The following is a 244,261-nucleotide window of genomic DNA, read 5'->3' on the forward strand; positions in this document are numbered from 1 at the left end:
CTGTTGGTGGGAAAATAAGTGGAAAAACTATGAAGAAAGAAGGGGCAGTTAGGTGGTGCCATAGTGCATAGAGCAACAGACCTGAGGTCAGAAAGACTCATCTTTGTGAGTTCAAATCTCACCCCAGATACTTCCTAGCTATGTAACCCTGGGCAAGTCACTTAACCCTGTTTGCCTTGGTTTCCTCATCTGTAAAATCAGCTAGAGAAAGAAATGGCAAACCACTCCAGTATCTTTGGCAAGAAAACCACAAATGGGGGTCACAAAAAGTCAGACATGACTGAACAAGAACAACAAATGGAGAAACAGAGCTATCTCAGCATCCAAAGCCTGCCTTGGGGTCAGGAAGACCTGAGTTCAAATCTGGCCTCAGACACTTGACACTTACTAGCTGTGTGACCCTGGGCAAGTCACTTAACCTTGATTACCTCACAATCCCAGTTATCTTATCTTCTCCCCTTTCCCTCTTAATCTTTATTTTACTCACCCCCCCAAAAAAAGTCCCTCCTTATCTTTTCACCCCACCCTTTTAATCTTTTTTTTTTGTGTGTGTGAGGCAATCAAAGTTAAGTGACTTGGCCAATGTCACACAGCTAATAAGTGTCAAGTGTTTGGTCTGAGGCCAACTCTGAGCTCGGGTCCTCCTGACTTCAGGGCCGGTGCTCCATCCACTGCACCACCTAGCTGCCCCTCACTCTCCTAATTTTAATCTCTATGCCCTTCTAAAAGATCCTTCCTCACTCTATCCCCCAGTTTTCTCACCTCTCCAGAAGTTCAGAAGACTTCTAAAACTCTCCAGATGTATGCCTTGTTTCTTCTTCAACACAGTTGAGTTAGGTTCCAATATTACTAGCCCTTCGCTCCCATCTGCTTCCTCTATATTAGTTCTTCCTTTCATGCCCTGTTTTCATGAGATAATTTCTCCTTTTAACTTTTTCCTACCCAAATTTGCTTTTTAGAATTACCCCATCATACACAACTCAGCCCCAACCTTTCTTTGTTTTTCTTTTTTATACTTATTTATTTTTACAACCTTTCTTTCAAACTATCTTAGTAATGATACTAGTTTTAATAATACCATTATTAATAATAACTAATATTAATAACATTTTTATATGCCATAAGTAAACAGTTTGACCTTAATCATTGCCTTATAATTAGTCTTTAATGTTTTCCTTATATTCTGGATCTTTTATATTGAATCTTCCATTGAATTCTGGCCTTTTTGTTACAAATACATGAAAGGCTTTCAGTTCATCAGATAACCATTTTTTTTCATCCAGGATTATACTCAACTTTGCTTGGTAAGTTATTCTTGGGTGCAACCCCAGCTTCTTTTCTCTTTGAAATATAATGTTCCAAGAAATAGAAAGAATCCACTTATCACCACCTGAAAGAGATCCTAGGAAGACAATGTACAGGAATGTCATAGTCAAGTTTCAAAAGTCCAAGGTTGAAAAGAAAATGTTGCAGGCAACAAGAAAAAAAAAACACTTTAAATACTGCAGAAAAACAATTGGGATTTCACAAGACCTGCGCTGCCTTCTTTTTTGCAGTAAAATGAGGATACACTAAGAAGCTCAAAGGGCTATAGAGTGTAGAGGACCCAGTCTGAAGAATACTCCAGATTACATTCCCAGGAAGTATCGGGAGGTGGGTCTAAGAGTTAATTGAAGCTGAAGGAAAAGTAGCTCATTTTAACTCACTCCATCCTGAGGTGAGTGGGTCTGAAGCTTTTCACGTTTCCAGGGATCTACCCTGAGACTTTGTCATTGTTCAGTCTTTTCAGTCATATCTGACTCTTTTTGCAGAGAGACTGGAATGGTTTTCCATTTCCTTCTCCAGCTCATTTTACAGATGAGGAAACTGATGCAAACATGGTTAAATGACTTGCCCAAGGTCACACAGCTAGTAAGTGTCTGAGGCCACATTTGAACTCAGGAAGATGAGTCTTCCTGACTCCAGACCCAGCAGTCTATCCACTATACCACTTAGATGCCCTGTGACTTTAGGGGAAATATTTTGAGCTATAAACATTGGGTGGAGAATGTGTACTCCAAGCATAGCAGAGATGCTGGTTCCCAGTTTGCAAGGCAGGGATGTTTCTCTTGTGAACAGAGATCAGAAACATCTTGGGTTTGGTCTCTGAAGTACGTAGGCATCTCCCTCCATTATTATATGGATTCTTGACTCACCCTGCACATCAAGCCAAGACTCAGACCTTCCCCCCTCCCTCAGCCTCCAGACCCAGCTCTTAAGAAACAAGGATACAAAGACATCCATCCCAAAGGGCAGACAGATTCTCAGTCCCAGGAAGCAGTGCTCCTCACCCAGGGAGACCAGGTTCTTATAGTTCTCCAGCATCACATCCTTGTACAGGTCCCTCTGGGCAGGTTTCAGCTGTTTCCACTCAGATCGGGAGAAGTCCACAGACACATCTTCGAAGGTCACCAATCCCTGAAACATCAGGCACATTCCCGATCACTTGGGAACCATTCATTCACAGGAGCCACAGAGGACACAAAGTTGGGAGGAGGGAGCGAGAACAGTCATCCCACCAAGGAGGGCTTCTGAGTTATTGATGTCAAATAGCCATTGAGAACATATGGACAAGGGGGCCCACTGTAGGCCTGCGTGTCAAGAGCTTTTATTTTGCTGAGTAAGCTCAACCTCCCAAAATATACCCAAGGAAAACAAGTACTCTACTGAAACCTCCAACGTGTATAATTAACTGAGACAAGATATAGCTTATAATAAAGCAAGACTAACCGCTATACTCAAATACAAATATTGTCTATTAGCTTTAATTAAAATAACACTCACTACTCTTGCCAGGGGTGTTGTAAGGCTCAAATGAGATAATGGATGTGAATTCTTTTTGTAAACCTTATGGGTGTTACATACATTTCAGATATCCTTATCATCGTCATCATCATCATTATTAGCATAAAGAAAACAGGCCTTCAGTCTGGTGATGACTTTACTCCCTTCTACTACATTCCTGAGCTCAAGCAATGTTCATAGAACAAAACTGGAGTATGGCAGTAAATGTCTCTCCAAAGGGAAAAAAACAAACTATGCATGGGCTTTTAAATTTAATCTGTGTCATTAACACTTTTCTGAAGTCTGGACAATCAATCAAACAAAATCATGCCCTAGTTTGTAGTGACTAGGGATTTCCAAGGTGTGGATGCTCATGCTGAAAATGTAATGATCTGTGGCAAACTGGTTAGAACTATGCCAATCTTGTTTTGGGCAGAGTTACTTCAAAGTAGATAAGGCCCTAAAGGAGCTGAGAAAGGCAGTAACAATTCTGGAGGGGCAAGTCCCGACACGGAATCTTCCCCTGCCATTCTCTATGGGCACTACTAGCACGGAGGAGAAAAGGACAGAAAATCTAACGCCAGCAAGCACGGAGTGCAGGGAGAACGTGACAGTGACTGGCATGGGGTGGGCACTGCTTGTGTCCAAGCTGCCACAGCTGAATGACTCACTGCTCTTCTCAGGCTGGTCTGTGTCCTAGAAGAAAGAGTCAGGTGCCCCAGTGCCTCTTCACAGTCTGGATTACCAGAGAACGACGTCCTCTTTTGCAAGATGGGAGTGGGCTTCAACGTGCACACAAAGAAGAGAAGGATGCTGAGGAGGCAGAGGGGAATCCTTACACAAGTAGGGAGGTGGGAAGGAGAAAGAATGTGTGGCCAGTGGGAAGAACCCGGGGGCTTTCTCCAAAAGAAGGCACGTGAGCCGCTCAGATCCCTGCCAGAAAGAGTGGAGAAGCTGACAGCCTCTTCACTTGCTTTCATCATAATTCCATCCCTCGAAAGGGGAAGGGACCAGTGACGAAGGCAACTGCTCTCCTGGTTCTGAGCCTCACCAACAACCCATCCATCAAACATGTACGAAGCCCCTGCAACATGACAGGCACTGAAGATACAGGTACAAAAGTGAGACAGCGCTTGTCTTCAGGCACTTACATTCTCCTGGAAGGGGGAGTTGAGAGGGACATGGGAACAGACCATGTTCCCTGATAAGTAAATATGAGATAGAGATAAAATCAACACAAAATGAGTGGTCTAGAAGCCTTTTAATGCACTGTGTAGCTTCAGTGACCGAGAAACTCTGGGAATTTGGCACCATTTACCAGAACAAGCCACGTCTCCTGGATGAGAACAGTGGTAGTGTAGGGCTCTGGATGGAACTGGCCTGGAGTAGAGACAAAGGGAAGCGAGAAGCCCATTCCCTGAATGATGCCTTGGAACACCAGGAGGGAAAATGAGCCCCACTCACCTGAATTCTGGCCAAATGGACTGCAGCACCTGCTTCTCTTGTGACCTCTTCTCTTATGATCCTCTTTCATGTTCTGGTCTCAAGAAGGTAGCATCTTACAGTTCCTGAGGTGCAAATGCACATGCTGAAAATTTCAAAATCTCTTGAGAGCTGGTTAAACACTCGGAGAAAGAGTAGCCAACATAGAGGCCCTTTTGCTCCACTCAGAACAGAAAGTGAAGCATCCCTTGGTGAGGTTTGGGTAAGATTCCAGAAGTATTGAGCCATGTTGTCTGTGTGCCAACTGTCTATGTGTCTGGATAACTCATATGGATGCACATTTTACATGGGCAGGACACCCCCTCCCCATCTTGTATATAAAATATTTGACTTTTTTTGGTCTGTACACCCTTCTTATTGAGGTTAAATGACTTGCTTGGGGTCACACAGCCAGTATGTGTCAGAGTCAGGATGTGAACCCAGGTCATCCTGGCTTTCAGGTTGGCTTTCTATTCACTTTAGGGCCATTGATTTAGAGCAAGAAGCAATCTGAGATATCATTTACTCTAATAATCTGATTTCAGAGATAAGGAAGCTGAGATCCAGAGAAGTAAAATAACCTGCTTAAGGTCACAATCTACTAAGAATCAAGAATGAAAAAGATGCTAACCAAGGGGTCAGCACTGAATAAAGCAACTCAGGATGAAGATGGAGAAACAGAGAAGGAAAAGAGAACAGGTGAGGTGAGAAGGGGATGTTAGCTATAGATTCCCTTCCCTTGACTCCTCTGTTGCAGAATTGCCCAAGAGTTTCTCTCTTGGATGATACCAAAGCATACTCACATGTCTGGTCCAAAGGGTGGTAGGAGCTGTCCTACATTGTCAGTCCCCCAGCCCCCCAACCCCTCTCTATTAGTCCCTTTTCTGTCTTCTGAGACTGGGGACCATGGATCCCCCTATAAGAGCAGGAGGGATTGAGATCAGGTGCAACTCTGTGTAAGGGGTGATGGTAGAGCCCAGGTCTCTTCTCTGAGTCTGCAGAACTGCAGAGTCCACAGACCTTCCCTTCCCCTGCACAAAGCCTCCTAAGCATGCATGACACAGCCCCCTTCTCAGTGCACACCTGTCCTCTCCTGCTGGCCGCCTCCCTACATTGCAAACTCTACCTCTCCTGTGGTCCCCTCCCAGCGTGGCACACTTGCCCTCTCCCACTGCCTCCTTACATTGCACACTTCTCCTCTCCCGCTGCTCGTCTATTCCCTGCATTGCATCTCCCACTCCCCTCCACACCTGGGTGGTCACTTGCCCACACAGTAGCAGTGCCTCATCCAACTGTCTCTGGGGATCAGGAGCTGCATAAATGGAAATGTGCTGGCATATTTCCCTCCCTCTTCCTTCCCCTCTGGTATAGGGATGAAGCCTGGTGCTCAGGGATGTAGCAGCATGCATCATTCTCTCCACCCCCCACCCCCCCCTCACCGCCCTGCCCCCAAGCTGTGAGTTTGTGCCCTACATCATCGCCTTCCCTCCCCACCACCCTTCCTTCCAAGTCCAGCCAGGGAAGAGGCGGGGTTGCTGTCCAAAGATGACATTACCCAGTCAGGATTCCTCTTCTGCCCCACCCACATCTTGATGCAGGTCTCAGGTGCCATTTTATATTTGGCTATAGAAATGGAAAAGGAGGACCTTGCCTTCCTGGAGCTTCTAGTCTAGCAGGGTAGACCCAGAGAGACCCAGTAGAACCAGCGCAGCTCCTTTCATTAACCGCATCCCCTTCTCCACCTCCCACACTGGGAATTGGACATATTTGGGTTCAAGTCCTTGACCAAGTCATCTGGCCTCAGTTTCTCCCTCTGTCAAATGAGGGAGTTTCTTATTGGGGCCTCCATAGCTCCTGACAGCTTTCATTACATGATTCTGGGACTGACTGTCCTTCTGTAGGAAGCTAAAGAAATGGACCTAATGCTATGGAGGAAGCAACCTCAGGGAGCTTGTATTAGTGCTTGCTATATGCCAGGGAGGACAATATGATTTCTAATTTGTTTATGATGTGACCATTTACATCATGATATATCGTGTTTCCATTTGGAACTTATCTTGGTAGATGGTGTGACACGTTGGTCTTAATCTAATTTATATCAGATTTTCCACTTCTGCTGAAGCCTAATAGATTCTGCTCCATCCTCTTACTTTTACTCTGTGTGTATCTCTGGTTCAAGTGTTCTCTTGTAAACAATATATTGCAGCCTTCTGGTTTTTAATCCACTATGCTATCTGCTTCTGTTTTATGGGTGAATTCATCTCATTCACATTCACAGAGACCATTACTGTGTGTTTCCCTCCATCCTATTTTTCTTTCTATTTATTCTTCTCTCTTTCCTTTTACCCTTTCCCTCTTCACCAGTGTATTGCTTCTGATCACTGCCTCCCTCAATCTATCCTCCCTTCTGTCAGTCCCCTTCCTTCTCCTTTTCTTACCCCACCCCTCCTACTTCCTTCTATGGCAAGATAGATTTCTATACCCAACTGATTGTATATGGTATTCCCTCTTTGAGTCAATTCTAATGAGAGTAAGATTCAAGTGATGCCCACCACCCACCCTACCCCCATCTTCCCTTCCATTATAATAGGTCTTTTGTGCCTCTTAATGTGAGTTTACCCCATTCTACCTTTCCCTTCCTTTGGCCCCCAGTGTAACCCTCTTTCTCACCCCTTAATTTTTTTTATATCATCCCGTCAAAGTCCCTTGTCCCTACATCTTCTATGTATACTAACTGCACTAATAGTGATACAGATCTTAACAGTTACAAGTATCATCTTCCTGTGCGGGGATGCAAACAGTTTAGGTTTATTGAATCCCTTATGTTTCCTCTTTCTTTTTTACCTTTTTATATTTTCTTGAGTCTTGTATTTGAAAATAATTTTTTTGTTCTACTCTGGTCTTTTCATCAAGAAAGCTTGAAAGTCTTTTATTTCATTTAATATCCATTTCCCCCTGAAGGATTATGCTCAATTTTGCTGGGTAGGTGATTCTTGGTTGTAATCCTAGTTCCTTTGCCTTCCAGAATATCATAGTCTATGCCCTCCAATCCTTTAATGTAGAAGCTACTAAATTCTGTGTAATCCTGACTGTGGTTCCACACTATTTGAATTTTTTCTTTCTGGCCACTTGCAAGATTTTCTCCTTGATCTGAAAGTTCTGGAATTTGGCTATAATGTTCCTGAGAGTTTTGATTTTTATATCTCTTTCAGCAGGTGGATTTTTTCAGTGTCTGCTTTAGCCTCTGGGTCTAGACTATCAGGGCAGTTTTCTTTAATAATTTCTTTAAATATGAAGTCCAGTTCCTTTTTTGAGCATAGCTTTCTGGTAGTCCAATAATTCTTAAATCATCTCTCCTAGATCTATTTTCCAGGTCAGTTGTTTTTCCAATGAGCTATTTCACATTTTTTTTTCTATTTTTTCATTCTTGTGATTTTATTTGACTGATTCTTGATGTCTCATGGAATCATTATTTTCCACTTGTCAGTTCTAATTTTTAAGGAGTTATTTTCTTCAGTTAGCTTTTTTACCTCCTTTTTCATTTGGCCAATTCTACTTTTTTTTTAAAGCAATTGGGGTTAAATGACTTGCCCAGGGTCACACAGCTAGTAAGTGTCAAGTGTTTGGTCTGAGTCTGGATTTGAACTCAGGTCCTCCTGACTTCAGGGCTGGCGCTCTATCTACTGCACCACCTGGCTTCCCCCAATTCTACTTTTTAAGTAATTATTTTCTTCAGTAAATATTTGTATATCTTTTTCTATTTTTTGTGTTTCCTTTATCCAGCTGTTAACTTTTTTTCATGATTCTCTTTCACTACCCTCATTTATTTTCCCTATTTTTCTTCTACCTCTCTCATTTGAATTTTAAAGTCATTTTGAGCTCTTCCAAGAGTTCTTTTTTTAGCCTGAGACCAATTTTCTTTGAGGCCTTGCATTTTGACATTGTTGTCCTCTTCTGAGTATGTGTTTTGATCTTTCCTGTCACTATAATAACTTTCTATGGTCAGGTTCTTCTTCTTTTTTTTTGGTGTATGTGGGGGTATCTGCTCATTTTTTTCCAGCCAATTTTGTTACTTTAGCAATTGAATTCTGCTCCTGCATGCCAGAAGATGCAGACTTTGACTACTTGCCTGGGCATTATGCAGATGCTGTTGGGGCCCTGGCCACTCACCTGCTACTATGCAGGGGCTGCAAGGTGCCAGGCTGCTCATCTGGTTCTGTGCTGGGTCCTCACTGGATCTGTGGCTGCCCTGGGACCATGAGGGTCCAGCCACTGTCCTGGTGCTGTAGAGTGGGGGTCGGGCTGGTGCTGTGAAGGCCATAGGGGAGGGTTGGGGGTACAGTTGGCTGCTCTCCTTTTGCCGCACCAGGGCCGCAGGGCGTGGTCATTGACCTGCGCTGGGATTTAGGGTGTCCTGCGGGCTGGCCAGGGTACTGCCTGCCTTGGACTACACTCCTCTTTCACCTGAGCGAGACAGACTTTTCCTGCTAACCTTCCAAGTTGTCTCAGTCTGGAAAATTATTTCACCCCATCTTTTTGTTGGTTTTGCCATTCCAGAATTCATTCTAAAGTACTATTTTATAGTTCCATAGAGGTGAATTCAGAAGAGTTCAGATTTCCTGCTTGCTTGACCATCTTGGCTCTTGGAAGTTGACGCTAATACACTATTGGTGGAACTGTGAACTTATCTAAACATTTTGGAGAACAATGTGGAATTATTCCCAAAATGTTACAAAACTATATATACCTTTCGAACCAGCAACACCAATATTAGGTCTATTTCTAGTGAACGGAGAAAGGTGAAAGAGGTGAATAGAGAAAAAGAAAAAAGAATCTACATCTTCTAAAATATTTTTAGTAGCTCTCTTTGTGATGGAAAAGAACTGGAAATCAAGGGGATGCCTACCAATTGGGGAATGACTAGACAAATTGTGCTATATTATTGTGATGGAATACTACTGTGCTATAAGAAATGATGAGCTGGTTGATTTTAGAAAAACACATGCATGAAATAACGAAGAGTGAAATGAGCAGAGCTAAGAGAACATTGCATACAGTAATAGAAATATTGTTCAAAAAACAACTGTGAATATTTTGAGTGTTATAAATACTTCAATCAACTACAAAGGAAGATGCTATCTATCTCTAGAGAAAGAACTGATAAATAGAAGTATGCTTAGTATGGTTTCATAAAGATATAGATATCAAGAGATTTATATCTATCTATCTAAATCTATACCTATCTATCTATTTTTGTGTTAAATGGCCTTCTTTGACGTGGGGTAGGGATGGAGGGAGACAGTTTGGAACTTATAATGTAATGAAAAAAATTTTAAAAAAGAAATGTGTAGGACTTTTTCTTCAGTAGAAATGACAATAAAGATGATATGTTACCATGTGTTATGCATCTATACTCTCAGGATCGTGGGACCATTCTCTCTGGCTTAGCAGCTGACAACTCAGTGTTTTTTTGTCCTCATTAGAAGATAAACTTCTGGAGAAGAAGGACTAGAATGCTTTTTTATTGGTATCCATAGCCCTTAACAACATGCATCTTGTAGAGCAATTCGCTGCTCCCTGACATCTCTATTGTAGCAAGGTTAATAAATGGTTTTGCGTTTATTTCTTTATTCACTCAACATTTTACCATTTACACTTTGGGGCTCTGCTATTACCTCAATATGGGAGCCCTTTTTGATGGGTTGAACATAGTCCACCCATATCCTCCTGTCTTCTCTTTCTTTTGTTTAAGTTTGCAAATACCCTTGATACAACACAATGTCCACCTCTGGACACAATAACTGTGGTCACAAAGGTCCCAGGACAGTGGGTGTGTCAGCTCCCTTCATAATATTACTATGCTTCCATCCATGCAACCCATTTTAACATCAACTTTTTTGGTGACTATGTCTCACTCCTGATTCCTGCATCAACAGGTAGAGGCTCCTCAAAGTAGATGTCTTCACGGAAAAGCTCTTTGACCAATGTTGAGAGATGTGGTAAAGGACATTCTTATCCTGATAGGAATTAGATCAGATAATTTCTGAGGACATTTCTCTGGCTGATACTATATAATTTTGATTTCGTTTTTGGCTTGAAACACCCTACAATTGCAAAGAGACAGTCTGAGGAGATACAAAAGAAGCTCCTGATCTTTTATTAAACAAGGCAAGAACTTTTGATGTGAGAACAGAGAGAACAAGAAGACTTCTTTCCGTTGGAGAGAAAGGGACTAGGTTGAGGAATGGGTGGGGCCCTTACCCAAGGACAAAAGGTTCTGAGAGATCTCCAATATGACATCCTTGTACAGCTCCTTTTGAGTAAGATCCAGAAAGCATCACTCTTCTGGGTGAAATCCATAACCACATCTTTGAATGTCACTGATTCCTGCAAACACTAAAGTTCATAAAATTTAGAGAGGACAAAGATCTTAAAGATTATCTAGTTCAGTCTCCTCTAATTTACAGAAAAAGAAATTGACGTGACGTCCAAAGAAGGTAACTAATTTCCACTGCTCTCATGCATTAGAGTCAATATCTGAAAGCATAATTTGTAAGGTCAGACACAACTGAAATGACTGAACATGAAGAGCCATACGGAATGTCGAGAAGAGGAGTTTGAGCTTCCAGTTGGGAGGTAGCTATGAAATCTCATTGTGAAAGCTTCTCCATTTGGAGTTAAGGGGAAAATACATATGTTTTCCTGATTTTTTAAAATCTCTTAGCACCTGTGGGAAAAAACAGAGAGAGAAGGTGATGTGAAATTCCTTTATCAAAACTGTCAAGTGATATGTAGTAAAAACAAAACAAAACAAAAACAACAACAAAAAAACCTCATAGAGATAATTCTAGAAATAGTTTGTGAGGACCAGACAAGAAGATAGCATTCTTCAAGGAATGTTTCCTGTGGTTATTGAAGAGAGGACAAGAATCTAACAAAATTCATTTCCAAAGGGCTTAATCTGGTTCATATCTAAAGGTCAAATATTAAAGGAGTACCTTTTTTAAATGAAACTTTATTGGTACTTTATAAAAAATATTGTCTGGATTTAACCCACTATGTTATTGGTGCCAACAAATTCACTTCAAATGCAGCATCACTGCCTGATGAGTCTTTGTCTCAGCTATACTGAACCTGGGTTCTGAAGGTTACTCCTAAAGGTCATTCTTAGTTGCTTGGGGAATCAGTGCTGAGGTGACTGAAAACCCAGAGGTGGGGGTGCTGGGATGCCAGGATACTCACTCTTGTCACCCTTCAGAAATCACAGGGTTGCAGTGTCCAATCCCTTTACCCCAAATAGAAAAGATTAAAGGGTGGAGCAGCAAGATTGAAGCCTGTCTCCATGAGGCCTTATGCTGACCTCAGGGTGGAGAGGGCCTAAAGCTTTTGCCTTTACAATACTGCATCTCATCAGGTGGTTTGGAGGAAGGAATCAGTCCAAGGATGAACAGCCAAAAAAGAAATGGTCAAACTCTGGTCACTAGTGCTTTTATATAAAATCCTTGGTTCTGGCTATGCAGCTACTTGGAAAGGCTTCCCAGATCCAAGTGGTTAGCAAAATGGAACCCAGTTAGATAATGTCTAAGCATGCAAATCACTCCAAAGCATTTCCATCATAGCTCTTTATGACTCCTCAAAATACTCTTCCCAGCCTCCTCCATGTGCGATAAATCCATGAGACGACTATGCATATTCTAGTCTCCCTTAGAGTGGCAAAGGCAGTCAGAGGTCCAAAGCAATTGTGTCTATCTGTAGCCCCTAGCAGAAGCTGCTATGCAGTGATTTTGGAGGTGGAGAAAGATGTGTCTTTCCTCACCCTTCATGGAAGTCACATACTGTCACCTGGAGAATTCCAGTCAAGAGTGTGCTAGCCACAAGCTATCCCCTGTTAACTTCCCTACCACCTCATTCCAAAGCTGCTGTGATGGCTTGGGGGATGACAAAGGGACCAGGCAGGGTTGCCACCTCATAGGAAAACACCAAGCCCTTTCATCAGTGAACCACTATGTGGCTAGAAGCAACCCCAAATTGTCATTTCTAGGTATCCAAATGTTGATTCACACGTGTTGTCCCCAAACAGGCAGGGCATGCTTTGTCTGTGTTTGTCTCTGTGTCTGTGTTTGGGGAAAAGGACATGCCCCTCATAATCTGACTGGCCTGCAAAGAGCAAGAAGTGGTCTTTCTTCCTGCCTTAGACCCAACCCTCCAGTTTTTACCCAGGGCTCCTGCTGCCCTGATTGGGGAGAATTCTCCATAACTAGCCAATCCCAGAAAGCCAGCTGTTAGTCTCTGACCATCTTAGTGCCATACTGAGCCCTATCCCTTTCCACCCCTAGTTCCAAGAACTACAATCACACCCAAAGTGTTTCAGTGAATGACTGTAGGGCTCCAGTCCCCAGCACTGTGATTTCTCAATCTAAGACACCTTTCTTTGATAACAACTTCCTTGTAGGTATTTTCTCTAATTAGATGTAAGCTCCATGAGGCCAGGAACTATCTGTTCTTGTGTATTTGTATCCTTGGCACTTAGCACAATGATTCACACAGAGGAAGTGCTTAATGGGTGGCTTCAATTCATTCAGGCCCTCTCCTGGTGGGGGTGGTGGTGTCAGGGAGGGTGGCTGCTGCCTGAGGCCAGAGAAGATAAGGTTTATAATATATGCTACAACAATTTCCAAAGGGTCAAGGTGTCATCCAGGGACAGCATCCCTCAAGGGAGAATAACAAGATGTCTGTGCAGGGGGGAAGGCGCTCTTGGGATTCAGGGTTTGCAAATCAGGAATGAAGGCAGGAGAAAGGGCCAAGGGATTCTTATGTGGTGGAGTGCAAAATAGGGTTCACACTGGGCTGGAAAGACATGCTCCTTGCCTGAGTAATGGGTATGACTAAGAGACCATGGAGGCATGTGAGGACTGGTGCAGAAGAGGTTTGGAAGGAGTGGGGCAGAGGGAGATACGAAGGGTAGGAGATTCCGAGCACAGGCAGGAAGGTTTGGCTTTCAGAGCAGGGAGAAGTAGGGAGGTGGAAGTATTACGGGGGGCGGGTGACCAGCCCGAGGAGTGGTGGGCCAGGTGGAGTGGAGATGGAGTTCCTGGTGTTAAGGTTAGTGGCTTGAGAAGCCCAGGGGTGACGGGGCCATTTCCATGTTCACTGAAGTCTAGAAGTTTGAGGGCAGAGCGTGGGTCTTGAGAGGAAAGCAGAGACCTGAGCTTTGGACCCCAGAGGCCAGGTAGAGGCAGCAGGGAATGTACACCTGACAGCAAGTGCTCTGACCTAGGACCCTCCCCAGCTTAGTACTGAGAGGATAGGATCTGAGGCAAAAGCTACTTCAAGGACCTCGGGGGCAGGGAGGCTGGAGTGGGGCTTGAGGAAAGGGGCGGGGCGTCGAGACAGGGGAGGAAGCCCCCCCACTCCACCGCAGCGTGACGGACTAGTGAGGCCCCGCCTTTGCAAGCGCATCCCTGCTCGCCTCCTACAAGAATCCTTTGTGGCTGGGAGTGGGAACCCATCTCCGGCTGACCCAAGACTGAGTCCCAGACAAGACTCAACCTAGATCCTGGCTCACCTTCGGTTCCCAGCCTTTACCTCAGCTCCCACCCGCCTCTACCAGCTCTCTTCTCCTCTGTCTTGCTCCTGTCTGACCTCCCGGTGAGTCTTTCTCCCTCCCTTATCTGGATCCAGACATCCTGCCTTCATGCTGTCCTCTCCAGGAGTCCTGTCCACCTACTCCCCGTGAAAGGGACCCAGGCCTCATTTCTCCCTGGCTCCATCACTCTTACCAGGTGTCCTGTTCCCCCCACCCAGCCCTCGGCCCTGCTCTCCGCCGTTTCCATACCACCCTCCTCCAGCTACTGAAACCCAGGGATGCTACTTCCCGAACTCCCCGCTCCCATCCCCTCCTGGTACATAGATGCTGTCCCCCCATTAAATCCCTTAACACTGTTACAGTGCCCAGGGTGCCTTACCCATCCCTCTGCCCATTGCAGACCATGCATCTGCTTTCCTAACCCAGGCCTCCTGTCTCCCTGACTCAACTTCTTTCGCAGTCTTTATTTCCATACTAGGACCCAGGATTTCTTTTCCAGCCTTCCCCCTCACTTTGGACACTCTCTCCTCGTCCGGGATTCTCTCTAGTCTGGCTCCCTACCCCAGCCCCTTCAGACTGCTCTCCATCCTCTCTCCAATCCCCTTATTCCCCGTAGAGATTGTCTCTCTAAGACCCAACCTGGCTCTGGCCCTTCCCAGACCTACATGTCCCAGGGCCCTTCCCATCTTTAACCTTTGCCTCCTCTCCCCTAGATTCTTTGGTTAGTCAGGTTTCTAGATCAGAGGTTCTTAACCTGTGATCCATGATATTGGCTTAAAAAAATTTGGATAAATATATTTTAAAACAATCGGTTTCCTTTGTAATCCCTTGTTAATTTTTACATTTAAAAACATTATTCTGAGAAGGGGCCCATAGGCTTCACCAGTTTGCCAAAGGGGCCCATGATACAAAAAAAGATTGAGAAATCCCTGGTCTAGACACATGGTTCCTTTTGTGGGGGGAGGGGGGAGGCTGAGATGGGGGGAGATTGGAAGGGAAAAGGCAGTGGAAGTAGAAATCTGTCCAGACCTTTTACATTTCCAAAGCTGCTTTGATTGGAGTCTCTCCCCGATGGAAGAGCCTAGGGCTCTCACCCTCCTTGGTCCCTTATCCATTGTAGGTCCTTGTCGAGAAAGCCAGTAACCTGCCTGCAAGGAGAAAAAAAGATCCCCTCCTCCTCCTCTGGGAAGCTTCTTCTTTCTTAGCTCAGCCTGTAGGGGGTCCAAGCCTGACCCAAGTTGGAAGCTTGAAGCCAGAGGGAATGGCCCCTGGGACCCAGAGAACTTCATCCTTGGTAAGTACAGTTAGTCAAAGGACTTGGCAAACATTAGCAAACATGAACTTTTCCATAGACAGAAAACAACAGAAGGAGATTGTGTATGAATCTTTCAGTGTCTATTTTGAATATGTGTGTGTATGCATATATACATATAAATATATAATGAATATATGTGTATGTGTATATATGTATATTCATTTAAACACATATTTTCATTTAAACATACATGCAAAATGTAATAGCACTGCCTATTTCTCACTCTCCTCATATGAATGTCTTTCTGCTCATTTCTTTACGTATTTTAACTGTTTTCTTGACCGTTCATCTCTAACTTCCTACCTCCACGTCTTACGGTCTCCCCACCCTTCTTTTCCTGAATGCTCCCTCTTGTGGCAAACAACAACATTACAAACTAATTTTATACGTGGAAAGCCTTGACCAGAGTTCTGAAATACTTCTCAGCTATTTTCCTTTGCAATATCATAGTCAGTGTATAAATGTTCTGGCCCCACTCACTTCTGCCTGCCTCAATTCATACAAGTCCTGCTAGGTCTTTCTGAATCTCTCCCATTCCCTCTTTCTTAGGACACGATGCTATTCCATTTCATTCATAGACCAGATTTTATGTTGGCAGTGTTGGCAGGAATCTTAGCAGTCAGCTCTGGCCCAGTGCCTGACCCTAGAGTCCCTTCTTCCACAAACCCCACCCTTTCTTAAATATAGGCAGCTTATTCTACTTTTGGACAGCTGTGTGGAGTAGGAAGATTTTCTTTCAATCCAGCCTAATTTCACCTCTTTCCAACTTTTCCCTATTGTTCCTTGTTCTGCCAAGCAGAGAAAGTCCAAATCATCCTCTCTGTGTCTGCCCTTAAGATACTCAAACACCACTATCATTCACATCTCACAGAGACCTTTTCTCAACATAAAAGCTCCAAACTTCCTTCTAAACCTAATTCTCAATGGCCCAACCTTATAATCCACCACCATCTTGGTCACCCTCCTGGGGATGTGCTCTGCCCCTTCCAAAGGGTTTTTCTAAAATATGAAGTCTAGATCCTAGAACAAAAGTTAAGAGGGGGGTCTGACCAGAGCAAACAGGGAAGCCTAGGTACCTGGTTTTGTATCCTGGATCTCTCATAGCGGAGCCTCAGATGTCATTAGCTTTTGGGATGGCAGTACCACACTCTTGACTCACGTTGGGTTCGAAGTCTACTGTGATCTGTTTCAGATGAGCTATGGTCTGGCCATGCCTCTCCTATTTTGTATTTGGGAAGGTGAGTATAAGAATTTACATTCATCTATATTAAACTTAATCTCACCAGAGCTGTGTGAATGAAGAGAAGGAAGGAAGGAAAGGATCAGATACAATGTATGTTGAGAAGGTAGAAATAACAAGTTTTGGCATCTGATTGGATATCAGTGAAGTGAGGGAGAGTAGGAGTCCAGGGCAATGCTGAGATTTTGAACCTAAAACAAAGACCCAGGTGGTAACCTGGGAAAAGACAGAAATATTTGAATTTCAGTTGTCTCATCTGTGCATTGAACAGATTCTTTCCATTTTTGTAACTGGAATCAACTGTTTAGATAACTGCTGATCTGTCTTATAAGTTTGAAGTAAGCTGTGCTTCCCCCCCATTCCTGTTCTCCCCCCCCCCACTATTTCTCTTGATATTCTAGGCCTTTTGTTCTTTCAAATGAAATTTATTATTTTACCTAGCTCTGCAAAGTATGTCTTTGGTAGATTTTTTGGTATAGCATTAAATTTTTAATTTAATTTTGGTAATACTGTCATTTTCTTTATGATGGCATGGCCCATCCATTAGCCCTAATTATCTCTCCAGCAATTTAAATTTAAGAAGCATTTTGTAGTTGGTTGTATTATTGTGTGTCAGACTAACATATGACAACATATTCCACAATAAATTCTTAATGGATATGGCCTGAATATTAAGGATCATAGGACAAAAAAATTGAGATTCTCAGATCATATACTTTTTACAACTAGAGATGAATTCTTAATTGGATAAGGATTTGAAAAAGACAAAATGGATCATTCTCCTGCATGAAAAGGAAATGCTTTTGCACGCACAAAATCAAGTCATCTGGGACAAGAAGGGAAGCAATAAACTGGGGAAAAAAATCTTTGTAGAAATTTTTTCGGAAAAGGTTTTGGAATTCAAGGTGTTAGTTGTTGGACAACTCACAGCAGCAGAGCAGACCAAAAGGCATTCCTCAGTATCTCATTGCTCAAAGGATGTCAATAGAGTTCTTAAAGGAATTACAAACAGTTAATAACTCTATGAAAGAAAATTCCAAACACAGTAAGAATGCACATCAAAACAACCCTAAAGTTTCACCCCACACCCATCAAATTGACAAGGATAATAGAAAGTAGGACTAGTCTGCATTAGAGAGATTGTAGAAAGACAAGTTGGCTAATTCACTTTTGGTACAGCTGTGACTCAGCACAACCATTCTGTAAGGCCATTTGGAATTAAGTAGACCAAGTGGCTAAACTGTGCATCCCCTTTGACCTAGAGATTTCACTGCTAGGCATATACCCCAAGAAAGTTACTGTCAAAAAGAAAGGCCTCATATACACAAAATGTTTATAGCTGGAATTTTAATAGTAGCAAATAACAAAAACAGAGCAGATGCCCGTCGATTTGGGAATGACTAAGCAAATTGTGGTATGTGAATGTAATGGAATATTATTGTATCACAAGAAATAGTGAATTTGAGGAATATAGAGAAGCATAGAAGAACTTGTACGAGCTGGTGCAAAGTGAGGTAAGCAGATTCCAGCACACACTATACACAATGACTACAGCAATGACCAGACTAACTAGTGCTCATATAATAGCTAGTGGTTAAACAATAAAAAAATCTTTTTAGTTAAAAAATGTTTTTGTATAAAGGATGGCTCTGTGGGAGGTGGCATATAAGGGAGAAATGCAAGACAAAAGGCATCAGTAAAAATGTATTTTTTAAAAAGTCTTCATCTTTGTCTTGTTAGATACAAATCAGATCTGTCTCAGGAAAGAAGCAATATGGGGCTTTTTCTTTGTCCTCTCTTCATTAATCCCAGGAAATCTTCTTTGCAAACTACTTTGTTCTTGCCAGATCATCATAAATTATTCATATAATTCTCTTGAAGAGGGTTTCTTGAATACAACACTTGGGACAGTCTTGATGAATAAGTTGTTTTACATCACCTTCTTCTGTCTTCTTACATCACATCTGTCTTCTCCACAGATGCTCATGGAGTCTAAAAGATCCCAATAAAAGTCACAGGGACAAGTACTGGACAATAAGACATTTCTTAACTCCCTTCCAACTGCTGACATAGACTGTTTTTATCATCATTTGATTCACTCTTACCACTCATGGTTTCCAGATTGGCTCTGACACTCATCCTGGGCCCCGTGGCCAAGTCTTAGTCATCTGCCTTCTATGGGGCTTGTTTTCTCCTCTGTAAATGGGTTGTTGTATGGAACTAGATCATTGCCAAAATCTAAGCCTCCAAATCCTTTGGTGTTTCAGAAAGGTGTGACATTCAAGGATGTTGCTGTGCTCTTCAGCCAGGAGGAGTGGTGCTCCCTGGACCCTTCGCAGCAGAAGCTGTACAAGGATGTCATGCTGGAGATCTCTCAGAACATGCTGTCCCTGGGTAAGGATGATGTGCCCTCTGACCCCACCAGTGCCCAACCATTTGGAACATTCTGTTAAAAGGGACTGCCTTTGCTCCCTCCCCACCTACTTGGTGAAGTCAAACATTTATGCATGATTGAAAATGAAAGATGGCTAATTCCTTCCTGTTGGAGAGACAGAGACCTGCTGCTCCCTTTTCTCACATCAAAGGTCCTTGCCTTGTCTAATAGAAAAACAGGAATTTCTTTTTATTACTTCTCAGGTAGTGTCCTCACAATTCTAGGGAGTTTTAGGTCAAAGATGGAATCAGATTTATAGACTCTCAGACTGAGATGTGACCTCAGGGTCTAAGTCTCACTTGGACAATAATTTCCTCAAAAGCATCTCTAGGCACTGGTCAATGAGCTTTTTTTTTGTCGACTTCTGGCTCAGGGAACCCACTAGGTCCTGCTGCAGCCCCTTCCCCTGTGGGAAGTGTCTTATCCTTATGGCATTGATTTTGACATCAAGCCTCAATTTACAGTTCACTGCTGCTAGTCTTACTCTTAGGGGCTTACAAGAGCGAGTCTGGCCTTATTCTTTCTTAATACTTTCCTTAAATTTCATTAAAAATGACAGAAGTTATAGGGACTTCCTATTCTTCCCAGAGGGAGATGGACAAAAAACCAATTCTGTGATTCCAAATTGGCTCCATGACTTTTCCTGTTTCCCTTTTGTAGCTCCCAGCAACATCAATACATTATTCCTATGAATTCCTGGGCACTACCTTCTGCTCCTTCCTAACATATCCCCTTCCTCACAAGGGAGTGAATTTAGAGGTTTCTGTATTCCTTTGCTATTTACCATGATCAGGGCTTCCAGTTCCCAAAGCAGATTGGATCTCGAAGTTGGACAAAGGAGAAGCACCATGGTTGCTAGAACATGAAGACCCAAGGAACTCCTGTCCAGGTGAGTGAGTCAAACTAGAAGGTTTCAGGGATTTACTTCAGGAAGTCATTATCTGCCAATGTTGGGCAGGGCATTCTCCCCCAGTCTTCCGAGGTCATTTGAACAGGACTGAGGTTGTCTGCTGTGAGCGTCAACATAACTCATTTTCCTGATTCATCTTGTTTGATCTTTGCCTGCATTCTTAGAGAAAGAGTGCCTCTCACAATGACTCCGAGCTTTTTCCTCCCCTGCTCTTGTGGGGTGGGAGTGGGTCTCCTTTATCTTAGAATTCTTTCTTCAGAGTCATGTCCCCTGATTGGGAATAGAGTGTGTCTGTTTTTCAGCTTAGCACAGCACCAAGTGCTGTGACCAAGTGACCAAGCATTAGGTCCTGAAAATCTTATACACAGATGTGGAAAAGGGGAATTACAAAATGCATCCTCTGCTGAACATAACAAAAATTATATTGAAATTAGAAAAAGGCATTAGAAGAAAGGACATCAACTTTTTCAAATCATACTCAAGAGTAGATAAACATTCCATTGCACAGTAGGTATAAGATATTATCCTCCATCCTGAGAGGGACACAGGAGACAGAGGAGATGTTGACTGCTCTGTTGGAAGGATGAGGTATAGCTGGTCAATACTGCATGCTCCATTCTATGACTAGGTCTTGTTGATGGTAGTCTGAAGATGTGCTTTAGGGGAAGATAAAAGGTCAATAGGACAGTGGACCAAAAGTGATAGATGAGATAGAATATAGTTGGGATGTCTATTGACTCTTACATTTAGGTTCAACAATTCATGTGCACATTTAGAGGTTGGGGGAGATGGGTATGGTTATTTGTCTGATGCAGAAAAAGAGCTGAGCGTGTCAAAACAAGAACAGTCAGTAGTGAGGGATGGCAGGCAAGGAAGATGAAGTGAACTTAGGCTGCATGGATATAATCAGTGTGTCTAGACCAAAGATGCTGATAGGCCTGTTGTACTGAGATCTTTTGTGACTGCACCTGAGTAGTACGTCCAGTTCTGTGAAAGGAATTAACAAATTAAGACATATGGGACAGACATACATGGGATGGCTCTGCTCAACCTATGGACCTCCTAGGTCCCCTGCATTGATGTGAGGACAGAGCTATTGAAGCGTCAGTGGTGAAATAGCAAATGAATGAATAAACCAATGAGAAAATATTTATTAAATATTATTCTGTACAAAGCATGGTGTAAAGGGCTAGGGATAAAACAAACAAAGAAAACTGGAGGGAAGGAAGGCAAGGGAGAAGGGAGGAGACCAAAGTGACACTAATGTAAATCACTTTTGTTTCTGCCAAGGGAAGTAAGCAGATATATTTGGGGGTGTTTTCCTTGTTTTGTTTTGTTTTGTTTTCTTGCTTCAGGTGGAAGGAATAGACCCCAAACCCAGAAGTCTGCTCCAGAGCTCAATAGTTCCGGTGACTTCAATTTGAGAAAAATCAAGGGACGTGAAATTAACTTAGAGAAACAGCAAGACAATTTGAAGAATCATTCCAGAAAATTAAATATTATCCTCAAGAAAACTCCAAGGGAAAAGGAAGATGATGAATGTAATAAATCTGAGAGTAGTTTTACTCCACAGCCAACCAATAAATGTGATCAGCTGGAAGGGTACCCAGATCTTACTGAAGATCAGAAAATGTCAAATGCCCCAAAGCCTTACAAATGCAATGAATGTGGGAAGACCTTCAGTCGAATCTCGTACTTTAATGGGCACAAGAAGATTCATGATCCAGAGAGATCTTTCATTTGTAATCATTGTGGGAAGGACTTCCCAAGGCCCTACAAACTTACCGTACACCAAAGGGTACATACTGGAGAGAAGCCTTATAAGTGTAATGAATGTGGAAAGTCCTTCTCCCAGGGCTCATCCCTTACCCTACATCAAAAGATTCACAGCGGAGAGAAGCCTCATAAATGTAACGAGTGTGGGAATACCTTCAGCCAGCGCTCAACACTTATGGCCCATCAGAAGAGACATACCGGAGAGAAGCCCTATCAATGTCATCAATGTGAGAAGGCCTTCAGCCGCAGCTCAAGTCTCAGTGTGCATAAGAGGAGTCATACGGGGGAGAAGCCCTATCCGTGTAATGAATGTGGGAAGGCTTTCAGCCAAACCTCATCCCTTACTGTGCACAAGAAGATTCATACTGGAGAGAAGCCGTACAAGTGCAACATATGTCAGGTGGCCTTCAGGGAAAGCTCAGCCCTGAATGTACACAGGAGGTTACATACTGGGGAGAAGCCTTACCAATGTAATCACTGTGGAAGGGCCTTCAGTCAGTCCTGCAGCCTCGCTGTCCACAAGAGAATACACACTGGAGAAAAGCCTTATAAATGTAAGGAGTGCGGCAAGGCCTTCTGTGAGAGCTCATCCCTTAGTACACACCGGAAGATTCACACTGGAGAAAAGCCTTATAAATGTGATGAATGTGGCAAGGCTTTCAGCCGCAGTAAAACCCTTCACACCCATCAGAAGACTCACAGTGCAGAAAAATCTCATAAATGCGATCAGTGTGAAAAGTCCTTTCACTTCAGCTCATACCTGGCTGCGCACAAGAAGATTCATACTGGAGAGAAACCTCATCAATGTAAAGAATGTGGGAAGGCTTTCAGACAAACCACAGCCCTTACTGTACATCAGAGGATTCATACTGGAGAAAGACCCTATAAGTGTAACCAGTGTGAGAAGGCCTTTCACCGCAGCTCATACTTGGCTGTCCACAAGAAGATTCATACTGCAGAGAAGCCTCACCAGTGTAATCAATGTGGAAAGGCTTTCAGAACCTCCTTGAACCTTGTCGTCCATCAGAGGATTCATACTGGAGAGAAACCATATCAATGTAGTGAATGTGGGAAGCTCTTCACCCAGAGCTCCAACTTTACCTTACATCAGAGAAGTCACGCTAGAATGAAACCTTATGAATCTAATTAACGTGCTTATCAAGGACTTGATGACACAGAAAACACAGCCATCAGATGAATCCATATGAATGTAGTTATGTTTTTCCCTCTTTTTCTATCAGTGCAGAAAGAAGGAAGAAGCAGATGGAACTTTGTATTTCCTGTAATTGGGTATATGAGAGAATCATATAAAGACATGTAGGAAGGGCACGGGGAGAGGCATAAGATCTTCACTCTCAACAGGACAAAGAAGGTTGAACACACACACACACACACACACACACACACACACATTTGGTGAAGAAATAAATCAGATTCAATAGGGGATAATTAGGGGCAGCCAGGTAGTGCAGTGGATAGAGTACTGGCCCTGAAGTCAGGAGGACCTGAGCTCAAATCTGGCCTTAGACACTTAACACTTACTAGCTGTGTGACTCTGGGCAAGTCACTTAACCCCAATTACCTCACCAAAATATATATATATACGTATATACATACATATATACATATATACATATATATATATATATATATATATATATATATATATATATATATACAGTGGGGGGATAAGCAGGGATGGGGAGGGGGATTAATATGGAGGACAGTAATGGGGAGGGAATAGTCGAAAGCATAATGAATGTTCACTTGGGAGGGCGGATTCTGAAGCGGGTATTAAAAGGTAAAAAGAAATCAAATAAATGATACAAAGGGGTCTCCATTATTTGGGTAATGACTGGGCAATGCAGTGGAGATGGTGTGGGGCCTGGAGTTGTAAAGATCTGAGTTCAAAACTGGCCTCAGATCCTTAATAGCTGTGTTACCCAGGGAAAATCACTTAACTTCGATCTGCCTTAGTTTCCTCATATGTGAAATGGGTATAATAATGGCACCTGCTTCTCAGGGTTGTCATGAGGATCAAATGAGTTAATATTTGAAAGGTGCTTTCTGGATTTTAAAGCATTTTGTAAATGGTAGCTCTTAATAATATCTAATGGGATATTACTTTGTCATGAGAACTACTGACAGAGACCATTTCAGAGAAACTTGGGAAAACTTGCATGAACTGAGGAAAAGTGCTGAGCAGAAACAGGAAAACAATTTATGCAATAGCAATCCTATGAAGAAAAAGTACTGAACAGCTTCAGAACCTGCAGCCTACAATGACCACCCAAGTTATCCAAGAGGACCAAATGTGAAGCAGGCTGCCCACCTCCCGACACAGAGGAGATGGCTCAGAGTGCAGAATGGGACGTACAGTTTTGGGCTTAGCCAAGGTGAGAATTTGTTTTGCTGGACTACGTATCTTGTTACCACACAAGTTAACTGCCACCATTTATACAGCATTTTACAAAGTGCCCTACAAATATTATCTTGTTTGATCTGTATGACAACCCTGAATGGTGGATGCTGTTATCCTTATGTTACAGGTGAGGAAACTGAGGCAAACAGAGGTTAACGACTTGCCCAGAGTCACCAGCTAGTAAGTGTCTGAAGTCAGATCTGAACTCAAGTCTTCTTGGCTCCAGTCACAGCACCCTATCCCCGGCACTGCCTAGTTGCTCAGACTTATTTGGAAGCAGATGGCCCTGTTCTCTTCTGGACATTTGGTGAATGTTGACTCCTAGAACCTCCCAGAAATTGGTTAGAAGATGGTACTCATACCTAGTAGTTCAAATGTTAAACCCTGTGAAGAACCCTGAGACTAAAGGAGAAATAAATAGCAATGTAGAGCATGAATCAGAGAATGAAAGTTCAAGATTGACAGGAAGGTAAAAGAAGCAATGAAAAGGGCTAAGCCAAGAAATTCCTCTTTGGAAAGTTCTCATAAAAATACAATAATAAATAAAATAAATGGGAAGAGAGTAGTAAACTAATCAGTTAAGTGAGAGAGGGAAAGGGGAAAATGTAATGAAGATACAGATAATTAAACAGAAATACAAAAAAAAATGGGAGGGGGGAAGATAAAGATAAAGAAAGGAAGAGAAATCCTATAACTAGAGAGAGGACTGACAAACAGGAGTGGTGGTGAGGGGAAGGAGCCTGTTGGGAAGAATATTGCATAAAAGTAAACAGATTTCATCCTAGGGACAATGCAATCTTATTGAATGAACACTTATTAGACACCTACTATATTCCAGGCATGTGCTAAGCACTGGGGATACAATTAATAAGAAGAAAGGCAGTCCGAGAGGACAAGGCCCAGCTCCCTCCAGCCTTTGTTGTCAGTCCCTCTGGGGCAGTGAGCTAGGAGGGTAGAAGTAGAGGTGAGGGCCCAGCAGTGACTTGGGTCAGACAGACTACCCCTTCTCCCTCTCTTTCTCCCTCCCCCCCACTCTAGTCCTCATCATGGGTCCAGGCCTCAGCCTAATGAAGAGCCGGCAGACTCAGTATGACTGGAGTGCAAAGAGAGGGACAGATGAGCCCTGGGAGGGACGGGAGGAACAGGGATGGGGCTGGGCTTCTGGGACAGCCGTCTCTCCTCTTCCTTGTTGATGTTATTGCCATTTTTAATCTCCCACAAAATCTTGTTAATAAAAAAATTTTCAAAAAAAAAAAAGAAGAAGAAGAAAGGCAGTCCTTGCCCTCAAAAAGCTTACATTCTAATTGGGGCAGAAAGTGTGCCTGTGGGGAACACTAGAAGACTCCTAGTGCAAGGGCATATTGTTCTGTGGAGTTGGAAAATCCAGGTAGGGTAGTAGAAGCAGAGTTGAGGGACTCCAGAAGGCTAGCTTCTGCCCTCTATAAAGGAAGGCATGGGTGGTGGGGAAGGGGGTCGGTTCATCCTCCTGCCCTTCACTCACAGGGCAGAGGAAGTTGGGGGAGGTAGTGTCAGTTAAAGCTTACATTAGCAGCAAGGTAAGGAGTTTAGATCTGGTGAACTTAACTGGGAGGGGCATCTTATTCCATGTAGCTGAAAAAACCAGGGAGGAAAGCAGATATAGGTGGACAAAGAACTGACTTAAAAGAGGAAGTGGAGAAGTCAGCTCAAAATTTAGCTCCACTTCTAAATGGCATAGGTCCCATGATAGACTGCTAGGCCTGCAGATAGGAAGGCTCATCTTCCTGAGTTCAAATCCTGCCTCAGACCCTTACTACCTGTGTGGTCTTGGGTAAGTCAGTTTCTTGGCCTTGTGTGGTCTTGGGTAAGTGACTTTACCTTCAGTTTCCTCTGTAAAATGAGTTGAAGAAGAAAATGGCAAACCACTCCAGTATTTTTGCCAAGAAAGCCACAAAGCATTGGGCATGACTGAACAACACGAAATTCTTGTTCAAAGGCAAAGTCTCTACTGGATAAGTCCTTGTCTCAGCCACCATTGGGCTAAGAGTCCCAAAGATCACTCCCAAAGATCACTGCTTGCTCCTCTGGACACTGATGCTTAGCTAGTTTTGGACATCAGCTCCCAGAATCTTTCAACATAAGAGGCTCCATTACAATAGGGGGAAAACAAATGAAAGGCCAAAGACCAAGCTAAGCTTCTCAAGGCCACAGCCTCAGAGGGGAGAAGGTCATCAGATGTTCCCCCTAAAATCATGACATCTTAACAGATGCAGTGAGGTAAGGAGTCACCAAAGAAGTGAAGGAATGAAAGAGGGAAAGAGTAAGAGGCTGACGCTGATGACTCCACATGTTGGATGTTGGATGACTCCACAGCCAACCAAAGAACATCCTCTCCAGTAGGTGCTCAGCTGACAGCCACCAGGTAGAGAAGGTCAATATATGGTACCTAGTCTCTCCAAGGCAATTCCTTCTGTCCCTCATCATTGCAACTCTACCAGAGTGAAGAGGAACATGGATGATCACTGTACGAAGCTCTCTGCACCTGCGCTAGACCTCCTCATTTTTCACACACACCCCAACGCTAGTCTCCCTTCTGAGCTCCACTACTATCATATCTTCCATTTCCACATATGGAATTAGGAATCTAATAGACATCTCAAACTCAACATATCAAAAACGCAACTCATCTTTTGCCTAAAATATTCTTTTCTTCACAACTTCCTGATTATTGTCAGGGGGTACCACCATCTTCCTAGTCACTCAAGTTCATCATCTTGGTATCATCCTTGACCCTTCACTCCAAGTCACCTCACATATGCAATGTGATGCTGTCTTCTCATCATTTCTCCCCTATCCCCTCCTTTTTTCTTCACTTACACACAGTCACTACCCTATTATGGGCCTTCATCATCAAACGCCTGGTATTATGTACCAGGTACTGTGTACTAAAGGAAAAGCTGCTCCCTGGTCTCAAGGAGCTCCCTGTCCAATGAGGGAGACAACATACCAAGAAAACCATGGACAAACAAATTATATGTAGACTACATTGAAGATAATCACCAGAGGGAAGACACGGGCATTATGAGGGATCAAAAGTGTTTTTCCTAAAACTCAGCCACGACCATATCACTCCCCTCCCGCCAGTAAAGTCCAGTCAATCCTTCTCACCTCCAGGATCAAACATAAAGCTCTTTTGAACCTGGGGTCCCCCCTCCCTTCCCAGTCTTCTTACGCTTTACTCGTCTCCATGTAATCTATGATCCAGGGACACTGGCCTTGTTCTTATTCCCCCAACACAACAAGCCATATCATAAATCAGTTTCTCACTGGCTATCCCTAATGCCCAGAATCCTCTTTCTCTTCCTCTCTGCCTTTTGGTCTCTGTGGCTTGGCTGCCTTCAAGACTCAGCTCGGATCTCACTTTCTTTAAGAAGCCTTTCCAGGCTAATGCCAGCCTGCTGAGATTAACCTCTATTTACAACTGTAACAGTGACTGCCCTGGTCCCCCCACTGCTTGAAGTCAATCAATAGTCAATGACTTTTTATTAAGCACCTACTGTATGCCAGACACTGTGCTAAGTGTTGGGGATACGAAAAGAGGCAAAAGACAGCCTCTGCCCTCAAGGACCTCACAATCTAATGGGGGAGACTAGAAGTGAACGAATATGTACAAATAAGCTCTAAACAGGATAAAGTGGAGATAATTGAAAAGGGAAGGCACTAGAATTAGGAAGGGTTGGAAAAGGCTTCCTATAGAAGATGGGGTTTTAACTGGGACTTGAAGGAAGCCACAGATGCCAGGAGGTGCATATGAGGAAGGAAAACGTGCCAACTATGGTGGACAGCTGGAGAAAATGCCTGGAGTCTAGTAATGGAGCATCTTGTGTGAGAAATGTAAAGAAAACCAGTGCCACTGGATAGAAAATTACATGGCAAGAAATAAGGTGCAGAAAGACTGGAAAGGTGATGGGGGAAGGGCTTTGAATCAAAAAGAGGATTTTATATTTGGTCTTGGAGTTTATGGGGGAGTGTGTGGGGGAGAGGTGACATGGTTGGACTTGCGCATTAGGAAAATCACTTTGTCGGCTAAATGGAAAATGGATTGGAGTGGGGAAAGATTTGAGGCAGACAGACCACCAACAGGCTATTACAATAGTCAAGGCAAGAGTAGAGGATGGCCTCTTCCATGGTGGTGGCAGCATCTGAGGAGAGGAGACGTTGGAGATACATTGTAAAGGCGAAATTGACAGGTGGAATGATGAAGCTGGAAGCCAGATTGTAAGGAGTTCAGAAGGAAAGGAGAGGAGAGGCATTGACTTCAGAGGTTTGCAAAAATATATAAAATGGTGCCAGTCTTCTCTCTAAAATTTTTTGTTTGGGAAATTATAGCTATTTTTTTTTTCATAAAAATATGTTACATGAACATGCAACGGCTTCATTATTGTTAATTTAAATAAATTAGTAAATATTTCAATATTTTATCAGCTTTAGTTTTGCACACAGTAAATATCAATAGAAAGGAGTCTTCCATAATTTTTAAGAATATAAAAAATGAGTCCTGAGACCAAAAAGTTTGAGAACTACTGTTTTTGTCAAAGTGCTGAGTTTTTCTTTTTTCATAGGATCTATAGTTCTTGTGACAGTTTCTTTCATAGGACTGGTTCTTTTAATAGGATTACTAATGGAGTAGATGACAGGAGTGCTATGGATAGAATTTATCTGGATTTTAGCAATGCTTTTGCTCAAATATCTCTTGCCAGTCTTGTAGAGAAAATGAAGAGCTCTGGATTAGAACAGAATTAAATTCTCCAAGAATCAAAGTCAACATTGCACAATTACAAATCAAAAGCAAAGGTGGCAAAAATATAAATCAAAAGTGAGTGCTGCAAAATTACACAGAACAGGGGCAGCTAGGCGGCACAGTGGATAGAGCACCAGCCCTGAAGTCAGGAGGACCTGAGTTCAAAACCAGCCTCAGACCAAACACTTGACACTTACTAGTGTGTGTGACCCTGGGAAAGTCACTTAACCCCAATTGCCTAAAAAAAAATTACAAAAAACAAGTCTGTTGGAGGGGCAGCTAGGTGGTGCAGTGGATGGAGCACTAACCCTGGAGTCAGAAGGACCTGAGTTCAAATCTGGCCTCAGACACATAATACCTCCTACTTCCTAGCTGTGTGACTGTGGGCAAGTCACTTAACCCCAATTGCCTCACTTAAAAAAAAACACCCAAACCCCAAAGAACAAGCCTGACTGAAAAAAAAGCGATGTGAGAAGACCCCCTCATCCCACCCCTTTGCAGAGGGGGAAGGTTTACAAGTGTGCACATATCTTAAAAGTTCTTTTTTTTTTTTATCAGTTATGGTGATTTTTTCTTTTTAAATGTTTTTTTTTTGGTCTTAAAAATCCCATTTGGGACGGCTCTCTGGGAGGAGGAAGGGAAGAGGGAACTATCAATCAAAACTCATTTTAAAATGGAAAAATATGTAGCACAAATATAATGTGAATAAAGACAAATATGTAGAAAGCAATGAGATGCAAGATGGGTTGTTAGGGAGGACACCAGCATTTGGGAGAATCAGGAAATGTTTCATGTACAAGGTTGGGTTTGAGATGCATCTTAAAGGAAGAAAGGGGCTCTCTGAGGTGCACATAAGGAGGGAGTGCATTCCAGGCATGTGAATGACCTAAGATGAATGGCCAATACAAATTCATGGAGATGGGAGATGGAGGGTCATGTGCAAGAAACAGAAAGAAGACTAGTCTTAATGTTCAAGATGGCTAGAAAGTTCAGGCGGGATCAGGCTGTGAAGGGAGAGTTTCTATTAGATCCTGGAAGCAAGAGGAAGCCACTGGAATTAGTTAAGTAGGGGAGTTACAGTCAGGTCATTGTTAAAAGACAGTCACTTTGGTAGCACTATGTAGGCTGGGAGTGTGTTTGTGCATGGAGGGATGCCCTCTTGGGGGCATTGGAGATCGGTGAGTTAGGAATTGTGAAAGTACAGAAGGGATTCCTGTGGGGAAGAAAGTACAAAGGGTGGGCAACTCCAGAGTCCAGACTGTGTTGGGAGGGCAGGGATGGAAGGGAGAAAACAGGGAGGGGTGGAGGGACTGGAGGTTTTTGAAGAAATGAGGCAGAACAAGAGATGGAAAACTAGAAAATTCAAATCAGGTGTATGAATATTTACAAAAACACAAATTGCCCAGATTAACAGAAGAGGAAATAAAATACTTAACCCCATTTTGGAAAAAGAAATTGAACAAGCTATCAATGAATGCCTAAGGAAATTCAAATCAGGTGGAACCTTCAAGGTCCAGATCAGAGTGAGAGATGGCAGAATTATGGGGGAGGGGAGCTCTAATGGATAGTTACCAACAAAGTGGAATGAGGAAGAAGCTCCAGGGATTGAAGGTTGTGGCCTGGGAGACTCAGGTGGGAAAGGGGCCATTCCCATGTCCACTGAAGTCTAGGGTCTAATGGAAGGGATTAGGATGGAGAAGAAGGCATAGCTGAGGTCTTACATCTCCATGAGTCATGCCAACAAAAGTGTCAGACACTGGACACCTTGCTTCTTTCCTAGACAGGACCTAGACTCAAGGCCGGATAGGATGGGGAGGACCACACCTGGAAGCAGGTTCTGGGTCCAAAAGTCCTCCAGTCGGGGGCTAAGAGGATAAGATTTTCAGAAAGGGCCAATCTCCATGTCTGAGACGTAGGGCGGGGTGGTTGGGACCCCAAGAGACAGTCTAAAATGTGCCTAGCCCACCGAGGCCCTCGCCTCCTCTTCCCCTTGCAAGTGAATCTTTGAAAGCTAAGTCCTGGACGCCCCCTGGCAGCCTTCTGGGATGGAAGCAGTAGCTGATTACAGGCTCACGTATAGGAACCTTAGGGCCAGGTCAGGACTGAGCAAGGACCCCATCCCAAGCTGGACTCAAGCACTACCCCAACGCAGCTCTTTCCTGCTGCCTCATCCCGGACTGACCCTTCTGGTAAGTCTATCCCAGGGCTTCCAGGAACATGCCTGTCAGGGCTTGACTACCGGCCATGCTTCCCCATTGGGACCAAGGGGTTTTACTTCTTGTCCAGTGCCCCCTCCTCAACTTCCTCAATGGTCAAAGTGTCCCTGCTTTAGGCCAAGACTCTCCTACATGATCTAGGCATCTTGCTTCCTTCCCCCAGTCCTCATAGGGATGAGAGGGCCTAGGCTCCCTTCCACAAACCAAGGCCTCCTCACATCCCAGGTACATGAGAGGCAGGGCCTGGGCACCTTGTTCCTGTTCTAAGCAAGACCTTGGTGGCAGGGCAGATCTTTGTGCGGTAGCCAAAAAATGGAAAGCTGAGGAAATGTCCAGCAATTGGGGAATGGCTGAACTACTTATGGTATATGAATGTGATGGGGTACTATTATGCTATAAGAAATGACGAAGGGGATGGTTTCAGAAAAACCTACGAAGACTTGTATGAGTTGATATAAAGTGAAATGAGCAGAACCAGACCAATTTATTCGATAACAGTAGTATTGTAAAGATAATCGACTTCGTAACTCTGCTCAACACAATGACCAAACATAGCCCTAAAAGACTCAAGATGAAACATGCTCTCCACCTCCAGAAAGTGAACTGATGGACTCAGGATGCAGAATGAAGCATATTTTTCTTTTCTTTCTTCTGTCTCTGTCTCTCTTCCTTTCTTTGTTTCTGGGGGAACATGGCTAATGTAGACATTTGTTTTGCGTGCCTGTGTATACATTTGTAATTGGTTTTATTTTTATCGACTTTTCAGTTGATGGAGGGGGGGTGGGAAGAAGGGAGAGAATTTGGAATTGAAATAAAATTGAATAAAAAAGGTTCAGTTCAGGGGCCATACTGAACACGATTCTGTTTCATGATAACTACGCCTTCTTCTGTCTTTCTCTACTCACATTTATTTTTAAGCATGGTTTATTGGATCTTGGCTTTACATGTTATTTCTGGTTGAAATAAAACAAAACTGCTCCCTACTTTAACGATCGAATCCTTTCTTATTGCAAAGAAAACCAGTTCAGCAGAAGCATCATGCCTGCATTTGACAGCACGCCCAGCATTTGGTGCTGATACTCTCCCACCTCTTTTGTGAGAAGGGAGAAAGCTTTTTGTTGAGGCCGATCTTAAGAGTCTGATAAGGGTTTAAGATCCAAGGCAGAGTTTGACCTCTGCTCAGGCTTTCACCCAAAAGGGCTCATGGATTAAGTGGTACGGCTCCCCAATTCCTTCCTGATAAAGAGGTCTCTGAGACATCCCTTCTCTCTCTTTGAACCTTAGATTTACATATTTACTCCCCTATGCAGGTGGCGCCAAGGTGCCTGGGAAAACCTTGGAATCTACAGCCCAATCTAGGAACCCTGATAAGGAGGAAATTCATGATTATCCCATGTTCAGCAGATGTTCTGGGGAGTATCTCATGGGGAGGACTCTTTGAAGTTAGGCTAGATCTTCCCTATATATTCTGTGCCCTCAGATGAATAAACTGAGTCAGTAATTCTACTCCGCCTGGCCCATGTCATAAGTTATTTCACGCCTCTCCGTTCGGTGTACAATCTGGTTGCGGGCAACACATTGGCGCGTCGAACAGTGACTAAAAGTCAGAGGGAGGTCGGTTCCTTGAAACGCTCCGGAGGAAGAAATCCTTGCTGGTCACTACGCCAGGAAACAAGGTCCTGAAGTGGCTCAACGCCGCGGTACTAAGGTAAAAAGGAACGAGGGTCATTACAGGTTTCCCCATAGAAATAATAGGATTAAGGGGGGGGGGGAATCACCAGGCTTACGTGGGAGATTATAATTTAAAAAAAAATTGATTAGAAAAAAGTTTAGAAACAGGCTCGGTATTTAGAGCATAAGATATAGTGTCGCTTTGGAAAGGCCCACATATATACTTTCGATCTTAAGAGGCGCCCTTAAGATCAAAAGTATGGGTCAAGTACAAAGTGGAAAAAGAGATAGAGAGTATTACCTAAGATTACTAAAGAAAATAGTGAAAGAAAAAGGTTTAGTTATTCCAAACAGTCAGTTACAGGAATTTTTAGAAGTTATAGAAAAATGCTGCCCATGGTTTCCACCAGAAGGGACAATTGATTTAGAGAAATGGGAGATTGTAGGCAAGCAACTAAGAGAATATTACAGAGAAGAGGGCCCTGGTGCATTCTCGATTGCTACCTTTTTAATGTGGAATGTGCTAAAAATATGTCTTACCCCGGATAAAGTACTAGTGGCTGAGAAAGTGATAGGGGCAGATAAGGGGGTAGGAACAGATGAGGAAGAAGAAATGCATAAAGCCTTTGAGGAACAATTGAGCATAGTTGAAGAGGAGAGGGAAGATGCGTATTCTGTTATACAACAGAGAAATGTGCATTCCCCTAAGCAACAGAAAGATGTGTATTTACCTTCAGTTAAACAACAGCCTGGGAGAAAGTTAATATGTAAGGGCTTGTTAGAAGAGACAATACAAAGGGCAGAAAGCAGAGGGGAAGAAGTGCCTATGGACTTAAAATTAGCTATCCCAAAAAGCATGATGTTTCCACTATATGAAGAAGAGAATCCAGATAATCCTGGACAGATGATTAGGGAACATAGGAATTTTGAATTCAAAGTTTTAAGAGAATTAAAACAAGCCTCAGTACAATATGGGCCAAACAGTCCCTATGTACAAACTTTATTAGATTCAATAGCTAATACAGCCATGGCCCCATATGATTGGTATTCATTAGCAAAAACATGTTTGGAGCCAGGAGATTATCTAATATGGAAATCAGAATTTATTGAGCAATGCCAAGAGCAGGCAGGATACAATACAAGAACATTGATTCCTGTTTCTTTGGAGCAGCTCACAGGGACAGGAATGTTTACTGCACTGCAGCAACAGCTAGATTATCCACTTGTAGCATATGAACAAATTACAAAGGCTGCACGGGCGGCATGGTTAAAGGTTCCTGGGAAACAAGATAGGGGAGCCTCGTATACTCAGATAAAGCAAGGCCCCAAGAAACTTTCCCAGATTTTGTAGCCCGACTTAAGCAAGCCATACAAAGGAGCATTTCTGATTCAAAAGCAGCTGAAATACTCCTTCAAAAATTGGCCTGTGAAAATGCTAATGCTGATTGTAAAAAAGCCTTACAAGGCGGCAAGTCCAATATGGATATTACAGAAATGATTCAGCGGTGTGAGAGTGTAGGGACCACGCAATTTCAGGTACAGGCTATGGCAGCAGCCCAAGCAGAAATGCTAGCAGCTGCCTTTCCTAACAATCAGAGGGACCTGAGAAGGTTAAAATGTTTTAATTGTGGAAGGCCTGGCCATATAAAAAAGGATTGTAGGGATCTTAGGAAGACACCATCTCAGCCCCCTACTACTCCTTGTCCTAGGTGTCAAAGAGGAAATCATTGGGCTTCATTATGTAGATCTACTTCAGATGTTAATGGATAGCCTTTAAACCCCCGGAGGGGCCTGCTCCAGCCCCCAAACAATAGGAGCAGCGCTGTCATTGATTCAACCAGTCCCTGCTCTGCGCCCACAAGACTCACAATATTAGACCTTATTCATGCCACCCCAGGTAGTGCCGGATTAGATTTAAGTTCCACTCTTGATAAAAACATTGGAGATGAAGTTGTACTATTCCCACTGGAGTACATGGTCCATTACCCCCAGGGATGGTGGGTTTAATCTTAGGCCGTAGTTCCCAGACACTTAGGGGACTGATGGTCATTCCTGGAGTGGTGGACTCTGATTACACTGGAGAAATTGAGGTTATGGTTTATGCTTTTCCTCGTTGTCGTTTTGTCATTCAAAAAGGGGAAAGAATAGCACAAATGATTGTAATGGATTATAAAAAACTGGGGAATATGACAAAAAAGGTAAGGGGGACAGAAGGATTTGGTAGCACAGGACTGTTTTGGCATAGAACTATCACAGATGCCAGACCAACTCTAAAAATAGAGTACAAGGAAAAGAATTTGAAGGGTTAATAGACACTGGAGCTGATAAGTCAGTTGTCACCTTACGGGCTTGGCCTAGAACTGGCCACTAGATCAAGGAAATGTGATGTTACAGGGAATAGGAGAAATAGCCGCTCCTGCACAAAGCGCAGCATGGCTTACTTGGAGAGTGGAGGGGCAGCAAGGGAGATTTAGACCATATGTATTGCCACACCTTCCATACTGCCTCTGGGGAAGAGATTTATTGAAACATATGAATGTTACTGTAAGTAGCAAAAATTTTTAGTAGGGGTCACGGTCGAAAAGAAAAGAACAGTACAGGTTCCTAAGATAACATGGAAAGAAGGCCCCCCATATGGGTGGACCAGTGGCCCCTTAGTCTAGAAAAAATTAAGGCTCTTCGAGATATTATAACCAGACAATTGGCAGCAGGTCATATAGAATTTTCCACTAGTCCATGGAATTCTCCTATATTTGCTATTAAGAAAAAATCAGGCAAATGGAGAATGTTAACAGATCTCAGACAAGTTAATGCTCGTATGATAACTATGGGAACCTTACAGCCAGGGCTGCCTTCTCCGATTGCAATCCCGGCAGACTGGCCTTTGTGGGTAATTGATTTAAAAGATTGTTTTTATACTATACCTCTTAGAGCAGAAGATTGTAAATACTTTGCATTCTCATTACCATCAGAAAATTTGAAACAACCTTACCAAAGATATCAGTGGAAGGTGCTTCCTCAAGGGATGAAGAATAGCCCCACCATGTGTCAGCAATATGTAGCAGATGCTATAGATCCCATCAGGAAAAAATACCCCCAAGCATACATAATTCATTATATGGATGACATCCTTTGTGCTCATCCACAAAAAGAGCAATTAGCTAGTATTATGGGGGACATGTTTACCGCTCTTAGAGATCATGGGTTAGAGATTGCACCTGAAAAGATTCAAAAGGCACCTCCTTACTCTACTTAGGACAATTAGTAGGGATGAAAGAAATTCAGCCTCAAAAGATATGTATTAGACAAGATAAACTAAAAACATTAAATGATTTTCAGAAACTCCTAGGAGACATTAATTGGATCAGATCTTATTTAAAAATAGGGACTCATGAATTAAAGGATCTATATGATATTCTTAGAGGCGACCCTGATCCTACATCTCCTAGAACACTTACTACAAAAGCAAAACAGCAATTAGAAAAAATACAGAAATCAATTGAAACTGCAATGGCTCATCGCATAGAATCTGGTGTGCCTTTAGAAGTTACAATATTAGATACCCCAGATATACCTTTTGGATGTATACATCAGAAAGACAAGTTACTGGAGTGGGTTTTTCGGCCTTCACAGCCGAAATATACCCTTCAAACATATCCTTCTATGGTAGCAGACTTGGCTAAGAAAGCCTGCAAAAGAATTAATTATTAAATGCCCCTAGTATTATACATCAACCTTATGATAAAAAACAAATAGAGGAATTGCTCAGTCAAGACCATTCTTGGCAGGTGCTTCTTACTATTTTTCAAGGGGAAATAGATAATACATACCAATACCCAATTTTACAATTTGCCAGGAAACATCAGTGGATTATTAACACGATAGTGCAAAAGGATCCCATAGTGGGAGCACTCTGTGCCTTTACTGACGCTTCCTCTCATCACATTTCAACATATTTTATTCCCCCTGATGAGAGATATGCAGCACATACACCATTTGATTCTACACAACAAAATGAAATTTATGCTATAATATTAGTACTACAAAGATATTCTGGTCCTCTTAATATATTTTCAGACAGTAAATATGCAGTAGGAATGGTTAATAACATAGAAACTGCTCAAATTAAAGTGTCATCTAATTATAATATATTGCAACTTTTTATGATGTTACAAAAAACTATTCGGGAACGAACTTCCCCAGTATATTGTACACATGTTCCTTCACATACGGAGCTTCCAGGACCTATTACACATGGGAATCAGATAGCTGATGACCTCACTAGACCAACCCTGTTAATGTTGTCTGTTGAGGAAGCTAAGGAATCACATGACAAATTTCATCAGTCTGCCTCTATGTTAAGGAAACAATTTGGGATTACTAGAGAACAGGCTCGACAGATAGTAAAATCCTGCTGTAAATGTCTTCCTTATATACCCACACCATATAAAATGGCTGTTAATCCACGCGGATTATATTCAGGAGAAATTTGGCAAATGGATGTTACTCATTACAGCAGTTTTGCAAAGTTACAATTTATTCATGTAACAGTGATACTTATTCTTCCTTCACTATGGCTACTGCACAAGCAGGGGAAGCAGTACAAAATGTCATAGATCATATGCTTCATTGCTTTTCTATTTCTGGTGTGCCCTCAGTTTTAAAAACTGATAATGGCCCTGCTTATGTTTCTCATGCATTTCGTACGTTCTGTCTTACGTTTCATATTCACCACATTACCGGGATTCCTTATAATCCTACCGGTCAAGCAATTGTGGAAAGGAAAAATAGATCTCTTAAAACATTTCTTCAAAAGCAAAAGGGGGAGAAGCCAGGGGTAGGCCACGAAGACAATTGGCTCAAGCAGTATATGCTTTAAATTTTCTTACTCCTGATAGAGAAGGCTGTACCCCAGCTGAAAAACACTTTAGATTACATAAGGGGAGTAATTATGAGGAACAAAAGACTCAAAAAAGAGTCATGTGGAAGGACCCAAAAACCAATCATTGGTTTGGACCAGATAGATTATTGACCTGGGGACGAGGGTATGCTTCTGTCTTTCCAGATGGTGCAGAAGGACCAATATGGATCCCTGAACGTAACATCAGAATCTGTCTCAGAGATGACCCGGAGGTTTCAGAAACTTCAAATACCAAAGAGGAAAAAGGACATAAGAAAACGGAAGCAGCGCCAGAGGCGACGGCGAGGAGCAAGCTCGGCAGGATGGCTGCTGCAACTGATGATGCTGTTACAAACAATGACTATTGAAGCAAAGACTTTACAGCTTTGGTCATACATTAACAACCCCCCGTGGCCGAGACTACTCACGTGGGATGATCCAGTTATTGACATTATACCCGCAGGACAAGCGGCAGAAATTTTTGGACAAAGGGATTGGAGAATTAAAGACTTAGAAATGAAGGATGTTTTAGGATACAATTTTAAAGGCAAAACTGGCACACCCCCAATATGTTTTGGAATTAATGTAGACTTTATAGATTATTGTGTTAAGTTAGAAAATATTACTCACTCTGCTCAATTTGTTCCTAGGGGAATAGTTTGGAATATATCTATGTTTGGTATGGAAACTACTAGATCTGTGAAAGGGCCAGCTCATCTTTCTCCCTGGCCAGATTGTTCTAATATCTCTGTATCGTCAGCATGGCATAAAATTCCACCTTGGGTAAAATGTCATACTCAGTATAGGGGTGTAGCTAATTACAAGTGGGAAAAATTTGAAATATGGAATAAATTAGATCATGATATTGAGGGTGCAAGACAGGGGTGGATTATGCCAGGAATTATCAATAAGAATGGTGTACATCAGGAAAAACTTTGGTTAGCAATGGCAGCATTTGATCCTATATACTTACATGCTGCCACTCCCTTTAAACCTGATATTGCTCTTTTTTATAATAGAACAAAGCTAGTTGCCTGTTTACCCAGGCATCAAGCATTTCTTTTGGGAAGACCCAACATCACACTGACACCTGATGGGTATTATAAAATTGTATGCAAAAATTGTGTAGTAAATAGATGCTTATATTATGCACATGGAACTTGGGAATTTGTAGCTATGATATTAGAAAGACCTAAATATTCTATATTTCCTACTCAAGTACAGGAGGGATGGTTTTTAGCTCCTGCTGATCAAACATTGTACTATCTTAATCGAGAGATTTCTGTTAGAAAAAAGAGATGTGTCCAATGTGTCGTTTGGGGAGTTGTGTCCCTGGTATCACTTATCTCATCCCTTGTTGCATCTGCAGTAACATTTCATACATTTACACAGCAAGTGCATGATGCACAATACACTGAAGCATTGGCTAGGAATGTGTCATTGGCACTTCACACACAAAAGGAAATTGATTTAGATTTTGAGAGAAAATTGGATGCATTAAAAGATGCTGTGGAATTTATTGGGGATGAAGTTGCAGAAATAGAATTTAGAGCTACTTTAAAATGTGATTATCGCTTTACTATGGTATGTGTTACTCCTTTTCCATATAATTCTAGCATTGTAAATTGGAACATGGTTAAGAATCATTTAGAAGGTGTTTGGCATAATAGTAACCTTTCTGCTGATTTGTCTTTTCTTGCTAACATCACCCAGGTGATTGTAGATAGTCACTCCCCGGGGATTAACCCAAAAAATCTGGCTGTAGAGATCCTGAAAAAATTAAGTGAGACCAATATATTTAACAATTTACCTGCCTTGTTACTTCATGCATTTTCTTGGGCAATATTATTCATCATATTATGTTTCATTGTCCCCTGCATGGTTACCTTAATTAAATCAAGGATCACAGTGTTGGGAACGGATGTTCATCACCTCAAGCTCCTTGCTAATTCGAGAAGGGAGGAAGTTGTTGAGGGCCGATCTTAAGAGTCTGGTAAGGGCTTAAGATCCAAGGCAGAGTTTGACCTCTGCTCAGGCTTTTACCCAAAAGGGCTCATGGATTAAGTGGTACGGCTCCCCAATTCCTTCCTGATAATGAGGTCTCTGAGACATCCCTTCTCTCTCTCTTTGAACCTTAGATTTACATATTTACTCCCCTATGCAGGTGGCGCCAAGGTGCCTGGGAAAACCTTGGAATCTACAGCCCAATCTAGGAACCCTGATGAGGAGGAAATTCATGATTGTCCCATGTTCAGCAGATGTTCTGGGGAGTATCTCATGGGGAGGACTCTTTGAAGTTAGGCTAGATCTTCCCTATATATTCTGTGCCCTCAGATGAATAAACGGAGTCAGTCATTCTACTCCGCCTGGCCCATGGCATAAGTTATTTCACGCCTCTCCGTTCGGTGCACAATCTGGTTGCGGGCAACAGCTTTTCTCATGAGCATTCCCTGGTACCTTAGCCGATTTGTCAGTGTGATTTTCTTTTAATGATCTCTCTTTTTTTTTTTGGCAGTTGGGGTTAAGTGACTTGCCCAGGGTCACACAGCTAGTCAGTGTCAAGTGTTTGGTCTAAGGCTGGATTTGAACTCAAGTCCTCCTGACTTCAGGGATGGTGCTCCATCCACTGCACCACCTAGCTGCCCCTTTAGTGATCTTTTCAACGCACATGGCAATATGTTGTTCTCTTGCATCTGCTTAGCTCATGCTGCATCAGTTCATATAAAATTCAGAGGAACAGACTGGTCAAGAAAGAGAAATAAGCAAACATAGCAGGCCGCTGCCCCAAATTCGAGAACATAAATGCCCAGGTGAAAAACTATTACTTTCTTTTCCTTAGAAAATCTGATTAGCAATTTGGTGGAAGCTTAGTTCAGACTCACACCTCACACTTTTGTTGTTGTTCAGTTGTTTTTCAGTCACATGCAATTCTTTGTGATCCCATTTGAGGTTTTCTTGGCAGAGATACTGGAGCAGCTTGCTATTTCCAGTTCATTTTACAGATGAAGAAACTGAGGCAAACAGGGAAAAGTGACTTGCCTAGGGTCACACAGCTAGTAAGTGTCTGAGTTCATTTTACAGATGAAGAAACTGAGGCAAACAGGGTAAAGTGACTTGCCTAGGGTCACACAGCTAGTAAGTGTCTGAGGCCAGATTTGAACTCAAGAAGATGAGTCTTCTTGATTTCAGGCATGGCACTCTATCCTCTGGACAACTTAGCTGGCCTACCTTACAACTGACATGACCTTAAATCCGAAAATTTTAACCCGATTACAATGGGACACATCATTAAAGGTCAGAAGAGAAGGAGATTGGGCACTTTGTGTAATTGTAGGAATAGGAGGATTTCTTATTGTGGAAGCGAAAGGATTTAGTGAGGATGAAAACTTTTAAACAAATGAGTATCCATGAAACTTCTTTTAAAAAGTTCAAAACAGAACAGAAGGTTCAGGAAAAAATAAAGTGAAAGAAAGAACCACCTTAGAGAAATATTTTATATACATTTTTACATTTCTTTTTAAAAATAAATTTTATTGCTTTTTTTTACAACACCATAATTTTCCCCTTTATTCCTCCCCTTCTTCAAGAATCATATGATATTAACAATTTTTTTTTTTTTGCTTTTAGGCAATTGGGGTTAAGTGACTTGCCCAGGGTCACACAGCTAGTAAGTGTCGAGTGTTTGGTCTGAGTCCGGATTTGAACTCAGGTCCTCCTGACTTCAGGGCCGGTGCTCTATCCACTGCACCACCTAGCTGCCCTGATTAACACATATTTTTAAAGAGAAAAAAAGGAAAAAGGGGGAAATCAGGAAAATTGATAAACAGATTTTTAAAAATCTGAAAACATATGCAATATACCCCACTGTGGATCTTCCATTACTGAATAGCAATAAAAAATAAATTCAATAGATGGAGAAATACTTAGTGCAAATGGCTGGGCCATGCTAATGTGAGAAAAACAACAATGTTAACAAGGTTTATTTCCAGATTTAATCTTATACCAATTAAACTATCAAAAAGATATTTTAAGAGACTTGACAAAATAACAGAATTCATTTGCAGAAACGAAGGATCTAAAATATGAGGGAAAATAGTGAAAAAAAGGTAGGGACGAAGAGGGGAATAACATATCCAGACCTCAAATTACAGCACAAATCATCAATCTTCAAAGTCATTTGGTGTCGATAAAAAAAAAAAACTAAGCCAGAGAAGTAGATCAGTGAAATAGCCTAGACGTGGAAGAATCAGAAATAACCAGAACCCAGTGTTCAATAAATCTGAAAAACTATCTATTTCACTAAAAACTGCTGGGAAAACTAGAAAGAAGGCTGACACCAAATTATTATACCTTATTCAACTATAAAGTCTTGGATACATACTCTTAATATTAACATCATAGTATTAAAAAATTAGAAAAGGAGATCATATAGTTTTCACAGCTACGGAGAAGAGATGTATTCTCAACCAAACAAGGGATAGGGCCATTACAAAAGATAAAATAATATATTTCTTTAAAAACCACAAAAAGTTGTATGTGATGGGAATTTGTATTTCTATGCATAATCCTTTTTTTTTAAATGGAAATGCTTGTTTGCTGGTATGTTGTCAAGCACATAATAAGAAAAAAAAACCAAACAAACCCAAAACCAACCCACATTTTACTAAAAAAAAAAAACCAACCTAAAGGAACTGTCCAAGAAAAATAATCAAAATATTCATAGTTTTTTGTTCACAGTCTAAGTAAGATTAAAAGGTCCACTATATATTAACATATTAACAGCAGCAATTTTTGTTGTAGTCAGCACATCAGATAAAGAGGTTGCCGATCAATTGAGGAATGGCTGAAGATTTATGGTCTATGAATATGCTAGAATATTATTGTGTAGCAAAAAATGGTGAACATGAGAATTTTTATTTAATTCATTACGTCTTATAACTTCATGAACAATTAGAATTTTCTGGTATCTTTTAAGGTCTTCTCTCCAGTTGAAAGTATTTCCACTTCACATAGCCTCAAGGTTTCAGTCCAGTATGAATTCTCTCATGTACAGTAAGAAAAGACTTCCGAGTAAAGGTCTTCCCACATTCATGGCATTTATAGGGCTTCTCTCCCGTGTGAATTCTCTGATGTGCAACAAGATTTGCACTCCAGCTGAAGGATTTCCCACATTCATTACATGTATAGGGATTCTCTCCAGAATGAATCCTATAATGTGCCATAAGGGATGACTTCTGGCTGAAGGCCTTCTCACATTCATTACATTTAAAGGGTTTCTCTCCAGAATGAATCCTGTGATGTGCCATAAGGGATGATCTCTGTCTGAAGGCCTTTCCACATTCATTACATGTATAGGGCTTCTCTCCAGAATGAATCCTGTGATGTGCCATAAGGGATGAGCTCTGTCTGAAGGCCTTTCCACATTCATCACATGTATAAGGCTTTTCTCCAGTATGAATCATCTGATGCACAGCAAGATGGGAGGAATGTCTGAAAGCCTTTCCACAATGATTACATTTGTAAGGTTTCTCTCTAGTATGAATCCTCTCATGTACAATAAGCTTTGCTCTTTGAATGAAGGCTTTCCCACATTCATTACATTTATATGGCTTCTCTCCAGTGTGAATCTTCAGATGTTCAGCAAGGTTACAAGGCTTCTGGAAAACGTTTCCACACTGATTACATATGTAAGGTTTCTTTCCAGTGTGGATCCTCTCATGTATGATAAAGTTTGCCCTCCATCTGAAGTCCTTCCCACATTCATTACATTTATAGGGCTTCTCTCCAGTGTGAATCCTCTGATGTACTGCACGTTGGGAGGGCTTTCTGAAAACCTTTGTACAATGATTACATTTGTAAAGTTTCTCTCCAGAATGAATCCTCTGAGGTGAAATAAGGGGTAATCCCTGGGGGAAAGCCTTCCCAAATTTATTGCATTTACAAAGCTTTTCTGGTCTGTGAATTTTCTGAGTTTTTATAAGATCTACTCTTTGAAAATAGGTATTCCCACATTGATTACATTCATGCAATTTCTCTCTAACATGAGCTTTCTGATGTAAACTAAGAGATAAGTGATGGATGAAGCCTGTGCCATCTTCATTACATTTAGAAGGCATTTCTCCAGGAAGACTTTTCTGATGACTAATAAAGTCTGGGATCAAATTGAAAGTTGTCTCACAGTGATTATCCTGAACTTTCACTCCCACATGCTTCTCCTGACACTGAATGAGTTCTATCTTCTCTTTAAAGCAGCCCCTACATTCACTATATTTGGAATGTCTATTCGCTGAGGTGAATTTCTTACATTGAATTAGGTTGGAATATTGTCTGAAGCTCTTTTGACTTTTGTCATATTCATGGTGAATCTTCCCTATGGGAACTCTGTGGACAGAAAGGGTTGAATTCCTCTTAAATTTATTATATGCATCATCTCTCTCTTCACCTGGAGTTTTCCTGAGGATCATTTTCAATTGTCTGGAAGGACTCCCCCAGTTATGTTGCCTCTTCTCTAGCTTGATATCACAATGCCAGGATTCTTTCAAATTGAAATCACAGGAAATACTCAGCTTTGGAGAAGTTTCCTTGGTCTGAGGTATGGTTCCCTCATCTGAAAGACAGAAATGATAGAAAGAGAGCTTCTTACTTCTAAGAGCAGAAAGAAAGCTGATTTAGACTTAGTGTCACTTTGGTCTCCTCCCTAGTCTCTTGCCTTTCTTCTTCCACCTCATCCTGGAACTGAAACACATCTTGGCTGACCAGGCCGGTGATTCCTTTCCCTTCGGTTTCCCTGTAACCTCTCCCCAGGATACCTACAATACTTCAAGACTGAATGACTACTCATGTGGTTCCCTGAGAGTTACTGACTCTATTTCTTCTCAAGAGATGGAGGATCATTAGGTCTTACTAGAAGCAATATCACTGCTTCCTAAGACCTCCAGTCCTTACCCTCTGCCCTGACTCTGACCACTAGACTGCTAAGTATTGTCATCTGACCTACTGAAGTATCCGGGTCTTTGCCACCATCTCTGATGGGCTTTTCCACCCACTGTCACTGAAAAACCTTCTGTTATTTTCCTCTACTACTGTGTGAGAACGTTAAAATTAGGAAATGATCAGCTTCTTCTATTTGGATCCCTAGCCCTTAACATAGTTCTTGGCACATTATAAGCACTGAAAAAAATGACATTTCATTCATTCAATCAGTCTGTCCAAAAGAATAATCTTCAAACATGAAAAGTGGAAACAATAGTGATAAAATGTCATTATCTCACATTGGAAAAGTAATTCTTTTCCAAAGAGGTTACCAGATCCTTTCCCAAGTCAGTGACATGGGCAAGGCCGACATTTTTATTACACTGTACAGCTCAGGAAAGTGACCATAATGCTTCAGTGACAGCACCAAAATCATATTTGTATAAGGGGAGGTGGAATCAGAGCCCCCATCTGGTGCCATCCTGTCCAGAGGTCCTGTAACAGCACTGCATGGCTTCTAGACATTTGAGTATGAAGCCTTTCTCTAAATTCCCAACATTGGTTAGAATTTTTACTGTGTGCTGGTTGGTGAAGGATAGAATTAATATTTTTGCATATATTTATGAGGTGTTTTTTTTTTCAGTCACTATCATGGTTAATTTTTGTAAAGGGGCTCAGCTAACTTTATATGTGGATATATTCCCTTAAACTCCCACTAAGAAACTGCCAGAGCTCTATGCAGGCACTTGAGAAGCTGCTCTTAGGGAGATGCAACCCAGCAATTGTTTCCTCAGACGCTGCATTCCCGCCTTCTCAGTAGCCCTAAATACTGAAGACCCTGAAAACAGAGTTCTCACCGTGAAATTCCCTGGCATTCTCAAATGGTGCTTTGGAGTAAACAGAACACTAAATAACGTACTTTACCATCAAGTTTAATGCCACACACCAAAGACATCTCTGTGTGATACGCACCTGAGATTTTTTGGGGTTATCTCCCCTATTAGAATGTGGGTTCTATGGTATTAGAGACTCTCTTGCTTTTCTATTGGTATCCCTGGAAACTAGCACAATATTTTCCATACTATAAAGTGCTTAATGAGTAGGTTTTATTTGTCCATTCAATTAGTCAGTCAATCATTCATTTGTTCATACCATACTTCAGCAGTTACACTTCAATGGCTCTGCCATCACATCAAAGGGGTGCGGCTCTTCCAATGGGTTGATCAGAGTCCACAATCCCTGCCCATCCTGTATAACCCTGTTCTGGGTTTGTCAATATCTTTCCTAATGTGAATGCCTCAAACTGAACACACTGCTGCAGGTGTGGACTGGACTCTTCAGAGTACAGTGGGTCTACCAGCTCCCTAGTATGGTAATTTTGCTTATGGTAACTCTACCCATGGTAACTTCGACCCACGAGCCCAAGTTCACCTCAGCTTTCTTGGTGACCATGTCTCACTGTTGACTGCACTGGCTTTTTCTATAAAAACTGTGGTTTAGACATATCTCTCCCTGCTTATAGCTACGCAGGTAATTTGTCACACTTAAATGTTACACCATGTGCAGCCCAATTAATTCTGTCTCATCAGATTTGGTCCACTGTTCCATTGGTTCATCTGTTCCTGAAGCATTTCCACAGTGTGCCAGAAAGATGACCCAGTCACAGAAGGCAGCATGCATTATTCCAAACCTCCATCTCACACTTTTAAGGTGTTTTGCAAACTCTAGAAGGCAGTGAGCATTTCTAGTTCCTTGTTCCCCAGCCCTTGTTCATGTTGTCCATGTGCTGCAGTTCCTCATTCATGGCCCCTCAGTTTATCTTAGAGCTTTGGGCAGTGTCTTAGACCTATTAGGCAATGGATTATTTGTCCAGTCAATGAACAATTAGGTGAAGCAAGTGGAGATCACCAAGAATGGAAAAATAAAAAGCTCTGTGTCGTACTGTGGACCCCTCTTTCTTCAAGAATGCAGGCAAACATCAAGGAAGAAAGATCAGGAAAATGACATTTGTTGATGAAGAAAGGGTGCAGAGTAGACAGCCTTAGTATCTTTTGAATGATCTTGGGGGCTTTGAGGAGAGTTCTCTGCACAGTATTTCCTGGCGATGACTTTCTGAGGTAATAGTACCCAGTTTCACTCACTCACCTAGACAGGATTTCCTTTGGTATTCTTCCAATATCCATGGTGCTTCCCCTCGGTCCTTAGGAACTGGAAGCCCTACTCATGGTAAATAAGGAAAGGTTAAGCACATAGAGAACCTTAGAATTTGGTCTTCTTCAGAGAAGGGGGCATGCTTAGAAGGGTCAAAAGAGGGTACCTATCCCCCTTAGGTATAGGTATTAGGAGCTATGAAAGGGAAGGAAGAAAATGGAGTCAATCTGGAATCAGAAAATTGGTACTTTGTCCATCTCCCTCTTACAAGGATATGAACTTTTCATACTTTCTAGCCTATGCATTGGAATTTTGTGGAAGTCATCAAGACAGAAAAAAAGATAGGTTTGATGGGCTAGGTCTCTAAGAGTAGGACTTGTAGCAGTGGGATGCAAATTTAAACTTGATATCAGAAAGAAATTTCTAAGGATAAGACACATCCCAAAGGCACCTCAGGAGTTAGGGAGTTCTTCTCATTGTACATCTTCAAAGAAAAGATTGATGCCCATGTTTAGTGAATGTAATTCTGATTTCATATTTCATTTCAAAAATTCCTAGAAATAGTTTCCTATTAGACAAGGCAAGGACTTTTGATATGAGAACAGGAAGGATGAGGACCCTGTTCCTTGGACAGGAAGGGACTAGGAGTCTTTGTTCTCTATTAATGGTTAAAGATGTGATACTTCAAACACTGGATAATAGGTAGGAAGGGAGAGAGCAAAGGTGCTCCTCTTATTGGCCAATTCAGAATCACTGTTGGGGGGAGGAAGGTTTGGGTAGAAGTGCAAACTGTCTTTACCTAGAGAGAGCAAATGCTGGTATGTCTCCAGCATGACATCCCTGTAGAGAGCCTTCTGAGAAAGGTCCAGGAGGTACCACTCCTCTTGGGTGAAGTCCACAGCCACATCCTCATATGTCACTGATTGCTGAAATGACAAAAGTCATAGTATTTAGAGCAGGAAGACACTTTGCAAATCATTTAGTGTTTGCACTTTATAAAGTGGGAAAATGAGGCTTAAAGAAGGTGACAGACTTTCCCAAAGGTCATACTCCTAGTAAGTGTCAGAGCCAACACGTGAAATCCTAACATTAAGGGCCAAATGGAATATTAGGAAAAACAGTTTACATTGGCAACTGGAAGGCAGGTGAGAAATGTCTTCATGAAGATTGTGAAATGTCTCTCCATATGGAGTCAGGAAGAATAAGTGTTTTGTTTGTAATCTATGAGGATTTGTAGAGAAGACAGAGGGAATGAAGGCATTATGAAAATTCTTCCTCAATCAAACTTTCCTAAGTGATGTGTTACAATGAAATCTTATAAATAGAATTGGATGATGAATTTATGAGGACTTGGCAGGTACACCTTATTCTGTAAACAAACAAAACAAAAAACTCCAGTGCAGTACAAAGATTTATCCAGTTAAGGGGCTATATCTAGAGATGAACTTGGTAGGATCAATGCTATGTAGGAACTGAGCCAAGCTTTGAGCCCACTCCCCTGGAGACTAATACACTGGTATAGAGCAAAGGATGACCTTGAGGTGTTGGAAGTCATGCTTTTGCCTTTGTTCTTGTTGTATTTTTGAAGGAACAATCTCTTTGAAAAAGCTTATTGATGTTAAGTGATTAAAAAAAAAAACCGGACCCTAATAAATGAGAACAGAGCCAGTGTGGCCTTGAACCAGTGGTAGGAAGGAGAGATATTACACTTCATACCCCTTGGGGTACCTGAGACCCCAAAGGAGGAGATGTGGGAAGCTTGGCTCTGAGAGACTGACATCAGAACCCACATTTCACGGTCTTTTAGAGCAATCTTGCTAATACTTTCAAATTCTGAGATCTGTTTGCTTTTATCATTTGACTATAAAACTTTTGAGGAGGCCTTTGGTCTCATATATTTCTGTTAACTGCTCATTTAATTTGCATACTAATCCTTTATCCAAGAAATCTGATGCAAAATTCATTTCCCAGTCAATCGTTTCCCTTCTAATCCTAGATGCTTAAGTTTTGTCCATGCAAAGACTTTTCCATTTCATGTAATCAAATGATCTTATCTTTTGTGTTTGATCTTTTATAATTGATACTATTCCTTATTCGATTAAGACTTCATTTTGTGGGGACTTCCAGACAAGATGGCAGTCCAAAGAAAGGCAGACCATCCAGCTTCCATATATACTCTAGCAAAAACCTGAAATTCAAAACAGATCAAACAATGACCAAGAAATCTAATGAAAGATGAGGGTAAGTCTCTTTTAGACAGAAGGAAAGAAATCAGTAGAGAGGAAGTTTGACTACAATGAGTAAGATTTAGTTAGACTGGAAAAGTAGTAAGGTGGTAGGTCATGGAGGGATTACAAAATCAAATATAGTAGCTTATATTTAATTTTGGATGTAATAAAGTTAGAGTCACTAAACATTTATTAAGTGCCTCCTATGTGCTTGATACAGTAATAAGTGCTGGATACAAAAAAAAGGACAAAAGGTAGTCCTTGGCCTCAAAGAACTTCCAGTCCTATAGCTAGGGTGGTAAATAATCTGAGGAGGTGAGAGTTTCAAGGTTTATTTCATCTTGCAGAATGAGTTTCTGGAGATGATGAAACCCAGGAAGGCAGCTAGGTAGGAAATGATAAGAAGAATTCCCTAGGTGCTCTCCTTAAATGGTGGAGGATCAGCAGTAAGCTCCAGATGTCCACCACTCTCCAAATAGGAAGAGGGAAGGGCACCAGTGATGGGTGGTAGTTTGTTGAAGAGGGGTATGAAATAGTCAAATGTGCACTTTTGGAAGACCAGCTGAGTGGAGGATGGGCTGGAGTGGGTATGCTTGAAACAAGAAAACCAATAAGAAGGCTATTTCAGTAGTCCAGGTGTGAGGTAATGAGGGCCTACACCAAGGAGACATATACAAGAGATGAAGTATAGGTAGAATGCATAGGACTTGGCAACTAACTGGATATGGGGGTTGTGGGTGGTAAGAGAAAGTAAGGAGCCAGAAATGACTCCTAGGTTTCAAGCCTGGGTGTCTGGGAGGATGGTGGCATCCTTGACAGTGAGCGGGAAGTTAGGATGAGGGGAATACTTAGGGAGAAAGTAATGGGTTTAGTCTTGGATGTGTCCAAGTTTCACATGTCAGTATGACATCCAGTTCAAAATGTCCAACAAGCAGCTGGAGATGCAAGCTTGGGATAATCCATGGTTAGAGTTTTACAAAATTTGACTGGTGGGAAGACAAGGGAACAAGAGATCTGAAAGAGGAGGAGAGTGTATAGTTGAACTGGTTTAACAAGACATCAATCCTGGGAAGGCAGGGAAGTATAGTCAAAGCAGAGATGATGGTCTGGGAAAATGGTGAGCGAGGTAAGGGCTGAATGAAGCTTACTCATGGTAAGGATGACAAACAGAATTAGGAATAGTAGGCATATGGAGAAATGGAATGGGAAATAATTATGAGTGTTTACAGGAATCACAAAGTTCTTGAAGACAGAGGTCAATGATGACTAGATCAAGGGACTGTTCATCCTTTTGGGTAGATGAGGTGAGGCAAGGTGACATGAACAGGACTACAAGGACAGCTCCTACAATAATGCTGCTCATCCTTCATACTCCAAGAGGTTTGATGATGTCATAATATTGGGGCCAAGGTACTGTGTGTTTGACTGTGGCTGAGCTTGGAAGACTCTACCACAGGTTGGGCATCAATAGTTCATTTGAACATTTGGGATAGTGATGTCTCTAGATTAGAGCATCTTGCATTTCCTATGTGCTACTTTGATTCTGCTCTGCTCATAGAGCACAGTAACTACATAGTAAAGGAAACCACGTGGGAGAGACTTCAGCTCTGCTCAGAGCATGACCAGAAAAGACTAATGTCATTTTGCTTGACTATAATTAGTTTCTAAAAGAGAAAGCCTTAAAGAAAAAAGTGAGGGTAAGGAAACAGAGGTTAGTTTTAGAAATGGGCTAAACAAAATCTACCCAGATTTCTATGTAATAGAGGCTGTTTTCTCTTTGATGGTTTCATATACAATCCTCTTTTGATGTTCTGTGTTGATAGAAATGGTCACGTTTCTTCATGTTTGTCAAGTGTATGAACTGTTGGCACTTACCTGGGATGGGGTCTTCCAGTTGTCAGGGGTCATTGCTTGTGGCTCCATGCTCTCCTCTAGGGCTAGGCCTGGATCTTCAGTGAGCTGAGCTATGGAGAGAGAAAGATGCCTGAGGGGGAGGAGTCCTGCCTTTCTCCTCCCAGGCAAGAGGCTGGTCATCCTCAGAAGGACCAACAAAGAGCAGGATGTCCAGAAGGGTAAGAACTGCTCCCAGGGAAGAGACTCAAACTACAGGAGGTACAGGGAAATTAGGATCAGGCTTGAAAAATTAGAAGGTCTTAAGAGAATCAACATTTTACTTCCTCTGTCATTTCCCCCCATTCTCCTTTGATAACCCAGAAGCAAGAAGGGGCTTGGTGTCCCCAGTGGGCTGAGACCAGCCAAACCTTTGTAGAATTCTTTAGTATCAGACCTCTTTCTGCTGTATTCCCTCCCCCTTCTCCCTCACAAGCTGGATGTCTAGGCATCTGACTTCTGGATCTAGAAGGTAAGGAGGCTTGAGAAGGCTGAAGATGGAGGCCTGGGAATAGCCATGGCAAGGCTGTGCCTGGGAGTGAAAAGGAGTTCAGACTACTGGATTTGGAACAGGAATGGTATCTGGGGAATGCCCAGGATTATGAGAGGGTCTAAGGTAAAGGAGAGGCTGGAAAAGAAACCCTGGGTTCTGGCAGAGGGTTTGAGGGCTATTGAAGAAGTGGGTCCAGGGGAGCAGGAGGCCTGTGTAAGGGGAGCATACGTAGGGTCTGGGAGGCAAGGTTATCTGGGGCACTGAAAAAAAGCTGTGGGGGTAGGGCAAGGAAGCTTGGGCATTTGTAGCCAAAGTGGGAGTTGGGAAGGCAGGATGCCTGGCTCCCTGCATTGGAGGTGAGGCAGAGGAGGATGAGAAGGGGAAGAGGAAGCAGGGAACACAGTGGTTTGGGCAAGCACTACCAAAATTTTCTCCTCTAACACATACTTAACTACGTGAATCCCCTATGCAAAATCAACTCCAGTGACTTCCTCTTGTCTTCTGGATTGAATAGAAATCCTCCTCTTTAGCTTTTAAAGTCCTTGAAAACTTAGATCTAACTTGACTTCCCAGCCTTGTTGGACATTACTTTCATTCTTATACTTTGGTCAAGTTAGTCTGTCCTCTGCTTCTCATATATGATACTACATCTCCCATCTCCATGCCTTTCTACTGTCTACCCCATATATCTAGAATGCTGTCCCTCATTTCCAGAAGGCTGGAAAGGTAGGAGATGAGTAGGCTGTGAAGGATTTTAAGAAGCAAATAGAGGATTTTTATATTTGATGACCCTGGAGGTTATAGGGAGCCACTGGAATTTAGTGTGTGTGTGTGTGTGTGTGTGTGTGTGTGTGTGTATATACGTGTGTGTGTGTGTGTTGTATTATGATCAATCCTGCACTTTAGAAAGGTCACTTAGACAGCTGAGTAGAGGAAGGATGGATATGTGGATAAACATGAACCACAGATTACAATAATCTAGGTTGGTGGTAAAGAGGAGCTGTGTCAGGGGGTGGCTGTGTGGGTATACAGAAGACATTTATGAGAGATGTTGTAAAGGCAGAAATGACAAGATGAGGTGAATGGATGCTAAGGTGGTAGAGATGGGTCACTGGGAAGATGGCGGTGCCCTCTAAAGTGATAACAAAGGTCAGGGGAGTTTTTTTGGGAAAGATAATGGGTTATATTTTGAAAATATGAAATTTGAGATGTCTACCAGATATCTAGTTTGAAATGTTCAAGAGGCAGTTGGAGAGATGAGACTGGAGCTCAGGAGAAAGACTTAGAGCTGGATATATATGCAATGGGGGAGGGGGTGTTCTACTGCCTGTACAGATTAGCTACACTGCTTGTTTCTGGAAGGGTTGTGATGCTGTGGAATGGATGGAAGTGGCTTAGAGAGACTGTGGAGGATGTGAACACATTCTGTAATTGATTCTGGTTAACTCAGCACACGGATAAGAATGGGTAAGAATCAAGGTATGCCCATAGCTGTGTATAACTGAAATGGAGTGGAAGAAGATGTTGTTGGGCACTGAATTCATTAAGGAAGGAAGAAGGTCCTGAGGGTTGATAGGATCTGAACTGGGTGAGGTCAACAGGCAATCACAACTTCATGAAACTTATATAAAAAAACCAGATTTATTACAAAACAAATGAACATGCATGTAGCACCCTAAACAAGTATAAAGAGTTCACAATCCAAACAGAAGCTCGCATATTTATGAAATTGCAACAAAGAGAGGAGGAGAAACAGAAATCTCCACCTAAATGGGAGTGGCAGGTGAGGGGGGAGAAACCATGAATAATTAAGATGGCAAAAGCGGCATTCTTTTCCCTTGGGAACTGCTAAACTATGAAGATATGATGGTCTGCTTATCTACAAAGGTCCCAGCTACACAAGCAGTTTCCCAGTCTAGTGTAGACTGACTGGCATCTGTCTTGACTCCCAAGGACACACAGGCAGTCCAGCTTGGGGTGCAAACAACAAATTATGTCAGCTCATGGCAAGATGGATAGCATGAACCTCAAAAGAGGAGAGGCTACTGAATGATGGTGGTCGAAGGAGAGTTGGGAAATGGAAATGGATTATGAGAGTTCCAACTCCCTCATCACAGAATTGGGGTATAAGTGAAAGTGTAGCCATTAATATAAGCAGTAGGAGAAGAAATATCAACACTTGGCCTCAGCAAATGTTAGAAAAAGGAAAGAAGTGTGAAAGGAAGAGATTTTGGATGAAAGGAAGTCTGTTCTTTTTGGATCAGAAATTCCAGAAAGCACAGTTGAAGGGGTAGGCAGGTCTGGAGTGAGACATCTGGGGAGGTAGGGCTGAAGGGGATGGGAATGAGGGGGCACACGACTGATTTTGGCAAAGGGGCTTCTTTTACACAGCTACGGTTCAGTTTCACAAGAATGAGGACAATAGAAGAGGATGTAATACACCAATGATTAGGAGAGTCCAGGTGGAGAAACAAGAGGTTCCTGGATGAAAGCAGTTGAAGAGAAGGTTAAAGCTGGTGAGGGGTCAGCACAGCCGTCGGGTGTTTCACTCAACTTGTCTCCGAGAATTTGGTCAAGCTTGGCAGTGTTCTGGCCCTAGCCTCATGTTCAAATTGGAAGTCTATCAAGGGAATTCAGAAGAAAGTGATGTGTCTCCTTCTAGAACCCTTCTCCCTTCTAACAGGTAGAAAGCAGAACTGAGTAACCCTTGGGGAATACTGGAAGAATGCTCCAAGTGTGGGATGACTACCCTTCATGGAAAAAAGCTATAGTTACTATTTATGATTGGGCAGGTAGGTGGCACAGTGGATAGAGTGCTGGGCCTGGGGACAGTAAGACTCCTATTTGTGAGTTCAAATCTGGCCTCAGACCTTTCTAGTTCTGTGACCTGCAACAAGTCACTTCACCCTGAGTTTCCTCATCTGTAAAATGTGCTGGGGAAGGAAATGGCAAGCTACCTCAGTATCTTTGCAATAAAAACCCCAAATGAGGCCATGAAGAGTTGGACATGACTGAAAATCAAATGAAACTATTCATGAGCCTACTTACACACAACTGCTAGTTCGATATGCAAATTAGAAGCCAATGAAAAAATAACATAAAAAAGCCTTTTCAAATCATTGGCATTCTGTAGGAAGAAGCTCTAATTTTTTTTTCTAGTGTGTCACATCAATTTACTAAGAAACAAAACTTTTAGTGTTGACAGTATTCTAAATCTGATTATTCAAATGGATTACGGCTGTAACTATTCTAAAATTACCCTGTAATGAAAATAGTAGCTCACCTCTCTGTAGTGCTTTAAGGTATGAACATCCCTTTATATTTATTTTGTCACTGATCAAAACCTTTTCCTCAGTTTATTTAGATATGTGATTAGGTCCTTGTTTTCTTTTGGAGCAGCCTCACTCATGGGGATCTTCTCTTGGCACTAATGTCACTTGCCATCACACGTCTCTCTGGACATGACATTTTCTAGAGTCCCTACCTTCAGAAATGCCCCAAGCTGGACATGCCCAAAGTCCATGAGGATGGGAATTTTTGTGCCCTTGCATGATTAGGAAGCTACTTTAAAGAGGCAGTGGGCAATCAAGCCCAGGGACAGCTTTCACCCTTTTAAGGAAAACTAATTCCTACTTTGAGGCAGCAGGGAGTCCTGGTCCTATCAGAGTGATCTTCTGTAGATGCACTGTCATCTGTAACCTATATGCCAGGCACCATGCTAAAACTGGGGAAGCAATCATTAAAAACAAAGACAGTTTCTGCCTTCAAGAAGCTTACAGTGTTATAGGGGAAAATAATACACAATAAGAAGCTAAAAGATCAGACTGCGCTGATGAGGATTGAGTATGAAGACTGGTACAATCTTACAGAATGATGAGTTTTCTGATTATGAGGTTGTTGGGGGAGCATTATGGCATTCACCCCAAAGGAATGAAGGCAAGTGACATACTTGTGAAGTTATAATCTTTCAAATTTAAAGTAAAAAGGAATTCTTCTTCTTCTTTGTATTGTAAGGATGCCAGTCCAAATCTATACAAGCAACAGTTAGCTCCAGATGATAACATGAATCCTAGAAACAGCCATTATAGTACTCCTCAATTCAAATAATTTCCTCAGTACCATAACATCTCCCAATAACCAATATTCCCAAATAACCAATGTATATAGAATGCTTCTGGTTCACAACCTAGAACTAATGAATCTTCAAATCATATTTATCAAGGCATTTATAGAACCTTAAGCTCTCAACAAGCATTTATTAAATATCACAAAGGTACCAGGCATTATGCTAGGTCCTGAAGCTATAAAGACCACAGTAAATAAATGAAAAATAAAATAAATTTTTAAAAAGACAGTAGGAAAGCAGTTCCTGACTCCAAGGAATGTAGAATGTAGCCAGAGGAGATAACATGGACCTCAAAAATAGACCACAAAGAGCTACACAGTGATTTTGGGCAAGGCACAGGTGGTTGGGGGCATAAGAACGGGTCTCATATAAAAGGTTGTTCTTGTACCAAGCCTTGAAGGAAATGAGGGATTTTGAGAAATGGCAGCTAGGAGGCATAGGAGACCAGAGAATGAACATATTATTAACAGGAATAAGGCCAATTTGGTAGGACCATAATGTTGATAGACAGAGAAAATGGCTAGAAAGGTAGGTGGGGGCCAGGGTTCAAGAACCAAACAGAGTTTTTATTTGGTCCTGAAGAGAACAGGAAACCACTTGAGTTTATGGATTCAGAGTTTAATATGGTCTGATTCATGCTCTAGGAAAATCAATTTGGCAGCTGTAGGGGGATAGTATGGAGTGAGGAGAGACTGGAGGCAAGAAGGACAAGTAGGTTTAGGGTAAAAGTCTAGAGTGAATGGGCCTGAACTGACTAAAAAGTGGGGAAGAGAGGAAGAAGAAGGGAGGGAGAGAGGAGAGAGAGAGAGGGGAAGAAGAGACAAGAACAGAGACAGTGTGAGGGAGAAAAAAGAGAGAGAAGGGAGAGAGGGAGGGAGAGAGAGATAGAAGGAAGAAAGGAGAAGACAGAGGACAGAGAAAGGGAGAAAAGAGAGTGAAGGAGAGAGAGAAGGGAGGGAAGAGAGGAAGAAGAAGGAAGGGAGAAAAGGAAGGGAAATAGAGAAAGAAAGAAAGAAAGAAAGAAGAAAGAAAGAAAGAAAGAAAGAAAGAAAGAAAGAAAGAAAGAAAGAAAGAAAGAAGGAAGGAAGAATGGAGGAGACAGAAAGGGAGAGAAGACAGGAAGAAGAAGGGAGGGAGAAGGAAGGAAGAAAGAAAGAAAGAAAGAAAGAAAGAAAGAAAGAAAGAAAGAAAGAAAGAAAGAAAGAAAGAAGAGAGAAGGGAACAGGGGAGAAAAAAGGGAGCAGGAAGGAGGAGAGAGAAAGGACAGAGAGAGGAGAGAGAGAGGGGAAGAAGAGACAGAGGAGAGAGAGTGGGAGGGAGAAAAAAGAGAGAGAAGGGAGGGGGGAGGGAGAGACAGAAGAAAGAAAGGAGAAGAGAGGAGAGAGAAAGGGAGAGAAGAGAGGAATAAGAAAGGAAGGAGAGAGAGGGGAAGAAGAGACAAAGGAGAGAGAGTGGGAGAGAGAAAAAAGAGAGAGAAGGAAGAAAGGAGAAGAGAGAGAAAGAGAAATGAGAGAAGAGAGTGAAGGAGAGAGATGAGGGAGGGAAGGAGAGAAAGAAAGAAGGGAGAAGGGAGAGAAGAAGGGAGAGCAGGAGAAAAAAGGGAGAGGGAAGGAGGAGAAAGAAAGGAGGGGAAAAAAGAAAGGGAGTGGGAAAGAGAAGACAGAAAAGGGAAGGAGAAAAAGAGGAAAGAGGAGAGAGAGGTAGAAGAGACAGAAAGAAACTAGGGAAAGACTATTGTTCCTCCATCATCTGTATCAGTAAAATTCGTCAGTAAATCGAAATTTCTAATATTGCTCTAGTCAAAACAAAACAAAACAAAACAAAACAGTCATTGCACTAAGATCTTCAGAGGATCTCACCTGCAGTGTTACTTAGGAATGATGCTCCTCATGCCTCCAATTTCACTAAAATCCCTCCCCAATCATCAATCACACAAGGGTAGAATATTCTCCCAAATTTAATTCTAAAAATCGATTAACAAAAACAAGAAAAAATTAAAGGAAAAAACCCAGAAATATTGATATTGAACAGTTCCTTTCATGTACAGGATGTTCTACTTGGGTACCTGAGCTATCAGGAGAAGTCAACTGATGCCTGATTAAAACAAAACTTATGGAGTCCCAAGAGACTGTATACCAACTGCAAACCATTTTGGGCCCCCCATCACCTGAGAAAGGCCTAAAACCTGGATTGGCCAATCAGGAGAAAGACATTTTGGCCCACTCTGAGCTTAACCTACCATAATGCTTTGCATGCTCTGGCATAACAGACATGCTTTCCTTTGCTCTCTGAGTGAACCCAAAATGCCCCTTCCTGTGTCAGCAACTACAAGGCCAGATGAAGCTGCCCAGTTTATTTATGACTGCCAAGGAAAAGGCACCTTGAACTGGACACTATCTTGAGTAATGGGACTTTTCTTACATTTTCTTATATTATATTATGTCATGTTAATGATAAAAGAAACACAGACATCCTGGATCTATAATTTCAATGGACACCTTGACATTTCCTTATCTTATTGTATTTATAACCTATTCCATTAAGAAATTCCTTTCTCACACTATGGTTAAACACATATGGAGATTATAATTTTGGGCTGACACAGGCATCCTGAGTTGGAATTGCTCTAAGTATATAAAGAGTCTCCTTCAGCTTGTTTACCTCTGAGTTCAGAATTATTTTCTGACTCCATCCCACATGATTCTCTGGCTTAATGAGGATAAATAAGCATATTATAGCACATGTACAGCCTGACTGTTCCTTGTTTGAACCTTTGGTAAGGTGAACCCCATTCTGTTTGTTCTTGAACAAACCTTTGGTTAAGGAGGAAACTGATTCTATTTGTTTCTTTGGACCAAATCTTTGGAAAATGGTTGACACAATAGAACAGCATCAATGGTTCAAGAGAGAAGTGAAATCTATGAGAAGTTAAGTATAAACAAATGTCGGTATACATAGAGATTAAAATTGAAATAAAGCAGTCAGTGAACACATTAGAAACAACCAAATCAATGATGGTGTTTCTACAAACACCTGAAAGAGAAGATAAGAGAATTGAAATAAAAAAGAGAGAGAGATTAAAGTTGAAGAAAATCACACAGAAGAGAAGCAAAAGGCAATATTAAAAAAAACCCAAACAACCCAACCCTAGGGTCTTTTGAAAGACCATTGACCTCAAGTACAGGATGTACAAAGATGATTTAAAGACTGTAGGTGTCCCCAGAAGAATCTGATGAGTAAAAAAAAGCCAGAATCCCATAACATAAAAACCCCAGGATTTCTGAGTATGCAAGAATCTGCAGGTCACTACAGGAAAAAAAATTTTCTGCTTCAAATTCCAAGGTAAATTAGTAGCTAAATTTAACAATTCCAATGACAAACAACAAATTCTCTAAATAGCCTGAAGAAAGAATTTCAAAATAATTAAAGGAAATTCAAATATTACAATACTAGTCTGCATACCATATAAACCACAGAAGGAAATGTAATATTATTTCCCCCAAAATGATAAGGCTCCAGATACAACCTAAAATGAGATATCCTGCATACCTGAGCTCAATCATCAATGGAAAAAATATGGATATTAAACAAAGGCAAGGAATTTGAGGTATTAAAACAGGAGTGAAAAGAATAATGTAAAATAACTGCAAATACTCCCCACAAAAGAAATGAGAGATAGGTTCAATTTCCAGGGAAAGAAAAAATAAGTAACGAAATAAATTACCCAATGTCTATGTTATTATTTTTTTTATAAAGAAAGAGAAAAATCTTACCTGGGTTAAAAAAATTAAACATGTTTATTAAGAGAAACAAAAATTTGACAAGAAAGTAGAATTTAAAGAAATGAGAGAAGAGAATTTGGAGGAAGGTGCAGAACAGAAGAACCATTATCTAAACATTTCAATCCCTTCACCCTGTGAATCAATACATTTTGTGGTGCAAAAGTACAGGGTGGGAGAATGCACAAACCAAGAGAGAAGAGAATCAGTCCATGGGTGAAGAGCAAAAGATTGATAACTTCTAGACCACATATGACATTGATTGACAGCTCATCACGAAGAGTGCCTGTAGGAAATAGGAAAGGAGACAGAAGGGAGAGATTGATACTGGAAGAATGAAAGAGAGGCCTCAGCACAATGGGGGAGGCATGCCACTGAAGAACTCTCCTTGGAGATGAAGTGGATGTCTTTACTGGAAGACAGGGACCTTATGATGGGTTTAATTTGAGGGGAGTTGGTACACTAGAGGGACAGTGTTGTCTCCTTGGATATCATCCTCCATCAAAAGGAGGGAAATGGCAAGTAAGCACCCAGAAGTAGAGAAAGGAGAGTCATGGGAAAGAGAAATATCATGGGAAGGGCAAGGGTTAGAATAAGATAACGTGACTGGAGACACAAGGTAATTTCTACTAATGGGCACTACTTTTGTCACCATTACTGCCCTCATGAACTGATACTTGCAGGAGTATGGTACAACCGTGAGAAGGGAAGATGAGGCAAGATCTGTAAAGACAATTAACACAGAAACTCCTTTGAAGAGGGAGCTCATATTTCCTAGTTAAGAAGCTTTAGCCCAGGAGGAACAGAAAGAGATTAAGGAAGGAACAGATAAGGACCTAGAAGAACATGAATCAGAGAATAAAAGTTCAGGATGGACTGGAAGGGAGAGATTAAGATGATAATTAAGCAAAATTCTTAGAAAAAGGCCCATATAAAAAGACTGAGAAAAGGAACGGATGAGGATCGGAGAAGGGGAGGGTTTTAAACAAACCCTTTAACTGAGGAAGAAGAATAGAAAAAAGTGGGGAAACAGAGATAATGAAATAAATAAAAGGAAATCAATAATCTTGGTAAAAAACAATCTCAAACTAGAGAAAGGATTAACATTCATGATGAAGGGGGAGGGAAGTGGCATTGGGAGAACAGCATTGCTTAAAAGTAATTTGAGCAAATTAGTGTTCCTAAAGATAGAACGGAGGAACCTCTCCAAAAGAGAAAAAAAAAAGTTAAGGCAACAGGTCAACAAGCATTTTTTTTTAACAAGCATTTATTTTGTGCCAGGAACCTTGATAAACATTGGGGATACAAAAACAAACAAAAATATAGTCTGTGTTCTGAAGATACTTAACATGCTAATGGATGAAGATAACATATAAAAGGAACCGCAAAAGTAGGTTGAGGTGGGGAAATGTACCTAGTCCTGGGCATTGGCAAAGTCCAGGGTATTAAGGATGATTGATCTGGACATTTCCCCAACATGGATAAGTAATGCTGGAGAGACAAATGGATGAAAATAAAAGCCAAATCTTCATAACTTTCAATGTAAATGGATTAGTGGATGAAAAAACCAAAAAAAAATTCTTAGTAGAAACACATCTAAAAATCAAAGTCATACATAGTCATACATAGAATAAAAATGAGAGACTGGTACAAAACTGACTGTGCATCTAGGTGAATCCCCCAAAGCAGGAGTGGCAATTATGCTACCAGATAAAGGAAACACATGAGCTCTCACAATTTCTATAGAAATAAACAAGACAAAAAACTCTAACATCTAGATTAAACTTACATGTACCAAATGGTATAGCATATAAATTCATAAAGAAAAAATTAACTGAATTGAAAAAATATAGAAATAGCATTTGTACTGCACTTGAAGATTTGCAAAGAACTTTACACAGATCATCAGTCAGGCACTTACAAGAGGCCAGGCACTGTGCTAAGCAGTTGGGACACAAAAAGAGGCCAAAGACAATCCCTACCCTCTAGGAGCTCACAATTGAATGATGAGACATTATGTCAACAGATTTCGCAACAACCCAGCAAGGTTCGTGCTACAACAGGTAAGAGCCCAGACTGTTCCTCACCCAGAATCTAAGAGAAAGATAAAAGGAAAATGTGCAACTCTCAGAGATTTCAGAACCACAAAATGCCTAAAATATCCACCTGCATACACTCAGTATTTTTATAGATAAAATTACAAAATATTTCTGAAAAAAAAACCCAGAAAAACAATATCTGAGCTGGGGAATAACTTAGTGATCATAGCTGGGTCAGAGCAATTATAATAAAGATAAAAATTTGACTGAGAGTTAATGTAGAAATTTAGTGTTATACCAGTGAAACTAATACAAGAATACTTTACAGAGCTAAACAAAAGACAAAATAGTGAAGAACAAAAAGTCTAGGATTTCAAGGGAACTAATGAAAAAATGGTAGGAATGAAGGTGGGATGGCACTTCTGGACCCTAAACTTTATTATAAAGTAGCCATCATTGAAACTATTTTCTATTGGTTAAAAACAAAGAAAATTAGATCAATGGAATAGGCTAGACAAGGAAGAATCCAACATAACTGAATTCGATGCCCCAGTTTTCATTAAATTCCAACATAACTTACCTAGGAAAGAACTCCCTATTTGACCCCTGTAATGATATACACACTCTGTTTCGCTGGAGGCATCACTTTCAGTGCCCATCTCCGGGTCAGTACGACTGGGGAATGGTCTCTTTTTCTCAGACTTTACTTAAGTAAGTCAATGTCCATTGTTTTTCGGTAGCTGCACATTACAAAAGTCTAACTCTCCTATGGACAACAGGTGATCAAAGTGCCTAGTGCTGAAAGGGTCCCTCCATTCTCTGGAGCTATTTTGTAACCACACAAGTTGTCCAACCTCTCAACGACTTGGTAAAGGTTAGCTTTCCATCAGTCGCTAACTGGAGTCCCTAGAATGCCAAAGTTTCTCAACAGAACTGCCTCTTCCTCTAAGGGCCTGGATCGTCACACCCCTGGTTTCGGTCACAGGTCTTCGGAAGTTGTATAAGTTGGGGCGAGTTGGGCGCATCTCACATCATGCACGGAGTGGGAGTGGTCGCGCCACCCCCTTCTTTTGGGGAGTCCAAACCCAAGTCCCGAGGCGGGCGTGGCTCTCGAGGGGTGCGCTAGTCAGTTGGCAGCATCCTCTGCGGTGGAGCTGTGGGCACCGAGTGAACATGACCCGGCCCCTCCCCGTCTTTGTGCTGGGGTCTCGAAGTGCGGGGCTGCAGCGTGCGGTCTAGACACTGCTCAGGGACAGTCAGGAGTCCTGGACCTTCAGTCCCGGCCCAGGCCAGCCTGGTCAGGGCGCTTTGGGTACCCGCGGACAAGCCCGGGACCGATCTCGGGGCTTCTTGCTCTCACCTGGGCGGCGAGGCTCCGCACACCCTCCGAAGGCTCCGGTGCCAGAGCGCGGCGGCCGCCTCCGCCTCCGCCCCCAGCCCGAAACCCCGGGCAGCCTTCTTGCCACTGCTCTCGGGGCCCACCCCGACCCCTGCTGAGCCTTACGCCAGTGACGTCACCGCGTCTTCTCCGCCCAGGAGGGTCCTCCCCCTGCTCACGAGGAGGCCGTGGCGGCCAGGAAAGCGGCAGCAGCTGCAGCAGCGGCGGCGGCAGTCCGGACCAGCGGCGGTGGCAGGGGGCAGTGCACCCCAGGCTAGGGAGACAGACTCGCAGTGGTGCGTTCTAGTGCGGTCTGGTCCGAGCAGGGGAAGGTCTCGGAAGCCCTATTGTTCGAGCCGACACCCCTCCAGGGGAGTGGAGGTGGGCTTGGGGCTCCGCTCATGCCCATCCCGGGGTACTTGATATATATGGGAATCAGAAAAAGAGACCCCTCCCCTTTTCCACCCCCGACGCCAGACCCCAGCCAGGCCCCAGGGCCCTGGGCACCCTCGCTTTCCTCCGGATTCCGGGATTTCAGGATTCCAGGATTCAAGATCTACCCCCTCAGCTCTGTTACAAGGCTGGAGGAGGGGGTCTTGCTCCTCAAACCCTGCCTTACCCGGGTCCCTGGCCCTTCCCTGTCTTCGATTCTTTCCCAGTTCTCAACTGCGGGACCAGAATTCAGAGATTCTCTTCTAGCTTCTCACTGATCTTGGACCCTCTTCTAATTCTGGGCTCTCCTGAGGCTCCCTCTCTCCCCAGACCCAGGACCCTGAGCTCCCCCACCCTCAGGTTGTCTTATCCCTTTAGGGATTCTATCTGTCAGCTCCAGACTTCCCCTGGACAATATCCATTCTGCCTGTCCAGCAAGTAGCCTCGATCCCTGCTAGCTCAAGCAGTCAGGTGTCTAGACACTGTACGGAGGTGAAGGATGGAGGAGGGAGTGCAGGGAGAGGTCTGATTCAGAAGAACTCAAGAAACTGTCTGGAATTAGCTCAACAGGGACACCAAAGCCCCTTCTGCCACTAGGGTCTTCAAGCGGGGAATTTGGGGTGGAAAGGAGAACAAAATGTAGAGTATTGTTTATTTTCAGAATTTCTTAGTTGCCAAACCTGACCATAACTGTACTCTTATCTTCTGGCTTGAGTGTCTCTCCTGAGGAAGGCAGGACCAGGGCTCTCACCCAACTTAAGACCTTCCCCTCCATAGGTGTTTGTGGGGATGGCCAACCTCCTTTCTTGCAGGGCAAAAGAAAGAACCCCTTCCTCTCAAGGATCATTCTCCTTCCGCAGCTCATCCTGCTGAGTATTCAGACCTGGCCCAAGAGTGGAGCATGGAACAAGAGGGAATAGCCCCAGTGTCCTGGAGCAAGCCATCCCAGGTAAGTGTAATCCGTCCACAGATTTGACAAACATCTGCAACCGTGAACATTTCCACTGACATAGAACAGCAAAAGAAGTTTGTATCTGAATCAATCAATCACTATTATGTAGAAATTATTTCTTTTAAAATATATTAAATTTAATACAGTACTAACAACATTGCCATGCCTGTCATTGCCCCTTCTAAACTTGTATTTAATTTCTTCTCTGTATTTTATTCCTTTTTTTTTTTTTGCATCTCTAGCACTCTAGAGAAATTTTTTGTCTTCCTCCACTTTTTAAAGCTCTCTCCTAGAAATTAATTGCAGTCAAACACAACTTCACACATTAGTCTTGTCTGGACATGCTCTGACCAGAGTGCTGAAGTCCCAGCTGTTGCAATCACTGTGGGAATTGTCCTCTTGGTTCTGCTCACTTCACTCTGCCTCAATTCATGCAAGGTTTTCTAGGTCTCTCTGAATCTCTCCTATTCCTATTTTCTTTTTAGGGTACAATAATATTCCATTTCATTCACTGAGCATATTTTATTCAGCTATTAGGGCAGGTAGGTGGCCCAGTGGATAGAATGCTGGGCCTGGAGTCAGGAAGGCTCATCTACATTCTAGCTGTGTGACTCTGGGCAAGTCACTTAACCTTTGTTTGCCTCAATTTTCTTACTATAAAAATGGGGATAATAGTAGAACCTACTTCCCAGGTTGTTTTGAGGGATCAAATTATGTAATATTTATAAAGTGCTTAGCACAGTGCCTGGCATACAATCCATGCTATATAAATGTTTATTATCTTCTCTCTCCTCTTTTCCTTCCCCTATTCACCTTTCGATGGGATCTGACGTGGTTTCCAGTTTTTGATACAGCCAAAAGAGCTGTTACGGATATTTGGGCATGTGTGGGTACTTTCCCCCTCTCTGATCTCATTGGGTCAGCAAACATTTATTCATCCCCTATTAAGTTGGATTGAGTTTCAAATCACAGCATCTGAAAGGTGTCAGGCACTCCAGCAGTCCTAAAAGATATCCAAGGAGGGGAGCCCTCCTTGTCCTGTGGCAGCTCATTTGGATCTTGGACAGCTGTGTTTGAAGGAAATTTTTCTTCCAATCAAACTTAAATTTGCCTCTTTCCAATCCCCTCCTCCCCTTGTGCCTGGTTTTGTGTTCTTCTGTGATGACTAAAAAACCGGAGAGACAAAGTTTCTGGGCAATTAACAATCAATTTATTAATCATGCTAGCTAATAAGCTGGTGGTCAGTGATTTCTCTTGGAAAATCAAAGACACCCAGTGGAGATGCTGAATGCTCCTGACAGAAGAAATCAACCCTGATTGGTGGACATTTAATGAGGAGGTGGGCTAGAAATATTCAGCTCCTTCTGCTGAGAATTCAGCCACCTCCAGCACTCTGGACAGGGGAATCCATTTCCACCCAGACCACTATGGTTGGTTTTCTCCTTCCTGAGCTGGGTCACCCTAAATTCTAATGGGGAGGCATAAGGACAGGGCTGTTCTCTTGGGGCAAGAACTCACCAAGACTGTATTCTGTTCACACTCCCTCTTACCCTGGTTGGGTGGGATCTGGCCCAAGATTGAGGAATAAGTTTCTGAAGGTTAGGAGTCATCTCATCAATCAGCCATATCCTTCAGACACTGACTGACCTGCTACAGAGCCTGAGCCCTAAATGAGGAAATAAAGGAGAAAAACCCTGCATTCAAATTTAGTAATTGGTAGTTAATATAATAGCAAAACAATAATTTCTTTTACTTGGGTCTTCTTGGGAAGAATTTGGGGGAAGGGGAAGAAGCCCTAGGGGGACCTTGTTAATTGCCAAGACTGAGCCCAACTACTGCATCTCCTATTTTGCTTTGAGCCACTCCTCTGAGAAGAGAAGTGCTTTCAACTTCCTTTGTAGTTTGCTCTTTGAAGGTCCTTGTCTTTTTTTTCCTTTCAATTAATTAATTAATTAATTAATTAACTTTTTAGTTTTCAACACTCACTTCCACAAGATTTTGAGTTCCAAATTTTCTCTCCATCTCTCCTCTCCCCTCACCCCAAGATGGCATTCATTCTGAATACTCTTTCCCCCAATCTGTCCTCCCTTCTATCTCCCCCCTACTCCCTGCTTCTCTTATCCCTTCCCCTTCAATTTTCCTGTAAGGCAGGATAGATTTCTATACCCCTCTGCCTGTATATCTTATTTCCAAGTTGCATGTAAAAACAATTTTTAACATTTGTTTTTAAATCTTTGAATTCCATATTCTCTCCCTTCCTCCTTCCCTGCCCACCCTCATTGAGAAGGCAAGCAATTCACTATAGGTTATACATGTGTAGTCATGCAAAACTTTCCATAATAGTCATGTTGTGAAAGACTAGCTATATTTCTCTCCATCCTATCTTGCCCACCCCATTTTTTTCTATTCTCTCCTTTGACCCTCATCCCTCCATAAAAGTGTTTTCTTCTGATTACCCCCTCCCCCAATCTGCCCTTCCTTCTATCATCCCCCCCCCATCTCTTTTCCCTTCCCCTTCTATTTTCCTGTAGTTACCCTATAGGATAGATTTCCATACCCAAATGAGAATAAGATTCACTCATTCCCTCTCACCTTCCCTCATTTCCCCTCTACTGTAAAAGCCTTTTCTTGTCTGTTTCATTCATTCATTCAATTCATTCATTTATTCATTTATTTATTTATTTATTTTTGGCTGGTCAATGGTGTTAAGTGACTTGCCCAGGGTCACACAGCTCATAAGTGTTATGTGTCTAAGGCCAGATTTGAACTCAGGTCCTCCTGAATCCAGGGTCAGTGCTCTGTGCACTGCACCACCTAGCTGTCCCTTCTCTTGTCTGTTTTATGTGAGATAATTTACTCCATTCTACCTCTCCCTTTCTCCTCCCAGTACAATCTTCTCTTACCCCTTAATTTCGTTTTTTAGATATCATCCCTTCATATTCAACTCACCCTGTGTCCTCTGTGTGTGTGTGTGTGTGTATATACATATATATATATATATGTATGTATACACACACACACACACACACACACATATATATATACATATATATGCATATATATACATACATATTAGGGTAGGAACATATATATGTGTATATATATACACATATATATGTTCCTACCCTAATGCTGAGAAAGGTCTCATGAGTTACAAATATCATCTTTCTGTGCAGTAATGTAAGCAGTTCAACTTCAATAAATCCCTTAAGATTTCTCTTTCTTGTTTACCTTTTCATGTTTCTCTTGAAATCTTGTATTTGAGAATCAATTTTTTTGTTCAGCTCTTGTCTTTTCATCAAGAATGCTTGAAAATCCTCTATTTCATTGAATATTCATTTTTCCCCCTGAAGGATTATACTCAATTTGGCTGGGTAGGTGGTTCTTGGTTTTAATCCAAGCTCCTTTGACCTCCAGAATATCATATTCCAAGCCCTCTAATCCTTTAATGTAGAAGCTGTGCAAGGAAATCTTGTGTTATCCTGATTGGGTTTCTACAATACGTGAATTGTGTTTTTTTTTTCTGGCTGCTTGTAATATTTTCTCCTCGACCTGGGAACTCTGATAATATTCCTAGGAATTTTCCTTTGGGGATCTCTTTTAGGAGGTGATTGGTGGATTCATTCAATTTCTATTTTACCCTCTGGTTCTAGAATATCAGGGCACTTTTCTTTGATAATTTCTTGAAAGATGATCATGGTTTTCAGGTAGTCCAATAATTTTAAAATTATCTTTCCTAGATCTATTTTCCAGGTCAGTTGTTTTTCCAATGAGATATTTTACATTGTCTTCTGTCATTCTTTTGGTTTTGTTTTATTATTTTTTTGATTTCTCACAGAGTCGTTAGCTTCCATTTGCTGCATTCTAATTTTTAAGGAATTATTTTCTTCAGTGAGCTTTTGGACTTCCTTTTCCATTGCAGTTCTGTTCTTTAAGGCATTCTTCTCCTCACTGGCTTTTTGGTCTTATCTTGCCATTTGGGTTAATCTATTTTTTAAGATATTTTCTTCAGTATATTTTTGGGTCTCCTTTAGCAAGCTCTTGACTTGTTTTTTGTGATTTTCTTACATTGGTCTCATTTCTCTTCCCATTTTTCCTCTGCTTCTCTTACTTGCTTTTCAGAATCCTTTTTGAGCTCTTCCATGGCCTGAGACCAATTCATATTTTTCTTGGAGGCTTTGAATGTAGGAGCTTTGACTTTGTTGTCTTCTTCTGGTTGTATGTTTTGATCTTCTTTGTCACCAAAGTAAGATTCTATAGTCTGAGGTTTTTTTTCCCCACTGTTTGTTCATGTTCCCAGCCGATTACTTGACTTTTTAACTCTTTGTTAAGGTAGGGGTCTGCTTCCAGTGTAGAGGATGTGCTATCCCAAGCTTCAGGGGTTTTGTGCAGCTGTTTTCAGAGATATTTCTAGGGACCTGTAAATTTTCATTTCTTCCAAGGAGGTGTGATCTAAGGAGAGGTTTTTACTCCCTTCCTGGCCTGCGCTCTGGTCTGTGAGTGACCACAAGCACTCTTTTGTGCCTTGTAACTGTCAGGAAGATTCCCTCTGCACTGCTACCACAAGCTCTGCCAGGCCAGTGCTCCTTCTCACCCCAGGACCGCCACCTAGGACTGCAACAGAGATCTAAGCATGAACAAAGCAAGAGAATCCTGTCTCACTACCAGCGAAGAGATCCCTGCAATCCTGCTCTAATCAGCTGCTCAATCCCTACACCATCTGTGTTCTAAGAACTTGAGAAGCAACTGCTGCAGCTGTGGCTGCTGTCACAGGGCTATGTTAGGGCCACAGCTGGACCATGCTCCTCTCTCACCCAGGCCTGACAGAGCTTTCCCACTGACCTTCTAAGTCGTCTTTGGCGTTTATGGGTTGAGAAGTCTGGAAACCACCATGGCTTCCCATGATTTAGTCCCCTGAGGCCTACTCTGGGTTTCCTCTGGCCTGTCTTTGCCTGCCCGGCCCGTGCTAAACAGTGCGCCTCTCCCAGCCCTGTGCAACAGACCTTTCCTGTCAAGCGTCCAGGTTGTCTTGGGCTGGAAATTTGTTTCACTCTGTCTTTTTGTGGGTTCTGCTGCTCTAGAATTTGTTTAGAGTCATTTTTACAGGTATTTGGAAGAGTTTGGGGGAGAGCTCAAGCAAGTCACTGCTTTTGCTCCTCCATCTTGGCTCTGCCCCCCAGGTCCTTGTCTTGATGGCCAGTTTATGACCTGGAAAGGAAAAGGCAAGATTCCTCCTCTTCAATGATCCTTCTCTGTCTCTAGCTCAACCTGCACAGGATCTGGTCCTATTCCAACAAGGGAGTTTGTAGCCATAAGGAATGGCCCCTGGTATCCACAGGACTCCATCTCAGATCAGTGGAGTCAGTCCACACACCTGACAAATATTAGCAAACATGAATATTTCCATAGTCATAGAAGAACAGCAGATGAAGGTTGTATATGAAATCTTCAATGGATATTACTTGTAGAATATTACTTTGAACATATGTATTATATTCAGTTTAGTAGCAGCAATATAACTCTGCCTGTTATTGACCCCATCTGAACTTCCTTCTTCTCTTTTTTGGATTTTATCTTGTTTGTTAACATTTTCTATTCTTTTTTTTTTTTCTTGTGCATCACTGATACTACCCCCATCCAGTTTCTTGCCCTGCTTGGTTTTTTTCAAAGCTGTCTCATGTAACATATGTGTACAGTCAAGCAAACCACCTTCACACATTAGTCTGCAAATGCCTTGACCCAAAAGTCTGACCTGATTCTGAAGTCTTTCCCAATGTTTTTCCTGTACAGTCTCATAGATAGTGTATAGCTGTCTCCTGGTTCTGCTCACTTCACTCTACTCACTTCATCCAAGTCTTCCCATCTCTCTGTAGTCATCTCCCATTCCCCATTTCTTCAGGTGCAGTGCTATTCCATTTCATAGACTATATCTCATTCAGCCCTTCCCCAACTGATGGAGGACAGCTGTGGCTATTTCTGTACCTATGGGTCCTTTTGCTCTGTCTTTGATATCTTATTGTCAAACAATCAAGAGGTCTAGCATATTTAACTTCTAAAATTCTATTCAGGTCCTTAAATTATTTTTCTTGGTCAATTTTTATTTACTTTTATAATTTATATAATATTTATATATAGTAATATGTGTAAATGTATATTTATATAATTTTATAATTTATATAATTTATTTAGGTCTGAGAGGGACAAATTGATTTCCAATACCATTATAGTTTTACTGTATATTTAAATTTAAATTTTTTTTAGAATGAAGATGTTATATCATGTTGTGCATATATGTTTAGCATTTATATTAATTCATTGTCTATTATACCTTTCAGCAAATCACAGTTTCCCTGTTTATCTTTTTAAATTATTTCTATGTTTGCTTTTGCTTTTTCTGAGATCATAATTACTTCCCCCGGTTTGTTTGCTTTTGGTTTTGTTTTTTACTTCAGGTGAAGTGTAATAGATTTTACTCCAGCCCTTTATTTTAACTCTCTGCGTATCTTTCTGTTTCAATGGTTTTTCTTGTAAACAATATATTGTTGGATTCTGGTTTCTAATCCATTCTGTTATCCAATTCTATTTTATGGGTGAGTTCATCCTATTCACATTCACAGTCACATTTCCCTCCATCCTATTCTGTTATATTTTCCTTTTTCTTTTTTTCCCATTTCGCCTCCTCCTTAAGGGTTTATTTTGCTCACAGACCTTTCGTAGAATTTTCTTTGCAAAATTTCTTTATGTCTTATCACTTAGAACCATTTTGATAAGAAAGTAACTTCACATTACCTTGTCTCTCTGACTTCTCCATAGTTTTTCATAGATCACAAATAAACAGATACTGGATTGCTGACTCCATGTAGTCAAGAACTTCACAGTAAAACATCTCTGAACTATCTTCCGACTTCCAGAACAAACTGTCCTTCTCAACATTCCATTTGGCTCTTAAAGAATTATGATTTTAGGGGCAGCTAGATGGCGTAGGGGATAGAGCTCTGATCTTGGAGTGAGAAGGACCTGAGTTCAATCTGGCTTTAGACACTTGAGGCTTATTAGCTGTGTGACGCTGGGCAAGTCACTTAACCCTGATTGCCTCACCAAAAACCAAAAATAAACAAAAAAAGCCCAAAAAGATTATGATTTTAAGTGCTGGCTCTGACATGAACAGTGTGACCTTTGGCAGAGTTAAGTTGAGTTCTCTAGGCCTCAGTTTCCTTCTCTTTAAATTGAGGAGGTTAGACTAGATAAATTCTAAAGACTCTTCCAGATCTAAATTCTGTAGCCTTTGGTGTTTCAGGAATTGGTGACATTCAAGGATGTGGTTGTGGCCTTTAGCCAGGAGGAGTGGTGCCTCCTGGATACTTCACAGAAGAAGCTATATAAAGATGTCATGCTGGAGAACTCCTGGAACATGCTTTCCTTGGGTAAGATCAACTTGCCTTTTTACACCACCATTACCTCAGCTATTTCAATTCTGCCATTGAAGGGAATGTTTTTACTCCACCAGCATTCCATGCCCCTAACCCCCAGCCACCAAGTGGACAATGCTTTAAGCTTTTATCCATTAATAGAGAACAGAAATTTCTAGTTCCCCTTTATCCAGGAGATAGGGTCTCCCTGCTCCCTATTCTTGTATAAAAATTCTTCATTTTATGTAACAGGAAGCGAAGAGCTTCATCTGTTGCTCCTTAAGCTGTTTCTTTCAGATTCCAGGGAGCTTCAGGTCAAAGATTAAATCATCATTACATATTCTTAGACTTGGAACTGACCTCATAGGTTATCTGGTCTAACTCCCAAGTGAACCAAAATTTCTCCCTGAAAGGTAGTCAACCAGCTTTTACTTGACAATCTTCTGTGAAGGGAATCTCTACTTCTTGAGGAAGCCCCTTCACCTTTGGAATTGTCTAATCATTACGATATTTTACATGATATAAAACCTAAATTTGCAACTCACTTAAACTAACCCTTATTTCTTGGGCTTAACAGGGCAAGTTTGTCCTCATTCTTCCTTTATACTCCTCCCAAATTCCAGGGAATATAATGAGATATATAGCATGTCTACATATTTCTTGGAGAGAGATGAGCAAATAATGAGTTTTGTAATTCCAAATGGGCTCCATAATCTTTTCCCTTCCGCCTCCAATAGTTCCCAGTAAAACCCTATAGATCATCCAAAAGGGTGCTTGGAACATCCTCTGGCCCTTTAGAGCTCACCTCCTTTCCCTGAAAGCTGAAAAGGACTAAATTCTGAGGTTCTCTCTGTCCTCAGCCCTTCCCTATTTACCGTGAGCAGGGCTTCCAGTTCCCAAAGAAGATTTGATCTCTTTGGACCAAGGGGAAGCACCATGGATGCTGGAAGGAGAAGATTCAATAAACTCCTGTTCAGGTGAGTGAGTTAGATCAGGAAGATCCAAGGCTGGTATCTCAAGATATCAATATTTGGAAATGTAGGGCACTCTTAGAAACATAAAGAACTCCTCAGAGCTCTTGAGGGCAGTTGAAAATGGCTAAGGCTGTATACTTTGAGCTTTTTCATAGACTGTCCTTGTCAAAAAAGTCATTTTCCTGATATCTTTGCCTGATGTTTGCCTACATTTTTTGGAGAAAGTGGTCCTTGGTATGACACAGACCTTTCTCTTTCCACATTCTTAGGAATTTACTTTGTCCCAGAAAAGGGAAGTGGAATAAGCATTTATATAGCACCTACTGTGTTCTAGGCACTGTGCTAAGTGCTTTATAAATATTATCTCATTTGATCCTCACAATGGCCTTGGGAGGCAGGTACTGTTATTATCCCCATTTTACAGTTGAGGAAAATGAGGCAAATAGAGGTTAGCTGAATTGCCCAGGGTCATACAGGTAGTGGGTGTCTGAGGCCAGATTTGAATTCAGGTCATTCTGACTCCAAGCCCAGCACTCAATCTACTGCACTACCTAGCTGCTTCAGAGATAAGTATTTTGAATCATTTCCCCATGGCTGTTCAGTGATTGGACTAATGTTCTATTTCCCATAAGGGCTAAGACAATTCCCTAAGCCCTGAGAATGATTCAAGAGAGATATGTTCATTGCATTCAAGGCTTTCGAGTCTTGTTAGAGGAATGAAATATAGCTATGGAGTAATGCTTGTCCCATTCTATATCTGGTTCACATTGATGGAAATCTCAGCAAGTCCTTTAGAAGCAGATAAAATGTCAGGAGAACAATGGATGACATTTGATAAAATCAAATTTAGTTGGGATGCATTTGAAACCTTGCATGCAAGTTCAACAAATCAACTACATAGTTTTAGACTCAGGGAGACAGGTCTGGATTGGTTCACGATTGATGCATAAAAAGACCTGAGTGTGTCAGGGGACTGAGCATCCAATAGGAGTGAATATGAAGCCAAAAGAAGCAGACATAAGTTGAAACTGGATGGATGGAAGCATAGTGTCCATACCAAGTGAGCTGATAGGCCCATTATATTGTGCCTTACTCCAGGAACACCTTTAGTGAGTAATATGTTCAGTAGTTGGCACGACATTTTATGGAAGATATTGATAAACCTGCACAAAAGTGATACAGAGTGGTCAGGAGTGGGTGGGCTCTGATCGACTTCTTTGAGGAAGCCTCTCATCCCTCAGGACTATGAAGACAGAGCCATTGTAGTGTCAGTGGGGAAGTACTGGACGAATGAAAAAAATACACATTGCCTGATTACTATGTGCAAAGGACAGTGCTAATTACTAGAGAGGCAAAACAATTAGCAAGATTCCCTGCTTTTAAGGAAGTCACATCATGATGGAGTAGACAAAATATAAAGGTTTTTTGCAAGTCAGATTGAAAAGTCCTATGATCTCTGCGGTGTAAAGGCAGAGCAAATAGTAATGCATATTCTTTAATGCCTTTTCTATGTGACAAAATAGTGTCTGTTTCTGACCGTTGAACCATTTGACCATACCAGGGACTTCAGTGATGAGAACATTCTTTTGGTTGTTTTTAGTAGTGAGAACTGCTAAGGTAGAAGGGCTCTAACACAACAAGGAAACATTTGGCTGGTTTCATTTCCACAGAGGTTGCTTCCCAGGTTTATGGCTGCATAGATTTATGGCAATTACTTAACGGCAATTAAATGGTGTATACCTGTCACTCAGCTTAGCACAGCACCTTTACTAAAATTGGACTTAATGCTAGAGCCTAACAAAACACATAGAGAAAACCAGAAACATTAAATATATAAGTCGTGGACCAGGACACAATTAAAATTAGTCAACAGAATTAGTTAACAAAAGGCTTTTGAAGAAAGAAGTCATCTTTAAATGGAGAGAGGCAATGGAGGACCACAGAAAGAGTTCTGAAGTAGCTGTATTAGGATAGGAGTAAAGTTCCAGCTCTTCCTTTATAAGTAGTATAACTTTAGTCACGTCATTTAACCATTATGATCCCATTTCCTGAGCTGTGAAGTGTAATGAGAGTGTTTGGTCTGCTTATATTAAAGGCTCGTTGTGAATCAGTCAGTCAATATGCATTTATTTGTTGTCATTCACTTGTCCCACTCTTTGTGACCCCATTTAGAGTTTTCTTGGCAAAGACATTGAAGTAGTTTGCCATTTCCTTCTCCAGCTCATCTTACAGATGAAGAAACTGAGGCAGGGTTAAATGACTTGCTCAATGTCACACAGCTAGTTAAGTATCTGAGGCCAGATTTGAATTTAGGAAGATGAGACTTCCTGACTCCAGGCCCAGCACTCCGTGTAGTATGGCATCACCTAGCTGCTGGAGGGCATTAGGACGAGTGGCAGGGAAGGTGGTAAGGGTGGATGGTCCTCTATCTCATGGGAAGGAATAGTACTGGTAACTACCTTGCCATCTAAGCCATGTGAGTAGTTATGGATAATTGATGGGTTCTGGATGTTGAGGAGGGGACAAGGGAAAGGAAGAGTGGGAGGGCACCCCCAATGGCCAAAGGTCTGGCCAGCCCAGATGTATTCTCAATTTCAGAGTCAAAGTGGCAAGGAGAGAAGGCAAGAGTCCAAAGAGAAAAGACTGAAGTGATGCTAAATGTGAATCAGTCTTCTTACTATCAATAGAAGTAAGATGATAAATTTATATTACTTGTTTCCTTTAGGTGGTGAAGCCAGGCCTGAAACCAAGGAATCTACTCCAAAACTGAGCATTTCCTGTGACTTCAATTTGAAAGAACTCTGGGATTACAATATCAAGTTGGAGAAAAATCAAGGCAACTGGGAGAATGATTCCAGACATTTAAAAATTATACTCAGACAAACTCCCAGTGAAGGGAAGGATGACAGAAGAAGTTCTAGCCTGGGGTCAACAATTTCTGACCAACGAAGATTTCCTGTAGAAAATATTCACTGTGAATATGACAGAAGTGGAAAGATCTTCAGACAAAATTCAGATCTAATTCAGTGTAAGAAAATAACTTCAGGAAATGGCTATTCTAAGTGTAATACATATGGGGAATGCTTTAATCAGCCATTAGAGCTTACTCATGGTTATGGGAAGCATACTGGAGTGAAAGGTTTTCAAGGTAATCACTGTAAGACAGCCTTGACCTTGATCCCAGACCTTTTGGGGCATCAGAAGAGTCATAGTGGAGAAATGCCTTATAAATATAATGAACTTGGAACAGCTTTCTCCAATCTCTCCTCTATTACAGTACATCAGAGGGTTCAAACTACAGAGAAATGGAATGAATCTAATAAATATAGGAAAACCATTTTTCAGAGTGAAGATCTTATTAAATATCAGAAAACTCACAGTGTACAAAAGCCTCTTAAATGTAATGAGCATCAGAAAGCCTTCAGCAAAAATGGAGACATTGTTGAAGATCAGAACATTCCTACTGGAGAGGAACTCCATAAATACAAAGAATATGGGAAGCCCTTCATCAGAAGTACTGACTTTAACAGTTATCAGAATATGCACAGTGGAGAGAAGTCTTTTAAATGTAATATATGTGAGAAGGCCTTTAGCAAAAGTGCAAACCTTACTGTACATAAGAGGATTCATTTGGGAGAGAAACTTTATAACTGTAATCAATGTGGAAAGACTTTTGGGAAACTCTCCAACCTTGATGTACATCAAAGGATTCATTTTGGAGAAAAGCCCTATAAATGTACTGAATGTGGAAAAGCCTTTATCCAGAGCTCATCCCTCATAGCACATCGGAGGATTCATTCTGGAGAGAAACCTTACATTTGCAATCAGTGTGGAAAGGCTTTCAGAAACCGATCCAACCTTGCTGTACATCAGAGGATTCATACTGGAGAGAAACCCTACAAATGTTATGAATGTGGGAAGGCCTTCAGCCAGAGCAGACACCTTTAGACATGAGAATATTCACACTGGAGAGAAGTCCTATAAATGTAATGAATGTGGGAAAGTCCTCAGCCAGAGCTCATCCCTCATTGCACATCAGAGGATTCATTCTGGAGAGAAACCTTACAAATGTAATCAGTGTGGAAAGGCTTTCAGAAAGCTCTCCAACCTTGTTGTACATCAGAGGATTCATACTGGACAGAAACCCTACAAATGTTCTGAATGTGGGAAGAACTTCAGTCAGAGTAGAGACCTTGTTCGACACCAGAGGATTCATACTGGAGAAAAGCCTTATAAATGTAATGAATGTGAGAAGGCTTTCAATCAGAGTAGAGACCTTTTTCAACACCTGAGGATTCATACTGGAGAAAAACCCTATAAATGTAATAAATGTGGGAAGGCTTTTAGTCAGAGTGCAAACCTCAGTGTACACCAGAGAATTCATACTGGAGAAAAGCACTATAAATGTAATGAATGTGGGAGGGCCTTCAGCCAGAAGTCATCCCTTATTGCACATCAGAGAATTCATTCTGGAGAGAAACCTTACAAATGTGATCAATGTGGAAAGGCTTTTAGAAAACCATCCAACCTTTCTGTACATCAGAGGATTCATACTGGAGAAAAGCCCTACAAATGTAACGAATGTGGGAAGGCCTTCAGCCAGAGTAGGCACCTTCTTAGCCATCAGAATATTCATGTTGAAGAGAAGCCCTGTAAATGTAACGTATGTGGAAGGGCCTTCAACCAGAGCTCATCCCTTAGTGCACATCAGAGGATTCATTCTGGAGAGAAGCCTTACAGATGTAATCAATGTGGAAAGGCTTTCAGGACGCCTTCCAATCTTGCTGTACATCAGAGGATTCATTCTGGAGAGAAGCCTTACACATGTAACGAATGTGAGAAGTCCTTTACCCAGAGTAGGGATCTTCTTCGACATCAGAGGATTCATACTGGAGAGAAGCCCTACAAATGCAACATGTGTGGAAAGGCCTTCAGCCAGAGTAGGGACCTGATTCGACACCAGAGGATTCATACTGGAGAGAAGCCCTATACTTGTAGTAAATGTGGGAAGGCCTTCAGCCAGAGTGCCAACCTCAGTGTACATCAGAGAATTCATACTGGGGAGAAGCCCTACAAATGCAATCAGTGTGAGAAGGCCTTCAGCCAGAGGTCATCCCTCATTGCACATCAGAGGATTCATTCTGGAGAGAAACCTTACAAATGTAATCAATGTGGAAGGGCTTTCAGAAAGCCCTCTAACATTGCTGTGCATCAGAGGATCCATAGTGGGGAGAAGCCTTATAAGTGTAATGATTGTGGGAAGGCTTTTAGCCAGAGTAGAGATCTTCTTAGGCATCAGAATGCACACACTGGAAAGAAGCCTCACAAATGTGATAAATGTGAAAATGCTTTTAGGAAGCCCTCCAAACTTGCTTGAAATGGTAGTGTTCAAACTGGAAAGATCCCTAGGCCAGTGTCTTGGAAAGCATGGTCTGTGGATCCCTGGGGGTGCTTGAGGCCTTTTCAGGGGGCCGATGAGGTCAAAACTATTTTTATAATATTTATATAAGCCATATAATTGGTACACATTTTGTTTCTTTTTGTAATTTTCTATTCTGACCATAAAGAGCACAAAATTACATTTCTATGTACGTAGCTGAACACAAATTAGATTCTCTATGAAATCAGTTGGAGAAAGAAGTGGCAAATCACTCCAATATCTATGCCAAGAAAACCTCAGATGGGGTCATGAAGAATCAGATGTGACTGAAATAACTGAACGACAAAAATAAAAACATTAATCTCCATTTTATGCCATTTCCTTTTTTTAAAGGTATATAATAAAATTCTGCACATGGCTTTAGAAACTTTTCCTTTTGTCTATGCTGCCTTCTTGCCTTCTGTTCTTTTCTGTGTATTTTTTAAAGAAATGGTTTAATGGCCATTTTATTTTTGACATTACTATTGCTAAATTTGGCCTTTCCCACTCATTGAAAATGGAAAGGGAACTCTCTTGTCACAAATAGGCATATTGGAACAGAACAAATCCACACAGTGACCATGTTGAAAGATATATCTCTTTCTTCACCTTGAGACCCTCGCCCCTCTGACAGGAGGTGTGTAATATTTCATCCTAGGTCCTCCAGACACATGGCTCATCATTGCAATGCTCAGTTCTTAAATCTTACTGTTTTTCTTTATGATATTGTTCATGTAGAAATTGTTTTCCTAGTTATACTCACTTCACTCTGCATTAGTTCATACTACCCAGAAATCTCTGAAATCTCTCTTTTTTTTTATTATAATGAAGGAATTATTGCATTAATTCACATACCACAATTTGCTTAGACATAGCTTGATTGAGAGACACCTCCTGCTTTAGATTCTGGTTGTTTGATTCTTTTCCATTTTAATTCTTTCAGGATCAGGAAGTTTTTCTTCCCTGTGGCTATTCCCTCCCATTCATTCCTCATCCTGTGCTATTTCCTTTCTGAACAGAAATATTTCCTAGATTGTGAGCTTGGCTATGAGACCCTATGAATGAACTCAGTTGTATGATTGCTGTAATTCCAAAAGTTATCTCTGACTTTTACCTGAAATCAAATAGAGCTAAGGGAGTTTTCTCATCAGCTTGTGACATTAGGTTGAGGCCTGAGGGAGCAGTGTTGATATTGTTAAAACCATGTTCTTTCGCCTTTCATAGCAAAAATCTCTGATCATAGCAGGAGACCTTTCAACGTTTTATGATGAATCCTATTGTTACAGTCCTTAAGTATCTTTAAGCTAATATGATAGGATGCATGTAGGAGGGCGCTACTGCTTTGATTATTCCTGTTCTGAACTTATGACCACTATTTGTCTCAACTTTCTAATCTAAGGGATAAGGAAAAGTCAGTTCTTAGACTTTCCATCTCCTTGTTCATTGGTTTAATAATGATATATCCGTATGTAAGATTATGTCATTACATAATGACAGAATCCTATCATTATGTGATGACATAACTTGGCATGCCCTGTTACATTCTTTCTGAATGATATGAGGATAACATATCTTCAAAGAGGGGGATAAAATAAAAATGAGAGGTGATCAATATTTTCATTTGTAATAGATTAATTAACTATACTTTGGGAAAAGTAACAACATAAGATTGCTTCTGCTTGAGAACTAGTAGCAATATGATTAGCTTTCCAATGTTTTCCATCCGGTAAAAGAATATATATAAAGGACTCAAGTTGGCTGTAATTGTATTAATGACCCTAAAACTTCTCCTGCTCTGCTGGTGAAAAATAATGGAAAAGGCCAAGTAAAGATGATGGCTCTAAATGATTATTTTATCTTAGAGATAACAGGGAACTACTGAACTTCCTCCAGGTGCCTTTGAAAATCCATAGATGCCCATCCACACAAATGCCTAAATGCACAAGTTTTGGATATGTCTTAGTAATTGTCTATAAAGTCTCCAGGTGGAGTGAGGCTTTCACATGTAGAATTTCTTTGATTAGTTGTCAAGAACATTTAGATCATATTTTCCCAGTTTCAGGTCTCCCCTCTGAGGATATCAGGAGACAGGAGCTAGTTTTACAAAGTCTGGTGCTCAAGGATCCTTTATAAGACTCTAGTCTGTTGATCGTCCATTCCACATATAGGGTTCAGATTATGATAAAAAGAACAAGTGATGTGTGAAGACCACAATTCTCCAAACTTTCAGATAACTTACAGATAGCTTAATTGGATGATCTTCCTATAGCTCTGATGTTTGTAAAGTTAAAGCCATTAGATTTGCCCTGGCTTTCACCACATAAACTAATTATTGGAAGGGAATTGGGTTTTGTTGGGCTCTGTTAAATTATACTAAGTCTCGTCACCACCAAGTTTAAGCATAATTACCTAGAACATCTCCACCAGTGGCTTAGATCCTAGAAAGTTCTAGGAAGATCTCCTAAATGAAATACCTTTGAATCTACCCTGGAAACAAGATATGTTCCAGGTACTCTAAAAACTGATGTAAGGACAGATTGGCTCTGTTAAGCATCAGGAGGAGGAGGAATAGGAATGGGTAATAGATTTATTCTTGAGGTCGGGAAGGCTGTCTTAAAGATTGGAACCATCCCTGTGAGAAAGGGGCTTCCTCCAGAATTAGGAGGCTCCCTTCAATGGATGACTTCAAAGAAAACCTGGAAGACCATTTCTTAGGGAGGTCGTAGAAGAAATTCTTGTCCATGCAGGGGTTAGGCCAGACAACCTCTGAGGTCGGCAACAAGTCTGAGATTCTTTAATTCTTATATAATTTTTGACCTGAAGTTTCCTGGAATAAGAAAGAGATGTCCTGAAGGGCAATACGTGAAGTTTCCACATTCCTACTAGACCAAAGAAAATCCCTTTTATATAAGAGAGAGCAGGAGGACTCTGTCTTTCAGATAGAAAAAGATTGAAGCACCTCTGTTCTCCATTAGTGGATAAAAGCTTAAAAACACTGTCTGCTAAGTAGCAGTATGTAAGGAGCCAAGACCCTCCCTTCAATGACTGTTTCTGGATGACAGAGGTGGGGGTTAGATCAGAGGACAAACCGTTCTTAACCAGGAAGACCAGGTTCCAGGAGTTCTCAGGCATGACCTCAGCCATATCCTTGAATACTACTGTTTCCTGAAACACCAAAGATCATTGGATTTAAAGCTGGAAGGTCCCTTGTCTTAGAGGTCATCCACTCTTCCACCTTCAACATATAGGAGAGAAAATGGAGACCCAGACAAATTAAGTGACTTGTTCAAAGGATGCATTGCTAGTAAACATCACAGTCAATGTTGGAAGCATCACTTTAAAAGCCAGCTGGAATGTTGGGAAAAGTAATTTGTGATGGCAGTTGGAAGATGGTTCAGAAATCTATGAAGTACTTGTCCCTAGGAGTCTGAATATCTATTGATGATTTGTGGAGAAGACAGAGAGAAGGCGATATGAAACATTCCTCATCAGAACTCTCTGTAAGTGATACATTATTTTTTAAAGTTTAATGACAATTCTATCGAGATTTTGAGGTCCTAAGTATTTTGTAAAGAATGCTTCTTTTGTTTAGTAAGGGAAGGAGGGGAGGGATAGGAAAAGCATTGAATAAGCACCAAGTAGGTGCCAGGTATTGTACTAAAGTGTGCTACTTTACAAATATTACCTCATTTTATTCTCACAGCAACCTGTTAGATGGATGCTGTTATTATTTCCATTTTCCAGATGAGGAAACTGAAGTGAATGAAGGTTAAGTGATTTACCCAGGGTCATACAGCTATTAAGTGTCTGAGGCTGGATTTGAACTCAGGTCTTTCTGATGTCAGGCCTAGGCTCCATCCACTGAACCCAGTAGCTGCCTTAGGAAAAGGACTCACATTATAATTATTATTAATAGCTAGAATTTATATAGTGGTCTAAGGTTTACAAAGTGATTTGTAAATATTATGTCATTTTGTACTCACAACAAACCTGGAAGATAGGTACTATTATTTATTTATTTTTTAGTTTTCAACATTCACTTTTATAAGATTTTGAATTCTAAATCCCTTCAACCCCTCCCCCCTCCCCCCTCGATGGAATGATATAGGCTATACATATACAATCAAATTAAACATATTTCCACATTAGTCATGTTGTGAAAGAAGAATCAGAACAAAAGGGAAAAACCCATGAGAAAGAGAAATAAGAGAGAGAAAATTGTATGTTTCAATCTGCATTCAGATTTTGTAGCTCTTTCTCTGGACGTGGATGGCATTTTTCATCATGAGTCTTTGGGAATTGTGTTAAATCATTGCATTGCTGAGAAGAGCTAAGTCTGTCAAAGTTTGTCATTGTACAATGTTTCTATTACTGTGTACAATGTTCTCCTGGTTTTGCTCGTTTCACTTAGCATCAGTTCACGTAAGTCATTCCAGGTTTTTCTGAAATCTACCTGCTCATAATTTCTTATAGCACAATAGTATTCCACTGCATTCATATACCACACCTTGATCAGTCATTCTCCAATTCATGTGCATCCCCTCAATTTCTAATTCTTTGCCACTCCAAAAAGAGCTGCTGTGAATACATTTTGTACATGTGGGTCCTTTTCCCATTTTTATGATCTCTTTGGGATACAGAGATAGAAGTGCTATTGCTGGGTCAAAAGGTACGCACAATTTTATAACCCTTTGGTCATAGTTCCAAATTGCTCTCCACAGTGGCTGTATCAGTTCATAGCTCCACCAACAATGTATTAGCGTTCCAATTTTCCCACATCCTCTCCAACATTTATCATTTTCCTGTTTTATCATGTTGGCCAATCTGATAGGTGTGATGTGGTACCTCAGAGTTGTTTTGATTTGCATTTCTCTAATCAATACTGATTTAGAACATTTTTTATATGACTATAGATAGTTTAATTTCTTCCTCTGAAATCAATTGGGGAATGACTTGTTTTCTTATAAATCTGATTCAGTTCTCCATGTATTTTAGAAATGAGGCTTTTATCAGAGACACTAGATGTAAAAATTGTTTCCCAGCTTTCAGCTTTCCTTCTAATCTTGGTTGCATTAGCTTCATTTGTACACAAACTTTTTAATTGATAGGTACTTTTATTAACTTTGTTTTGTAGAAATGAATAGGAAACTAAGTTACAGAGAGGTTGAGGTGACATACCTAAAGTCAACAGTTCATAATTACCTGAGACTGTATTTGAACTCAGGAATTCCTAACTCTAGGCCTAACATTTTATCCACTGCACTATTTATCTGCCTCAGAAAAAGGATTCATCTATTTAATATTAATAATGCTATTAATAATTGGTAGCATTCATATAGCACTTTAATGTTTGTAAAGTGCTTTACAAATATTATATATTTTTGTTCTCATAACAACCCCTGGGAGGAAGGTGCTACAGATGAAGAAAATGAAGTACAGAGATATTAAGTGACATACCCGGGGTTACATAGCTAGTAAGTATCTGAGGCCAAATTTGAACTCAGGACTTCCTGACTCTAAGTCCAAAGCTATATCCACTGCATTTGAATTTGAATTTTATTCAGGCCTAACGTTCTCCATTTTCCTAATCTGATACACATAGAACATCTGTTCTGCAAAAACTGTTGTCATCAAATTCTGTTCTGTTTCATTTTCATCCACATCTACAATTTTGAAACCTAAATCTACCATTCTTTTTTTTCAGAGCCTCTGTTGTTCTGAGCATTTTTCTCTTACATATGTTGTTATTGTTCATCCTTCATTTTCAAAGAGGACCAATGACATCATGGGGTAATGTTTTGACTTGTGTGTGAATTGAATTTAAGTGAGGCAGAGTTGCGCAAAGTCATCCCCATTACTCTCTCTTCTAGAGTCATACATTCCAGAGTTATATGTACAAAATTGCCCATTTTCTTTTTCATCAGTTTGATTTTTTCTTTAAGAACTCCAGTTTCTGTGCAGTTTTGTATCCATATTTCTTAATTTTAATTTTACTAGTCAACAAGCATTTATTAAGCACTTGTTATGTCCCAGGCACTGTGCTATGCACTAGGGAGACAAAGAAAGCAAAAACCCAGTCCCTGCCTTCAAAGAGTTCACAGTCTAATGGGGGAGACAACATGCAAACCACTTTTATGAAGGCACCAGCAGTGAGGAGCAAAGCCTCCTACAGAAGGTGAGATTTGAGCTAAGTTTCAAAGGAAGCCAGGAGGCAGAGGTATGGAGGGAGGGCCTCCCAGGCTTGGGGGACAGCCCAAGAAAAGTTAGGAGTCAGGAAATGGAGAGTCGTGTGTGAGGAACAGCAAAGAGGTCAGAGCTGTTGGGTCATAAACCACATAGAAGAGAGTCAAGTGTAAGAAGGCTGGATAGGTAGGAAAGGGTCAGGTTGTGATGGGCTTTAAAAGCTTAACAAGAGACTTTATATTTGATCCTGGAGGTAGCAGGGAGTCCCTGGAGTTTATTGACATGGCCAGACCTGTGCTTGAGGAAGAACCCTTTGTTGGGTGTGGAATGGAGCAGAGACAAGGGACTGGAGTCAAGGGAGACTAAGCAGCAGCTGTGAGGAGATGGGGGCCTGTCCCAGGGAGGTGGCAGTGTCCCAGGAGAAAGAAATTGGGATATTTCGAACGATGCAGCAAGACTTGGTGACAGACTTGGTTACGTGGGGTTACAGGGAATGAGGAATTGAGGATGACACCCAGGCTGCGAACCTCAGTGATAGAGGCAGTTAGGTGATATAGGGACTAGAGCACTGGGCCTCCAGGAAGGATGATTTGATTTCAAATCCGGCCTCAGACACTGACTGTGCGACCTTTAGTGAATGCTTGTTCCCTTTCCCCTTCCTGCTGGGGTGATGATGACCCCCAGCAGTAACAGGGAAGGTGAGATGAGGGGAAAATTCTCAGTGAACACATATTAAGCACCTACTATGTGCCAGACATTGTGTTATTAGAGATACAAAGAACGGTAAAAGATACTCCCGGCCCTCTGGGGGCGCACAGTCTAATGGAGGAAGATGACACATAAAAGGAAGCTGAAAAAGGAGTGGAATGGAGGTACCTGACAAAGGCAAATGGCAAAGTCCTGCAGCTGGTGGGGAAATGATGAAATGGCTGTCCTGGGTCGCCTCTGTAAGTGGGGGATCTGGGAGGAACTCTGATATCCACCCTCTAAACTCTCCAATCAGAGGGATGGCGGGGCCCCAGGGGCAGGGTAGATTGAGGAAGTGTGACTTTCAGAGCTGGTGTGATCTTGCAGAAAGATGAGTTTCTGGAGACAGTGATGAAGTCTAGGAGAGCAGACAGGTGGGAAATAATGAGGCGTCTGCTCTGGGGCCCCTCCTTAAATGCAAGGGAGGGCAGTTGGCACAGGATGTCCAGTTCAAGACATCCAGGAGGCAATTGGAAACTCCTATTCTGGAATTCTGTGTTCTTGATCTATTATTTTTAGGTATTCTCAAGAATTTACAAACAATTAAGTGGCTTTAATTTTTAAAATTAAATTATTTTATTTTTGTTACATTTTGGATTCCAAGCTGTTTCCCTACCTTCCTTCCAACCCTGCCCTAGAGAAAACCACTATGTCACACACACACACACACACACACACACACACACACACACACTTAATCATACAATACACACTTCCATATGTCAGTTTTTCTCAGGAGGCGGATAGCATCTTCCTTCCTAGGTCCCATATGGTTAATTTGAGTATTTATAATACTCAGAATAGCTTAGTCATTCACAGTTGCTCTTTGACCAATATTGCTATTACTGTATACAATGTTCTCTTGGTTCTGCTCGTTACATTCTGCATTATTTCATGCAAATCTTTTCATGTTTTTCTAAATGCAAACTTCTTGTCATTCTTTCCAGCACACTAGCATTCCATCATGATTACATGCCACAGCTTGTTCAGCCATTCCCCAATGGATGGGCATTCCCTACATTTCCAGTTTTTTGCCACCACAAAGACAGCTGCTATAAATATTTTAGAACACAGAGATTTCTTTTCCTTTTTCACTGATTACCTTGGGAAATAGACCTAATGGTGTTGCTGGGTCAAAGTATATAAACAGTATAACAACTCTCTGGACGTAATTCCAGATTGTTTTCCAAAATGGTTGGGTCAGTTCACAATTCCACCAATAGTATATTAGTGTCCCAATTTTTTACATCCCCTCCAACATTTGTCATTTTCTCCTTCTATTATTTTAGTCAATCTTTAGGAACGAGATGGTATCTTAAAGTTGTTTTAATTTGCATTTCTCTAATCAATAGTGACGGAGAATTTTTTCAAATTACTACATATCGCTTTGATTTCTTTATCAATGAGCTGCCTCCTCATATCCTTTGACCATCAATTGGGGAATAACTCTTATATATTTGACAAAGTTCTCTACATATTTGAGATATAAGGCCTTTATCTGAGACACTGCCTATAAAAATTTCCCAGGGCAGCTAGGTAGTGCAGTAGATAGAGCTCTGGCCTTGTAGTCAGGAGAACCTGAGTCCAAATCTGATCTCAGACATATGACACTTACTAGCTGTGTGACCTTGAGCAAGTCACTTAACCCCAACTGCCTCACCAAAAAGGAAAAAAAATCCCCCCAATTTTCTGCTTTCCTTCTAATCTTGGCTACATTAGTTTTACTTGTACAAAAACAGTTTAATTGAACGTAATCAAATTGTTCATTTTATATCTCACTATGTTCTCTGTCTCTTAATTCATTCCTAAATTCTTCTGCTATCCACAAATCTGATAGGTAATATATTCCATGTTTTTTCTAATTTACTTATGATATCTCCATTTATGTCTAATGGGGGTCTGGCACATGTAAAGACCTGATCAGCTTACTAAGATGGCATAGCTACATGGAAGACAATTTAGGAAAATCACTTTGGTAACTATACAGAGGGTGTCCATGAAGCAGGGTGTCCAATAAAATAGTTATTAGAATAATCCAAGTGAGAAAAGAGCAATGAGAGAGCTTTTGGCTATGAATAGGGCAGGATGTTCTTGATTCAAAACCTGACTCCTTCCATGAGAATGGCTGACAATGAGTGTCAGAGCCCACGATGCAGCAAGACAATGTCTTCTTCTCTCTAATGGGATGAAGTGAGCATAACTGAAGACTCAAGCATGGGACTCACCAGAATGAATCCAATGGAAGTTGTAGGCTGGGTTTCAGGATGTAGGTCTTCCAATGTTGCTTCCTCTCATTTGCTCTCTCCTTTTCATAACTTATTTAAGGCTGCCCTATTTTGGTTTCCATTTAGTTTAAAAGTGGTAGATTTCAAGGTTATCATTAAATGGAGACTGAATTTTCCATATATTTAACGGTATAACTTTCATTTTAGGGAATGCATCTCCTTGGTCAGAGTAATTTAGGGGGATGATTGTTATCCATAGCAGAGTTGACTTTTCTTGCAGAGAGTAACTAATGGGCAATGTTACAAGTCTCTGAACTGGAGAAATTCATACTTATCAATTATTGAGCATATATTAAGTGCTTGCTATGTTCCAGGTTCTGTGCCAAGTTTTGGGGATACAAATCCAATCAATAAAAAAAATCCTTTATCTGAAGGAAGTTAGCTTCTGATAGAGAACACAAGTATATAGAGAAGCATATGATTTATAGAAGTATCAGAATGTCTAGAGAATAAATAGAAATAATAACAAAATATCCAAATACTTTGGGCAGGGCCCTCGAAGCTAGAGAGATTGAGAGACTTCACATAAAAGGTGGGGTTTGCACTGTGTCTTGAAGAGAGGGATTCTGTAAGGCAGAAATAAGAAGGAAGATGTTGGGGGAGCTAGGTGGCACAGTGGATAGAGCACTGGCCCTGAAGTCAGGAGGACCTGAGTTCAAATCTGGCCTCAGACCTCACACTAGCTGTGTGACCCTGGGCAAGTCACTTAACCCCAATTGCAAAAAGAAGAAGAAAAAGAAGGAGGAGGAGGAGGAAGATATTCCAGGCATGGGACATGGCCAGTACAAAGGCATGGTGATTGGAGATGCAGTCTCCTGTATGAGAAGCAGAGAAGGCCAGTTTGGTTGTATTGCAGAGGGCAGGTGTGGGGGTCATGTCTGATGAGTCTGGGAAGATGGGTTGGGGCCAGGTTGTGAGGATCTTTCACCTCTAATCAGAGGAGTTTATGGGAGATCCTCCAGTGGAGGTACTGAATTTCATTGAGTGGTGAGTAAGATGGTCAGATCTGTGTTTCAAGAAAATCACTTTGGTATTCTTGCAGAGGAAGGGCAGGACAAGGAGAAACTTGAGGCTGGGAGACCATTTAAGAGAGACTTCTGGCCATGACAGCTGCCTGAATGGAAGGCAGACTATTTTGTTCACACATACCAACTCCAAAAAACCCCTAAAATTCATGCCAAACCAAATAATGATCATATTCACTGAGAAACCTCAGTTATTGACTTATTTCAACCCAGAACTGCACAAAAAGTAGCAAGAAGCCCACAGAAGACCACCATAAAAGCCAGCACCCACGCAGGTAAGTCCAGACTCCCAAACAGACCAGCACAGGGCTAAAGATACATGTAACCATTCATAACCCACATAGAAAGGCACTAAAAGTGGAGGGACTCTAAGGAAGACCCAGGGATTCAGAAAGCTCTCCAGTGAGGGCCATGGAAGCCCTGAGGAATGGTACCATGGTAGATAGGAAAAAGTTAAAAAGAAGAGGATCCCAAATCCTTCATAAATACCCCAAGAGATGCTCTACCCTACTAATAGAGTGGAACAGAAAGGAAGACCTCTAGACTCCTCCAACCAAGCCAGAAATCCACAAAGGGACTGAGCTAGGAGTGCTACAGAGATTCTAGAACAGATCATTGGGGGATTAGAATGGCCTCTGGCACTCTTAGGGTAGTTCTATCCCTCCCTGCCTGAGCTCCCAAGTCCAGGCCATTCTGAACCTTCCCTGAGGCTATGCTGCAGGAGAGGAACATGGGCTTGTTCTGCAAGGTCCAGCAAGGCACTCCTGGCAAAATAATCTAAGGCCAGCCCAGTCCCAACAGGAGTGCAATGCAGTGAACCTAGCAGAGAGACAGCAGCCTTGGGGCATCCCACACAGAGCTGAGAATGGTGTCGGTAGCCAGAGCCAAGTTTAGGGAGAAAAGCCCTAGGCAAAATTCAGCCTGAATTGTCTGGATTGCCTGTGGCAGGAGCCGAATATGAGAGTAGCCCCTGTAGGGAGAAGGACTCCAGGTAGAGTCTATAGCTGGAGAGATCCCAGAGCCCTGTGACAAAAGGGAAACTCCCCAGGCATCCAAGCAGCTCTGACATGCCTTGCAGGATGGGCCTTGTCTGACCACTGCTTTCAGAACATGCCCACACCATTTAAGTATGGAGTGTGGACGAAGTGTAGGCTCCTCCAGCCCTAGTGAGCAGACAAAGCAAAACTCTGAACAAGAAGAGGAAATACCTTGGTTGTTAGAGATGACACTGAGAGATTCCTGGGAGTGAATCCTAATAGTGATAGTGACGCTGCAATAATTCCAGGTAAAGCCTTGGAGAAAAAAGTGTCCTGGCCACAGAGCATGCAGAAGCAATCGGAGGAAATGAAACCAGCTGGGGAGGAAATAGTGGTAAGGGAAATGGACACCGTAGAACAGACAGTGGGCTGATAATATGGCCTGGAGTCCATTGCTTAGGCACCACCAGTGCCAATCGAATGCAGAGAAAGGAAAAACTAGCTTATTATGCTCAGAAGGCAGGCTAAACTGAATGCTTTCCGATAAGTTAGCGAACTCCAAGCATCATTTTAAGCTACCTTACATAGGATTTGACTACCTAAGCAGTATGAGTACAATAAACTCTTACAGGTGGCAGAAGAAGATAAAGAGGGGTAAATAAAAACCTGGCCAGTTAAAATGACAGCTGTGTTTGACATCTTAAACTTCAGTTACGCTTGTAGCTTCAAGGAAATAGGGACAGGAGGTTCAAGATGGTGCCTGAGGCCCTTTTTCCTGCCCTAGTACTCTATGAACTGTGCCAACCCATTGTCTCTAAATTTTAGAATTGGACACCTATTAGATTGCAAATGCCCTGAAAATTAGAAAGGACCAGAAAGAAAACAACAACTCAAGAAGGAAACCAGAAATATCAAAACAGAATTGAAAAACTGAAGGAAAAAAAGAGGAAAAAAATCTAAAAAATATATATAAAAAATTGATCTTGAAAAAACATCAGAGAGAGACAATTTAAGAATTATTAGGCTATCTGAAAACTATAATCAGAAAAATGTCTGGATACCTTATTTCAAAAAATCACAAATTAAAATGGACATTTAGTGACCCAAAATTTGGCTAGCAATAAAATAGTCTATTTTTTTTGTTAATCTGTATATTTCATATTTTTAAAGTATTCATCTGTTTCCTCTAAGTTATCAATTTTGTTAGCATATAATTGGGCAAAGTAGTATTTGATAATTTATTTTTCAATTGTGAATTCTCCTTTTCAACTTTTGATATAAACAATTTGGTTTTCCCTTCTTTTTAAGAATCAGGTTAGCTAACTTTATTTTGATAGCTTTCTTCTGACAAAACCAGCTCTTAGTTTCATTTATTAATTGAGTGATCTTTTTGCTTTCAATTTTATTAATTTTTTCTTTAATTTTCAGAATTTCTACATTATTTAGTTGGGGATTTTTCATTTGTTCAAAAAATTTTTAATTGAATGCTCGATTCATTTCTTTGCTCTTTTGTTGATGAAAGCATTTATACATACACACACACACACACACACACACACACACACACATATATATATATAAAATTTGCCCCTCAAAACTGGTTTGGCTGAATTCCATAGATTTTGTTATGTTATATTATGTAACATGTAACAAGACAAAGAGAGAAAAAAATGGCTGCTTGTTATAGTTGGTTATGCAAAGGGAGAAAGGTATACGTGTTAAGAAGAAAGTGTATTACTAGTTACAGGAGATAGAAAAAGAATGTGTCCTTGTTAGTCTAGCGATTTGCACTAAATGCAAATAGCTTGTCTCACTACTCATGAGACAAGAGAAAGTAGAGAAGTACAAATTCTTGGGCTAAGTCCTTCTTTGTAGCAATTAAGGGAGGAAAGAAGACACTGAAGGAAACCAGCTGTTGTTAACTGGCCCGCAGTTCATAAAAGGGTCATACATAGCAAAAATGAAAAACAACAAAATGGAGTTAATTATGTCAATTCCTAACAGACCACTGAGCTCTTAAAAATTCACTTTTCTTAGAAATTTACTTTCGACAATAAGAATAGACAGTTTTCAAAGGAAAAAATCTAAACCATCAACGATCATATAAAAATGCTATAAATTGTGAATAATTTAACGAGTGTAAATTCTTTGAAGAAATGAGACAAGCATTTATTGAGCCTTTATTATGTGCCAGGCACTCTACAGATATTTTCTCATTCACTCTGGGAGGTAAGTGCTATTATTACCTCATTTTTGTCATTCAGTCATTTTTCAGATGTATCCTACCCTTCATGACTCCATTTAGGGTTGGTTTTTTTTTTTTTGGCAAAGGTGCTGGAGTGGTCTGCCATTTCCTTCTCTAGCTCATTTTGTAGATGAGGAAACTGAGGCAAACAGAGTTAAGTGACTTGCCCAGGATCACACAACTAGTAAGTGTCTTGAGACTGGACATGAACTTGGAAAGATGAGTCTTTCTGACTTCAGGCTTGTTGCTCTGTGCACGATGGCGCCACCTAGCTACGTTTTTGTTTTGTTTTTTGTTTGTTGTTTGTTTTTGGCACGGGGAGACTAAGGCGGAGATTATGTGACTAGTTAGTAGTTGCCTGAAGCCAGTCTCTTTTATCCCAGCACTTGGAGATTCTTCCTCACACATATCAGACTGGCAAAGATGACGAATGGGGAAAATTATAGACATTGCAGGAGCCACGGGGAAGCAGGTACACAGTGCCTCTTATTGGAGCTGTCACCTGGTCCAGCCATTCTGGAAAGAAATTTGGAACTGTGCACACCTACACATACCCCTACTAGGGCATAGACCTCAAAGAGATCAAAGAAGAAGAAATGGATCTATATGTAAATTTTTTAAAATTACAGCAGTGATTTTTGAGATAGCCAAAAACTGGAAACTAAAGGGGTGCACTAAAGGACTGGCTAAGCAAAGGGTGGTATAAGAACAGACATTGGGGTGCCAAAATCGGCCTGGAGTCTATTGGCCAACCATCAATTAAACGCAGAGCAAGGAGAAACCAGTTTACTGCTCAGAGGGCAGGTTAGCCCCAAACCCTTAATTCTAGGGGCTTCATTCTGGCCGTTTGTCCTGTCTATATCTTGCTTTCTTTGTTAGTATGTTGGCTCTCACTTTAGACCGTAAGCTCCTGGAGGTCAGGGAATGTCTTTTGCCTCTTTCTGTGTCTCCAGCACTTAGCACAGTGCCTGGAACATAGCAGGCGTTTGATTTTTTTTTCCGATTGATAAACCAGCAGAGCCCCAAGCATCAATTTCAGCTACTTTAATGCATGCGATGGAATATTACTGTGCCATAGGAAAATGGTAAAATGGATGATTTCAGAGGACACTGGGAAGATCTTATGAAGTGAAGCGAAGGGATAGAAACAGAACAGGGAGGACAATTTTCATTACATAGAATAACTTTGAAGGACTCTACAGCTCTGATCAACACAGCGATAACCCTCTATTCCAAAAGAACGAGGATGAAGCACACCATTCGCTTCTTGATAGAGAGCAGATGAACGGACAATTCAGAGACGTGCATTTTCGGACCTGGCTAATGGGATTTGTTCTGTTGGACCAAGCAGCGAGGCATGAGGGAATTTGGAGGGTGTTTTGTTTGGTTTTGAATTTGCTCATTGGGAAGGGGGATGGCGGAAGGGCAGTTTAATTTTTCAAATGTTTAATACTTGAACAGACAAAAGGCGGCGTGGCTCTGCTCAGAGTGTAGCAGCTGAGGCCCAGGAGCTCCATCCTGTGTCCCTGAATTTCAGAAATCTGACAGTGGCTACAGGGCAGTCGTCTGAGGTCCTGATTCTGGAAGTATTGTGCCGAAACGAGGCGCAGAGCTTGGGCACTTTGCTGCTTGTCTGTACAGGACCCCAGAGACAGGGCAGAGCCGGTAGGACATCTCCACCTGGCAGCAGGTTTGGAATCCAAGGATTCTCTAGTCTGGAATTTAGAGGATGGGATTGAAGAAAGAGGCCAATTCCTGAGCCTCGGGGGGGGGGTTGAGGGGTGCGGGCGCACTGAAGCCCCAGGCTCCCTGAGTCCAGCCCACATGGCCCCACGTTTGCGAGCTCAGCTTGGGCCTCCTCCTCCAGGAAGCCTTTGGCTGGACGCAGAAGGCGATCGCCGGTCTTCTAGGGACCCAGATCAGGGACGGAAGGGTCTGGCCCAACCCCTCGGGGAGCCAGGACCCGCCCCCCAGGCTGGACCTTGGGCCCCGCCTTGACTCCACTGCCCTTTCCTGCCATCAGGCCCTCCCACTTCTGACCTTCTGGTGAGTTTCCCCCAGGGCCTCCAGAAGCACGGGCAGGCACCCATCCTCAGTTTCCCCATAGGCCCCTGCTCTTCCCCGTAAAGACTCAGGTATCTTGTCACCCCCTTCCCCCCCCCCCCCCGGCCTCCAGCACTTCCACTTCAGTGATCAGATTTCTGCCCCTCTGCTCCCAGCTCCCCGCCTCGGCTTCCTTTCCGCTAGGGCCTTATCCTCATCAGCCCCCCGGGAGCCGGTTTCCCAGTCTCGTCCCTAGTTGCCCGGGAGGGACCCAGGACTCTGAAGTCCCGGGGTCTGAGTTCCACCACAGGGACTCAGGCGACCCCTCCCCCAAGGAAGCCGCCCACTGCCCGCCCTGCGGAGCCCGCTTTCAGCCCCGCCCCCACCTGCCCCGCCCCTAGAAAGCCGCCCCCTCTGCAGGCTTCCAGGACCTGGGCTTCTGGGCTTCTGGCCTTCAGCCCGTATATCCCCCCTCAGGACCCCGGCCCCTAATCTCCAGGGCTTAACGTCCAACACAGAGACCCAGGCACCCTCCTGTCCCACTCCCCAGCACCCACAGGCACCCAAATTGCCGGCTTCCACAGCTCCAACTTCAACACAGGGACCCAAGAGTCCTGCCCCCTCTTCCATCAAAGGGCCCCACACCTCCTTTAGCTTCAGCACAGAGACCTTGCCCTGCTGCTTCTCCAGCTCCCCTCCTGGCACTCAAGTGTCCTTGTCCGACCCTACAGCACTGTTCTAGTGCCCTGGGTGTCTTGCCTCCCAGACCCTGCCTCTGCTCCTCTAATTCAATCCTCATGGTCCCTTTCTTTCACAGGACTGAGGGTTTCTTTCCCAGGCTCTCCCTCTCCTAGGACCCTCTCCTAACCTCAGACTTCTTTCCTCTTACCATTTCCAAGCCTGCCCATCCCAAAGTCCTCCCCATCCCCTGCCTTCCTGAACTTTCCACCCTCCTTCCCAGATCAAACAGTCAGGTGCCTAGAGATCCTGTATGGGAATGATGGGGATCGGGGAGAGAAGGAAGGCAATGGAAACAAATTTGATTCAGAAGGACCCAAAATCAAGGTTGTGAGATAAAATTATCCATCTGTCTATTGGTTAGGTACCACCGTCAATCATCGATCTACCAGGCAGTGTCATGAGCCTCACAACATTATACCAGTCAGTTCCTGCACTTTGATGGTAAGTTTCAAGCTACATTATATGGCTTTTAGTTGTGTAAACTGAGTAAGTACAATGGAATTTCAAAGAGCAAATAAGGGAAGATGATTCACACATCAAAGAACAGAAGGCTGAAGGGAAAGATCTACATCAGGTAAGACAGAAAGTACGGATAACTCCTGGGCTACGACTGACCTCTCAACTACACTTTGCAGACCTGCCAGTTATGTGAAGGGCCTTATCTTCAGTAAATAAATGGCAGTGAGAAAATTAAGCCAGAAATTCTATTCTCACAGTTGTTTTAGTTCAGGCCTTCTTAGTTTCCAGCTTGCTTTCTTTCTCTTTTGGTCTCAGTCCCTCCTCTGAGGACAGGGCTGGGGGCTCCAAAATTTCTTGGGACCTCCCAGCCTTTACTGCTTGTGCGGATGGCCAGCCTCCTGCCTGGGAGGGCAAAGACAAGACCCCTCCTCCTCAAGGATCCTTGTCCGGCTCCAGCTCAGCCAGCACAGGATCCAGGCCTGGGCCAAGACAGAAGCATGGAGCCAAAAGGAAGGAGCCCGTCTCAGTTAAGTACAGGCGGTCCATGTACTTGATAAACTGTCAGTTAGTCAATAAAGCTTCAAACTGGAACATTTCCAGAGACAGGAGAAAAGCCAAAGAGGATGGTGTACTAAACAAGGTCCATTATGTATACATTGTTTCATTTAAACATACATCCTCACTTTAGTACTACCAACAGAGCCTCCTTCTGAGCTTCTTTCGTTGTCTCTTGTATAACTTTCATGTGACACTGGGTTTGCATGTGACATAATGACAATAATGCTAGCTGACATTTATAAAGTACTTAGGATGTACCAGGTGCTTTGTAACTGTTATCTCATTTGATCCTCATAACAACCTTGGGAGGTAAGAGTTATTATCCTCATTTTACAATTGAGGAAACTGAGGCAAACAGAAGTTAAGTGACTTGCCCAGGGTTACACAGCTAAGTATTTTAGGCTGAATTTGAACCAAGAACTTCTTGACTCCAAGCCCAGACCTCTATCCACTGTACCACCTAGATTCTCTTGAATATAAAACCGCTGATCTCTATTACACATAAATGGGGGCTTTCCCCCCATTTCTAGCATTCCTCCCTATAACTTCTTGCCCTCCCATTTTTATTGAAAGCTCTCCTTTGTAGAAACTAAGTGCAATCCAGCAAACTATGTCACACTTTAGTCTTGTCTTGAAATGCTTTGACTGGAGTGCTGGAGTCTTTCCTAGCTCTTTTTCTTGACAGTGTTGTAGACAGTATACAAATGTTCTCCTCGTTGTGTTCACTTCACCCTGCCTCAGTTCACACAAGTCTTCCTGGGTCTTTCTGCATCCCTCCCATTCACCATTTCTATTTCATTGATAGACCAGATTTTATTCAGCCAGTCCCCACTTGATTGGCTCATACTTTGTTACTGATTTTGGAATATTTTGGCACATGAGTCCTTTTCCTCTGTCTTTGATCTCATTGGGTTAGCAAACATTTATTCAGCCCCAATTAAGTTGGATCAAGTTTCAATAACACAGCATCTCAGAGGCTGCAGGGACTTCAGCAGTCACCTTCCTACCCATGCTGAAGGAAAATACCCTCTACCACACACCCCATCAGTCCATAGAGATATCCAATGCGGGGGGGGGGGGAACCCATCTCCTTCTTTGGGCAGCTATTAGGAAGGTTTTCCTTCAAGTCTTAATTTGCCTCTTTCCACTACCCCTTCCCCCATCACCTGTGGTTCTGTGCTTCTGCCAAGCCTTTCAAATATTTGAAGATAGATACTATTCATGTCGTTTTTACATATGTCAATATAATGCTTTAAAATTATTTTTGTTAGTGTGATGTGTTGTTTAGAGTTTTCCTCATATTGAGCTAACCTTGAATTCCCAGTGTAAAACTAGACATACATAGGACATAGCCTTTTTAATATGTTGTTGTGGCCTATTTACTAGTGTTTCATTTTAGATTTTTGCACCAATATTTCTTAGGGCTATCAATAATGATTTCAGACAATGTTACAGGAAAAAGTCATACAGTAAAAAGGGAAACTACATTATGCTAAAAGGCACCCTAGAGAATAAACAATACCAATTATATGTATGTAATACTATATATGGTTTATATATACACTTAAATATGTATATATAAATTATATATATGTACATATAATAGCACAGTATTGCCTCTAAATACTTAAAGAAAAAGTTAATTAAACTTCAAGGAAAACCATATAGCAAAGTTTTAATAATTGGAAGACTCAATGTATCCGTTTCAGAGTTCAACAAACCTAACAAAAAGACAAACAAGGAAAAAGTTAAGGACCTGAGTAAAAATTTAGAAAAATTAGAAAATATAAATCTCTAGTAATTACTGAATGGAAGCAGAAAGGATTTTACATGTTGTTCAATTATATGTGAATACTGAACTTATATTAGAACACAGAAATGTCACAAACAAATACAGATAAGGCTAAAATTTAAATATATCTTTTTCTGACCTCATTGCTATAAAAATTACATTCAGTAAAGAGCCTTTGAAGAAAAAATAAAAAAATAATTGGAGAATAAATAATACTTGAAGCAGTGTATCACTTACCACCTGTGTGACCCTGGACAAGTCACTTAACTCCAATTGCCTAGAAAAAAATATGGTAGGTCAAAAAGCTAAGAACAGAAACAATGGAAAACTTCATTAAATGAAATGAAAACAATGCAACAATTGATCAAAACTTATGGGAAACGCCTATTGCAAAATTATTGCAAAATTTACATCTCTAAATGCTTTAGTAAATAATAAAAAATCAATGAATTAGGCAGGCAACTAAAAAGGAACCTAGAAAATCAACAAACCACCCTCCCCACTAAATACTAAAATAGAAAATCTGAAAACCGAAGAATAGATGGACAAATGATCCAGGATAGAATCTTCTCAAGAAGATAGGAGGAGATGAGCTCAGGTGTGTAAGCAGGGGGTTTGGCCTTGTCAAGAGAAGGACATCTTCTTTGTCAGAGACTGGGGGAAAGAAAGCAAGCAGAAGACAGGATAAGGGGTGGGGGGGAGGTTTCAAGAGGAAGAGAATAGTAGAAGGGAGTTCATGTTGATTGGTCTAAATTTTCTGAGTAAAGGCCTAGTCTTCAGTTGAGAGGAGAGGAGGGAAAGGTTTGGGGAGCTTGAGAAGGCTTGGAATAGCTTTTGTGGGGAGTATAATAGGGAATTGATTAAGGTAGACTAAAAAGACTGCCTTGCTACATACAGCAAGGGCTCAGTTGATGTTACATCAAATGTGTTGGTAATATGCCCAGTCAGTGTGAACGTGAGACTTCCTCTGCCTATTTTGAGTCCAGCAGCTGGTGAGAAGGAATGGAGGAGACAGATGGGAGTAATCCAGGACTGAGCTTTGGCAGGAGATGAATGGTGATAGGACAAGGGGGTGGGGGCTTGACAGCAGAAGACAGTGCAGAGTTAAAAGGACTCGCTGTCACTGATGATGGGTCTGATGAGGAAGAAGTCTCACATCACCTCTCTGTCTTCTCCATAGATCCTATGGAGCCTCAAAGAGCACACATGAAATATGCACTTTCATCCTGACTCCATAGAAAAAAACACTTTATAAGGACACTTGTCTCAACCACTCTCCAGCCAGCACAAACTGCTTTTCTCAACATTCAACTTGCCTCTTGAAGATCGTGGTTTAAAATCCTGGCCCTGACGCTAGCAGTGTGACCTTTGGACAGGGCAGTTGACTTTGCTGGGCCTTAGTTTTATCCTCTTTAAATTGAAATTAGACAAGATCTTAAAGTTTCTTCCAGCTCTAAGTCCTGTGCCCTTTGGTGTTTCAGGATTCAGTGACATTTCAGGACGTGGCTGTGGAGTTCACCCGGGAGGAATGGTGCCTCCTGGACTTCTCCCAGAAGGTGCTGTACCGAGATGTGATGCTGGAGATCTCCCAGAACCTGCTTTCCCTGGGTAAGGACAGTGTGCCCTCAGCCCTCCACCTGCCCCTAGGATTTGGAATCTCTCATTGCAGGGAGCACCTCTCATCTCCACCCACCCATTCCCCTGTCCTTCCACACTGCCTGTTGCACACAGTATCAATAATTTATCAATTATTAGAGAGCAGAGATCCCAGTTACTTTCTGTCCCAGAGGAAGACTCTGCCTGTTCCCTGTCTTCATTGAAGGTCTTTGCTTTGTCTAATAAGAAGCTGGGAACTTTATCTGTTACTCTTCAGGCTCTCCCTTGCCTGTTCTAGGGAGTTTCATATGGAAAAAGAAATGGAAATAACAGAGTCTCAGATTTGGAACTGATCTCAGAAGTTATAACAATAATAATAATAATAATAATAAACAATAGCTTCACTTACATAGTGCTTTAAGATTTGCACAGCACTTTCCACGTGTTATCTCATTTGATAATCATAGCAACCCTGAAAATTAGCTGCTAATATTATTATTTTTTTATTGTTATTCCCATCTTGCAGATATAGAAACTGAGTCTGTAAGAGTGATTTGCCTAGGGTCACACAGCTAGTAAGAATTTAAGACAGTCTCTGAGCTCTGAAGTCTTCCTGACTTCTGCATCTGGCATTCTATTATGCCACCTGTGTACTTCTGATTATCTGGTCTAATATTTTCCTGCACATGAATTTTTTCTGTAGCATCTTTAAAAAATGGCCACCCAGATTTTGCTTAAAGTCCAGTGTCCTTGTTCTTCCTTGATGTTTCTTTTGAAGTCCAATGCTGATGGTAGCATGCCCTATATTCTACCCAAACCTAAATAAGAATGAATGCCCTCTATAACATGATGACAGGTGGTCAGTTGCTCTTCTGCTGGAGACAAAGAGCCAATTTACTCTTTTCCAGTTATCTATATGCCCTTTCCAGACTCCCATCCAATAACTCCTGGCAACACCCTATAGACCATCTCCTGGGCATCACTCACTGGCCCTTCCTAGCATAGCCCCTTTCCCTGAAGAGAAATGTATTCTAAGGTTCTCTCTATCCTCAGCCCTTCCTTATTTGCCATGAGTAGGGCTACCAGCTCCCAAAGCCAATTGGATCTCCCAGTTGGACCAAAGGGAAGTTCCATGGATACAGGAGAGGCAAGCTCCAGGAGACTTCTGCCCAGGTGAGTATGTGAAATCACATAGGACTGTTAGGTAAGGAAGTCAAAGTCTCAAAATAATCTTGGCTATGCTTTTGACGTGTTGGTTGGAGAGTTCTTGTTGAAGTCATCAAGGCCAGTTAAGATGAGGCCATCATTGATGTTAATTGGCATGCTCTTCCCCTTTTGTAATGCTCTTACTTAAAAAGATAGGGGAGGGAGAGTGAAAAGGAGGAAATTCAATTCAATAAATATTTATTAAGTGCTCACTATGTGTCAGGCCCTGTGCTAAGCATTGGGGATACAAATAAGAAAAAGAAATTTTCTACCCTTAAGGAGTTTACAATCTGATGGAAGAAAATACAGAAAAGGAAACTGAGAAGGGAGAGGTAAGAGGGACTCTGCTGGTGGGAGAATGATGTTGTGAGTCTGAACTAAGGAGAACCACTGATGGAAAATGTTACCTGGAAAGTTCTGAACCCTCTGTAAAGGAAGACTTTGGGAGGAACTTATTGCTGGCTCTCCCACCCTCCAAAAAGAGGAAAGAGGTGACTGTAGGATCTGGGAAGGCATTGACTAAGTCATCAAAAGCTGAATCAGTCAGCCTGGTGATGAGATTTCAGGTGATCAGCTTACCCTGGGGAAAGCATGATGTTCCAAGCTTAGCAAAAAATTGAGAGTAAAAAGTGCAACAGAATAGCATAGAGGGAAGTATGCATTTAATGTTGATAACTTCTAAAATGAATTTTACTGATATATCTTATATCAACAAACTGTTTTATATTGACTTTTTATATACACACATATATAATCTAAGTAAATTTATTTACTAAATACACTAAATACATGGCCAATTTTTGTTGAAATGTCATGCCAAAGATGACAAAAGGAGGGCAGCTAGGTATTTCAATGGCCATGTATTTGGATACAAAAACCTCTAGAAAACAGAAATAATAAACATATGATTTACTAACAACAGTATAATAAAAAGCACATTCAATGAAAGACCTTTTAAGAAAAGAATAAAAATTACTTAGAAACTAAATATTTGAATCCAAAAGAGAAATAGGAAAATTCATAGAAATGTAAGCTGTAATAAAGGAAAGTACCAGAAACTACGTTGCCAAATTATATGTCAACAAAATCCAAATATAGAAAAATGGCTTAATCTGTAAATGAGCTCCTAAGGGGATGGGGGGAGGACTCAGCATCACAAATTCTATCAAATGTGCAAAGACCAATTAATCCAATATTATGTAAAAGCCAAAAATTGGAAAAGAAGGGATCTTAACCAAAATCATTTTATGATAAAATCTGGTCTTGAAACCTAAACCAGGGAGAGAAAAAGTAGAGAAAGAAAACTACAGAACAATCTCTCCAATGAATATTAATGCAAAAATATTATATAAGATATTAACAAAGGATCTACAATAACATATTAAAAAGATGATATACTATGACCAGATTAGATTCATAACAATGTAGAGGTGGTTCAATATAAGAAAAACTGTAAAAAATAACTAAACTGTGTATCTCATTAGTTGCTGAAAAAGCTTTGTAGAGAACAGAAATTCCATTCAAAGTAACTACAGAATATATAAAATATTTCAGAATTAGCTACCAAGACTCACACAGACACTCTGAATATAATAATGAAACACTTAAAACAGAAATAAAAATTGATCTCACACTATTTTTCTCTCTCTTCCCCATGATCTCTCAAAGCCTTCAATCATAACTGTAATTCTTTTTAACGCCACGTAATAGAATTATCTTGGACCTAGATATTTATTTTGTTTATTTTTTTTTGCCAATTTACAAGCATTTGCCCTCTCTCCCTCTGAACTTCCCCCTCCCTCCACTGGAAAAAGAAAAAGAAAATCTCTGTAACAAATACACATAGTCAACCAAAACAAATTTCCTCAATAGTCATGTGCTTATGTTTGTCTCACAATGTGTGTCTCACTTGAATGTCTAGTCCACCATCTCTCTGTTAGGAGGTGGGCAGCATTCTAAATCATCTGTCCTTTGGAGTCATGGTCGATCCTGGTATTGACTAGAGTCTTTCAAAATTATTTTTACAATGTTATTGCTGTAGTAGAAGTTGTCCTCAGGAAATCTATGTAGTTCTGCTCACTTCACTCTTCAGTTCAAAGTGAAATTCAAATGACACCCCATCCAATAGCCTCTTCCTCATTGTATAGACTTATATTTGTACCCCCTGATTATGTGATATAACTCTCCCCATTTCTTTCCTAGCATATCTTCCCCCACCCCTTTCATTTCTTCTTTTAAGATCATCAAAATATAGCAAAAGTCATTCTGGGGCTCTCTGCCTTTTTTGGCTCCCAATCTGATTTCTCATTAACCCATAGTTCTCAAGGGATACTTGTGTCCTCTCTTTCCCTTCTCATTAGAATACAAAAACTTCATCTTTATAAAATCTTCCAGTTGCTCACTTGTCTTCATGTTTTTGTTTCTCTTTATTCCAGTGTTTGTATCTTGGAGGTTGTACTTATCTCTGGTCTTTTCATCAGGAATGCTTGGAAGTCAATTATACCATTAAAATGGACCTGGAGACGCATATAGGTATGTGTTTGTATGTATTTATGTTTGTTTTTATCTTTTTTTCCCCCTTCAGATGAGGAGACTGGACCAGAAACCAAGGAGTCTACTCCAAAGCTGAGAGTTTCCTATGATTTCAGTTTGAAAGAAATTGGGAGATGTGGTACCAAGGTAGAGAAGAAGCCAGACAACTGGGAAAGTCATTCTGGACAATTAAAGATTACCTTTAGGCAAACTCCTAGTGCAAGGAGAGATGATAAATGTAATAATTTTGATCAAAGAGTCCAGAGTCAAGAGTCAACTGTTTTTGTACGACAGAGAGTTCTTAAACAAAAGAGTCACAATGAATGTGATACAACTGAAAATGGCTTTAGACAATATTCAGAGTTAATTCAGTGCAGGAAAATCACCTCAGTGACAGGATATTCTAAGTCTAATGAATTTGAAGAACACTTTAATAACCAGTTAGAGCTTATTCATCACCATGGGAAGCATACCGGAATGAAAGCTCTTCGTGTAATGAATCAGAGACAGCCTTCAGTTTGAACCCAGACCATACAAGACAACAGAAAATTCCTACTAGAGAAACACCTTATAAAAATAATGAGTGTGGGGGACCCTTTGGCCAAAACACAAACCTTATTTACAATCAGAACATTCATACTGGTGAGAAGCCCTATCAATGTCATGATTGTGGCAAGGCCTTCAACCAGAAGTCCCATCTTATTGTACATCAGAGAATTCATACTGGAGAGAAGCCCTATAACTGCAATGAATGCAGTAAAGCCTTTAGTCAGAGGTCACACCTCATTGTACATAACAGAATTCATACTGGAGAGAAGCCTCACAAGTGTAATCATTGTGGAAAGGCTTTCAGAACAAGATCCACTCTTATTGTGCATCAGAGAATTCACAGTGAAGAAATGCCTTATAAATGTAATGAATGTGGGAAGACCTTCAGCCACAGTAGAGCTCTTCTTAGACATCAGAATAATCATACTGGAGAGAAGCCCTATCAATGTGATGAATGTGGTAAGGCCTTCAGCCAGAGGTCTCACCTTGCTGTACACCAGAGAATTCACACGGGAGAGAAACCTCATGGGTGTCATGAATGTGGTAAGGCTTTCAGTGAACATTCATCTCTTATCTGCCATCAGAGAATTCATACTGGAGAGAAACCTTATGAATGTCATCAATGTGGAAAAGCTTTCAGAACAAGCTCTTACCTTGCTGTACATCAGAGAATGCATAGTGACGAAATGCCTTATAAATGTAATGAGTGTGGGAAGACGTTCAGCCGTAGTAATGACCTTCTTAGACATCAGAATGATCATACTGGAGAGAAGCCCTATAAATGTAATGAATGTGGGAAGACCTTTAGCCAGAGCTCAGCTCTCGTTAAGCACCAGAAGATTCATACTGGAGAGAAACCTCATGAGTGCCATGAATGTGGTAAGGCTTTCAGAGGTCATTCATCCCTTATTTGTCATCAGAGAATTCATACTGGAGAGAGACCTTATGAATGCCATCAATGTGGAAAAGCTTTCAGAACGAGATCTAACCTTGCTGTCCATCAGAGAATTCATACTGGAGAGAAGCCCTATAAATGTGATGAATGTGGAAAGGCCTTTAGCCAGAGCTCCAACCTTGCTGTACATCAGAAAAGTCATTCTGCTTTGAAATCTCATGAATCTAATTAATGTGTACATGCCTTTTGCTATGTAACATAGACCTGATAAGATATCAGAAAATTTACCTTGAAGATATAGTCATAAAAAAATGTAATGATCTTTTCTCTGAATTCCTTGGTTCATTAATTCTTACTATCTAAAAATATTCCATGACATTCATATATGGTTTCTTTATCCTTTCCCCAATTGACTAGCCCCCTTCTTTGTTTGAAATTCTTTGCTACCAAAAAAATTGCTGCTTTGAGTAAGTTGGTATATATCAGACTTCCCCCCTCTCTCAATTATTCTGTCAGGAATAAGCCTAATAGTAGAGTCACTAAGCCAAAGGGTACAGACAAGTTTGCTCACTTTTTTGGGGGAAATTCCAAATTAATCTTCAAAATGGTTGGACCATTTCACTTCTCCATAAAAATTGTATTTGTGTATCCATTTTCACTTAGCCTTTCCAATACTGAGAGGCAGCTAGGTGGTGCAATGGATAGAACACTGGGCTCAGAATCAGGAAGACTCATCTTCATGAGTTCAAATCTGGCTTCAGACATTTTCTAGCTGTGTGATCTTGGGCAAGTCACTTAACCCTGTTTGCCTCAGCTCCTCATCTGTAAAATGCACTGGAGAAGGAAATGGCAAAACACTCCAGTATCTTTTCCAAGAAAACCCTAAAATAGGGTTATGGAGGGTCAGACACAATGGAACAACAACTGCATTATTGATGTTTTCCTTTTGAGGGGTTCGTTTTTGGCCATTTGAAAAGTTTGAGGTAAAATCTCAGAGCCATTTTGATATTCATTTCTCTTACAATTTGGAGAATTTTTGCATGTTATTATTTGTGGTTTGAAATTCTTTTGCAAACTGTTTCTTTCCTTTGATAACTCATCTATTGGGCAATGGCTGTTGGTGTTATAGCTTATTTTTTTTTTAGGCAATTGGGGTTCAGTGACTTGCCCAGGTCACACAGGCTAGTAAGTGTCAACTGTTTGGTCTGAGGCCGAATTTGAACTCAGTTCCTCCTGATTTCAGGGCCAGTGCTCTATCCACTGCGCCACCTTGGTGCCCCTCTTGTTGTTATATCTTGGTGTCAGTTCTCTTAGTTGTCAATATTTTACTGGTGATAATTGGTTACAAATATTTTCCCCACTCTATAGTTTTTCTTCCTCATGTCTTCACTGGTTATATTTATGCAGATCTTTTAAATATTATGTAGTTAAAATTATTATTATTTTAAAAAAATCTCTATCCCTTGTTGGGTCAAGAATTCTTCCTCAATCAGAGTGAATAGTACATAAGCTTTTTCTTTTTGAAGTTTTTATGATGTACCTTTTGTAGTCAGGTCAGTTTAGGTGGTTTAAGGTGTAAGATATGAGACTAAATTGCTTTCCAGCATTCTCAGCAATGACTGTTAAAAAAGGGGGGGAATCTCTTAGTAATTTGTAATCTTGAGTTTCCTATTTCCACATCCTTCTCCATCTTGCTTGACTGGTCTGTTCTAATGAATTTTGTATGAACTTATACAGAGCAAAATAAACAGAATTATGAGAACAATATCTACAATATCTACAAGATTACAATGATGTATAAGGTGGGGTGGGGAGGGTATCAGATGAATCTCACTATCTCAGTAGGGCAAAAAGATTGATCACATACATATACCCTCACATAAAATGACCTTAATGTAGAAAATATCAAACTCAATGGAAAAAAAGCAGAGATAGGGAGAGGAGATTTAATAGGATGATGGGGGAAGGGATAATAGAAAAAAATAAACTGAATTTTGGGAGGTGGATCCTGAAGGAAGTGTTAAAAAGAAAAACAGAAAAGCAAAGAACTGAAACTAAGAAGCTGTCTATCAATTGGTAATATATGAATTGTGGTATATAAATTATTGGAATGTTATTTTGTCATAGACATGATGAAAGATATTGCTCCAGAAAAAAAAACCCTTAAAAAACTTACATGAACTGATGCAGAGAAAAGTGAGTAGAATCAAAAGAACAGTTTATACAATGGCAACATTATAAAGAGAAAACAACTTTGAAAGACTTCAGAATTCTAAGAATCCAGTGACCAACTACAATTCCAAATGACCAGTGGTGAAATATGCTGCCCATCTCCTGGTAGAGAAGTAGAGACTCAAGACATTATTTTGGACTTGACTAATGGGGGGATTTGTTTTGCTTGACTATACATTTGTTACAGAGGTTTTGTTTTATTTTCCAATGGGAGGAAGAGGAAATAAATGCTTATTATTTGTAAAACATAACATTAAAAGTAAAGTGTTCATCTAGAGAAAAATAAAAAAGTAGCCAAGAGATAAAGATGTAAGTAGAATTTAAAAAATAGAAATGAGAGAAAGTACAGCCAGTATGGGAGAGTATAACCATGGTGATAGTGTCATATTAGGAAGGGCTAATAAACGGGAAAAAAAGGGATGAAAAGGAGTTTATTCATTATAAAATAGAAATTCCAAAGGCCATAGTGGAAGGGAAGTATTGAGTTGGCTTAGAACATGGGTGGGATTGGGGGGACAGCTAGGTAGTGCAGTGGATAGAGCACCAGCCCTGGATTCAGGAGGACTTGAGTTCAAATGCAGCCTCAGATACATAGCACTTCCTAGCTGTGTGACCCTGGGCAAGTCACTTAACCCCCATTGCCCAACCCCCCCAAAAAAAAAACCCAAAAAAGATTAAAAAAAAAGAACATGGGTGAGATTGGGTTGATGGGAATGGAGATGACACAACATAAGGGGGCACTAGAGATAGTTTTCTCTCAAGTGGCTATTGATTAATTATTACAGGGATAAGGAGAAAATGGGGAGAAAGCACCACAATGTAATAATGAGTTGTAGGAGGGTAGGAAAACTCACAGTCTCCAAAGATGTTGCCTAGCTTTGGCCTATTGTTTCAGCAGGGCAGCTGGTGCAGGGGGGTGTTATTTTTGTGGGGGGAGGTGATTGATGGTGATCCCCTGAGCTGACAGGACTCAGTTGGATCAGGGCTGAACCTGCCAAATGCAGCTGACTCTTCTGAGAAGATGATAACTCCTTCAGACTTGTAGCAAGAAGAATGCATGAAGAATGATGGGAGAGGAGGCAGAAGAGAGGAATTAAAATGGGTGGAATGGAAGAGGAGAGGCCTCAGCACAATATGGAAAGAGACTCCCATTAAAGAGTATTCTCATAAAGGGTGTGGTAGATATCTGCCCTGGAAGATTGAGACTTTACAATAGGTTGAATGTGGGGGTAGATAGTACAGCGGGAAACCACCTTCCTTGAGAGTGTTGGGCCATCATAGAAAATGTCCTGTCTCAGGAGAAGGAAAATGAAAGCCCACAGAAGCTTTAACTCAATGAGGAAAATGGAGATTGAGAAAAGAATAACTAAGGTTATGGTTTTGTTGTTGTTGACTCATTCCCATCATGTCTGACTCTCTGCGACCCCATTTGGGGTTTTCTTGGCAAAGATACTGCAGTGATTTGCTATTTCTTTCTCCAGTTCATTTTACAAATGAGGAAACTGAGGCAAACAGGGTTAATTGACTTGCCCGGGACCACACAGCTAATAAGTATCTGAGGCTAGATCTGAGCTCAGGTTTTCTTGACTATAGGCCTGGCTCTCTATCCCCTGGGCCACCTAACTGCCAAAGACATGGAGTATAAATCAGACTATAACAGGAGTTAATATTTCACAGGAGGGAAATAGGATCAATGAAGGGGATGAAACAAAGATAAGAAAAATTATTAGAAAAAGGCCCAGAAGAAAACAACGATAATAAATGAAAGAAGTAGGAGAGGGTCAGAAAAGAGGGGGTTTTATAATAATCACTTAACAGAGAAGAAAAGTGGGGAAGATATAGATAACTAACTAAATAAAAGGAAATGAAAATTTAAGTAAAACCCCCAAACTAGAGCAAGCATTCTAAAAACCAAAACAACAACCCTCCCTCCAAAAAAAAAAACAAAAAACAAAAAAAACAAACAAACAAGATGAGAGAGGCAGGCAAGAGTCTGTGGTGCTAGCATTGCATTAAAATAGTTTAAGAAAAATATAGGGACAAAGAAATGGTTTAAAAGTGGGAGGGGGAAATAATTTTAAAACAATATTAGAGACAAAAATGGAGGGAAACACAAACCTAAGTCTCATAATTTTGAATGTGAATGTATTAAATAACCCACCAAAGTAAAAGACAATGGCAGAATGGAGAACAACACTCCATTATCTGTTGCTTATTTGAAACATGTCTGAGAAGCAAAGACACACATAGAATTAAAATTAGAGGCTGATACAAAATCGAACATGAATCAGGTGAATCCAAAAAATGAATATCTATTGTTCTAAGAGACAAAATATAAAATTCTACAATATCAATAGAAATCAACAAGAAAATTACACTGTGTTTAAAATCACTGATAATAAATCAATAGTAACGTTAAATTTACATGCAGTAAATGGTATAGTATTTAAATTCATAAAGCAAAAATTAACTGAACTACAAAATGACATATATAGTAATAGCTAGAATTTATGTACCACTATATTATTTGCAAGTATACTAACTGATATGTTAACTGATCTTCACAATTGCTAACTTATAATATGTTAACTGATCCTCACAACAATCTTGTAAAGTAGTACTACAATAATAGTACGAGATGTCAATGTTTGTCTCTGGCTGTTAAAGCCCTTCATTACCTGACTCTTTCCTAACTTTTCAATCGTCTTATACTTTATTCCTCTCTACATACTCTTTGAATCCAATGACACCTGTCTCAGTACTGTTTTTCACTCGCAGCACTCATATCTCCCAGCTCCAAGTGTTTTCACTGGCTCTCCCCCATACCCTCTTTTCTCATCTCTGCCTCCTGACTTCTCTGACTTCCATCAAGCCTTAGCTAAAGTCCCATTTTCTGCAACTTTGCATTTCCCAGGTTGCCTTAATCTTAGTGCTTTTCCTCTGAAATTACCCCAAATTTATCTTGTAAATATCTTGTTTGCACATAGTTGTTTGTATGTTTTCTCTTTATTAGGCTGTGAGCTTCTTGAGAGCATGGATTGTTTTTTATGCTTGTTTGTACCCCCAACACTTAGCACAGTGCCTGACACATAGCAGATGCTCAATAAATGCCAGTGTACTGATTCAGCATTTAAGGGAAAGATAAACAAAACGAAAAATGTAAAACTTACAAACTATTAAAATTTGGAGTGAAAAAAATTATGACACCTTCTGAAAGGGACTATGAAAGAATTTACACACTCTCCACATCATGTAACCCTGGTACCATGTATTAGAACACAGAGAAACTGCAAATAAATGCTTCTAAAAAGCAGAAATCCTAATGCTTTACAAATCACAATTCAGGGTACACAAAGGACACAGAACTAAATGTGGACTTGATAATAAAATCCTAAATAGCAAGAGGCCCCAGAAAATTCTAGAAGCTATTAATAACTATGTGAAAAACCACAATAATGATAAGACCACATACCAAGATTTTTGGGATTCAGCTAAAGCAGTCTATAGAGGAAAATTATACCCCACAAAGAACATCGTAATAGACAATGTGCATTAATGAAATGAATGAAAAATGGAGTGCATTAAGAAAGTAGAAATCCAACAAATAATCAAATTCAAACCAAGCAAAGAAGAGGAAATTTAGAAAACTAAAAAGAAGTAGATAAATTGGAAACCAGAAAAAAAACCCATAGAACTGATAAAGCTAAAAGTTTGCTCTTTGATATGACTAATAAAATTGACAGACTTTTAGTTAACCTGATCAAAAGGAAGAGGGCAAAAAAATCAAATCAACATAATAGTCAGTTAATAGGTGAAATGACAACAAAGCCATTATCAGAACTTGCTGTATACGGTTATAAATCTACTCAAAAAACATAAAGGGTCATCTAAAAAAATTACAATATCCAAAGTAAGAGAACACCAATAGAGATCTTATAAATCCTGTCTCAGGGAAAATGAAATGGCCATAGAATAAGTACCAAAGAAAAAAATTCCTGTTTCAGATGGATTTAGAGGAAAATCTTTGAAAGAATCTTTTAAACTTTTTACCCCAGTGCTGGTGTAGCTAGATGGTACAGTGGACAGAGTGTTGGACATGGAGTACTTAGTTCAAATCTGTCCTCAGACACTTCCTAGATGTGTGACCCTGGGCAAGTCGCTTAATCCTGTTTGCCTCAGTTTCCTCATTTGTAAAATGAACTGGAGAAAGAAATGACAAGCAACTCCACTATCTTTGCCAAGAAAACCCCAAATGGGGTTAGGAAGAGTCTAACACAACTGAAAAATGAACACACACCAATACCAATACTACACGAATGATTCTCAAAATTAGGAAAAACAGCATTAAAATGCCAAATTCCTTTCTTTTTTTGAGGGAAATATAGACCCAATACCCAAACCAAGGAAGGATAAACCAACGAGAGAGACATAGAGACCAATATCATTAATGAATATGAAATAAAAACTTTAAAATAAATCCTGGCAAAAGATTTATACATAAAATTATTCATTATGATTAATTTGGATTTATACCATGGAGGCAAGAATGGTTCAACAAAAAGAAAACAAATAATATAGTTCTGTAAAAAAATTCCAAACTACATGATTATTTCAATAAAATCACAACAATGATTTGTCAAAGTACAACACTCTTTTATGTTAACAAACTTACAAAGTATAGGCCTGAGAGGATCTTTTTTCAGTATGATAAAAAGAATGTATCTGAAACCAAAAGCTGGCATTTTATGCAATGAAAAAACATGAGATTACCCTAGTAAGTACAAGAATAAAGCAGGAGTGCCTACTCTTCCCACTATAATTTGATCTAAATCTAGAAATTTTAGTTATTTCAGTAAAACGTGAGAAAGAAATTAAATATGTAAAAGCAGGTAAAAATGGGAGACAAAAGCTATTCCTATTTGTTGAGAAAATAAATTTTTAGGCAATCATAAAAAATCAGCAAAGAAATTAATGAGATAATAAAGAGCTTCAGTCACTTTCAGGCTATACAATTAATGCATAAAAATCTATGGCATTTCTATATGGAAATAACTTCAAAGAAACAGTAATAAAAGGGGAGTCATATTCAAAATAACTAAAAATGCATAAAATATTTGATAGTCATTCTAACAGAACACGGTCATTACCTTCATAGATATAATTACAAAATATTCCTCTAAAATTTTTTTTTAACCACTGGCAATAAATACTGGAGTCGTTTTCCTTGAAGAGATATGCTCACTTCATTCATTTCCAAGAAAATGCCTATCAAATATCCAAATTTGAATAACCATAGTTTATTATTTGTTCTTTCAAAGAAAAATGCTATTGAATGAAAAAAAAAGTGGCCAGTTCAGCTAGAAACTCAAACAATCCTACAGATGCTTTTCTTCTAGATGAGTGGTGTCAAACACAAAAAATGAATCCCTGCCACTGCCTCATAACTTAGACAACTACAAATTAACATTATCTAACTTGTGTTTTTGTTTATTTTGTATAAAATTTTCCATTTCCATTTTAATCTAGTTCAGGCTGGACTCCGGAGTTTTGCTGTAGCTGCCTGTGGACTCTGAGCTTTACTAGATAACCATTTTATGTTGGTATGTGGCAGAAGCACTTGTTGAATACATTTGATTTTACCATGCAGTACATTAAAAGACTCATACTCAGTAGTTGAGATTTAATAAAGTTAATCATTTTTATTTATTTATCAAGGACATTCTTAAGTGAAACTGGTTCTTTTTTTTCCCCTTGCAAGTGTCTGGTGATAAAAGACTTCAACAATTGAGTGTGCTGCCTTAATTCACCCAAAAGTGACAGCAATTTTATCCACCTTTTGCTTTTGACCATCAGTTCAAATATCAAGACAGTTGTTCCAGCATAAACGATGAGCTTCGAAAAGTTATTCAACACTGACATTTCAGTACCACTTGTGTTTCTTGACAAGCATCCACATAAAAGATCTTTCATGATTAGTTGGTGTTGACACCTGAAGAATACAAGCAAATAGCAAGTCCATCAGTCTGCTGATTCATCCATTTTCAAGGCAAATGCACAGTTCTGTAGGTGAGATATTAACCCAGTTTTCATGTTTACACTTAAATCTTGAATTCACAGGTCATATAGCCTCTGGAAAATTCCTACATACATTCATGAGAGAGAGAATTAGAATGAAAAAAAAGCAAATAACATTTTATTGTTATTACAAAATAGTTTTGACCTCAAGGATGTCCTGAAAGGGTCTTGGAGACCCCAAGGGGACTGTGGGCCACACTTTAAGAATTGCCACTCTAGTTTATTAAATTAAAAGTATTTAATAAATTATGAAGGAATTTTAATGAAGTGAATCAGTTAATTAATGAAAAGTGATTACATGTTCATAAATGAGAAAAAATTATGGCAAATGCACCCCTTGATTGATATGGAACTTGGAAGGATAAAATTAAATATATAATAATGAGTCAAATGGCAGTCTGAGTTTGGGTGACCTACAAATGTTGCCATACCCCCAAGTCTTCTAACTTGCTTTTTAAAAATTTTTATATAGTACATACTGTGCACCAAGCACTTTATAATTATGATCTTATTTGATTTGTACAACAACCTTGTTATATAGGTGCTATTACTATCCTCACGTTCCATTTGAGGAAACTGAGGCAACCAGCGGTTAAGTGACTTGCCCAGAGTCACATAGGTAGTAAGTATCTGAGGTTAGATTTGAACTGGGGTCTTCCTGGCTTCAGTCATGGCACTCTATACACTGTACCACCTAGCGGAAAGATTAGACTTGATGAAGGCTTAGGTGATGGTTAACAGTTTTTTTTTTTAGCAATAAAGTATTTTTAATTAAGGCATCTACATTGGGGTTTTCTTTTAGACATAATACTATTGCACACACTAGGCTGTAGTATGGTGTAAACGTAACTTTTATATGCACTTAGGAAACAAAAAAATGCACGTGATTTGCTTTATTACACTATTTGCTTTATTCTGGTGGTCTAGAACTGAACCTACAATATCTTCAAGGTATGCCTGTAACAATAATAATAATAGCATCATGTGTTATCTCACTTCATATGCTTCCAAATAGAATGATTAAGAGTAGGAAAATAAAAACAACATAAAATTATAGAAGAAACATGGTCACAAAATAGAACAGAAATGATCATTATAACAAACAAACAAACAAAGATCAAAGCTGAAAAAGAGATCATCATATACACATGAGAAGAGAATTGCTCCCAAACCAGACAGCCTGTAAAAAGTCCAGTGATGGATTTGGGTCTAAAAATTTTAGAAGTGGAAGAAAAGTAAATAGAAGAGAAACAAATGACCAGAGCACTGGCTGGCCACATGTGTTCTATATGTAGTAGGTTGAGAAAAATAAAAGGATAACCCCTCATGGGCTATATCTGGCCAGTATCCACTGTATATCACTTCTCTGTCTGCCACTTGGCTCAGTTTTTAACTTACTTTCATCCACCTCACTCCCCAACTCTAGAGTGATCCATATAATGTTTAGATAATTTATTATTAATGTTGGAAATAATAAAATTTAGCTCAAGCCCCAACTTAATTTCATTAAATATTAATTATTTAACAAATTGGAGAAGCCCCCTTTTCCATTAGTAACTACTCTCATTTTTCTATTACAAAATAAATATTGAAATTCTTGAATATGTAAAATTTATCAACAAATGGAATAAGAAAACAAAGACACATGTAACTAACTACAATATTTTTGTTATGACAGACGTCAGTATCTGAGTCATCTCAAGCCCTCAACATGTTGTCTCTTCACTTGTAAGGAAACATCATCCCAAATCATTCCATTTAGTCCAGGTACTGATTAAAATAACTTAAGAATCCTATTCATACACTCATTATGTTTGTGTAAAAATTTTAAAATTTCATATTTGCAGAATTATCTACTTTATTTTTTATAATTGTTTCTGTCCCTTTTAGGTTAATAATACATTGCAAGTCCATAGCTATGGAACAAATGTATGTGTATCCTCTGCTTTTTCTAATGTCTTAATGTATTTGCTTTAATATTCAGGTCACATATCCATTTTGAAGTTATTGTGGCATATGGTGTAAAATGCTGGCATAAGCCTAATTTCTTCTTTATTGCTTTACGGTTTGCAGCAGTTCTTATCAAATCAAATCAGAGAGTTCTTTCCTAAGTAATTTAGTTTTTGAGATTTATCAAACACTGGGTTCCATTGGTTCTGATTTTCCCTTATCTAGTCTGTTTCATTGATCTACTTCTTTGTTTTTTGACCAATATGAAATGGTTTTGATGACTGCTGATTTATAACATAGTGTGAGGTCTGGAAATATTGTCCTTTCCCTCCTATGCTTTTTCCCCATTATTTTTCTTGTTGTTCTAGATCTCTTATTCTTCCAGGTACATTTTGTTATTTTTTTTTTTATCTAGATGTATAAAGTTTGCCTTTGGCAGATTTGATTGATATTGGTATTTGGTAGATTTGTTTTGGTAATTTGATCAATATAGTATTAAACATGTAAACTGATTTTGGTAGTACACTCATTTTCGTTATATTGGCCCAGCCCATCCAGGAACACTCAACATTCCTCCAGCTATTTAAGTTGTCCTATATTTCTTTAAAGAAATGTATGTAATCAGACCTATGCAAATATTAAATGTGATTTGGTAGAATGATCAGTATCTTATAGACTATATTTCATAATAAATTTAAAATGGATATGTGAGCTGACTATTAAAGACCAGGCTATTTAAAAAATTAAAAGAAAAGAAGATCTTACATGTGACATACCTATGGGTAGGAAATATTTTTATTTTTTATCTTTAACATCAAAAACAAAAAGCACTTTCACATAGACAGCAGAACAGAAAAAGCATCTTAAAACCACTTGTTTTTTTTAAAGTATAGAATAATGTCACATATTACTTTCAAAACTGTCCTGTTTGTGTGTCATTTTGAACCTTTTGTTATTTTCTATGTACTTATTAGGGGAAACTTATAATTTTGTTTCTAAAACGTTATTATAGAAAAATCACAAAGTAAACAAAATGCAAAAGGATAAATGTGTCCTTTTTAAAGCATCCTGTATAAAAGCAAAGGCATACCATTAGAGTCCAAATCCTGTTAGATGTTAAAGAATTATTGCTTCTTGTAAGCCTTGGTAGTTTCTGTTACTTACATTCACTTCACTTACTCATTCTTTAAATATTTTCCCCAAATTAAATGCCAATACAACTTTGAAAGAAGCTTCAGAATACACTAAGATCACTGTATCTAAGGGAAGCAATTTAACATCACAACATTGTTCTCTCAGAACAAACTACTTAAGAAATCATTCCCCAGTTGAGTGTTAAAAGCACCACATTCTATCTTTTTCCCCCCCGCTGTTTAAGGAATTTTTATTAATGCAAGAATTTTATAATCCAAATTGCATTTCCTTGCTCAGCTACCATTCTGTTATCTAAAACAGTGGGTGATATTCTGAGTTTTTCCACAGTAAAGAATTACAAAATTAAAGAAAGGAATGGGGGGCGGAGCCAAGATGTTAGAGTGAAAGCAGTGACTTGCTTGAGCTCTCCCCCAAACCTCTCCAAATACCTATAAAAATGGCTCTAAATAAATTCTAAAGCAGCAGAACCCACAAAAAGACAGAGTGAAACAAATTTCCAACCCAAGATAACCTGGATGGTTGATTGGAAAGGTATATTGTGTTGGGCTTGTAGAGGAGCACAGTTGGGCTTGGCGTGCAGGCTGCAGTGAACCTGGAGCAGGCCTCAGAGGACTGAATTGCGGGTAGCTGTGGAGGTTTCCGGACTTCTCTACCATGAACACCAAAGACAACTTAGAAGGTCAGTGGGAAAAGTGTTTCTGAGATGAGAGAGAAGCTAGGTTTCAGCCCCCTAGCTCCTGAGTGAAGGTCTGGGCAGTGACTGCTTCCTGAGCTTCTGGCCCACAGATTGAGGGGGAATTGAATGGCTGATCAGAGGGGGATTGCCGGGATCTCTTTGCCAGTGCTAAGGCAGGAATCTCTTGCTTTGCCCGTGCTTGGATCTGAGTCACAGTTCTGAGTGGCGGTCCTGTAGCAAGGAGGAGGGCTGGCATGGTGGAGCTTGTAGTGGTGGTACAAAGAAAATCCTCCTCACAGTTCTAAGACAGAAAAGAGGGCTTGTGGTCACTCATAGATTACAGTACAGGCCAGGAAAGGAGTAAACACCTCGCCCTTGATCATAGCACCTTGCAGGAACTGAAAATTTACAGGTCCCTAGAAGTGTCTCTGAAAACAGCTGCACAAAACCCCTGAAGCTTGAGACAGTACATTTTCCACAGTGGAAACAGACTCCTATCTTAACAAAGAGTTTATAACTCAAGTAATTGGCCAGAATCATGAGCAAGCAGTGCAAAAAGAGTCAGACCATATTATCTTACTTTGGTGACAAAGAAGATCAAAACACACAACCAGAAAAAAACAATGAAGCAAAAGCTCCTACACGCAAAGCCTCCAAGAAAAATATGAATTGGTCCCAGGCCATGGAAGATCTCAAAAAGGATTTTGAAAAGCAATTAAGAGAAGCAGAGGACAAACTGAGAGTGATGCAAAAGGAGACCCAAAAAAATACTGAAGAAAACACCTTAAAAAATAGTCTAACCCAAATGGCAAAAAAGGTCCAAAAAGCCAATGGGGAGAAGAATGCCCTAAAAAGCAAAACTGGCGAAATGGAAAAGGAAGTCCAAAAGCTTACTGAAGAAAATACTTCCTTAAAAATTAGAATAGAGCAATTGGGAGGTAGTGACTTTATGAGAAATCAAGACACTGTAAAACAAATCCAAAAGAATGAAAAATTAGAAAACAATGTGAACTATCTCACTGGAAAAACAACTGACCTGGAAAATAGATCCAGGAGAGAGAATTTAAAAATTATTGGACTATCTGAAAGCCATGATCAAAAAAAGAGCCTAGACATCATCTTTCAAGAAATTATCAAGGAAAACTGCCCTGATATTTTAGAACCAGAGGGCAAAATAGAAATTGAAAGAATCCACGATCTCCTCCTGAAAGAGATCCCAAAGGAAAACTCCTAGGAATATTGTAGCCAAATTCCAGAGTTCCCAGGTCAAGGAGAAAATATTACAAGCAGCCAGAAAGAAACAATTCAAGTATTGTGGAAACACAATCAGGATAACACAAGATTTAGCAGCTTCTACATTAAGGACCAGGGCATGGAATATAATTCCAGAGGGCAAAGGAGATAGGATTACAACCAAGAATCACCTACCCAGCAAAACTGAGTATAATCCTTCAGGGGAAAAAATGGTCATTCAGTGAAATAGAGGACTTTCAAGCATTCTTGATGAAAAGACCAGAGCTGAATAGAAAATTTGACTTTCAAATACAGACTCAAGTGGAACATGAAGAGGTAAACAGGAAAGAGAAATCATAAGAGACTTATTAAGGTTGAACTGTTTACATTCCTGCATGGAAAGATGATATTTATAACTCATGAGACCTTTGTCAGTATTAGGGTAGTTGGAGGAAATTATATATATGTATATATAGATAGATAGATAGAAGATAGAGGGCACAGGGTGAGTTGAAGATGAAGGGGTCATATCTGGAGAATAAAATTAAGGGGTGAGAGAGGATTATACTGGAGAAGAAGGGTAGAATGGGGTAATCTCACAAAAAAAAAAACAGAAAGAAAGGCTCCAGTGGAGGGGAAAGGGGAAGGTGAGAGGGAATGAGTGAATCTTATTCTCATAGGATTTGGCTTAAGGAGGGAATAACATACACATCAATTGGGTATGGAAATCTCTTACCTACAGGAAAATAGGGGGAGAAGGGGACAAGAGAGCAGGGGATGATAGAGAGGAGGGCAGATTGGGAAAGGGGTAATCAGAAGCAAACTTCTGGGAGGGACAGGGTCAAAAGAAAGAATAGAATAAATGGGGGGCAGGAGGATAGGATTAAGGGAAATAGAGTTAGTTTTTCACAACATGACTACTATGGAAGTGTTTTGCATAACTGCACAAGTATAACCTATATTGATTTGCTTGCCTTTTCAACGAGGGTGAGTGGGGAGGGAGGAAGGGAGAAAATTTAGATTCCAAAGTTTTAAAATCACATGTTTTAAAAAGTGTTTTCACATGCAATTGGGAAATAAGAAATACAGGAAATGAGATACAGAAACTATCCTTCCCTACAGGAAAGTAGAAGGGGAAGGGGATAAGAGAAGGGGGGGGGGGGATAGAAGGGAGGGCAGACTAGGGGAAGAGATATTCAGAATGCATGCCATCTTGGGGTGGGGGGAGGGGTGAGATGGGTGAAAATTTGGAACTCAAAATCTTGTGGAAGTAAATGTTGAAAACTAAAAATAAATTTAAAACTAAAAAAAAAAGGAATGATTTCAATTTTTGTACTGTGCTGAAAATTCTTTTCCCCCAGGGTCTATAAAACATTAATTTATTTTTATGTATTTTACTATTTTTGTGGGGTTTTTTGTTTTTTCTTGTTTTGTTTTGTTTTTAAATCAATAAGTAATCTAGGACTAGCACTAAGTTTGTTAGACCTGGCATTTGCTCGGTACATCAGGTTAAAAGTTTCCTTTCCTTTTTAAAATTTATTTCATATTTTGCAATGTTTTTTCACAATATTCAAGTTTTTCGATGTCTAGATATTTTTCTTCGGTGAAGCAGAGGTTCTATTTCGTAGTCCCTGATCTTTTCTTTTAAACAATTGGAACGCCAGTGGCACTAACTGCTTTCTGGGCAGCTTCCTTAGCTTGGTGAGCTTGCAGTATGACTACGGCTTCGTCAACCTTAGAGCGAAGAGACCTGGGAGACTCAAGCATACGAAGAAGCTCAGAGTTGTCAACTTCTAGCAACATGCCAGTGATTTCACCAGCTAGAGTAGGGTGCATGGCCTGAATGAGTGGAAACAGCTGTTCACCCAGCATCTGCTTTTGCTCTTGAGGAGGGGCAGATGCCAACACGAAAGCAGTTAAAGTTTCCTGACCTTGCACGTGAATGGCAGGCTGCTGCATGGTAGCCTGTGGTTGTGCATTAAGATGCTGTTGTGGATTGGGAGCACCCGCAGCATACTTATGCTGTGGAACTGTGCGGACAGCAGGAGTAGCTGCAGCAACAGCTGCTGCAGGACGTGGTCGAATTTTCTGAGCTGAAGTGTTTGCAACACGCTGTGTTGACATGACTCGTGGAACCTGTGAAGAAGCTGGTCTCATTGTACTAAATGGTGGCCTAGGAGCTGCTGGGCGGATAGCACCGGGCATGTTCTGGAATGGATAAGGTCTGGCGCCCTAAGCAGTCCAGAGAGGACTTGGTCTGAGTTGAGCGATTTGGCTAGCAGGATAGTATGTAGCAGGGTTCTGAGTATGAGGAATAGCTGCCATGAAATAACCTGAAGGAGGCTGATTACAGGGTTGGGCACAGCTCTGATACTGGCCATTCTCTGCATATACTGGTTTGTGAAGTGAGCCTGCCACTCCTCTTTGCACTGGGCTAAAGCTACATACAAAGGTGTAGTGGCAACAATCCTGCCATTCATTTCCGTGACTGCTTTGGTGGCTTCCTCTGGCGAAGAGAAACATACAAACCCAAACCCCTTGCTGCAGCCACCTTCCATCATCACCTTTGCACTAGTGATTGTGCCAAATGGTGATAACTCTTTTCTCAGACCCTCATCATCAATACCATCATCCAGATTTTTAACATACAGGTTAACACCCTGGTATCTGGTGATCCTATCCTGCTTCGTTTGTTCAAATTTGCTCTTGTGTTCCGTATGTCATTCCACTTCTTTCTGAGCTCAGCCAATATAAATTTGTTTTCCATTCAGTTCTTTTCCATTCATCCCATCTACAGCTTTTTGTGCATCTTCATGTCTTTCAAAGCTCACAAAGCTAAAACCTTTGGATTTTCCACTTTCATCACTCATAACTTTTACATTTAAAGCAGGTCCAAACTTGCCAAAGAGCTCCTTAAGTCTTTCATCGTCCACGTCTTCACCGAAATTTTTGATGTAAACATTGGCGAACTCTTTTGCTCTAGCTCTGAGTTCTGCTTCTCTTTCTTTACAGGACAAATTGACCAACAAAGATTTTTTTTTTTTTTAAATTTATTTATTTTTAGTTTTCAACATTTACTTCCACAAGATTTTGAGTTCCAAATTTTCACCCCATCTCCCCTCCCCCCACCCGAATGGCATGCATTCTGAATATCCCTTCCCGTAGTCTGCCCTCCCTTCTATCTCTCCCCTGCTTCTCTTATTCTCTTCCCCTTCTGCTTTCCTGTGGGGAAGGATAGATTTTTGTACCCCATTTCCTGTATTTCTTATTTCCCAGTTGCATGTGAAAACATTTTTTTTTTAAAAATATGTGTTTTTAAAACTTTGGATTCCAAATTTTCTCCCTTCCTCCCTCCCCACTCACCCTCGTTGAAAAGGCAAGCAAATCAATATAGGTTATACTTGTGCAGTTATGCAAAACACTTCCATAGTAGTCATGTTGTGAAAAACTAACTCTATTTACCTTCATCCTATCCTACCTGCCCCCCATTTAATCTATTCTTTCTTTTGACCCTGTCCCTCCACAGAAGGGTTTGCTTCTGATTACCCCCTTTCCCAATCTGCCCTCTTCTCTATCATTCCCCTGCTCTCTTGTCCCCTTCTCCCCCTATTTTCCTGTAGGATAAGATGTATTTCCATACTCTATTGAGTGTGTATGTTATTCCCTCCTTAAGCCAAATCCTATGAGAATAAGATTCACTCATTCCCTCTCACCTTCCCCTGTTTCCCCTCCACAGTTGGAGCCTTTCTTTCCCGTTTTTTTTTTTTGTGAGATAAATTACCCATTCTACCTCTCCCTTTCTCCTTCTCCCAGTATAATCCTCTCTCACCCCTTAATTTTATTCTCCAGATATGACCACTTCATCTTCAACTCACCCTGTGCCCTCTATCTGTCTATCTATCTATATCTATATATACATATATATAATTTCCCCCTCCAACTAGCCTAATACTGATAAAGGTCTCATGAGTTATAAATATCATCTTTTCACGCAGGAATGTAAACAGTTCAACCTTAATAAGTCTCTTATGATTTCTCTTTCCTGTTTACCTCTTCATGTTCCACTTCAGTCTGTATTTGAAAGTCAAATTTTCTATTCAGTTCTGGTCTTTTCATCAAGAATGCTTGAAAGTCCTCTATTTCACTGAATAGCCATTTTTTCCCCTGAAGGATTATACTCAGTTTTGCTGGGTAGGTGATTCTTGGTTGTAATCCTATCTCCTTTGCCCTCTGGAATATTATATTCCATGCCCTGTGGTCCCTTAATGTAGAAGCTGCTAAATCTTGTGTTATCCTGATTGTGTTTCCACAATACTTGAATTGTTTCTTTCTGGCTGCTTGTAATATTTTCTCCTTGACCTGGGAACTCTGGAATTTGGCTACAATATTCCTAGGCATTTTCCTTTGGGGATCTCTTTCAGGAGGAGATCGTGGATTCTTTCAATTTCTATTTTGCCCTCTGGTTCTAAATATCAGGGCAGTTTTCCTTGATAATTTCTTGAAAGATGATGTCTAGGCTCTTTTTTTGATCATGGCTTTCAGATAGTCCAATAATTTTTAAATTCTCTCTCCTGGATCTATTTTCCAGGTCAGTTGTTTTTCCAATGAGATATTTCACATTGTTTTCTAATTTTTCATTCTTTTGGATTTGTTTTACAGTGTCTTGATTTCTCATAAAGTCACTACCTCCAATTGCTCTATTCTAATTTTTAAGGAAGTATTTTCTTCAGTAAGCTTTTGGACTTCCTTTTCCATTTCGCCAGTTTTGCTTTTTAGGGCATTCTTCTCCCCATTGGCTTTTTGGACCTTTTTTGCCATTTGGGTTAGACTATTTTTTAAGGTGTTTTCTTCAGTATTTTTTTGGGTCTCCTTTTGCATCACTCTCAGTTTGTCCTCTGCTTCTCTTAATTGCTTTTCAAAATCCTTTTTGAGATCTTCCATGGCCTGGGACCAATTCATATTTTTCTTGGAGGCTTTGCGTGTAGGAGCTTTTGCTTCATTGTTTTTTTCTGGTTGTGTGTTTTGATCTTCTTTGTCACCAAAGTAAGATAATATGGTCTGACTCTTTTTGCACTGCTTGCTCATGATTCTGGCCAATTACTTGAGTTATAAACTCTTTGTTAAGATAGGAGTCTGTTTCCACTGTGGAAAATGTACTGTCTCAAGCTTCAGGGGTTTTGTGCAGCTGTTTTCAGAGATACTTCTAGGGACCTGTAAATATTCAGTTCTTGCAAGGTGCTATGATCAAGGGCGAGGTGTTTACTCCTTTCCTGGCCCGTGCTCTGGTCTATGAGTGACCACAAGCACTCTTTTCTGTCTTGGAACTGTGAGGAAGATATCCTCTTTACTGCTACTACAAGCTCCACCATGCCAGCCCTCCTCCTTGCCCCAGGACCGCCATACAGAACTGTGACCCAGTTCCAAGCACTGGCAAAGCAAGAGAATCCTGCACCAGCAGAGAGATCCCAGCAATCTCCTTCTGTTCAGCCACTTGATTCCCTCTCAGTCTGTGGGCTGGAAGCACAGGAGGCAGCCAGAATAGAGCTGAGACCACCATGTTTCTCTCTCAGCACAGAAGAAACACACTTTTCCCACTGACCTTCTAAGTTGTCTTTGGCTTTCCTGGGTTAAGAAGTCTGGAAACTGCCACAGCTGCCTGCAATTCAGTCCTCTGAGGCCTGTTCCAGGTTAGCTGTGGCACGCATGCCCAAGCCCACCTGAGCTCCTGTCCCAGCCCGCTGTGATATAACTTGCTGATCAACCATCCAGGTTGCCTTGGGCTGGAAATTTGTTTCATTCTGTCTTTTTGTGGGTTTTGCTGCTTTAGAATTTGTTTAAAGCCATTTTTACAGGTATTTGTAGGGGTTTGGGGTCACAGCTTTTACTCTACCATATTGGTTCCACCTCCCAACAAAGACTTTTTGATCATTAAGAAGCATTCCATTCATTTTTTCAATAGCTCTTTCAGCAGCTTCTTGTGTCTCAACGTGTACAAATCCATAGGCCTTTGACCCATTTTCATCACATGCCACCTTACAAGAAAGGATGTTTCCAAAAGCAGAAAATGTATCATACAATGCTTTATTATCAATGGATTTATCCATATTTTTGATGAATATATTGCCCATACCACTTTTATGTAGTGATGGATCACGTTGAGACCACGTGATACACGCTGGCTTGCACTTAGTGACATAGAAATTCATTGTATCTATTGCCATTCAGCATCCACTGGCTGCTGGAAGTTGACATAGGCATAGCCCAGGGAGCAGCAGGTGATCATGTCCCCACAGAGGATGGGTCTGTCTCGGCTGCTTCACCGGGTTATTTTATGAAAGAGGAAAAAAAAACCAAAGTCTCCAGATTTTTTTATGATTTTTTGTGGTTTTTTTAAAGTTTTTTTTGTATTTTTTTAAATAATAAATGTGTGTTCCAAGGCTGGAGCACACACTCCGCACTCACAGTACTAACCGCCGGGGAGAAGGGGGCACTTTCTATCTTTTAAAGGGAAAAAGAACTTGTGTTAGACTGTACAAACATTTAGCCTTGGTTAAAAAAAAAAGTTACAGAGAAAATTTTTTTTTCTGGTAAAAGAAAATATTTTTCTTTGCTAAAATATAGTTAAATGAAAACAGATGGTTTGTATCACAGGTGTAGAAACAGCCATACCTGAAATGGAGAATTTGTGGGGACTGGAATGGGTGTGTGTGTGTGTGTGTGTGTGTGTGTGTGTGTGTGTGTGTGTGTGAAAGTATAAAATACTTGACAAATATTCCCGAAAGAAGTAATATATCTGTACCCACACCTTTATCCCTCCTGTATCTAGAGACTTCCATTCATTCCTGCTGGAGTTTGGCTGCAGGGACTGGTAATGGAAAGGACTCACATAGAAAAAGTTGTTTTAGACAGCTACTCGTGCACCAACACGAAAGGTTTTCTTAAGACTCAGGAGCAGCTCCACACTTTACTCATTCCATATTTTAAGGCAGCTCCTCAGTGAACCCCTCCTCTGTGGTCATCTCTGGGTTCCAGGGAAGGGTGATTCCCCTGCTACCACACAGGCATCCTTCTTGAAGGCATCTCTGCACACTCCATGTGACTGAAGTTGAGCAAGCAGCTGCCTCAGAGACCTTGATCTTCTCCCCTTCCTCCCACCATGCTCCCCGTCTCTAACTCCCCTAACAGGTGGTACATGGTGCTGATGCTGGACAAGATGTTCTGCTTTTCTTTGCAATAAAATGTATTTCAATGTTTCTCTTTTTTGGGGAAGAGCCATCATCATTGATAAATCTCCTTTCTTTGAGTGTGTCCTTCTATTAAAAACAGAGAAAGAAAGAAAAAAAACCCGGTAACAAATGAGCACTGTCACACGAAACAAATGCACACAGAGTCCATGTCCAAATGCGCGTGACTCATTCTGTGCCTCACGTCCATTGCTCCTCTGTTGGGTGGTTCCTCACTGGTCTGCTGAGACATGCTTGGTCATGAGTTCTTAAGTCTCGGAGAGTGGTTTTTCTTTATAGTATTGTTGTCCTTTTATAAGTTGATCTGCTCACTTCACCTTATATCATCTCCCATTTCCTAAGATTCTTTGAAATCTCCACTTTTGTCATTTCTTCTGGTATAATAACATTTCATTGTGATCTGAAGAGACAATTTGTTTATCCAATTGATGGGCAGCCCTTTAAAGTTTTAGCTGTCTTCTAAAATGTCTTCTTGGGCAGCTGGGAGGCACAGTGGATAGAGCACTGACCTTGGAATCAGAAAGACTCATCTTCATGGGTTCAAATCTGGCTTCAGACAGTTATTAGTTGTGTGACCCTGGGCTAGGCACTTAACCCTGCTTGCCTCAGTTTCCTTATCTGTAAAATGAGCTGGAGAAGGAAATGAATGACAAACCATTTCAGTCTCTTTGCCAAGAAAATGCCAAATGACTACTGATATACATACATCAATATTTGTAAATTTCCATATTATATAAAAAGATTTACCTGTATGATACAACCAATACATATACTATATACATGTACATATGTGTATACATGTGTATATAAATATACACATACACATATGTATGTATGTATCACAAAATAGAGTCCTCTGGGAAGGTTATGAATAGAGCTATACTGTGGTCCCCTAATGGAGGGAAGCACAAATGTAATCCATCAGCAAAGAGTTTCTACCATATGATGTTTTATGTCAAGAAACCAGAAGTTGTCCAATGCCTAGCACAGTGTGACACATAGTAGCTACTTAATAAATGTTTATTGATCAATTCTGGACCTAAGGATACCTGTAGCACCCAAGGCAGTGATTTTATATCTATCTATCTGTCTATCTATCTATCTATCTATCTATCTATCTATCTATCTATCTATCTATCCATCCAGCTGTCTGTCTACCTACACACATTTCTATTTATATAGTGCTGGTTCTGCTGGCAACCACTTAATGATTGCATAATACAAGTCATATCCAACATCAGTTTTTGAACAACAGGATTCAACACACAGAAGGAGTCACCTTACTATTCCCCATTTCTAACTTTAGGAGGAGACTAGATTGTGTTCATAGGTATTACCTTTCTGCTTTATGTTGTTATTGAATCACTAATCAGATGAAGGATTTGACCTACTTGAAAAGTTCATTATACAATCTCTCATGTTTTCTAGTCAGTAAAGTGGCAGTATATTAAAAGGCTTTTAAAATTGTAGCTCCTTCTAGATTCCCCAAAGTATACCTGTACTGTTCTTTATTTTTTTTTTCTTTAGGCAATTGTGGTTAAGTGACTTGGCCAGGGTCACACAGCTAGTGAGTGTCAAGTGTTTGGTCTGAGACTGAATTTGAATTCAGGTCCTCCTGACTTCAGGGCCGGTGCTCTATCCACTGTGCCACCCAGCTGCCCCTTACACTGTTCTTTAAATGGGCTTCCTCCTCAGGAGACATCTAAAGTGTCATTCTGCCCCAAGACATGTGGGACACTGTGGAAGAATTCTACACATGCCCTTAATAATGTGGTGGAAATTGGATGCCCTGTCCTAAGGCTCTTCGTTATGCTTTCTGCCAGATCTGCCACAGTCAAGCCAAAGGCCCAGGGAATGTAGTCCTTTAACTTGATTGCCTCATAAGCACTTTCAACCACCTCTTTATTAACATCTTTCCAATGTTCTGACTCAGCAGCAGTTCCAAAGGCAGGATAAAGATTCTTCAGAGAGACCTCCCCCACACAACATTCACACCACTCCACACAGGAGAGCTCGAGTCTCCATGTTCCCAAAGATAACTTTGGGACAAAATCTAGATTGCAGCCACTTCTAAACAGCACAGTTTCAGGAACGGCCACTTCATTTCTGGGCCATGTATGTCAAAATATCCACTGCGTTAGAAAAAAACAAGCAGCTTGCTATTAGTGCTGTATTTGGCAATATTAGGAATGATGAATTTAAAGATGTTCACCTTATGCTGGACCAAATGAAGACGACTTTCTCTCTCTAGCTGCCATGTCCCAGCCATAACAACAACCAGCTTTGAGTCTGCAGTCACAGAAAATCCTCGGTGTTCTGAGGAAAAGCCTACCACCTCTCTCTCCCTTTGGTGCATCTTCTACAACATGGGACAAGAGTCAACTCATTGGTCAGATGCTTTATTTAAGACACTGATGGCACTGTGCCATGCCAGCCGCACCAAGTGATCACAGCGGTGATCTCGTTACGGGGAATCTGGCCTTCCTTTATGACATTCACAATCCGCTGGCAGTTCCCATCTTGGACCTGGAGAGAACCCAAGCTTCAATGAGGTTCCTGGTTAGGCTTTGAGAGGCTCTGAGACATGAGTCTGCTGCTCCCAGACTCATGTCTCAAAGATCTCTTAATTACTTACTCTCTTGGTCTTTTTTCACTCCTCATCTTTCTCACCCTGTCACAGCATCTGCTATCGTTGATCCCACCCTCTCTTCTCTGGGTTGTCCCAACACTCCTCACTCTCAGTTCTTCTGCTTGTGTGACTTCTCTATCTTCTCTGTGTCCTTTGCTGGCTCATCATTCCCCTCCACACACCGGTGGATATTCCCCAAGGCTCACTCTTAGGCCCTCTTCTCTTCTTATTCTTTCTCTCTTGGTGACCTCCTCAGTTATCTTTATGTGGTTGACTCCCAGATCTCTCTCTCCAGCCCCTGTCTCTCTTCTGAGCTTAAGTTCTACATGACCTATTGGATATTTTCAACTGAATGCCCCAGAGATATCTCAAAGCCAAAATGTCCAAAATGAAAATCATGATCTTTTCTCCAAAACCATTGGGAATGTTCCTCTTTTTGCCAAGGGCGCTACTATTTTTCCAGTCTCCTGAATCTGTAACCTCCCCCTCATCCTACATATTCAATCGTCAGATCTTTCAGTAAGTCTCCACACCATCTTCATCTTCCCTAATGTCTCACCTCACTCGTTTCCTGTCATCGGTCTTCCTGCCTCAAGTCTCTCACCACTCCAATCCATCCTACAAACTGTTGACAAACTAACAACTTTAATAGAGATCCAGAAACGTCAATTCCCTACTCAATAAATTCCCATAGTGTCCTATTGCCTCTAGAATAAAAAATTAAGTCTTCTGTTTGGCTTTTAAAAGCCCTTTGTACCTTGATCCAATGTATCTCTTTCTAGTCACATTGGATATCACTCCCTCTTCCATTATTTCCAATCCAATCCAATCTTCTTTGCATAGAAGCATCCTCCAAATAGCAACCAGGTGCCTTAGTGAATAGGAAGAAAGAAAACTGGCCTTTATTAAGCACCCACTGTATGCCAGGAATTGTGCTAAGCACTTTACAATGTTATCTCATTTGATCCTTACAACAGCCCTGGAGGTAGGCAATTACTATCTCCATGTTACAGTTGAGGAAACTAAGACCAACAGAGGGTAAGGGACTTGTCCAGGGTGACACAGCTAGTAAGTGTCTGAGGCTGCATTTGAACTCACATCTTCCTGCCTTTCAGCTCAGGGCTCTCTATTCACTGTACCACGTAGCAGTCTGGCCATGCTGTTGTTATGGTGAGATAGCAAGAGACCCCAAAGTGGTGGTTCCTCTTGCTGCTGTCATGGTGGGAGATAAGCAAGGTACCCCAAAGGGGTGACTCTCTCATGCCAAGAAGCCAAGTAATTTCAGTAATGCATCACCAAAAGTTTGAGAGCAGCCAATTTGTCACCTCCAAATGCTTTCATGAATGAGGTTGGCCAGAAGAAGTAAAGGCATGTATGGGGTATGTGTGTGTGTGTGTGTGTGTGTGTGTGTGTGTGTGATTGGGAGGGGGGATGCCCCCCAACTCTAAGCTAATAGCAAGAAGAGGTCTTTATGGCCACCTTCCTACCAACTTCCGGTCTCAGATTCAGCTTCCCAGCTCCCATCCAGGGCCCTGCTCTCCTGATTGGGAGAATTCTACCTTTTCCCAACTTCCCTGTTACTGTCCAGGGTGCCACCATCCTTCCAGTCACCCAGGCCAGACACCTAAGTGGCATCCTCTCACCCCCAACCATATCCTATCTCCTATCTCCTCCTGCATTCTGAGCCTGCCACTACCCAGTGCCAGCCTTCATCACTTCAGGCTTGGACTATTGCTGTAGCTGCTGGGTGGTTTCCCTGTCTCCAGTCTATTCCCTCTCCAGTCCCCCTCCTCCCCCCCAGTGATCTTAAAGTTCAGGCATGACCATGTCACTTTCATATTGAATAAACTCAGGCAGCTCCCTATGCCATCCAGGATTAAATACAAAAATCCCATTTGGCTTTTAAAGCCCCTTAGAATCCTCCCTTTCTATCTTTCTTGTCTTCTTACACCTTTCTCCTCCACTCTGCAATCCAATGACATTGCAGTCTGTCCCCCATTGCTGGAACTCTCTCTGCTCCCAGCTCCAGCCTGCTGCCTGGCACCCCTGGCTGCCTTAAACCCCAGCTAAGGTCCTGTCTTCTGCTAATAGCTGTCCATGCCCCTTAATGCTTGTGTCTTGCTTCTATTGATTATCTCCATTTGATCTTGCACATATCCTGTTTGGACATTCCCCTTTAGACTGTGAGCACCCTGAGGGCAGGGATACCTTTCTTTATATCCCCAGCACCCAGCCCAGTGCCTGGCACATAGGAAGGGCTTAGTAAATGTGTATGGCCTTGACAGGAAATGCTTTTTGGATTCTGATTGGCTCCCTTCACATGGCATCTGGCCATAACAAAGCCTTTTCCTACCTCGTTACAGAAATGTTTGGGAGTAAAATCATTCTCATAACGAAACTTCTGCTCTAACAAGCCCAAAGGAGGAGATCCAAGGTCCAAGGCTTCCCTCTGGAGACGGTGTCTAACGCCCTCGAGGCCCCAGGTCACCCCCCCTATCCCCCCCCCCCCGCAGGGCGCAGCAGGGAGCACGACCCAGGGCGCAGGGCTCAGAGCCCTGGAAGCACGGCCCCGGGTGCACAGCCGGCTCAGAGCCCACGGAGCACGGCCAGGGAGCACGGCCCAGAGTGCACCGCCCAGGGTGCACGGCGCAGGCCGCAGGGCCCGGGGCCCCGGCAGTGCTTCGCAACCCAGCGTGCACAGACAGGGGGACTTTCTGCTTTGCCAGTTTAGGATGGCAGGCCAGCTCCAACCAAGATGGAGTTACTGAGGGTCAGAGGGAGGTACGCTCCATTTCAGGCCCAATCCCGAGGCCTCAGGGGCGGGGCGGCTGGGTCTGGGAGGGCCCAGAGCCCGGAGCCCAGAGAGTGCCAGCCCACGGAGGCCCCCCTTCTTCCTCCTCTTCCCCTTCCCACGCGGCCCCGCCTTGGCAAGCTCAGTCCTGGACCTCCTCCTCCAGGAAGCCTTCGGGCCTGAGATCGCCGGCTCTCAGCTTGTTGGGAACCTAGGGCCGGGCTAGGGGGCCCCCGGCGGACAGAGCCTGGACCTGGGCCCTTGCTCCGGCCTCAGGCTCCGCCCCGCCTCTGCTGCCCTTTCCTGCTGCCTCCCTCCTCCCGTCGGACCTCCCGGTGAGTGTAGCTGGCTTCCCCGATGGGACCCCAGGCATCTGTTCTTCAACCTGGCTCCAATCCCCCCTCCACCCCAGGCAGCCACCCCCCATTCCTGCCTTCCCTTCCTGGAAGGCACCCTGCCTCCAGCTCCGCCCCCCCCTCCTGTCTTAGGCCCGTTCCCCCCCTTTGGTCCCGCCTCCAGCCTCCTCCCCTCTGTCCCGCCCTCTGCCAGCCTCCCGCCCCTCCTCCCAGAGTGCTCGCCTCCAGGCTCCCTGGCACCCCGCCTTCCCCTTTTGGCCTGCCCCCTGCTCCGCCCCCCAGGGTCCCGTCTTCGATCTCCTTGGTTCTGTTCTTCCCCCACCCCTAAGATTCCTTCTTTCAGCGGGCCACATCCCGTATTCAGCCCCTCTTCTCCGTAGCCATCCAGTCTCCTTCCTATCTTATCTTCCATCCCCCAGACACTTACCACCCCCAGGCCCCCAATATACTTGCCCTCATCCCAGCTACCCCCAAATCTAGACGGTCTGCTTAAAGCTATATTCAGATGTCCCCCTTTCAGCCCTCCATCCAAGCCCCCAAAGGCCTCTCTCCTTCAGTCTACCCTCCAACCCCCCCTAGACATCCCTCCTTTAGCACTGCCTCCCCCCCCCACTTCATCTGGGTCCTGTTTGGGTTCAAATATCCTCTCCCACTCGCTGGAGCCAGGGGTTATGCCTGCAGCCTGTCAAGCCTTCGACTCCCCTCCCCTGTGTCTTTGCCCCCCCTATTCTCTAGGCTGTTACAGTGTCCTAGTAGTCCTGGCTCCCATTTGTTCAGTCGTGTCTGACTCTTCATGAGCCACTGGACCCTACGGCCCATGGAGTTTTCTTGGCAAAGATACTGGAGAGGTTTGTTATTTCCTTCTCTGGTTGGATTAAAGCAAACAGAGGTTAAGTGACTTACCCAAGGTCACACAGCTAGTAAGTGTCTAAGGCCATATTTGAGCTCAAGCTCTCCATCCTCTGAGCCATCTAGCTGCCCCTCTGTCTCCCAGACCCATTCGCTATTTAGGCTTCCTGCCTTCTGTTACAGCCCACCCTCCCTCCCGAGCACTCAGGGTTTCTCTCCCACTATCCCCTTCACCTTGGATCCTATCCTAATCCTGGACTCCTTGCCCCAGATTCAGTAGTCTGAGCTTCCAGCCACTTTACTCCCAGAAGAAATATTGTTTCTAGCCCTCCGCTTTACCCTGTCCGTTTCCAAGCCTGTCAGCGCCATGGCCCTCCCCATCACCAGCCTTCCCTAGCATCCCTCCCTCTTGGATTAAAAAAAAAAGTGATGTGTTTAGACCGAGAGTTCTTAGCCTGGGGCAAATTTAAAAAAAATTTCCATAACTATATTTGAATATGACTGATTTCCTTTGTAATCCTTTATTTTATTTTATGCATTTAAGAATGTCATTCTGAAAAGGGGTCCCCTGTCCACAGACCTCACCAGACTCTCATAGGAATCCATGACTCAAATGGTTAAGAGCTCTTGGCTTTAGATACTCTATGTGCTTGGAGGTTGGGGGGGGAGGGGGTGGAAGGAGACTGGGAAGGGAGAGGGTGTGGATGGAAAGAGCTGATTCTGGATGCAGTGAGTACTCTGGCTTCTTTCATCCCATCTGGGCCTCCAAAGTCCTTCCTACTTCTTGGGTCTCCAAAGGAGAAAGCTGAGGAGATTGAAGCAAGGAAGGATGTCAAAAATTGTTTCTGTTCTGACCTTCTGTGTTTCCAGACCTGACCCTTACTTCTGTCTTCTTTTGGCTTGAGTCTCTCCCTATGACAAGGCCTGGAGCTCTTACTCTCTTTGGGACTTTCCTCTCTGTAGGTGCTTGTGAAGATGGCCAGCCTCCAGTCTGGGAAGGGAAGGGCAAGAGCTCTCCCCTTCAGGGATCCTTTTGCATCCCTAGCTCAGCCTGTGGAGGATCCAGGCCCGGCCCAAGAGGGAAGCCTGGAGCCAGAGCGAATGGCCCCTAGAACCCGAGAACTCCGTCCATGGTAAGTGCAGTCAGTCCACAGACGTGACAAACACCAGAAAATACCAAGAGAACAGCAGAACAAGATTCAATACAAAACCATCATTCATGGATTGTTTCTTTTTTAATAAATAAATCTAATACAGTAGTAGCTAGCTGTGGGACCCTGGCCAGGTCACTTCACCTCAGCCTAAATTTCTTCATTTGTAAAATAGGAATAGCGATAGTACCTGCCTCCCTGGGATATTGTGAAGATAGAGGGAAGGGATGCATCTGTTAAGCACTTGCTGTGTGCCAGGCACTGTGCTAAGTACTTTACAAATATTATCTTGTTAAAGATGAATAAAAGACAATATTTATAAAGTGCCTTGCAAACTATATAATTGCTAGCTATTAATAGTAGTAGTTGTTTTCTTTTTTTTTGCCCTTCCAACCAAAAGAGCTGTTGTGAATATTTCAGTACCTAGGGGTCCTTTCCCTCAGCTTTGATCTCTTCCTGTGAACAAACACATATTCAGCTCCCATCAGGGATGACCGAGTTCCAGAATCACAGCATCTCAGTGGTGAGGGGGGCCTCAGTAGTCATTTCTGTAACTCATGCCTGAATGAGAATGCCTTCTGCCACCCCTATGTCCTTCGTGGTATCCAATGAGGGGAACCCATTCTATTTTTTGACAACTCTGTTGGGTAGGACATTTTTCCTTCACTTGAGCCTAAATTTGTGTCTCTACCACTCCTCCCTATGCTCCTGGTTCTATGGCTCTGCCGAGAAGAACAAGTCCAAACTCTCCTCTCTGTGACTGTGCTTGAGACATTGAAATTCAGCTAACATTTCATGTCCTGCCAAAGTCTTTTCTCCTTCCAGCAGTTCTTAATGGCCCCATCTCATGGCCCTTTACCATTGTGTTCATCCTCCTGGGGATGCTCTGGCCCTTCTCACTGGCCTTCCTAAAAGATACAGCCCAGAGTGAGACTTCAGAAGGGCCACTTCAGACCATGGCAACACACACAGAGTCTCAGGTCTTGGACCCTGAGCCTCTCACAGGGAGGCCTAAGATGGCATTCGCTTTCTGGGCGACTGTATCACACTGTTGACTTGTGTTGAGCTTGCGTCCATTTAGACCCCTAGATCTGTATCAGTTGAACTGTTGTCTAGCCAGCCTTCTTCTCTCTTGTACTTGTGAAGTGAGAGTTTTTTGAACCCTAGTGTTCAATTCTACTTTCATCTCTCTTAAATTTGACTTCAGTGGGTCAATGACAATCAATAAATATTCAAACAGCACCTACTGTGCACCAGGCACTGGGGACACAAATATAACAGTCACACTATGTCTGACACCAAGGAGCTTATATAACACCAGAAGGACTACACATGCCCACATGTAAGCACATAGGGCATATATCTCCTGTCCCTCTCCCAAGGAAAACACAGTGATTGAGGGGAGGGGGGTGCTAACAACTTGGGGAAAGGCCTATCAAAGTAGGGAACACGTAAACTGAACTTGAAAAAAACCAGGAATTCCAGAGGAGACACTAAGGAAGGGGAGAATGTCATAGCAAAGGACAGGGAGAGAGGGGACAGAATGATATTGGTAAGGATGCTGGTGACACTAGGGACTTAGAAGACATGAGGGGGAGTAACATGTAATGAGCATGGAAAGCTAAGAGGGCACAGGACAAGGAGAGGGTAAGACCAGACCAGAGCCTGGGACAGATAGAGCTGAGCTTGCTTCCAGGTGGGCTTCACCCTGGGTCACAGGAACTCCAGGGGGAGCCATAGAGTTGTCCAGCTTTTCTTTCCTCAAGTTGCCCACAGCTCCTTCTCAGCTGTGGCCCTGGGTCCTTACCTTTTCTGACAATGGCCTTGATATATACATCCAGAGAGTTTTCTAGTTAGACTTATGTTGGAAAATTCTCCAGCCTGCTCAAAAGAAGCAGCTGAAGACACCAGACCTTTCGAGGTTGTCCTCAAGTCAACAGATAGCTTCAGGAACATTCTGAGTTTTAGCATTTTTTTCTTCTTCTAGGCAATGGAGTTAAGTGACTTGCCTAGGGTCACGCAGCTAGTAAGTGTTAAGTATCTGAGGCCGAATTTGAATGCAGGTCCTCCTGACGGCAGGGCCGGTGCTCTATCCACTGCGCCACCTAGTTGCCCCATTTTAGCATTTCTAACATGAAATATACAGGACAATTCCATGCTCTTATTTTCAACCTCTGATTCCTGTCCTTGCTCCCATCTTCTCTTTTTGTTGTTATTAAGTCATGTCCAACACTTTGTGACTCCGTTTGGGGCTTTCTTGGCAGAGGTAGTGGAGTGGTTTGTTGTTTCCATCTCCAGCTCATTTTACAGATGAGGAAACTGAGGCAAACTGGGTTAAGTGACTTGCCCAGGGTCACATAACTAGTAAGTGTCTGAGGCCAGATTTGAACTCATGACTCCAGGCCTGATGTTCTGTGTCACCTAGCTGCCCTTTGAGGAAGGAAGGGTTAGACAATGTGTACTGCCCTATGACTCCACCTGGAATCCCCGTGTCTCTGGGATATAGTCCCTAGAAGCAAGCTCAGCCCTGTAAATTCTCAGGAAACCCTCAAAATAATGGAATTAGAATCTCCAGAGTGTTTCAGAAGAGAAATGATGGAATAAAATGAAATTATAGAAGAAACAGGCATGTGAAATATATTGAAAATTATAGCTTTAAGACATTAAATTTTAAATGGTGGCAAGTAAATTATTTTTACATACCTGACCAAGAATTGTTCCAAAGCTAATAGAGACTATGAAAAAGCAAATGGTCCATTTGGGGCTAAAAACTGTACAAGTGGAATTAATCAATAAGTATTTATTAAGTGCCTTCTATGTACCAGAACTGTGCTAAATAGACAAGTAAATAGACAAAATGAAACAATCCCTAGTTGTTGTGAGTTTACATTTTAACAAGAGACACCTCAAATATATAAATACCTAAGTATACAAAGTATATATCTATATCCATGTACACTTAAATATTGACAAAGTAGTTAAGTACAAGTTGCTGGAGGGAAGGTAGTAGTAGTTGGAGGTAGTAGGGATCAGAAAAGGCTTCATGTAGATGTCTGAGCTGCCTTTTAAAGGAAGACAGGAACTTTCTGAGTTGAATGTAAGAAGGCACATTGTAGGCACAGATGATAGTGGAGCAAAGGCCTTGACGTGGGAGATTTTGTGAGGAATGGAGAGGCGAGGGGGGCTGTATTATGGAGTACAGGATAGGAGTAATATCTAATGAGACTGGAATGGTAGCTTGGGCCCAGGTTGTGAAGGTCTTTAATAGTTAGGTAAAGAAGTTTCCTTTAAAAAAAAAGGAAAGATTCCGAAGCTAGGTGGTGCATCGAATGCAGTGCCCTGCCTGGAGTCAGGAAGACTTATTTTCCTGAGTTCAAAATGGGGCTTCAGACACTTACTGGCTGTGTGACCCTGGGCAGGTCACTTAACCCTGTTTGCCTCAGTTTCTTTGTCTATAAAGTGAGCTGGAGAAGGCAATGGAAAACCATTCCAGTGTCTTCACCAAGAAAACCCCACAAAGAATTGCACGACTGAAAAATAACTGAACGACAACAAAGGAGTTTCCGTGTTATCCTAGAGGCAATAGGAAACCACTGGAGATGGTCGCATGGTCCAATTTTATGGTCAGTTCCATGCTTAATGAAAATCACTTTGGTAGCCGTGTGCTGAAAAACTTAGAGTAGGGAAGAACCTGTTGCTATAATCTGGATGAGGGGTGAGAAGGGGCAGAACTAAGCCTGTATAGCCTTGTGAGTGGAGAGAAGGACTCTAGAGCAAGAAATGTTAGGAAGGTAGAAATATCAAGGTTCGGGATTCATTGATTGGATATGGGGGTGCAAGAGACGAAGGAATCGAGGAGCAGCTAGATGGTGCAGGGGATAGAGCACCAGCCCTGAAATCAGGAGGACCTGAGTTCAAATCCAGCCTCTGACCAAACACTTGACACTTCCTAGCTGTGTGACCCTGGGCAAGTCACTTAACCCCAGTTGCCTAAGGTGGGGGGGGAAAGAGATGAAGGAATCCAGGTTAATGCTGAGATTCTGAACCTAAATACAGAAAGTATGGCAGTTCCCTCAGCAGAAATAGCCCTGTTTGAATCTCTGGCCTCCTATGTTTCATTGATCCACTTTCATATTCTTTAAACCAGTACCAAGTGATTTTAATGACTGCTGATTCATCATATAGTTTGGGGCAAGCAGTTCTATTCCTTTTCATTCCTGCCTTTTTCTCCCCATTATTTCTATGAATAGCATAGGCCTTTTGCTCTTCCAAATGAATTTTGTTGTTCTTTTTATCTAGCTCTGTAAAACATATCTTTGGTAATTTTCAATAGCATTAACTCAATTGACGTAGGCCATACAGTCATGTGTATCATATTGGCTCAGTCTAGCCATTAGTACGAAATACTTCTCCAGCAATTTAAGTTGTTCTCGAAGTCGCTAACCATCTTGTACTTCGGAAGCCACTTTCCAATTGTTAACATTTTATAATTGTGTATCAGACCAAAAGTCGATAGCATATTCCATAATAGATTGAAAATGAACACATGACTTGAATATTAAAGATTAGGCCGTAAATTTAGAAGAGCCTAAGATCATACATTTTTCATAGCTACAGATAAGAGGTAAATTAGTAACCAGAAAAGTGAGAGGCAAGTATAGAAGATGCTTTTGAAAAAAACTAAATATCTCAGGTGAGAATGGAAGCTGAAATCTTCCCATGAGGTTTCTCAGATAAAGGTTTGGATTCCAAGAGATATTGACAACTAATAGTAATATTGAAGAACAAAAAACATTTTTCAATATATTTTAAAATTTTTATTTATTTGTAGTTTTTGACATTCACTTCCACAAGATTTTAAGTTCCAGATTTTCTCCCCATCTCATCCCTTCCCCCACCCCAAGATGGTATGCATTCTGAATACCCCTTCTCCTAATCTGCCCTCCCTTCTATGTCCCCCCTCCCCCTTCCCTTATCCCCTTCAATTTTCCTTTAAGGCAGGATAGATTTCTGTACTGCATTGCCTGCGTATCTTATTTCTCAGCTGCATGTGAAAACAATTTTTAACATTTGTTTTTAAAACTTTGGGTTCCAAATTTTCTCCCTTCCTCCCTCCCCACCCACCCTCATTGAGAAGGCAAGCAACTTGATACAGGTTATACATGTGTAGTCATGCAAAACACTTCCATAGTAGTCATGTGGTGAAAAACTTAAGTATATTTCCCTTCATCCTATCCCACCCCCCATTTATTCTATTCTCTCTTTTGATCCTGTCCCTCCTTAGAAGTGTTTGCCTCTGATTACCCCCTCCTCCAATCTGCCCTCCTCTCTATCATCCCCCTGCTCTCTTGTCCCCTTCCTCGCCTATTTTCCTGTAAGGTAAGATAGATTTCCATACCCGATTGAGTGTGTATGTTATTCCCTCCTTAAGCCAAATCCAGTGAAAATAAGATTCACCCATTCCCTCTCACCTCCCTGCAATCCCCATCTGATCAGCCACTTGATTCTCCCTGAGTCTGTGGGCCGAGAGCTCCAGAAGCAGGCTGTGTCTTGGGGCTGCACAGTGACTGGGCATGGGACCTAGCTTCTCTCTCACCGCAGTCAGAGTTTTCCTAGTGACCTTCTAAGTCGTCTTTGGCATTTGTGGGTTGAGAAGTCTGGAAACCACCACAGCTGCCCATGATTCAGCCCCCCTGAGGCCTGCTCCAGGTTTGCTGAGGCCTGGTCTTTTTGCCTGAGTGCCCACACTAAACTGCACTTCTCTCCCAGCCTCACGAGATAGACCTTTCCAACCAACCATCCAGGTTGTCTTGGGCTGGAAATTTGTTTCACTCTGTCTTTTTGTGGGTTCTGCTGCTCTAGAATTTGTTTAGAGCTATTTTTTACAGGTGTTTGGAGGGGTTTGGGGGAGAGCTCAAGCAAGTCACTGCTTTTACTCCACCATCTTGGCTCTGCCCCTTCAATATATTTTTGATGAAACCATGTAGCAGACATTTCTTAAAAGAAAAATTGCCAACTATTAATAACCTAGTTGTTAATAACTTAAACAACCTACTAACTAACTAACAATAAAAAGAATGCTCTGGATCACGAATATGAAGAGAAATACAATGATCAAAAATGGGTCTAGTCAGTATTGGAGGCACTGGGGAAGGACAAGTACAGGAATTAATTATTGGTAGAGTTGTGACTGAGCACAGCCTTTCTGTGAAGCATTGTGGAATTATGCAAGTAAAGTGGCTAAAATGCCCCACCCTTTGAGCCAGAGCTTCAGCTGCTAGGCATGTATCCCAGGGAAGTCAGTTTCAAAATGTAAGGCTCATATATACCCAAATATTTTAGTTGCAAATTTAGTAGTAGCGAATAACAGAAGCAGAACAGATAACCTGTTGACTAGAGAATGGCTAAGGAAATTGTGGCGTAGGAATATAATAGAATATCATTGTGCTGCTGTAGGAAACAGTGAATACGATAAATATAGAGAAGCACGGAAGGACTTGTGTAACTGATGCAAAGTAAAGTAAGCAGATCCAAGCAAACATTATATACAACAACTACAGCAATGTAAATGGAAAGAGCAACCCCTCCCAAACAATTAAACTATTTCTCTTACAAAAAAAAAAAGACAACTTTGTTTAAAAGGATGGCTTTCTGGGAGGTGGGATATGCAATGATGCAGGGGGAAATCAAGGCAAGATACAATAAAAGGTACCAATAAAAATTATTTTTTAAAATAATTTTCTTCATATTTCTCCTATAGATAGGAAGCAAAGTATGTTGCTCTTTTTTTGTTCGTCCTGTCTTCATTAACCACAAGAAATATTTTTTGCAGAATAGATTTTTTTTCTTTACAGATTCTCACAACGTATTAATAGAATTTGTTTTACAAAGTTTTCTTTATAAAATAGCAGTACAGTTTTGATGAAGAAGGAGGTTTGTATCACCTAGTCTGCCCTGTCTTCTCTGTAGATCCTCACAAAACCTTAAAAATCACTGATAAAAGACACATCTTCTTTCTGTCTCCACAGGGACAAGCACTTCATAATAAGAGGTTTTTTCAACTGCCTTCCAAATGCCAGCACAAACTGCTCTTCTCGACATTCCATTTAGCTCCTAGAATGACGGTTGCTTTCAGATGTTGACTTATGAGCAGTGTGGCCTTTGGACAAGTCTGCTGCCTTCTTTGAATGAGTTTTCTCCTCTGTAAATTGACGGTGTTGAACTAGTCTGATTCCTGTGGCTTTTGTTTTTTAGAAATCTGTGACATTCAAGGATGTGGCTGTGGACTTCAGCCAGGAGGAGTGGGGCCTTCTTGACCCTTCTCAGAAGGAACTGTACAAGGATGTCATGCTAGAGATCTCTCAGAGCCTACTGTCCTTGGGTAAGAACAGCTCACCTTCTGAGCCCACTTGTGCCCTAACCATTTGGAATCTGGCATTGTAGGGCATACCTTTGCTCTCTCCCCTGCTGCCTATTGCACAGTATATCAGGCATTTATCCATCATTAGAAACCAGAGGATCCTCAGTTCTTTCCATCCAAGAGTCAGGGTCCCCGATGCTCCCTATTCTCACATAAAAGTCTTTGTGTTGTTTAACAGGAAGCTGGGGATTTGGTTTGTTGCTTTTCAGACTGTCTCAATGTTTCTAGGGAGTTTCAGGTTAAAGATGAAGTCAGAATTGAAGAATCTCAGACTTGGAAGTGGTCTGGGAGATTATCGAGTCTTACCTTTCCTCTGTCCCCTCCCCAACAATTTTTGCTTGAAGATCTCCTATGAAGGGAACTCTCTAGTTCCTAAGTCAGCCCCTGCCTTGCCTCATCATTGGGATGTCCTTCCTGTTACGGAGCCTACATTTGTAATGTTCTGCTCTGAATCCTACCCTCAGGGGCCTAGCAGAGAACGTCTGTCCCTATTTTTTCTAGACATTTCCCTTAAATTCCATTGCAGATGTTAGAAGTCATGGACATTTCTCGTGCTTTTAGGAGGGGCACTGGGCAAAGAGCTGGTTTTTGGATTCCAAATGGGTTTAATGAATTTTTCCCCCTCCTCTCCTGTAGCTCCCAGCAGCATACCTAAGGGGTTCTTGGCACCACCCTCCAGCCCTTCCCTGAATGTCCCCTTTCCCTGAAGAGCAACGCATTCTGAGGTTTTCTGTGTGCTCAGGCCTTCCTTATTTACCATGAGCAGGGCTTCCAGTTCCCAAAGCTGATCTGATCTCCCAGGTGGACCAAGCAGAAACACCGTGGATGCTGAAGCAAGTGGACACAAAGAACTCTGGTCTAGGTGAGTGAAGGAGATCAAGAGCTTCTGGCCTCCTGTCTGGGGAGGTCTTCATGTGGAAATGTTGAGTATGCTTGGGAATAATGGGCACAGCACATTCCTCAAAGCCCCCAAGGTCATTTGAGAAGGGCTGAGGCTTTCTGCTTTGAGCATTTTCGTAAATCCTTTGTATCAGCATGAGTTATTTTCCTCATTTCTTTTGTGGGATCTTTGCATTCTTTGAAAAAAGAATGATTCTCCATACATGACAGGAAGTTTTTTCTTTCCCTAACTTGGGGGTCTCTTTTGTCCCAGAAGTCATTCTTCTGAGTTACTTCCTCTCACTGGTCACTGAGTCAACATATTTCACTTCCTAATAGGTTAAAGCAATTCCCTAAGCCCTGAGAGGGGCATGAGACAGAGGAATTGTTCCCTAGCCTCCAGGATTTTTTGAGTCACCTTAGCAGGATGATATAGATAGCTGTGAATAAAGTCTGCCTCCTTCTATGAATGGGTTGCATTGATGGCAGTCTTTGAAGCAGACAGAAGGTCAATAAACAGGATACCAACTTTGATAAGGTGGAATTTCTTTTAAATACATGGGTTCAACAGATCACTGGTACAGTTACAGGCTGGGGACGTGCATCTAGACCAGGGGTGGGGAACCTGTGGCCTCGAGGCCACATGTGGCCTTTTATGTTCTCAAGTGTGGCTCTTTGACTGAATCCAAGTTTTACAGAACTTTCATTAAGGGGATTTGTTCCATGAAGTTTGGATTCAGTCAAAGGGCAGCACTTGAGGACCTAGAGGGCCACATGTGGCCTCAAGGCCGTAGGTTCTCCACCCCTGGTCTAGACCATAGTTCATGCAGAAAAGCCAGTGGAGTGAAAAATGAGATAGACAGTCCAGAAAACTGTCCTAAATTTAGGCTGCAGGGATAGAAACATAGTGTCCCTAACTGTATTGGGATCTGTTGTGATCTCACTGGAATGTCCATTTCTGGCCTTTGCATTTTATGAGGATATTGATATATTCAGATAAGAAAAATAGAGGATTGTCAGGTTTGGTGGGCTCTCCTTAACTCAGGGGAGGGAACCTCACCATACTGAGGTGAGGTCAGAGCCACTGAAGTGTAAATGGTAAAATGTTGAATCAATAAATGAAAGAGCATTTATTAAGCAAGGGTGAAATTATAAATTAAAAAGCAAGGTAGCTTTTGCTCTCAAGGAGCTCTTTTTCTAACAGGGAGACAAAATACAGAGTTTTTATAGCTTCAAGTCCAACGGAAAGGTCTCATGGCCCTTATGCAGAGGCAACGCATATTCTTTAATCTCATTTACGCTAATGAAATCCTATCCATTTATGATATGGAACTGTATGACAATGCCAAGAATTTTGATAGTGAGATCTTTCTTTTGTGGGTCTTTAGTAGTGGAGACTGCTGAGGGGGCAGGGATGCAGCCCCTGTAGAAGTAGTTTGCAATCTGCATCTCTCCAGGGGTTGCTTAATAAAGGTAGACTAAGGCACATACTCTGAGCAAGATACATTCATTAACAGTTATGGGTATATTTGTTAACAAAGCTGGTCAGACTGGCTGCCTCAGTAAAGCCAGTGACCCCAGTGAGGAGGGGACCCTCTTTATTGATCCCTGAGAAAGAAAGGGCCTTGGTAGCTGTGGAACATTGCTATTGGCTATTCTAAAAAAAAGTGGGCGGGCATTCAAGTGAGGCTAACTCCTCTCTGACAATTAAGGAATGCTGATTGTTTTATGGGATCCATCTGCATCTTGTAATCTTAGCTAGGGGATCAGAACTTCCAGACTTGCTGTCTCCTTAGGAGGGATAAAATCTCCCTTAATTTCACAAGGACTGGCAAGGACAGATGGCATCTCTTTTGGGCATGGTGCCATGTTAATTTGTGGGGCTTAAAGATAGCAAATCAATATCTGCTGGGGCTGAAGATATGGTAGATAACAACTTTTCTTTTTGTGTCTTCAAACTAACACGAAAGGGAAAGTGAAATTCCTGAACTCAACTCAAGGACATGGAAAGGTGGCTTTAGGCAGATACAGACTCAATTATGAAATTAATACGGCCTAAAATCAATTACATTATAGAATTAATCTAGTAGAAACTTTGATCTTTTCAGAATTGAATGAAGTATGCCCATGTTTCACTTAGGGTAGCAACTTTATAGGAACTGACCATGTGCTAGGGCCAAAAAACTTCTGCACAGAAAAGCAGACATGTAAAACACATCCATTACTGACAAGCAAAATTAAAATTATAATTAATAATCCTTTTGGTAGAAAAGATCATGCTCAAGTGGAGAGAGCTAGTTTGAGGCTGTAGAAGGGGCTCTGGACCAGCCATTATAGAATTGGAGTTGGAACACACCCCCTCCCCCAAGCAATGTGGCTTTGGTCCTCTCACTGAGTCCCTTTCCTGAGCTGTAAAGGGTAAAGAATGCCCTCTCTACCTATGTCACCTACTTGTTGGGAGGATCTAGTGTGAAACTGTGGGAAGCTCTTTGTAAAGAAAGTTCTTCTACAAGTGGGGGCTGATAGTATTTTGTTATTCTTGATCCTTCCATTTCAAGTTTGAAGGTTCTGCTTCTTGACATACTGAATGAATGAAGAGCCATTTATTAGCAACTTACTAAGTGCCCGGCACTGTACTGGAAATCCATGTAGAAAAGGTCAGACAGTCCCTCTTCCCAAGGAACTCATGCTCAAATTGGGGAAGATAACAGACAGCAGAATGTTCAGCTTCAGTGCAACAGAATGGCCCAGAAGTCCTAAATCCAGGTGAATAGCAACATCCTGGGTCCTTTGGTTATAGCCCCTATATGGCACCAGGTAGGTCAGATAATAGTTCCAGGTAATCTAGAGGGTATAAAGGTAAGGCAGAGATCTAGGAGACTTTAGGAGGCAGTGGCAAAGCAGATGGTGAGACTTCATGGTCCTCCATCTCTTGGAGAGGAATAAAGTTGATTGCTCCTATCTTATGCAAGCCATATTAGCAGTCAAGAAACTTTGATGGTTTCCAGGTGGCCAAGGGAAGGAATGAGGGGAGGGAAAGGGAGGAAGGCCCTCTGTAGTAGGTCCATGTCTGGCTGGCCTAGATGTGCTCTGGGCATTCAGGGGAGGCCAGGAGAGAGGAGGGTGAGGAGAAAGGGGGGGGGGGGGTGACTGAAGTGACACTAACTGTAAATTAGGTTTCTTTCTGCCAGTAGAAGTAATACAATATGTTTTTCTCTTTTTGTTTCTTTCAGATGGGGAGACCAAGCCTAAAACCAAGGAAACTACACAAAAGCGAAGCATTTCCTGTGATTTAAAATGGAGAGAAATCTGGGATTCTGATATCAGGTCAGGGAAGAAACAAGACAGCTGGGAGAGTCATTCAAAAAAACTAAAAATGAGCCTCAGGAAAACTCCCAGTGAAGGGAAAGGTGATGAACATAATACATTGGAGAGAAATTCTAATCAAGGGTCAGAGCTTCATCATGAACATGCTGAAAGTAGAAGGAGCTCCCGGCAATATTCAGACCTGTTTGAATGTAAGGAAATCACCTCAGGGAATGGATATTCCAAATATAGTGAATATGGGGAGAGCTTTAATGAGGAGATGGATCTTATCCAGCATCGTGGAGTAAAAGCTTTTCAAGGTGAACACCGTGAGACATCCTTGAGCGTGGGCCCAGATCTCATTAGTCATCAGAAGAGTAATATTGGAGAAATGCCTCATAAATACAATGAACACGGTACAACTTTCACCCATAATTCATCTCTCAGTCTACATCAGAGAGTTCCTGCAGGAAAGAAATCTTACGAATGTAATCAATGTGGGAAGACCTTTTTTCAGAACACAGATCTTAGTCAACATCAGAAAATTCACAGTGTAGAAAAGGCTTATAAATGTAATGAATGTGGGAAGGCTTTTAGCCAGAGTAGAGACCTTCATAGACATCAGAGGATTCATACTGGGGAAAAGCCCTATAAATGTAATGAGTGTGGGAAGGCCTTCAGTTATAGCTCCTCCCTTATTGCACATCAGAGAATTCATTCTGGAGAAAAACCTTATGAATGCAATCAATGTGGGAAGGCTTTTCGAAATCACTCCAACCTTGCCGTCCATCAGAGGATTCATACTGGAGAAAAGCCCTATAAGTGCAATGAATGTGGAAAAGCTTTTAGCCAGAGTAGAGATCTTCTTAGACATCAGAACATTCACACTGGAGAGAAGCCCTATAAATGTAATGAATGTGAGAAGGCCTTCAGCCAGAGTAGAGACCTTCTGAGACATCAGAATATTCATACTAGAGGGAAGCCTTATAAATGTAATGAATGTGACAAGTCCTTCAGCCAGAGTACATCCCTTCTTACACATCAGAGTATCCATGCTGGAGAAAGGCCCTATAAATGTAATGAATGTGGGAAGGCCTTTAGCCGAAGCTCAAACCTTAGAGTACATCAGAGGATTCACACTGGAGAGAAGCCTTATAAGTGCAATGAATGTGGGAAGGCCTTTATCCTGAAATCATCCCTTATTTTACACCAGAAGGTTCATACTGGAGAGAAAACTTCTAAATGTCATCCACGTGGAAAGGCTTTCAGACAGAATTTTCACTTTGCTGCACATCAGAGAATTCATACTGGAGAGAAGCCCTATAAATGTAATGGATGAAGGAAGGCCTTCATCTGCTGTTTGTATCTTCCTGGGTATGATCGAAATTGTATTGGAATTAATCTAATTGATGTGGGAAGGAAAGCCTTTAGCTGGAGCACAGACCTTCTAGGATATTGGAGAATTCATGTTGTAGGTAAAGCCATAGAAATGCGATGAATTTTTCTGTGAATGCCTTATGTCTGTCGTTTCTTACTACCCAGTAATATTCCAGGACATTAATAGACTATTCTTTCTTCTCTCATTCTCCAATTATTAGTGTCCTCTTTGTTTGCAGTTCTTTGCTATCACATGAAAAGTGCTGCTGTGAATATATTAATGTATAATGGACCTTTCCATCTGTCATTGACTTTTGGGGGATATAAGCCCAGTAGTAGAATTGGCTGACCAAAGGGTGTGGAGAGTTGTGACTTTTCTTGTATAATCCATTTGTACATTAAATAAAAAATGTTTTAAGGTTTGTTAGCTTGAACTTTAGAAACACCAACAAATAGAATACTTTCCATACACAAAGAAGTTTGTGCATGAAATGGCAAAACTCCATTAGATTCTGCATCTTTTATTTATTTTTTATAGCATATAATTAATTGCTCAGTATGTTGGCTCCAAAGCTCTCCCCCTTGTCTTTGTTCCCCTCAGAAACTTATTCTTGTTTGTTCTCTGGACTTACCCCCCCCCCCTCCCAAAACCACATTATCATCACTTATCACTCTGAAAAAATTTGAATCAGTATCATTAAACCTCTTCCTCAACCATCCTGCCACAAGCAAAAATTCTCCACGAGCTGCAGTTATGGACAAACCCCCTCCTGTTCTCATCAGAGTTTTATTTTCATGATAAATGACTGGTAGTCAGCACAGAAATCCATCTTCAGTTTATTGCGACATAAGATATACGATGTGAGTCTAAGTCTAATTTACATTACATTATTTTTCAATTTCTTGGCAGTATTGTCCAAAAAGGGAGTCCTCCCCCCAGGCATTTATATTCTTGAGTTTAGCAAACAGCTAACTCCTGGTTTTGCCTGTTTATTCTTGCTTGTTTCTTCAGTCTGTTCCCTGAATTCTATTTGAATTGATGCAGAGCAAAGTAAGCAGAAATTCTAAAACCTTATACAGTAATGATCACAGTGTAAGCTGGCAGATTGCTAACAGCAATGAGAGAAGTCTGAGTAACTGAGAAATCAGTGAAGTTCCCACAAGAAACAGTGAAAAGTATCTCTTTCCTTCCGGAAGGGTTGTAGGGGAGTTACCAAGACAGTGTAGTTGACATTATGAACAGGGTTATAGTACTGGAGGTTTTTGCTAAATTGTTTTTATCACATGAGAGAAACACACATTTAAATGCCTAGTACACGCCAGGCACTCTGCTAAGAGCTTTACAGAAATCTTATTTATTCCTCACAAGAACACTGGGAAGGAAGTACTATTATTATTATTCCTATTTTATAGTTGGGGAAACTGAGGCAAACAGAGGCTAAGTAGCTTGCCAGGGTCATTCAGCTAGTAAGTGTCTGAAGTCATATTTGAACTCACAACTTGCTGACTCCACGTTCAACACTCTATCAGTGGCCACTTTGTTTAATTATTTCAGTCGTGTCTGACTCTTCATGACCCCATTTTGAGGTTTTCTTGACAGATATACTAAAGTGGTTTGCCATTTCCTTCCCCAGCTCATTTTGTGGATGAGGAGACTGAGGCAGACAGGGTTAAGTGACTTACTCTGGGTCACACAGCTAGTAAGTATCTGAGGCCAGAGTTGAACTCAGGAAGATGAGTCTTCCTGACTCCATGCTGGGCACTCTATCCACTGTGCCGCCTAGCTGCCTAGAATTGAATTTGCAGAGAGGGCCGGTGTCTTTGTCAAATGGCTCATATAAAAACAAAATGCAACAATAAAACATTTTTTAAAAATATGAGGAGAGCAAGGAAAGCATCAAGTAAGGCGTTATATAGAAGCTGAAATGGGGTGAGTCTGGAAGGAAACTGGGAATTCTGAGAGATGGCAGCAAAAGGGAGCACCTTCCTTATTAAGTCCAAATGAATGGAGGCAGGAGAACTGACCAGGCCCAGAGAGCAATAACAGCCCCAAACACCCCCAGCTCCTAATGAAGAGTTTCCATTTGATCTTGGGGTAACAGGAAGCCATTGGCGTTTGCACTGGGAGGCAACAAGTTCCGATTTGTCCTTAGGAAAATTCCTATGGGAGTTGTGAGGAGGACGGTTTGGAGAGGGGAGAGACTGGAGAGTTAGAAGGCTCTTGGAATAATCCAGGTGAGAGGTAATGAAGCTTTCCAAAGGCATCACATAAGAAAGGCCTGTTACTCCATCATCTGTGTTAGTTAAGGCCAGACAGACATCCTCTTACACCGCATTAGTTAAATGAACCAACCAGTTATCTCAGAGGATCTGACAACCCCAGTGTTGCCTCTACCTCTCTTGGAACCCCTAATTTCACTAAAATCCCTTTCTGACCATGGGTTTTAAACATCTAGAATATTAAAATTTTTTAAACTTTTTTTTAGACAAATGCTAAAACTTAAATACATAATAAGAAAAGAAAAAGAAACATTGTAAACAAATATAAAATGAGAAAAAAAGTCATGTGCATAGCAAAACATAGGAGGGGATTCAATTATGTAATGATAACTTTTCATTTCAAGAAATCCTATATATTAAATACTGTTCATTATGTTGAAAGCTGTCCATCTTTTCTTTGCTTCTTTGTAGGTTTTCTTTTGTTTTCTGCTGTATACGTTTTACTTTGTTCTTTTTTCCCCCTCCCTCCCCCCTACCCACCACCCCAAGGCTACAGTTGAGCATTGGAGATATTTATATATAGGTATTGATATATACATACTTATACATATATACACATATATACATATGTTTTTTCCCTAAGAGATTCTACTCCTAATCTTTGTTTTTATGTTTGTACATATCTCTTTATTTTTCCTATCTCTCCTAACTCCTCTACTTTACTTCTGCCTGCTACCTTACCCTCCTATTAACCTACCCCCACTCCAGCAATTCCTCCCTTATCCTCTCATTCCCCTAAATCTAAACCCCTTGCTATATCCCCCTTTTAACTTATTCCCACACCCTTCCCTCTAAAGATCCCTCCTTTATCCTCTCCCCCTTCCTTATTCCCTTAGAGGTTTTACTTCTTAATTTAGAAAACTTTTATACTCTTTTAAATGTATATATTTTTTTCCTCAAACCCATTCCCAAAGAGTAGGTTTCTAGAACTAACAGCTCCCCTCCCCCATCTAATTCCTCTATATTGGTTCTTCCTTTCACACCTCATTTGTAAAAGGTAATTAGTCTTTTAGCTGTACTTGAATGGTTTTACTTTTTAAAGTCATATCATACTCAGGTCTACCCCAGTCTTCCTTATAAGTTACCCAATTACTGGTAACAATCTCAGACATAAGTTTTACATTTTTCATACGTAAAAGGTAAACATTCTATGCTTATTTAGTCATTGGTATGTACCTTATATTTCTCTTGGCTATTGTATGTTAAATCTTCTATTGAATTCAGGGTTTTTTTTGTTTGTTTTTTAACAAAAACCTGAAAGTCTGACAATTGACCAAATGTCAATTTTTTTTTTCATTCAGAATTATGCTTAGCTTTGCTGGGTATGATATTTTCGGCCAGAAGCCCAGTTCTTTTGCTCTTCAATATACAGAGCTCCAAGACCTGTGATCTTTTAGTGTCACCACTGCTAGGTCTTGTGTGATTCTAATTGTGGCATATAAATTGTTTTTTTTTTCTTTTTGCTAGTAATATTTTGTCCTTGATCTGGGGGTTTCAAAATTTGACTACAATATTCCTGTGAGTTTTCCTCATAGGATCTCTTTCAGGTGGTGATTGGTGGATTTTTTTTTCTATTTCTACTTTCCCCTCTTTTTCTAATGCTTTAGGACAATTTGCTTTAATTATTTCCTGTATTATTGTATCAAAATTCTTTTTTTTGATCAGAACCTTCAGGCAGTATAATTATTCTTATGTTTTCTCTTTTTGGATCTGTTCTCTAGATCTGTTGTTTTTCTTATGAGATGTTTCACATTCTCTTCTATTTTTTTTCTTTCTTTATATATTTTTTCTTTCTTCATCTTTTATAACTTTGCTGGCTTCCCCTTTCCCAATTCTAATTTCCAAGGTGTCATTTTCTTCCTTAAGATTCTGGATCTCCTTTTCTAATTGGTTGATTTTCTTTTAATAATCTTGCTTTTCTTGTATGATTCTTATTTTTCTTCTTAGTTTTTCCTCAGTCTCTCTCATTTGATTTTTAAAGTCTTTTTTAAGTTCTTCAATCAGTTCTTCTTGGGCAAGTGACCATCTGACATTACTCTTTGGGGTAGAAGAGGGTTTCTTTGCTTCAGTATCCTCCTCTGTAGACATGCCTCCATCTTCTCTGTTCCCATAGTAGCTCTCTATGGTTGAATTCTTTCTCCTTTGCCTGTGAGTTATTTTGTAATAGTTTAGTTTTTATAATCACTTCTATTCCTGGGGTATGGGGGATGGTGACTCTAATCCTCTTCAGTTCACCCTTCTGGCCTTGAACTCAAACGAAAGACCTCCAGCCTCCTGGAAGTGCCCACAGCAGAGGCATCCCTACCTCACTGCTTCCAGGCATTTGCTGCTTCCTTCTCGCCCGGGCTGTTCTCTGCAGCACAGCTGGGTCTGGTGTTCCTTGTCAGAAGAGGTTCCCTCGATCTTCTCCAGGTTGGGTGGCCAACTCCCCTCACTGTCAGGGGTGGGGAGTGGGGAGATGGGGGGGTAAAAGTTCCTGTGGCTGGGGCCAAGGCAGCCTCCTAAACCAGCTAACCCCAGGGCTTGCCCCTAGTCGTTGAAGCAGACCCTAGCCTGAAGATGTTTACTCTTCACCAGGAGGAAATCTTGTCCAGAAATTTTCTTCAGATCTTCTCCAATTCTGCCAGGAGGATCCCTCTTCGGCCCCTACTCTTATTTTTTTTCACTGCTCTATGTTCACCCAGAGGCACTATTTTATCTGTTTTGTGGAGGAAAATCCTGAGGGCTTGAAATTTTCTGACCTACTCCGCCATCTTCCCAGAATCCTCTCCTAAAACATTTTTATTTAAAGTTTTGAGTTCCAAGTTCTATCCCTTCCTCCTCTCCCCTTTCCCTGAGATGATAAGCAATCAGACATAGATTATTCATATGCAATTATGTAAAACATTTCCATGTTAGTCATTTTGTACAAGAAGATATAAATAAAAGGAAAAAAAGTGAAAGAAAGTGAAAAATAGCATAATTTAGTCTGTCTTCAAACAATACCAGTTCTTTCTTTGGAGGTGAATAGTATGCTTCTGCTCACAATATTTTTCAAAACCCAGTGGCATGAATTTGTGAACATAAAAGAATTCTCAAATTGCAAAACCAAATCATTGCTCTCAACCAATGATTTTCATGTATGAGTTGGGCTATACAGCAATGGAGGTTCCTTTTGACTCTTCCAACTTCATTGATTATGAGTCTGTTCAATGCACATCTAAGTTGGTTTATTATATCTAACACTCCATTCGCCTTTGCCAAGCTTCACCTTCAATGCTGACTGTATCCCAAAACCGCCTCAGAATATCATGCCCTCTACTTCTTGACTCTTCAATCTAGCCACCCTCTACTGGTTCCCTCCTACTGCCTTCAAACACAACCAAGTTTCTTCACCTTTAAAAAGTCTTGACAAGTCTATACCATTCCCTCAAGTTATCATCCCATTTCTATCCCCTGAAGTGAATCTCTTCGAAATTATAATAGTTAGGATTTGTATAGTGCTTTAAGGTTTGCGAAGCATTTTATACATATCTCATTTTATTATGTTCTCACAACAACCCTAAGAGGCAGATGCTGTTATTATCCCCATTTTACAGATAGGGAAACAAATCAAAAGGTTAAGTGACTTGCCTAGAGGCAGTCATATAGCTAAGAAGTTTCTGAGGCTGGATTTGAACTCAGGTCTTCCTGACTCCTGACTCAGACACTTACTAGCTGTAGGACACTGGGCAAGTCACTTAACCTCATTTGCCTCAGTTTCCTCATCTGCAAAATGAGCTGGAGAAGGAAATGGCAAACCACTCCAATATCTTTGCCAAGAAAAAAGCAAATGGGATTACCAACAGTCCAACAAGATTGAAATAAATGAACAACAACTGATTCCAAGTCCGGCACTCTACACTGCCACTTAGCTGGCCTGGAATCCAACAAACAAGGCACACTTATTAAGCAATTAACTATCTGCTGGGCATTGTGCTAAGTGTTACACTTAAGAGTCAAACTTCCAACACTTTGCAATCTGGCTTCCAACCTCAACATTCAGCAAAAACTGTTCTCTCCAAGGTTACCAACCTCTCTTCATTACAAAATCTGATGGTATTTTTTTTTTCAGTCTGTATCCTTCTTGACCTCCAGTGCATTTGATCCTTTTAACCACTCTCTGCTGGATACTTTTTTCAGGTAGGGCTTCTGAGACAATTTTCTCTCCTGCTTCTACTTTTGTGACTGCTTGTTTTTCATTGACTTTGCTGGCTTCATCATATCATACCCCCTACACATGAATGATTCCCCAAGGTACTGTTCTGGGGCCTCTTCACTTTTTACCGCTATAACCACCTCCAGCACCACCAGCACCACCAGCACCACCACCACCACTACTACTACTACTGCTACTACTACTACCACTACTACTACTACTACTACTACTTACTATAGCACCACTACAACCCCCCACTACTACTACTACTGTCATTGTTACTACTACTACTACTGACAGCTATTAGTGACTTCATCAGTTCCAGAGGGTTTGATTATCATCTCTATGCAGATGACCCATAGCTATACATCCATCCCTGATTTCTCTCTTGAACTTAAGTTCCCCAGCTGTACATATCCAATTAGATATCCCAGAGACATCTCCATCTCAACATGTTCCAGATTGAACTCATCTTTCCTCACAAACCCACCCTTCTTCTGGAAAATCATAAATCAAATGAATGAATAGCTCCACAAATCAAAAAATCCCTAGACTGCTAAGATGGAATTTTTAAATGCCTCAACTGATAAGATGGGAATGGAGAGTGGTTTGAGGGATAGGGATTTTCTATACCTAAGATATTTCAAGATGAGCATAAGATGCATCAAGGCAGTTGCCAGCATCATCATGAAAGAGGACGCTATTGCTCTTTTATGTCCAAACCCTCCAACCTTCATTAGAATGTCAACACTGATGGGAACTAATTCTGGTCTTTTCAAAATTCTAGCAAGATGCTGGAAACAATAAGGTGGAATTCATTATGTGCACACTTGGACCATCTGTTCAGAATATGCAGAGGCTTACAAGAGGAGAGAATCAAGAAATACACATGAACATAGGAGTCACATCTGAGCTGGATCCCAACCTGATTATGTTTGGGGACTCCCCAGTCCCACAAGAGTAGAAGGAGAGGTTGAGGCTGAAACTCAGAAGGAGGACATAAGTGTTCTCAGTGAATGAGTGGAAGGAGAGATGTGCTCAACGTGCAACCTATAGACTCCACCTCATTGATTGCCGACCATTCTTAGAAAGACCTAGCAGGCTTCCTCTGCGTATCATAACAAAACCTCAGAAATCATCTCAAAGAAGTGCTAGTTACTTGCATCATCACAGAAAGCAGCAGTCCTTATGTCTTGCCCATTTTGATAGTGCCTAAGAATAATGGAATATGAGTAGATTAATGATCTTTAAACATAGCACCACTACCATTACTACCATTTACTAACTAACTAATATTTGTATAGTGCCTAATATGTGCTGGGTACTTGCTAAGTGCTTTATATTTATCTCAGTTGATTCTACATGATAGCTTTGGGAGGTAGGTGCTCTTATTATTCTCATTTTATAGATTAAGAAACTGAGGCTTGCCTAGGGTCATACAGCTAAGTAAGTGTCTGGGGCTAGATTTGGACTCAGGTCTTACTGACTCCAGGCCCAGCACTTTATCCACTGCATAGGTACAGTATGCCATGGGTAAAAGATGCCTTGGGTCATTTGCTAGGAAGCCAGTGGTTTTCAGCCTTGGATGGGCATAGTTGATACCACCAGATTACTATGACTGAGAAGACAAGGAAAAAAATGCTTTCTGTGTACATTGGGATTTTATCAGTTTGAGTGCATGCCAAAAACATCTTAAGAGCAGTAGCCACTTTCCAAGGGCTGATGGAGAAAGTAGTTGGGGATATAAACTACCTGATGACATCACTGTCTGGGAGAAGGCATTGGAGGAGCATGTGGCGAGACTAATGGAAATGTTCGAGCAGCCGGAGGAAGTTGCTCTGAAGCCATCATTAACAAGTGTCAATTTTGGAGATCTTACAATAAGCATGGAGGCCACATCGTATCCCAACAAGGCACGAGCATTACCCAGAGAAGGTAGAAGCACTTCTTCTGTGGCCATGCCCGCAAAACTTTATTGGTTTAATAACTTTCCTCAGGTTTGGTGGCCATTGTAAGTTTTTGTTTTTGTTTTTTAAAAGAACTACTGCTCTTCAGGCAGATTTCAGAAAAACATGGAAAAACTTACATGAACTGATACAAAGTGAAGTAAGTAGAACCAGGAGAACATTTACACATTGATAACAATATTGTAGGATGATCTACTATGAATAATTTAGCTATTCTCAGCAATACAATGATCCAAGACAATTCCAAAGAACTCTGTCCACATCCAGAGAAAGAATTGGTAGAGTCTGAATACAGATCAAAGCATACTATTTTTTACTTTTTTCATGTGTTTTTTCCTTTTTGTCTGTTTCTTCTTTCACAACATGACTAATATGGAAATATTTCTTACATGATTGCTCATATATAACCTATATAAAATTGCTTACCATCTCAGGGAGGGAGAGATGAAGGAGGGAGGGAGAAAATTTGGAACTCAAAATTTAAAAAAATGAAAATTAAAAATTGCCTTTATATATAATTGGGAAAAATATTATGTTTAAAAAAGAACTATACTACTATTGCTAAACCATTGAAGGATTTCATTCACGTACATGTGATTGAAGAGACCCAAAACAAAAAAGGCAAAGAAAAACAAAATTGTCTCAAATCCTGCAAAGTCTTTTGGTGATAGTAGGCAAATGGGGAAAAGCCTTATCAATAGCCTACCCCTTATCAGTATTGCTTATTCAGAACCAAGCAAACTTCCTGTTTATCACATGAAGGAAAGGGTTGGAAGCTGTTGATGGTCATGAGAGGCCAACCGCACTCCCCATCAGAGGATTGACTGATGGTGAATCCTGTTGCCTCGTCTACAAGCTTTAATTTTTGGCTTTAAAGTGGACTTCCACTGAGAAGTTCAGGACACTATGGATATGGTGCAAAGTTCCAAGTGTGAACTCATATCCGTGTGTTGACATATTGTGAGCAGGGGCAGGTTGGATGCATTTGCCAGAGATGGGTCTTAATACTGGCCAATTATGCTTTTAGTATGCACTACAAGCTTAGTAATCCACTAATGTGGATGTAAATGTTTTGTCCAGAATGTCAGGAAACACTGCAGTTATGTGATGCCAGGAGAAAGAGGGAGAGAAATCTGTGATACCCAAGGAACTGGACTACAAGGAGGTAGAAGAATGGCTGCGAGCTTGCAGTCTCCATCAGATAGCATGCCAAATGCATGAGTAAACATTGTTCCACTGAACTCATGTTCCTTACACAATGGTCTCCAGATAAGTAGGAAGGGAAACAGATGGCTGATGATGTAGGACAAGCCAAAAAAGCGAGGTAGTGCTTTTCAATATCTTATACTCCTTTCAGCAGAAGGCACCTTCCTACTGAGACAATGGGAAAGGGTGGAGAAGGGTGAGGGAGTGCTGGATCAGACTGAGGCTGGTTCCACGCTTGGAAGCAGGAAGGAGCTCACGCTACTCAGATCAAATGTGCCAACTTTGGAGAGCTGATCTAAGAAAGTACCAGAGAGCTGGTGTTTTACAGGCCCCAAATAGCTACAGATCACCAAGAAGTGAGAAACTTGTGTCTGATGCGCATGAAGAAAAATGTTACCAAACCATGGTGCATATTCAGACAATATTAAGTGCCGTTAGGCCTCTTAAACTTTAATACTTTTCTGTATTTAAAAAAAATATTTTTTTTCAATCAGCAAGAATCTGTTTTCTTTCCTCTAATTGAGAATGAAAGAAAAACAAAACACCTTTTACAAATATGTATAGTTATGGCCATGTCCAAAAAAAATGTTTCTTATTTTACGCTCTGAGTCCTTCACCTCTCAGTCAGGAGGTGAGTAGCTTGTTTTATCATTAGGCATCTGGAATCATGGTTGGTGATTTCACTGATCAGAATATCGAATTCTTTCAGTTATTTGCCTTTATTGTTATCACTGTGTAAATTGTTCAATTCACTTTGCATCATTTCATGTAAATCTTCCCAGATTTTTGTGAAACCACCCCTTCATCATTTCTTATAGCACAATAGTATTCTGTCACATTACATATGATAACTTATTTAGCTATACCCCCAATTGATGGGAATCCTTCAGTTTCTGATGTAGTTTGGGGTGCTGGGAACCCCAAAATACAAGGGTACAGGGAGTCTGCCTCAAAAGAAGTCAACCACTCAAGCCTTCTTTCAGTCAGAGTACTGAGGTTTTATTATAACACCAGTATGATGGGCAAGATTCCTAGTAAACCTGTGAATTTGATGAGGATAGAACTGATACTTATATACAAAAAAGACTGTGAGAAGATCTGGATGGAATTAAGGAGTGGCAAGTAGCCTGGGGTGGTCCAGGTATAGACAAGAAAGGAGTTGAGTAGTCAGAGAGCTACAGTGAAAGGTCAGTTAAAAGGATTATTGAGTGTCTAGGTAGACTGGGATGGGCTAGATGCCTCAGACTAAATGCCAGGGACTAGGTTGTGAAAATGTGTGAGAAAACTCACTGTCTTGCATCTGGCCCACCCCAGGCTACTTGCCATTCCTTAATCCCATCCAGACCCTTTCTCTGTTGTTCCCCACCCACCCACCCCAATCCTTTGAGGCTATTTACCACTCTTTAATCTCATCCAGATCTTCTCACGGTCTTTTTCATATATAAGTATCAGCCCCATCCTCATCAAATTTGAAGATTCACTAGAAATCTTGCTCTCCATGCTGGTGTTCTCATATATCTCTATCCTTCGAAAGAAGGCTTGAGTGGCTAAATTCCTTCCAGGCAGACCCCCTCGTGCCCTTACATTTCAGGGTTCACACACCCTACACCACAATAGTACAGTCAGATCAAAGAGGCAATGGAATGATTTACATTTGGTCCATTTGTCAGTTGAAAGAAAAGCTTAACTCTGACATCATTCCTGGACAGATTGTGTTGATCTCTACCCAGGTACTTTCTCAAAGTGCCTCTCCCTGTGTGGTCGCCTCCCTGGACGGAAAATAAAGAACAGGAACTGTCTGTGCTTCTATATTTACATCCCCAGTGACCATTACTTGAAACTCTTATTTTGGGGAAGGGTCTAGATAAGCAGGGGGCAGCTAGGTGGCACACAGAGTGCCAGGCCTGGAGTCAGGAAGACCTAAATTCAAATTTGGCCTTAGACACTTACTAGCTGTGTGACCCTAGGCAAGTCACTTCACCCTGTTTGCCTCAGTTTCCTCATCTGCAAAATGACCTGGAGAAGGAAATGGCAGACCGCTGGCATATCTTTGCCAAGAAAACCCCAAATGGGGTTACAAAGAATCAGACACAGCTGAAAAATAACTGAATAACAACCCTGCCGGTGAGTGGGTGCTTCTGTTCCTCCTTCCTTTTCAGCTTCCTTCTTCATGCTTCCCTCCATCATAATGCAAGGCAGAGCAGGTCTTTTTGTTTCTATTTGTCTCTCAGGTGCCTAGAATAGCCCTGTTGCATTCGTTGCTTCGTTGTTTTCAGTTGTGTCCAACTCTTCGTGACCCCATTTGGAGTTTTCTTGACAAAGATAGTCATGGTTTGCCACTTTGTTCTCCAGCTCACTTTTATAGATAAGGAAACTGAGGCAAACAGGGTTAAGTGACTTGCCCAAGGTCAGTCACACAGCTAGTAAGTGTCAGAGACCATATTCGAACTCAGGTCTTCTTGGTGCTAGGCCCAGCATTCTATCCACTGTGCAACCTTGCTACCCCACCTTTTACATAGTAAGTACTTATTACATGCTTATTGGCTGTTGACTGACTGACTTACCAACCATCCATGACCTTAATTCAGAAAAGTGGTTTGAAAAAAATGACATGATGCCCTAGGACATTGTTAGTCAAGAACTTCAACAAGGAGATCGTGTTCTGTTGAGAGACTTTGGGCTTCAAGAACCCCACAGTTAGCTGGTCCATGTTCTAAGCTCCTGGAGGGCAGAAGCTATCTTTTTTTCCCCCCTTTGGTATTTGTACCCAAGCACTTAGCACAGTATCTACCACATAGCAGGTGTTTGATAAATATTTATTGACTACGAATATGAGCATGGAAAGCTCATCTATATAAAGTTGTTGAGAGACTGGGAAACTTTCCTATTTACAGAATAGCTTCCAAATATGGAGGAAGCCCTGTTGGGACTTCCCACCCGAAGGCACCTATTGCTCACAGGAGAGTGGGCTGGATTTTTCTAATGAACACATACACAGGGGCGCTGGGTCTCATTTAATCCTGACCACAACCTTAGGAGTTAGGTACTAGGATGATCTCCATTTTATAGATGAGCAAACTGAGGCTGACACAAATTGTAAATGATTTGCCAGAGTCTCACAACTAAGGATCTGAGGCTAGATTTGAAATCAGGTTTTCCTGACTAAGGGTGCGAAACCCACTCCCTTGGTCTACTTAGCCACCTATAGTGAGATTTGCTAAACTGCTCCTCTTTTCATTTACTCTTGTCTGGATAAGGAAAAAAGGAGGGATATATTTAGAAACCAATGTGATACAAAATTTTTTTAAAAATCAAAATTAGATAACATTTTAAAAAGAGAGATCGCTGTTAACCTCAGAGGGAATAATTTCAGTCACTCTGTAGGGATTAAAGTTACATGGGAGGATGTTGAGAAAGGAGTTTGGGGAGAGGATCCAGATTTGGAGACCAGGAGTAGAAGACATCTGTTCTACCCCCTTGTTTCCTTGGGGCCCTGCAGTCCTGACAGGCGGAAGCCTCTCCTGCACCAGTTTCAGCCACTAAGCTTCCATTTCTTCCCACCGCTCAGGAAATCTCTCCTACAGCCTGTCTTGCCCACTGCCCTGGCTTCTCAGCTCCTAACACTGCCTCCTTTCTGCAGTTCTGACAGCAGGAACCAAAGCTGCCATTCTTCCTGGGTGGATTGTGTCAACCTATCCCCTGTGGTTCCATTCACCATCCCAGTTATTTTCCCAATCAAAGTGCCTCTCCCTGCCCACCATTCCCTATGTGGTTGCCTCCCACATTGGAAAGTGGAGTAGGGAATGTCTGTGCCTTCATATTTATGTCCCCAGTGGTCATGTAATCCAACCCACACTTGAAAGGCATAGACTGAGAGCAAGATTTTGCTTTCATAATTCCACTAGATCTGGTTTTATGTTCAGAATTTGTTGACATTAGGTTTTGGAAAGCATTTTAAAAATACAACCCACGGTTGTGAAGGATTTTAGTGAAATTGAAGGTTCCATGAGTGAGAGGGAAGAATTCTCTGAGTATCTGAGAACAGTGATTGGCCTATTAACTAGACCAACATTACATGATTGTGTTGGCTGCTTTTAATTGATAAAAATGCAGGAGAAACAAGGTGCTCATCACCTCTTAGTTGACTTATTGCAATAGTCTGTTGATTGGCATCCCTTAAAAGCTACAATTACTGTCAGTCTTCTTCTTCTTCTTCTTCTTCTCCTCCTCCTCCTCCTCCTCCTCCTTCTTCTTTTTCTTCTACTTCATCTCCTGCTCCTTCTTCTTCTTGCTCTTCTCTCTTCCTCCTCCTCCTCTCCTCCTCCTTCTCCTTATATGAAGATTTGGGAAAACTGAAAACAGTCTGACAGAAACCAAGGTCGAATCCAGGTGTTTCACCATATATGACAATCTTAATGAATATGTGTCCTTAATGCTAAAAATTACACCATAAGATTTTTTGGTAAAATTTTTATTTTATCTTTAAATCCAAAAAGAGAAAAGAAAAAACATTGCCATGTATGAAGCAGACTACAAAAGAGGATTCAATATAAAACAATAAATATCCATTTCAAGAAAACCTATATAACAAATACTACACATTGTTTTCAATGCTGCCCAGCTTTTTTTGTATCCTTGTTGGTTTTCTTTTGTTCTCTATTCTGCACTTTTTACTTTATTTCCCCCCTCCCAAACACCTTCACCCTAAAGAAGGCTAGAATTAAGTATGGATATATAGATATTTATAAATGCACACATATACACATATACACTCATACACATATATGTAAGACTCTACTGTGCTTATTTCCTCCTATCATCTGTTTCTCTGAAGGTACATAGCATCTTCCTTTATAAATCCAAGTCTTTCCATGTTTCTCTAAATCAACCATCTCATCATTTCCTACACCACAGAAATATTCCTTTCTAGATTCAAGTAGCACTTTTCTTCATAGGATCTTTGAGGTTAATTTGGGTATTTATAATAGTCAGAATGACTTGGTTGCTCAAAGTTGTTCTTAAAACAATACTGCTGTTACTATACACAATGTTCTCTTGGTTTTGCTCATCTCTCTTTTTATTATTTCATGAAGGTCTCTCTATGTTTTTCTAAAATCATTGAGCTCATCATTTCTTATAACAGAGTAATGTTCCATTATGAGCATATACCACAATTTATTTAGCCATTCCCTAGTTGATGGGTATTCCTGCAATTTCTAGTTCTTTGCCACCACAAAGAGAGCTGCTATAAATATTTTAGAGCATGTCGGTTCTTTTCCATTTTCCCTAATCATCTTGGGAAGCAGACCTAGTAGTGGTATTGCTGGGTCAAAAGGTATAGGTAGTTTAATAACACTTTGGGTATAATTTCAAATTTATGTCTAAAATGGTTGGATCAGTTCACAGATCCACCAATAATGAATTAAGGTCCCATTTTTTCCACATCCTCTCCAACATTTGTTACTTTCCCCTTCTATCATTTTAGCCAATCTAGTAGATATAAAATGATATCTCAAAGTTGTTTTGATTTGCATTTCTCTAATCAATAATGATTTAGACCATTTTTTAAGTTACCACATATAACTTTTATTTCTTCATCAGAACACTGTCTGTTCATATCCTTTGACCATTTATCAATTGGGGAATGACTCACATTCTTACAGATTTGACAAAGTTATTCATATATTTGAGATATAAGACCTTTATCTGAGGAACCGCCTATAAAATTCCCCCTTCCCCCAGTATTCTGCTTTCCTTCTGGTCTTGGCTACATTTGTTTTATTTGTACAAAACCTTTTAAATTCAATATAGTAAAAATTATCCATTTTACATCTCACAACACTATCTCTTTCTTGTTCATAAATTATTCACTTATCCATAAGTTCCATGTTCTTCAAATTTTCTTGTAATATCTTCTTTTATATCTAGCTCATGTATCCATTTTGACCTTATCTTGGTAAATGGTGTAAGATACTGGTCTATGCCCAATTTCTGCCAGAATACTTTCCAACTTTCCCAACAGTTTTTACCAAATAATGAATTCTTATCCCCAAAACTTAAGTCTTTACACCTGTCAAACACTGGGTAACTATATTCGTTTATTGCTGTAGATTGTATGTCTACTCTGTTCCACTGGTCTACCTTTCTATTTCTCAGCCAGTACCAGATAGTTTTCATAATTACTGCCTTATAATATAGCTTAAGATCTGGTACTGCTAAAGCTACTTCTTTTACATTTTTTCCATTAGTTCTTGTGATATTCTTGAACTTTTGTTCTTCCAAATGAATTTTGTTACTATATATGTATATATACATATGCACATATATGTATGTAGGTATGCATTAAGAGAAATAGATCATAGACCTTTCAGAGTCATGGATAGAAGATGTACCTTAATCTAAGTACAGGGGCAAATGAAAAAAAAATTATGTTTACTAAAATATATACACACAAGTTGAATGTCAGGGAGATTTGTAGTTCCATGCACAGTCCTGCTTTTCTGTTGTTTATTGAAATGCTCGTATTTGCTGAATGTGTTGTTGAATATATAACAAAAATGAGTATTTTATTTAAAAATAAAACAATGGAATTATCCTCCAGGAACAAATCATTAAACTGGCCATAGTTTTTGGTCCACAGATGCTAGTGTTAACCTTAAAAGATGCATGATACAACACAAGATGCATAGCAAAAGTGGAAATGAAAGGTTTGCCAATTACTTGAGGAAAAACTGAAGAAACTAGGGTCTATGAGTGTCCTGGTATAATATTGTGTATTAATAAAAGACAAACATTAAAAAATTCAGAGAAAATTTCAATAAATGCTCTTGGATTCATTTATAAAATGAATTTTCTGATATCTGATGATGTCTGCCTTCCAGCTAAAGGTTTTTCCACCTCAAACAGTTCAAAGGTTTGTCTCTAGTATGAACTCTCTCCTGTCTTACAAGAAATGACTTGTGAGTTAATGAGGGAGGCCTTCTCACATTCATTACATTTGTAGGGCTTCTCTCCAGTATGAATCCTCCGATATTCAGCAAGGTTGAAGGGCTTTCCAAAAACCTTTCCATATTTATTACATTTGTAAAGTTTCTCTCTAGTGTGAATCCTTTCATGTACAGTAAGTTCTGCCCTCTGTCGGAAGGACTCCCCACATTCATTACATGCATAAAGTTTCTCTCCTGTATGAATGCTTTCATGTACTGTAAGGTTTGCCCTGCCCTCCATCTGAAGGCTTTCACACATTCATTACATGTGTAAGGCTTCTCTCCAGTATGAATTTTCTGATGTAATGCAAGTTTGGAGGGCTTTATGAAAGTGTTTGCACATTGATTACATTTGTAAGTTTTCTTTCCAGAATGAATCCTCTGATGTGAAATGAGGGATGATCCCTGGGGGAAGGTCTTTCCAAATTCATTGCATTTCCTTGGCTTTTCTAGTTGGTGAATTTCTAGATGTTTAATAAGATTGAGATTCTGAAAAAAGGCTTTCCCACCATTGAGCATGTTCATACAATGTCTCCCTAGTATGAACTCTCTGATATAAATTGAGAGATGACTGATGAATGAAGCCTATGCCATCTTTATTGTATTTAGAAAGCATGGTATGACTTTTATGATGACTGCTAAGGTCTGAGATCAAATCAAAATCTGTCTTACAATGATTGCCTTAAAAACTCTTCACTCTAATATGCTTCCTTTGATACTGAATGAGCTGTCTCTGCTCATTAAAGCAATCCTTATATTCACTATATTTGGAATGTCTTTTTCCCAAGAAGATTTTCTTAGGTTGAATTGGCCTGAATATTGTCTGAAGGTCATTCCACTTTCATAATATTCACGGGGAATCTATGGGGACATTTGGTTGGACAGAAACCCCGTGAGTAAAACTTCTCTCAAATGTATTGCATGTGTTAATTCTCCCTTCATTGGAAGTTTTCTTGAGGATCATTGTCTGGAATGACCCTCCTAGTTGTTTTGCTTCTCTAACTTGATGTCACAAAGCCAGGATTTTCTCAAATCGAAACTTAGCTTTGGAGCAGAATCCTTGGTGTAAAGCCTGGTATCCCCATCTGAAGGAAACAGAAGGATTTCAGTGCATCCTTCTGCTTTTATTGACATGAAACCTTGATCCCTTCCAATTGTGTTTTTCCCCTGGATTGCTCTCACCAGCATGTCCTCTCTCTGTCTCCATTTCTCTCTCTGTCCTCCCTCCCTCCTTCTCTCCCTCTCTCCATTTCCTCCCCCTCCCTTCCTCCTTCCCCCCTCCCACTATTCCACATTTCCCTCTCCACTGTTTTCCTTCCTGCTGCCACAGAGGTTATTAACTGTCATTTTACACTGAATTTATTGATTATTATTTAGTCTGTTGTGAAGTCAGGCCTTTGCTAGAGTAATATACAGGAGCTTCACAGTCTGCCTATATTTGGGCAAACATCTACTCTGGGAGTCCTTGGGAAATGAATTCCCAACACAGGATAGAAGCTTACAGAAGAGAAAATAGATAGTTTTGATTACATAAAATGAAAAGCATTTGCCCAAATAAATGAAAGCAGTTAGCATAAAGGAAACAGGTTATATAAGACTAAAAAAGCCACTCCCTAATAAAGATAAATAATATGAACAAAGAGTTCTCAAAATAATTCTAAACTATTACTCTTGTGAATGAATACTCCAAATTCCTGCAACCTGTATGTTCTGGCTCCAGCCTCTCAGGGCTTGGCATGCTACCTCTCCAGTTGGATCTGGAGTGGAATGCCGACCTTCTGTTGATTCAAGCCCTGAGCATCTGTATTTCCCCTATTTGCTAGGGGCCTCTAGCTAGCATTCTGTTTCTTTTTATCCACGTGAAATTGCTAAACCTTTAGGAAGAGATATTTCTTTGAAGATAGAGCAAGAACAAATTTACATGCATTTCCCACAGTACCTCTAACTTATAGTCTCCCCTTATACCAACCTAGTCTTAGGGGAGTTGGCTCAAAACTTGGCTCAGTGGCTACAATGCACTGGTCTCACCAAGTTCATATCTAGGTGGAAAGTCATCCACAAATGCAAAGTGAAGTAAGCAGGGCCAAAAAACCAATATTGACGATAATTACAACAGTGTCAGTGGAGAGAAAAAGCACCATGAAACAGTCCAAAAAGAATCTTGCAAAATTAAAAGGGAAAGCTAGAACTGGGAGATGAGATGTGAGTAGACACCTTTCCCCACTCATTTGTGTCCTGGGGAGGGAACGAGGGACAGCCAAATGGGAAGGATACCTCCAGGAGTCAGAAATCTGGCCAGGACTAAAGTGGGAGGAAAAGAGAAGGCAAAATACAAGGGAGCAAACTGAAGCAATCCTAAATATCTGTCAGTTTTCTTTCTGTCCTTAGAAGTAAGAGGACATGTTTCTATCATTTGTTTCCTTCAGATTGGAAAGCCAGGCCTCAGACCAAGGAGGCAAGACTTTCCTGTGACTTAGCTTTGAGAGAATCCTGGCATAGTGAGGTAAAGTTAGAGAAGAAACAAAGCAGCTGGGAGAGTCATTCCAGACAATGAAAAACGATTCACAGGAAAAGTTCTTGGGAAGAGAAAGACAAATGTGAACTGAAGTACTCTCTCTCTCTCTCTCTCTCTCTCTCTCTCTCTCTCTCTCTCTCTCTCTCTCTCTCTCTCTCTTTCTCTCTCTCTCTCTCTCTCTCTCTCTCTCTCTCTCTCTCTCTCTCTCTCTCTCTCTCTCTCTCTCTCTCTCTCTCTCTCTCTCTCTCTCTCCTCTCCCCATCTCTGGAATTTAGATCTCTTTTCCTCCCAAGGGGAAAGATACCTACACAATGCAAAGGCCAGTCCTTGAGATCTAAATCTTCCTTTTCCTTAAAAAGGGAAGAAAACCAGAGGAAAATGATACCTGTGCAATTAAAGATTTTTATTAAGCAGGGAAACAAGACATGTGCATGGGATCAGTTAGCCTGATGCTAAACAGCTCAACTAAGTAGGGGGTCAAGATTATATGTATATATGTATATATATATAAAAGTAGGGGGTCAAGACTATGTGTGTGTGTGTGTATATATATATATATATATATAAATAAAACCAAGCAATACCATTCCTAGGTCTGTATCCTAAAGAGGTCATAAAAATTGGAAAAGGACCCACACGTACAAAAATATTTATAGGAGCTCTTTCTGTGGCGGCAAAGAATTGGAAACCGAGGGGATGCCCATCGATTGAGGAATGGCTGAACAAGTTGTGATATATGAATGTAATGGAATACTATTGTGCTATAAGAAATGATGAGCATGTGGACTTCAGAAAAACTTGGAAAGACTTATATGAACTGGTGGTGAGTGAAGTAAGCAGAATCAGAACATGGTACACAGCAACAGTCGCACTATGGGATGACTGACTTTGATAGACTTGGCTCTTCACAGCAATGAAAGAATCTAAGACAACTCCAGAAGACTCATGATGGAAATTGCTATCCACACCCAGAGAAAGAACTATGGAGTCTGAATGTAGATGGAAGCGTACTATTTGCTCTCCTTTCCCTTTGTTATTTTGTTTTCTTGTTTCATTCTCATGGTTCCTCCTATTAGTTCTAATTGTTCTTTACATCATGACTAATGGGAAAATATGCTTAACATGAATGTATAAGTAGAGCCTGTATCAGATTGTATGCCTTCTTGGTGTTCTAAAGCTTTTATAAAATCATCCCAATGTGAAGTAGATAAGAGTGTTCATATTGGAGAGAAACCTTACAAATGTCATCATTGTGGAAAAGTGTTCATAAAGCTTTACCAATGTGCAACACATCAGAGGATTCATGCTGGAGAGAAGCCCTTTAAATGTAGTGAATGTGGGAAGGCCTTCAGATGGGAGTCACGCCTTATTAGACATCAAAGAATTCATACTGGAAAGTCTTCCCAATGTAATCAGTATGGGGAGCCATTGAACTGCAGCTCATTAGGATACGTAAGAACATACATACTGGAGAGAAAACTCACAAATGTAATCAGTGCACAAAACTTTCATAAAGCCTTCCATACTAAGAGAATATCAGAAGATTCACACTGGAGATAATGAATGTGGGACGTAATGAAGACCTTTACCAAATGAAAGAATTTATATTACATTGTAACTGTGTGAATCTATTTGAAGTCGGGAATGCTATTAATTGGAAAGGAGACATCAAATACATCAGGAAATTAAGATTGGAATGCAAGAATTTAATGTATTTTTTCGTGTATTTTTCATGTTCATCATTTATTACTCTGCAATAACATTGAAGAGCATTCACAGGCTAGCCTTTCAGACACTCCTCACTTGATTTTCCAGTCCATGGCTACCATGAGTGTTTTGGTATAATAATAATGATGATGATGACGATGGTGGTGGTGATGATGATAGCTGATTTTTTTTTAGTGCTCTAACACTTCTAAAGCACTTTTAATTTGATCTTTACAATAACCCTGGGAGGTAGATGCTGTTATTATCCTGACAGTTGAGACAACTGAGTCAGACAAAGACTTGTTATTTTACATTAGAACATAAAGTTGATGTAATTCTATGATATCAATATCATCACAGGAACTCAAAAATAGGACAAAATGTGCGAATTCCTGAATATGTGTCTCACGTAAATTTAATAAACTGAGGTGCATTCTCTGAGCAAAATCAATTCAAGAGTGATGTGTGTTAACTGTTACCAAAGTAGGTCAGACTGGCCACCTCAGTAAAGCCAGCGACTCTCATGAGAAGATGGGGACCCCTTTTATTGACACACAAGAAAGAAGGGGGTCTTGATAGTCGTGGAACATTACAATCGTCTGTACAAAGAAAAGTGGGCTGGCATTCAGGTGAGGCTAATTATGGGACCCATCTGCCTCTTGTAATCTTTGCTAGGGGATCAGAACTACCAGACTTCTTGCCTCCTTGGAAGAGATAAAATCTCCCTCCATTTCACAAAGACTAGCAAAGACAGATGACCTATCTTTTGGTGGGATCGTACCTTGTGTTCAGTGCTCTGGTAGGAAAGATAACAACTCTCTTAATTATATCTTTAAAGTAACTTGGGAAGGGAATCCTAGTTCCTGAGCTTAATTCAAGTACATGGAAAGATGCCTTTAGGCACATGCAGACTCAATTGTAAAATTAATACAGCATAAAATCGGTTACATTGTATGATCAATACAGTAGAAATCTATACAGAGGTAAAGTTAATTTTGATATTTTCAATGGTACAAAATATAAAACATGCAGGTAAAATAAAAGAAGGCAAAGTTGCACCACTTTTGTTTTCCAAACAAGGAAAAGGAATAGAAGTGTTGCGGTGATAGAAATGGAGCATCTTTTAGTTGTATGAGTTGATGATTGCAAAAAAAAAAATGCATTCCTCTTAGCAGAGCACCCAGTACAAAGTTCCAAGTTTATTTAAGGCACTGAAAGAAAATGGAAATGAAGTAGATTGTGAAGAAACTTATTGACACGGTTGGTGCAGTCACTTTAAAAATCAAGTTCAACTGCATGATGTTAAAATTGCTGGTCAGATGGCCAGTGCAAATGAGGATGTGGCGGATAAGTAACCTGATATGTTGAAGAAAATAATTGAAGGTTGATACCCTGATCAACAATTTTTTACTATGGATGAAACAGGCTTATTCTGGAAAAGATGCCTTCAAGACCTCAACAATTCTAAGAATAAATAAAATTGATAGGAATTTAAACAGTCCTTGATCTCCTAAGATTTTACCGGTATATGATGAGGGAAGGGATTTTAAATTAAAACCAATGTTTATTTATTGGTCTCCAAACACTTATGCTGAGAGGTGACTACCATTTTCCAATTGCTTCCATTTCGTTCACAGTCAAGTAGGAAAACACAGAGGGCTAACGCTATGCTGGTTTGCAAGTTATTTTAGCCCAGCTCTTGAAACATGTTAGAAGGCCAACAACATCACCTTTAAGGCCTTGTTACCACTTTTAGAAAATGCTCCATGGCATCCAGTTCCACTTGGTTCATTGTGTGAGAATGTGAATATACACATTTGCTGGGACGTGGATAAATCTCTCTACACCCACTGGCTCATGTAGGAAGATATAAAGAGCAGATAGTTCAGTCTATATTGCTAAAATATTTTAAAAGACATTAATGATCTTTTTTATGAGATCCTCAATGCAAGCTAATTTTTAGGCATACTATTAAAAAACTCTGAATTTTAAAAATTTTGCCATCTGTAACCACTGTATTGCTGTGAACTGGAAACTTCAATCAGAAATATATTTTTGTTTTCATTATATTAAAGTAATAAACAGATAAAAACTTAAAAATTTTTTTCATGTCATCACTCAGTTGGAAACAAGTATGATATTTTACATAAACTTTGGAAAATGCAAAATCAGAAAATTTGAACACTTCAAGGGGCTCATCATTCATAGTCATCTGTCCCTAGCCATTTATTTCATGGATAATTATCTTTTTTTTTTTTAGTAAAAACAACTTTTTATGCTTTTATATATAATATTAAACATTTTGTAAGTATCTCTTCCTTGATTGATTAGAAATATATCTACTCATAGCTGTGGAGCATATATTCTGCTTTTCTTCCCATTTTTAAAAGCCTGGATCTTTAATATTAAAGACATTCATGTATGTTTTTAATGTGGATTTTACAATATATGTTGGTCTAAGTCTATTTTCCAACAAAGTACCTTCCACCTAGCCAACAATATTTTAAAAATCAAATACAGAGTTCTTTCCTAAATAGTTTTGGGGGCTACTAATACTAGAGACATTTGTATGACAATACTAGGTCTATTGACACAGTGGGTTTTGTCAAGGGCAGAAAGGCAGCTCTGGACTCTGGAGCTGATCAAACAACGGACTCTTATGTTGCCCAGCTTCTCTTATCTAGCCGGCTCCGCTGAATCTTATGCGAACTGATGAGCAGTGAATAGGCAGATATGCAGACCTCCTGCTACCGCAACACACCTAGGAAGGGTCACTGAAGGAAGGTGAGCTCTGAGTAAGTGACCAAGGTCTCCCTCCCCCCACGAGGGGGGGGCGAGTCTACCGGGAAGGAAGGCTGGATGCTCTGTCCAGTGCAGTCCACGACGGGGTGTTCTAGCCCATTTATTTTTCTTTGCAAAAAGAGAGGTTCAGTCTGGAGTGCGGGGCCAAGGGAGTTTTTGTTTTTTTTTTTTAATCAGAAATGACAGTTATGTTAAAAAAGACCCAATAACAAACTTTGTGGGAAAATAAAGTCCATGAGAAGAAGATGGGCTTATCCCAGGAAACGCGCCTTGCTCCCCGCGCCGGGGCCCGGCGAGGAGGGGGTGTGTGCGAGAAAGCACGAGCACGCGTGGTCTGGACTCCAGTGGGCGTCCCACGGAATAACGTCCATCAAGACGCGCTCCCTCGGCGTCCGTTTTGTGTAGGCACCGTAGATCCACCTTTAAAGGAGGAAAGTCCCTGCCCTCGAGGGGCATCCACTCCGCTGCCTCGCCGTGTCTCCTCCGGAAGCCTTTACACCGGCCGTCCGGCCCCTTCTCCAGGACAGCTGACCTCCCCTGCCCTGCCCGGGCTTCGGGACTCCCTCTGCCTTCCCCCACCCGTGCACGTGCCCCCAGCCCTCCCCCCGTCCCCCGCAGTGGAAGGGGCCGCTTCGCTCCGTCCTCCGGCTTCGCGGGAGGCAAGGCCGAGGCCCTGCCCTGGCAAGAGTGGTCCGGGGGTGAGAAGGCTTCGGGAGGGGGATCCACCATCAGAGACTACGGGGGCCACCGGAGCCCCGGGGTCAGCCCTGCTCCACCTGGCCCAGGATAAAAAGCCACACGCGTAGCCTCCCGCTCTGTGGCCCCCAGTACTACAACTACGAACTACAATTCCCAGAAGGCGAAGCGCGGGAAGTGCTTGGCCAATGGCTGCCGAAAAGCTCCTCTCCTTTCCAACCCGCGGCGCTCCTGAGCATGCGTACTGGCCACGAGGTCCTCGGCACGCCTGGTCCCGGAAGTCTCCGCTCGCGCCGGCTTCCTGTTCCGGTGTCTGTCTCCACGTGGGTGGCCGAGACGACCCCCGGCGGCCTCCCGGAGTACTTGCTGCCTGCCGGGGGTGAGCCCTCCGGTGCCACGCGTCCACGCCGCCCTAGGGGCTCTCCTTTCCTCGCCCCAGCCCAGCGGCAGCCTTCTTTCCCAGGCCGTCGCCTCGGCTGGCCCCGGGCTGTTCTGGGACCGCGGGCCCGTAAGGGGCCTACTGGGGCATGGGCGCGGGGCCCGAGCATGAGGGAGAGCAGCAGGAGGGCCCCGGGCAGAGGGGGCGGGGCTCGTTTGCACTCGTGAACCGGCCGGAGCAGGAGGGTCAGCTGGTGGTCCTGGGAGTGGGAGGGGGCGCTGCCACTCTTCTCCCACCACCACGAACCCCGCTGGACTGTGAACTTTGGGCAGAAGTCCACGTTTCGTCTCCAGCCTCCGAGCCTTTGCCCAGCCTCTGCTCCCCGATACCGGCATTCTGTTCTCCTTTAGTGCTCACCCCTAACTCGAATATCTGACCACTTAGAGCCTTTCATGAGAATAATAATAATAATACTAGGAACTGGGGAGAGGAAGCATTTTTTATCCCCATTCATGCAAATACTGTTCTGTACATATGATGCAGGAAATAAATGTGGTGCCAGAGAGCTTCAGGACCGTACTAGGCCCACTCATATTTCCCTTTTTCTTCCCAGGCCTTTGTCCTACCCCAAAAAGAGTGAGTTGTACCAAGGGAGGAATGCTCCCTGTCCTCCTGACAATCAGACCCTTCCAGGTGAGTGGGAGTGTCTTATGTCCTGAAATGGCCTCTTCTGGGCCGTGTCTTACTTTGGTAATAGTGGCAGGAAAGGGGCCAAGAGGGTGCCAAGAATCCCACATTTTTTAGGCCTATGTACTTATGTCTGTCTGTGTACTTTAGTGGTTGTGGCTCTGAACTTGAGGTTGTTGTCCAGTGACCAGTGAGTGGACGTGTTCTTGTAGGAATTGAATTATGGTAACCCTGAGGATTTTCCTTCAGAATGTAAACGGAAGAAAGAATTATCTGTAGGCATTATCGTGTGTAGTTTGTGCTCTACTGTGGCATGCTGAGGGTATATAAATGCGGAAGTGATAGTGTCTGCCTTATGTTATACAGAATACAGATAAATGTATGTTTTTTTCAAAATGGGGGACATTGATAACTGAGTCTAGCTGGGAGGGCCTCAGGAGGTGACATTTCAGCTGAATGGTGTCATAAGTTGTAGCTTCCAGGTTGTGGAGGTTATGATGGGGAATGTGTAAGGCTGAATGTGGAACGATATGTAATTAGAATAGCAAGCCAGCCAATTTAGGTAAGAAATGAGATAGATTCAACCGTATGATCTGGGAGTTGAGAACTGAAAGGATGACCCAGGGATGCCTAATTTATAAGAGGATGTATGATTATGACTGGAGCCAGAGAGCAAAAGGCAGTGTGATAAGCAAAGATTACAAATCAGGATCTCCACTCTGATACAAATCATGTGACCACAAGTGAGCCACTTAGTCTTTCCTTGACTCCGTTTCCTCTTCTGTAAAGTGGAGATGATAGTAACTCCATTCACTGCCTGCCTCATGAGGAAAGAAATTGTAAACCCCTCAGCCCAGTGAGGATCATAAGGACTATAAGATCTTTGATTTAGAACCGGAAGGGACCTTACGGTTCACCTAATCCATGCTTTTGTTGTACTCATGCAGAAAGTGAGACTTAGCTCTCTAAGTCACTCTGGCAGTAAATAGCAGAGCCAGAATTTGATCTCACGTCTTTAGGCTCCAGTGTATTCCTTTATCCTCAACCTGAGCCTTCCCTAACAAAGATAAAGCATTTTTTTTGTTGTTATGGGTTAGAAACTGTTAGCAATTGAGCCATAGTTTGTGATTCTGTATACTCTGAAAGCTGCACCTGGGAGGATTGCCTCCTGTTGTACAGACCAGATTCCTGTCCAAAGCTCCTGTGAGGGGCAGTCCCTGGGTGAGCATAAATGCATTTGGCATTGTAGGAATCAGTGACATTCAGGGATGTGGCTGTGGACTTCACCCAGGAGGAATGGGGATACCTGGACCTTTCTGAGAAGGAGCTGTACAGGGATGTGATGCTGGAGAATTACAGACACCTGGTCCATCTAGGTAAGAACAACTTCCCTGGGTGAGTCAGAATCTGCCTATGAGAGGGACTTTGTGACTTCCCTCAGGAAATGTGTGGTGTTCTTGGAAGTTGAGCAGTTCTCCTTTGGCATACAGAGGCCTGAGGCTGCTAATCCTTTTGCATTTTGAAGATGTGGTACTTGTGTTATCTGTTCTGAGTGAAAGACCTTGAAATAATTCTACTGTCAGGCATTGCTTAGGAGGACAAGACACAAAGACAAAACAAAACCTGCCCTCTAGGAGCTGACATTTCATGGGAGTTTGCTTTATAAAACTAGAAACTGTCATCTAATTTTGTCAGCACAGTGGAAGATACCTTCTTCACTCTCTATTCTCATAGGTCTAAGATTAGCCCCAAAAGTTCAAATGATGATACCTGAGCACATGAAAAATTTCTACTCCTCCCCCTGCAGTGGGTGCAGTGAATGAATTTTTTAATGAATCCAAATCCAGCCTTGAACAGATTCCTCTTTTATTGCTAACAGAACATGTAACATCCTTGAGGGGTCATTTGTGTCCTGGTCTATGGGCATGCTTTTGCTTTTCCTCTTTTCCACAGAAAGAGAGGATTCAATATTGAAAGCTGAGGTGAACTTTGCCTGTCTCTTTGCTCTTTCTTTATGAACAGGACTTGCTGTTTCCAAGCCAGATGTGATCTTCCACTTAGAGCGAGGGGAACCTCCTTGGAGGCCAGAAAGTGAAGTTACAAGGACCAGTTTTCCAGGTGAGGGAGAGACCATCCAGCTGATAGCTCAACTTATCCATTTGGGGGTCTAAGTGTTAGTACTGGACAGAGAGCCGGTCTCTGGCCTTCCTTGGTTTCAGAAGAAGAGGTGAGGCCCTCTGGTATGGTTCCCTCTGATGAAGCATCATCTGCTCCGCACCCAATCCTTTCTTCTCATCTCCCCATTCCTGGTTCCCTCTAGTTTTGGATACTGACATTTGCTAACACATTTAGGGGGTATCTAGGATGAAATGTTGCTTGAAGCTTCATTTGGGTCAAAATGCTCTTTTTCTTGTAGAATGGTCCTTCACCCAGTAGTTAGTGGTCGTGTGCTTATTATACACCAACATCTTGTATTCCTTTGTAGTGTTCTAGTTGCATTACTGACCTTTCGTAAGTTTGGTAAGTGATCCCAGATAGGATTTTTGTAATTACTATTTTACATTATGAGATGCCAGGCCTCCATTCATTCTAAACATTTCCTTTCAAATGTTGATACTTTCTTCCAAGTGAAGTTTTTTGTTTTTGTTTTTGTTTTTGTTTTTGTGTTTTGCTTCTGCAAAGTATGACTGAGATGGTTTGGTTGGGATACCCCCAAACCACTGGATTCTTTTACATAGTATTATCATTTCACTCTCTTCATGTGGACTGTTCATGAACATCTGTCCAGTAATAAAAGGTCTTCCATTGTTAATCTTAACACCAATTTGTTTTTGTATTTAGAGAATTTTTGCATGTGTGTCCAGCCAGGAAAAAAAGGCTGTCATGGGTGGCCTGTCGCTGGCTGGTGCTAGTCCCTGCTTCCTTATTCAGACACTCCCTAACTGTTTCATTACTACTGTTCTAGAGTTGGACCAGGAATGAAGCCAAGCTCGTTGGTGCAGAGTTTGCCCACTCCACTCTCTTCTTTGCCTTTTTGGACATGCAGAGTTTCTCCTCCAAAGCCACTCCACTCCCTGTTGTTCCCTTGATCATCCACCAGGCCTTTCAGTATGTGAGGATGCTGATGACCTGACATCACTAAGGGCAGTAATTGTTTCCCAATTTCTTGTGGTTTCCAATTCCCCCTTGGACATTTTTGCCCTGTGTTTTTTGATGCCTTATAAACTAATACATTAGTTTTGGCAAGAGGCAAGGATGGCAGATTTAGTTGGAAGGTGGTATCAGGATCCATATTGCAAAGTAGTATGAGGGGAGGTGGAATAGGGGAAGTGGAGGCTTTGAGTGCCTGTGACTGACTAGAAGTAGCTGGAGTCAGGAAGACCTGAGTTCAAATCTGGCCTCAGACACTTACTAGCTCTGTGACTCTGGACAGTCACTTAACCTCTGATTGCCTCAATTTCCTAAACTGTAAAATGGGGATCATAACACCAGCTGTTTTATGGGGTTGCAGTGAGAAGATCAGATGAGATGGTGCTTAGCCCTTAGTGGGCACTTAACAAATGCTTACACCCCCCTAATTCAGCCCAAGTTAACGTTCACTTTTGGGGCTGCCACATCTAGCTGCTTCCTTGGGGCAGGTCTGTGCTCCACTGAAACCTCCAGATTGTTTCTTTCACCATACCTCCCCCATTTTATACTTGCTAAGTAGATATTTTGTGTTCAGTGCTAGCCTGTTGGGATCCTTTTGGATCATGACTCTTGTCGGTCAGATTATATTATAGCCGAGTGTACATCTCCATCTTCTCCACCTTCATCAGCTATTCCATAGAAGTTAAGTAGAAACATGCCTGTAATGTTTCCTTTCTCTTCCAGCTTAGTAACCTATTAAAAAAGGTTTCAGTCCAACCTTCTGCTCAGTGCAGGAGTCTTCTTTATGTGATGGTCTTGCTGCTTAAATGTTTTCAAATTTATTTCATTGTAGGATGGCTCCTGCCAAAAAAACAAAAAACAGAAACAGTGTTAAGGACGGAAGCGAGCTTTGAGTTATATTTCTGATACAGAGTAGTTGTAGGACCTCACTAAATCCAACCGAAGTTTCCTCCTTTGGAAAAATGTAATAACTGACCTTCCTGCCTCCCACAGTTGTTGTGATGCTGAATGTAAAAGTATAAATAACAACACTTCTCCCTTCAAATTTGACATTATTATTTCTTCCTGGAGAAAAAAGAAATCAGCTATAAGTACACAGTAGGTGGAAATGGAAGGATATGAAAATTTGTTTTCAGATTGGGAATATATTCCTGAAACCAAGGATTCATCTCCAAAGCTGGGCATTTCTATTGAACCTTCATCCAAAGAAGAATGTGCAAAGGTTCATCTCTTTGTCTCAAATTTTACAAAAGCCCTGGGGTGTGATGCTAGTTTATGGAGGCAACAGAACACTGAGGAGAAATATTCTTGGTAAGTTAATGAAAGTCAAACTCACAATAAAATGAGAGACCATGCGTGTTGTAAATAAGATGCTTGAGCTGTAAGGCCAGTGATTTTTTAACAATAGAAATTCCTTGTAGGAAAGAAGCATCATATAAATGTGATTCGTCAAAGAAAATACTCAAACTGAAGTAAATGTAATAGAATCTAATCAAATAAAATGTTTTTTGTTCATAATGGATATGGGAAATCCTTCAGTTTTCAATTTGACCTTAAACATCAAGAATTATAACCTAGAGAGAAATGAATATGCAAAAGCCTTTCCCCACCACTCACCCTCAATTATCTGTACTGGAAAGATGTCCTATGAATTTATGTTAATGTCTGGTAGCTTTTTTCCCAAGGTAGATAGCTTATTAAACATCATGAAATGAATAGTAGCGCCCAGGCTTATGAGTATAATCCATGTAGTAAGGTTTTTAATCCCTACCCATTCCTTCTTTCTTGTCACAGGATTCATTGTGGAAAGAATAAATGTCTTATCTGTGGATTGTCCCTCTACAGCAAGGCAAATCTTATTCGACATGTGAGAATTCATACTGGAGAAAAACCTTATAAATGTAATGAATGTGGGAACGCTTTCCGTAAAAGTGTGATCCTTAATGTTCATCAAAGAATTCATAATGAAGCGAGATCTTATGAATGCCATGAATGTGGGAAGACCTTTTGCTCAAAGGTGGGAGTTACCCGTCATGAGAAAATTCATACTGGAATAAAACCTTATGAATGCCATGAATGTGGGAAGGCCTTCCTTCAGAGGTCATATCTTACTCAACATGTGCAGATGCATACTGGGGAGAAACCTTTTAAATGTCATGTGTGTGGGAACGCCTTCCTGCGGAGGACAGGTCTGAAGCAACATGTGAGAATTCACACTGGAGAGAAACCTTATACATGTAAAGAATGTGGGAAGGCCTTCTCTGCCAGGAATCGTCTTTATTTGCACGTGAGGGTACATACTGGAGTGAAACCTTATGGATGTCATATGTGTGGGAAGGCCTTCTCCTCCAGGAATGATCTTACTCGACATGTGAGAATTCATACTGGAGAGAGACCGTATGAATGTCACCAGTGTGGCAAGGCATTCAGCCAGAGAGGATCCCTGACTCGACATAAGAGAATTCATACTGGATAGTAACCTCAGCAGTCTTATATATCATCAAGCCTCCCTGCAACTCAACAAATACTTACTAAGCATCTATGATATACAAGGCACTGTGCTGATCCTTTAGGGGTGCAACGATAAACATAAATGTCATTGCCTTCAAAATAGAAGTAAAAAAAACAAAAGAAATGTGATGAATAGAATAAATGTAAGACTATCTTCCGTTGGATCCCACAGCATATGAGCTAGTAAAAAACAAAAATTCACACAGGGGAGACGTCATATGCATGTAATGGAATTAAGAAAAATTTCATTAAGAACATAGAATTTCAGAGGTAGGAGGGGCCTCTGTAGCTGCCTCGTTCAACCTGTATATGAAAAAGAATTTAGTCTGTACCTTCCTTGAGAAATGGTCATGTAGGCCTTGTTTTTAAGACAGCCAGCAAGAAGGAAAACATATTCCTTGACAAGACAGCCTGTTCTAGTCTGGGCTAGCTGCAAGGATTAGGAATTTTTTACGTCTCACTAAGTGTCCATTTGTCTTTCCCCCTTCAACCAATTGCTCTTTCTTTGGCCACCAAAAAGGAAAAGGCTAATTACTTTTACATGTGACAATCCTTTAAATACGTGAAGACAATTGTTGTGTCCTCCTAGGGCCTTCTCTTTTCCACTCCTAGCACTCCCAATTCTTTAACCATTCTTTCTGTATCGTGAACTTAAGACCCTTACCTGACCTACTCAGCCTCCTTTAGCTTCTTTTTATGCAACTCACAAAAAAAGAGGATTCAGACTAATAGGAAACCTCATGGATTAAATTATTCCCTACCTACTTTCCCTCAACATTTCTTCCAAATTCTCTGTTATCATTTGACCACAAGAAGAAAAATTTGGTTTTCACTTCTAAATAAGAATCAGATAGATATTACAATTTAACTTTACAAAAGAATGTCCCAGGTCACATAGCCAAGAAAATGCTATGTTAGATGTTTCTTTCAGTCCTAACTTGCAAAAGAAAAATTGTGCACTATATGAAAAGCAATTACACCTGATTTCACAGGAGAAAAAAGATCTCTGACAAGGTATAGGCCTTATGAATTAACGTCAGAGAACACTCATCTTTAAAGCTTTCAGTAAGCACCTCATTTTGACCAGCCTTCAAGTTTTGCAGAGGTTTGAAGTGTATAAGTGTGTGACATTGCATATAATGTATGATTCTTGTTGATGCGTCAGTTTTGTTGATTTTTCCCCCTCTTCCTCTTCAAAAACAATTCTCAGATGACTCTTTGGGAATGACAAGGTAGAGGGGTGCAGGGGGATATTTAGACAATGTAAAATCAAAAGGTAAAAATAAATTTTTATTTTTAAAAGGTGGATGGGCTAAGCAACACAATAAAGTGAAAAAATGGCAGGCAGATGAAGCCCTTCAATATGTTGTTTACAAGAAAATGCATCCACAAAGAAGAGGTAGAAAAAAAAGCTGATGCTGCTTGATGTGAGCTCCATCTTTGGTTCTCAAAAGCTCTTGATGTTATCTACCACCCCGCTCATTTCCACAGTCTCTGAAAAGGAGGTGACTCTTCTTTCGAAGTCCAACCCCTTCATATTTTCACTTGGTTCCATTCCTTTTCATCATCTCCAGCAGATTGTGCCCTCAATCAGCCTTTCTTGGATAAGCTGCTTCCTTTCCTATTGCCTTCAAACATTCTCATCTCAACCATTAAAAAAAAAAAACCTTCACCAGAACCTACCATCTCAAGGTTTTATTCCTATATCTCCAAACGCCTTGAAAAAGTTGTCTATACTCACTGTTTCTGCTTTTCTTACTCCTTGGCCCTGTGCAAACCTTTCAGCTTTATTACTCTACTTGAAATGATTCTTCTCAATTACCAGTGATTTCTTATTTGCTGAATCTGATGGCTTTTTCATAGTTCTGGTTCTTTTTTTTTTTTTAACCCGTGTGCTGTATTTCACACTATTAACCACCCACTCCTCCTGAATACCCTTATTTTCCTTCTGGGATTTTGTGATATCACTCTCTCGCTTTGCCCCATGGATCTGTGGCGCAGAGAACACTTGTTCTAGAAGGGCACAAGAACATTTATGGTTGGCATTTCTCTGTGGTAGAGTTTGGATGCTTGGCAGTTTAGTTCGAAGAAAGAACCTCTGTGTTTGGTATCTTATCCTGCCAGGTGATCTTCAGAATCTTCCTAAGACAATTCAAATGGGAGCAATTAAGGTTCATGGCTCTGGTAGACTGTCAAGGTTTCACAGGCAAACAACAATGAGGTCAGCCCAGTGGCTCTGTAGACCTTCAGCTTGGTAGTCAGACTAATCCCTCTTCTCTCCCACACTTTCCTTTGGAGCCTCCCAAACACTGAGCCAGCTCTGGCAGTGTGTGTGTCAACCTCAACATCTGTGTACATCCCTGGAAAGTACACTGCCAAGGTGAGTGAACTTCTCCGCAGCATTCAGAACTTCTCCATTTGCTATAACCAAGCAAGGCATCTCTTCCAGTCACTTTCAGTTACAGCAGGTTATTTGATTATCACGCGAATTGCAAACTTTGGAACTCTAGAAACAGATGTAAGTGAGTTGGGTGGTCACAGTGCTCTGCCACCTCAGTCATTTTTCTACCCTTAAATCATCTCATTCCATTCTTCTGGAAGCAGTTTTCTATTTTATCTACACAGTTCCAAAGTTTTGCCGCCTTTCAGTAGCCAATCTGCTTCCCTATGGAAGAGCTAGTACCTTGTGAGAAAATCAAATATCGACTTTATATCATATATTTGATTCCATTCAATAACTGGTTCTATTCTGTAACTGTCTGATCCATATGTCTTTGTCTCAGGGCTAAATTCAGAAGTTCATGCATCCATAAGTTCAATTTTCCTTTCTGAGTTAAGTTTAAAAGTTGTTTTCCTATAAATAACTTCAATTGAAAGAAAAATTTCATCTCTGAATGACTACCTGCACTTGTACAATGAGAAGAAATCTGTTATCCTTGAAGGGTACAGGTGGATGCCAGGGAGTTTGGTCTGTTCTCTGCAACAGTGGCTGCCCTTCAAGAAAGTCCAGCCTGGTATAACTGTGACATTAGCCATGTAGGGGGATGCCACCAGTGTGCTTACCAGGCAACAAGATTGAAAGAGGGGTTGTTGCTAGCCCTGCGTTGCAGACTTCCATCCAGGGATACTGTTTTCCCTCACCTGTGACACTTTAGACTTTTTTGTTCATTTGTGTCTGACTCTTCATGACCCTATGGACTTATCTGTGGGGTTTTCTTGGCAAAGATACTGGACTGGTCTGCCATTTCTCCAGTGTGTCCCCATTTTAATAGTGGTTAAGTGACTTGCCCAGGGTCACACAGCTAGGTAGTATTTGAGGCCAAATTTAAACTCAAATCTTTCTGACTCCAAGCCTGTCAACTCTGTCTGCTGAACCACCTAACTGCCCCTTCAAACTTTGTAACAAATCATGTTGTTTTCAATCTGTGATGCTTCCTGTTCCTTGTTCTCTTGTAATTCCCCAAACTATATGAAGGCTAATAGGCCTCACCTTGTGGTCCATTTGCCTTATTGAGAAGCTGAGAAGACCCCTTTTATTGGTAATTACTTGTCCTACAAATAAATTGAATGTGCTCAGAACTTTGTGCCTTAGTTTACCTTAATTTCAGTTGCTACACCTACGTCTACATGATTAATGATGAGTACATTGTTGTCAGCTTTTCTTAAATGTGCTCCATTACTGGCTAGGAATCTGTAAACCCTATATTGTAATCTGTGATCCAAAAATTAAAATCCCCATTCATAGATACCATTTTCTTAACCAACTATTCACTTTAAAAATCAGTGTTTTCCTTCCCTTGCCATTTATTGTAAGGGTAGAGTTGAAACCACCCCTTGTTTACCTTAATTAAGTGATCATTTTTTGATTGAATCAGACAATCAAAACTGTGTGAATAGGGCCCTTACACCTCCTCGAATCAATCAAGAGAGACTGCTATGCCCTAAGGAATTTGTATAAAAAGAAGCTATTAGAACCAGAGGGAGGAAGTTCTAGATTTGAGAGGTAGAAAGCATGGCATTCCAGCACACCACAGGAATAGAGGGAAGACAGCTGTTGACAATGAGCGAGATAATGAGCATAGTCATTGACCCTACAAGTAGAGCAGAAGAACCAGGCTGAAGGAAGTCCTAAGTAAAAATTGGCTCTTCCCAACTTTATCTCCTGGTTCTTATCCATAGATACTATGAAATAATCTGATGTTTCATTTTTCTGCTATTTCCAGTAAACTAAATTTTGCCTCAACCACAAAGCAAAGCTTAGTGAGAGAGAGATTCAGGAAGCTAGATAGGGAAGTGGATAGAGTGCTAGACCTGGACAAATGTAGATAGAAGAGGGTGGAACCATTGCAACTCCCAACGTGAGGGCTTGTGGCATGGACTGTGACCCAACAAAGAAGGAGAAGGAGCAGTCAGGCTAGTAGAAGAGAATCAGGAGAGAGCAGTGGCATTAAAACCCAGAGAGGAGAGAGGATCCGGAGGTGAAGGGGCTCAAGAATGTCGAAGGCAGAATGAACATAGACTGTTTTTCCTAGGAATTTGACAGGAGTAGAGGTGGAGGATAACAGTTTGAGGATATAGTTGGGCCAAGTGAAGCTTTTTAAAGGGTGAGGGAGAGTTGAGCAGGCTTGAAGGCACCAGGCAAAGAGTCAATAGGAAGGAGTGGTGGCACAGGGAGGGGTGTGTGGCAGGGAGAGGAGAGAGAACGAACCACAATACAGTCTCAAAAAAACAACAAAAAGCAGTTGATCAGAAAAGAAACTTGTAGAGAGCTTCATGTGAGACCTAGCAAAGTCAGATCAGCCTAAGAAACTGCAAATGAAAATGGCAAATGAATGTGAATAGGAACATATATGCAATCTATTCTTATCAGAAGCAGCAGTACAGATACCACAATTACCACATATCCAGACAGTATATCAGTGTGACACTGTGATACACCATGTGAGGAAATAGAAATGGCACTAAAGAACACCAATGGAATCTGATGCGAAAGAAATTCATGCAGATTTTCAAGATACTGAAAACAGGAAAACAATTCACTATTTGGCAAAAATTGCTAGGAAAACTGGAAAGCAGTTTCATAAAACTATTGTTTTGACCAGCATCTCATGCCACATACTAAGATGAGGTCAGAATGAGTACTGGATTTAGAAATTAAGGGTGATTGGATAACCAAATTAGGGAAGCATGGAATCCTTTACACGTCAGCTATATGGACAAGGGGGAGTTTATAACCAAACGAGAGGTGGAGAGCATTATGGAATGTAAAATGGATAATTTTGATTCTGTTAAATTTGAAAAAAAGTTTTTCACAAAACTAAAGCAGCCAAGATTAGAAGGAAAGCAGGAAACTGGGGGGAAAAACCCTTTTTTATCAGAAATTTCTCTAATAAAAGGTTAATTTCTCAAATAAATAGAGAATTGAGTCAGATTTATAAAAGTGCAAGTCATTCCAATAAATGGTCAAGGAATGTGAACAGGCAGTTTTCTTCTTTTTAAAATTTTATTAATTTATTTTGATTTATCAACAATCACTTCCACATTCTTTTGAGTTGAAAATTTTCCTCCCCCTTCCTCCCCTCCACCCTCCCCAAGAAGGCACACAATCTGATATAAGCTATACATTTGCATTCCTATTAAACATTTTCACATTAGTGAAGTTGTAAGTAAAAATTAAAACCAATAGGAGGAACCATCAGAAAGATGAAACAAAATTCAACAGAAGGTAAAAATAAGTGATAGCGATTCAACTTCCATAGTACCTTATTTGGATGTGGACAGCATTTTGCATCACAAGGCCTCTGGAGATGTCTTACATCCTTGTATTGCTGAGAAGGGTTCAGTTTAATAATATTAGTCATCACATAATGTGGCTGTTATTGTGTACAAAGTCCTCTTGGTTCTGCTCACTTCACTCAGCATCAGACCATATAAGTCTTCCCAGGTTTTTCTGAAGTCAGCCTGTTCATCATTTCTTATAGCACAATAGTATTCCATTACATTCATATACCACAACTTGCTCAGCCATTCCCCAATTGATGGGCATCCTCTCAATTTCCAATTCTTTGCCACCACAAAAAGAGCTGCTATGAATATTTTTGTACATGTGGGTCCTTTTCCCATTTGTTTGATCTCTTTGGGATATAGCCCTAGAAGTGCTATTGCTGGATCAAAGGGTATGCACATTTTTGTAGCCCTTTGGGCATAGTTCCAAATTGTTCTCCAAAATGGTTGGATCATTTCACAACTCCACCAACAATGTATTAGTGTTCCAATTTTCCCACATCTCTCCAACATTTATCATTTTCCTGTTTTGTCATGTTGGCCAATCTGATAGGTGTGATGTGGTACCTCAGAGTTGTTTTGATTTGCATTTCTCTAATCAATAACGATTTAGAGCATTTTTTCATATGACTATAGATGGCTTTAATTTCTTCATCTGAGAACTGTCTGTTCATATCCTTTGACCATTTATCAATTGGGGAATGGCTTGTGTTCTTATAAATTTGTCTTAATTCTCTATATTTTAGAAATGAGGCCTTTATCAGAGAGACTGGTTGTAAAAATTCTTTCCCAATTTTCTACCTTCCTTCTAATCTTAGTTGCATTGGCTTTGTTTGTGCAAAAACTTTTCAATTTAATGTAATCAAAATTATCCATTTTGCTTTTCATAATGTTCTCTATCTCCTGTTTGGTCATGAATTCTTCTGTTCTCCATAGATCTGATAGGTAAACTATTCCTTGTTCTCCCAGTTTACTTATGGTATCAGCCTTTATATCTAAGTCATGAACCCATTTTGACTTTATTTTGGTATATGGTGTGAGATTTGGGTCTATGCCTAGTTTCTGCCATACTCTTTTCCAGTTTTCCCAGCAGTTTTTTTCAAAGAGTGGGTTCTTATCCCAGAAGCTGGGGTCTTTGGGTTTATCAAATAATAGATTACTATAGTCATTGACTACTGTGTCTTGCATATTTAACCTATTCCACTGATCCACCTCCCTATTTCTTAGCCAGTACCAAGCAGTTTTGATGATTGCTGCTTTATAATACAATTTAAGATCTGGAATTGCTAGGCCACCTTCCCCTGCATTTCTTTTCATTAGTTCCTTTGATATTCTGGACCTTTTGTTTTTCCAAATGAATCTTGTTATTATTTTTTCTAACTCTATAAAATAATTTTTGGTAGTTTGATTGGTATGGCACTGAATAAGTAAATTAGCTTAGGTAGGATTGTCATTTTTATTATATTAGCTCGGCCTACCCATGAGCAACTGATGTTTTTCCAATTATTTAGATCTGATTTTATTTGTGTGAAAAGTGTTTTGTAATTGTGTTCATAGAGTTCCTGGGTTTGTTTGGGAGGTAGACTCCTAAATATTTTATAATGTCTACAGTAAGTTTAAATGGGATTTCTCTTTCTATCTCTTGCTGTTGGGCTTTGTTGGTAATATATAGAAATGCTGATGATTTATGTGGGTTTATTTTATAGCCTGCAACTTTGCTAAAGTTGTTTATTATTTCAAGTAGTTTTTTACTTGATTCTCTAGGATTCTCTAAGTATATCATCATGTCATCTGCAAAGAGTGATAGCTTTGTTTCTTCTTTGCCTATTCTAATGCCTTCAATTTCTTTTTCTTCTCTTATTGCTAAAGCTAAGGTTTCCAGTACAATATTGAATAACAGTGGTGATAATGGACATCCTTGTTTCACCCCGATCTTATTGGAAATGCTTCTAGCCTGTCCCCATTACATATAATGCTTGCTGAAGGTTTTAGATAATGCTATTTATTATTTTAAGGAAGACTCCATTTATACCTATGCTTTCTAGTGTTTTTAATAGGAATGGGTGTTGTATTTTATCAAAAGCTTTTTCTGCATCTATTGAGATGATCATGTGGTTTCTGTTGGTTTTGTTGTTGATATGCTCAATGATGCTGATAGTTTTCCTAATATTGAACCAACCCTGCATTCCTGGTATAAATCCTACCTGGTCATAGTGTATTATTCTTGTGATAAGTTGCTGCAATCTACTTGCTAGTATTTTGTTTAAAATTTTTGCATCTATATTCATTAGAGAAATTGGTCTATAATTTTCTTTCTCTATTTTGACTCTTCCTGGTTTAGGTATCAACACCATATTTGTATCATAAAAAGAATTTGGTAAGACTCCTTCTTCACCTATTTTCCCAAATAGTCTATATAGTATTGGAATTAATTGTTCTTTAAATGTTTGATAGAATTGCATGTAAATCCATCTGGCCCTGGAGATTTTTTCCTAGGGAGTTCATCAATGGCTTGTTCAATTTCTTTTTCTGAGATGGGGTTATTTAAGTATTTTACTTCCTCTTCGGTTAATCTGGGCAATTTATATTTTTGTAAATATGTATCCATTTCACTAAGATTGTCAAATTTGTTGGCATATAGTTGGGCAAAATAATTCCTAATTATTGTTTTAATTTCCTCTTCCTTGGTGGTAGCTTCCCTTTTCATTCTTGATACTAGTAATTTGGTTTTCTTCTTTCTTTTTTTAATTAAATTAACCAAAGGCTTATCTATTTTATTGTTTTTTCATAAAACCAGCTCTTAGTTTTTTATTTATTAGTTCAATAGTTTTCTTAATTTCAATTTTTTAATTTTTCCTTTGGTTTTCAATATTTCTAATTTGGTGTTTAGTTGAGGATTTTTAATTTGTTTTTTTCTAGTTTTTTTAGTTGTATGCCCAATTCATTAATCTCCTCTTTTTCTATTTTATTTATGTAAGCATTTAGAGATATAAAACTTCCCCTAAGAACTGCTTTGCTGCATCCCATAGGTTTTGGTATGTTGTCTCATTATTGTCATTCTCTTGAATGAAATTATTGATTGTTTCTATGATTTGTTGTTTGACCCAATCATTTTTTAGGATTAGATTATTTAGTTTCCAATTATTTTTTAGTCTATCTTTCCATGGCCCTTTATTACATATAATTTTTATTGCATCATGATCTGAAAAGGATGCATTTAATATTTCTGCCTTTCTGCATTGGATTGTGAGGTTTTTATGCCCTAGTACATGGTCAATTTTTGTGTATGTGCCATGTACTGCTGAGAAAAAAGTATATTCCTTTCTATCCCCATTCAGTTTTCTCCAGAGGTCTATCATACCTAACTTTTCTAATGTTCTATTCACCTCCTTAACTTCTTTCTTGTTTATTTTGTGGTTAGACTTATCTAGTGCGAGAGGGGGAGGTTCAGGTCCCCCACTAGTATAGTTTTGCTGTCTATTTCTTCCTGTAACTCCCTGAACTTCTCCTGTAAGAATTTGGATGCTATACCATTTGGTGCATATATGTTTAGTAATGATATTACTTCATTGTCTATGGTGCCTTTTAGCAGGATGTAGTTTCCTTCCTTATCTCTTTTGATTAGATCTATTTTTGCTTTTGCTTTGTCTGAGATCAGGATTGCTACCCTGCTTTTTTTACTTCAGCTGAGCATAATATATTCTGCTCCAGCCTTTTACCTTTACCCTGTATGTGTCACTCTTTTTCAAATGTGTTTCCTGTAAACAACATATTGTAGGATTATGGTTTTTAATCCATTCTGCAATCCATTTCCTTTTATGGGAGAGTTCATCCCATTCACATTCACAGTTATGATTACTATCTGTGTCTTTTTCTCCATCCTTTCCCCCCATTTATGCTTTTCTTTCTCCTTTTTCCTTTCCCCCTTCACTAGTGTTTTGCTTTTGACCACGCCTCCTTCAGTCCCTTCCCCCTTTTATTATCCCTTTCCCTTTTCTTCCCCTTTAGTCTTACTGCTCTTCCCTCCCTTCTTTCCCCCTCCCTTTTCTTTCCCCCTCCTTTTCTTTCCCCTTTTCCCTCCTACTGCCTATAGGGCAAGTTAGATTTCTATACCTAACTGATTATATTATGCCCTTCTTGAGCCAAATCTGATGAGAGTAAGGTTCAAACAATGCTCCCCCCCTTCTTTCCCTCTCTTGTAATAGGATTTTGTGTCTTTTCCTGTAATGTAATTTACCCTTTTCTGCCTCCTCTTTTCTCATTACATTTTCTAAGATCATATTGATCCACTTATTTGGATCCATTTAACCCACTTGATTAGATTTTTTTTTATCATTACATCAAAGTCAACTAATATCCACCCTCTTTATGTATACTCCTTTAACAAGGTGTAATAACAATACAGTTCTCAAGGGTTGCAAATCTCATATTCCCTTGTAGGGGTTTAAACAGCCCCCCCCCTTATTAACAACATATTGTATCCTCTGTCCCATTTACCTTTTTAAGTCCTTCTTGAGTCCTGTACTTGAAGATCAAATTTTTTGTTGAGCTCTGGTCTTTTTATCAGGAAAGTTTGGAAGTCTCCTATTTCGTTGAATATCCACCTCCTCCCTTGAAAAATGATGCTCATTTTTGCTGGGTAATTGATCCTTGGCTGCATTCCAAGCTCCTTTGCCTTATGGAATATCATGTTCCATGCCCTGCGGTCTTTTAATGTAGAAGCTGCAAGGTCCTGTGTAATCCTGACTGTGGTTCCATGATATTTAAATTGTTTCTTTCTGGCTGCTTGCAGCACCTTCTCTTTCATCTGGTAATTTTGGAATTTTGCTATTATATTCCTTGGCATTGTCAATTTGGGATCTCTTTCAGGTGGTGATCGGTGGATTCTTTCTATGGTTATTTTCCCTTCTGGTTCTAGGACTTCTGGGCAGTTTTCCTTTATGATTTCCTGAAAGATACTGTCCAGGCTCTTTTTTTCATCATGATTTTCAGGTAGTCCAATAATTTTTAAATTGTCTCTCCTGAGTCGATTTTCCAGGTCGGTTGTTTTACTGATGAGGTATTTTACATTTTCATCTATTTTTTCATTTTTTTGTTTCTGTTTGACTGATTCTTGCTCTCTCATAGAGACATTAGTTTCCATTTGTCCAATTCTAGTTTTTAACAGATTGTTTTCTTCTGTTAGTTTTTGTACTTCCTTCTTCAACTGGCCAATTGTGTTTTTTAGGGACTTTTTCTTCAGTGTACTCTTCTGTTAGTTTTTGTCCTTCCTTCTTCAATTGGCCAATTGTGTTTTTAGGGACTTGTTTTCTTCAGTGTATTTTTCTTCCAATTGGCCAATTTTATTTTTGATGGACTCTTCTACCTCTCTCATTTGACTATTAAAATCCTTCTTGAGCTCTTCTGAGAAGGCTTTTTGGGCTTCAGACCAGTTCATATTCCCTTTTGTTGTTGCAGATGTGGGTTTGTTGACAATGTTGTCCTCTTCAGAATTTCTGTCTTGATCTTCACTCTTCTCATAATATGAATCTATGGTACGTTTCTTTTTACTCATGGTGTTTCTTTATTCCCTGGCCTTTAAAGAGATTGAGCTCTCCTGCTGGGGAACAGAGGGTACTGACCCAAGCTTCTTGTGTTGGGAGCCTAGGTCTTGGTCACTGGCTTTGTGTGCTGGGGCCTCTTTGTGTGCAGGCAATTGGAGGCTGTAGGTTTCTGGCAGCTTACCTGTGTTGGGCTGGAATCAGCAAGGCTGGAACTTTCAGGCAATTCTAGGTTGCCTGCTTTTCCTTTCCTTTAGCTTTCTTCAGCTCCTTTTAGATGGGTGCTGCAGGGTGTTTATCTGCCTGGGGTCCCCTGCAGTGTTGTCTGCCTTGTTTCTGCTAATGCACTGGGAGATTCCTTTGCAGTGGAGTGCTCAGGCACCTGGTGGTTTTCTGAGCTGTTTGCCACCAGTTCCCCCCTCCCTGACTGAGGCACTCGGAGGTCCAGGTGTTGGTGTTTGCCTATTCTACCACCTGGGCTTCAGGATTTCTTCACAATTGGAGGCTGCAGGGCTCCGACAGCTCCGCTGGTGTTGGACTGGAAGCAGTAAGGCTGGGGCTTTAGGAAGCCTTTAGGTTGCTTTCTTCACCTCCTTTCAGATGAGTGCCACAGGGTACTTATCTGCCTGGGGCCCCTTGTAGTTCTGCCTCCCTTATTTTTGCTGAGGCACTGGGAGACCCATTTGCTGGGCTGCTGCACTGCTGCTCCCTGTCTTTCTTCTAGTTCAGCTGTTCCAGGGTTTTTTTCTGGGGTGATATTTTCTGGGTTTTCAGAGGTTGATAGGGGAGAGTGAGAGCTACTACCTTTTCACTCAGCCATCTTGGCTCCCAGAAGCAGAACTTGGCAGTTTTCAAAGGAAGAAATCAAAGCTATCTATAGTCATATGAAAAAAATGCTCTAAATCACTATTGGCTAGAGAAATGCAGATTGAATAACTCTGAGCTTAGATATCACTGAAATAAAAATCAATGAGCCCAGAATTTCAGTTTCAGCAACCTTATGTAGGTTTTGGTTACATAGGTAAGATGGGTACAAAGGAATTTTATAGGAAGCAAAAGGAGAAGGTAATGATTTATGCATCAAAGAACAGATGTCAGAAGGGGAAGATCTCTATCAGGTAAAACAGGAAACTTGCTACCAAACCCGAGAATTATCAATGATATCTCAGGCTGGAATTTGCAGTCAGACAGGTCAGGAACTAACCGGTTATCACTAGGTTACAGCTGATGTGTCAGTTTGATTTTGCACTCTAGCTTGTTATTTGATCTATTTATCTTCATGGAGGTTAGAAAGTTATGCCAGAAATCATCTTTTAACATCTGTAGGCATTCTTCTCTTCACTTATTGTCTCAAACTTCTTTTATGCCCAGCTGCCTCTCCTGCTTTTATCTTCATTTGGTCAGTCCCACCATATCTTCTCCCAGCTTCTCATGCGTCAAAACGGGAATCCTAATAATCAGCAACCTGTCTTTAACTTATTTTAAAAATTTATTTTGGGGGCAACTAGGTGGCGCAGTGGATAGAGCACCGGCCCTGAAGTCAGGAGGACCTGAGTTCAAATCCCACCTCAGACCAAACACTTGACACTTACTAGCTGTGTGACCTTGGGCAAGTCACTTAACCCCAATTGCCCCCCAAAATTTTTATTTTTTTTTTAAATTATATTTTGAATTGACTTCCTCCCTCCCTCTCAACTCTTCATTAGAAAGGCCAACATGTGATATAGATATATGTGTGGAACCATAAAATACATACTTCCATATATCAGTTCTTCTCTGGATGTGGATAGGTCCTTCATAGCCTATTTAAATATTCATATTACTCATAATAGCTTAGTCATTCACAGTTACTTTCTGAGCAACATTGGTGTTACTGTATATAGCATTCTGTTGGTTCTACTTGTTTCTCCACATCATTTCATGCGAGTCTTTCCATATTTTTAAAAACCAACTTGTTTGTCATTTCATACAGCACAATAGTATTCCATCACAGTCATGTATCACAGCTTATTTAGCTGTTCCTCAATTCATGGGCATCCCCTCAATTTCCCATTCTTTGTGACCGCAAAGAGAGCTGCTATAAATATTTGAGAATCCACAGGTTCTCTTCTTCTTTTCCTGATCACCTTGGGAAGCAGACTGCATAGTGATATTGCTGGGCCGAGGGTATATACAGTTTTAGAACTCTTTGGGCATGGTCTTATATTGCTCTCCAGAATGGTTGGATGAGTTCACAATTCTATCAACAGTGTATTAGTGTACCAATTTTTCTACATTCCCTCCAGCATTTGTCATTTTCACCTTCTATAATTTTAGTCAGTCTGATAGGTATGAGACAGTACCTCAGAGTTGTTTTAATTTGCATTTTCTCTCATGTCTCAATAAAACTTTAATAAAGGTAATGGAGACACAGAGTTCTGAGCTTTTTCAGTTTATTAGCAGAGAGTGAACCTGTTAACAGAGTGGGTCAAATGGATACCTTCATTAGGCCAATGACCCAGAGGAAGACACGAAGCTGTTTTCTGTAAGCATAGAACAAAGAACAGAACTGGGTAAGCAAAGAAAACACTACAGTTAATTATATGGTTGGCAGCATCATGGAGGTAGAGATGACATGATTGGTTACATTAAGAATGAGCCAGCATCCACATGGGGCTAACAGCCACACCTCTCTGCTGTAGAAGAATGCTTGATTGCTTTATGGGGCCCTCTTCAACCTGTGGTTATTGATAGTGGACAAGGGATAGCAGACTGCCTGGCTCCTAGGAGGAAGATAAGGCCCTCCTCAATTGTATGAAGACAGGCATGGATGGACAATATGTCTTGTGTAAATATGCCAGGTCAGCTTATTAGGCTTTCAAAGATAGCAAACAGATGTACTGGTTTAGGAGCTGAAGGTATTAGGGATAACAAGTTTTCTTTTAAACTTAGCTCATAGGCAAATAGTCAAAGAAATGTGGCTTGAGTAATTGTACAAAATGAGGTGATAATACAGAATAAGATCAGTTACAGAATAGAATAAATTATAAAATAATACAGAATCAATTTAATTTCTTTACTAATCAATAATGATTTAGAGCGTATTTTTTTGTATGACTATATATATCTATATCTTTGATTTCTTCTTCCCCAAACTGCCTGTTCATATCTTTTGCCACTTACCAATTGGGGAATGACTCATATTTGTATAAATTTGACTCAGTTCTCTATGTATTTGAGATATGAGGCCTTTATCTTAGAAATTGGCTATAAAGTTTTCCCTCCAATGTTCTGCTTTCCTTCTAATCTTGGCTACATTGGTTTTACTTGTACAAAACCTTTTTAATTTAATGTATTCAAAATTATCCATTTTACATCTCACAATGCTATCTATATCTTCTTTATTCAGAAATTCTTTTCTTATCCCTAAATCTGATATGTACCATGTTCCATGCTCCTCTGATTTACTTATGATATCTCCTTTTATGTCTAGGTTATGTATCCATTTTGACTTTAGAGTTGATGGTGTAAGATACTGGTCTATACCTAGTTTTTGCCAGACTACTTTCTAGTTTTTCTAGCAATTTTTACCAAATAGTGAGTTCTTCTTCTAAAAGCTTAGATCTTTGTGTTTATCAGACATAAAGTTACTATAATCATTTACTACTCTGTAAAGAAAAAAGTTCTCATGCTGCCTACTCTCTACCCCATCCTCCCCTTCACCATAAATTCACTCTTGTTAAGATTGAGCATGTGCTCTGTACACATCCTCGAATGGGGCTCTCCCCGCACCCTACTAGGATTTTCATTTTACAGATGAGGGAACTGAGGCTCAGGAAGGCTCAGGAGTTTGCTCAGGTACTCAGCTAGTAGTATTGGAGCCAGAACACAAACTGAGGTCTTTGGATGCCACAGCCAAATGAAAATAGTGAAGCAGAACGGGATGACCTACGACTGAGAGGGACCACAGAGAGTGAGAAGAGCTTTGGTTTTCAAACCAGTGGACCTGGATCCAAGTCCCGGTGCCACCACTTACTGCCTGTGAGATCTTAGCCAAGTCACTTCATCTCTACGGCCTTAGTTTCCTCATCTGTAAAAGGGTCTGGGCCAGATGGCCCGGGCTGTAAGACATTGTGCAATGAGTATAGCAATTGGTAATTCCCCACTCTCGTGAGAGGAAGACACATGTTTCATTCTCTGTTTTCTGGAACCAGGAATGTTCCTTGTGATAATGTGGAGTCTAGCTGCTCCTTCACTCTTCCCCTCTCTACACTCACTTGCCCAGTGCCTTCAGCAGCTCTTCATGTGCCGTGATCTCAAGGCCCTTCTTGGGATGTGCTCTAGGTGGTCAGGGTCCTTCCTAGAATGTGGCGCCCTGAACTGGGATGGGGTCTTTCTGATGGCGTCCAGCCAGGGTAGGGGACAAGCAGCTCTCTTCCTTGCGTCCTTCAAGGCGCTGTCCCTCTTTTCATCCACTGTAAGGTCATAGGATGTGTTTGGCCCTGGGCTCATCCATTGGAGTCCCTGAGTTTGCAGTCCACCGAACCCCTATCCCACTATCAGTGGTCTAGCCTTGTCCCTCCAACACATGAAGGTCATGTTGTGGACTCCTATATGAGACTTGATACGAGTTCCCATTCCATGGCCTCTGACTAGATATTTCATTCTGTATGTTCTTTGGGCTGACCTTTTCCTATAATGTAGTGAAAAAAGCCTGCCCAGCCTTAGCTCCCTATGAGCTTTCTTACTCCTCATAATTGTCCTTAGTGGATGGTGTCATGCTTTTGTCTTCAGCCTTTACCTCCTGTCTTTGCTTGCACTCTCTATCCCACCTTTGTAGAGTACCAGGTAGTCCTTTGCACCACATCTTCCACGCTGCCATTATTTCTTTTTAGTGTCTTTGGAATCTTATTCTGGTTAGCTTCCCCTTCTCCGCGGCTGATTTCCCTCTGGAATGCAAGGCCCTGGGTCCTGCCTTCCTTTTCTGCATCCTTTGAATCTGCTCTTCCCAAACCTGAGGGGTACATCACACTGGACCTGGCTGCTACTTCTCCTTTGCTGTCACAAATTCTAAGAGTTGCCATTTCCCCACAAGGTTCCCACGATTTCCCTTGCTGCTGTTTCCCAACTTTGATGACAGGCCATCGTGGTGCAGTGAAGACAGCACTGGGCCTGGGGTCAGGAAGACATGGATTCAGATCCTGTCTTTGACATTTACTGCCTGTGTGACTCAGAGACCTTTTCAGCCACATCTGTAAAATTGGAATATTGATAGCACCCATCTCCCAGGAGTGTGGTGATGCTCAAATGGGATGGTGTATGGAAGGTACTTGACAAATTTTTGAGTGTAGCCAAGTGAAAATTTATCTTCCACCTTTTGAAGGATGATGATGATTAGAACTTGCATTTATATGGTGCTTTAATTTTTGTAAAGTTCTTTACCAATATTGTCTTGAGGATTGTTGACGAGCCCAGAGGTTTTTTTTTAAGCTGTGCAACTTTTTGCCAATATTGGCAGCTGGATGGTGCAGTGGATACAGTGTTGGGTGTGGAGACAGGAAGACTCATCTTCGTGAGTTCAAATCTGGCCTCAGATTATTAGCTGTGTGCCCTGGGCAAGTCACTTAACCCTGTTTGCCTCAGTTCCTCATTTGTAAAATGGGCTGGAGAAGGAAATGGCAAGCCAGTCCAGAATCTTTGCCAAGAAAACCTCAAATGGGGTCACAATGAGTCAGATGGGACTGAAACGACACAACACCAACGTTGACATCTTTTGCCAAATGTCAAGGTAGTTGTCACCCCACCCTCCTTCTGATGTCACACACGCTTCTGAGTGCCAGGCCCCCATCCAGGTGGTTCAGAGGGCTCTTTTGTGGTGACGTTGGTTCTGTTCCTACCTCTGTGGCCCTTCATCTAAGGGCTGTCCATGCTGTCCTATTTCTGGATTTCTTCACATTGGTCTGTCCTCTTTAAAAAAATATTAAAAGTAAATTTTATTGCTAACTTTTGTTTCTGCATTACTTGCATTTCCCAGTTTCCCGTTTCCCTCTGCTCCCTTTTCCTCCCAGGGAGACTCCTCTTTTAAAGAAGAATTGTTTAAAGGGCAAAAAAGGTTCAGCAGAACTGACCAACACCCCACAAGAGCCACCACGATGTCCGTTGTTCTGCCCCTGCTGTCATCACTCTGGAAGGAAGAGGAGATGTTTTTTCTCCTGTCTTCTTTGGGGTCAGACTTGGTCCTTACAGTTTCGCAGCCTTCAGTGTTGATGGTGTTGTTATTATTCTTTCCGCTGACATTGGTGTAGTCATTGTGGATGTCGTTTTCTTGGCTCTGCTGACTTTTCTTGGTATCAGGCCGTGGAGATCTTTCCTTGCCTCTCTGTATTCACCACATTTATCATTTCTTACAGCAAAGCCATTTTCCACAGTTTGTCGAGCCTTTCCCCGATCAATGGGCAGCAGTTTTGTTTCCAGTGCTTTGCTATCTTCTGTAAAGACTTTGGTGCCCACGGGATATTTCTTCTTTTTACTGACCTCATGTGTAGTTTCTAATGTTGTCCAGCTGTTTCAGTCGTGTTCAGACTCTCTGTGACCCCATTTGGGTTTTCTTGGCAAAGACACTGGAGTGGTTCACCATTTCCTTCTCCAGCTCATTTTACAGGCAAGGCTTTAAAATAAAAGCAAAAACAACATATCATCTACCTTTTGCATAAATTGTGTGGACCCTGCTAGACTCATCCATCTCAGCAGTTACTCTCACTCAGGGGCTCAGTAGGGGTCTAGCCAGAAAAGCTAGTATTACGTTGGTCCGCTTTGAGGGGCTGGTGAGGCAGTGGGCCATAGTGGGTAGGGAGCATCCTGGAGCCCTGGCTATACTATAGCTTTGTGGCCCTGGAAAGTTTGCTAGGACTTCTCTGTTAGGCCAGACATGCCTTGGGCCTGCACCAAGGCCAGGGTGAGCTCCTCGTGAGGACAGAATCCCAGCCCATGCATCTTTATATGAAATGAGAGGCTTCTTGTCTGAGAGCAGAGGAGGAGAGAGTCCTACTTTGCCTTTTCCTGGGATGTAAGCTGTGTATGCAGAGTGCTTGGCTAAATCAAAAGCCTTGGGTAAATGTTAGCTTCCATGTGGCTTAGTGAATGGAGTCTAGAAGCGCTGAGTTCAAATAACTCATTATATTCATCTCTGTGATGGGCATAATAATACCTGCAGTACCTACTTCCCTGGTGGTGGGTGTGAGGCTCAGGGGAGGCTGTGTCTGTGAAGTGCCTTGTAGACCTTGAAGAGCCATGTGAACATCCACTTTTCTGGCTGGGTCTGTCACTGTATTGTTACTGTTGATATCCTGGTGCCATGGTTTAGAAGGACGTCGATGAGCTGGAGAGCACCCACTGGAAGGTGGGGTTCCCTTTGGGTCCTTTCACTTGAGCTTCAGCTGAAGGACTTGGCCATGTTTCACTGGAGATGAGCAGCGTTGGGGTTGTGGAGGGGGAAGCAGGAAGGAGAGCTTTCATCTAGCGGAGGAGACTCTTGTGGTTCGGCCCAGTGGGCAGGTCCAGGAGTGGGGGGAGTTGCAAAGAACCCAATAGAGGCCGGCCAATTGTCAGGAAGAGCTTCATCCTGGGCCTGAGCTGCCCTCTGGGCCAAGGCTGGGGCAGAGAGTAGGGGCACTCCTCGTGGACCCCTGCCCACTGTGGGGTTCTGAGAACAGTGAGGCTGCTGGCCGTGTGGAGGCCCTTGGGAGCCAGGCTTGAAGAATGTGTCCTTCAGCCCTAGCCCTCACACAGAACTCGGGCTTCACAACTGCCCAGAGTCCGGACTGGCATCGGGTGTTTTTGGCTTTTATTCTGGCCTTTCTTCACTCCTGTGGACCATCTGCCTAGAGCAGTCCGAAGGGGCCAGGCGGTCTGTCCCTTGATCACAGAGGCTGGTTGCTGCCTTTGACTACCCAGGACTGCTCAGCCTGCCTTCCTCGTGCTTGCTGGGTTTGAGTTTGGGAGTGCAAGGGTCACGTGGATGATGCCTTTGGGAGATGAGTTATCAGGGTCAATTTGAGCAATTAAGAAAGAAGACTACCCATGGGCTACAGAGTCTAGCTGAGATCGAGCCCTCAGTGCTAGACCTGCCTCCCATGTGTCCTTGCTGATCCTGTGTTTCCTCCATTATCTGTGGCTAAGCCGGAGTGTATCCACGTTTCAGAGATCTGTGACGTTCAAGGATGTCACTGTGGACTTTACTCAGGAGGAGTGGGGGCAGCTGGGCCCGCCGCAGAGGAACCTGTACCGGGACGTGATGTTGGAGAACTATCAGAACCTCGTGTCACTGGGTAAGGACAGTTTATATCCATTTCTTAGGCTGTCCTTGCTTACTTCCCGAAGGCTGTGAGGTGTCTGAAAGGCTTCCTTGAGTTTGCTCCACATGAAGATTCCAGAATATATGGGGTGTTGGGGATGAGGGAAGAGGGACAGTATTTCTAAATCGTTTGGGGCCCAGGGGCTAGAGTATTTCTGCCTCACATTCCTAGGAGAAAGGCCTTTGTGGTGCTGCCCCTCTCTTCTCAAGACTTTCCTCTCAATTCTTGGGATAGACGCCCAATAACATGCAGAATACATACCCTCTTATCACTGAAGGAGTTGGTTGACATTGTTTTTCCTTTGATAATCCCTCCCTCCTTCCTTGAAAAGGTAGTACAGAGCAGCCCTCGGGGGACTCTGGGTCACCCCAGGGATGTTCTCATCTATCTTGTTTTTTCCTTAAGATAAAAAGTCATAGGTTGCGATCAGAAGTAGTTCTGTGGCCTTAGCCCATTCTCATTTCTACCCCATAAACAGGCCTTTCAGCTTCCAAACCAGATGTGATCTCTCAGCTGGAGTAAGGAGAGACACCGTGGATACCTGAGGGAGAAGTCCTAAGAGGCCCCCATCCAGGTGAGTTTGTTAGCCCTGCTGATGAGCCCCCCTGCTAGCACCAGATCAGTGCTCAGGCAGAGGCCAGCCCTTGGGCCAGGTGAGCCAAATCATTCTTCTCCAAGGCTCCTGGGCCCAGGGGGAAGGCAAAGGGTGGCCTGACATGAGCATTCTCTTGTGTTCTCATCTCTTACATTGGCCGGTCATTTTCCTGATACCTGCCTTCTCTTCCCTCACATCCTGCAGTTATAGAGAAGATGACATCCCTTTTTTTGAGAAAAAATGTTTAAAAATATACTCTAAATTTTCAAAACATAAAACATCCATATAAGAAAATGAAAGGTGGTATAGAAATCAGGCATGCTTCCATAAACAATGTGGTTATTGCTGAGCAATATAGACATGAATGACAAAAATTGCATCCAGTGCAGGCTCCCAGGTGTGCAGAGCCGGTCAGCAGACCTTGGTACAAGCTGGTGCATTTGGCCAGAAGTTTGGTTTGCAAAGAAGGCTGGGCTGCCAGGGGCCCACTTTTTAGGAGGACTGAGCAGTGCCTTCCCTGGCAGCGCCAAGTGCTAATTCAGTAATGCCACCCTTGAACACGATGGCCTGAGAAAATCACCACTCCTTGAAAGAGGAGAAGCCGTCTGTCAACTCTCAGATTCTTTCCTCAGAAGCAGCACAAGTGGAGGTCAGGTGCAAACTTTTATCACTCTTGGGGACAGATTGTGAGCTTCTCAAGAAATCCTGGTCCCTTTCATTGGCAGGTATGGCTGCTAAAGACTTGCACCTTAGGGAGGCTTGGCCTCCATATTGTACTATTGAGGGTTAGCAGAATGGATGACCGCTGCCTACTTGAGGTGATCCATAATGGCACAAAGGATGTGGCCCAAAGAAACCTAAAAGCATTGCCCAAAATGGGAGTCTTTGACGAGAGGCTAAAGACCTAGGGACTCAAGTAAGGTTGTCATTACTCTAGCCCATGACAGCAAGGGATGTTGAAGAGAGAGGTTGAGAAGGGAATTGAAGATCAGGTTAAAAAAGTGAATGAATTTTGGATTTCTGTGTCATGATTTAGAACACAGGAAGGATAGGATCCCAGCCAGAGATGAAGTGCATCCAATGAAAGTTGGTATTTGCTTGCCATCTTGTAAATCTAATCAATAACATTGGGAGAAGGAAAAACCTGCCTACTGCTAACAAGCAGATCCCACAGAGAGAAGCTAGTGGGGGAGCTGACAGGTGACAAAATCCAAGGACGGAGCCAGTGATGAAACACACAGTATAGTTAGACCATAAAGAAGAAGGACTAGTGTTCCTGAGCATGAGAGTGAAAAATAACCTTGGTATCTCTGACATTGGTTGGATGAGATCCTTGATTAGAAGAGGCTTTGCATGGGTCACATTCCTTAGTTCAAAGAAATAGAGATAACAAAACTGGGGAGTGGGGGTGGTAGCATTTTATACCCATGGGAAAATCTGAGAACCAGCCAGGGAAATGCAGTAGAAAATATTGGGTCATGGCAGTTTTGATATCTGAGCATCTGAGAAGGCAGCCCAGAACAGTCGGTGGTCACTAAGTATTTATTAAGGATCATTCACTCAATTAATAAGCAATGATTAGGCACCTGTTCTGCTACTGTGCTGGATATTGGGAATACCAAGGCAGAAGTGAGATATTCGCTACTCTTATGTTAGAGCTTACATCCTGCTGGGGCAGAGAACATTCACAGCTACAGGTACGTACAAGTAAATACTAGCCATTTTTTGAGGGGAGGGGAGGAGGTATTAGCAGGTGGAGAAGATGAGGAAAGCCTGCAGAATGTGGCTTTTGAGCCAAAGCTTGAAGGAAGTGGGGGATGATAAGATGCTAAGGTGAGGATGGAGTACCTTCCAGGCATGGGGCAACCAGTACAAAGTCATGGAGGTGGGAGTCAGAGGATTGTGCATGAGGAACAAGATGCCACTTTGGATAAGAGTGTCACGTGGAATGAGGCTGCAAATCCAGCTTGGGGCCAGGTTGTGAAGAGCTTGAAATGCCAAGATGGGAAGTTTGTGTTTGATCCACAAGGCAATAAGGGAAGTGATGAGGTCAGACCTGTGCTTTAGGAAGATCACTTTGGCAGCTGAGTGGAGGACAGATTGGGGTGGGAGAGACTTGAGGGAAGGAGATCAACCAGCAGCTATTGCTGGAGCCCAGGGGGGAGGTGATGGGGGCCTGAGGTAGAGTGGTGCCTGGGTGAGAGGAGAGAGGAAGGGGCAGAAGTGAGGTAGAAAGGATGAGCTGTGGCCCTAGCTGTGAGGGAAAATCTGGCTTGGTGGCTGGAGGGTGGTGGCACCCTCTACAGTGGCAAGTAAGAGCATGATTCTCTTTTGTTGGCCGTGTTGAGTTTGAGATGTCTAATAGGCAGAGGGACTAGGACTGGAGAAATATAGATCTGAGAATTACCTGCACAGAGAAGGTAATTACAGCCATGGGAGAGGATGAGGTCATGAGGGTATGAGAAGAGGAGGGAAAGGAAGAGAAAGAGGGTCCAGGACAGTCTTGGTAGGTATGTACAGTTATGGGGCAAGATGTGGGTAATCCAGCAAAGTAAACTGAGGAGTGGCCTGATAGGAAGCAGAAGAACCAAGTGAGAACAGACTCAGAAAACCCAGAAGGGAGAGGATGCTGAACAGTGTTAGAAGCTTCAGAGTCCATGGAGGAGAAAGCTGTCACATTAGAGAATTAGAGCATTACAAGATGCAGCATGGAGCCTTATAGCCAGGAAAACTGGGCAAGTTACTAAGCATCTTCATGTTCTCGGTAGCACCTGAAGACTTCAGGCATGAAGAAGAGCTTTCCTTCATTGTTCAGGGGAGTTTCCACAACCTGGAGCATACCAGGGCAATCTCCATGCCTAGCTATTTAAAGAAGAGTGGGGTAGGGAAGGAGAGACAGGAAAGATTGGGAGAGAGGGGAAAAAGAGATGGAGGAAGGAAGGAGAGAGACCATTGGTACTTGGGAGAGAGAGCACTGTTAGTGCAGATCCAAGCTCTGGAGCCAGACTGCAGCCTTGATGGGTATCTGAAAGGGAGGGGCCTGATGTTAAGGAAGGAGAGACAAAGGAGGACAGCCTGAGGGAGCTGTAGGTCTCCTGATGATTTATTCCAGTGAGGGGAAAGAAGAATAGGGAAGGGAATGAAGTCAAAGACTTGTGAGAGATAAACAAAGGAAAAGTGGGACTGTCCATAACGAATGCCTTCTGTTTTCTCAGTGAAGTAGGAAGTGAGATTCTCAGTTGAGAGGGTAAGGAAAGGAGAGAAGGTTTGGTTTCTGAGAACAGTGATTCTGAGAATCACTTAGGAAGGTGTAAACAGAAACCCAGCTGTAGTGAGGGCCCAGTTGCCTAGAAGGTACAATGGATAAAGCACTAGACCTAGAATCAGGGAGATATGAATTCAAATCCGGCCTTACTTGTTAGCTGTGTGACCCTAGGCAAGTCACTTAACCTCAGTTTGTCTGAGTTTCCTCATCTGTAAAGTGGGGATAAAAGTAGCGCCTACCTTGCAGGGTGGCTGTGAGAATCAAATGAGATAGTATTTGTAAAAGTTTCTGGCATATAGTAGGTGCTATATAAATGCTTATTCTCTCTCCTCTCCAGTTGGGATTTAGATAACAAAAATTTGTAGCAGGCCCAGTAGCCATGATTTTGTGACCAGAGCCCTAGCATTGTTCAGCAGGAGCACACGAGTCAGAGAAGAAGGCAAATGGTGGGAGTAATCCAGAAAAAGAAAATAATTGGAGCATGCAGAAAATAAGAGTCAGGGTAGTGTCACTGGGAAATGTCCCTTATCCACATATCTGCTGAGACTCTTTCTTTACCAGAATCAACAACAGCCAATGACTTCTTTACCTGCCTTAGCGATCATTTCATCCTTCAACAGTTGGTGAACCAACGAGGGGACTTTCTGTCTCACCCTCATTCTTGCTAATGTGGAGGACTGGTCACTTGCACGGAAATGATGGGAATCCTGGGGGACATGACCCAGCATGCATGATAAAGGAGGGAAAATCCGGAAAGAGGCTGACCTATGCTTGGATTTTAGGAGAGCATTGTTACAAAGTATAGCTCTCTGTGAAGGGATAGAACTTTGGTGATGTGAAAACACAAGATAAAAATAGAAATATATTTTTAAAAAAATATTTTGAGGAGAGCAGATGTCCAGGATTTCAGAGAAAAGAGGAATTCACCAGGGGAGGTCAGGGATAGGAAATGCTCAAGAATGAAATTCTTAAGACTTAAAGGCAAACAGTTTTGAGGAGGAACAACACTGGGAGTTGCTGTTAGAGACCAAGATGAATATAATGGAACTCACCCCCATAGATTCTAGGAAAGAACCACACAGGAGATGCAAATGAGGGCTAGAAGATGAATCCGTGCAAGGACTGCCAGTAGGGCTAAAGCTCAGAATTAACCAAGGCTACTGAAGAGAGTCAAGGGCACAAAAAACAATTTTTAAAACTACAAGGGGAGAGAGAGATAAAAGAAGGGTGAGGGAGTAGGAAGGTGGAGCCAGGATGGTGGAGTAAAGACAGGGACTTGCCCGGCTCTCCCCCAAAGCCTTCCAAATACCTTTTAAAAAAATGATTGTAAACAAATTCTAGAGCAGTAGAAAAAGATGGCGTGAAATGGATTTCCAGCCCAAGTCAACTTGGAAGGTCAGCAGGAAAGGCCTGTTGCACCTGGGTGAGATTGGAGTGTAATCCAGTGCAGGTATAGCCCTGGCCCCAGCAAACCAGGAGCAGGCCTTGGGAGTGACTGAATTAGCAGTGGCAACAGCAATGGCTGCTTCCAGAGCTCTCAGCCCACAAATAGTAAGGGGTGTGTATAACTGGTCAGAAGGAGATTACAGGGGTCTTTTTGCCAGCACTGAGGCAGGACTCTGTTGCTTTGCCGGTATGTGGATCTGGGTCCCAGTCCTGGGTGGCAGTTAGAAGGTGAGGAAGAGCACTGGCGCACCAGAGCTTGTGGGCACAGTGGAGGGGGCAGTTCCAGGGCAGGAAAGACTGAAACTTGGGACAGCGCACCCTCCATTCTGGAAGCAGAGCTCTATTTTAACAAAGACTTAAAAGTCAAGTAATAGGTGGGGGAAATGAGGAAACAACAAAAACTCTTGACTTTAGAAAGTTTTTATGATGACCAGGAAGATCAAAACATACACTCAGAAGAAGACAACAAAGTCAAAGTTCCTACATCCAAAGCCTCCAAGAAAAATATGAATTGGTCTCAGGTCATGGAAGTGCTCAAAAAGATTTTATTTTATTTTATTTTTTTCAAAAAGATTTTAAACATCAAGTAAGAGAGGTAGAGGAAAAATTGAGAAGAGAAAGGAGAGTGATGCAAGAAAATCGTGAGACAATAATCAACAGCTTGGTAAAGAAGACACAAAAAAATACTGAAGAAAATAACACCTTAAAAAATAGACTAGGCCAAATGGCAAAAGAGATCCAAAAAATCATCGAGGAGAAGAATGCCTTAAAAAGCAGAATTGGCCAAACAGAAAAGGAGGTCTATAAACTCATTGAAGAAGTAATTCCTTAAAAATTAGAACAGAGCAAATGGAAACTAATGACTTTATGAGAAATCAAGAAATGATAAAACAAAGACAAAAGAATGAAAAAAAAAGAAGACAGTGTGAAATATATCACTGGAAAAACAATTGATCTGGAAGATAGATCCAGGAGAGGTAATTTAAAAATTATTGGGCTACCTGAAAGCCAAGATCAAAAAAGACCCTAGACATCATCTTTCAAGAAATTATCAAGGAAAACTGCCCTGATATTCCTGAAAGAGATCCCAAAATACAAACTTACAGGCATATTATACCCAAATTCCAGAGTTCCCAGGTCAAGGAGAAAATATTGCAAGCAGCCAGAAAGAAACAGTTCAAATACTGTGGGGCCACAGTCAGGATAACACAAGATTTAGCAGTTTCTACATTAAAAGATCAGAGGGCTTGGGATATATTCCTGTAGGTAAAGGAGCTAGGATTATAACTAATGATCACCTACCCAGCAAAACTGAGAATAATCCTTCAGGGGAAAAAATAGATATTCAGTGAGATAGAGGACTTTTGAGCATTCTTGATGAAAAGACCAGAGCTGAATAGAAAATTTGACTTTCAAATACGAGACTCAAGAGAAGCATAAAAAGGTAAACAGGAAAGGGAAATTGTAAGGGACTTAATAAGGTTAAACTGTTTACATTCCTACATGAGAAGAGGATATTTGTAACTCATAAGACCTTTCTTATTATTAGGGTAGTTAGAAAGAGCATATATAGACGGAGGGCACAGGTGTGAATTGAATATGAACGGATGATATCTAAAAAATAAAAATTAAGAGTTGAGAGAAGAAAGTACTGGGAAAAAGAGAAAGGTAGAATAGGGTAAATTATCTCATATAAAAAAAGCAAGAAAAAGCTTTTGCAGTGGAGGGGAAGATGGGAGAGGTGAGGGGAAGTGAGTGAACCTTAGTCTCATCAGAATTGCTGAAAGAAGAACTAACATACACACTCAATTGGGTTGAGAAATCTGTCTTACCCTACAGGAAAGTAGGAGGAAAAGGGCAGAAGAGAAGAGGGGATGTGATGGAAGGGAGGGCAGATTGGGGCATGGAGTAGTCAGAAGCAAAACAGTTTTGAGGAGGGACAGGGTGAAAGGAGAGAAAGAATAGAATAAATGGGGGTGGGGGAGAATAGAATGGAGGGAAATACAGTTAGAAATAGCAACTGTGAAAAAAAAATTTGAATCAGATTTCTCTGATAATGGCCTCATTTCTCAGACATATATAGAACTGAATCAAATTTATGAAAATAAGAACCATTTCTGAATTGATAAATGATCAGAAGATATAATCAGTTTTCAGATGAAGTAATCAAAGCTATCTATAGACATGTGAAAAAAATATTCCAACTCACTATTGATTGGAGAAATGCAATTTAAGACAATTTTGAGGTGCTACCTTGTACCTATTAGACTGTCTAACAGGAAAAAAGCTACATGACAAATGTTGGAAGGGATATGGGAAAAATGATACATTAATGCACTGTTGGAGTTGTGAACTGATTCAGCCGCTCTGTAGAGCAATTTGGAACTATGCTCAAAGAGCTATAAGATCAGGCATACCCTTTGACCTAGCAATACCACTACTAGGTCTGTATCCCAAAAGAGATGAACAACAAAAATAAAAAGGACCTATATGTACAAAAATATTTATAGCAACTCTTTTCTGGGGGTAAATAAGTAGAAATTGAGAGTATGACTGACCATCAATTGGGGAATGGATGAACAAGTTGTGGTATGTGATTTTGATGGAATACTATTGTATTATAAGAAGTAATGAACTGGATGCTCTCAGCAAAACCTGGAAAGACTTGCATGGGCTGATGCAAAGAGAAATGTACTATGGACAAAGTGACAGCAACATTGTAAGATGATCAGCTGTGAATCACATAGCTGTTCTCAGCAATACAATGATCCATGACAACTCTAAAGGACTTATGATAAGTGCTGTCCATCTCCAGAGAAAGAACTGATGGTTTCTGAATACAGATTGATGCATACCTTTTTACTTTCTTTACTTATCTTGAGGTTTTTTTTTTTGTCTTATGTTTTCTTTCACAACATGACTGTTATGGTTATGTTTTGCATGATTACACATGTATAACCTATATCAAATTCCTTGTCTTCTTAATGAGAGGGAGATGGTAGGGAGGAAGGGAAAGAATTTGGAACTCAGTTTTAAAAACATGTTAAAAATTGTTTTTGCATGTAACTGGAGAAAAATAAAATGCTAAATTAAAAAAAAAGATCAAGAAAGAAGGGGTTAGTCCTGCCGGTCACATTGGCTCAGAGGTCAGGCTAACCTACTTTTCTGATAGGATGAATGAGCATTATAGATGAGCAGACTGCCTTCAGTAGAACTTACCTAGGATTCATCACCGAGTCTGTTAACACATCCTGTGCGTTTCTTGTGGCAAAGATGGAAAGACGTGGCCTATGTACACACAATAGTCTAATTAAATGAACTCAGGACTGGTTGAACAGCCAGATGCAGAAGGTAGAGACATTCATGGTTTGATGTCAGCTTGGAAGGAGGCCTCTGGTGGAGTGTCTCAGGGTTCTAATGGTTGGTCTTGTGCATTTCTACAGTTTTCAGTGAGAGAGAATCTCCAGGCTGTCCCTTCCCACTTTTGGACAGCTCTAATTGTTAAGAAGTTTCCCCCCAACATCACTAGTTCTGCCTTGGGGTTAAACAGAGCAAATCTAATCCCTTTTCCATAAGACAGCCCATCAAATATTTCAGTCAGTCATCAAGCACTTATTAAGCACTTACTGTATGCCAAGTACTGTGCTAAATATTGAGGATACAAAGAAAAGGGGAAAAACCAGTCCCTGCTCTTAAGGAACTCACAGTCAAATGAGGGAGACAACATGCCACCACTTGGTACAAACAAGCTCAATACAAGGTAGATAGGAGGTTGGGGGTCCAGTGGTTAGATAGAGTAGGAAAGAAGGCACTAGCAGTGAACATGGGGGAGAGCTTAGGAAAAGCCACCTTCTGTCCTCCAACCCTAAATTCCGCATTCTTTCAGTTGATCATTGTATGACATGGACTCAAAGCCCTTCACTCTTCTAATTTCCTTCCATGTCACAAATATCTTTCTGAAACCTTGACACCTGGACCTGAGCACAAGCTCTCATTGTGGCCCAAGATCCTTTTACCTCTGTGGAGGCCTTATTGCAGTGTTTGCTCAAATGAAGTTTGTAGCCCTCTTGAGTTCCTAATCCTATCTCCTCCAGTTTGCATATGTGAAGGACCTAAGTGTAAGGCCTGATATTTATTACTGTCTGCTTGGAAGAAGGTCCTCCACCCAGGATCCCTTCTGGTCAAGACCTTTATGGATCACAACTTTCACCCAATATCCCTTATCACCTTGTGGATCTTCCAGTGGATAAGCATATTGTCTTGTCTTCATTGCAGTTGTTAGAAATGTGAAACAGCACAGGGTGAACATGGCTCCTTGGGGCACTCCACCAAGGGACTGGCCTCCGAGCTGACGTGAAAAATGTGTGAGCTATGGTTATTCTTGCATCAGGCTTGTTGTCCAGTTCCCAATCCACATTTACTGTACTCCTACTTACTCTTTACCTCTCCAGCTTTCCTAAGAGGATGAGTTGAGACACTTCATCAGATGCTTGGCTAATATAAAGGATACTTGACAGCATTCCCTCATGTTCCATACCAGTTTACACACAGTAATCAAATGTCTGTTAGGAGTAAGGCATTGCCACTCATTTCTGGGTGTTGTGATTGGAATTTAAGAAAAGTGTAAACTGAGGCAGATCTCTGAGAAAGATAACATTTATTAGCAGGAGCATGCTACATGTCAAAAATGGGTCAATGGATTGCCACTGTTGGTGCTGAAGATCCTGAGCGAAAAAGACAGTTCTCCTCATACAGGTTTTGGGGAGTGTAGAACAAAGACCAACAGGCTAGATGACATCATGGAATTAAAGACAAGCTAGTTGGTTACAGAGCTGAGGTTCAGGGAGCATCAAGGTTGATTGAAAGTTTGGTAATGGAGGCTAGCAATGACCTTCCATTTTCTCTCATGAGACTAAGCTGTGCTTATTGTCTGAGTGCAGGTACAAGATAGAGGCCAGACTTTTGGACAGAAAGCCAAACATATTTGAATGATAGCTTGGTAGAGTAAAGATATCAAGCTCCCAAACTCCCTTTCTATTCACACACATTCTCCAAGGTCAGTTAAATTCCTTGAGCAGGAAAGCCAGATTTTTAAACTTAACCCATCGTAGCCTAGCTAAACTCTGGACTAAGTTTGGAGAAAAAACATTATTTAAGCAGTTATGGGACAAAATCAATTACTTGTGAGTAGATCAAAAATAAAATGATACAGGATCAATTTTAACCTCATGGGGGTTACAAGAGCACAAAGATAAAAACAGTGTCTGCCCCAAAGAGCTGATATGCTACCGTTTTGTGGTCCTAGCAACCACACCTCTCCCCTTTCCCCACCTGCTCTTGGGCAGATATAATGTTTGACCACTCACTATTTTAAATGAACAAATCAAAATATGTATCACTTTTTTTTAATTTTAGAAAATTAAGGGGGAAAAATCTTGAAGACTTCATAGGTATAATGTCTTAGCAAGAAGGCCAACACCATATAAACTCAATTATTGCACTGAGGCATTTGTGTGGTGCAGTGCATGAAGTGCCAGACCTGGAGGCAGGAAGAGCTGAGTTTAAAGCCAGCCTCAGACCCTGAACAAATCACTTTGCCTCTGTTTGCTTCAGTTTTCTCATCTGTAAAATGGGAATAATGCACTTGCCTCCCAGGATGGTTGTGAAGATCGAATGAGACAATATTTGTAAAGTACTTAGGGACTGGCACATAAAAAATGTTTATTCCCACCCTCACCCCCTGCATTGTCCACAATGCCTGGTGTCCCATATGCCCTAAAGCCTGGGTTGGTCACTGTTCTTAATTAGATGTTCTGCTACAAGGTTACATACAAATCTACTGGTTTCATTCCTACACTGGGTTACCTTTTCTCCAGTCATTTAGGTTGTTTCTCATCTTTTGTGATTATGGGTAACAGCAGTCCTTGGACTGATATCTCTCTCTCATGGTTGTTTTGATGACACAGACAGTGTATACCCCTACTAAGAGATTAATTAGGTTAAATCAAGTGTCTGAAGTAAGATCTGAACCCAGCCTCCCTTCCCATCACCAGTACAGTTAGCATCAACAGTCTTCTTTTCTTGAAAAGTGATGCTTGCTTGCCAGATTTTTTTTTCTAGATTAATTGTCCTTCTCCTTGATAGAGGAAACCAGACATAAAATGTACCATGAAGTAATTTACTTTTTCAAAGCACAGAGAATAGTAAATACTGATACTTTTTGTTTTTTGTTTCTTTCAGATTATCTTAGCCAGGAAATTAGGTATCAAACCAAGGACTCCCCTCCAAAGTGGGGCTTTTGTATAGGAGCATCACCCAATCACAGTCTCACAAGGGATGATCCCTGGGATTCCAAGATGGAAGAAGTTTGGGAATATCTTAATAGTGTAGAGGGGCAAAAGGGTACTCTCAAGAAACAATCTAGACAAATTAGAAACAGTCACCAAGAAAATTCTAATAAGGTAAGCATCCAAAGATGCAGTATGTTTGAGAGAAGTTATAGTCCAAGGTCATTGTTTGTGTCACAACAAAGAGTTCCTACAGGAAAAAGGTTCTATAAAGATGATACACTTGGAAAGAGCTTCAAACAATTTTCAGAACTAATTAAACAGCATAGAATTTCCTTTTGGAAAAAAATCTGTAGGTATAGTAAATGTAGAAAGACCTTCAGTTACCACTCAGACCTTATTCACTTTCATATGATACATACTGGAGACAAATCATGAGTGTACTGAATGTGGGAAAGCCTTGAATAAAAGATCATACTTTACTTATCATCAGAGACTTCATACTAGAGAAAACCGCTTTGAATGTAATGAATGTGAGAAATCCTTTAGTTGGAGGTCATCCCTAATTTATCATCAGAGAATTTATACTGGAGAGAAACCCTTTGAGTGTAGTGAATGTGGAAAGGTCTTCAGTCATAGAACATTATTTGTCATAAAAGAATTCATACTGGGGAGAAACCCTTCGAATGCAGTGAATGTGGAAAAGTCTTTAGCAAGAAATCACATCTTACTCAACATCAGAGAATTCATAGTGGAGAGAAAACTTTTGTGTGTAGAATGTAGGAAAGCCTTCATCCAGAGGAGACACCTTACCAAACACCAGAGAACCCATGCTGGAGAGAAGACTTTTGAATGTAATGAATGTGGGGAAGCCTTTAGCCAAAGGGAACACCTTACCATACATCAGAGAATGCACACCAGAGAGAAACCTTTTGAATGTATTGAATGTGGGAAAGCCTTCAGCCTGAGGGGGAACCTTACTCAACATCAGAATATTCACACTAGAGAGAAGCCTTATAAGTGTCATGAATGTGGAGAAGACTTCAGCCACAGGGCTTCCCTCATTCATCATCAGATAATCCACACTGGAGAAAAACCGTTTGAATGCAGTATTTGTGGAAAAGCCTTCGGTCTGAGGGGCTGCCTTAATAGACATCAGAGAATTCATACTGGAGAAAAGCCCTTTGACTGTAATAAATGTGGGAAAGCCTTCAGCCACAGGACATCCCTTACATATTATGAGTGAATTCATACTGGAGAGAAACCATTTGAATGTAGTGAATGAAAAGCCTTCAACCAGAGAGGCAACATTACTGAACATCAGAGAATTCATACTGGAGAGAAACCCTTTGAATGTAATGAATGTGGAAAAGCCTTCTGTCAGAGGGAAAACCTTACTGAACCCCGGAGAATTCATATTGGAGGAAAACTCTTTGAATGTGATGAATGTGGGAAGTCCTTCAGCCAGAGGGGAAGCCTTAATGAACACAAGAGGGTTCATACTGGATTGAAACCCTTTTAGTTTAATGAATGCAAGAGAGCCTATAACAACTCTTGCCTTAATATCAGATAATTCAAACTGAAGAAAAATTCTGTTAAGTGTAATGAATGTGAAAAAGTCTTCAACCTGAGGACAAACTTTAACATCAGAAAAATCCTTTAAATTTAATATCTGTGGGAAAGATTTCAGCCATGCCACATCCCTTATTTATTGTCATATAATTAATTCACACTTTAGAGAAATACTTTGAGTGTAATAAATGTGGGAACACTTTCAACCAGGAAACATAGGAGAGATAATTTATAATAGAAAATATTTGAACATAATGAATGTGGGATATCTTTCTTACATAACACATATTTTATCATGAGAGCAAACATAATGGAAATAGACATTTTAAATGTAATGAATGTGAGAAAGCCTTCAGCCAGAGGAGAAACCTTATTGAACGTAAGACAGTTCATAATGAAGAAAAATGTTTTGAGTGTAATGAATGGAGAAAACCTTTAGCCACAGGGGAAACCTTATTAAATAACACAGAATTCATACTAGAGCGTAAATGTGTGATGTGGGAATTTCTTCAGCTCTGAATCATTTTTAGTTTGTCATCACAAAAATATGTAAAAGGCATGACCATGAGAAAAGGCTTTAGGACCTTTAAGAAGTAACAAAAGAATTCAAACTGAAGAAAAAAAATCAGTGTAATGACTGGGCATACTTTGAGGCTGTAATTCCTCCCTGTAAAGACATCCAAGATTTCATGATGCCAATTAATAATGGAAATATAATACTATGGGAGAACTTTATAATTGTTTAATAGTGAAAAGAGAAGTCATTGTTTGTCATAAACTCTAGTATATTTGATGCTTTGAATGATAAAAATTAAGTACTTTTAATGTTCCTTATTTTTATATAGATTATCTGCCATCAAGTTACAGTAGAATTACCTGGGTGAGTTCAGAACATGTGCTGGGTCAGGCTCTAAAACAGTAAATAAACTGAAGATTGGAATTTTTTTTGAACTCTTGAATAAAACCATTGAAATAGTATGACATATACTATTGTAAATTGTGGGGATGTTTTTGCCTTTTACTCTCATACTGAACTTAGTAATCATTAGCAGAAATAGGCATTCATATACACAGACAAGGATAAAAAAAATTATAGGAATCTGTGAACTTATACTACAAAAGCTATTACTTTGTAATACTGGACAAAATAATAAAATCTGTTTAGAGGAACAAGAGGTCAGTCATTATAAGAGGAATAATTTAAAATAGGAGGAATGAAGGTGATCTAACATGACTAGATCTCAAGTTATATTATTGAGCAATAATTATTAAATATTTAATACTGGTTAAAATATACAAAAGTAAACCAGTGTAGCAAGCTAGACACATCAGACCTAGAAGGAAATGAACATAATATTCTGTTATTTGATAAACTCAGGAACACAAATTGCTTGGGGAAGGATTCCCTATTAACAAGAACTGATGGGGAACCTGGAAAGAAATTCAACAAAATAGCTTAAACGGTCACATTCTGAAAAATTAAGGAAAACTGGAGGATTTTTCCCAATTGTGGTTAATGGGGGGACATCATAATCAAACTGGGGATAGAAGAGAGATAACAGAAGACAAAGTAGACAGTTTTAATTGAGCAAAATCAGTGCAGCTAGAATAAGAAAAGCTGCTTAGTGTGTGGGGGGCTTACTTCAAATATCTCTGATAAGACTCATAAGTCTTATTATTTAAAGGCAGTTGACACAAATGTACACATGTACACACACATATACAATTGAATGCCATTTCCCAATAATAAAAAAGATACTTTAAACAAGAAATGTAACTTATCAACAATGAAGATTCTGCAGATTAATAATAACAAATGCAAACTAAAACAATGCTGAAATTTTACCATCCATCAATCTCGCAAATATGACAAAAGAGGGAAATAGTCAATGTTGAGAGGTCTACCAGAAATCATGTCTATTAATACCCTATTGTTGGAGCTTTGATTTGAACCAGGCATTTTGGAAAACAATTGGGAGTTATGCAAAAAAAAAGTGACAACTTTTCGTATCTCTTTACTCAGGATTCGTGTTACTGAGCATATACCCCAAAAAGATTACAGAGGGAAAGGTCCCATGTACACCAATACTTTTTTTGAGGTGACAGTGGGAAACAGTAGGTGCCCATTAGCTAAGAATTGTTGTTGAACAAATTGTTGTGTTTGAATGCAATGGAATGTTAGTTATTGCATCATTAAAAAATGAGCAGTATGTGGCATTCATAGAAACATAGGGAAACTTTTAGCTTAAAAAGAGTGAAAAAAGCACTATGAGGACAATATGTGCAATAACTACAATACTGTAAATGAAAGTAGTAAAAGATTCCATCAGTCCTCTTAAATTCAATGAACAGTCTTAGTTTTGGAAGTCAGATTATGAAGCACTTCCATGATGGAGTATTAGTATAGAATGTTTTGTATGTGATCAAATTTTTTTTCTTTTTGTTTTTGTTATAATTAAGGGTTCCCTCTTGGGGCATTGGGCAGGATGTGAAGAGAGGCATAATTGGAAAGGGGCCAGTGTAAACAAAATAGAAAATATCAGTGAAACATTTTAAAATCATTTTGACAAAAAAAGTTTGCTAAATTAAAAATGTGCAGAGTAATTTGTATCTGGTTTCTTGGATCCAATTATAATTACACAAATGGCTTCCAAATCTATGTTTTCAGCCCTAATTTTTCTCAAGTCCCAAATCTCTGTTTCCTGGACACCTCTGTCTAGTTGCTTGGCATGTATCTCCAACTACCACAGCCAAAATAAGACTGATTTTCCCCTGTAAAATTACTCATCCATATTTCTCAGTTTCTGTTTAGAACATAACCATATTTCCTGTAACCTAACTTTACAACTTTCAAGTCATCCTTGACTCTTCCTAGGATCTCTCTCTCCATATCCAATCAATTGCATGGTGGTTTTTTAAAAAACATTCATTTTAAAAAATTTTGAGTTCCTAATACTCCCCTTTCCTCCAGCCACACACCCCCTTGAGAAGGCAGGCAATATGAAACCCACTATATACATGAAGTCAATTTGCATAGTATTTTGGCAGCAGTTATATGTTTCAATCTCCACAGCGTCCCACATCTGTTCCTTTCCACTCATGTAGCCAACTGAGATAGTCTCAACTCTCATCGCTTCTTCCTTAGCCTATTGCAACACTTTATGAGTCTCATTGATCCCAGGCTTTGTCCTGCAAAACAGATCTGTTGCACTGCTGCCAAAATAACCTTACTAAAATATCAATGATCGTGTCACTCATCTGTTAGTGCTTTCACTCTGAGATTGATTACCTCCTGTTTACACTATATGTATCTTGTACCTAGGTACTTGTTGACATGTCTTTCTCATTAGGATGAGAACTTTTTGAGGGCAGAAATCATGTTTTTGCCTTTGTATTCTTAGTGCTTGGCCCAATGGCTAGCACAGAGTGAACACTTAATGGGTAATTATGAAATTGCTGCTTAAAACTCTTTGAGGGTTTCCTGTTGCTTCTGAAAGAAAATTCATTTTCCTTAGCCTGGTGTTCACAACCCTCCATAACTTGGCTTCCCTGACTTGTTTCATATCATTTCCCTTCATGTAATCTTTGTTCACATCAGTTTGTCCTAGCACAAGTCTGGTGGATTCTTTACTCTCTTGTTCTCAATATCTGGGCAGTTTTCTTTCATGAGTTCTTGAAATATAATATTCAGACTAGTTTTATGGTCATGACTTTCAAGTAGTCCAGTGATTCTTAAATTGTCTCTCCTTGATGTATTTTCTAGGTAATTTGTTTTTTAATATAAGATACATTAGATCTTTTTTCCCCCAATCTTTTGACTTTGTTTTAATATTCCTAATTGTCTTACTGTATCATTCTCTTCTATTTGGTTAATTATAATTTTCAGGGAATTTAGTTGGCTAAGGTTTTGTACTTCTTTTGTTGAGCTGCTACTTCTCTTTCCTGGTCAGTCTCCTGCAATGCTGGTTCTTTTCTAATTCATTTTTCTAGCCCTAAGGGCTTTCCTTTAAGGAGCTCAGGTACTAAAAGGGGACTCAAGAGAAAAAACAGGTCAACAGATAGTCTATACAGAGTAGATGGAAGGGACTCTGAGAAGGGAAGACACTAACAGTGAGAGGATTCACAGTGGGGACTGGGAAAGGCCATCAGCAAGCATTGACTGTCTACTGTGGCCAGCAGTGGCCTAGGTGCTGGGGATAAAAAGACCAAAATAAAAATCTCTTCTTTCAAGGATCTTCCATTTTATTAGGAAAAGAGAAATTGACTCCAGGTCCTGTCAGGATGGCCAAATCTAAGTAATTACTACTCTGATCAGTGTGCGGCCCAGGCAGCAGGGAGGAGAGCATGGGCCCAGTGTGATTACCCTATTCACGTACAGGCCTTGTGGAGAGGTTCTCCAGCCCCTGAGGTTGGAAGACATGTGCTGCCCAACTCACAGAAGGTTAGGTCCTGGTCCAGGAGGCTGGCAGCCCCACTGACATCAGCTCGTTCTCCCACCTTCTTGGTGAATCTGGGTTGATCACACCTGATCCACTCATGTGCCTCTCTGAGTCCTGGAAGTTTTTCTGTGGTAGCTGCACACAAGTTTCTAAGGCTTAGCAAGTCCTTGAGGCAGTAGGCTGTCTGTTTACCATGAAGGTTTGCCGAGAAGGGGGAGGAAGATGTCCAAACATATTTTTCTTTGGATTTTCCCTTGGAAGATGAGATGGAGGTGCAGAACCTCAGGCAGTGAAGCTCCTTAGAGCTCCTTGACACATGCATCTTCACCAACTAGGGACCATACCTCCTCACATCTTTCTCAGGGTTATAAATGGTACCTGGTTCCTGCAGCATGTCCCTTGCACAGGATCTGGACTCCAGATATGTTTGCTGCAGGGTCAAAAGCAGACCAGTGTCTGGGCATCTGTTCAGAGAAGGCACCTGTCAGATAAGAACGATTTCCTCATTGAAGTGTGACTCAAGCAGTGGCTGTGGACATCTTGGCTGCTCATAGGCTCAGAGTTTGGGGCACTGCTCATGACACGGGCCCCAATGTTCCTTCTGATGACCCTCTTTTTGTTCCTGCACATATCTTCTTCTTTAGGGAGGGAAGAAAAGTTCCCCTGCTTTGAGCAAATCAACCCATGAGTTCACAGAGATGGAGACCTGGTCATTGGTGGATTTTTCCCTCTATACTTGATGGCAGTGAAGAGTTTCACAGGAGCTGAGCATCCACACAAGGCTTGTAATCCACACCAGTAAGTGGATAGGCGCCTGGGCTTTCATTTTAGGAAAGAGATGAGGAAGCCTGATTATTCAGCCCCCAGCTCCTGGGGACTTTCCACTTCCTCTTATCTGTGACTCTTCTTGTAGCTTTCTCCTCCTTTAGTCTATCCTTAAAATCTATAGACAAGAAAAATCCTTTCACTCACTTAGGATGTAGGAGGAGCCACCATATTGTCATTTAAATCTTCCTTGTGGCCATTCTATTCCAAGGAGCAGGAAGATCCAGATCTTTATCTTATTATCTGGGACTAGGTCCATCTGTCTTCCCTGCTCTGCCACCTATGTTGAAGTCAGTGTGGAAGAGGATAAAGGAAGGTCCTTAGACCCTGGGAACCCAAGCAGGAGGCTAGCTAGCACTAAAAACAGCAGCTTTACTTTTCTGAGTGCTGGACTTCGAGTAAAGAAGATCTTAGTTCAAATCCAGCCTCAAGGCTTGATTCAGAGTGATAGTAATGATTATGATGATAATAATAGCCTTTGTATAGCACTTTAAGGTATTCTGTGTCCTTTATAATCCCTTAAACTTGCTGAGGCTGTTTCTTCCAGTGAAAAAAGGAATAATTATATTACCTATTTCCTAGGGGATTGTGACCATTAAATGACAATGTATATAAAGCTTTTTTGGTAACCCTGATGGGTCATGTAAATGTCACCTTAAAAAATACCATTTTTTTTTTCATTCTATCAGGAGAGATATTTTGTATGGGCACCAGTCACAGGGAATGTGCCATATCACTGGATGCAATCAAGCCCCAGGTGTCCTTTATTCTCCTGTTAGCATTTGTTGTTCTGCAGTGAACCTCCCCAGAAAAGTGGGCAGCTTTAGAATTTTGTGTGTGTGTGTGTGTGTGTGTGTGTGTGTGTGTGTGTGTGTGTGTGTGCGCGCGCGCGCGCGCTCTATCACTAATCTTTCTGTTAGGTTCCCCCAGGTCCTAGAACCACCCAAAGCATTCTTGTTTTGGGTTACCATACCCTTACTTAAAGTGGGCTCGTTCAAGCTTGTGTTTGAACTTGACCCAAATTTTATTGATATTGGTCTCAATCTATGTTCCTTTCTGGCACCTTTGGCCTCTGCCACTTTGCTTACCTTTGTGTGTGTGTTTGTGTGTCGGCACTCTTGTCTAAATCTTATAGGATGCTCTTCCTGGATGAAAAGCAGCCACACCTCCTTTCTGACTTGCTCTCTTCTACTGAATGACCTAATAAATCTCTTTCTAAAATTATTTCATATTCTGAGGTCTATTCTTGTGAGCATCACATTCAGTATCTCTCTTTATTCATTTGAATTTATTTAAATTTTAGAATTGAAGTTATTTATTCTTGGTGCATTTATTTAATTCCGTTTGACATTTCCTCAATTGTAAATAATATTTTATGATAAATTTAACATTAAATATCAGTACAACAATTAAAAATATTTCTTAATTACTTATATTTAAATAACCAAATCTCGGTGCCTCCTTAAAATGTCAAAACAAATTTTCAGTCACTTGTTCTAAGTTCCCATTAGGATTCATTCCTTATTCGTCCATTCATTCCCTGCCTCTTCTCTCCCCTCCCCCCCCTTATGGTTGTACATAGTATAATAAAGTTTGCTTTGTTCTTCTCATTCTACTTTTTTTTGGGGGGTTATTTTGTAATATTTTATGAGGCTATTTTGAGGTTTTTTTTGTACTTACTCATCTTTATTTTCTTAGGACGTTCAATTATCTGTAGTCTTTTGACTGGCGTGTGTGATTTTATTAGTAAAAGGATCTCTCAGTGAGGAAATTCCATGTATCAATGTAGATCAACAAAAGTTGTACAACTTTTAATCTTAGAAATTGCATTGGGACACTAAGAGGTGAGCTGATTTGCTCAGAGTCACACAGACAATGTGTTTCAAACAATATTTTCAGAGGCAGGATTGAGCTCAGACTGTCATGATTTGGAAGCCATCTCTCTAGCTACTGTGCCAGCAGCATCAAGCTCACAGCACAGGCCACATGCACTTCAAAGTACTTCCAGGCACCATACAAACTAGATTAAAATGTATTGGAGAAATATTTAATAAAATAAATAAAATATAACAAAACATAGATGATATTCATATGTGGCTAAATCAATATGCACCTTGCATATTGACCTTATATATGCTTTAGTGGCCCCCATTTGTAACTGAGTTTGATAGCACTCTATGATACCAGGCTGCTCTATTCCATTAAAATACTCCCAATTTATTTAACTATGTGCTAACATTTAAATGGATTCTAGGGTTCCCCCCCAATATGAATAACATTGCTATAAAAATCTCTGAACAGATCAGTCTTTTTTTTTTTTGGTAACATTCTCTGAGTATGTTCTAAACAATAGAATTTTGGTCAAGAATATAGCATTTTTGCTAATTTTGCTGTATCCTAATAGCTCTATTTTCCAAAATGATTCTGCTAGTTTGAAATTCTTCCAGCAGTGAGTGAATGTGCCTGTTATTCCACAACCTTGCCAGGATTGATCTTCCTTGTTTTTTATTTGTTTTATTCCAAATTGCTGGGAATAAAGTGGTATATCAGAGTATGATATGGGTTTCAAAGAGGGTAATACAATCTTAGGACACATTAAGAGAGTTATGGTATCCTGGAGTGGGAAAGTGATGGTCTGAATATATTGTGACATAGTCACATTGAATTTGAAATATGATGTTTAGGTTGGGATGCTACAATAGAATAAGGGTATGGATTAGCTGGAGAGTTTCCTGAGGAGGACAACTGGGATAGAAAAGGGTCTCAAGACCATTTTTATAAAAGTTCTGAAAGACTGTCACGTGTATGAGGGGTCTAATTTATTCTTTTTGGTTCCAAAGGGGAATAGGTAGAAGTAGTACAAAATGGAGGCCTGGGTAAGGAAAAACTTTCAAACAATTAGGCATGTGCAAGGTACCTCAGAAAATGAAGAGTTCCTACGAAATGGAGGCCTTCAAGCAAATTCTGGATGATCACTCATTAAGTATGTTGTAGAGGATATTTGTTTACATGTGAGTTGTACTAGATGGTCTCTGATGTCCCTTTTGGCCCTGAGATTCTCAGATTCTGGATATTGACATTCCAGATTTAAAAAACAAACTTGTATTATGTATTTTAGATTAACCTCTTAACTTTAATCTATTTTTAAAAGTAAATGTTTCCTATAAGCAACGTGTTGATATATAGCATTTCATAATCCATTCAGTAACTTTTTGTTTTAGCCAGGGAATTTAAACCATTCACATTTATCATGATAATAGTATTTTTTATGTTTCTTCTTTTTTTTGTTTTTGTGTGACCTACCTAGATTCAGTCTCTCTTAATATTTCTTGTTTAGACTACTGAAATTGATCAATGAAAAAATTGTATTTCCTTTAAAAAAGTTTTAATTCTTATAGTTTTTGAATCTTAACATACTTTTTAATAATAACAGATAGAGAATGTGTATCCTCCGTGGGGCAGGAGTAGGGTCATCTTAACTTCCTCCTTGACTTGGTACTTTATTCATTCTAAGCATCCTGAGTTCTAAGGTAATTCAAGGATGTGTCTAGGTGTTTCCTTACCAGTTACAATGACTACCTCTTTCTCATTAATTAACCAATCAGATCTGAGCCCCTAGCCCAGTTTATTAAATGTTATTAATCATATGGTTTTTTTTTTTTTATAGAGAATGTATTCTGCATGGGTTGGGAGGAGGGTCACCTTAACTTGCACCTTGACTTGGTACCGTATTCCTTCTAAGCATCCCGAGTTCTAAGGTAATTGAAGGGTCTTTGGGCTCGCTAGCTTTATCTCATTTTTTTCCTTTTTTGTTGTCGCTCCCCATCCATATTAAATATATTTGTATTATGTTTACATGAATATTTACCTTAATGTTTAGAGAAAGTAGAGGAATAAGAGACGCAGACAAGTAGTGTGGATTTTTAATAGAGTGCTAGACATGGAATTAGGAAGACTTAGATTCCAATCCCACCTCTGACACTAGCTGACACTTAGGGTCACTCTGAACAGCAGGGGACTCCTCCAGACTACAAGTTCTAGGAGTTTGTGAGCTATGCCTGACAATGATGAAATCCCAGGCCCTTCACCTTGACATCTCCTGCTCTCTCTCTGTTACTTCCTGTTCCCTACCCCTTGCCCAAAGTCTGTTCAGGTTACCTGTTCTTTGATCAATGGAAGACAAAGAAATTACTTATAAGGTGACCAAGTGGGCTGTTCTTCCTAGCTCAGTGACCAGTTCTCTTTGCTGCACTCCCCAGTGTCAGATGTGGGATGCATGTAGGGAACAAGAAAAAGCCTTTGGACATGGAAATCCTGTTAGCAAGGGGCCATGAACTGTAAGGGGACAGGATTCATAGTCAGCTCCAGGGAAGTGCCCCAGTCAAGTGGATCATGGGGAGCTCCAATGATGGCTCCAATTATATGTTTTTAGGCACAGACAATCTACAGGTTTCTGGAGCCTTCTGAAAGGAGCCCATCCCTGGGTTTGAGTTTTTAGAGGGATGGCTCATCCTTAGACTGAGATGAGCCCACAAAAGTTGTGGGTGACACAGGCTAGGTGCCAGTAGGTGCCAACGGCAGTGGCCGTGGTGCTGATGTGACAGCCTGGGAAGCCCTAGGGCATCCGGTATGGACCAGAAGGAGTTCCGGTGACAGAATTCTGTCTACATTGAGGAGTCAGTGAGAAGCATGTAGGCCAGAATGAACTGCTTCTTACTGGCTTTCTCCAAGAGACTATACTATAGAACCTGGGAAGGGTTGAGTTCATAGAATTCTGGGTTATGCTGCCTTATACAGGAAGCCTTGCTGTCTTTCTAGTGGCTCTCAAGGTCTAGAGGTGAGGAAAGGAAGTTGGTGTCTTTTCACATTGATGTCCTCTTGCCCATTAAATATCTTCAATGTGACTATTTCCAGCACCCATACACCTTCAGTCAATGGCTCCCTGGAACTCTGGGTCTCATTCCCACACAAAAGTATGCCTCTGCATTCCCCTTTGTCTAGGCTCAGTTAACAATGCATAGGATATTTCTCTGGCCCCTCCCTGGATCAGAGAAGGCAGGAAGAAGGATTGAGGGAGAGACAAAGTAGGATGGGCTTAGGCCAAGATTCCTCATTTTTAAAAGCTACAGTAAAGATTGGCCTGACTTGGTTTAGCCACTAGCCAAACCTATTATGAAGGGTTAGAAGTAAGAAGTGCCCTGTTCAAACCAGAGGTCCAACAAATATCTATTACATGCCTTCTACATGTCAGGCACTGTACTAAGTTTTGGAGATACAAAGAATGGCCAAAAATATGGTCCTTGTCCTAAAGAAGCTGCCATTCTAATGTGGGAGCCATTGTAACATAAATACAAGACATAAATGCTGTAGTGGGAGATAATCTCAGAGAGAAGTTATTAACCATGAGGGGACTGGCAAGGCCTCTTGTAGATGGAGGGATCTGAGCCTAGTCATGGAGGAAGGCAGAGAAGTAACGAGATAGAGCGGAGAAGGCAAAGCATTCCAGGGATTGAACCTTAGTAAGAATTCTGGAGAAATCCCCTCTCCATCACCCATACTCCAAAATTCAGGTTGGTTAACCCTTCAGGGTTGTAGGTCATGTGAAAAAGAAATGTTGTAATCTCCAGACTAGGCGGCCTGTCATCCGGGCTCTGCCTCTGGCATGGCGAGGTGGCTGTCCTTGAAGCCTATGAGCTCTCTAGGATTTGTTATTAGCTTCTGCTCTTCTCCCCACTCCCTGCAGGTGGCTGCACAAAAATTACCAGCAGGTCCTGGCCCTGATGTTTGCTGTGGAGGAGATCAACAGAAACCCCCGGCTGCTCCCTAATACTACCCTGGGATTTCCCATCTACAACACCTACCATAGTGATGCCAGGACCTTGGAGAGCTCCCTGAGGCGGCTCTCAGGACAGGGCCAGACCACCCCGAATTATAGTTGTGAGAGGCAGGACAAGTCCATGGCTGTTATTGGAGGAGCCACATCTGCTATTTCTGTCCAGATGGGGATCCTTTTAGAGCTCTACAGATTCCCACAGGTAGGGAACCTTACCAGAGGTGGGAAACCTGTGGTCTCAAGGCCACATGTGGCCTTTTGGGTCCTTGGGGGTGGCCTTTTGACTGAGTCTAAATTTTACAAACGAATCCTTTTATGAAGGGGATTTGTCCTGTGAGGTTTGGATTCAGTTGAAGAGCTGCACTTGAGGACCTAGAGGGCCACATGTGGCTTTGAGGCTGCAGGTTCCTCACCCCTGGCCTTGACCTACTACCTTTTGCTCCTTTCTTTGAGGTGAAGTGACTTATCTAAGGTCATACAAGATAGAAGGGAGAAAGGATAGTATTTATTAAGTGCCTACTATGTGCCACACACTGTGTGGAGGGCTTTACAAATATGACAGCATTTGACCCTTAGAACCACCCTCGGAGGTAGTATTAATCTCCCTTTTGCAATTGAAGAAATTGTAGCAGAGAGAAGTTAAGTAACTTGCCCAGGGTCACACAGCTAGTAAGGCTAGACTGAGGCTAGATTTGAACTAAGGTCTTCTTGACCCCAGGCCCAGCACTCTCTATACCAGGGGTTGGGAATCCGCAGGCCTTGTGGCCATGTGTGGCCTTCTAGTCCCTCAGGTGCGGCCCTTTGACTGAATCCAAATTTCATAGAACGAACTCCTTTAATAAAAGGATTTGTTCTGTAAAATTGGACTCAGAAGGCTTCACCAAAGAATCTAGAGGGCCACACATGGCCTCGAGCTTGCAGGTTCCCTACCCCTGCTCTGGACTATGCCACCCGGATGCCACACAGCTATTAAGTATTCAGGTAGGATTTGAACTGAGACTTTTCTTACTCTGAGTCCAACACTCTGAAATAGCTAGAATGAAATTCATACCTCAATATGTCATGGGTATGACTGGCAGTGCCCCACTTCCCTCCCATCCCAGATCAGAATGTCACTGGAATTCAGCAGTTATTATGGCCAAGAAAATTCCTCACCTGGTGGCCAGCTTTTTGGTCCAATTTGTTGCCATTCTGTCAGGCTTCTTGCCAGGCCTTGTCTTTCCCCTCGAACATTGCTGGCCTGTTCTTGACAACCCTAGGGTCTCTTTTACATCATAACACCGTGAGACTGGGGGAAATATGAGTTTATAAAACAGATTAAAATTATTTACTTGTTAGACCTGCAAGAGTTTTCACAAACAATGTAACCCGATGGTCTAATTTGAAAGACAGCAAAAGCTGGGGTCCAGAGAATTTAAATGTCTTGTGTGAACATTTACTTTTAGTGTTAGAGCTTGGGTTGCAGGGAATGTTTGCACCAACTATTCTTATTATATAACCTTATGAAATAACTATTTCTAAAAGATTATTATATCTGGCTGGCTAATTGATATCAACTAATAATCTGTACTGGGGAGATTCGTGCTAGGAATTAATGAGCAATAGTGTTAGAAAGACATACCCAACTCCTAGAAGCCTGAGGCCAGAATTATCCACTTGTCCTCTGGCACCCTGGCCTGCCAGCATGAATAGGAATTGGGAGAGTGAGCTTAGGACCTGGGCAATGGATTGGTTGCATGACTTTGGGTAAATCACTTAAACTGTCGGTGCTCTCGGTAATTCTAAACCTAGGTGTTGCAGAGAAGGTGCTGACCTGCATTAGTAGAAAGAGTTTCTTTACCCCAAAGATTAAACTGGTCTGATCCTTCTGCCTACAAATTGTATTATTTCAAAATCAGTCATCAGCGCTGCAAACGTAAGTGAAATAATTATTTTGATTATTATTAAAAATAAGAGCTAGCAGTTAAACAGTACTTTAAGTTTCACAAAGCAATTTAGAAATATTATCTTATTTGAGCCATACAACAACCTTGGAAATTAAATGCTATTACTATGCCCATTTTTCAGTTGAGGCAGACAGTGGTTAAATGACTTGCCCAGGGACAAACAGCTAGTAAGTGCCTATCACTGGATTTGAATTTAAATCTTCCTGACTCTAGGCCTAGGGTTCTGTCTGATACCTACCTGCTTCATATACATAAGCCTATATCTGTTCACCAGGCACTTTGATCTTAGCAACACCACTGTTGAGGCATACCACTTCGCTTGAAGAAAGCATCACCTCTTAACAACCACCATCTCCAACATATTGTAATAATGTGTCAGTTTTACCCAAGAAATTTCCTTGGGGCCACAAACAAGGACAGTGTGTCAGGAGAAATCCTGAGCTATTAGGAAAAGAGGTCATGGAGGGTTTAGGGAAGAGAAGATTCAAAACCAGTAGCATCAGTGTATTCTGTCATCTAGCCATTGTATTTCAGCTGATTTAATCTTGAGGTGATCAGAATTCTGCCCACTACCTTCATCTAGAGCAGCCCACTTTATTTTTTTCACTAATGACGCTAGGTAGTTTGGGTATTATATTGAGATTTGTTGCTATGCCCCAGTATCACTTTCATATAGCCCAATGAGACCCATCTTTCTTTCCCATCCAGATAAGCTATGGCCCATTTGATCTTGCCCTGAGTGACAAGGCCCAGTTTCCTTCCCTCTACCAGATGGCCCATCAGGACTTCTCCTTGCAACTGGGCATTGTCCAGCTGCTGTTACATTTTGACTGGAATTGGGTGGGACTGGTTGTCCCAGATGACATGAGAGGTGAGAAGTTTCTCTGGGACATGGAAGGAGAGATGAGAAGGAGCGAAGCCTGTGTGGCCTTCACGGAGAAGATCCCTGTCAGTGAGAGGCGCCATGCTGAACCCCAGATGTCTTTCATGCCCAGAATTGTGGCATCACCAGTCAAGCTGATCATCATCCATGGTGATACAGACCCACTGATGATCCTGAGATATTCACAGCCACCATTGTTTGTAATTTGGAAGGTTTGGATTATCACGTCACACTGGGATGTTACCATGAGACTCTACAATCACAATGGTGTTGCTTTTCATGGAGCTCTCATATTTTCACATCAGACAAATGAGATTCCTGGTTTCAAAGCACTTCTCGGAACAGTCAGCCCAGCCACATACCCAGGAGACATTTTCCTTAAGGGTTTCTGGGTCTCAGCATTTGAGTGCCCAGATGAGCCGACCAAACTGGAGCAGGAAGACTGTTCACTGAACGCTTCATTGGAGACGCTGCCCTTGCACTATTTTGACACGACCACGTCCAGCCTCAGTTACTTCCTCTATAATGCTGTGTATGCCATAGCCTGGGCCCTTCGTGAAATGTTCCAAGCTAGATCAGAAATGGGATCTGTGGGAGATGAAGGGTACCTGGTGCCACAACCCTGGCAGGTAATGTTCCCTCCTCCTGTTGTTCCTGGCATCCCCAGGCTCACAAGTGAGCATTCCTGGGTTTGCTACATCTTTGTCCCTGGCGTTTCCCTTACCTTTCCTTGGCAACCCTCGGACTCACAGATGGACATTCCTTGTTTTACCTAATTTTCTTAGTTTGGCTTCCTTTAGAAACCCTAAGAGTCTGCTCTCTAATGGCTAAGGACTTCCCCAAAAGAGCAAAACATTATATTTGACCTTTCCTTTCTGAAGGGCTGAAAAAAAGGTTTTCTGAACCCTGGTGTGTAGGAGGGTGCTCCGAACCCAAGGAAGAATAAATGTCAAGCTGATGGTTAAAGGACAGCGACCAGATTGTTAGACGGAGGAACATAATGAAACCTAACTGTCCTCCTTACAAAGTATGAGCTCCATTCTCTCAGGTGAATTATCTTTCTTCTCATTCTATGAGATGGAGGACGGGAGCCTTATACACAAACCCTTCTCAATGCCGACCAATGATTGAAATAAAATACAGACTGATGCAAAATCATCCATCTTTGTGAGAAGTAACAGTAGGGAGGCAGAGCCAAGATGGTGGAATAAAGGCAAGGACTCACCTGAGCTCTCCCCAAACCCCTCCAAATACCTTCAAAAAAATGATTCTAAACAAATTCTAGAGCAGCAGAACCCACAAAAAGATGGAGGGAAACACATTTCCAGCCCAAGACAACTTGGAAAGTTGGCAGGAAATGGTCTGTTGCATCAGGCTGAGAGAGGAGTTCAGTTCAGCACAGGCCACACCAGCACAGCCCTGGCCCCAGCAAAGCAGGAGCAGGACTCAGGACAACTGAATCACTCACTGCAGAGGTGGTTTCCAGACCTCTCAGCTTACAGATGCCAAAACAACCTAGAAGGTCAGCAGGAAAGGTCCATTGCATCTGGGTGAGAGTGGAGCTCAGTCCAGCACAGGCCTCACCAGCACAGCCCTGGCCCCAGCAAAGCAGGAGCAGACCTTAGGAGTAACTGAGTCAACAGTGGCAGGGGCAGTGGCTGCTTTTGGGGCTCTCAGCTCACAGACAGTAAAGGAGAGGAACAACTGGTCAGAAGGAGATTGTGGAGAGGGAGGTTTGCTAGCACTAAGGCAGGACTCTGTTGCTTTGTCCATAGTCAGATCTGGGTCCTGGGTAGCAGTCCCAGGGTGAGGAGGAGCACTAGCATAGCACAGCTTGCAGCCGTAGCAGAGGAGGAACACGCCTCACAGCTCTAGGGCAGAAAAGAGTGCTTGTGGTCACTCACAGGCCAGAGCACAGGCCAGGAGAGGAGTAAACACCTGTCCTTAGATCATACCACCTTAGAAGGACTGAAAACTGACAGGTCCCTAGAAGTATCTCTGAAAACAGCTGCACAAACCCCCTGAAACTTGAGATAGTGCACCCTGAACCCTGAAAGCAGAGCCCTACTTTAATAAAGACTTAAAAGTCAACTAATAATCTGAGGAAAAGAGCAAACAATGGAAAAAACTCTGCCTATTGAAAGTTACTATGGTGACAAGGAAGATCAAAACCCACTATCAGAAGAAGACAACAAAGTCAAGGTCCTGCATCCAAAGTCTCCAAGAAAAATATGATTGGTCTCAGGCCATGCAAGAGCTCAAAAAAATTGAAAAGCAAGTAAGAGAGGTAGAGGAAAAATTGGGAAGAGAAATAAGAGTGATGCAAGAATATAATGAAAAATGAGTCAGCAGCTTGCTAAAGGAGATATAAAAAACATACTGAAGAAAATAACACCTTAAAAAACAGACTAGGCCAAATAAAGAGGTCCAAAAAGCCAAGGAGGAGAAGAATGCCTTAAAATTCAGAACTGGACAAATAGAAAAGGAAGTACAAAACGTTACTGAAGAAAGTAATTCCTTGAAAATTAGAATGGTGCAAATGGAAGCTAATGACTTTATGGGAAATCAAGATATGGCAAAACAAAGACAAAAGAATGAAAAAATAAAATACAATGTGAAATATCTCATTGGAAAAACAGCTGACCTAAAAAATAGATCCAGGAGAGAGAATTTAAAAATTGGACTACCTGAAAGCCACCATCAATAAAAGAGCCATTCGTTCTTCCTTCCTTCTTTCCTTTCTTCCTTCCCCTCCCCCTTTCCTTCTCGCCTTCTTTCCCCTTCTTCTCTCCCTCCCTCTTTCTCTCCCTGATTCCTTTCCTTTCCCCCTCCCTCTCTCCTTCCTTCCTTCTTTCTTTCCTTCCCTCCTATTCTTGATCTTGATCTCAAAGGCTGTATTAGTATTAAACAAGCTCTAGCTAATTGTACCAAGCACAAGGTCTTCACATGTAGAAGCAGTAGAAGTGACCAACTATGTATCTGCCATCCAGTCTAGCTAAGTATTCAGAGTCTCATTAGCAGGAGGCACATGTGCATATGATGCTGTTTGGGGCCATGGCAGCTTCTAGTGTGCTCAGCCAGGTGGTGGTTATCATCTCTGTCAGTGCAAAGAATGCCAATACTAATAAATAGAATAAATGCAACTCAAAAAGGCTAGGTCCCTGTTCTAGGGGGTAAAAGGCCTCCTTATACCACTAGATGGGTACCTTTTTCACGAATGCCAACCCTTGCATAAGCATCTATAGACAGAATAGCTGGTTCTCCATATCCCATCAACAGCAGAAGTCTAATGAGCTCAGAGGCAAACACTGTTTATAGGAGTGAGAGCCAGGACTGCCTGATAGTAATTGATGTAGGGGTGAGCACTGGGAAATAGAGATGATCAGAGACTTAGAATGAGAAACGTTCAGCTAGGTTCACCTTTACCCATTCACCTGGGCCCCACTTGTATTGCCAAATGAATGTGTGATTGAATGATTCCTATTGGGATGGGATTTAATTTAATTAAATTGAAACTTTAAAATAATACTAGCAGTAGCAGTAGCAGCTAACATTTACATACCCTTCTAAGATTTGCAAAGTATTTTACATAGGTTATGTCCCAGAACTCCTTTTCGAGCATTTAGTGTGTTCAAGGCAGCATGAAAGGGATCGTAGCAAGTCCATTTTCCACCAGTCTTTGAGTTTCCTTCTTATATGAATCCTAGCAGAGAGTAGGACATTTTTTTTTAACAATTCTGTAACAATAATACAATCTTCAGGCCTTCAAATTTCCACATCTCCAGTGCTTCATTGTCTAAAGAATGTGCTTAGAAAATGTGTGAGTGAAGGAATGATTGAGGGAATGCATGTATGAATATACCACTAGGTTTCCCGTCTGGCCCACTGAACTTCGTCCTGTTTCTCCCTATCTGTGGACATGAAATAGTGACTCAGTTCTTTCCCCATCTAGCTTCGCTCATCTTTGAAGAATATTCACTTTAACAACACTGCTGGGAACCAGGTGGTTTTGGATGAGGAAAAGAATCCTGTGGCTAAATATGATATCATGAACCTTGGGATGCTGGCTACTTATGATGAAGTTCTGGTGAAAGGGGGGCAGTTTGACCCCCAGGCTCCACTTGGTCAAGATTTCACCATTTGTGAGAAGGAGATACATTATAAACAGGGTTGATTTGAAGGTCAGTACAAAAACAAAATGCCATTTTATGTTTCCAACTACTTTAAGCCCATTTAGGTCATCATTCATTCATTCACCTCACCCTACCCAACCCCAGCTGTTTATTTCTTTGCCTTCATAGCAAACACTGGGAAGACAAATGAACAATTCAAATAATAACAAACCAAGTAGATTTGTTAATATCAGGGATAGTTAGCAAATAGCATTAGTATAAAGAGCACAAGAGCAACAGTAATTGAGGCAGTCCTGGGAGAGGATAGAGAGCTGCCATAGGTAGCAGAAAGACGGATTCAATTTCTGCCTCTGAAATAGACTGGCACTGTGACTAGAGGTAAGTCACTTCAGTTCTCAGTGCTCCAGACAACCCTAAGTCTGTTGGGCTGCTTCCAGTCTGCATAGGCAGAGGGAATTTCTTCATTAGGATTTCCTATAATAATGAAATCACAGATTTGGTCCACTCATTTCCCCCCTCCTCAACTTGTACGATATTGGTGCTGTGCAAGGCCAATGACCCCAAGCCAGGTGTAGATATTTTGGAGTCATTCTCTTTTTCTGGGGTTGTATGTTGAGTTTTCCTGGTACCATAATAGTTTTTTTAGCGGTGAGATTATTTTATTTTCTTGCTTACTCTTCTAGCCTACCTTCTGAATTTGGACTTGATTTCAGGGCTTGGCTCCTCACAATTCTGGGGAGGAAGTCTTGTCTGGTGCTATTGCTGCTTTCTTGGGGTAGAGTGTTGTGTTATGCGAGGATCACAGGGAGAACTCAGCTTGGGGACCAGTGGGCTTTCAAAGCTCCCAAAGTAACTTTATCCAAGGCTGATTGCTGCTCCTATGGTCTGAGGTGTGGAAGTCCCCTATCTGAGTTTGACTGAAGTTTAACATAGCCACAATCAGCCAGCTAGGAAACTGTTGATTCTGAGTTCTACAGGCTCCCCTTTGGCCTAGGGTTGTTGCCCTGGTTATTCTTCTACAGGCTACAGACTGGGCTAGAAACTGAGACTATGACCATGATTTGTTCCTGGGGTTGCATTGCTGCCAAAATTATTTCCCTGAAATTGTGACCAATGGAATCTCCTTACCCTGGAATGCCAACCCTGGGATGTATGCTTCCTTCTGTACGCCACCCTGGAGCTGTGACTTAGAACTCAGTAGTTGGTGACAAAGGTGACAGTTGGCACCTATTCCTACACAGGGCTCCCTTAGGGGTTTGGGGTGCCTTGGTATAGGCCTGGGAATTCCTCTTGCCCTGGTACCCAGAATTTCCCTACACAATGCTCCACATTGTATACTCCTGACTAGATCTCATTCCCAATGTCTGCTGGCTTACTGTTCATTGCCTTATGCCAATGTCAGCTAGAAAAAAAAAATGATTCACTGTGATTTTTTCTTGAATTGCACCTTCAAGATTCAGTCTGGAAAAGGGGAATAAATAGAGGTCAGTTGTATTGTTTCTTGCTACTTCTCCACCTTCTATATTTTTTCTTATAGTACTGTAATATTCCATTATGTTAATGTGCCAAAAATCACTTAGCTATTTCCCATTCAATAGGAATCTATCTATCTACTTTGTTTTTAATTATTTGATACCACAAAAAACCGTTTCTAGAAATCTTTTGGTGTATATTAAGACTTCTTATCAATGGCCTCCTTGGGGTATTAGCCTAGTAATAGGATCTCTAGGTCAGAGAGTATGGAGATTTTAGTCACTTTATTCATATAATTCTAAATTGTTTTCCAAAATGATTTATTCCCAGCTCTACCAACAATGCATTAGTGTGCCTATTCTCCCACAACCTCTCCAACATTGACTATTCCCATCTTTTATCACCCTTGCCAATTTATAGGGGGTGAGATGAACCTCAGGGTTGTTTTGATTTGTATTTTTTTCATTATTAATGATTTGGGGCATTTTTTCATGTTAGCATGAAAATAGTCTGCAATTCTTTTAAAGAACTGATTGTTCTTATCCTTTGACCACTCATCTACTGGGAAAAGAGGGGTTTTTTTGTATGTATATGTATGTGTGTGTGTGTGTATGTGTGTGTGCATTAATAAATTCTTCGTGCATGTGTATATGTATTTATTTTATATGTGTGTTTATTTTGTTATGTATGTCACATATACATTATACACACACACACAACACACACACACATATTCTCTCTTTGGTAGACATACGATGCTCAAATTTCTAAGTACAAGGAGCACAGGATTCTGTCCTAGATACAAGTCATGATTAGGCTAATATTTGTGGCTTCTTGTCAGTTTTTATGGCTCTAGCCAAGGGCATTTAGAAGTTACATCTAAGTTCTGATTGGTAATTTATTATCTAATCTTATGACGAAAGGAAACCATACAAGTTAACATCATTAGCAATTGTTTATCAGTTGTTGATAACATTTGCAACACATGTGTTATTAAGACGTACTTAACAGTTTTGGGAGACACACATCCAAACCGATAAGCATTTATTAAGCAACTCTTATGTGCCGAGCACTGTGCTAAGAGCTGGGGATACAATTAATCAAAAGAAAGACAGTCATTAGTAGTTGTTTACCAGATTGGGAAGGGATATACACATATCATTGCCAAACTATGCCCATCAGCTGCTTATTTAACTACAGAAAAGCAGCTTACATAACAACCAACTGGTCACAAAACAGAGGTTTAAAATAAGCAAGAGCTGTTCATGCTAAGTTAACTTGCTTATTCCCACTAAATCCCTTCAACTCTACTTCGTTTCAATATTTTAGTTCTTCAATGTTTCCATTTTATTATTTTAATGGGTCCTGTAAAATATTCCTTTGATAATTTGATTGGTATAGCATTATGAATGTAAATTAACTTTGGTTGTCATTTTCATTATTGTGGCATGGCCCATATTCCTCTACTTACTTAAGTTATTTCTCATTTATTTCTAGTATGCTTGATGATTCCCTAGGATTTCCTAAGTAAACCATCATGTCATTAGCAAACAGGGATACCTGCCCTTATTCCTTTAATTTCTTTCTCATCATATTGCTATTCCTACTATTGTTAGAACTATATCAAACAATAGTGGGGAGAGTGGGCATCCTTGCTTTACTCACATATTTTTGACAAAGGTTCTAGAGTATCCCATTGCCTATGACGTTTTTTTTTGTTTCAGATATACATTTTTATATTAATACAAAATTATTTCTGCCTATACTTTGTAGGAGTTTTTACCATAGACAAAAATCTTGTATTCATTCTACTTTGAGATGCAACATATACAAAAATGAACAAACCCAAAGCGACTTGATGAGGGCAAAAGAACCAATTTCTATTTGATTTCTCCATTTGCCCTTGTCTCCTTGTGTACTTTTCAAAAGGAATTTCTTGTTGTTGTTGTTGTTGTTGTTTTTCTCTTACCCAGCCTCTTCTCTCCAAGGAAATGGCCATGATTCCAGCTCAGGCTTTTCTCATCTCTTAACCCAGTCTTAGTAATATGCTGTAACTGATCTTCTTGTTCTCCCTCTTGCAAGTTCAGCCTCTCCAAAGCTGCTAAAACAACCTTCCTGAGTCACACTTTTGACCACGTCATTTCTTTGTTGACAGTTGATATATTATATTTAGGATAAAATGTAAACTCTTAAGCTTAGTGTTAACATTCTTTTACAATTCAGATCCAAACTGATCATCAACCCTTATCCTACATTAGTTTCCTTCTTGGGATCTTTTTTTTTCATCCAAATTTGACTATTGGCAAATTCTTCAAATTTCGCATTCTATGCCTTGCCTCTATAACTTTACAGAGATTGTGCCTCATTCCTGGAACACAAAATGCCTCCCATTTCTGTCTACTGACATCTGTAGTTTCCTTCAAGGTTCATGTAATCTTCCTTTTATTAAACCTCCTCCAGCTGATTCTCTCATCAAATTATCTTTAGTGTACTCATTGTATGCATGTTGCATCTCACCAGGAAAAAGAGCACAAGATCTCTGAAGACAGGGACTGTTGTCTTTTTATTATTATTATTTCCCCACTGTCTGGTACAGAGTCTTGGACAGAGTGGATTCTTAATCATTGTTAAATTGGTTACTAAATTGCAGACATGGACAATTGTGTGAAGTGCCCAGAAGATCAATATCCAAACCTCCCAAAGGTAGTAACCTTCCTCCATGTCCAAGAACCTTTGGGATGGACTCTGACCTGCATGGCTCTCTGCTTCTCTCTCCTCACAGTCCTCACCCTTATTATCTTTGTGAAGCATCAAGATACTCCCATCATCAAAGCCAATAACCAGGTTCTCAGCTACACACTTCTCATCTCTCTCATCTTTTGCTTCCTCTGTTCTTTGCTTTTCATTGGTCGTCCTACTACAGCAACCTGCCTTCTTCAGCAAACAATATTTGGAGTCGTGTTCACAGTGGCAGTTTCTTCTATTTTGGCCAAAACCATTATGGTGTTTCTGGCTTTTAAGGCCACAAGACCAGGCAGCAGGATGAGAATGTGGGTGCAGCCTAAAGTGTCCAAGTCATTCTCTGTGGGCTCTGGTTGGGGACCTCACCTCCCTTCTTAGGTACAGACATTCACTCTGAATCTGACCACATCATCATTGAGTGTAAGGAGGGCTCTGTCATTGCCTTCTACTGTGTCCTGGGCTACATTGGGATCCTAGCCCTGGGCAGCTTCATGGTGGCTTTCCTGGTCAGGAACCTTCCCGACACCTTTAATGAAGCCAAGTTCATCACCTTTAGCCTGCTGGTCTTCTGCAGTGTGTGGGTTTCTTTCCTCCCCACATACCAGAGTTCCAAGGGGAAGGCCATGGTGGCCATGAAGATCTTCGCCATCTTGGCCTCTAGTGCTGGGTTACTGGGCTGCATCTTTATTCCCAAGTGCTATGTGATCCTGCTAAGGCCAGAAAGGAACACACTAGAAAGGTTAAGGAATAAAGCAGGTTCTAGAGCCAGGAACTTTGCCCCAGAGGCTCTTCCAGGGGCATGAGAAATACTGGATAAAACATCTACATTAGCCATAAATAGCTATAATTTAATATCTTGGTGATACTGCCCCTTCCCTGGCTGCACTAGTTAAGTCCTCCTCCTCACTTTTCCCACTGCTCTTAATGGAATATTAACCTTCAGATTCAGCCCTTAGATTTCAAAGTGCAATAAGCAAGGATCTTGTTCTCTTCTTTCTATAGGATCGGGCCATCCTTGGGGTCTTCCAGGGGTTATTGCTTACTATCTAAACCCACCTTGCTTCATTTATTCATCACCTCTTGTCTGAGTTCGTGACTGATAGAGACTTCCTCCCTCCTGCCTCTGCCCCCATTTTAAGGACTCAATTCCATACACAAGTAGTTTTTCTATTCTTTTTCCCTGTATACAGTGGTAGCCAGAGTCTAGAAACATGACCTTGAGTCTTACAGACAATGTAAACTACCTTGAGTAAATATAAATAGCAAAAGAAGCCCCAACTAACCCACGGGAAAGTTTGCATGTGACCCTGGGCCATCCCGGGCAATATGCCTTCTTTGTTCTGTTTCTATGTAATATCTGGCCTGGCCCAGGGCTGGTGCAGAGATCTACAATGTTACTTTGTCCTGCTACCACCCAGGACAACTGGCCTCTTGTGAGTATACTCCCCTAATCAATCCTAATAAAACAGATTAATAACCAAGTCAGTATAAGCCACTTTTCCTTTGGTATCTCAGTATTCTCTTGGAGGATATGCCACCTTACAATTGGCATATTTGGGCAGAACAGATCTACCCCCTTAAATCTGGCATAGTTGGCAGGATACCAAATAAATGGGCTTGCAGAGTTTCTTCCACAGGCAGAATCCCAGCCATCCTCATCCCCGAGGGATAGTTGGCATGTCTGCCAGAGGGGAAGCTCAGCTTGGCCACCCACTTCCAAATGGATGTGGGAGGGATGGTCTGAGCAGCAAGAATACAGGAATGTCCAGAAAATGCACATTGGCTTGTGCTGTGATAGGCTTCCATGGGAGGGTGGGGCAGGAGAGAAGAATCCCGTATGATGCCTGCCATTTGTCTTGCTTAATGGAAGATTTACAGCCTATGTAAAGATAACTTTCAGCACTGTTAAGAAAGACCTTGAAATGGCAATTGCTCTAATTATGAAAGGATAAAAGAACAGAGTCTCTCTCTCCCCCTCCCTCCCTCCCTCCCTCCTCCCTCCCTCTCTCTCTCTCTCTCTCTCTCTCTCTCTCTCTCTCTCTCTCTCTCTCTCTCTCTCTCTCCTCCCCCCCTTCTGACTGTGTGCATCACACAGACAGGAGAGAGGCAGAGAAGGAAAAACTCAGTGAATGAAGATTATTTGGGCTATGATTAATAAAAGAAGTGTCAGATAAGAATATGCAAGAAACAAGACAGGTGCAATTTTAAGAGGGTAATAATTTTTTAAGCTGTATGTATCTATATGTGTGTGTGATAGTATAGCCTCTGGAGACATCTAGTAAGGCAAGGAGAAGTAATTTTTAATATTGAGGCCACTGTCTCATAGTTTCTAGTCTGTTTGTTTGTTTTTTGGTCCCTGTTTGTGTGGCTCTCAGAGTCCATAATTGTGTGCACAGAGTTTAGAAGGAAAAAAACTTTGCTGGCAAATCTGTCTGTCTTGTTAACTAATGTGAACCCCTGTAAGTTTTCAGAAAGATTCTTTCTCTTCCTTTATATTCCTAAATAGTGGCCAGGTTCTGGAATGTAGGACAGATGAGGAAAAAAAAAACAGAAGAGAAACCTTTTCCCCTCAGACCCACATAATGGTTTGAATGTTTTTCCTAAATATTGAAAATAAGTGCTAGCCAGTCATTTGGTTTATATTCTTTTTTTTTTTCGCCTTTTTTTTTTTTGGTGAGGCAATTGGGGTTAAGTGACTTGCCCAGGGTCACACAGCTAGTAAGTGTCATGTGTCTGAGACTGGATTTGAACTCACGTCCTCCTGACTCCAAGGCCAGAGCTCTATCCACTGCGTCACCTAGCTGCCCCTGTTAATATTCTTTAGAATTTGTTTTAAGGAAATTAAGAGCATTTCCCTCCCACCCTCAACCCCCAGAATGACAGATTTGTTAAGAGATGAAGGTCATGTTACTGATTACAGAGAGAGAGGTTTGGAGGCAGTGCCAGTGAAGTTTCAGAGGGGAAAAAAAACCCAACTAGACCTGGCACTTTAAAACTGCCTGCTTATATTAACTCCTTCCTGGAGAGAGAGAGAGAGAGAGAGAGAGAGAGAGAGAGAGAGAGAGAGAGAGAGAGAGAGAGAGAGAGAGAGAGAGAGAGAGAGACAGAGAGAGAGAGAGAGAGAGAGAGAGAGAAGTTTGTGTTAACTGGGAAACAACCAAAAAGTAATTGAGTTTGATTGGAACATCTAGTTAGATATTAAGGCAGTCTTACAAACTAAAGTTAAATACTACTTAATTTAAAAATAACTTTTTTAATTGATTTGTGTTGAAATTAGAAACTTCACTATAAATTATGTGAGATTCCTACTCATTTTCATAATACATTATGTTCAGTTTGAATTTTGAGAACTGTCTTGCTTTCTCCCTATAAAAAGTGAAATTTATTTAAGGGAACAGAAGGGGCAAACCCGAGCCCCCTGAGAATGCCCAGATAGATGAGCTGTTTTACATTGGGAAGAATCCTACCAGTTACGTCCATTAATGAGTAATAAGATTCTGTAAGGACTAGAAAAATTATGAGGAAAAAAGAATAAATTATTAATTACTGTGTGAGGAAAAGGCACAAAGAAAACACCTTTTAGAATCCCCTTTATATGTAGCTTGCAAGGCTTCTTGAAACCATTTGTTTGGGCAAGGTCATCAGCCCTGGGAAGATAAGCCACTTAGGGGTTATGGAATTTCTACACAATGAAATTAGACTACTGAGAATTTACCAGTTTGTTTATAGAAGTGATTTCTAATTATTGATCTTTATACCAGGATGACTTTAAATTTGGAGAAGAAAAACAAGTGAAGGATGTTTAGTGAAATCTCTTATGTGTGTGGGAGTCCTGGTAAACTTTATTGCTTACTGCAACACCATGAGTGAAAATAACTGAATTCGACCCTAAGTTGTGATGGGTGAAACTTGTCATTTTAGGTAAAAGCTCTTGGGACTGTAATCGATCTTGGTTTTAAGTTTCAAATTCAGGTATAGTTGTCTGATGGGATCATTAAGTCAGTAATCCACCATTCAAGAGAAATGCCATAAGATACTCAGAGAGAGCATGATCCTGAATTGTTACAGGTGGGGAGGTCTGTATCTTGGAACAGGCTGAGAGGATGACCTTGAGAGGGCAAAGTTAGAACTCCCCTGACTCAGTTTTCCCATTGTGTTACTTCCTTTTGAACAGGAATGTTTCCCACCTGATTATACTTGAGTCTGGCTATAAGGTGGAATTTTTACTACATAATTGGTTTTCAACAGTGACTCTTACCTGGAATCAAACAGAGCTAAAGACGTCTTATCCTAGCATGCATGTGTTGAGTCATTCTGGGCCTTTAAGCTTAGGCCTGAAGTACTAGTTTTGATGTTATGATCATTTTCCACTTTTTCCTTTTATAGCAAGTTTCTATATTCTGAGCAGGTGGTCATTAAAAGATATGAGTACAATGCAAATATGTAGGATCTTATTGTTTTCAATATGAATGTGTAGTCATTCCATATTCCAAACTACTAAACAAATTAGTATTTGGGTTTTGTCATCTACCTGCTAATAGTTATATGGTCATATATAAGATTAAATCCCTGAAACATCTCATTTTTTTTTCAGAATGCTATGGGAGTAATTGACAAAGGTTAAAAAGTTTGTGAGACAAAGATACGAATCTATTAATTTACAAGGTTAAAGTCAGAGACATCTTCTGTTTCATTTTAAGGAATAGAATTTCATTGCAATCAGTCACCTTAGTGGAGAATAATATTTGAGTAACATCTATTTCTTTTGAATATGGTTATCAACTCAACATGTTCTACTACAGGCAACTTATCTGATATACACTGTTTTCTGTATACAAGTGGGAATTAATTACTTAAGTGTATCTATACATCTCCTTCAAGGTCTTTTGTTACAAGTGGAGTAAGGGCAGCCTCTTGTAAGAAAATTCATTTGTTAAAACATGCAACAATTTGATTACAAGAGCAACCATTATATTGACCCAAGACAGATCTGCAAATGCAATATATGCTAAAACATTTAACAAATATTCAAATTGTAACATGTTTTAATATTTGATCTGATCTTTCTCCATTCAGTAATGAGTGGGCTTATACAGATGAGTAATTTACATGACAGTAATTAGAAAAAAGAATAGACCCAGTCAGGTACCTGTAGTAAATATTGTTAAGGATAGATTCATCATTGGACAATTCTTTCTGGTGTATTCTTATTTGGTGTAAATGATTTAGTACTGGTTTTTACCCACTCATTACAACTTTTGATTTTCTGACTCTTTCTCCCCATAATTTTTAATGAAGTAAAAATGTTAAGAAACTGATGTTTGAAATTAAAATACAGATAGAACGGAAATGACTCATTTCTAGTTTTTTATGGTATAACTGAGTCAAAATTTTTAAAAATTAGGGGATGTTTGAGTAGTTTGAAATAACCACTTTTTGTAGTGTTTGTTAAATTGGGAAAGATGGGCTCTGAAACTCAAAATATTTTTATATCTATGCCAAATCTCTGTGAAATAAATGTAAAGAAAATGTAAGTCTTCTCATGAATTGTATAAAGTAAATGATGTAAAAGTTTTTTTAAATTTTCTGTATATTTCATATTTATTGTATATCCATAAAATACATGAAAATGTAGGTCTATCCTATTAAAAAAAGAAAAAAAAAGAAAACTCATTTGTGAACCTAGGGGTGGAAAGTCTCTACCTACCAAAAGTGTTGTTACCTATATTTTCACATATAGGATTAGATTCTCAATAGCATCTGATCCTTCTAAAGGAACTGCAATTAACTGGAAAATTTTTGAGAAAGCAACAAGCTCAGATGTCACATGTAAATGATTCTAATGGTGCATGTAAAAGCCTAAGTTCTCCAAAGTTTCAAGTGAACTACGGGTTCCTAATTTGATGTCCCCTTACAGCACTTTTGTTCATAAGATCAGAATGATAAGGCTCTGGTTGTTTTCACCACATGGTCTAGTCATTGCAGAAATAAAATGTGAGGGGCTGTACTAACTTGTACTGAGATCTGTTTTGTGAAAGATTTTAGCAGGAACGTCTAAAGAGTGTCCACAAGTAACCTGGAGCCAGAGAAGTAAAACTACTAAAGGGGAGACCTATTCTAGAACGACCAAGGAAAGATGTTTCCAGAGACCAGACAACTACATTGTACATTTGAGATCCAAGATGAAATGTGTTGATTAAATGGACGTTGAGAATGGGTCGATGGCTGTTACTGTTCTATTCCAGCTTTCTGCTTTACTCTACCTGTACACTGAGTTCTCTCAGTTATCTTGGTGACATGTGAATCTCCCCTCTAAAATTAGTCCATGGTTTTATATATTCTTACTATGGCTTATGCTATGGTTAATCACTCCTGTTGTTCTTACATTAGCTTATCAGGAAAAATAATGACGTTTCCCATTGACAAAAAAGGGAAAATTGAGAAAAATCAAGGGATTCTGATTCCACTTTCTAATTGATTCTTGTACCATTCTGTGTCACCCGCAATATGCTGTAAAATTGCCCAAGCCATGTTTCTTTGTCTCTGAACTTGCTCCAGAAATTCATCTGGCCTGCACTGAGTTAAGTTCAGAAGTTCAGCTCTGCCATTAATCACCTAATCAGGCCACTGATTCTTCTTCACCTCCCTAGGGGTGGGAGGGAAGAGAATTCGAACAATTGTGGTACTTTTCTTATTGGTCGTGTTGTTTCCCAACCTACACTTGTATTGCTGACATGGATGGCTTCTCCAATGTAACTCACTGGTCGGCTCCTCTGCTTCCTTCATGGTAACAAACCCACCAATGCATCACTCAGGGAACTTTGTGAAAGATACTATCAGAAAGATTATACAAGCAGGTCATGAGGGGTGGAGTGTATGGTGGTAGCCAGGGCCTAGGAACATGACCTCGAGTCTCAGAGAATGTAAACTACCTTGAGTAAACATAAAAAGCAAAACCAGCGCCAACATTCCATGGGAACACTTGCACAGGACCCTAGACCATCTCTGGCACGATGCCTTCTTTGTTCTGGGTCTATACAGTACCTGGCCTGGGGTTGGTGCAGGGATCCACAAGGTTACTTTGTCCTGTTGCCACTCATTACAACTGATCCTGTGAGTAAACTCCCTTAAACAACCCAATCAACCTAATTAACTCTAATAAAACCTTATGAGCCCTTCATTCTTTGGTATCTTGGAGTACTCTCTTGGAGAGTATGGCCCCCTACAATTGGCATAAGTAGGACAGAGCAGATCTGCCCCCTTACATCCCGCTCTAGATACCACTACAATTCCCCACTGTCCTCAGCCCACAGTAGCCCAGCCATCTCCACCTAAGGCAGATGGCAAGCATCACTCCTTACAGAGCCTGCATTAGGGACTGGTCCTGCCCCAACAAGAGTTCTTACCACATCCTACTTATTTATACACTTGTCTTATGCCTCCTATTATGGTATAAGCTCTTTGAGGACAAGGCTTGTTTGTCTTTACATCTCCAGCACAGAGCTGAGGCCCTGCCCACAGCAGGCTCATAGTAACTGTTCTACAAATTGGTAAGAATTAGACTGATCTATCTCATATGATTTTAGAGCTGGAAGAGACCATGGCGGTCTTTTAGCCCAATACTCTTATTTTATTAATGAGAAAACTGAGTCCCAGAAGAGTGAAGTGTCTTAGCTAAAGCCACACAGCTACTACAGCAGAGCCAGGATCTGAATTTAGGTCATCAAATTCATCACTCTTCGTTATCCCCTATCACCTCTCCTTAAGGATTCTTGTTTCATCTTTTTTTTTTTTGGCTAGGCAATGGGGTTAAGTGACTTGCCCAGGGTCACACAGCTAGTAAGTGTTAGGTGTCTGAGACCGGATTTGAACTCAGGTCCTCCTGAATCCAGGGCCGGTGCTCTATCCACTGTGCCACCTAGCTGCCCCTCCTTAAGATTTCTTCATGTTGATCCTATGAATACACATTCCCAGGACTCTAATGGGAAGTAAGAATGACTGGTATTTGGGGTCTCCATCACATCGATGGGCTCAGTGACTCAGAGACTCCCGCAGCTCCATCTCACACACCTCACAAGTTCTGGGCCTGGGGGCTTCTCCTCAAGCATTCTCTCATTCCTGGTGGGGACCTGATGGGGACCAGGAATGCCAGGGCGAAGCATGAGGCCAAGTGTAATTACAGATCGCCCTCCTCATGTGCCACGTCCCCTTCATTCTGTTTTCAGAAACAACGGGGAAAAACAGGAAGGACAGAGGCTTCACCCTTGAGTCCAAAACCAGGGTTAAATTAAATGCGGTATTCTGATGCTGACCCTTCCGGGCCAGAACCACATGCCGGTGGTTGCTAGGTGTGGGGCCCAAGCCTCTGCCTCATCCCATTCCCACATCTCCCCAGCTGTCGCTGCAACGCCTCTCCACTCATAGATGCTCTAGGCCTTGATCCCTCCCTTATCGCCCCTCAGTGGATGCACTGGAAGGCCTCGTGGGTCACGGCCTCCAGAATCGGGAGCAGAAGGGTCCAGGTTTCCTTGAGTCACCCCCACCTTTCCTGCCTGGAGCTCTAGGGGCTCTTTTAAGAACCGCCTTCCTCTTCCACAACAGGGAAGAAACAGTGAACACAAAGTCCGGGGAGCTGGGGTCAATCCCGCCCGTGACTTGCGCAGGGCCCTTAGGCGTGGCTGCCAAGAAAGGAGGCCTCACAGCCGGTGATGAGCGCACCCGTCCCAGCCTGGTATCTGACAGCGGGTGAAGCCAGGGGGGCCTGCGCACCCCATTTTGAGGAAGTGTTCAGGACCCCGGCTCCCCGGCTCCTCCATCCCCGCCCGGGGGGCCTTCCCCCTCCCCCAATCAGAATGTTAAGTTCCTTGAGGGCAGACGCTCTTTTTGCTTGCGCAGGCACACAGAAAGCATTTCATAAGCCGGACATTGGGCGGTGCCCTTCTGCTCCTCCGACAGCCACCAGCCCTCTGCGTCTCATGCGGTCCTTGAACGACGGCGGCTCTGGCCACCTGGGAAACATGGCACGACAGGCTCAGAAAATCCTTCACTTCCTTCAGGGGCCACAGAGGCCCGTGTAGGCGGAGATGCAGCAAGGAGGGGGTGCTATCAAAAGGCCCAGAGCTGGCACCCGTGGGACCCCAGATAAAGTAGCGCAGGGAGAGTAGCGCGGCTGCCCGGGCAAAGGCACGGAGGTGGGAGATGGCCTGCCGACTTCCGGGCCCAGCACGCAGGCCCTTGGGGGTTCCCCGATGTCACGTGCTGACGCCCACGCCCCACTTCTGTAAGACAGGCCTGGGCCTCCGCAGTAGCTGTTCACTGATGGTTTGAAATGCAGCCTTTCATGGTCGTGAGTGCAAAACAGATAAATTGCCTCCAGTCTTCTCCCCTCGGGCTTTGGGGAGACCCTCGGCTTGACTCATACCCGCCAGGGGGGCGCCGTCGAGCCCAGTCCTTTCCCCAGCCGGATGCGGGGCTACCTCTCCCAAGAGGCCCCGCACCAAACTCTATGCCGTACTACATCTCCCAGGAGGCTCCGCGCAGAGGACAATTCCGGCCTAGATCTCCCGAGGCCCCGCGCCGAAGATGACTCTGGACTACATCTCCCGGGAGGCACCGCGCAGAGGACGAGGCTAGACTACATCTCCCAAGAGGTCCAGTGCAGAAGACGATCCAGGACTATATCTCCCAAGAGGCATCGCGCAGAGCATGTTTCCGGACTACATCTCCCAAGAGGGCCCCGCGCTGTACTACATGACATTTCCGCCTCCGTTTTTCACGTGACCTGTGTCCACAGCTGTCCCATGGTGAGTCTCCTGGAGGGGCTCCCGGGTGGGCTGTGTCTGCACGTCCTGAGCCCCCAGAACCCTGAAGGCACCCAAATATCTTGGGCTCCCTTTGCCCGAAAGGGACCCCAGCGACTAGAGGCCCCCCAAACCCCCGAGGGAACCCAGGCACTCAGAATCCCCCAGTCCTCCAAAGGGACCCGGGCTCCCTGGCCCCTCCCAAAGGGACCCGAATGTCCTGAGCCCCGAAGGACCCTCCCCCCGAAAGTACGCGGGCGTCTGTAGCTCCAACCCCACGAAAGACTACGAGCGCCCCCAAACTACCCACACACACACAGGGTCCCAGGGCCAAGGGCAGAGCAGCTGGGGTTACTCCTGCAGCCTCCCCACCCCCACCCCTGGGGGTTCACCGAGGAGGAAGAGAGGCCCCCAGAGGGGCGGGGTCCCCCGGGCCGGGGCTGGACATGGGCGGGACGTCCCCTTCGAAGAGCCCCTCGCTGTCGGGCTCTCCTGGCCTTCAGGCCTCATCTCAGGCCCTGCCAGCCTGGGCGGAGAGGAGGCGCAGGGTGGGAGGTGGGGGGGGATCATGGGGGCTCTAGACTTGGCCCCAAGTGACCTCAGGGTCACGGCCCACGGAGGGAACTGCCGGACCCTGAGAAACCGGGCGCCCCTGGCACACCTGGATCGAGGCGGCCTTGTGCCCCTGGGCTCCCCAGCTTCCCTCCCCCGCCGTGTGGCCTTCTCCTGTTAGACTGTAAACCCCTCAAGAGCAGGAACCCTCTTTCTTTCATCTGTGTCCCCAGTGCACACAGCAGGCACCTACTAAATGTTTCTTGAATTCGAACTGAAGAATCCTGCCCCACGCAGAGGCGGCTACGTGGCGCAGCAGTTAGAGCATCAGGAACGCCCGAGTTCAAATCCAGACTCAGACACTAGTTGTGAGGCCTTAAGCGAGTCCCCTAGCCTCTGTCCACCTCAGTTTTCTCAGCTCTAAAATGTATGACATTTTAATATATAATACATATTAGTATTGTAATAGATTGTTGTGAAGATCAAATAAGATGTCTATAGAGTACTTAATTAGCACAGAGCCTGGCACATAGTGCCAAGACTAAGAAGTGCTTGTGTCTTACCCCCCGTGCCTCGGCCCCATCATCAAGACCCAGAATGCTGCCCTCGTACCTACCGCCCCTCCTGGGATCCAGGAGCTTATTTCCTAACGTCCTTGCCTAGACTTAGGTGACCTGTTCCCTTTTCTGGACCCAAACGTCCAGATTCCCAGCTCTCCCAGACCCGTACACCTAAGTCAAGTCAACATTTATTAAGCTCGTATTATTTGCCAAGCATTATGCTAAGTGCTGGGGATGCAAAGAAAAGGAAAAAAAAACCCAGCCCCTCCTCTCAAGATCCCGATCTCATGGGAGAGACAACATGCAGAACAGTGATGTATGGACGAGTTTTACACGCGGTAATCCACGACTCCAGCCTGGCCGTTGGGACCCAGGGATTCTCCCTTGGCATCCCTCTCCCCTCATCTTAAAACGCAGGTGGTTTTGCCACCAAATTCTGAGCTCTGTATACCCACCTTCCCCGCTCCTTACCAAGGATTCCCAGCACTCCCCATCCTCACCTAACCAGGACCAAGGGACCTCGAGCTTACTGTGACCCTCGCCCTCCTCCTTTGCCAGTCATCGATGCCTGGCTAGCAGGGGTCAGGTAACCACTCCCTGCCTCTTTGATCTGTGTAGGGAGATGCTTCAGGGTAAAGAAGGGCTAGCCTCGATGTGTTACATCTTAAGTTTCTGAGCCTGCTCCCCAAGGCTTCCTTCCTCCTGTGGATTGAGGCTTTCCCCCGGTTCTATACTCAGGGAACGTCATAGGAGATAAAAGCCCCAGCCGGCTTCCTCTAGAGCAGTGATGTGTCCAGGATGTGTTCTCACCACCGCCCTGTGAGGTGAGCCTCAAAAGCATTAGCCCCTTTTCACCATCTCCCAGTTGAGGGTTTGGGATTTCAGTCATCAGCCAGCATGGCTTGGTTAAGTGTTTTCCCTGGGTCAGGCCCCACAGTAGGCATTGGGGATATAGAGACAAGTGTGGAACGGCCCTTGCCCTCAGGAAGCTTCCGTTCTATCAGGGGACATGAGATATGAGATGAGTTGTCAGGGGGGGATTAGCCGCTGCGGGGATCACGAAGGGCTTAGTGCTGATTCTTGAGGAGCACGAGGACCATCTGAGAGGATGAGTGAGGAGGGGGTGTGTTCGGGGGATCTTTTGGGGAATAATCAATTACCCAGCTAACATGTGAGCCACCATTAAAATCCAGGTCTCTGGGTTCCCTTCCCACGTGTTAGTGTACCTTACATCGTTTTTTTTTGGGGGGGGTGTAGCATTTGCAGGCCTGAGCCTTCACTGGGGCAGTGTCTGGGCCCCAGTCAGAAAAGGCCAGGGCCAAGGTAGCCGCCTCAAGTACTGTGACCCCTGCCCTTCTCCGATCCCTTTCGCTGATACCTGGCTGGCTGCTGTCTGGTGGCCTTGAGACATCGGTGGTCTCCTGTCCAGGAGGTGCAAAGAAAGCCCCTCTCCCTCATGGTCCTTTTCCTTCCCCAGCTCAGCCTGCAGAGGATTTGGTCGTTCCCAGCAAGTGCAGCTTTGAGCCGGAGGACATGGGCCCAGGAGTCCTGAGAAGCCCCAGCGCTGGTGAGTGGGATGGGATTTTAGAATCACAAAGTCAGAGAAAGGGGCCTTAGGTGCTCTATAGTTCACCCCATAGCTGAAGGAGGATTCCGTCTCTCACATGCCAGCACGCTTTGGAAGAGCCCTGTTGAGGGGGAGCCCACTCCCTTCGGGGCAGCCCTTACCTCTCGTGATGATCTCATTGTTAGGTTTATCCTTCAACCAAGCCTAAATTTACCTTTTACTTCTTGAATCAGTGAATGATTGAATGAGTGACTGAAAAATAATGCTTGCCATGTGCCAGGCCTAGTAAATGCTGCTGACTGCTGGACCCCCTGAGGATGGAGTCGGCCGGGGGGAGGGGTGGGGTTCGAATGCACCCAGGGCGGCCGGTCCCTCATCTCCCTCCTTCCCCGGGGGATCGGGCAGGTAGGTGGTCCAGGGGGCAGAGTGCTAGATCAGACAGGTCACTTAACCGCTGCCTGTCATATGGGGACTGCAGCCCCGCCCGCCAGGCTATTCGTGCGGACTAATTGGATGATGTTTGTCAAGCGCCTGGTCTCCGCTCCTCCTTGGTCATGGTCATTCTGTCCTTTTTAGTGAAGAGGCTGTTTTCTTTGGCCCTGGAAGGCAGAATGGGAGCTCCCTGAGGCCTGGCCCATAGGAAGCGTTTATTCAGGGCCTGCCGATTGAT

General features: G+C 41.4%; 6 protein-coding genes, 3 long non-coding RNA genes and 3 pseudogenes across 12 annotated transcripts; 9 read left to right on the forward strand and 3 right to left on the reverse strand.

Moving 5' to 3' along the window:
* Window positions 1-15,018: 15,018 nt before the first annotated feature.
* On the forward strand, window positions 15,019-22,764 carry LOC110219875 (uncharacterized). The gene is given in 5 exon segments (XM_078145957.1): window positions 15,019-15,185; window positions 18,714-18,840; window positions 19,674-19,769; window positions 21,146-22,372; window positions 22,442-22,764. Coding segments are annotated over 5 exon segments (1,758 nt in total). The 5' UTR covers window positions 15,019-15,152; the 3' UTR covers window positions 22,717-22,764.
* Window positions 22,765-41,065: 18,301 nt separating this feature from the next.
* Window positions 41,066-62,754, reverse strand: LOC110220114 (uncharacterized). 2 transcript variants are annotated; one of them, XM_021004004.2, is made up of 5 exons: window positions 61,814-62,754; window positions 50,782-50,870; window positions 47,478-47,604; window positions 46,673-46,744; window positions 41,066-44,162 (listed from the first exon to the last, which is right to left on the reverse strand). In XM_021004004.2, the coding sequence occupies exons 1-5, from the start codon at window positions 61,890-61,892 to the stop codon at window positions 42,571-42,573; spliced, it is 1,959 nt and encodes a 652-aa protein (XP_020859663.1). In that variant the 5' UTR covers window positions 61,893-62,754; the 3' UTR covers window positions 41,066-42,570. The 2 variants fall into 2 exon arrangements, with proteins under 2 accessions (XP_020859663.1, XP_020859664.1); XM_021004005.2 differs by lacking the exon at window positions 50,782-50,870 and having other exon boundaries at window positions 61,814-61,903.
* LOC144454126 (zinc finger protein 317-like) lies at window positions 62,755-72,353 on the forward strand (annotated as a pseudogene). The gene is made up of 3 exons (XR_013482644.1): window positions 62,755-63,992; window positions 71,293-71,419; window positions 72,265-72,353. The product of XR_013482644.1 is annotated as a zinc finger protein 317-like (transcript).
* On the forward strand, window positions 72,300-106,113 carry LOC110219952 (uncharacterized). The gene is given in 4 exon segments (XM_078145966.1): window positions 72,300-72,381; window positions 75,104-76,322; window positions 76,324-77,759; window positions 102,715-106,113. Coding segments are annotated over 4 exon segments (3,840 nt in total). The 5' UTR covers window positions 72,300-72,344; the 3' UTR covers window positions 103,863-106,113.
* Window positions 88,226-89,408, forward strand: LOC144454281 (uncharacterized). The gene is made up of 2 exons (XR_013482649.1): window positions 88,226-88,312; window positions 89,323-89,408. It is a non-coding gene; the product is annotated as an uncharacterized LOC144454281 (long non-coding RNA).
* Window positions 90,559-94,907, forward strand: LOC110219951 (uncharacterized). The gene is made up of 4 exons (XR_013482647.1): window positions 90,559-92,949; window positions 93,127-93,305; window positions 94,405-94,484; window positions 94,818-94,907. It is a non-coding gene; the product is annotated as an uncharacterized LOC110219951 (long non-coding RNA).
* Window positions 106,114-118,587: 12,474 nt separating the features above from the next.
* LOC110219963 (polyadenylate-binding protein 1-like) lies at window positions 118,588-124,764 on the reverse strand (annotated as a pseudogene).
* A 1,649-nt stretch (window positions 124,765-126,413) lies between these two features.
* On the reverse strand, window positions 126,414-129,295 carry LOC110220125 (uncharacterized). Its single transcript, XR_002327791.2, has 3 exons — window positions 129,178-129,295; window positions 127,582-127,695; window positions 126,414-126,721 (listed from the first exon to the last, which is right to left on the reverse strand). It is a non-coding gene; the product is annotated as an uncharacterized LOC110220125 (long non-coding RNA).
* Window positions 129,296-129,441: 146 nt separating this feature from the next.
* Window positions 129,442-145,375, forward strand: LOC110220124 (uncharacterized). The gene is given in 6 exon segments (XM_021004021.2): window positions 129,442-129,950; window positions 131,784-131,928; window positions 131,931-131,953; window positions 139,226-139,352; window positions 140,158-140,253; window positions 143,504-145,375. Coding segments are annotated over 5 exon segments (1,791 nt in total). The 5' UTR covers window positions 129,442-129,950; window positions 131,784-131,795; the 3' UTR covers window positions 144,916-145,375.
* A 24,136-nt stretch (window positions 145,376-169,511) lies between these two features.
* LOC110219848 (uncharacterized) lies at window positions 169,512-179,595 on the forward strand. Of its 2 annotated transcripts, none has more exons than XM_078145955.1 (6): window positions 169,512-169,797; window positions 170,282-170,361; window positions 171,605-171,731; window positions 172,378-172,473; window positions 174,642-174,816; window positions 175,300-179,595. In XM_078145955.1, the coding sequence occupies exons 1-6, from the start codon at window positions 169,527-169,529 to the stop codon at window positions 175,979-175,981; spliced, it is 1,431 nt and encodes a 476-aa protein (XP_078002081.1). In that variant the 5' UTR covers window positions 169,512-169,526; the 3' UTR covers window positions 175,982-179,595. The 2 variants fall into 2 exon arrangements, with proteins under 2 accessions (XP_078002081.1, XP_020859219.1); XM_021003560.2 differs by having other exon boundaries at window positions 169,512-169,668.
* Window positions 179,596-207,677: 28,082 nt separating this feature from the next.
* Window positions 207,678-209,823, forward strand: LOC110219874 (uncharacterized; annotated as a pseudogene).
* A 4,046-nt stretch (window positions 209,824-213,869) lies between these two features.
* On the forward strand, window positions 213,870-232,741 carry LOC110219873 (vomeronasal type-2 receptor 26-like). The gene is given in 6 exon segments (XM_021003599.2): window positions 213,870-214,075; window positions 219,846-220,137; window positions 222,590-223,393; window positions 226,717-226,933; window positions 231,021-231,437; window positions 231,440-232,741. Coding segments are annotated over 6 exon segments (2,412 nt in total). The 3' UTR covers window positions 231,916-232,741.
* The last annotated feature ends 11,520 nt before the right edge of the window (window positions 232,742-244,261 follow it).

The sequence above is a fragment of the Phascolarctos cinereus genome, unplaced genomic scaffold (genome assembly GCF_003287225.1).
Source record: "Phascolarctos cinereus isolate Bilbo 61053 unplaced genomic scaffold, phaCin_HiC Scaffold_726;HRSCAF=1367, whole genome shotgun sequence".
NCBI classification, from domain to species: domain Eukaryota; kingdom Metazoa; phylum Chordata; class Mammalia; order Diprotodontia; family Phascolarctidae; genus Phascolarctos; species Phascolarctos cinereus.

Coding starts and splice junctions, on each gene's coding strand:
- LOC110220114 (XM_021004004.2), bottom strand. CDS start 61,892: ATGGGCACTGAAAGTGATGCCTCCAGCGAAACAGAGTGTGTATATCAT. Junction 50,871..61,813: donor AATAGGGAGTTCTTTCCTAG/GTAAGTTATGTT, acceptor CTCTCTCCATAG/CTCAGCTCACTGAAGATCCA. Junction 47,605..50,781: donor ACTGGAAGACCCCATCCCAG/GTAAGTGCCAAC, acceptor TTGTCATTTCAG/CAATCAGTGACATATGAGGA.
- LOC110219848 (XM_078145955.1), top strand. CDS start 169,527: ATGCGTACTGGCCACGAGGTCCTCGGCACGCCTGGTCCCGGAAGTCTC. Junction 172,474..174,641: donor TACAAGGACCAGTTTTCCAG/GTGAGGGAGAGA, acceptor ATTTGTTTTCAG/ATTGGGAATATATTCCTGAA. Junction 174,817..175,299: donor ACTGAGGAGAAATATTCTTG/GTAAGTTAATGA, acceptor TTCTTGTCACAG/GATTCATTGTGGAAAGAATA.